Source organism: Chrysemys picta, chromosome 10 (genome assembly GCF_011386835.1).
Source record: "Chrysemys picta bellii isolate R12L10 chromosome 10, ASM1138683v2, whole genome shotgun sequence".
Classification (NCBI taxonomy): domain Eukaryota; kingdom Metazoa; phylum Chordata; order Testudines; family Emydidae; genus Chrysemys; species Chrysemys picta.
Genome location: NC_088800.1, coordinates 3431461 through 3708523, shown reverse-complemented (window position 1 = coordinate 3708523; position 277063 = coordinate 3431461). Strand labels below are relative to the sequence as shown.

The 277063-nt window shown below is 44.4% G+C and overlaps 3 protein-coding genes across 14 annotated transcripts; all 3 read left to right on the top strand.

The window, feature by feature from the left end:
- The first annotated feature begins 23053 nt into the window (after positions 1 to 23053).
- LOC101945203 (uncharacterized) lies at positions 23054 to 37601 on the top strand. 2 transcript variants are annotated; one of them, XM_005300707.4, is made up of 5 exons: positions 27889 to 29796; positions 30518 to 30611; positions 31172 to 31209; positions 35664 to 35730; positions 36151 to 37601. In XM_005300707.4, exons 2-5 carry the CDS (start codon positions 30605 to 30607, stop codon positions 37209 to 37211), a joined length of 1173 nt encoding a protein of 390 aa, XP_005300764.2. In that variant the 5' UTR covers positions 27889 to 29796; positions 30518 to 30604; the 3' UTR covers positions 37212 to 37601. The 2 variants fall into 2 exon arrangements, with proteins under 2 accessions (XP_042712478.2, XP_005300764.2); XM_042856544.2 differs by lacking the exons at positions 27889 to 29796; positions 30518 to 30611 and adding an exon at positions 23054 to 23250.
- Positions 37602 to 49312: 11711 nt separating this feature from the next.
- NOX5 (NADPH oxidase 5) lies at positions 49313 to 75686 on the top strand. The gene is made up of 17 exons (XM_008170509.4): positions 49313 to 49426; positions 51499 to 51622; positions 52097 to 52247; positions 54323 to 54533; positions 56937 to 57171; positions 59488 to 59641; positions 61322 to 61497; positions 62630 to 62812; positions 64344 to 64476; positions 65473 to 65615; positions 67052 to 67213; positions 68960 to 69004; positions 70903 to 71027; positions 71894 to 71978; positions 73659 to 73758; positions 74592 to 74758; positions 75312 to 75686. The coding sequence occupies exons 2-17, from the start codon at positions 51503 to 51505 to the stop codon at positions 75441 to 75443; spliced, it is 2322 nt and encodes a 773-aa protein (XP_008168731.3). The 5' UTR covers positions 49313 to 49426; positions 51499 to 51502; the 3' UTR covers positions 75444 to 75686.
- A 23546-nt stretch (positions 75687 to 99232) lies between these two features.
- GLCE (glucuronic acid epimerase) lies at positions 99233 to 244267 on the top strand. 11 transcript variants are annotated; one of them, XM_065559142.1, is made up of 7 exons: positions 146059 to 146197; positions 179985 to 180123; positions 181020 to 181166; positions 181415 to 181516; positions 230390 to 230985; positions 235545 to 235790; positions 239876 to 244267. In XM_065559142.1, exons 5-7 carry the CDS (start codon positions 230403 to 230405, stop codon positions 240898 to 240900), a joined length of 1854 nt encoding a protein of 617 aa, XP_065415214.1. In that variant the 5' UTR covers positions 146059 to 146197; positions 179985 to 180123; positions 181020 to 181166; positions 181415 to 181516; positions 230390 to 230402; the 3' UTR covers positions 240901 to 244267. The 11 variants fall into 11 exon arrangements, with proteins under 11 accessions (XP_065415215.1, XP_005300761.2, XP_065415214.1 ...); XM_005300701.4 differs by lacking the exon at positions 181020 to 181166; XM_042856541.2 differs by lacking the exons at positions 146059 to 146197; positions 181020 to 181166 and adding an exon at positions 169011 to 169149.
- The last annotated feature ends 32796 nt before the right edge of the window (positions 244268 to 277063 follow it).

Sequence of the window (277063 nt, the reverse complement as noted above, 5' to 3'; positions counted from 1 at the left end):
CATATGGGGAAATGTGGGTTTTTATATATCTGTTCTTGCTTAGTAGACTGAGCAAAGGCTTTGGGGGGTTGCTTTGAGAAAGAGGTATTTTAAATGGAGGATCAGTTATAGAATCCATCATGAGCTAACTGAACCTTAGACATGTACTGACTCTGCTCCCATTCAAGTCCATGGCAAAACTCTCATTGACTTCAGAACAAGAGTTTGGGTCCTAGAGCAAAGGTCCTAGAAATGCAGCTCCAATGTAATGTGTCATGATTCTGCATAAGAAAATCTCTCAAACTCTTTGTGCTTCATTATAAGAAGGGCGGTGATGAGCTATTACGCTAATCTGAAACTACGACATGTCTGAGTATTGTTTGTACTTACATTTGGAGTCTGCCTTAATTGCACCAAGTTGTGCATTCTGCATCATTTCTTTGTCACTGGTACAGTTGGAATCACATTCTTTGCACAGAATGACCAGCCTGGATCAACTGAAACATCAATTCTTCAAGTACTATCCACGTGGATCCCATTCACGGTGCATGTGTGGGTCAGGAAACTTTAGTGTCTGTTGGGGCCCCACATGCACCCTGTGTGTCCTCATGCCCCCACTATCTGAGGGCATGAAAAGGAGAAGAGTAGGGCTGGTCAAAATTTTCATATGATTTTTTAATTTAAAAGATTTTGAAAAATGCCAATGTTTCCACAAAATGCATATTTTCCAAAATTTATATTTTTTTTAAAATAAAATTCCACATGAGAAAAAAATCTTTTTCATTTTTCTTTTTTTCTCTTCCCTTCCCCTTTTCAAGGAAAGAAGTGGATGAGAGGGAGGTCTTTTAACTGAATATTTTCAATAAAAAGTTTAAAAAAAAATCCAATAAGTGAAAAATAATTCCATCTTGAAGCCTGCCGAGCAAAAATAATTCCCAACTCTTTTGTGAAACTCATTTTCCAGCTATCTCGAACATGCAGACCCAAACACTTCTCTCAGCTTTCTGGCAGTGTGTCAGGATGCAATGGTTGTTTCTCTGAAATAGTTTTCTCAAAAAAACCCACAATGGTCAGATTTTAGTTCCAGGAGTGTAGTAGGGTTAGAATAGTTGTTTAAATAGTTTCTACCCTGTTGGCCATTTTTTCTCTTGTCGCCCAATCTTTTGGTTGATGCAAAGACTTTGGGGCTTAAACCTTGCCTCTGTGATGACAGCCTGATGTCAGTCACTGATGACCTCACAAAGTGCAGCTTCTATTTTGGAAAAAGTCATGTCCCTAGAGATGTTTGCTGAGCCTTTTCCAACAGGACCGACTGAGCCAGAGACAACTGTTTGAAGCTCCATCTTCTGTAGCAATCACATTGTAAACAGTTTTCACAAGGCCTGTGAGTAGGGCAGTAATATTTCATCCATTTTATGGATAGGATATTGAGGAACGAGAGGTTGAATGACTTGACGAACATCATTCCCCTCTCTGTCCCTGGCTTCTGTATGGAGCCCAAGAATCTTAACTTCCTGCTCTGCTAAGTAGAATGTCTCCCGCGATAATATTGAATCTTACAAATAAATTTGCATGCTAGCTGATTTTACTTATTTTGTGAACATGTGGTTTTATTTCCATTGACTATATTATATGTCATCTCCCATTTGAATGCTTGTTTATTAAGTAAATGCAGCCACTTTTTCAGATGATTAGGAAGAAAACAACTAAAGAGAGGAGCTACTTGTATAGACAAACTGAAATCCTGACTAACTAGTGCTAAAACATGAAGATAGTTTCTAGCTGAAGCAAGGGAATCCATGAAAAAAGTACAAGCTGTAGCCAAGAGGTTGCTGCTAAAAACAGACTGAAGAATGAAAAACATAATGAAGAGCTGAAAAAAAGGTGAAAAGATAGTAGGTATTGAGAGAGAAATACAGGAGAAGCAATTCATTCTAGTTAGAATCTGACACGGCAGGCTCCAGTGTGTTTGCAACATTAATGTCATAGTGGTGGAAGCAGAATATTATCTAAGGCAGAGGTGGGCAAACTACGGCCCGCGGGCCACATCCAGCCCACAGGACAGTCCTGCCTGGCCCTTGAGCTCCCAGCCGGGAAGCCTAGCCCCCGGCCCCTCCCCTGCTGTCCCCCCGCAGCCTCAGCTCGCTGTGCCACCAGCGCTCTGGGCAGCGGGACTGTGGGCTCCTGCCGGGCAATGTGGCTGCGAGAGCCGCTAGCCTGCCCCAGTGCTCTAGTCTGTGCAGTGGCGTGGCTGGCTCCGGCTGGGCGGCGCGGCTGCCAGTCCTGGTGCTCTGAGTGGCATGGTAAGGGAGCGGGGGGGGGGGGCGGTGGATAAGGGGCAGAGGGTCCCGGGGGGCGGACAGGGAGCAGGGGGTGGTTGGATGGGGTGGGACGTCAGGGGACAGGGAACAGGGAGGGTTGGATGGGTTGGTAGTTCTGAGGGGGGCAGTCAGGGGGCAGGAAGTGGGAGGGGGCGGATAGGGGGCAGGGGCCAGGCTGTTTGGGGAGGCACAGCCTTCCCTACCCAGCCCTCCATACAGTTTCTGAATCCCGATGTGGCCCTCAGGCCAAAAAGTTTGTTCACCCTGATCTAGGGATAAATATAGTGGGCTAATGCCAAAGAGGAATGAGCATATACCAACCTCCCCTCCTGCTCTCACTGAAGTTAATGGGAGTTTTTCTATTGGCTTCATCAGGGGCAGACATAGGTCCCAACTCTTTAGAAATCATGTAACTATAATTCAGATTTCACAGTAAAGGTAAAGAATGCTTGGTTAGACGTGTTTCCTGGTTGTTATAGGCCAGACCTATAGCGGTCAGATCTAGCTCACATCTTTGATTAAACTGTATTACACTAAAAGTGTTTGAGGACCCTAAGAGAGCTGGGTTCTTAGGTGCCCCTCCCCCTCCGCTGTGGGTAGGGAAGATCTAACGGGCAGCAAGACGGGGAGTCTTACAAGGTACCCACACCCTGCATACCATAAAGCTGTGTTTCACAAGTGTTCCAAGTGTACTAGTGCAGAGACCGCTTTAGGCAGGAGGGAAGGACTTAATTCTGAGCAGTCACAGGTGGTACGGTAGCTTAAGACTGCAGCAGAGACCCCTGGGGAAAGGATTCGGATGTCTGTGGAATTCCCCATTTACTCAGGCTGTGTGTGAAGACCTTGCTTTGTAACATTTGCTCTATATACATCACTCTGGGGGAAAGTACCACAGATATGTTTTGTTTACAAGGTCATAATTGGACAATTATTTACTTGGTCACATTTATAAAGCATGTATCCAGTGCGCTGGGTGTTGTACAAAAATGTTTAAAAACAACTGAAGTATCTCTGAGTGATATAAACTGGAAAAAATCCAGGATGTATTTTTACTGTGTAGGAATATATTGAAGCGGAGGTGATTTACCTGCTTGGTTTTTTTCTAGGTAAATGTATTGCATTGTAAAGTTGTCTTGTAAATGTCACATTCCACCCCCCACCCTCCCATGGCTTAAGTGGGAGTTAAGTGGAACATAAGTCTTTTGCTAGACTTCAGCCCAGGGGTGAATTTCATAAGACCATTGTAAGCTCCATTTTCTTATTCTTCTGTTTCCTTAAGGCAAGTCTGCTGGGTTAGCAAAGTGGTAACAGCGCGTACACTACTCAATTTGATACAGAGCCAGTCTTTATACTTTATACAGAGCCAGAGTGGTTGGTCTTGCAACATCCATACCCAAAAGATTCTCTTGGTAAGTAATTTCAGACAAAGAGATTTAATGCAGTGCTCAATTGTAGTACTGTCCAAGTCAAAGGTAAAACTGTGGTCATCTTCAATGAGTGTGATCGGGCCCTTCATCTAGACCAAAGTCATGTGTATGATTTGTGTAGCTGGTTTTAAGAAAATCCAGTCTCTGACGTATATCTGGGTTACAAAGTCAAAATAAAATGTTCACAACAAAAATGTATTTATGTAATGGCCTTAAGAGAAGTCCCAAGAGGGTGTCTTGCAGTTAAAAAGCAAAACTGTCTTTAGCTTTAAAAATGAGGATGGCTCCAGAATTCAACTGGAAGCCGATTCAACCATCATGCAACAAATTATTGAAAGCTCTTGCTGCCATTATTTCGATAGTGTGATTAGTGCATCCCACCTAATCAGGAGAGTCAGACCTCAGTGAAGAAGTAGGGACGTGATGAAAGAAGCTATATCTTGCTAATACAGAGGGCTTTGTAACTGAATAAGAAAACTTGCAAAAGAATCAATACAAAATGTTATTGGAAGCCAGTGAAAGACTTTTAAAACAGGGGCAATGTGCTGAAACAACTCAGTAAGAGCTGCGGACAGTTCTGTCCCGTTAGTACTGTAACCTGTGAATAAAGATATGAAATAATCAAGCTTTGAAGCAACAATAGTATTAACCAGCAGTTGAACCTGCTGAAAGGGGATATCCATCTGATAGTTTCAAAGATGCTAGTCCGAAGCTCTCGTGACAGAGGTAAGACACTTACCAAAAATACACAAGGTCCGTGTAGCACCCAGGCTTTCTACAAAGGATGTGGTAAAAGGGAATTATTGAAACGGTTGCCAAAAGAAGGCGCAAATACCTAGGAGTGGCTGACAGTGGCTGACAGTTGGTTTTGCCTTAATTCAGTATCCTAGTTTTGTCACATGCAAGACTGATCATCGTGAAGGAGGTTGGTCAGGACTGGGACAGCATTGTGGTAGATCTGTGTCAAATTGGGAGTCACTCACAACAATGGAGATCCAGGTTCTACTGCTGAATGATAAACCTCAAAGGGAACATAAAGACACTGAAGAGTAAGTGTCTCAGAATGGCTCATTGAGGCATGAAAGTACACAGGCCAAATGGCTGGGATCCAAACCCTCCCATCAGCAGCATCACAGATTGTTGTGACAGGTCAGAGTCAAGGAGTGGCAAGGTTGTGCTCAGCAGAGCCGCACAATGGCTTGTTATCAAATTAAAAGAATTCCAGGGTGGACATTGTAGAAAAGTCCAAACAGAGACCTTCACTCTATTTATTAAATCATTAGCCATGGCAAGTACAGTTGTTCTGCTGTAGTCCAATCCCTGGAAAATGAAAAGGAGGAATATTATTATATCTTGTCCCTTTAGACCTGACAAAACCAGAACCCAGAATTGAATTTTGGATGTTAAATACAGAATTTTAAATATTCAAAAAGACTTTGTCACTTGCTAAGCCTAAAGAGAATATAACCAAAAAAGAAAGACACATCAACAAGTTGGTCTGACTCTTCATATGTATTTCCTAACATAAATGTAGTACTTTACTTGGGATTTTCCCCCAATAAAGATCCTTTGCACCTGTTTCAATTTAAATTTATATTAGTGAAGGTCTGACTACTTTTACTTCAAAGAAATGCTATGACAAAATTTAGGAAACTGACCAAGTCAAATCCCTTTTACAGACCATTCACAGCATGCCTTCACCTATGCAGCATGCAAATAAGACACCAGCATTGTACAATCACAATTTGAAATTCATTGCTTACCTAGATACAAATTGGGCTTAATTAGGCATGCAAAACACATTGTTGCACACATAATAATGATACAGAGGTTTGATAAGTTAGCCCTTTGTGTTTATAGTGTCAGTTTCTGGATCAGACTTTTTAGATAACAGCTGTTCAGAATATCTGCATTTACTCAGCATTCAGTATGCAGTCTGAGTGAAACTTAATACGCAAACTTTTACACTGCAGTGTCTGCTTGGATATAAGCTAGAGAAATGTTCAGAGGCTCAAAAATATCCTTGCTGCTTTTATGCTGCGTTGCTCTGACTTTGAAAATTCTCAGAGGTTACAACATCCTGTGTATATTTAAAAGCCAAACAGTAAAAAAGGAATTGAATGAAACACATTCCCCATCCTTTCCTCTGTAGTCTATGAATATCACATTAGACATTCTGGAAATAAGCTGTAATAATATTTTGATCTGATGTCTTCATTATAGACAATTTTCCTGTTTTTACTGAACTCTTTAAAATATCTGCTCTCCCAGTTCTTGTTATACATATTTGGGTTCTTTACACCTTAATTATGGGACTGAAGGTCTAAAACTAAAATAATGGAAATATATAAAGAATGGATGTTCATAATTTATTAAAATACAGTCTTAAAAGTTCTTCTGGTAGTTTGTTTAGTTCTAGAAATCATGCAAAGTTAGGGGAAATGTTGCATGCATCCTCATCTTTAAACACCTAAATACCTTTGAAAATCTGGCCCTCTGTGTTTAAAACAGAACCATTTGTTTTTTCCTCTCCCCCCTCTAAACATAGAATAATCCTAGCAGAGTGAACAGACTGTGTACAGGGGTGCTCTAAAAGTGTTGGGAGACGGAATGCTCCCTTACAGGCGATGGAGTGCTACAGCCTCTAGGCTATGGTGGTTTCCATGGCTGATGCTCCATGGGGAGGGTCTTACTAGGTCTGGTTCCACTGTGTTCAAGGCCTTCTGCATGTATGATTGGGTCTGGGAGATGCCATCGTTTGCCCCCAAGTCATTATAGGACTTCAGATTTCTTCATAACTAAGTAACAGTTTATTAGGGTTGGAATCAGATTGATGTTGGTTGTACTACTACCTGATTTAAGTTATTTCATGCTTGTTAGCTCCATAGCAACATTTGGCTTTTGATATTGTCACAGCAATTATTGCTGGATTTCTACAGTTAACTATATTTAGGGTTGGCTATATTTTTTAATGTCAGTTGTTAATATTGCTGTTTATTTTTAAATATTTTTTTATTTTTATCTACTTTAAATGTTCACGGTTGTGCAAAATTTTGGGGTTTAAGCATTTGCTATTTTAAATGTTACAGTTATGGTCAAATGGGTGGGAGGGGGAGTAGACAATAATGACAGTAGACTTTGAGATTCAAAAAGCTGAAGCTTTATAACTGTTAAAACATATCACAGGTCAAAGTATACAAAATAAAAAACCTTACATTAAACTCCAAAAAATTCTCAAAAAAACTTTTTCTTACTTTGCCTATCTGTACCTTTTGATTAGTTATCAAGAGAGTAGTCATCAGTGGTTCACAGTCATTCTGGAAGGACATAACAACAAGTGGGGTCCTGCAGGGATCAGTTCTGGATCCGGTTCTGTTCAAAATCTTCATCAATGATTTAGATAATGGCATACAGAGTATACTTATAAAGTTTGCAGACAATACCAAGCTGGGAGGGCTTGCAAGTGTTTTGGAGGGTAGGATTAAAATTCAAAATTATCTGGACAAATTGGAGAAATGGTATGAAATTCAATAAGGACAAATGCAAAGTACTCCACTTAGGAAGGACCAATCAGTTGCATACATACAAAATGGGAAATGACTGCCTAGAAAGGAGTACTGCGGAAAGGGATCAGGGGTCATAATGGACCACAAGCTAAATACCAATCAACAGTGTAACGCTGTTGCAAAAAAAGCGAACATCATTCTGGGATGTATTAGCAGGAGCATTGTAAGCAAGACACAAGAAGTAATTCTTCCACTCTACTCTGTGCTGATTAGGCCTCAATTGGAGTATTGTGTCCAGTTCTGGGTGCCACAGAAAAATTGTCCAGAAAAATGTGGACAAATTGGAGAGAGTCCAGAGAAGAGCAACTAAAATGATTAAAGGTCTAGAAAACATGACCTATGAGGGAAGATTGAACAAATTGGGTTTGTTTAGTCTAGAAAAGAGAAGACTGAGAGGGGATATAACAGTTTTCAAGTACGTAAAAGGTTGTTACAAGGAGAAGGGAGAAAAATTGTTTTTCTTAACCTCTGAAGATAGGACAAGAAGCAATGGGCTTAATTGCAGCAAGGGAGGTTTAGGTTGGGCATTAGGAAAAACTTCCTAACTGTCAGGGTGGTTAAGCACTGGAATAAATTGCCTAGGGAGGTTGTGGAATCTCCATCATTGGAGATTTTTAAGAGGAGGTTAGAGAAACACCTGTCAGGGATGGTCTAGATAATACTTAGTCCTGCCGTGAGTGTAGGGGACTGGACTAGATGACCTCTCGAGTCCCTTCCAGTCCTATGATTCTGATGACCACCCCGGAAATATTTTCTGTCAATTTGGGTGTGTACAGTGAAATCAACACTTACTGATTTTAAAAATCAAATCATTCCAAGCTTAACTATATTTCAGAAGATGTTCTGCATTTGTATAGTACCTGCCCATGTGGACTTTAGAGTTGCTAAAGATTGTCATTTGAGTGTAAAGATCATATCTTATCTTTGGGTATGCATTTTATAAGTTAGAAAGATAGTAATTTTGACATATTGGAATGGTAATTACCTAGATGTGGGGTACAGAAGCTAGCTGGTTGGTCCTACCAAGTGGAGACTTTGGTCACCAGTAAGTGTTGGGTTTCCACAAGAACCAGCGACCCATCCTTTTTGGCTTACTCTTGGCTTCAGTTGTTTTAATTCTTCATCTTCCTTTTAGGAATGCCCACAGTAAATCTTTACCCAGCTTCTGCATCTCTGAGCCAAAGCCTGGGAGCAGGTTTAGAGATTTGTAAAACTAAGATTAATGGGATAAATTTCAGCAAAGGAAAATGTAGTCTGCATATCAGGAAAACTGTCATATAAGTGAGGCCTCTTCAACCATCCATGAGTCACAGAGATCTAATAGTCCATTTAATGCTTGATATATTTAAAACTAAAAACATCAACATTGTAGGGAACATCCTGTATTGGCAGGGGGATGAAATAGGGGCCAATCCAACTCCCACTGAAGTCAACAGAAAAGTTTCCCCTTGATGAATAAATAGAGATGGTTCCACTGTGTTCAGGGCCTTCTGCATGTATTATTGGGTGTGGGAGGTCTGCAAGTCACTATAGGACTCTCCACATATCTTCACAATTAAGAAGCAGTTTATTTGGGTTGGAATCAGATTGATGTGGGTGGTACTACCACTTGATGGAAGTTATTTCATGCTTGTTAGCTCTATGGTGACATTTGGCTGTTGATATTGGAGATGAAAAAAAAATCTGGTTTCTATGGTTCTGTGATAATATGGCAACAGACTCTCTCACTAGGTTTTTTTTTTTTTTTTTTTTGCTAAAGGATTAAATATGTACTTGTTTGCTTTTTGATATGACCTTTCTATCAAGGCAGCAGATTGAAAATTAAATGTGTATCTAGACAGTGCCGAACTTTCAAATAACAACCACAAAACCATACGGCTTGTTTTCTTTTCTCTCTTATTTACTTTACTTTGTTTCAAGGTAAAGCATATGTGACTTGGCTGTCAGTGCAGCTGTAACTTAGCAATGAAATAAAATCAGTGCCTAATATTATATATATATATATATAGTCAGACTTTCCACAAAACAATAAAAATCACTTTTTCTTTGTGTAGAGGAATGTGACTGTGTATTGACTGTAGCTTGTATTATTAAAATGACATTAACTTGTGCGTGATGAGGGAGATCATTGCTTGTATATGACAGCGTTACTATTAGCCTTAAGATGATGTTTCTAATATTATAGACACCTGTTTTCATGGTCTTATAATTCCATGTCTTTGATTTTGGAACTCCCTACCTCTGGTTTGCTAGAGCCCAGATTTATTAATTTTCCAGGCAGGCTTCAAAACAAATTTCCTCTCAGGCCATTGGGCTGAGCTTTGGGTGATTATATTGAGCAGAACTTCTGTATTACTTTGTGTCTTAACCTATAGCATAGCTGCCCAGAGCACAGGATGGGTGCCTTTTGCTATGTTTTATTATAAATTGAAAGAAGTAAGAATAATAAAAAATGTTTGGTGTAATGTCTCAGAGTGGGAGGGATTATTTTTTTCACCAAATCTTGGTTGACGGAAGAGTACTTCACCTATTTATGAATGATCAGAATATTTAAAAAAAATCTTACTAGCACTTTCACAGCTTTTTGGCACTCATTTCTTCATTGTAGCAAATCATTCGTGGCAGATGAGTCGTTCCTCATCAGAACTTATTAATTTGTCTATTTTCAAATGTTTTATTATTAGAAACCCCCAAAGTATCATTATTTTCTTGGCTATTTCTTGAAAAGCTGCTTTTTCTGGTTGTGACTTGAAAAGGGAGGAAATAAGTTCGCAATGTTTCTCTTCCATACGATGTATAAAAGAGGCCTAAAAGGTGAGCTTAGAAAGAAATCACCTTGTTTTATTCCATTGAAATATCAAAACTGTAAAGTCTTGAATTTCCTTGTTTCTACTGGAAGTCTTCTTTTTCGGCCCTTAATTGAAGGGGCTAGGATTTTGAAGTCTCAACGAGGTCTGTGCCAGTAACTCTTCCTGTCTCGTGAAAATGTTAAAGATTTTCAAAGTATTCCTAATCTTCATCGGGACAAAATTGACTTTTTGAAATCTTTTGCAAAAGTGAGAGAGAGAGAGACACACACACACACAAGCTAATATCCTGGTGGTTAGGGCATTCATCAGGGAAACCCATGTTCAGACCAGAGACTTGAACCTGCATCTCCCACATACCAGTTGATTGGTGTAACCACCAAGCTATAGGTCAGCCTTACGCTGTCTCTTTGGCTCAATAATTGGCTAATTATTTTTAAGAAGTGGCAATTGACAGAGGTTCATCCCAGAATAGCCCATAGCCTACTGGTTTGGGCTCTCACCTCAGATGTGGGTGATCTAGGTTTAAAGTAGAGCAGGGACTTGAACCTGTGTCTTCCACATCCCAGGTACCTTAATCCCTGAGCTATTGGATACATTCCCACGACAGGTTTCACTTTTGACATTTTCTGACCAAAAAAAGTTGTCGAAAAATTCCCGACTAGCATTAGTCTCAACAAGGAAAATTTTTCTCCCAAGTAGTTTAGTTAACAAACACAAACAAAACCCAAAGAATTTGAAACCATCTGAATAAAAATCACTTCCACTTAATCAAGTTTTCCCTTCCATGGTACCTCTGATATCACCTCAGTCTCCAGTCACCGATAGTATTCAAGATCTGAGTTGCTAATGTAACAGAAACAAGCAGGAAAAAGGTTTCTTTTAAACAAAATAACTCCACTTGTTATACCGTTACGTAATTACCATAAAGAGGCAAAAAAGGGTTAAAAACATTTTTTTTCATTGTAGGTCACCTTTAACACACATAGGAAACCCTTTGAGTCTTTCCCTTGAACAACTTTACTTCATTCATAATAGTTTCTCAGAGTCAATTTGCTCACTCTCAATTTAGCTTTAAATGTTTGCTTACCTGTTCTTCCAGGTGTGCGGTCAAAAGGGTATTCACGGTTACAAAATATTTAAGGGTCACATCTTGAGAGGTGCTAAGCACCTGCAACTCCACTCAACGACTCGCAGGATCAGCCCTAAATGTTCACATTTGAACTATTTGCCATGTCTGTTTGTCTAAGGTTTTAATTTAAAAATAAGACCACTGAATGGTTCCATTTAACATTAATTATTGGCAAATTACAAGGAAATACTGAGGCCAAGTGTATATTTTGTCATCCTTAGGGTTTGTTTGTACACAGTGTTTGTACCTATATAACTTTCTGTTTAGAAAACAGTATGGTTATTTGATTAGCTATCCTGATAAAAACACCTTTATACTGCTATAACTGCATCTATCTAGAGTGCTGCATGGATTTAACTATATCTGTTTCTAAACCAATGTAGTTAAATCAGTATAAAAACTGTGTGTAGACAAGCCATTACTAAGACTAATTCTATAGAACAGCAGAGCTGCATAGTGCACATTCCCTACTGTGAAGAGATTTCAGTTGAGGGCAAACAGAAGAGATTAATAGAAATGTAGGGCTGGAAGGGATCTCAAGAGCCCTCTGCGCTGTGGCAGGACCAGAGCCCACAGGGATGCGAGAGAGACCTAGATGTACTGTGCTGAGGGATGCTACGCCTGAGGGCCACGAGAGCCTCCTATGCCGTGTTCAGATGCTCAGTAAACCCTTCTGTTTTACGCTGGCTCAGAGTTACTGCAGTCTAAAGATCGGGGTTGCATTATTCCCGCTGGGAGTGGAGGACCCGGGGGTCCAGAGTGAGTGGACCCGCTGAGGGGGGCCCACAGCAAGAGACAGGCGTGCTTAAGGCTCAGAGAGGTGCGCTTCCAGGAGGCGGAGGGGCCTGCAGCTTAACCCCAAGAGAGAGTGGACCCCCGTAAAGGACTGTCACGCTGAAGGGGGTTCCTCCCAGGAACTGTATGGAGCTGAGAGAGAGCACAAGTCCTGTGAGACCGTGACAATATTAGGAGGTAACTGTCCCACTCTACTCAGCATCAGTGACGCCTCAGCTGTCTCCAGTTCTGGGTGACAAACTTCAGGAAAGATGTCCAGAGACGAGCTAAAAAAAGATGTAAGGTTTAGAAAAGCTGACCCATGAATAAAGGTTATTAAAAAAAACCTGAGCATGTTTAGTCTTGAGAAAAGAAGACCAAAAATGTTAAGGGCTGTTTAAAGAAAGCGGTGATCAATTGTTCTCCAGGTGCACTGAAGCTAGGACAAGAAGTAACTGGCTTAATCTTAATCTGAAGCAAGGGAGATTTAGGTTGAATATTAGGAAAAACTTTCTAACTCTAGCTCTGGACTAGGGGTCCAAGGGAGGTTTTTAGGAACAGGTTAGACAAACACCAGTCAGGAATGATCTAGGTCTGCTTGGTCTCTCCCCAAGACAGCCGCCCCCTCCTTCCAGCTGACCATCCTATATCATCGCCCCCCACAGCTCCTCCCCCATCCTTTGGTCTTTGGTCCCAGGTAAACAAGCCACCTGGGCCTCCTCTCTTCTGTCCTTTGTTCCCCCACTGGCTGGAACTGGCTGGTCAAGTCACCAGGGTCCTCTCTCCTCAGCCTTTTGTCCTCCCACTGGCCAGAACTGGCTCTTGGTCACCAGGTCACTGGTCGCTAGGGTACCCAGTCTCCAGGCTGTTGTCCGGGGTCCCGACTGCTAGGCAAGGTCACACCTGGTCCTCTGCAACAACAAACCCTCTCTCCCATCACCTCGTTAAACATGCAGCACACAGGGAAAAATTAGACCCACACCGTATTCATGCCAAGCACTAAGAAAATCCCCTATTTCGTCACACATATTACACTTCTGTCAATACATCCCAGAATGATATTAGCATTTTTCACCGGCACATTACATTGTTGGCTCAGATTAAATTTTTGATCCACAATAATTTCCAGATTCTTTTCAGCAGTACTACCACCTAACCAGTTTTAGTCCCTATTCTGTAGTTGTGCATTTTGATTTTTCCTTCCTATGTGTAGCACTTTGCATGTGTTTTACTGAATTTCGTCTTGTTGATTTCAGACCAATTCTCTAATTTGTCAAGGTTGTTTTGAATTCTAATCCTGTCCTCCGAAGTGCTAGCAACCCCTTCCGGCCTAGTGTCATCCACAAATTTTATAAGTATACTTTCCACTCCATAATCCAAGTCATTAATGAAAATACTGAATAGTACCAAACTCAGGACAGACCCTTAAGGGACTCCACTACATAAGTCCTCCCAGTTTGACAACAAACTATTGATAGCTACTTTGAGTATGGCCTTTAAACCAGTTATGCACCTACCTTATAGTAATTTCATCTAGATCACATTTGCTTATGCGAATGTCATATAGAACTCTGTCAAAAGCCTTACTAAAATCAAGATATATCATGTCTACAGCTTCCCTCCTAGTCACTAGACCAGTGTTTCCCAAACTTGGGATGCCGCTTGTGTAGGAAAAGCCCCTGGTGGGCCGGGCCGGTTTGTTTACCTGCCACATCTGCAGGTTCGGCCGCTCGCGGCTCCCACTGGCCGTGGTTCGCTGCTCCAGGCCAATGGGAGCTGCTGGAAGTGGCATGGGCCGAGGGAAGTACTGGCTGCTGCTTCCAGAAGCTCCCTTTGGCCTGGAGCAGCGAACCGCGGCCAGTGGGAGCCGTGATTGGCCGAACCTGCGGATGTGGCAGGTAAACAAACTGGCCCGGCCCGCCAGGGGCTTTCCGTACGCAAGCAGCGTCCCAAGTTTGGGAAACACTGCACTAGAGCATTGTGAAAGACGGAAAATAGGTTGGTTTGGCATGATTTGTTCTTGAGAAATCAGGATAGTTTGCTGTTGTGCCTTTAATATTGTCTCTCTGAATAACTGCCAGTTCTCTTGAATTCCTTATTGCCTTAGATTTTCTTCCCAGGGGACTTTACCTACCTGTTCTGAGTTTGGCCTGCTTTTTTTGAAGTCCATTGTCCTTATTCTGGTGCTCTCACTCCTTCCTTTCCTTCAAATCATGAAATCTTTCTTGAGCACTTTCACCCAAATTACCTTCAGATTCTTAAGCAATTCCTCACTGTTGGTCAGAATCAAGTCTAAAATAGCTGCCTCCTGGTTACTACTTCTACTTTCTGAAACAAGACGTTGTCCCCAACATATCCCAAGAACTTATTGGAGATTTTATTCACCATATTACTTTCTCAACAGACGTCCAGGTACTTAAAGCCCCCATTACTACAAAGGTTTTGTGGTTTGGATAGTTCTGGATATTTGTGTTCTGGATATTTCATGCCGCGTCCGCTGGTGTTTGTTTTAGAAATGCCTCATTCACTTCCTCCTCTTGAGATCTGTAGTAGACCCCTACCATGATGTCATCCCAGTTTTTTTCCTCTTTTTATCTTCACCCAGAGACTTTCAAGTGGTCTGCCTTTCATTTCCCTCTGGACCTCAGAACAAGTGTGTATATTTTTGATGTATACAATACAGATGCCCCTCGGGTTACGCAAACCTGACTTACGCAAATCCGCACTTGTGGAAAAAGTTCTGTAAGCTAGAAATAGGAGAGTGGTTTTTTTTGCGTAATGGTCAGGTATACGTTTCCAACTTACGCAAAATTTGAGTTACGCAAGGCATTCTGGAACAGAACGCTTGCGTAAGTCAGGGAGCATCTGTACCTCCTCTCTTTTCCCCCTGCCTGCCCTTCCTGAACAAACTATACTCATCTATACTAATAGTCTAGTAATGAGATTTATCCCACCAAGTCTCTGTGATGCCAATTAAGTCATAATTTAGCTTAGGTACTAGTTCTTCTTGTTTGTTCCCGATACTTTCTGCATTTTTTTATACACATCTAAGATGTTCAGCAGAGTCCTCCAGTTTTTCCTCTGACGGCTCCTGTGACCCTAATGCAGGGGTCGGCAACGTTTGGCACGCGGCTCGCCAGGGTAAGCACCCTGGCGGGCCGGGCCAGTTTTATTTACCAGCTGACGCGGCAGGTTCGGCCGATCGCGGCCCCCACTGGCCGCAGTTCGCCGTCCCGGGCCAATGGGGGTGGCGAGAAGCCGTGGCCAGCACATCGCTCGCCCGCGCCACTTTCCGCCACCCCCATTGGCCCGGGACGGCGAACCGCGATCGGCCGAACCTGCCACGTCAGCAGGTAAATAAAACTGGCCCGGCCCTCCAGGGTGCTTACCCTGGCAAGCCACGTGCCAAACGTTGCCGACCCCTGCCCTAATGTAATTTTTCACCCCTCCCCCCAAAAATCTAGCCCTCTGTTAAGATCACTTTTTTTATACTGATCTGTGGGCTTTTGTCACCTGCCCGCTTTGAATCTAGTTTAAAGCCCTCCTCACTAGATTGGCAAGTCAGTGTGTGGAGATGTTCTTCCCTTTCTTGGTCAAGTGGACCCCATTTCTTCCTAGCAGTCCTCCCTTCTGGAACAGCATTCTATGATTGAGGAAGCCAAAGGCTCCTCCCCACTCCATAAGGGCGGACCTGGCAACCATCACCCTACATCTCCTCTTGGGCATCCCAGACCCTCTTCTTCAACTGTTGGGGTCTGCTCCTCTCCTCCTGTTGCCAGTAGAATCATAGACTATCAAGGTTAGCAGGGACTTCAGGAGGTCATCTAGTCCAGCCCCCTGCTCAAAGCAGGACCAATCCTCAACTAAATCATCCCAGCCAGGGCTTCATCAAGCCTAACCTTAAAAACCTCTCTGGAAGGAATACAACATAATGGCTCTTGAGCTTGATGAACAGGGGACCTGGGTAGGGGATGGAGCACTGTCTACTGTCCAAGGTGGCCAGCAGCCACCTCCTCCCTGTACAGCAGCCCGTTCTTCTCCTCCACTGTAGTTTTCTCTAGTAGGCTAGCATCCTCCATCCCAGATGACTCCATATGCATCCTGTTGATGAAGTCCTCGTGCTCCTGGATGCTACGCAGACAAGCCACTTCCTTCTGCACTTCTTTTACCTGCTTCCTGAAGAACTCCACTGACAGACACCTTTCACACCTGCTGCTTCCCCCACCTGACTTTCTTTGGAAGGGACAGCCAGACTGCATTCCCAGCAAGTCATGACTAGAATCTGGGTAGAAGTGTCCAGGGTCAGGATGCCTATCTGGCCAGGGCCCCCAGAGGTGCTGGCTGAGAAAGAGCTAGCAGTGCTATTGGCAACATGCCATTTTCCTCCCATTGTGAGTTTTTCCTCATTAGAATACCTGTAATTTTAAAAAGCAAGCAAGCAAACAAACAAAAAACACACTACCTCCTTGCCTTCTTCCGCTGGTGAACTCAGCTGGCTAGCTATCTTAGTCTCCCAGCTGTTGTCTTCAGTTCAAGAAAAGGACAAAACAGTTTAGGAAAAGAAAGGATTAGAGAAGGTTTGGTTAGGAGAACAAGGGTTCATTGAAAAAGTTGGTCTTAAAAGAAGGTATCTGGCAGACAGGAATTACAAAATTGTTCCAGTTGTGGGGGACACCATGGAAAAAGGTGAAAAGCCAACGGTGGGATATTGTGAAGAGCAGTTACCATAGTAGTTGTGGTTCTTTGAGATGACTGCCTGCATGGATCTACACTGGACATTGTGCTCCTCTTAACACGTGAGCTTGGAATGTTTGAATGGTGGAGTCTATTGGGGCAATGCTGTCCAAAAGTTCCAAGCTTGCTCACCCAAAGACATGCACCTCCCTTGCAGTGGAGATCTAGGCAGGCAATCATCTTGAAGAAGAATCTGATCTAACATTTGTGTGCCATGCCCATCACTGTGGTGTCTGAGCAGCCAGCAGATAAAGATGAAGGAAGGAAAGAGGAGAAAGGTTTGGGATTCTTCATTGATTCTTCTTCACTGATTTGGATCATTCCTTTATAAAAATTTCTAACTTGAAAATGGCAATGGAATCCACTGACCTGTGTATTGGTGCCCTCTGGAGGGAAGCAGTACGCTACAAGAGGTATGCTACATCCCACCTTTGGATGGGGAAGAAGACAGCTCTTAAGACAAAGTCATATGGCATAACAAGTAGGCATGCTACCTATATACATCCAGAACAGAGCTCAACCTTGTTAAAAGAAAACTAGACCATCTGTGAAGCCTGATCCCTGAAGAAGGGAGGCTTTCTGTTGCAATGATGACCATCCTTCCTCCAGGACTATTCTTGCTCAGCATGGGAAAGTTAACATTATTACATGCAATAGCCTATGGCATGGCACTTAGGGCTGGTCTACACTAACACTGTAAGTTGATCTAAGTTATTCTAGCTAAGTCACGTAACTGAAATCGACGTAACTTAGGTCAACTTACAGCTGTGTGTACACCGCGCTATGTCGACTCCACCTCTTGGGACAGGGATGAGAGAGCGCTTTCCCCTCAATTTAGCATGTCTTTACTAGACCTGCTAAATCAACGTTGCTGCATTGATGGCAGCAGAGCTGAGTTAGCCGGTAGCGTAGACATGGCTTTACACTAAAAGTAATTACAAATCAGTGCTCAGCTACTTCCATTTGTTTGACAGGGGAAGGATGGTCCAGGACTTAGGTCACTAGCCCAGGATTTAGAAGACTTCAGTTCAATTCCCTGCTCTGCCATAGACTTCCTTTGTGACCTTGGCCAAGTCAAGCTGCTCTGTGCCTTTGTTCCCTATCTGTAAAATAGGGATAATAGTACTTCCCTCCCCCATAGGGGTGTTGGGAGATTAAAGATTATTAGGTGCTGAGATACCATAGCGATGAGTGCCAGATAGGTGCCTAAGATAGATAGCTCCATTAACCAGTCTATCTTACTCTGCTGCCATCTACCATTGGGAATAGTCTGGATAAGTCCCTGGGAAGAGAGGCACTTGAAACTGCTGAAGTCAGATTAATCTCTAAATGTTGCTCATCTTTATGGGAATTCTCTCTCTCTCTAACTTTCTCTATACACATGTAGTTCCATTGACTTCAGTGGAACTACTAACATGCATAAAACAGCTACATAAGTGTTTGCAGGATCAGGGCCTTAAACCAGTTAAAGAACACAGTTTTAACCTATCCTTGGAATGATAACTTCTGGATATAATTAAACTGTCCAAAATTCTTTGTAAAAACAGAGCCTAAATTCCCTCTAAAGATTTACAATGGTTGTAACTTAAAATTAATTTTAATTCAGTAAACAAACAGCGGTGTTATCTTAGCCAAACTTCTATCTAATTAAATATTTACTGTATGTATGTATCTGGTGACTTAACCAGGAAGCTGGAAGTGCTGATGCAAGGATCTCTAAAATGGCATATCTTGTATTTCTGCAGACTGACAATCCTGACCTTGGCTGGCTGACCCTCCACCTCCCACTCTCTCACTTTGTTCTGGCTACTCTCACCCTGGCAGTGTCACTGTAAGTCTTTGAACCCTGAAGCTCTCTTGGCTTGTATAGATTTCATTTCCAAAAATCTCTTGACAGGTGAAAATGTCTGTCTTTGAAGTTGTCTTGAGAGGCAGATTCCCTTTTGGTCTGCAGCTTGCCATATGAGACTCTGCCTTTATTGTGTTAATGGTTCTGTTTGGTTTATAAGCCTTTTGCCCCTGTTTTCCCTTAAAATATTGCTCATTAACAAAGGGGACTTTTAAAATTATTCTTGTACTTTTTTAAAAACTGATTATTCTTTGTAGACTGGCTCACAGACCCTTGATCTTTTGATATTATCTAACTGAAAGGGAAGTCTTTAAAACCATTTTCTGACTCCCCCTAGAGGATTTCTTTCACAACCTGGAAAAAACACTACAGTGTGAGAGAAACGGAGCATTCAGTCACTTTTTCTGCACAGCTGGGTCTCAGTGCAGATTATATCTTTTTCAGTATCCAGAGAATGCTTATTTCTGTCAGCTCCCAGTAATGACTCCCTGATTCTATTCCCTCTTTAAATATAAAAGCTTTTTGTCCATTTTTCCTCAGACACCATAAGGGTCCAGTAGTCTCTGTCAACCAAATATTCCATCACTGCCTAAAGGTTTCCCATTCTTGTAATTCTACTGATCCCTGCAGATCAAGCTAGAAATCCTAATATCTTTCTGATGCCTCATCTCCACTTATAATATGCATGAACATTTGACTAACTGTTGTAAATAATTTCTCATCTTCTTAAGGATGTGATACATTTTTCCTCTTATCGAGGACCACAAACTGTATTTGTTGGAGATGAATCAGTATCTTTTACTATACACCATATAATGCTTTGGCCAATACAGAAATATCTACTAGAAAAGTCACGAAAAGTGTTATACCCTTTCTAGCAAACCATACCTAAATGGGGTTCTTGTTAGAAAGGGTCTAACATAATCTCCATGTCCAGAGGGAATCTCAGAGGATCTGTTCTTTTTACATATAACTTAAGTGCATGATTTGTGGCCCTGCTTAGGGTGACTAGATGTCTCGATTTTATAGGGACAGTCCTGATTTTTGGGTCTTTTTCTTACATAGGCTCCTATTACCCCCCACCCCCATCCCAATTTTTCGCTTTTGCTGTCTGGTCACCCTAGCCCTGCTTAACAATACAATACCACTCATTTGCTGTAAGAAGGATCTATTAGAGGAACATTGTTAGCTTAATATGAACAAAAAAGATCTGTCTTTTTTTACTATCTCCTTTAAGTACAAAATGCACCCAAACTCTGCTCAGCAAACCACGGTGTGATAAGGCGAGTGAATCGACGCTGAAAGAAAGCTGGACTAATGACTGTACTAGTCCATTTTCTCCAGTTGAGGTTGGTGACACCCATCCCTAGACCACTCTCTCTTTCCTAAAGGATTTTTTTTTTATTGATTATGAGTAGCAATATTACAATAGTATGTAGAGGCCCCAGTGTGGAGGCTCAGATTTTTAAAGGTCACAAGTGCCTAAATTCCTTTTGAAATGAGATTTAGGCTCTGATTCAGGTGTTGCAACACTGAGTACAACACTTGAATTCCTGTAAAAATTTGAGCCATGGTGAGAGACAGACTTGCTTGCCTTAAAAGCTCATATCTAAGTTCTACTGAAAGTCTGGAACAACCATTTTAGTTTGTTTAGCAGCTGGCATCCATGAAAGATCTACATCCCTTTTTTCCAGGTGCTTACATACTTTGATCACATTAGGGATAGAGAGGGAAATAACCTTGAAAAAATTATGATGGAAGGAATGGTGGAGAGTCACTGTAGTAGAGGACAACTAGCGAGGAGATGGATGGATGATGTGCGACAGATCACTGGAACGTCAGCTGCTTAGTGCTGGAAGTTAGCGAAGGATCACGAAGGCTTCTGAAAATTCTAGGATGTCATTAAAAGAACAGGAGTACTTGTGGCACCTTAGAGACTAACAAATTTATTAGAGCATAAGCTTTCGTGGACTGAAGTGGGCTGTAGTCCACAAAAGCTTATGCTCTAATAAATTTGTTAGTTTCTAAGGTGCCACAAGTACTCCTGTTCTTTTTGTGGACACAGACTAACACGGCTGCTACTCTGAAACCTGTTAGGATGTCATTGAGATTCATACATAAATAAATAGATTTACTTAGCCCTCAGAAAGGAAATTCAGAGATGAAGAACCTCCCTATTTAAATAAAGTTAAGCACGTAATATTAATATAAAAGCCAGGAATTTCAAAGCCACAGTTAACATTCTTAAATGTATGTTGTGTTGTATTTCTCTCCCTCTTCTTCCCCAACAGCATGGGCCATAGACAGTAGCAGATTTAACTTTGTTTTGTATCATGGCTTTTACCTCATTTAAACAAATCTTTGCCAATGATTATAGGCTGCAGTGCCAATGCACAGAACTGAGTTTTGCAGATTTTATTGGATTCAATTAAATTTTATTAAAATGCACTGTTTATGTGTAGGTTGTGGGTTTTTTGGATCACTTGGCAAAACCCCCACAAAAACATACAGATGAAATAGCACATGGAGAATTAGGAGAATCAATATGTGGTTTGCCTGAAGTCTTTCTCAAGGACACATGCCTAATCAATAACAGCAGGCCACAATGTTACAATTGAAATAGGTATTTTTAGTCTTACATTCTGATTTAAAATGGCTGTATTTCTCAATCCTAACTGCAACAGATTCTGGCTTAAACATACTTCATGTATGCATTCCTCTACCATCCACAGGTGATCCCTAAAATGCCTCAATTTTAGAGTATGTCTACACACCAACTTGACACCTGCATCTGGCCTGTGCCAGCCTACTCAGGCTTGCAGGCCTGTTTCATTACTGTGCAGACTTCCAGGCTCAGGCTGGAGCCAAAGCTCCGGCAGCCTGCGAGGTGGGAGGCTCTGGGACCCTGAGCTCCAGCCAGAGCTAGCAAATCTACACAGCAATGAAACACCCCAGCAGTGAGGACCTGAGTCAGCTGGCATGGGCCAGCCGCGGATGGCTAGTTGCTGTGTAGACATACCCTTACTTTCTTATAGAGAACTGTACCCTTCTGATATAGAAAAAAAAAACAAAAGTAAAAATATTGAGGTATCATTAAAGTGCTGTTTTTTTAAAGTAAATTCTAAGGTAAGGCTGAAATATACAATAGCTACACCTAAGCCTCCTGGAACACATCTGATGAAAGCCATTGTGCCGTACTATAGATCTCCATCTAAGATCAATCAGGGCCTTTCTTTTTGCAGGTGTGAGTTTTGCATGTGCAATAAATTATGCTCACTGTACTGGTCCTATAGCAAATTGCATGTAAAATGCATGAATGAATTGCTGGTTTTGAAAGACAGGCCCTGAGATGTTGGTTGTGACTGATGTGCATCAAGCTGGCTGGAGGGCACTGCTGTTACCCTCAGGGATGAAAATTCTTCGAGTTGTGGGTGTGGGTGTGTACGTACAGGGACAGTGACAGGTGGAGTCAGATGCCTAGTGTGTGTGTACAAAGGGCTATGTGCTGCCTGGGAAAGGGGGTGGAAGGGCTGCTGCCCTGTGTCTGTGAGAGAGAGCAGGAGGGGGCACTGGTGCTTGGGGAGTGTGCATGAGTGGGGCAAAGGGGAACAATGCGTGGTGGGGGGGGCTGAGAGGTGACTGATGGCCCCTGGTGTGAGAGAAGGGATAGAGAATGGGCCGTGTGTGTGAGGCTGGGAGGGCAGGGGACGATGCTGATGCCCAGTGTGTATGTGTGTGTGGCAGGTATACTGCCTGTGGGGGAGTGAAAGGAGGGGGTACTCTGGGGGTGCGTGGGCAGGGGGCTGATGCCTAGGGGGTGCACTGCTTGAAGGGGAATGGTGCTCCAGGTGTGTGGGGTGAGTACAGCTGGGGGAAGGAGGGAGGCTGGTGCCCTGTGTGTGTAGGGGTGAGCTGGTGACCAGTGTGTGTGTGTGTGTGTGTGTGTGTGTTTGTGTGTGTGGGGGGGGGTTGGGGCCCTGTGTGTGTGGAGGCAGTCTGGTATGTGTGTGGACACCTGGTATGTGTGAGGGGCAGGACTGGCAGCCTGTGTGCGTGGAGGCAGCCGGGTGCATGTGGGGGCACCTGTGTGTATGTGTTGGTGGGGCAAGGCTGGTACCAAGTGTGTGGTGCCTGGTATGTGTGCGGGGGGTGGTGGTGGTGATCTATAGGGGGAGCTAGTGTGTGTGTGGGGGGGGGCACAGGGCTGGTGCTGGGGGGAGCTAGTGTATGTGGGGAGGGGGGGCGCCCTGTGGGGGAGCTAGTGTGGGAGGGGGGCACAGGGCTGGTGCGGGGGGGGGGCTAGTGTGTGTGTGTGTGTGGGGGGCAGCTAGTGTGTGTGTGTGTGGGGGGGGCACAGGGCCGGTGCCGGGGAGGGGGGGCGGCTCCCTGTGGGGACAGCGGGGCCGATGCCCGGAGGGGGTGGGGGGCGGGGCACAGCTGGTGCCCGCCGCGCGGGGGCGGGTTCGGGTTCGGGTTCGGGTTCGAAGCGGCGCGCGCGGCGGGGCCGGTGACGGTTGCCCGCCCGCCCCGAGCACCGGGCCCGCGTGTAGCGCGGAGGATGGCCGGGGAGCGGCTGCTCCTGCTCGCCGCGGCGCTCGCCCTCCTGCCGGCAGCCCCGGCCCAGAGCGCCTCAGCGGAGGAGCCAGGCCCCGCCATGCAGGGTACGGCGCGGGGCACCGCCCTGCCCGGGGGGGTCTCGCCCGGGGCTGGCCCAAGGCCGAGGCAGGGAGCGCTCTGCTGGGGCCTGCCGGGCCCGTGCCGGCCTCCAGCCCCGCCTCGCCCAGTGCCCGGGCAAAGGGCGGCAGGAGCCGCGGTTAGCCGCCCGCTCCCGGCTGCGTTAGCAGAGCGAGGCCTAAAGAATAGGGGCGTGGGGGCCACGGCGTATCCCCCCCCCCCGGCTACGGGCACAGCAACACAGGCCCGAATCGTTACTTTAATTAAGGGACAATCCCGGGGCCGTGTTTGATCAGTGCTGCCCGGGGAACGATAAGAAACCCAGCAAATAATCCCCTCTCAGGCTGTTTAGCGCTCAGTAAGAGTTTACCTCGTTTTACAGTCTGGACTCTTCCCTGGGCGGGTTGAGCCATGGATGTAAAACAGCAGGGCCGTGGTCACTCCAGGAGCTGACTTTTCATGACGAAACCCCCCAAAGTCGTGGGGGTTTTGTCATGGAAGGTATTAGGGCCAGGGTGAACATGCGTCTGGCAGCATCAAATGCAGTCACAGTCTAACTACAACCTCTAAAACCTGCATCACTAAAGGCTCTTCGGATAAGGGTCTAAGGACCTGCTCCTGCTGCCTTTGATTTCAGTTGGAGCTGGATGGATCAGATCCTTAATGCCTTGTTTCAAGATGGTTAATGGCATAGCACATTTGGACGGAACATTCTGTGGGTATGGGCAAACAAAAGAAACAAAAATATGGGCAGTAGCTTAATCGGCAGGAAGAGAAACCCGGCTACTTCAGACCTAGGAGGGCGCTCAGCTGCGAATTACAATAATGTATTAAAAGGCATTTGTTGTACTTACAGCAAATATAAACCTTATCCTGTAGTCAGGTCTGCTTGCGTGAACTAATTGAATTCACTGGAGTTATGTGTTGTCTCAAAGGTCTACCAACGTGTAGCCCCAGGGACTTCAATAGGTCCATGTGCGTGGATTCAGTTGCAGGCTTGGAGCCTTATCTATATTGGTTATGTAACTGGTTTTGAAGTTTAGTGTAGGCTTGTAAAAGGAGCTAGTGATGTCAAATAATTGTTACTAATAGAGCTATGGAAAATTGGCATGACCTACTAATAAGATGCCTGATATGTTTAATTGCATACATATTTCCCAAACAAATGATATTATTAACTATGAATGAATGAAAAGGGAAGGGGTGTTTATGTACATAACTGAAACAAATAATAGGGATCTGGTGTAAGAACATTAGATATACATTTTCAAAGTGGTGGATGGAGATTTAGTCTAACAATTAATGTCTTACATTCCTCTTGAAAATATATATGTAAAGGTCTAAGTCACTGTTTCTCAATGGTATTAAAAATAACAAGCATGTTCTGTCATTAGAAGTCAGGTGTTAAAACTACTAACCTGTCACATCACGCAGAACACACGGGATATACTGTTCACGTATTTGGGGAAGTGGCAAGGCAAAATAGTGGTTTTGAAACTTTAATGGATTGAGCCTCTCTACCAGCAAGTGGGGTAGGGTGCAAATTGATGAATGAATCTGACCAACTCTCTCCCCACTTTTTCTGGCAGTTAATAATTTGGGTGTGTTTTTTTTCTGCATTCAGTTTTTTCATTTCATTCTCTACATATTTATTCAGATTACCTTTTATCTTGATTCACATTATTGACAGAAATTTAAGTAAGTGGTTAATAGGTTGCTCAGCACCTCTGGAAAACAGGTGATAGTAGTCTTAAATCAGGCTACCAAAACCAAAGGCTTTCCAAATTAGTGGAGGCTTAAATTATTTTACCTGTACTGGTAAATATTTGTAGCCTACATGTAGCTTCTGCTAACACTAGCACTGGAGCATAACAACCTTATTTTCCTGCCTGTTTACTATGCAAGAACTTGCAAGATTAAGAGCAAAAGGTAGATTTTCCTGCTTGGAGATGGAATGAACTATGTGGATCTATGACTTTCTCTATCCAATTTTTCTATACCTTTTTACTGAAAACTTTTTTTTTTCAATATTTAGGCACTCCAGATCAGTTCAACAAAAATGAAAAAGAAATGTTGTCTACTTCTATTTTTTACGAAAAAATTGTACTTTACCATTTTTATTTGTCCTCACAAATTCCTGCCTAAATTGAGTTCTTAAAGTGGTGTTCTAATCTTGGGTTGGGGGCTCAGGATGAACCTGTTGCAAGGGCATCCCTTACCTGCAATCTTTTCTGGTTTGCCCAAAACATAATCAACATGTCAAAAGTTGCAGGGTTAATACAACCATGTAAAAGGTAATGCTGTGCCATTTGATAGAACAGTGAATCTTAAGGAGTTTTTAGAGAGGAGAGCAGATGGCAGCATGCAAATGCCACTGAAGCTTGTAATTGTTCCAGTATACTTGATTCTGATATTTAGAACTATAGTCCACATGTACAGGAGGTGGGGAATTCCTTTTTTTTTATACATTTAAGAAGTTGGTGCATGTAATATCTGTGAGTTTTAAGTTCCTGGCTGACAGCATTTATAGTCTGTCAGCATTTTTTGTGTCATAACTCCCATTTCAGAGGATAGAAAGACTATCTGGTAATATTATGGACAAGAGGATACAGTGTCAAGTCACATCTAATAGGTCTTCTGCTCCAGTATGATTTGCTATTCTATGAAGGTTTGGAAGAAATTTAAAAGAAGACAGCTGAGTACAAATCAATATTTTCTTGACAGCCCAAGTCCTCTTCCTCTCTTTCCAATTTACATCTGTCCTCCAGAGATGACAAATCACAGTATAGTCACCAGAGGCTTTCCATCTTCTAAATTACAGTATCTTTTTTCTAATTTCACAGACAAAAATTGATTTAATCAGTCTTCACCTGTTGCCTATAGGTGTTTGCTAGGTAAGGCATAGGCATAAGTTAAGGCAATAAAGCATGAGCCTACAGGCCTGTATCCTGTCAGATGGTAGTTTTCAACCTTTTTTAATTTGTGCATCCCTACAAAATATCAAATGGAGGTGTGGACCCTTTTGGAAATCTTAGACATAGTCTGTGTATCCCAAGGGTCTGCGGACCACAGGTTGAAATCACTGCTGTAAGACATTGGCTTAAGCAGTTAGTATAAGGCTTTGAGGCCTGTGAACTTTGGCATGGGACCGAAATAAGTGAGTAGACAGATTTGGACAGTCTGAACTACTGTGGCCTATTGGTGGTTAAAACTGGAATATGAAATCAGCTCCCCTGCCACCTCAAGGTGTGGGTCACTGGGCCCAATGCTACTTCTTATTAATCTTTAGGTACCAAAACAGTTCAATTTACAAAGCCCCCTTAACACTTGTTAAATTTTAAACAGCACAGAATCCCCTTCTTGTGAGATTCTGAACACAAATGACTAGTCAATAACACAAAATGAGGGATGCAATCAGAGTTCAATGAGGCTGATGTCCCACATCACCCCACGTGCATCCTCACACAGTTACAATTATCATGGAGACCTAGTGGTGGGAGACAGGTTGCTATCTGTGAGGGTCTTACCCTAGCTCTGTCATGCCATGTGAGTCTGATGGTCAAGGTCTTAATAAGAGTGGATTTGATTTAAATCACTAGTCAGGAAGACTCAATTTAATCATGGTTTTCTACATAAAAGTGCATTCTTGTTGGTTGTTATAACCTTACTACATATTCTTCACAACTCAGAGATAAAGGTAGGTTTCATTTTTAGAAGGTACACACTATACATTTTTAAACAGTGATTTATTTTGAAAACTTTTCAGATTAGTTTTACAGCTATATCAGAAAATGAATGATTGTTTGGTTATTTATGAAGTCATTGGGAGGTGAACTATCTCCAATTCAACAGATTAATCATTAATATTTGGAGGATTTTCCTGCCATGGTGTATTAGGAGGAGAACATCACCAGACAGACATTTAAAATGTTTTATTTAACTAAAACAACAATGCTAAGTATTTTGGATTTTTTTCTTCAACAGCAAACATATAATATTTTAACAAAACAAGCATATGTCCCTCGCTTCTCACATTTATCTCCAGACTTCTTCTCCTTGTCCAGATCTATTCCGCCCCCAACAATCTTCTATTTATTGAATTTTTTGAAACTGCACTTTTAGAGAGAGGTAACGGATTGACTCTGTGTACACATATTTGCAGAGGGACAGTAGAGTTGAGGTCTGTTATTTCTCACCTCTCTATATTATTTATTTAGTTAAAACATTTTTGCTGTTAACAAGCATGTTACCTCTGGAGAACTGCAAAACTAAGCATCTCTGATGGTATCTTCTAGACTGAGCACTGAGTCCCATTGGGTAGATAGAAAGATTAACCTAAATATTCTATACAGAAGCCTGTGGAACCCCATAAAATTGGGTCCCTAATCCACGAACTATTGGAACTCATTTACAAAACTTTTCTTAAACATTACATGAATATATTGTCTCATACTATAGAATTAGAATTTATAATCCCTATTCCATGATGAGATATCTTTGAGCTATAATGTATCTTAATTATAACTATCTTTAGATAGGTTTTTTCCTCAAAAAATTTTTATCAAAAAAATCCAATTTAAATTTAAAAAATCCAATTTTTTTGATTTAAAAAAAAAAATCATTGATTTGTATCCACTGTGTCTTAAATACCTCTGCTCGAGGGGTGGGTGCATGCGTGTGCATGTGTGTGTGTGCTAGTTACTAGTCCTCCCAGGAGGACAATACTCCCTGAGTTGGTGAGCTAAGTACAAGTAGAAGTAGTATACTAGACGCAGAGAAACAGAAAAGAAGAAGAATAGCAGAGGAAATGAGAAAGTCCCGTACTCTGGAAACGTACAGTGTTTGTGACAGGCACTACGTTCTAATTGAGAGATTAATTTGGATTTCAACTTATATTTTTATTGCAGGTGAGTTACCTGTTTCCTGAGTTTAAGCTACAGGTAGGGGGGTTGCCACTGTGGACCCTTCCCTGTTTGGTCGCCAAACCTGTTGCTTGATCTATGGGTTGTGAGTGTTGTAACCTTGCACATCAGGGTTCCCAACTGAACCCTATCAAACCTCAGAGCGTTAACTGGGAATTCTTAAGTAATCAGTATAAATACTAAATACTCTTTGTTTGACTTTGGACTTGCAAATCTTCTCTATACTTGAGTGGGGGTAAGATTAACTTTTTTTTTTTCTTCTTATCAGCCTTGGCCCTGTTTTGGGTTCCTTATGATTGTTCAGATGAATTATGAAATTTATTTTTCTCTCTAGGTCAATCCTTTGAGATGCTTAAAGCTCTCCATAAAACAACTTTGTTGGAGAATTGATCATGCAAGAAAAGTTCTTCAGCTTCAAGGGCCAGATCTGTATTATGTTGTGGACTAGACCAGAGCTTGGAGCCTGATGGTTTCTTGTATGGATACTGTCCCCTAGCTCAGGTTTTTATCTGGGAGACTTATAGAGCCTCAGTTTGAGCCAGTGGACTCAAAGTACACAGGACCAGTATCTTCATTGTCAAGATAGCTTCAGTCAGTGATGGTTGGGTCATAAGATTGTGTATTCCTGTGAGCTGCCGAAACAAAGAAAGGGTCAAACTGAACAGTTTTGTGTGATAAAGTGCCTTGCTCAGTATCCTAACAATACAAGGAGTCTTGAGTCATGGGGATCAGGATGGAGGCTCTCATTTTAGTAAGAAGCAGGAAATAGAAAGCAGGTACACATCATATTTGACATTGTAGTGGTGATGTGAAGTATCAAAAACATAAGACTTGGAAGCACCAAGTTTCACCCATCAAAATTATGAGCCAGCAGATGCTCATAGTTCTTCAGTTTTATTTCACTGGGCAGAAAATCATTTCAATGGCTTCCTAATAGACCACGTAGCAGCTCACCCCAATATTAAGGCTGATTTGATGTAGCCAACTCTTGGAAAATATGACTTTCACGTTGAGATGTTCATGAAACATTATGAAAGGCAGGAGAAGTCCAGAAGTAAATTTGTTCTCTTTTAGCAAGAATCACAAGCTACCTTTAACAAATACAGAGACTTGGACAATTTTTCCCCAATGGCCTAGATAAGAACCTAGAAGCTATAGTTGATACATCAGAGGAAGAATTTTGGAAACTCATGCTGATAAGTGACAGTCAAAGTTCTAAGTGCTCAGGTTTTCTGCTGGTTGAGCTGAAAACTTGCATAGATCCATTGTGCATCAATGGAAGATCAGTTTAAAATTCTTACGTTGTCTTTTTTCCTCTTTTCCCCCCAAAGCTTCCTTTTAGTGGCTATGTGTTAGGCAGAAAGGACAAGTGAGAATTTCTTTGGTGAAGCCATTTTTCTAGTTTGACATAGACAAAATAATGTAGAATTATCCTTAATTTTCACTTTGATTGATCGATCCATCAGCCCTCACATCATTTGTGTTGTTCTAGCCAGTCCGTCAGCCACCCACTGGCCAAGCTGTCAGTGACACCAGACACCCGATTGGCCTTGTGCACCGCAGCCCAGAACCCCTGAGTGATCTGCCAGCCTCAGTGCCACCATTCCCGACGTATCCTTAATTTTTTTTTAAATCAATTTTCAATTTGTCTAGGGTCACAAGATTATTTTGTGGGTCTTTATGTCCCACAACATTATTTTATAGTTTGTAGACGTCTAAGGGGCTTTCAAAATGTACCTGGAGGACTATTTAAGCAGCATAGAACGGGAAAGAAAAGTGTATTACAATATCTATAAAGTCAACAACAAAGCTTTACCAGGTTTCACTAGAATTGTTCTATAAAGGCATTTGGAATGTCTTGAGTCTTTGATAGGATGCTTCAATGCAATAAATTTATTAGAACGCTACATAGAGTTCTGTTCATTCCTCCACTGACTCTGTGTGTCTAGAAGTCTGGTCTTCTGCAGAAGTAACTTCCGACAGATGAGTTCTCCAGGCACTGCTTCACCTTCAAATTTTCGCTTTACCTTTGTTGCATTGCTTCTTAGTCAAGGCAGTCCTAGGTTGAGAACAGCCAACTTTATAGAATGAACAATTTTTTGTTACTTAAAATGTTTGGATGGCATTTGTAAATTGAATTTAATCAGTCCAGAATACTACCTTTTCTCTTGAGTCTGTTGTCTTTTTTTTTCTTTTTCCTTGTGTTTAATTTTACAGTTATGTGGTTTCACAAGTGAATGATTACTGTAGTGGAATTTCTTAAACTGAGAGAGATGACACTTACTGTGATCTTGAGCAATCTTTTTGGTTTTCTTTCTTCACCTGCTGGCAGAAACACTCAATCCAACATCCCCAGAAGAGTGCAGTCTAATTTAAAGAAATAATATTTGCAAGTAGGAAAAATTCCTGATTACCTGGCATGGCATGTAAGTCTAAACATCATATTTCTTTGCTCCATCATTAGGGTTCTGAAAAACAGTTGTAAATTTCTCCTCTATTTTTCATGCAGAAGTTGAGGGACTAGCTTTTCAAAAGTGCTCAGCTCAGTCTCCAATTTAGGCACTTACATTGAAATGGCCAGATTTTCAGAAGAGATGAGCACCAGCAGCTCCCATTGTTCATGTTAATTAGGTGACATGAAAGCTGAGAAGTTTTGAAAATCTGGACATTTCATTTGGGTACCTAAATCAGAGCAGCTGGTACTGAGTTTTTTGAAAAACTGGCCCTAAATTTCCAACACAAAATTACTTGAAATAAAGAGAAGTTAGCTTATTTTTTGTTATAATTTCATATTTTAACTTTGCAGTGGGCTTTCTTTCCCTGTTTGGTGTAATGTGAGGTGAACACTTTTAAATACAATGCACACGGCACAGTTCTAAAATAAAAAAACTCCAAATCCCAGTCTGGGCCTCAGCATTGACGTTGTATAATTTAAATGTTAAGCTCAGTAACTAATTTTAATTTTAAAAGTGTTTTTTTCTTTTAGCATTGCAACATACTTTCGAGAATGTTAAACACATAAAGGTAACTCTAATTTTGGGATTTTGAAAATAAATGTATTTATTTATTTATTTCTGTTTTTGCCCACAATGTGCTAGGGTCCTTCCAAACAGAAAAGAAGTAATTGTCCCTGCCCCAAAGAGATATGCCTACCAACATTTCAGTATAATTTCGGTTTATCAGTCTTCTCATTTCTTATTTCTCTAATATCAAAACAAAGGAAAATACTTGTTAATTACTAATTTTCACTATTACAGTGTATATGATATGTCTAATTCTGCTGCTAAGAGATTTTTCCATTGACTTCTATGGGAGCAGGATAAAGTCCTACATTGGGAGAGATGGAGCAGAAAGGAAAATTCAACATGTTCTATGACAGAATTAGCCAATTAATTAATTATGTCCCGGTCCTGCAAAGATTTACACGTGTTTAACTTTAATCTTTGCAGGATCAGGGCCTTAGTTAAAGATGCTTATTCTTTCTACTAAGCAGAGTAAGTGTTTTCACTACTGAGTGACACTTCTTTTAGGTTATTCTAGAATGTATGCTGATTTTTGTTTGTTTGTTGTTAGTGCTTTAATTTCTATTTTAAAGGAAACATTGGGGCCTTGTGGGAAAAACTGAAAAATACTAGTATTTCGGAACAGTTCTGTTCATATATAATTTTCTGATTTTCACTTTATTCTTTATTAAGAAAACAGCACCAGTATTTTCTTTTTCTCTATCTCCTCCCAATCCTTAGCACACTTGACTTTGTTTAGATTGTGAAGTCTGTGGATATTGCAGATTAGAGTGGTTCATCTGCAAGTCACAGATGATATAGATGCAGAATTGCTTCCAAATAGAATATTTTCAAACTTTTTCATGTGACCCCACAGCTCTTCAAATAAATTTCTGATATGCCTTAACTTCATGCCTTTTTGCTGTAGACATAAGTTGTAAACAATGTTGACTATTTCAGCATATTAGACTAAGTTTGAGGCTGCTGAAATAAATATTGAACAGTTTTAGAGTACAGAGAACAAATTTTCAAAGAGGTCTTACCCCAATCACTAAATGTATGTCTTCAATTGACCTTCTGCATACATTTATTAAAACCTAAATTTTTGCATGGAAAAAAATCAAATTTATGTGTGCAAATTGCATTTGTCACTAAAATAACATTGTTAGTGCAAAGCTACCTAGCTTGCATGTGGAAATGCAGTTGCATACATTTAAATTTCTTCACACGAAAAAATCTGAATGTGAACAAATGCACAAGCAAGTTTAGATAGATGTTAGCCTGCTGGTGTATTGTGACCACTGCCTATCATATTATCTCATTTTTCCTTGTAATGTGGCTGTCTGTAAGCTCTTTGGAGCAGGGGCCATCTTTTTGTTTGATGTTTGTACAGTGTCTAGCATAAAAGGGTCTGGGCCCTTGAATAGAGTTCCTAGGTGCTATAGTAATACAAATAATTAGTAATATAATAAATTAAAAATAGAGGCCACATATGAAAACAAGGCCCTACATATCTCTGCAGTAAATTCTTTAATCGCTAGATTTGGTGTTTCCCTGGGAGTGAACTAGCACCAAGAAATGGATTTTGAGTTTTGAATATTTGAGTTCACAAAAGTTTGGTCTTCAGTTAAACCCATATCAGGCCTCTGACATCAGTCAGACAGCAAGGTGGAAAGATTTAATCGGACATTGAAAATACAGTTGTGAATGTTTTGGAGCACCGTCACAGAGAATGAGTTATGCACATACCATTTTTACTGAAAGCAAAGAAATCTGCTATGAGTTACTCAGCAAAATGCACTTGTCATGTTTGGACATCAGCAGATTATTCCAAATATGGTTGGGGTTCAAAAGGAAAAGCGAGTAGAAATTAATCATTTAGATTATGCAGAAGAAATAAGTACATAACTTTTGTCCCTGTGTGTCTGAAGTGTTAGGGGCAGTGAAATCGTTTAGCAGGGAGAACTGATATGGTTCTTCAGTTCCTCAGGCAAAGAAAGCTCTGGAAGAAGCTTATAGAGTTATTATGTATCAAATATATGTAGTGTCATTGATTGAATCTTTGAACACTTGTACCAAATTTACTCTGGTACATAAAGACAATGTTGAAATACAGGAGAGGGAAAGTCATCCAATAGGGATTATAGATGCTAAAACATCCTAAAAACAAAAAGAATGGAATAATAATAAACTTGATTTGGTATGGGGTTTTCACATAAATATGTCTGAAAAGGCATTGTAGAATTAATATAACTATAGAGTGAAATAGATAATAAAGAAGACAGTTACAGAATTACAAAGCACACTTCTAGTTCATCCTTCCTTGACAAGACAGGAACACAACATCTTTCTTCCAAAATTTCATGTACTTTTCAAAGACATATCCAACTCCCACTCTTCCTTCCTAATGTATTTCTCTCATGCTGCACATACTGGAAAATTTATAATCATTTTAACCCCTTTCTGTTCACAGTAGTTGGACTGCCTGCACCCATGGGCAATTTCAACACATTTACCCTTGTGTTTAGATTATTATAGGCAGAGCTGAAAGATGCCTGTGGTTAAGATTGCCTCACACTATCTATTATAAGCTCCTGTTATCAGGTATTCATCATTTTGACAAATTTGAACAGTTTAGGCTGAAATTTTCCATGCTAGGTGTTTGCCTCAGGCTCAGGGTCTGTGAAAGTTTCAGCAAAAACAGTTCATCTGTTTTCAAGAAAATGGTCAGGGGAAATGTATGTTGTTTGCCAATGTTAACAAATTCTTACAACTATTTTGTTGAAAAGTTTTAGCATCACTGTGTTTTGGATCACAGACTTGAAATTTGCAAGGGAATCCTCCTGGGGACAGAGAGGTGCCTTTTGCTGCCCCAGTGAAAATTCACTCAAATTATAAGAAATTATAAGAATTATAAGAAATATTACCAACCTCAAGCATTCAAAAAGCAGCAAAAATCACGAGTCTGGCTTAAAAATTGAGGTTTTTTTTTAAATAAAAAATTTGGATTTCTTTTTATTTGGCTTTTGTACCATTGGGGTTCACATTCCAAGCTTTTCTCTGCAACCATATGGGGGCTTTTCGGAGGATATCTGCCTCCTGTATTTGAAGTCATTAGTTGTATAAATTGGAAGGTATGCAGTGAATCAGACAGGGGACTACATGAAGATAAAGGGTTGTCTCATGGTTAAGGTGGGTGAATACCATTCTGGAGTCTATCTCTGCTTCCATCACATAATTTCTATGTGAGACTGGACAAGTCACTTTAAACCAAAATTTTTGCAGATGGCCCTTAGGTATTCCCCATTTTCTGGGTGTCCAACATGAGATGCAGGGGTTGGATTTGCAGAAGTGCTGAACACTCATACCTGCAACTGAAGTCAATGGGTGCTGTGCTTTGAACATATAATGTGCTATAAAAATGCTAAATGCTCTGAAAAATTAGGCTGTAGGTACATTGAGGGGGACACCCAAAATTAGTGGACACTTTTGACGATAGTTCCGAGCCTCAGTTTCCCATCTGTGAAATGGGAATAATAATATCACTTCACTTCAAAGGGCATTGTAAAGATAAATTCACTAATGTTTTTGAAGCACTAAGACGCTTCAGTGATGAATGCCATAGAAAAGCCCATGTAAGAAAATAAATAGTTCTGTATTTAGTACAGGGCTTGAATGGTGTGCAGTAAACAAAGAATGGGGTCATACATTGAATGACGAGGATAAAAATAAATATTGAATAGCTACCTATTCAGTACTTGTTCCTGCAACACAAAAGTCAATAGGAATCTGAACTCTCATTTCAGTAGTAGCAGGATCAAGCTATGAGTGAGCACCATCTATCCTGTGCACTCAATATGGCAGACATCCTATGAAACAAATAGTATGTGGTCATATAATTAAAGACTACACAAGGGGGCAAACTAAAGTTGCAGAGGCAATCTTAATTCTGGCATTTCCTAACTTTTGCATGCTTAATTTCCAACCTTGGCATTCTTTTTTTGTATGTAAAGTATACACACACTACTATGAAAATGTGGTTTAAGATGGCAAAATGCTAACTACACAGTTTTGAGGATGTTCTCAGATGTCAGGGTCCCAGGCAGAACCACCAGGGTATTTGCAGTTTTAACATTTTAGCTAACTGTGAACTTGCCAAAGACATACGTTTACCTCATATAGCGGGAGTAGAAGGGAGGCAAAGTTATGATTGTATGTGATACAACAAATATCTGAGATCTATGTTCTCTGCTGTTTGGAATCGCTCTTGCTCTGTTTTGTGGTAACCTTAACTTTGAATTTATTGGCTTTGTTGTTTTGTTTTAGCGATAATGTTCTGATTATGTCAAATAATTTTGTCTGGAAATCTGCCTTAATTATTGCCCCAAAATAATGTGGACTAATAATATGAAGAAAAATATTGTCATAATGACATGAAAGTCATGTTGCAATTACAGTTATTTTTGTGCTCAACAGATCAGTGTGCATCCAACCTCATCTATCCAGGTTTCAAGCTCAGGAACAGACAACTTAACAATCTATGGTAAGAACTCCTCGCTCTCATTTACATCTTTGTAGTCTTTGCAGATCCTAACTGTAAAATTGCATCATTTAGACTTGCGGTGACAAGATCTGTTTCAAAGCAGCTAGCTCTTGGGGAGCTGTGCCTGTGCCCATATTTCCACATTCTAGAACTAAGAGTAGAAAAAACCCCAACTTGCAGGCTTGCAAAAGAGAAACTCAATGCCAATGTCCTACCTCATTCATTTAAGAAGGCAGGGTTACATTAAAAATGTCAAAAAGCATAGATTTTCTATGAATATAAAAATCATTAAAGTTATGGCAAAAGTCCAGATATAGCTGGAATTTGTTTTACGCATGATATAGGTGAAAGTATATTAGGCAAATGTGGACCTGCAATTTCTATGAGTGCACTTTATAATTATTTGATAATCTTTTATAGAATCTCATACAACACCTTTTGGGTCAGAATTAAAGAAAGAAGAGAAAACCCTGAGGAGCCTCGTGGAGATTCTGCAGGATATGATGCAAGATGTTCCTACACAGCGCACACCAACTGAACAAACAATCATTACACCCAAAATAGTGAAATCGTATGTTAATGGAAGTATTGACTCTTTTTGGTTAAATGTGGGCCAAAAACTTGATAGAAAGCCACAGAAGTCAAAGAAAAAGGCTGCTGTTACAAGAAAATTTACTACATCTACAACAACCCCATTTTGGAGTCTGCGAACTGGCACAGAAGTTTCTGTCCTTTTACATACTAATGAGTCGTCTAGCTCAACAACACCACTGAAAAAAATATTTTTTACATTTGAAAATGCTGTTTCAAAAAGAAAAAGAAAGACTTTTGATCAGTTAACAAATGGATCCCTGGAAAATCTAGTTCAGTCTTTAAAGAATGTAAAAAAACTCAAAGAAACAGAAAACATCACCAAAAAAGCAGAAAAACTGAAACATATTGCAAAGGTGAAAAAGCTACATGTATATGACAAGGTGAAACATCGACCTGCAGGTGAAGCAATCTTGGAAAAGATTGAAAAGCTAAAAAAATTGTTACAGAAGCCACCAGATTATGTTAAACAAAATCCACATCTCAAAGAGTATGTTGAATCATCTGAAAACTATATAACGAAATCTCTTATGCTGGAAAAAGAAGCAGAGGCTTCACTAGGTCTGCTGTATCACCGATCTAAGCCTTCACCTCCGAAAGAAAAGGTAGAACAGAACACAGAAGTAGTAGAACAGGACACAGCAGAAATCAGAAAGTTAAGAGCATTTATTAATCTGCTGTATGATTTTAGTCCTCAGCTAACTACATATATTGAAAGTTCTGACAAGAAATATGTCCCAGAGGATATTAGTGTAAAAGCTATTGCTGTTCTTGATGCTATGAAACATGTTTTCTGTGGAAGTCAGGCAGAGCAAAACAAAAAGGTGTTGAAGAAGTTGCTAGAGGATGATATAAAGCTTTTAAACATAGTTCTTAAGAACCACGAATAGACTCTTAAAAATAGTTATTTATTGGTACCCTTCATTGCATTTACTTTAATTTTAAAGTTCGATTTTCTAGTTTGTCATTGTCATCTAGACCTGATCTCTGTTGTAACAATATTCATCTCAGTAATTAAACACCATTTTTAAAAAATGTTCATTTTCAGTGTTTACCATGATGGGTTGTTGACCTTGGATAAGCTTATTCTGTTGTTAAATTTGTGTTGGCATCTGAATGAATTATGCTTAGATATATTGTTAGTTTAAAATTTTGCAATTTCCTTTTGTAAGGGTTGTTCTGCAATGCCGCTGTAATACATACCACTTAGTGTAGAGGGCTGAAGTAAAGCTTTTAGTCTTTTAATGTTTATTTGTTAAAATTAAATAACACCAAATAGATCGACACTCTTGGGCTAGTGACTCTCAACGATAGGAATGCAAAGGGGGTTACTCTGGTACAGGATAGTGGTTCCTGTAGCTACCAAATAAACATCAAGGAGCAACCCTGGGCTCCCTGTTCTTGTTCACAAGTAGAGAAAGCCCTAACTGCAGTCAAACTACCATGGTTCTGATACATGGGGAAGGAAGTGGGCTGCAAAGGGGGCTTCTTGGAGTACTCCGTAAGAACTTAAGAACGGCCATACTGGATCAGACCAAAGGTCCATCTAGCCCAGTGTCCTGTCTTCTGACAGGGGCCAATGCCAGGTACTTCTGAGGGAATGAACAAAACAAGTAATCATCAAGTGATCCATCCCCTGTCACCCATTCCCAGCTTCTGGCAAACAGAGGCTAGGGACACCATCTCTGCCCTTCCTGACTAATAGCCATTGATGGACCTATCTGACATGAACTTATCTAATTCTTTTTTGAACCCTGTTAGTGTCTTGGTTTTCACAACATTCTCTGGCAAGGTATTACACAGGTTGACTGTATGCTGTGTGAAGAAATACTTTCTTTTGTTTGTTTTAAACCTGCTGCCTATTAATTTAATTTGGTGACCCCTAGTTCTTGTGTTAGGAGGAGGAGTAAATAACACTTCCTTATTTACTTTCTCCACACCTGTCATGATTTTATAGACCTCTATCATATCCCCCTTAGTTGTCTCTTTTCCAGGCTGGAAAGTCCCAGTCTTATTAATCTTTCCTCATATGGAAGCTGTTCCATACCCCTAATAATTTTTGTTGCCCTTTTGTGTACCTTTTCCATTTCCAATATATCTTTTTTTGAGAGGGGGCGACCACATCTATAGCAGTATTCAAGATGTGGGGCATACCATGGATTTATATAGAGGTAATATGATATTTTCTGACTTATTATCGATCCCTTTCTTAATGATTCACAACATTCTGTTCGCTTTTTTGATTGCCGCTGCACACTGAGTGGATGTTTTCAAAGACCTATCCACAATGGCTCCAAGATGTCTTTCTTGAGTGGTAACAGCTAATTTAGACGGCATCATTTTATATGTAGAGTTGGGATTATGTTTTCCAATATGCATTACTTTGCATTTATCAACACTGAACCCTAGTTGTCATGGGAGCTCTCCTTTATGGGACCTCTTTCTCCATGGCTCAAAGGAAGGAAGCACAGGAGAAGTGCAAGCGTGGTCAGGGAATCTGCTACCACGTGGGGCTCTGGACAAAATGCAGACACATTATATAGGGGAATTTCCTAGACCGTAGGAGCTGTGCTGGTACTCTGGGCTGGAAAGGGGTGATTTTTTTCCCATCCTCCAAATTCTGAGGATATTCCCCATTCAAAGCTTATTTATTCAAGTTTTGTGTCCAACATTTGACCCCAAGTGATTTTTTTTTATGACAAGGTTGATACCGCTTGCCTTTGTTTGCTGGAGCCCATGTTTTTCTTATGACTTCATTTTTTTTAAGGCTTTTGAGACCTATTTTGGAAAGTAAGCCATAATGAAACAAGAGGTTTCCTTGAACATTCTTGGTGGCTTCTTCCTGACTTCCCCATATACCTCATGTGGCCTTTGAAGAGGAGATAATCCAAATCAACCATGTTTTCAGGTTGGGACAGTGCAGATGTCCAGACCTGCACCATGAATCAATGATCAGAGAGATTTATCTCCTGAATTATGCTGTATAGATGCTGCTTACAGAGCCATATTTTTGCTCACTAGGTCCCAAATGGTCAATGAACTTTGAGATCTAGAGGATGAAAAGCCGGCCTTGTGAAGTGTTAACAAATCAAAGGCTCCAACCCTTTCTTCACTTTACTAAGGGGAGCTTGCTCTCTTCTGATATATGTGCAAGTTGTACTTAATTAATTTAAAATAATTGATACTTTCTGCTGCTTGTACATAGGCACTTGCTGTTCCATATTGTTTTAATTTTCTTAAGATTTCTTTTAAAATAACATGAGTTCTTAAAGACTTTTGTCAAATACCGTTGTTCCTACTTTTCTGTGTATTTTTTATCTGTGCGTGTTAAAAACTGTTTGAAAATTGAAGCTTCAGAGTTTTTTGGCATAATGTCTAGAACTTCATATTAAATCCATTTGATCTTATAGATTTGTTGGTTCAGTATCTCTGACGTGGAGTTTCTTACAACTTTTTCTAATAAATCTTGGATCATACCATGATAGTACTATCTAACTACTGCAACATGCTCATTATTGGTCTTTTAGTAATATCCACTCAAATGATGCAAAATTTTAAATAAACTTAACTTGAAAATATATTTCTGGCTTTTAAACATATCATTCATTCTGTTATTGATTTGGGATATTCATTTCAAATATCAAAGCTCTGCTATTTGATTGTTTGTTTTTCCCTCTAAGAAACCAGAAACAAGAGGTTTGGCCAAATCAGCAGTTGGCTTGACTCATTGGCTGGGCAGGTAGTGTCTTCCTAAGTAAATGTTACAAAGAAATAGAAATGTGGAAATGGAATGGAAAAGCATAAGGCACCACAGAAGACAACAGAGTTTAGACCCTGACTGTCATATGACAAGGCTTTGTAAATGTTGACAATCTTAGTAAAGGAGAGAAAAATAAAGCCAGTAGGGTCAAAAGTTGAATTGTCATGGGAAAGTTCAGAAATAGAGATTACTTGACAGATCAGAAGTTTGTTGTCTAGCATACACATAAGAGCTTGTTGAACTGTTTTGTTATGAATAATTGTTATGAATTTAGCTATTTTTTCAGTTAGTGAATTATTCACAAACCAAGCCTGATTTTTTTTGAATGTACAGAATTTGTCGTTCAGAAGTATTCATTTGTAGACAGGATAAATAATTGTCAGCATGTGGCCTATTTACAGCCTGTTCGCGTTGAGTGTTTGCTGTTCGGTATTCATGGGCTTGATTGTCTGTGTCTTATGGTTTTAATGCTGCTTCTTGATTGAATTATTGAAACTTTTTAGGCAGGAAAATAGTGAATAGAGGATAACATACTGCACTTTCTACTACAGATTTTGGACGAATAATCACTTATGATAAATTGTATGAACGTTTTTGGGTTTGTAAACATTTTCACCACTACGTGGCAGCTGCTGGATATGTGTGATTAAAGGAAAATGACTTCATAGCAAACTGAACTTATTCCTGTTATTCATGAAAATATTAATGAATTAGTTTAACTGTTCAACCAGCTCTAATGTGGACTTGATCTTGCTCCCATTAAATTTAATGAGATTTTTGCCTATTTTATTTAATCAAAATGATATAACCTTTTATGGGGGTAAGGAATATTAAGAAACAATAAAAAGATTCCTTCCAACCAATTTTAAATCAAAAGTTTGGAAAGTCAAAAATGATGATTCCCGCAAGAACTGCCTCCTTGCCTCCTCCTTGTATAACTGGATAGGCTAGTACATTTAGGCTTTGATATATATGTCTTAAACAAAAGCTTTTCATAAAAGGAATTAAGGTTTGTTGACTGTGACATCCCACCAACTCAAATCTATGCCAGGTTATTGGACACTCTGTCGCTGTAGTCGAACTCATGTTCATTAAAAGCAACAGACTCTTCATCTTCACAAAGCACTTTCTTTTGCCTGTAATAGATAAGCGAACCTATTACCACACAAGAATACATAAGTCTCCCTCTCAGCATTGCACAAAATGTTATTAACCACCTCAGGAACATTAGCAAATATTCAGCGTTGAAATATGTGCAGCAGTTAAGTGTGATGTGTTATGTTTGTGTGGGAAGCATGAGATGGGGTGAGCATGAGCATCGGAAGGAGTGTTTGTAGTGGCCTGGTAAATTATATTAAAATATGCAAGAGAGCCAAGGTGCCATTCTAATACTCTAAATACCTTTAATGATGTACTCTTATTATCTTAACCTTTATATCCATTAGAGGCAGATATTGGGCTTTGTTGACCTTTTTTTTTTAAAAGGTCCCATTTGGGGAAATCATACATCTATATTTCCTGCCAGGTTTTGTGCCATCCAAGATCAAAGACAAAAGTTTGATTTATTGACTACAAGTTTGTAGAAAGGCAGGACAGTAATTTCGTGGGGCTGGCTTCTGAGGTTTTAAATATTCTTTACTATTCCATGGCTTGCGCCTACAAAATACTGAGCAGTCTGGCCCTGCTCCTGCAAAGCACTTAAGCACAGGTTTAACTTTAAGCACGTTAGTCCCTAAAGTTAAGCATGTGTTTAAATGCTTTGCTGGATCAAGGATTAAGGATTCAGCACCTTCCAGGATCGAGCTCCGGATGTCTGTGATCTCTTGTATAGAGATGTTGTATGTGCAGTTTTCTAGGAGGGCCCCTTTTAATATTTATTAATGTGAATTTAATTGTGCTAACCATTTTTTCTGTCTAAAGTTACCACCTATAATTACATTTTAAAACTTCCCCTTTAATTTATAAAACCGTCAAAAACCAGATGAAAATATCAAATCAATGTGAATAAGAACACATAATCCTCTCTTTAGCTATCATGTGCATTCTCCCATAAAAAGTGACTTCCAAAATAACATAACGTTTTTGTTGTGTGGAATTTTGTGCAATAACATACAGATGTGGAGGTTGATGTCACTAAAGAGTCATACAATTGGTAGTGCACAGTTTATAGTGTACTGGCATAGCAGAATGATTTGACTGTGTGCATTTGGGGAACACAATCTTCTCTATTGTTTATCAAGCTATTTAGATGTGTAATCGTAAGCCACTCTAAAAGTAATTATGAAATAGGGTAATTATTAAAATGTCACCACCATATGTTCTGTAATGATTCAGTTGAAATCCTTTTATTTGACAGACAGAAACCTTTTAGCATGACAGAGTTAACTTAAACCTCTAAAAGAGAGACATCTCTACACCTTATTGTAAAATCATTTACAGCTGAATTATTAGATAAGACCTGAAAAGTAGGATACACCAGAATTGTCCTATACTTCTACTGGGAAAAGCAAGAATTCTGAAGAATGAAAGGCATTTCAAAGGCATCATTTAAGGTGAGGGCTTTTATTCTGCAGAATAGCATTTTTTTATGATTCAATCTAAAATGAGTGAATTAACCAATATATTAAAATCACCAATGATACAAAAATCTTAAGAAAAAAACAGTGATAAATATTTGTTACCATTTTATAGATTTTTTAAAAAATCTTTAATTGTTATATATGTTTTCTAGGCACATGTTTACAAGTTGGAGTAGAAAAACCCATTTAAAAAATAATATTTTATGACTAACTATAAATGATATATAATGTTGATCCATGTATGTACTTTGTTTTTAGTGAAAATACTCTGCTGGTAAATATCAAATCAACTCAATAAGTATTTATTGAAAAAAATCAGAAAGGAAATATGATACTTAAGGGAAATTCTTTAAATTGATATGCAGAAGCTGTTGGCTGTCATTTTTTTTACACCAACTGTATCCAGCTTGAGTGATTCATATTTGTATGGTAGTTTATAACTTATGAAATTATAAAGTAGTAAAAGTATGCTTAAGTTAATTCTCAAAAAGAAAATCTTTACAGAATTTAATTAATTAGCTTTTATACCTATTTTTTGCATCTGAGAAAGAGGCAAAGTTATATCGTGCTCATGCAGAATTTATTCTTTAAATGTTATTTATTTTCAGTTCTTTAAAAACAATACCTGTCTTTGGTCAGTCACGGTTGTTCCTTTTAAGGGAGTTTTTAGAAAACACTGTGTCAAAGGGTATTAATTTAAAAAAAAATGGATTTATGCACACTTTATTTCTTCTCTCTGTTTGTCTCTGTCTTTCTTTCATTAGCGTCACAGGTAGTAGTAGCTCTTCTTTTCCTCTTTGCTGTTTTTCTTGTTCTGACTGACTTTGCCTGGAGACCCATTACTGAGTAAATACAGGTTTCAGAGTAGCAGCCGTGTTAGTCTGTATCCGCAAAAAGAACAGGCGTACTTGTGGCACCTTAGAGACGAACAAATTTATTAGAGCATAAGCTTTCGTGGGCTACAGCCCACTTCTTCGGATGCATATAGAATGGTCCGAAGAAGTGGGCTGTAGCCCACGAAAGCTTATGCTCTAAGGTGTTGGTGTTGTTAGTCTCTAAGGTGCCACAAGTACTCCGGTTCTTTTTGAGTAAATACACTGATTCATAACATTGCATCTCCGTTTTGTAACTACCACTATAGTCCACTTTAATTAAAAATGAAGCCAAATACATTCTTGTACAGTCAACTTACGGTGTATAACCCATAAAAGTCACCTTTGATGTTTCAAATGCCTTCAAAGAGAGAGCGTATTTTCATCTGTGCAAAACATCCAGTACTTCCCAAATTAGGTGCCTTTAAATCAGTCTTAGGGACATTTGAAGCAAGAAGTCACAATGTGAAAGGGAAACGTATTCAATATTAGCAACCCCAATCCTTCCAAAACCATGAGTTAGGTCCCCAAAAACCATGGGATTCGCTTAAAAATCACGAGATTTTTAAAAATACTAAATGTTGGGTCTTTTTATTTGCCTTCTTGTTTTTGAGCCATTAGGGGTCCCTTCGTAGCTTTCCTCTGAAGTTCTAATTTTTAAAAAGAAAGCAGAGATTCTCGTGTAATCACATGAGTCCAGGAGCTGAAGCTTTAAGAAAAACACCAAATATCATAAGACTTGTGATAAAATTGCAGGAGTTGCCAATACTGCTAGTAATGCATGCTAGTACAGTCAGCCCATCCAGTCAATGGGAGTTCTTCTGGGTTTGCAGGAGCAGGCCTATAAAGATCAAAATGTAACAGGACAGAGAGTTTTGTTGATTTTTTTTTTTTTTATGAATTCCTTGATAGTTGTGAAAAGCTGTCAGAACCAATCTTTCCTGACTCTCAGCTGTGGGTGGTGGTTGGGCTATCAGAATGCTTAAAAGCCAAAATATAATGGGCCCTCTTTCTATGGTGGTCAGAAAGAAGCCCAATCTTTTCCCTGTTCTCTCCAGCACTATGATGCTGCTCCTGTCTTTAAATTTCTCCATTGAACCAGGATTCTGACACTCCTCCTACATCCATAATCCTCTAAATTTTCAAGCTGTTGCTCCATCAGATCGGAAGTTTTCCTTTGAACAGGTGACTCAGAAAGGCTGGTGAACATTTCAAAGTTGCTACTTGCTGAGATACAGGAAGACTGCTCAGAAGTTACTTTTATTGTTGCTCAGTAGTATACATTAATTACAGCCTCGCATTGATTGAGTAGTCATGATCCAATCTCTTTTGTGTCACTGCATTTGAGCTGTATCTCCTTTTTGATACTCCGATGGCTTGCTGATTCAAAAGACGTTAATTGGGCTTGGGATCCATGTTTGAACTTGGGACAACAAACAGTTCAGTAAAGTTCAAAACCACGTCTCTGGAGTTAGTGGTCCCTGAACATTACTGTCCAGACACTATAACTCTTTGGAGTAGCATCAGCTGTGCATGTTTCATTTCTGAGTAAGCTGTCTGGGGTGGTTGGTCTGTTATGTTTGGGTTGAAATAAATCAGTACTGAAATTATTTGGTGGAATGGGGGTTGATTGTAAAATCCTAGGCCACATCCTGAGGTCTGTACTCAGCTTTTATGCATTCCTTACTCAAGTAAAACTACCAACCTCAATGGGAGCTTTGCTTGAATAAAGTCCAAGTCGTCCCGTGGAGGGGCAGAGCTCCTCTTCTGTGTATGGCAGAGTACTGAGCCACCGCCCCTGCACAGCTCCCTTGCCTTCTGGATTCCACAAAGGCCTCTCCATGGGGTGTGGGATCCACGTGTAGAAAGGGTGAGGAGATTGGGCAGTGTCTGCACGCTAACTGGGGGAGGTGCACTACAGTGACAGTAGCAGCTGCTTGTTGTGGTTATGGAGTCAAATACTCAATGGCAAGTTGAAGGCTCCATCCTGCAAACATACACATGTGTAAGTTGACTCAGGTGAGTGGTCCCAATGGGTACGTATTTGAATGGAACTGCTCATCTGAGTAAAGCTGCACACCTGAGTAAGTCTTCAGAATTGGGCCTTTTATTTATACGCTGCCTAGACGACTTGATTTGCATGTACAAATTCCAACTTGAAAGCAAAATTGCTGAGTTTTGTGGCTGTTGGTAAGCTGAAAAGGAGAATCTCTGCATGTAGAGAAACAGTAGGGACTTTCTGGAAATATTTGATTGATTAAACAAATTTGGATGAGCAGCTTAACAGACAAATGTTGAAATAAAAAAGACCTGCGAACGGTCCATCTGCCAGCCCCAAGTGACTAAATAACACAGTATCCCACTCCAGGCAAGCTCATACTACTCAATATTAGATCATGCTCTTTTTGTAGCAGACTGCTGAAATTTCATTAGGAAAATTAGCAAAGTTTAAGGCATATATATAATAGAAATACTGTGAGGGATCGTGGGTGTTTTGTTTGCATCAGGCCCAAGGCATATTTGAACACAAGATTTATATCTCACTCTCTTATCCAAGTAAATACTTATATGACGTGATCTGGCAAAATGACCTTTTAAAATAATGTTTTAGTAAATGTGTCTTGATTCTAGCTGATGTTTTTAGATCTGTTTTTTAAACTTGTGTTGGGATTTCTGTTGGAATCCCACCATGGAACACCATGAGTTAATGTAAAACACATGCAATTGAAAAAAAATATGAATATATTGGGAATTAATAAAAGCAATCCCTTTATGTTGTACTATTTTGCACTGAACTCAGTTATATGGTGTGCCTACAATACCTGTTTTTCAGCTCTTGCATGAATTAGAACAGGTATAGTTATCATTACATTTGCTATTTTAAAATATACAGGACAATTGTGTTTCATCAGGGTCATTTTAACTTAAAGTAAATATATTAAACACTGGATCAAGATTAGGCAAATTAGCACTTTGTGTCTCATGGCACTCTCATTTGTGATACTGAGTTAGGAAGAATGGAACTCAGGACAGTGGCATTGGGAAAAGGAAGAGACTCTGGACACAGACACCTCAGATGTTTCAGGTAATGTGTGTTCTCTGTGGCAGGAGCGTTGTAGTCTGAAACATTCAGTCGTGCTTTTTGTTGTTTTGAAGGGAAGTTCAGCATTTTGAACATTTTATAGAATAAAGAGACATAGAGGCTCCAAGTGCAAAGTACACTTCCAGCACAGAGAGCTTTGAAAATACTTGCATGGTCTCAGCTTTCTTTATAAACCGTTAAAAGCCAGCGGAAGAATTTCAGAAAAGTTCTGCCTTCACTCTGGGGAAAATGCTGACAGTTCAGGTATATCATCTACAAATAACCCAACCAGCAAATCAAAATGTTATTTTAGACAGTCAGGACCTAATTCTGATCTCACAGGAGTGTGAATTAGAAGTAGCTCAATGGCACTTAATGGAATTAACTGGTGTAAAACCAATCTGAGTCAGCGTGTGGCCAGATAGTTGTATGCTAATAAAGATTTGCAAAGTGCTCTGAGATCTCTGATTGAAGAGTTCTGAGACTTTCTTGTGCTGTAGTCGATTGGCACTGTAGGGCAAGCTAAGATCTCATGGATCCTTTCCCTCAGAATCTCCCTGTACCTTTCTGTAACACTTGTAAGATGAGTACTACCATGGTATTTAAATAATGAGATAAATTATGCCCAGAACCTCATCTAAAAACTAACTGTGCACTGCAAACTTGGTGAACTACAAGGTTTCTGGGACTCTGGACCCAGGGAATTGCTAAAGCCTCAATATAGTTGTTTCAGTGTTCATAGAATCATAGAATATCAGAGTTGGAAGAGACCTCAGGAGGTATCTAGTCCAACCCCCTGCTCAAAGCAGGACTAACCCCAACTAAATCATCCCAGCCAGGGCTTTGTCAAGCCGGGCCTTAAAAACCTCTGAGGATGGAGATTCCACCACCTCCCTAGGTAACCCATTCCAGTGCTTCACCACCCTCCTAGTGAAATAGTTTTTCCTAATATCCAACTAGACCTCCCCCACTGCAACTTGAGACCATTGCTCCTTGTTCTGTCATCTGGTACCACTGAGAACAGCCCAGCTCCATCCTCTTTGGAACCCCCCTTCAGGTAGTTGAAGGCTGCTATCAAATCCCCCCTTACTCTTCTGCAGACTAAATAAGCTCAGTTCCCTCAGCCTCACCTCATAAGTCATGTGCTCCAGCCCCCTAATCATTTTTGTTGCCCGTTGCTGGACTCTCTCAAATTTGTCCACATCCTTTCTGTAGTGGGGGACCTAAAACTGGATGTAATACTACAGATGTGGATTCACCCGTGCCGAATAGAGGGGAATAATCACTTCCCTCGATCTGCTGGCAATGTTCCTACTAATGCAGCCCAATATGCCGTTAGCCTTGGCAACAAGGGCACACTGCTGACTCGTATCCAGCTTCTCATCACTGTAATCCCCAGGTCCTTTTTTGCAGAACTGCTGCTTAGCCAGTCGGTCCCCAGCCTGTAGCAGTGCATGGGATTCTTCCGTCCTAAGTAAAGGACTCTGCACTTATCCTTGTTGAACCTCATCAGATTTCTTTTGGCCCAATTCTCCAATTTGTCTAGGTCACTTTGGACCCTATTCCTACCCTCCAGTGTATCTACCTCTCCCCCCAGCTTAATGTCATCTGCGAACTTGCTGAGGGTGTAATCCATCCCATCATCCAGATCATTAATAAAGATGTTGAACAAAACCGGCCCCAGGACCGACCCTTGGGGTATTCTGCTTGATATCAGCTGCCAACTAGACATCTAGCTGTTGATCATTACCTGTTGAGCCCGACAATCTAGCCAGCTTTCCATCCACCTTATAGTCCATTCATCCAATCCACACATTTTTAACTTGCTGGCAAGAATACTGTGGGAGATAGTATCAAAAACTTTGCTAAAATCAAGATATATCACGTCCAGTGCTTTCCCCATATCCACAGAGCCAGTTATCTCCTCATAGAAGGCAATCAGGTTGGTCAGGCAGGACTTGCCTTTGGTGAATCCATGTTGACTGTTCCTGATCACCTTCCTCTTCTCCAAGTGCTTCAAAATGGTTTCCTTGAAAACCTGCTCCATGACTTTTTCCAGGGACTGAGGTGAGGCTGACCAGTCTGTAGTTCCCCGGGTTTTCCTTCTTCCCTTTTTTAAAAATGGGCACTATATTTGCCTTTTTCCAATCGTCCGGGACCTCCCCCGATCGCCGCGAGTTTTCAGAGATAATGGCCAATGGCTCTGCAATCACATCAGCCAACTCCCTCAGCACCCTCGGATGCATTAGATCTGGACCCATGAACTTGTGCATGTCCAACTTTTCTAAGTAGTCCTTAACCTGTTCTTTCACCACTGAGGGCTGCTCGCCTCCTCCCCATGCTGTGTTGCCCAGGACAGCAGTGTGGGAGCTGACCTTGTCTGTTGCCATGTTTGCATTTGGCCTGGAGTTTTCCTTGATTGCACAAACCGTAGTGTGTCAGCTTGCCAACTTACTGAGTTTTTAAATAACTAAGTAAACAGAGGGAGCCTTCCAAATGAGATTTGCTGCCTCCACGCCAGTGATGAAGTGAAACTATACCCCTTCCTGCGTGAGCTGCACTTTACTTTCTAAACTAACTGGCTTATCACACATGGACCTGAAGTGCCTATTACATCAGTTCATAGTAAAGTGCAAGTGGTTTACTATCTGGTTTCTGGTTCTGACATTCCCATGGCAACCTCCCCCCAATTTAGTCACAGTTTACTGCCTCACAAGTAGGATTTGTTCAAAAATTGAATAAAGGTTGCAGCATGAAAAAGACACTTCCCCATGTGTTCCTGACGGCTAGTAAATAAGGACTGAAACACAGTGTGAGTACAAGCTCTTTACTGAGTTTGGCAGGGCACAGTTTTCAAGGTTAGACAGTTTAATAGAGCCAGCGATGTAAAATAAAGGAAATTAAAAGAATAACATAAACAGCTGTGGTCAGCTACATTTTAAATACAATGAGGCAACAGAATAACTAGGCTACAATTTAACATGATAGAATAAGTGGACATGAGTCAGGAAACGTGTGAAATCATAAATTAAAAGTCTTTATAGATCGTTTTATAATATAGTATATAAAAACTATGTAGCTGTGTCAAGTATTTTATACCTAGTTTGTGTGTGTCTTTCTCACACGCATATAAACTGGCTATAAAAATACCTGATATATTATTGGAAGAGCCTCTCAGGAGGAATGTAGAACTCTGATGATGATCCCTATTTGGCTGACTCCTGCAGGGGTAAGAATGGGATCTGGGATCTGGAAGGGTTTTAGTTGAATAGAACATGACACATGGGCTGATTTACAATATTGAAGTGACTTGTTGACTGCTGTCTCTTTCCGGTTTTTATGGACCATTGGTCTAACCCAGTATGGCCATTCTTACGTTCTTATGATAAGTAAAGCTGGTAATGCTGCCTGGTAGTTAAGGTTGCTTGATACTTCCCATTATAAAACCCTGTTTTCAGTTACTTGTAACTTTACCAAACGTTAACCATTTGGGCTGAAGTTTTGCCTGCCAGGTCTCCGCCTCGGTCTGATTTTTTTATTTTTTAAGTTTCAGCAAAAATGGTTCTGCCATTTCTGAGAACAAGACTAGGGAAAAATACATTATTTTGCCCAGGTTAAAAAAATTCCTATAGCAGTTTCATTGAAAACCTTTAGCACCCCTGGGTTTTGTGGTAGGGGCCTGAAATTTGGCCTATTCTGGGGATGTGCATTTTTGCCGTTCCCTTGAAAAAATGCCAAATCTGACTAAATTACTAGCTTTTGAACAGTTTCAGTTTGCACATGCACAGTAGAGACATGTCAGAGTTTGGCAGCTAAATTCTTCGAAGATTCCATCTATACTGAGCGTGCTCCAGCCCATGGCTGCAGGGGCTGAGCAGGGTATTGCCTGCAATTGCTGCTCCTGACTGCTTTGGTCCTGGGCACAGGAATTGAGAGCAGGGAGATGGTTTCTATTGTACTTCCAATGCTCCCCATGCTGGCACTCAAGCAGTGTGGAGGAGAACACAGCTTGACTCAAATGCAGAAGATAAAAGAGGCAAATGGAGTGCAGGGCATAGCAGAGGTAGTAGTGGACAAGGACCATGGGGCAGTGGGGAGAGACTGGAACTGGGACCTGGAAGGAGAAGAAACTGGGTCTGGACTCAGAGGAGACTGGCACTGGCTGGACAGCTGTACCTGCTGTTTTAACAGAGGCCTGGGGGAAACACCAATGATAGCAAGATATTGAAATATAATTCCCAAAGCATTATCAATTCCCAAAACAGTTCCCTTACTGCTATATGTCTGATCCAGTGCACTAAATGCCCTAATAACAACTATGTGGGTGAAACCAGACACATTCTCACACAGAGAAATGATACAAGAGAAAAACACTCAGGGGCAAACACCTTTCACAAAACAGTCGCTGCATATCTGACCTCTCAGGGCTCGTCCTCAAAGGAAAGCTGCACAATACCTTCAAAAGATGCACCTGGGAACCTGAATTTATAACTTTGCTAGACACTAAAAATCATGGACTGAACAGAGACACTGGATTTATGGCTTATTACAACAATCTGTAACCTACTAACCCCACTTCTTTGTGCTATAACTGGAGAGTTGTTAACAGACCACTTCACCTTGAATGGTCTCTTATAATAAGTATTAAATACTTACACTAAAGAATCTGTTCCACCTTGTATTTAGCTGTGACACTCTGAGTACATTTCACAGAGCTGTGTAACTTGAAATCTCATCTCATTCACCAGCAGAAGGTGGTTCAATACAAGATATTGCCTCAACCACCTTGTCTCTCTTATGTGCCTAATAAGGCATTTCTAAATCTGAGCAATTAACATGAAGTTGAAATGACAGTGTTTAACGGTGCCTTTTTTGATTTCCTAGCACAATGAGTATAGACGATGACACCCAATGGCTTGAGTGGGTAACGAAGCAGTTTGAAAGCATCGCTGGGGAAGATAAAGAAATTGACTTGGAAGAATTCAAAACTGCTCTGAAAGTGAAAGAGGCAAGTTCTTTGGGGCTTGGGGGGAGTTTGGCTGATGATCTGCTGTGTTTCTGTTCAGATAGCCAGATGTGAGCTCAGACTAGAGATATTATTAGACTTTACCCTTTTGTCAGTAGTTAGTGCAAAACAATACTGGCAGATTAAAATGGGTCTGTGGTCTGTTGTTATCCTGTCTTCATTAGAAAAGTGAAGCTTAAAAATCGACTGGAGGGGCTAATGCAGAAGGGTTACAAAGAGCTTTGATCCACAGTACTCGTTATATATTGTCAGCAGGGATGGAAACCACAGGCGAAAGACTAGGGCTAAATCTTTACGTCTCAGTCTTTTTGTCTGACTAGTTTTTTTTATCATCACCATGATATTCAGCCCTTTCTAAGCCAAAATTTCCATTGATGTTAATGGAAGACTTCTGGCTTGGGTTTATAAGCAGTACCCCTTAAATGTTGATGAAAATATTTGTTCTCCTTTCTGTAGTCCTTCTTCGCTGAGAGGTTCTTTGCATTGTTTGATTCTGACGGGAGTGGAACCATTAGTTTAGATGAGTTACTCAAAGCCTTGAACCTTCTCATACATGGAGACGAAACAGACAAGCTAAGATTCCTCTTCCAGGTTTACGATGTAGATGGTAAGATTCTGAAGAATTTACTTACCCCCCCCTTGTCATTTGGATATCAATGCTGCCGTTCTCCTGAGCATGAGAGTGCTTCCGCCTTCTTAAAGATGGGTGGAGGGAACATGCCATTAGCATATATTTATACGAATCGGACCACTCAGCTGAAGCCCTTGTCTAATATTCTATAGCGTCAGCTTTGTCCTCTTCCAGCACAACATAGACGTCTCCTCCTGAATTAAATCAATCAGGCTGAGAAGTATCCGGAATGGACACTTCTAAACCATCTATCAAGCTCAACTTTGCCATCCGTGACTTTTCAATCTTCCCCATCTGTGATGAAGGTCTCAAAAATACCCTTAAAAGGCAGCAATTAAACTAGCTCCAATTGTAAGTTCTACCTCGGTATGTTCTTACCCTAGACAGGAGCCAAGCCGTTAGGGCTAGATTCACCAAGGGGACTTACACACCTCACTGCTGCGTTAGGCACCTAAGTCCAAACGTTAGCTCATCAGAGCTGCTGCCTAAGTCCCTATGTCCATTCGTAAAGGCCCCTCGGTCCCGCCATCTCTGTCATGGGGCACATGCGCAGCCACCTCAGTCCTGACACCGCCACGCAGCTCAGCACCTCACTCTCACCTCAGCCCCAGGGGGATTCTCGAACTAGGCCTTCCTTCATCTATCCTATCGCACTTGTGGGGCCTGATCGGGTCGTATGCTCAGAGACCCCCTTAGAGCACATCTAATGGATCAGAGCCCACACAGAATACAGCCAGGGCAGGTGGGTCCCACCCCCTTTTACTACATTGCCTGCAGCACTCACCAGGACGTGGGAGACCCAGACTCGAATCCTCACTCTGCTAGAGGCAGAGCAGGGATTTGAACCCAGATCTGCCACCTCCCAGCTGAGTACTCTCACCACTGGATTATGGGGTGACTCCCTCCCAATCTGTCTTGTTGGAGCTGTTCCACTCTGTATAAATAATTAAATATGAATTGGGCCAGAGAGAGAGGGTCTGCCTATGCCACAATCAGAGGTGTGACAGTGGCATGCATAGCCATCCCCATCAATAGCAGTGAAGCCGTGGCTGCACGGGCTGTACAAGTCCATGCAGGACCCTGGATGTGTATTCAGGTGGCTAGCCCATGCTGCCAGAGCATCATTATTATTGTTATTGGCGCAAGCTATGTGAAAGCTAGCTTGGGGATGTCTACACACGCTGCAGTCACACCTCTGATTTCGGTACACAGAGAAAGAGATTCATTAACGGGCTGATTGCACCCATGACTATTTTAATTATTTCTACACAGTATTTAAACACACTCAGTGAAGAACAAGTACAGTCAAAGACAATAAAAAGTATTTTGTTAACAAAAAATATTTGTTCGCAGATATTATTCATAGTGAATGGTTTGATCAAAACCACAGGGGCAGGTTTGAAGCTAGGGATCTGACTCCAAAACATACCTGCCGCAACTTGAAATTTGCAAAAAGGTTTAGTTTTGAGGGTCATGCTTTTTTTTGTTTGGTCTAGTATTGAAATTCTGGTACATGTGAAATGTTGGTTTATGTACAGGCTAGGAAAAGTGAAAACATCAGCAAAATAAACGTCCCAGTTCTGCCCTGCCAGTATTTTCTGCTCTGACCTAATTGAGCTTAAAGGATTTGCCACAAAACTAAGAACCAAATCACTTTCCAAGCTAATTTGACTTTACATTTTGCAGCCAGTTAAGCATGTCTGTGTGGATTTCATAATGGTGAACGTTGTCAATCAAAATTGGAATTCACACACTCAAAATAGTTGTTTCATGTAGATCACTCACTACTTAATCTAAATTAAACCAATTTTTTCCCTAATATATCAACAATTAGCCAACCTTACCCTCGGGGCACAATTTCCCAATGAAAATCCTGAGTTCAAGGAAGGAAGCCTGTTTCTGTATCCAAGGGGAAGATAAAACTAAAAGCACCCAGGGTTTTCATAAACCGGTTCACTAGCTGTTGTATATCCTTTTGTTGTCTTGGTAACACAGGAGCAAATGTGTTATTACTTTAATCTGTGTCAGATGTAAATTCTTGCTCACCGTAGGCAGTGGTTCCATTGACCCAGATGAACTGCGCACAGTCCTGAAATCATGTCTGAAGGAGAGCGCAATATCCTTGCCAGAGGAGAAACTGGATGACCTCACGCTGGCTCTTTTTGAGTCAGCCGACAAAGACAACAGTGGCTCCATCACTTTTGAGGAACTCAGGGAGGAACTCGAACGCTTTCCAGAGGTCATGGAGAACTTAACCATAAGGTATTTTATCCCTAGTATAATGGTTTCGACAGGCCCCTCTGGGTTCCTAATCAGCGCTGTATATTAGAACTCCATTTTCCTTGTTAGCACCTTGTTCTTCCCCGATTTCACAGGCTCCTTCAATATCATTATTTATGCTCACAGCGGCCTACCCGTGGATGGGTGCTTTTTATTTTTTCCCTTTGCGATGAAGTGTCCCTCTTCCACGAATCTACCAAACCCTTCCCCATTGGGAGAGCACGAGGCCTGGGATCCCGTCCAAGGCCTGGGGGTGATTTTTGAGAAACAGCACACTTAAAGGAAGCTGCATCCCTTCTGTCCACAGCGGGGTTGCTTGAACAGTCTCATGGCAAGATGCCCTCCGAGCTGTACTCCAGCTACAGAGACTTGGTCTGCTTGAGTCTACTGCTGGCAGCTGCCATCTAGCTGGGAGCTGGCATGTTTTTCTGACACTCGCTTACAGATGCCCAGTGTGAGAAACCGGACACCAGTTTCCGTGCTGCGCCAGTGCTGGACTAACAATCAGAACAGAGCAGTGATGTTTAAAAATGAAAGGCCTAAGATCTTGCGAGGTGCTGTGAGCATTCCCTGATGAAATGAAGAGCACGATAGCACCTCAGAAATGCTGCTTGCCGTGTGCTTTGAAATGCTCTTCCTGGAGGAGAAGAGGCCAGGAGTGAGTCTTGCCACGTGAACCATCAGAATGTGAAAGGGAGTAAAATAGTGCAGTGTTCTAGACATTACACATCACAATTGACTCTCCTCCTAATCTGTACAATTAAAGGCTCACCGAGAGCCGAGGGTAGCAGTATCTTTCAGGATGGTTCCCCTCTATCAATGGATTCTTTAGTGGAGATGCCTTCAGAATGTGAGGAGCCCCAGGGGATACCTCTCACTCTTATTTCCATAAGGCGAATCTCCTGCTTCCACCTAATCAGCATTAAGTGAGGGACGTTGACCCTTCTCTGGCATTGTGGAATGATGTAGGCACATCATCTCCACCTATTTGGTGTCCTCCGGTTAGTGGCTTCCAGCTGCGTTTCCACTTTCTGTGCTTCAAGAAGTTGGGACTTCAGGGTGCCTCCAGCTGTCCATTTATTGTAGGGTCCCACTTCCCACCTTTGTGGCCATTCTAGCCCACGGGAAGGAGGGTTTGTGTTCCAGTAACTTTATCCAAATCCTCCTCCACCAATCCTGATTCATCTAGGAGCCAGTAGTGCACTGCATGAGCAGAGCAGCCCAGGGGACGTTCCAGTCGGTAAACCAAGAGCTCAGGCCAAATGCACCCAGCGTTTATACTGCTTTTACTGCTCTCAATCCATCCAGAGGGTCCCAGAGGTATGATATGCTCAAGGTGGTGCAAAGGAGGAAGACCAGCACCAACATGTGGGGGCATGGAGTCATCAGCATCATCTTGGCAAATCCCAAAGGGACATGGCCTTCTTGCAAATCTAGTGCCACCCGGATCGATCTCTGGCAAGATGTTTAAGGTGGTCTGATTGCCAGTGCTGGAGAGAAACCGAATATACAATCTTGTTGTGCCACTGAAGCTTTTGGTGCCCCCTTGGTCACCGGCTGTGTAGCAGCATTCCTTGGTACATACACGCTGGAATTCGTTGGTCTTCCATTCTAATAATATGTCCATACCAGCCAAGCCGCTGAAACCGCTGATGGAGGTGGTTGCTGGGTTTGGCTTTGAATATCCTTGTTGCTGAGCTTGTCCTGCCATTTGACATGGAGCAGGAGCCAACGAGAATTGAACACGTCAATCTGGTGATCTTCAGCCCTCCTCTGCGCCCATGTTTCGTGTCCATACAGCAGAGTTGGTGTAACTGGGCTTCTGTAGATCGGCAGCTTTGTAGCAAACGGGATGTCACGACTGCCCCGCCAAGGCCGCTGAAGGGCCCCAAACGTGGCAGCCGCTGCTGCTCTACAAGCGTCCACATCTTACAAGCCTCGTCCAGCCCTGTCTGGGACACTGCCCAGGTATTTGACAGCTGCCCCCTGCTCGATGACCCATCCGGATGGGTTACTATCGTGCTGGTTGTAAGCTGGAGCCGGAGGCTGTTTGATGGTATGGCCAGTGACTTAGTTTTATATGGATTATATGGAGGTGTAAAGTCTGGGGGCAGGGAGTGCTGGTTGGGAAAGGAGCTCGCCACGGGCAGAGGTATGCACTGATTCAGGGGCCTGCACTGGCAGGAACGCTATCGGCAGTCGAAACTCAAAGGAGGGCATCCTGCATCTGCTGTCACGGGCACCCCTGGGAGTTCCCCTTGGAGAGTGGGTGCAGGGCCACCTCCTCCCCCACCTTTCCCAGTGCTCTTCTCGCAGCTGCAGAGCGCGGGAGCCGGTTGCTTTGTAACAAACCTCTTCCCTTCGTGTTCCCTCCCTTTCCAACAGTGCCGCGAACTGGCTAAAGCCCCCGACAGCCGAACGGAAGAGCCACACGCCGCGCTACTTAACCCCAGCCTACTGGCACAACAACAGGAGCAAACTGCTCTTCATGGGCGGCTACCTGTGCCTGAATACCCTCCTCTTCACCTTGGCTGCTCTGCGGCACGCGCCTCTCGGGGGCTGGGTCATGGTGGCGAAAGGCTGCGGGCAGTGTCTGAACTTCAACTGCACATTCCTTGGGGTGAGTCCTGCGCCTCTCCCGGCAGAGGGGGACGGTCACACTGTGGGAGGGTTCGTGCGTGAATCAGGGGTCACAAGGGGCTGAGGGTAGTGCTTGCGTGGCAGGCGCTCTAGAAGAGTGACGCACGGAATCGTAGAAATGTGGGGCTGGAAGGGACCCGGAGAGGTCATCGGGTCCAGCCCTCTGCACTGAGGCAGGACCAAGCAGACCTAGACCAGCCCTGACAGGTGTTTGTCCAAATTGTTCTTAGAAACCTCCAGTGACGGGGATTCCACCACCGCCCTTGGGAGCCTAATCCAGAGTTTAACTACCCTTATGGTTAGAAAGTTTTTCCTACTATTCAACCTACATCTTCCTGGCTGCAGATTAAGCCCATTACTTCTTGTCCTGCCTTCAGTGGCCATGGAGAACAATTGATCATTGTCCTCTTTAGAACAGCCCTTAATGTATTTGCAGACTGTTCTCAGATCTCCCTTCAGACTTCTTTTCTCAAGCCTAAACATGCCCAGTTTTGTTAACCTTTCCTCACAGGTCAGGTTTTCTAAACTGTTGATCATTTTGGTTGCTTTCCTCTGGACTCTCTCCAATTTGTCCACATCCTTCCTTGTATGTGGTGCCCAGAGGGGGATGCGGTACTCCGGCTGAGGCCTCACAAGGGCTGAGTAGAGAAGGGACAATCACCTCCCGTGTCTTACATATGACACTCTTGTAAATACATCCCAGAACGATATTAGTCTTTTTTGCAACTGCATCACATCGTTGACGCATATTCAATCTGTGATCCACTGTAACCCCCAGATTCTTTCCAGCAGTACTACCACCTGGCCAGTTATTCCCTTCCACCCCACCTGCACTCAGGAAAGAGAATTTCTAAGGGAGAGAGGATTCTTGCCGTAATGTTTGCTTTTTCTATGGGGCATGCAGCAGTTTTGCTTTGCTTCTGTTCAAAAGGGCAAATGTGGGCAATCATTAAGACAAGTACTTTGCCTTTATTGAATTTCATCTTGTTGATTTCAGACTAATTCTCCAATTTGTCAAGGTTGTTTTGAATTCTAATCCTGACCTCCAAAGAGCTTGAAGCCCCTCCCAACTTGGTGTCATCCACAAATTGTATAAGCCTAATCTCTACTCCATTATCCAAGTTATGAATGAAAATATTGACTCGTACCAGACGCAGGACAGACCCTGCAGGACTGCATTCTCGCTACTCCGACAACACTTCAGTTGGAAGAATCATAAGGCATGTCCACACTGGAACTGTAGGCATCATTTCCAGTTTGTGTAGAGCCGTGCTAACGCTAAGGTCTGGTCTACACTGGGGGGGGGGATCGATCTAAGAAACGTAACTTCAGCTACTAGACTAGCGTAGCTGAAGTCGATGTATCTTAGATTGACTTAGAATCACTTACTTCGCATCCTTGCAGCGCGGGATCGACGGCCGCCGCTCCCCTGTCGACTCTGCTTCCGCCCCTCGCCACGGTGGAGTTCCGGAGTCGACGGCAGAGCGATCGGGGATCGATCCGGCGGGTAGTGTAGACGTACCCTAATGGAGCTAAAAATAGAGCCCTAGGTACATCCTCGGGGCAGCTGCATGGTGTCAGGGAAGGCTAGCTGCCCCGAGGACGTACCTAGGGGTGTCCTGCCACCTCTACAGTTGTGGCTACACTACTATTTTAAGCGCGCTAGCTCGACCAAAGCTAGCATGGTACGTCTACCCAAGCCGGGAATTACTCCGCCAGCTCCTCTGTAGACATGCCCCAAGTTGCCATGGAACTCACTGGGCCGGCCAAACTGCTCTTTGCCATGGCAGGAAATGGAATGCGTGGTCGTGTCACTTGCTGGGGAATCAGACCTTTGAAGTTAAAAATAAAAAGTTAAAGACTAACAAACAGGAAGAAGGATATGAGCTCTGCGAGAGCAAGTAAAACCAGGACTGGCCTCGCCCCAGAGCAGCCAGCACACAGACATCCCTCTGGTCTTCTTTAGCTGTTACTCAAAGGTCAAGAGGGGTAGGATGGCCTCACGAGAAGAGCACTGGGCTGGAACTCAGGAGAGTTGGGTTCAAGTCCTGACTGTGACCCTGGGCCAGTCTTTTTACATCTCTGGGCCTTGGTTTGCCCTTCTGTCCTGTCAGGATGATGTTACTCGCTCACCTTAGCAAAGAGCTTTGAAGTAAGTGTGTTGGGTGGAGTTAGAGGCTATGATGCACGGAGGTCAGACCTGGTCCCTTCTGGCCTTAAACTCTATGGCTCTGTGTCCTGATGGAAAGGGCTGTAACAGCGAGGCGTGACTATCCCTGTCGTCCGGTTTTCAAAGGTGCTCATGCTGCGCCGTTGCCTGACGTGGTTGCGAGCTACCTGGGTTGCGAAAGTTTTCCCACTAGACCAAAACGTCATCTTCCACCAGCTCGTGGGGTATGTGGTGGGGGCACTCTCAGCAGTTCACACCGGAGCACATGTGGGGAACTTTGGTGAGTAGTAAACCCTCTGCTTGCCCATACCCCCATGCAATAATTCTACGATTCTTTTCTTTGAAATACGCTTTGCTCATGCAACCATTCTTCTAACGTACGCTGCAAATCTAAAGAGGAAAAACCATCAATTATTAAAATGGAAAATGGCAACTCCTCTTTAACTCTAAAGAACATCAGCTACTAAAAAACCAAGGATTGAAATCTACATTAAATACAGACTTGATAAAGCAGCACCCTCTGGGGAGGGGGGAATGGGCACATGAAGGACCAGCCAGCAGGGTGCAGACAAACCTCTTCATTGTTCTCCAGGGTCTGAACTTTTATTTAACGAAAAAGTTGGTCTCTATGTGTTATGGCTGCAAAGAAACCGTTCAAAACATGACTCACGGATAACCAGTGTAGCCTTGTTCTACCTGAATTAAAGAGATCCTGAGACAATAGCTCTGATACGGGGAACTGTCCTGAGTGTAATTGACGTAGCAACGTCTGCCTGAGTCTGCAGAGAGCCTAAAACAATAGCTCTGAGGTGTGATTTGCCCTGGTCATTTTGGATATCAATAATAAAGCTTCTTTAAATGTCAGCCTTTTTAACTATTTAACAGCACATCAAAGGATGTAAGAAAAGAGAGGAAGAATTGTAAAGCTTGCTCCAGCATGTCCTGAAGTAGAGGGGGGTTCTAAGGACTATCCGGGGGAGGGCATAGGGGGCATAGAAGATATATACATTTAACAAGAGCAGGCCTTTAATGAGATACGGTGAGACTGAAGGAACAAAATTGATTCCATATTCCTAAAGGGGTGGGGTCAGCTTTCAAAAGTTTGGGGAGCAATGGATTTAAGGCAGGTCTCGCTTGTAAGATCAGCTCAGCATTTTAATTTCACTCTTCCCATTGCTAATAATTGTGTAAGGTTTCAACTAAGGTAGAAGTGTATGTGAGACAGGAAGGGATTGGAGCTGTACGTAATCCACTGGTTCATTGTGCGTTATCCCCCTCTAGTGGCTTCCCCTGATATGAGGTTAAGAGCTTTCTACTGTTACCAGCTAATGGAGTTTCTCTTTAGCTCAAGTGCTCAAGGTTTTGGGTTCAGTCCCTGCTGACAACCCATGTTTGGAGCAAGTTGTGGAATATGATCGTGCTTTAGGACAAATCAGTCAAAAATCCTGACTTCAACTTCCTCTGATTTATAAGGGCACCCCTGAGGTACTTTGTGGGAGAGTGGGGTGTAGGTTTTTTTTTTCATAAACAATATATTTTATTAATAAATACAAAGAAAGGAGACATGATTGTGACTGGAATGCTGGCTCCAAGACATTGGAGAGAAAACAGGTTTAGTGCCATGGGGTCCCAGGACCACAACCCAGTAAGGCAAAGGATTGTTTTGTATTCCATTGCCCTCCAAGCTCTTTTTGGTCATAGAAGGGTTAATATTCCTCTATGGGAGACCTGGGTACATGGGCCCTTGTTGTTGTCATCATTCTGTATCTCTGAGTTACACTGCATCCGAGGTGTGCGTGGCATTTTACAGACAAATCAACAGATCAGGGACCGCAGCTCCGAGGAGTTCATGGCCACGTTGGGACGCCCAGTATCCCCTTGTTGATCCCGTACTCCTTGTGGAAAGCGCTAATCCCCGTGGCCGCTGCTGCTCCGCAGCCCCACGTTTCTCTGTGTTTAGTCAGGCTGACGCAGACCCGAGATCGCCCCGCGCTTTGGGAATATCTGTTCACCACTCGGCCCGGGATTGGCTGGGTTCACGGGAGCGCCTCCATCACTGGGATTGCACTGCAGCTGCTCATCTGCGTGATGCTCGTGTGCTCCAGCACCTTTGTCCGGAAGAGCGGCCATTTTGAGGTACTCCCCAGCTGCACCTGCAAGTGGGGTTTGGTTTTGCTTGTTCCCCTTCGTTACAGCGCAGTCATATATGCCCCAGTGTCTCCCATTCGGCATCCCATTTCTGCCAGGGTCATTGTCATGCATTTCTTTCCACAGCGATTCCAGTCGCAGCACGATGATAACGTGTTAGTCCCTCTCCGTGCGGAACTGAGTAAACTGGTAGCTGATCTTAGAGGTTCATTTAACTGCATCCCATGCAGCCAAATTCCTACGTAGAAAGACAGCAGGAAAAACCTGCTCACAAAGGCAGGGGGTGGGTGGGGGACAAAGCACTTTAATGGGTTAAGAAATAAAACCTAGCAATTCAGACAAACTCAGGTAATTACATCCCTCTCAAGGCCAAGTTAAGAACTCTCATCCAGTGACGCTTCTCCCACTGCATGGGGGTGGTTAGTGCGGGAATTGCTCCTTGTCTGCAAAGCCGCCCAATGCAGATGGGCGTTCAGTGCTTAAGGGGCTTGCAAGGGCTTTGATTTACTCTGTATCTGGCACCAACTTGCTGTGCACCACAACCAGATCTTCACAGAGCCCTGCTCAGACTCTCCGTCTGAGAAGCACGGCCCCCAGTACCACAGAGGTAGGGTGCCCTCTCTTCCAGGGGGGCCTGTGTGATAACATGGTCCCTAGGCTTATTTGCCTTTTCAGGTGAAATGGAGGAATATTGAGACTTGCAATAGGGCCTCAGTTACTCCTCTCAGTTACACCTGTATAAATCCAGGGGCCTCTTGGGGCAGGTTCTGACCTAGGTTACTCTTGTGTTGGCCAGGAATGGCAACCGGAGGTTCCCCATTGACACCAGTATAACGGAGAGCTACATTTGGCCCCCCCCCTACTGCTAAGAATGACTGGTTTTCCAGACCTGTCCACTGCCGTTGTTGGCTGGGCTGGAAAACCGAGTTGGAGCTTACTGTATCTGGTGCCTAGAAATAACGATGGAAAGAAATGATGGAAAACTAGTGACACTTTACCTGAACTACAGCCACAGTTGGGCTTCATCTTTTGTCACCACTGCCCTCATTAGTCTCTCTTACTGTTCATCACCTACGACAGGCCAGTATCCCCAGTGATCCGTTATTGTTGTGACCTGCAGGTCTTCTACTGGACTCATCTGTCCTACATCTCCATCTGGGCTTTGTTAGTCCTTCATGGGCCTAATTTTTGGAAGTGGTTTGTGGTTCCTGGATTTCTGTTCGTGGTGGAGAAGACAATTGGCATTGCTGTGTCACGCATCGGGGGGCTGTACATTGTGGAAATCAACCTCCTGCCATCAAAGGTTTGTTCCCAAAGTGATCCAAGGACACCCACTTCTGGGAATACGTTTTAAAAATACTGCTGGGGCTGGGGGGAGATGTGAAATAAAGAATTGGAAATTGAGCTTACGAGGGTCTATTCCTAGCTCTGCTGCTGACTTGCTGCATGACCTGGGGGAAGTCGCTTCACCCCTCTTTGCCTCACTTTCCTATTCCCTAAAATGGGAATAAAAATCCTGGCCCCACTTCACAGCAGCGCTTTTGGCATTTGTAAAGTGCTTGGCGATTCTGGTGAAAAGCACTGTATAACAACAACTATTCTTATGTGACCCAGGGGAAAAGGAAGGAAAAGTGAGACAAAAGAGGTATTAAAAAGACAAACTCAGATGATTGTCTACTGCAGGGGTAGGCAACCTATGGCATGCGTACCGAAGGCGGCATGCGAGCTGATTTTCAGTGGTACTCACACTGCCTGGGTTCTGGCCACCGGTCCGGGGGGCTCTGCATTTTAATTTAATTTTAAATGAAGCTTCTTAAACATTTTAAAAACCTTATTTACTTGACATACAACAATAGTTTAGTTCTATATTATAGACTTATAGAAAGAGACCTTCTAAAAACGTTACAATGTATGACTGGCACGCGGAACCTTAAATTAGAGTGAATCAATGAAGACTCGGCACACCACTTCTGAAAGGTTGCCGACCCCCGGTCTACTGTGTATTATGGCCGCGTGCTGGAATGGCAGCATCCCATAGACTCATGGAAATTAGAAATGGCAATGCTCAAATAGGGAGGCAGTGTGGCATAGTAGGTAAAGCACCAGCATGGAACTCAGGAGATTCGGATTCAATTCCTGTCTCTATTCGCCAGACATTGGGCAAGTTTCTGTGCCTCAGTTTCTCCTCTGTAACATGTGGCTACGGATCCTCTTTGTAAAGTGATCTGAGATCTGCCGCTAAGAGCTAGGGGTTATTATTCTTTCAGCTGGTGCAAGAGTGGTCCTTATGTTATGTAGCCCAGAGCATTAATTGATCTATTTTAAGTGTCTAAAGAGTTGCCCCCCACCCCTTCTTTTGCTGCACAAGCCAATGTGAAAAGCACAACAAATGGCACAGAATCATGGTTTAGTATTTGGCCAGTCAAGACATTCTCTTGAGCTGCATCTTGACTTGTCTGATAACGAAACAATCTGTGTGATGCAATCCTCTGTCAGCATTAATAGGGCCTTTTCAGCAAACATTGACACAAAGGCCAGTGCCTGGGCACCCATTCCGAGAGGCCTCTCCATGGAAGCAGGCTTGGAGCAGATATAGGTCACATCTCTGCAGTTGAGAGGGCCTGGCTGTGCCAACAGAGAGGTAGCTAGACATCTGCATGCTGTAAAATATGCCCACAATTATTTGCATGCTCAAAACTGCAGGCACAAAATTGGAGGCAGTTGTGCTCTGGAGAAGCTATGTCAGTGGAAAAGGCTTAGAATAACGTACAGTCTGCAGGGTTTTCCTGTGTGCAGAGAGATTCTTTACCTCTCGGCTTTTCATTTCAATCAAGGTGACTCATCTTGTGATTAAGAGACCACAGTTTTTCCACTACAAGCCTGGAGACTACGTTTACCTGAATATCCCAGCGATTGCGAAGTACGAGTGGCATCCTTTCACCATTAGCAGCGCTCCTGAACAACAAGGTATGTGGTTATACTGGACACCAGAACTGCGCCATTTTGCTATTTAATCGGAATGGTTACTTACAAAAAGGCTAGAATGATAAAATAGCAGATAGAGACCATTTGGTATGGTGCAGCAAGAGTTTGCAGCACACGGGCTACATTTGAAGCAACTGATTCAATATCCAAGAATCATTTAATTAGGCGCTCTAGCTGTGGCATGCCGAGAAGCAGGTGTGTTGTTGTTTTTTTAAATCACATGAGAAAGGAAGCTCTTTGCCAGCCTGGTGTCTGGTTTCCCGGTGCTGAGCTGGGACTTGTATTCCACCTCATCTTCTTCGCCCAGCAGACGCGAGCTCCACACTTCTGGAAGGAGAAGCAGACGGGCATAACTTCACAGCAGCTGCCTCTGACCTCTGCTTCCCCTGTCCCTGCTAAAAGGGAACATTTCCACCTGCCCTGCAGCTCTGCCCTTCCCCCTTGGGTGGAATCATGGGAAATGTGGCTTCTCTGAGCAAAATCAAAGACAAAACAACTGTCTCCTCCAAATCACTTATTTCCCTGCAATTAGCGAAACGCTGCTGTGTATTCCGTGCTCAGAAAGGGGCTGACTATCTTAGGGATAACATGTATCATCTGATGGACAGATCCTGCGACTCCAGCTGGTATATTGGATGACTGACCTAATTGAAATGGCCAGAACGTTTATTTGGTTAGCTTTCCTTAGTGTCCTTGTTACTCCCTCTGGTGTGTCTGAAAGCCTGGAATTCAGCCTTAATTTAAATGTTGGGCCAAAATCTGTTCTCCATGAAGTCCAGGGTAACTGCACTGGACTTCATAGAAATTCCTCTAGATTTTCACTGGTGTAACTGAGACAAGAACTTGGCCTGTTGATTTAAAAATGTATCACTCTGCTTCTTGCCTGGAGAAAGTTTCAGTCCAGCTGTATGATTCCCTCATCAGAATATTTATACAAGGCTCTTTCTTATTTCACCGTCGTCTGCCTTCATTTCACAGATACCATCTGGCTGCATATAAGATCACGAGGACAATGGACCAACAGACTCTATGAATATGTCAGGTGGCTTGAACCACTCAGCCAGGAGCCCAGACAGCTAATGAGAAATCTAAGAAAGCAGAGGTACCACAAATGGACCCAGGTTTGTCATGGACGGGGATTATTTTTATGAATCACTTTTTGTAGTTTAAAATAGGAGTGCCTTTAGTTTGCTTTTCTGTGAAATGCGTTAGGGTACCATAGTGCCTGCTGCTGCCACTAGGCAGTGCCAATTGGGGATGGGAGAGGGACCCTGCCTGTATTTATCCTGGCACATTGCCCTGTGCGAAGGCTGTTCATTTCTTCCTGTTGAGGACACCCAAACAAGTACGAATATTCTGTTGCTACAAGGAACCTAAAAGCCCGTTGCTTGTGGAATCAGAAATGTCTGGGTTTCTCAGGCTGATGTCCTAGTATCAGACATACAGAGGGCTCTGCTAGCTCATTAAAACATGCCACAGAGTTCAGTATCGGATGCTTCACCTGGGACAGTCACCGCTCTGTTTCGGATTGGAATTGTGTGTCTTCCTGTAGAGTTATTCCTACTTCCTGTTTCTCAAACAGCCTGTGTGCTGTAGGTCCGATCTGGGCTTCTGGGTACAGATAAGAAGTGTGCAACAGAGGGATAGGGCTGTAAAGCATTTCCGGGCTGAGGTTGGAGTCCCCCACACTGCTCTCTCATGGGGATTTTCTATCTATTCTTTATGGGTTTGCTGATTTTCCCTAATCGAAAATAAAAACCATCAAGATGGAAAGTGAATTACATGCTCGTGGTGACTGGAAAGCAGCACAGTGATACTGAAACCTGAAACAAACAGACCAGGCCATTATCTGAAAGGCCTAATAATAATCCCTTGCTCTTATACAGTGCTTCTTCATCAGCAGATAGCGCAGTGCATTACAAAGGAGGGCAGTACCATTCTCCCCATTTTGCAGAAGGGGAAACAGAGGCACAGTGGCATGAAGTGACTTGCCCAAGATCACCCACCAGGCCAGTGGCAGAGCTGGGCACAGAGCCCAGGTCTCCAGCATCCCAGTCCAGTGCTCTAGCCGTTAGGAAACACTCCCTCTAGAAAAAATAAGACAGACCCTAGGCTGATGCAAATCTGCAGAGCTCCACTGACTTGAATGGAGCTACACCAGTTTACAGGAGCTAAGGATCTGGTTCTATATCTCACTGCTGTCCAATCCTCACGACATTCTGCTGCCCACGTGGCATCAGATTTGTGCATGGAAGAAAAGCAGGAAGATCTGTGTCCTGGACGTTGTCCCCTGTAATATGGGTAGTAAGAAAGGAGGTAAGAATGCCCAACAATTTCATATCTAGTTACAGTTCATGAAATTGTTGGGCATTCTTACCTCCTTTCTCACGAGCACATGGCCCAACACATTTTTTAACCCTCATTAGATTTGCTTTCTGCCCTGGGGCCTAAGCAGAGAAGCCCTGGATGGATCAAATAGCTCCTTTCAATAAAGAGAAGAAAGTTTCATCTAGCTCAGTGACATGGCTCACAGTGTTTTCTTTGAATTTGGTTCTAGGGACATCTTTTCCGCTCATCCGGTTCGGAGGCGTCCGTAGCCACCAGTAAGGATGAAACAATTGAACTGACGTCTTACAAAGCCGCCAGGTACCCTGACCCTGAACCTGCTGACATCACCCTCACCAGAAGGGATGAAGAAGAGAGCCTACACGCCAGAGAAGTAAAGGCCGTTCATTTGTTGGCTAGACAACTTACCATTGATTACATGTTTCCAGGGCTACTGGGTTCAGGGGGCTCTGCATCAGCCCCATCTGGGCTGCGTCTGGATGGCATGAATGAGCCCTTTTAGGAAAGGCGTCGATGAGTAAGAGGAGAGGACCGTGTAAATGCTGGCCACTGGGGGACTGGTCAAACCTTTCCACCAAATTTTTTTTTTTTGATAGAAAATTGGGGTTTTGACTTAAAATTTTTTTTGCTAAAATTATCTGTTTTGGTTGAAAATTTTTATTTTACATTGAAAAACTGGATATCCAAAAAATCCCGTGTCTTTGGTTTTTGGCCACAAAAAGTAAAACGGTTGATGTGGAATTGCCTCCTGGGGGGGTTACAGTTTGGGTGTCTCGTATCCCCATTCTCCACTCTGGGCTGGGTTCCATAGCCAGACTACAGCTATCATGCACTGTCATGTGATGGCTCAGCAAGAGGGGAAACCACGGTGCATCCTGGGTGATGTAGTCCAAGTTGTACTGAGTGGTAGGTAAGGCTCCAAGCCTGCAACCCTACACATGTTTAATTTTAAGCATCTGACTATTCCCATTGACTTCAGTGTGACTTTTTATGTGTTTACTGTTAAAACACATACATACGTGTGATCTGGATGAAGGCCCAAATCATGAAATCTCTGATGGGTGGACACATACAATTCCCATTGACATTCACCTTTTGTCCTTTGTAGAGAAAATACACAGGAAGACACTAGATGATGTTTGTGCTTTTTATCAGTGTTTGCTACTGTGGCTTAATAATGAATTTCTTATTGTGAATTTTAGAAAAGATTCCTCTACAAAGCTGAAATGTGTAGTAATACAGTAGTCCCTAGTGGACCAGTTTAGACAGACAAGGAATAGAAAGGAAGTTGCTTTAAAATCAGCAAAGATTCACATTCTCTTTTTGAAGGGGAAAAAAAAGCAAAATTAGATATAACTCATACTAATGTTAGGAAGTTGGAGAACCCCGTTTACTGGCTTTTATCATCTGATATGAAAAGCTGTCAGGATATTGATTCTGTCACAGCGGAAGGAGTAGTCATTACAGATAAAGAATTTATATGCACCATTTTTAATGAGTTTCTCTCCCTGTTGCTGTTGAACTATTATCTTTTCTCTCCGTTAGCAGAGAACCTCCTACCATTGTCAATCTGATCAAAATTCTTGTACATCTCTTATTCCCTCCCAGGCCCTACTCACGCATGATTTGTGGGAATTTGAATAATTACATTTTTGAATCAACCTTTGATTCAATTACAATCTGGATAATTTACACAGACATCTTGGGTGAGATTTAATGCCTTTGAAAATCTTCCCCCTAAACTTATGGGCCTTTCCATTTTGGATAATGATAATTTTTATTAACGTGAACTGTAAATGGAAAACCTTTACTTTATGTTGCCCCTCTCTGAAGAATGGGTATATGGCCACCTACCTTGAAAGTGACTCTTGCAGTGCTAAAATCATATTGTGTTTGACTTATTCCTGGTGCAATGAGTAGGTCAGGAATGATATAACCCAGATGAATGTCTCCGCCAATCTGGAAAAACTGGAAAGAAGTCGATAAGTATGACCGGGAGATCTATGGGTGACTTTAATACTCAGAGTAAGGGTGACTTTAATGCTCAAGATGGAATACATTCTGAAAACAATGTCATCTGCTTGACTATTGGTAACATTTTGTTTTCTTGACGTAACAGGTTTCTGCCAAGCTGAGTGAGAATCACAGAGTTTGTAATATCAAGGTAAGCGTCTCCTTTGCATGGATGGTTAAAGCGCCTCCCCTGCAGTTGGCTCTGGGCAAACAGACCCCAGAGCCAGTTGCAGGATCATTGACTCATAGACTTGAAGGTCAGAAGGGACCATCATGATCATCTAGTCTGGCCTCCTGCACATCACAGGCCACAGAACTTCACCCACTCACTCCTGCTATAGACCCCTAACCTCTGGCTGAGTTACTGAAGTCCTCCAATCATGGTTTAAAGACTTCAAGTTACAGAGAATCCACCATTTACACTAGTTTAAACCTACAAGTGACCCATGACCCAAGGTTAAAACCCCCCACGGCTCTGCCAATCTGACCTGGGAGAAAATTCCTTCCCGACCCCAAATATGCTGATCAGTTAGACCCTGAGCACGTGGGCAAGACCCACCAGCCAACAGGGCAGTAGGACTCGGGCCTGTAAGTCCTTTCTGTTGTAAGTAGTCCTTACGTGCGCAGGCAGTGCCACTCCGGGGCTAAAGTAAATCTCATTCCCTCAGGTTCCCCTCCTTGTTCACCTGACTATGGGCCCCACCATCCCTAGACATTGTGGTGCCGTGGGTGGGGAGGGGGGCTGCGCCCAAGGTCTGTTGGGGGCAGGAGTGGGCTTGGGGGGAAGGGAGGAAACCGCCCCCCAGCATGAGCCGGCAGCACGGAGCAGGCTGGGGCCGGGTCGCTCCACTTCCTGCCGCCCGGTGAGTGCAAGGCGCACCCGACCCCGACCCCTGCTGCAGTCCTCAGGGGAAGGGGTGGAGTGGGGGTGGGGCTGGGGCAGAGCAGGGGTGGGGGCTTTGGGGAAGAGGGGGTAGGGGCAGAGCAGGGGCGGGGGCTTTGGGGAAGAGGGGGTAGGGGCAGAGCAGGGGTGGGGGCTTTGGGGAAGAGGGGGGTAGGGGCAGAGCAGGGGCGGGGGCAGATTTCCTGGCTGGCTGGCCGCTGGAGCAGCACGCAGCTGCGTAGGGCACCAGGAAAATTGGGGCAATTTGATGCCCCAGATTTCCTGGTGCCCTTCGCAGTTGCATAGTTTGCGTATGGGTAAGGACGGCTCTGGTGTGGGGTGTGGCTGGGCTGGTGCCAGAGCACTTTCCTGGCCCTGCGTCTACACCAAACAGAGAAAGCGCAGCTGTTTCTGGCTGAAAAGTCAACCTAACAATTGCTTTGCAATGTTTCGAGTTGATTGTTTTCTCCCTGAATTTTTGGGCAGGTGGAGAACCCACCAGAAAGCTTCTTGTGTCCATCTTTTCTGCCGGCAATGCTGAGCTGAAGTGATATTAAATCTCACAGTTACAGCTCTGTTAGCTCATGTGATGCAGCCAGACTGGACGCAGCCTAAACCGCCAGGCTGGAAAGAAAAGAAATAATTAAAACGACTGAAACATTTTTCAGAAAAAAATCCTGGGCCGGATCCCAAGCGGGTGTAAAACAGCGAAGCTGCGCCGGAGCCCACGGCGTTACAATGATGGGCTGAGCTCCCCGACTTGCCTACCTTCCACGAAGGTGCAGGAGCACAATGGCCAGGATTGTCAGACAGGGTTAGCACCCACGTCAACGCCAGGCTTTCACAGCAATCTCAGCTCTCAGCTAGGCCCTCAAAGAAATGACCCCGTTGGGAGCAGAGCACTTGCCTTGTGGTTCATAGAGTCATCCACTTCCGTTAAAGGCAGAGAAGCTCCATTAAGATGCTGATCTTCAATCCTGAATCCCCTATTGAGCTCAGGGGGGGTTTTGGCTGTGCAAAGAACGCAGGGTGAGACCCTAGGCTGTTACCTGTCCCCCTGCCAGTGCAGGGTTATTTTAGATAAAAAAAAAATGAGAAGCGTCTCTGTGAAACTGAAGTAAATGTATCTTGTGTGGCTCCAAACTGCAGCCTTTCTTCTCTCTTAGTGCTATATTGACGGCCCCTATGGGACACCTACGCGAAGGATCTTCACCTCGGAACATGCTGTGCTGGTAGGCGCTGGAATCGGCATTACTCCCTTTGCCTCTATCTTGCAGAGCATCATGTACAGGTTGGCATTGTACCTCCTTAAGGCTTTGTAAGTAGAATAAATACTAACCCACGGAGGCGGAATTTTTCTTCCATTGCCAAATAACAGCCACGCAGTGATTTCAAGATTCATGCTACGGGTTACGTTCAGGGTCAGTTCTTTTCTAGCTGATCTAGATCTCATCGCCATATTAGCTGGACACTATTCCTGGTTCTCCCACTGGACTGCTGGGTGAACTTTTACAAGTCACCTCTGCCTCGGTGCCTCAGTTTCCCCATCTGTAAAATGAGGATAATGATCTGATGTCCTTTGGAAAGCGCTTTGAGATCTGTGGGCGAACAATGCTATGTAAGAGCTAGGTATTGTTAGCTGAGGGGTTTACTATAATTGACTGGATTTTAACCTCACAAGCGCCCTGCTGAGGTAGGGAACTGCTATTATCTCCATTTTGCAGATGGGAACTGAGGCCCAGCATAGATCAAATGACTCGCCTGAGGTCAGACACAAAGGTTGTGGCTGAGCCAGTGATCTCTCCACTAGATCGTCCTTTCTGCCTGACATTAAGGACTTTGTCCTTACAGGTGGGTAAAAAGATGTTCCTAAAACCAAATTCATCCTTCCAAACGGACAGACACTACACTGAAGATTGACACCCAAACAGAAAGTTTGCAAAGAAGCTGGATAAGGATATTTTCTAGAGCTGGTCAAAAAAGGTGAACACTAGAAAAAAATTGTTGAAATTTAGAATTTTGGAAAAACGTGGCCCAGCTCTAATGACTTTCTAATGAGAGTTTTCACTCCTGAGAGCGGGGGGCGCAGGGGTGTGTGCTAAAGAGCTGACATGACAGTGCTTGTTATCACACGTGGGTTGTGTTGCATTCTTCTAGGTATCGCATGAGAAAACCAAACGATCCCCGCTGTGGCTATTCCTGGGGTGAGAGCCTCAAGGATGATGAAATGAAGCTTAGGAAGGTGAGCGCCTACTTATAAGGATAACTCAAAGCTTCCCATCGACGACCTGAGACTGCTGGTAGTAAATATCTGACGGAAATCCTGTGAGCTGCTCTGTGCACAGGGCTCCTGGGCAGAGCAACTTCCCGGATCAGGGCCCAACGTTATGTTGTCCGAGGGTCGGCTGGCTTACCAACGTCTAACCACTGCACCAGCTTTTGAAATGCAATAGTAGCTACGTTTTGCTGCAGAAACTGTATCTCAGGGCTTGTCTACACTAGAAGCGCTGCATCGGTGCAGCTGCTGTAGCAGGTCTAGTAAAGACGCTCTAGGCTGATGGGAGAGAGCTCTCTCGTCAGCATAATAAATCCACCTCCGCGAGAGATGGTAGCTATGTCATAGCCTTGTCCATATTGGTGCTTAGGTCGGTGCAACTTACGTTGCTGGGGGCGGGGGGTGGCTTATTCACACCTCTGAGTGATGTAAGTTTATACCAAAGTTAGTGGTAGTGTAGACCTGGCCTCAGGCTGAGACTTATAATGCCCCATTTAAGTCAAGAGGGGCTAATGTACTTTTGGAAGCGCTGCAGTTGATTATAACAGGGATGTCAACAGATTCATAATGAAACCATTGGCACCTATGTCGTAACTGTAACAATAATGTGAGAGGTATAAACCACCCAATCATTTATAGGGTTTTGGGTTCTTCGATGCACTTCTGCCAAGAGGTCTCCAGACCCTTGTCCTGCACTCAGGGACATCCTTCTAAATAATAAATGCACAAACACCACTCCCCTAGAGCTATGTTCACGGCATACAGACAGAGGCATTATATAGAAACATAAAATACTCTTTCTGGAAGAACAACAAGGAGTCTGGTGGCACCTTAAAGACTAACCGATTTATTTGGGCATAAGCTTTTGTGGGTAAAAACCTCACTTAAGTTTGGTTTTTACCCACGAAAGCTTATGACCAAATAAATCGGTTAGTCTTTAAGGTACCACCAGACTCCTTGTTGTTTTTGTAGATACAGACTAACACAGCTACCCCCTGATACTTGATATCATTCTGGAAGGTTACAATGTAACATAACTTTATTTCTTAGAATCCAGAACAGAGAGAGACAAAGCAGGCTGCTCCCTAAGGCAGAGAGGACAGTTTACCCCACCTTGCTCTAGGCTGGTTGTTTGCAGACTGACTGCTGCTCCCAGATTGCATGCCTCCCTATAGACCCCTCGTGCCTGCAAGCAGTAGCAGGGAAACCCCTGAAAATTAAAAACTATAGTTTACAATTTTAATACAGGTTTGAATACTCCACGCCCCCAGGCAATGGGTCTGACCTCAGCTGGCATAAGTTGGCATAGCCCCAGTAGAGTAAGTGAAGCTACATTGATTTGCTCAGGCTGAACTGGCCCAATCTGTGGGACTCTGGAGCTGCGTGCTAACCATCCTGCTCCTTCACCAGATCCCAGGGCGATGAACATGGTATAAAGGCCCAGGCAGAGACAGAATTAGAACCTGGCTCTGTCCCAAGCCTGTCTGTCCCTTGTCTATTGTGACCGAGAGCCGCTGGGGACTGGGGCCTTGTCGCTTTGCCAGTCTGGGGGCTCTAAAAGGTACAAACACCAACAGGTCAACTGATTCATAGTTTGGTATGAAACGGTGTGGCTCCCTAGCACCAAAGCCAAGATCGTGCTTTCAGGTTGACTTCATCTGGATCAACCGAGACCAGAAGTCCTTTGAGTGGTTTGTCAGCCTGCTCACTAAGCTGGAAATGGACCAGGCTGATGAGGAACCGGAAGGTAAGCGGAAGCCAAGCGGCTCTAGTGAATCCCCCCCTCACCCATTCCGATGGGCGTGTGTGAATGCTATTGACCTCAGCCCCGCAGCAGAGAGCAAGTGTCTTTAGTGACACAGTAGAACGTTGCATTGTCCCTATTGTCATGTGATAGGCCCATCTGCAAATACAGGAAAAGAGGCAGCTGGAGGAGGGGGGGATTTGTGCGCTGCAACCGTTGTGTCCCAATCCTGGGTCCATCAAAGCCCACTGAGGCTACGCTCCACAGGCTCTCGGCGGGTCCTTACAAGGGGGGCACTCCTGGGCCAGACTTAAGTGTGGCCCAGCTACCCTTGGTCTGAAGGCTGCCACCGCACTTCTTCCCCTGCTTGGACTGCCCCGATCCTGGCAGGAGAACTCTGTGCGAAGGGTTGGGTGGGACGCCTCAGTGCCTTGGGCACCGGCACCAAATAATCCTGCTTTGCTACTTCGTGCGATAGCTGCTGCGGCTCTTCTGATAACGTGTCCCGACCACAGGCAGTCCACACTTCCAGAGGCAGCACCGTCTCGCCACGAGCAACATGAGGAAGATACAGTGGGGGGGGGGGTCTGTGAATTGGTGGGAAACTCTCCTCCCTGGAGGAGGGGGCCTAGAACATCGGGCTGGTGTATAGACCAAAAGAGAGTCTGTCCGGTTGAAGTGACATGTTGTTCCATCTATTTTCCCAGGGACGGGTGGTCTCCTAGCTGGGGTTTTGGTGGCAATGTGTTTTGAGCCTGCCTCGGTCAGTAATTCTGCATTAACAAACTGAACTGCAGATGCTCAGCTGTCACTTTGCTTTTCCCTTAAACGTACAGGCCGTTTTCTAGAGATGCACATGTACATGACTGCAGCGCTTAGTAAGAACGACATGAAGGCTATTGGTCTGCAGATGGCTTTAGATCTGCTTGCTAAGAAGGAAAAGAAAGACTCTATCACAGGACTCAGGACCAGAACTCAACCAGGCCGCCCCGACTGGAGCAAGGTAACGATCCTTGAAACCCAATTAACAAACTGCTTCTGCGGGCACCCACCACAAGCACCCTGAGCAGGGTAATGCTGGAGTAACTCCAGAGTAGTCAGTGGGGTGTGTGTATTTACAATGGTGTCAGTGTGGTCAGTCTGGCACTCCGGGCCCAACCTCTGCCTCCTCAACCAGGCAGGTTCCTCTTAGAGTCAACGGGAGCTTTGCTTGAGCACGGAGCTGAAAACGATGCTTGAGGAGTCAGGGTTTCTGGTGGCTTTTCAAGTGGGAACTCTATGGGACTTCTTTGATGGAAGCTTCAAGTTTCATGTCTACTGTTTAAGGCTACATTACATCATCACCTTATCCATGCCCCGGAAACAAGCCACCCTCCCTAGCAATTGTTAACGGCCACCCATGAAAAGAACCTCCCTAGGTGGTGCTTTGTATCACCTGCTTAGCTTTGTGGTGGAAGAGAGCTAGTGAACCAAGGGCATGTTAATGGTGTTCACACGAGCTGTTAAAACAGACCTCACCGTGTTCTTTTCTTCTCTCTGCTTTCGTTCCGTGTCAGGTGTTCCACAAGATGGCAGAGGAAAATAAAGGGAAAGTCCAAGTCTTCTTCTGCGGGTCTCCAGCTCTTGCCAAGGTAGTCAAGGCTCACTGTGAACACTTCAACTTCAGATTTTTCAAAGAAAATTTTTAATAATCTCTTTCTGTCCGTCGCTGCCTTTCTCCATAGCCTGGAGAGAGGTGTTTAGCATTCCCTTCCTGCAGGTGATTTAAAGGGTAGTGTAGGTGTTTGCTTCTGTAATTGCTGGCGCATGCATCGTACTTACAAGAGAGTTTTCTTTACCTTCCTCTCTGATTGTATGTGGGGAAATGTACTGTGTTTGCCCAAAGCGTGGTCTAAACATGCTCTATAAATAAAGCATGTTTGTGTTCAGCCGAACCTGCTGTCTAGCATCTCCAGCTGAGTCCCAGTCTGAGCAAAACCAATCACTTCGGCTTCTCTGATGTGCGTGCTGTGCAACTGGGGTAGGAGGCCCCCATCATGAAGAATAAAGCTCCCATTTTGGGGAGGAAATGTGGAAACTTTAAGGGGAGGGTGGGTCAGCACCAATTCTAGGAGTTTACTGCCCCTTGATAGCTATGGACAGACCTTCATAAAGGACTAGGGACATAGGAATTGCCAGGGTGGATCAGCCCAGTTCTCCATCCAGTCTGGTATCCCACCTCAGGCAGTGGTCGGGGCCAGATGCTTCAGAGGAAGGTGCAAGAAACCCCCAAGGGAGTAATTATGGAGTAACCTGCTCGCAGAGTAAGTTTCATCCTGATCCCTGTCATTTAAAAGTTAGGCTGTGCCCTGATGCTTGAGCGTTTGTGTCCCTTGCAAATTAGTACCTGGGGGTTAAAGCGGGATAGTTTTATTTGACTCTGACTCAGTCTGGCTCTGTGGAGTCAAAATATTTACCAGCACCTAAAGTTCTGTGAGGCAACCTAGTGAGATTGTCGGCTTACAGCAGAGACGGGGCAAGCCATAAAATACACATCCAGAGTCCAAGTGCCCCAGTTTGGGGATTTTCAGTGCCAGGGTTTTGATTCCGCCTGGGAACAAAATTCAGATCTTTATCAGGGTTTGGCTTCTGAGCCCCCAGAGGTGCAGGGTCCAGGGCTCTGGCCTATCTCAGTTGGCTGATAAGAAACATTACAAGAAAATAAACCCACTGGCCAGATTCTCTGTAGCGGAGAGCGGTGGCCACAGGAAACCTGGTTTGCAGTCGACTGGCCCGGGCACAAGACAGAGCTGCCCCTGTGCAAAGCTACCTTATGCTAGCGGAGGGTCAGTCCTCGCAGAGCTCCATCCCACCCCTAGACTGTCTGCAGCCCACCCTCGCACCACAGCCACCCCTGCCAGATTTAGTGCAGCGGAGAGTTCCCCTGGGCAGGAGAAATCTCTGCAGAGCACTCAGGCCGTGCTGAGGCCAGTGTGCAGACAGACAAGTGTGAAGAGGAGTGTGCAATTCAGCCTGAGCAGAGAGCACAGAGCTGCAGCGCTGATCTCGAGGGCTCCCCGTCGGCAGTTTAGGAACGGGTTAAGTGCCTGATGGAGTAAATAAGCTTGTTTGTCTGTGTCCAAACCGACATCAAAGCATGAATTGGAGTTTCTTCCACTCGGCTAGTTTAGAATATCATAGCATAAAGCCGGAAAATGCCTGTTCTTAGAGCCCAGAGAGGCATGAACTGACAAGCCGTTTGTTTGCTCTTAGGGCAGTTAGTTGCAGTTTTGTCATCACTCAGCTTGTTAGCCTTTTCCAACAGGACCATGTCACTGCTTTACTCTGCACGCTTGGTTCCATCTTAGCTACGCCTCGGGGAGACCACTCGAATTTGGGGAGATTTCGGTCTTTCCCAGGGAACACAGGGGTGCAACCAAAGCCAAGAGAAATGCAAGAGAAGAGGGAGACACAGAACCATAAGGAGACTGAGGGAGCCATTGGCGAACAAACCTCGCAAACTCTGAATGAGCCTCTTTCGTTCAGGATTCTGGGTGGGGCTTGTAACATTTTCAGCATAAAATTACACGCTCAAGACTCTTTGAGCACAAAGTGCTGGATCATCGTTGGTCAGTTTCACTTCGCGTGTGGGGTTGCAAACGGCTTGGTGGCTGAAAAGCTTGGCGCTTAAGCAACATCAAAAAGTGGATTTCCCCACATGGTTGTGAAAGGGTCAGAAAGCTGCCACTTGGCGTTTCCACTCTGAACGTAATGCCCCGCTGCCAATCTCAGGTCTCGTCCCCTAACGTCCTCAGAGGTGTGTTACCAATGGGGAGGTTCTGACTGCAGCCCAGGGCTCAGCACAGGACCTTAAATCCTGGGAACTTTAGGAAAGTCCAGCCCAAGACTCAGCTGTGATCATGGCAGCCAGAGCCCATCTCTGTGTTTGGAGGAGCTGGTTGGGGAGTTGGTTTTTCCCTAAGAAAAATTTAGACCAAACCTCTTTTTCCCCCCATTTCTGTTTAAAATTTTCTTTTACTTTTTTTTTTTGGCTTTTGGTGAAAAACTGACAACCCGGAATCTGAGAAATTCCAGCTTTCGGTTACTACAAACCACAATGTTTTCATTTTTTAGGGTTTGGGTATGTCAACAAAAATTTTCTAGAAAAATGGACATTTCCCCACAAAATGTTCTGTTTCATCCAACAGCCATTTTCGGACAAAAAGGTTATTTGGATGGAATGTTTTCACCCTCTCTTGCATTTTGGATGTTGGCCCCCTGAACGTTAGGAACGCTCGACTTCGGGTCTCTCAGCTCAGCCTCATCTCAGATCCAGCCTCTGTCCTCAGATTTCTGACAGGGAGCACTGGAGACAGGATTGTACTTGCTGTTCTTACCTGTTGGCCATGGCTCCCTGCCATTGCTATAAATAATAGGGTTGTAATCGGTCTTCTGTGAATGAAATCACGTATTAAAAGATGGGGCTTGATTCATGGCATTTAGACCCAGAATCGGAGTCAAATTGTAACTTCCTGGGTGTTTCTGATAGACTTGGTGTAGCCATGGTAGAGGAAAGGACCAAATCTTATATATATCCTGATCCAGCGAAGTGTGTGAGCACATGCCAAATTTTAAGCACATGTGTAGTCCCAGTGATATCAATGTGATTATTCACACGCTTAAAGTGAAGCATATGATTAAGTACCTTGCTGGGTCCAGGCCAAAGTCTGGCTCTAAGGATTCAGTTCTAATTTATTCTTAACCTCTTGATTCTGTCGCCTTGACCAACATTCGTATTTCTATAGAAATGGGATTAAGTTCCTGGGCTCTGTTGAGGTGCGGCGGGAGCACAGCACTCGCCCTGTGCAGCTACACATCCCCCGACAATGATTTTCCAGAGCTGAACGTGGATTGTCTCAACTCCTGACACAGAGCAAGGCGAGGGTGCGTTGTTCACCCTTGCGTATCACCCAGAAACACAAAAAAAGCGACTTTGCCAGTGGTGAATTCTTCAGCCACAAGAGGGTGCTGCAGACCTGCCAACCAAAGCACTGGCACAGCTCTGTAAAAAGAAAAGGGGAAACAATCCCCTGTAGCAGTGTGCTGTTAGAAGTCCCTGGATTCTCCTGAGCTCCTTGCCCCGGGGGACTATGACCAGGTGTCTTGTGCATTTTAAATAACAATAGTGTCCAATCCTGTGGGAGATTCACCTGTGGAAAGAGGGCAGGCCCAGCCCCTTTCTGTACGGTTTAATTAAGAAGGATTCCAAAGAAGACCCACTAGCATTTTCCCCTTCAGCTGGGCTTGTCATTTTTGCTGGTTTAAACTCCCAGCTCTCTTCTTCCACCCTGTGCAGAGGAACCTGGGGGGGCAGTGAAAAGACCTCATCCTGGCCTGGAAGACTGGTGCGTGGGCGTGGGCAGGGGGAGAGCACCCAACCTTTCTGTGAATGCTCTGTTTTGTCAACGTCTTTATATGAGAGATACAAAGGGCCCCACCCTACGAGGTGCTGAGCAGCCCGGGGAACTGCTGAGGGAGGTGCCCAATCCTGAGTGGGACGGGCGTGTGATCCCATACGCTCCTTGGCAGGTACGCTGCCACTTCAGCTGCATCATGGGTGGGACACAGGATGGGACTCAGGAGATCTAAGTTCTAGTCACTGGTCTGCTGCAGGACCTTGGGCAGTCACTTCCCCACCTTGTGCCTCAGTTTCCCCTCCCACTCTTTGCCTAAGTTGTCTATTTAGACCAGAAGCTCTTTGGAGCAAGACCTCCCTTACCATGTATTTATACAGCACCTAGCACACTGTGGCCCTGATCTGAGCTGATGCCTTTAGGTGCTGCTGTTCCTAGTGCCAGGTAGAACGGTGTTCTCAGTGAACAGCCCTCAGCTCCAGAATTTGCTCCCCTTGCTGGCAGGTGTTTCCCTGGGAGGAGTGGGGGGAGCTTCCTGTTTAACTCCTCTTGCCTGTGGCTCTGATGTGTTTCTGGCCAGCAGTGCACACGCTCCCTGCAGTGTGCGGACAGAGTCCAGTTAGTGGGTAAACACAACAAAACGCCCGCCCGTCTGGCTGGGCCGGCCACAGTGTGAAGTTCTGCGGGGACTACGAGACGGTCAACACCTCCCCACCACTCCCCGGCAGCCGTGATAGGGCCGTAAGCATGATTGCTGAGACCCATACGGGAAGTACCACCTCAGCTGGCCGGACTGACCGCGTCTCTCACGGCCCCCTTGGGCCAGGCGTTCTAGTTAATTCCAGGAGGTGTCTGCAATGAGGCAGACTTCCCTGCCAGCTGTAGTGAGGGAGTTGCTTCTCTTCGCTCACTTTCGGACCCCCCAGCCCTGACTCTGACCCTCAGCCTCCGCCCTTGAACTGCGACTCTGATCCCAACCCCAGGCTTTGTAATGGGACTCTGGTTCCGGCTTTGCCCCTGGCTTCGGTGCTTGGTTCCTGACGCTGGCTCTGCCCCTTGGCGCAGACTCCTGGTTCCTGACTCCAGCTCGGACCTTCAGTGCTGTCCCTGGCCTCTGACCTGATCGCCCGATTGTGACAAGTAGAAAGGAGATGTGGGATTGCTGCGAGAGATCAGAGATTCTGCACCTCAGGTCAGACAGCAACAGATCACGACTGGTCTTCTTGGTCCCCTCAGTTCCCCGTATCCCATTCTTGTCTTATCCTTCTCTGTGTCTATGGGAACAGACCTTTGCTTTTCCCTCCCCTATAATGATAATAATAAGCATTTTATAGCTGCTGTTAGAGTGCATAAGACAGCCCCATATTCCAAGGGGTTGGTTTGTTTTTAGTAATGCTAGCCAATCTGATTTTCTAATAAATGCATCTGCCAAAAATGTTTAGCGTAGAAACCCAAGTAGGCCGAACCTTTAGCTAAAGGAAGATATGGGACTGCTACCGTCCGGTAGATGTTCTCTTTATAATCAACGGCCCACGAGGGAACAATTGCTATTCTAAACAAATACTCATATTAAACTGCATTTCTTGGCAGATTTATCTGTCGTTTTATGATCGGCCTGGCCAATATGCTGATGCTTTCATTTTAAAAAAATAAGATGAATTCAACTGAGACATTTATTTGATAGCAAAACCATCCATGGGGAAAACAAAACGTAAACTGTAACGGGAGGGTTCAAGAGAAAGCTGGAGCTCTCTCCTTGAGCGGAAAGGCAGCCGTCACAGCCCGTTGGCTGGAGAATGGGCTAGACTAATTCCCAGCGAAGGACAGCTTGCGCCGTGTGTTTTACGCTGACTCAGCTTGACAGCTTTGTGTAACCGCCTGCCTGGAGCTGTGTGCGCCAAGCCCCTGGCCTGGAAGGCTCTGGCTGGGATCAGGGAGAGTTACTCCCTGCCCTATGGGAACTCCCATGCGGGCCCTGTTGAGAATTCCTCTCCAAGGAAGTTTGGGCCTCTCCAAGGAAAAAGCAGGGGCTCTGGTCCCCAATCTGCTGAGATCTGTGCAGATTCTGCTTGAAGACCCATCAACTCAGGGGCCTTGTACCTGTGCGTGGGCTCTGATCCCAAGCAGCATTGAAACTCTCCATTACCCAGACTACAGAATGGGCTTGTGTCTCCCTCTTGGGGTTGTACGAGGACTGGTTGGTTAATATCGGTCCTGGGCTCTGATAAGGGAGAGCACGCACCGGTGCGCTGATGGCCCCTATCCTGCAAAGGGGCAGCACAGACCTTTACCCCTGCACTGAGTCATACTGTCCTCACCGGGACTTTACATGGGAGATGGAACCAAGCTGCTGTGTCTACTTACCGGAGCAGGGCCTCTGACTGCTAAGTGCTGAGCACATCTGGGAAGTCCCTCAAATCCCAATTCACGCCGATGGGAACGGAGGGCGCTGAGCACCCTCAGAAATGCACAACCCCTTGCGTTGAGCACAACAATTCTCTTGTGTACGTGCATTGTGGCATCTCCAGGTCTGAATGAAAGAGTGGTCAAAAATGGGCGCTACTTCGTCTCTATCATGGTGAGCATCAGAGCAGCTGCAAGGGGCTGTTTACCTGGATCCAACTGCAGGATCGGGGCCTTAAGTATAAACCAAAATCGGTGCCCCTTTTTTTTTTGCAGAAAATGTTGTGATGGTTTCTAAATATTTAGAACAAAAAAAGGGAGTGGTCCTAGTTTTGAGCCAACTGGAGCAAAAATTAGGGGTTTTTTTCCCCTCTAAAAGATTGGCTTTCCATGGAAACAGGACAAAATTAATGTTGCTGCAGATTTGGGGCCCGAACTCAGCTATTTTGTCAACGAAGTGGAATTTGGGTGGCTCAAAATCACATCAAGCTAAGTGGCCAATATTTGTTGTGCATCATCCATGAAACACAAAATGTGATTTCCTGCCCCTGCCTCCCGGGCCTTTAATTCCGACCCTTTTCACATTGTTCTCACCTCAGTTTGGAAGCGGTGAGAGATGTTCAGCTGGTGCAAATTGGCACAACTCCATTGCTGATTTACACCATCTGGGAATCGGGCCCCAGATCTCAGCTGCACATTTCCCCGGTCTGTTTGATTGGCCCGTGGATCAGAAGTCACATTGCCCATAGCATTGTTCTGAAATAGGGGGCTGTGTGAGAGCCAGCCTTCTTACTTCACTTGGGCTGGGTGTGGGTGGAGGTAGAGAAAACGGATCATTTAAAGGGATTGGGAATAAGGCTGTGTGTGTATGGCAGGTACTAGTGCATGTGCTTCCCACGCTTCTCACCAGGGGCTTCAACTCTGCCCCAAGAGCACAATTTGCAAGGTAATTTCTTACTGATTCTGTAAGTATGAAATTGGATGAATTCCCTTCCTTTCATCTACAAAGAACAAAAAAAGCGCATTTGCTTTTTGTGGCTAGAAGAAGCAGAGGAGAGGAGACTGGAGTGAGCAGAATTAAAGGGGTAAGTGACTATGAAACAGAAAATTAAGCCCTTTTCCCCCAAGTTATTATTCAAAGCAGCACTCTGGAGTAAAATGCAAAAATGTCACAGTCAGTTACTCAAGGGGGATAAAAATCAGAATTGCAGTAATGTCCCGAGCTCTGTAGATGGCAACCTTTGTGAACCACGCTTCATTACCTGTAGGATTTGACTAAATATGCAGCCCTGTATGAGAGGAAACACTTCCGAACACTTGAGCAGTGGCTGCTTGCAGCCTGTGGAGCCTTTCATCTCCACCCAGAGAGATGAAGCTGAAGCAGTGACATGTTTTCACTTGTGATGCTGTAGGTCTGGCTGGCACGGCAGCAGCCAGGCAGGAGATGGCTGATGAAAGGTGCCGCTCCCCAGTCCTAACAGAGCCGGTGCAAAGTCCCACTCCTAGAGATGGGTGCAGAAAAAACAGAGTCCTCAAATGCTGCAGATGGCGTTTTTGCTCCCTAGTGGAGGTGTAACCCTGAGCAGCCCTGACTGTCTGTAGTCTGGAGCCTGCACTCCCCGCTCAGTACAATTCCCATCACTCTGGGGTGTGGTCCAAGGCGGCAGATTGCAGGGGTGGATTTAAGCATAAGGACTCAGTCAGCAGATTGTCCAAGGGGAGGGCACCCGGTGGAAGGCTGCCAGCCGGGGGGGATGTTTGGGAGGAAGCCGGAACTGAGAGACAGGCAGGGAGAACAGACCCATGGCAGGCGGGAGACAGACATACCTGGTGGGAGTGACTATGGCTTTATTCCAGCTGGGGTCCGGTCTGATCCGGTGGCTGTAGGGGATATGGACAGGGGAGAGGGCTCATGGGCCACCCAGGAGCATGTTCCTATAAATGCCCAAAGATTTCCACGGCTGCTGTCAGTTGTGACAGCCGCCGATTAGATACAATCTCAGGCACAGCCAGTTCCAGGCACGAAGAATGGGAAAGAGGAGGGGACACGGGCCATTTTCACCTCTCGTTTTTAAGTGGGGCCTGTTTTAATGAGACCCCGCGAGGGCCTAACTCAAAGCCATCAATCAGCTAGCGCTGGACTGTTACTTTCTCCTAAAGACGGGGAGGGGCGTCGTGAAAGGCTGTTCCGAGGGAATAGAATTGTTGCTCCAACAGACACAGCTGGAAGCAGCTGTAGGCAGCGGTTCTGCAATGAGCTAAGGGGTAATGCATAATTGATGATAATTGATCTGACTGCCTAAAGGGTACACAAGTATAATACACTATCTGAACCGGCGGCTGCGTAGCACGAATAAGGGACCAGAGAAAAAGCGTTCGTTTGAGTCTGCTGTACGTTGAGTTTCAAGCGCTGGAAGAGGCAATGAAAGCCACTTTGGTTGACTTGTAAAGAAAGTGCGTGTGTTAGCATCTACCCCAGGCCTCATTCTCAGGAGCATCGCTGGAGTCCTGGGAAATGGGCTTTTTTATCTACTTGTTTATAAAGTAGAGAAACAAGAAACATTCTGTGCTTTATAAAGGGCATGCAGGCTGACCCCAAGAAATATGAAGGTGCTGACTGAAGAAGCTGCATTGGGAAATGGGATCTTTCCTTGGTTCAGTAAAGGCCAGTGTGACAGGTTTGGTCACAGAGACTCCCTTGGGACTGTCACCTGATGTGCTGAGCCTACCTCTGATCCCGTTTTCCCTGCCAGCTTGGGACTTCAGAACCCTGTCTTATGGAGCCAGATATGCTAATCTGCTGCAACACGGACCCAGGGTCTGACCCACGCCCCCAAAGCTGCAGACTTAACTGAAAGAGGCTCCTGTCTCTAGCATCCAGTTCCTAATGGGATCCAAACCCCAAATAAATTGATTTTACTCTGTATAAAGTTTATACAGGGTAAACTCATAAATTGTCCGCCTTCTATAACACTGATAGAGAGATATGCCCGGCTGTTTGCTCCCCCAGGTATTAATTACTTACTCTGGGTTAATTAATAAACAAAAGTGATTTTATTAAGTATAACGAGTAGGATTTAAGTGGTTCCAAGTAATAACAAACAGAACAAAGTAAGTGACCAAGCAAAATAAAACAAAACCCGCAAGTCTAAGTCTAATACAGTAAGAAACTGATTACAGATGAAATCTCACCTCCAAAGATGTTCCAATAAGCTTCTTTCACAGACTGGACTCCTTCCTAGTCTGGGCCTACCAGTCACTCACACCCCCATAGTTACTGTCGTTTGTTCTAGTTTTTTTCAGGCATTTCTTTGGGGTGGAGAGGCCATCTCTTGAGCCAGCTGAAGACAAAATGGAGAGGCTTCCAGGGCCTTTTATGTTCTCTCTGTGGGAGGAAATCCCTTTGTTCTCCTGTGCAAAGTCACAGCAACAAGATGGAGTTTGTAGCCACCTGGGCAAATCACATGTCCCTGAATGATTCAGCTTTTTGCAGGCCGAGCTGTTGTTTACATGTTAGTTTGAATGTTCCCAGGGAAGCTCAGATGTGGTTTGGCGTCTCCCAAAGTCCATTGTTAGTTAAGTACTCCCAATTACTTGAGTAATCCCTTCACAACATGTAGGGCAAACCTTCCTTATGTGTCCCTACAGCAAACACTTTAAATACAAGCATAGAGCCAACGCTCATAACTTTCGATATAAAAATGACACATGCATACAAATAGGATGAATATATTCAGTAGATCATAACCTTTGCAAAGATATGTTACATGGCCTGAAGACAGGACCCTAGGTTAGATGGACCATTGGTCTGATGCAGTATGGCCGTTCTTATGTTCTCTAGTAGGGATTTAGGGCCAGAGTGTCAATGGGGTGAAGGTGCCTCAAGAAGCAAATAGGTGGAGATTTCAAAAGTGCTAGGCATTGAAAATCCCACTAGGCACCTACCTGCTTCTTTGGGCACCTAAATACCATTGAAAATCTGTCCCTTTGGCCCCTAGCCTTGCCAATGCTTATACAGGCAAGTAACCTTGCTCATGTGCCTTAAAGTCACCCAGAGGTGTGTTGGTGGGATCGGTGCTGTAATTCCCTATTAAATGCTACAGGATAGTTAAAATATTCTCTAGAAAGTCTCTATTTGGTGCATTGTTTTCAGCGTTGCCGCTAGAGAACTCGATTGGTTTCATCCCCATAGGCGGGTCTTACGCAGCTGCATAGTAACTAATGTGTTACTAGGTGCGTAGTCCCTCCTGCATAACAGGCAACTAACAAGTCAGACACTCGTCAATGCATTCAGCCTGGAGACCAGCCTTCAGAGCCTAGAAATACTGAACTCAGCCCCACGGATGCTGCCTGGCCACTGGCTTAGTGCCGTGACTAATTGACAGTGTCACCGGTGCTCGATAGCTGCCTGTTTTCGGACGCCCGTTCTGGGGGAGGGAACCATAAATCTCACCCTGAGCAGGTGCCATGACACAGGAACCTTGTTTTGATTGCCGGAAAACGCTGTGGAAAATAGCTCACCAAAGGAGGAAACCGGCGCAACGAAACGGGGCTCGGCACTGGGTTGTCGCTCTGCGCACACCGCGTGGGGGAAGAGCCGCATAAAATCTCCCATGGAACATAGCGGGGATGAAGCCAATGGGGGGCTATACAGGTTACCCTAAAAACGTACTTTATGAGTAGAGACTTCGCCGTATATGGCGCGGGGGAAGAGAGGCTGGTGTGGGATTCCAGAGACCTGGGCTCCAGTCCTTGCTCTGCTGCAGCCTGGGGGCAGGTCACCTCACCTCTTTGAGCTTCTCCTGCCTCTGCTCCCTTTCTTGTCTATTTAGATGGCAGGTCGGGGTAGGGGCTGCCTCTGTTGCACACTCAATGTGGTCCTGGTCTCGGGTGTAAGGCCACATCAGTTCTATCCCAGCCCAATCCTAGATTGTCTACAGCCACGTCCTCTTGCAAATCCAACTCTTTAGGTTCATTCGCTCCTCATTTCGCCAGTGCTATTTACATTCGTTGAATACTTTGTTTACTCACAGAAGCCTCCGTTTAGTTGCAAGAGCAGCAGGAAACTTTCAGGCCTCATTCTCCTTTTTAAATACATCACTAATCCTTTGATGTAAGATGCAGTCGGAGTTCAGATCTTAGCTCTGCTGTCTCATTAGCCACAGCACCATGAATACAGGAAATGTATGTTCTTTCCCCCCTTTCTAGATGCTTTTATCTCCTGGATGTTTATCATACCTCTCAGCACTGCATAGTCCTACTTTCCTCTGCTAGGCAGCTCAGCAAGGAAAAGCTAAAACGCCCCTGCAGAGATTTAAAATGAGAGTGAAATAGCCAGGCTTTTAGACTTGGTTACATAGATTCTTCCTCCCAGCTCCACAAGCACTCACCCCTACACTCTGGGGGAAAGAGTTGTGCACAATTCACACGGCAAAGCTTGGGACATTTAGAGGAATGTAAGTTTTGTCAACGTGCGAAAGCCTTTGGGCCCCTTTTCCGGACACCTGTGAGAATTCCGGGCTGCAGCTGGTCGCAAATGGCAATGATTTGGAGTGAAATCGTTTTCATGCTTCAGTCTGGGCTCAGGAAGGAAAGGGGTTGGTTTATTTGAAAGTTTCCTCGCACATTTTTTTTTTGGAAATTTGGGGTGTTTTCCCCCCTTTTCTCTTTGATTTTGCCCTTCCCGCTTTCTCTTTATTTGCCACTGGAAAGGGGTCAAAATTAAAGAAAGTGGCCAAAAGTGGGGAACAAAGCATCTCCCTCCCACCCCCCCCCCCCCCCCGAAAAATTCTTGGTTTTGGGTTTTGACAATAAAGAAATGAAACATTTGCAAAAATCTTCCTTGCTCTAAAGCAGGCCCTACCCCACCCCCCACCCCCGCCAAAAAAAAACACCCCGTGTTTGAAACATATTGCCCAGCTAGGGTGAACAGATAGCAAGTGTGAAAAATCAGGATGGGAGGTAGGGGGATAGCAGAGTCTAGAGAAGACAAAGCCCCTAATATCAGGCTGTCTGGTCACCCTCTAGCTGTGTCTGAGGCCAAATGCTGGCGCGTTCGGTGTTGGAGTGGGGCGGCTTTGCACAGGATGCTTCTGGGGCTTTAATGATTGGCCCACTGAGCGCCTCTCTCTCTCGCCTCTCACTCAAAGGCCAGAGGGACCTTCTCATCCCAGCGCTCTGGGTCTGCCACTGAATTTCACGTGATATTTGACTTGGGGGGCTGGTTGGCTTAGCCTGCCCCGTGTGCTCAGGAGAGTCAGGACAAGGTGTTCTGACTTTCCCAGAGAAGGGGCTGTGCTTTCTGGGCTTTGCACCAGCCAGCCGTGAACAGAACTTCGAGCTCGGCTGTTTCTGGGGGCCTCAGAAGAGAGGTTTCTTTAACACCCCCTCCAAAGAGCTTCGAGGCACGTGTTTCCCCAGCGAGCTGGTGAAAGTAGCAAGGAGTTAGAGCTGAGAGAGGGTGGAGCAGAGGCCCTGCCTCCAGCGATGTTGGAGGGGTAGCAGCTCACTGGGATTTTCTCCGAAGAGGACAATAGGTAAGAGAGGGGATTGTTGGAGGGGGACTTGGGGCCCGGCAGAGGTCTCTATGGGGCAGACACATGTGTGTCCAGTCATGGGTTTGCTGATCTAAACTGGACACCTTTGTGGTCCCCCCATGTGTGGCCCAGTGACGAGGGTGCTAGAATGGTACTCAGGAGAGCTGACTTTTATTCTGGGCTCTGCCACTGGCCTGCTGGGTGGCCTTGGGCAAGTCACCCCATGTCTCAGTTTCCCCCTCTGTAGAATGGGGGTAATGGTGCTGTGATCCTTTGGCAAAGCACTGTGAGCTCTAGCAATGAAAAGTGCTGTGTAAGACGTAGCACTTATGGGTCCTGGGATCATTCTTAGGCACAGGTGTGGATTTGCTGCACTGAGGCCGCTCTGCTGAGTGCGGTCACAGGGGCGTTCTGCACAGGAGAGGTTGGCTTACTCGGGGGGCTATAGCAGGGGAGAACTGCGGCCAGCACTAATGCCAGAGGCCATTGGAGCACCTAAACCTCCTGCCCCATCTGGCCTCCAAGCCCCCGTCCAGTGCAGCGCCAGCTGGAAGCACACAGGTCAGCGTCGCTGATGCCTTGGCTACACCTTGACAGCAGCGAGAGAGGATTCTAGCTTGGGGATGGGCCCAAAGGTCCACCTAACTCAGCTGCGGCTGCTCCTGGCTGAGCGTAGGATCACTGCATTAGAAGCCGCCGGCACGCCTGCGGCTGTCTGTACGTCCTGCATGAATCAGGAAAGCTGTGGACGCGCTGGGCTCCGACGCGGGAGGTTGGTTTGCTGTCTGCTGCTGCTCTGAACATGGGAATTGCTAGACTGCACCAGCTCCCAGGTCCATCTAGTCCATTATCCTGTCGGGTGCGTCAGAGGAGACGTAAGCACCCTGCCGTAATAGAGGTGGGATAATCTAACCCCTGCGTACATCTCGTCCTGGTTTCTATTATTTAGAGGTTGGCTTAAGCCCTGAAGCAGGAGGTTTAATATCCCTTCCAAAATGTGTTACCATTAACTATTAGAACTCTGGATTTTCTTGATCTCCATATAAATACCCAATCCCTTTTTGAATCTTGCTAAATTCTTGGTCTCAACAACTTCCTGTGGCAGTGAGTTCCACAGATTAATCACAGCATTTCCTTGTATTGGTTTTGAATTTCCCATCTTTTTCATTTCATTGAACACCCCCCATTCTTGTGTTTGGAGGCAGGGAGATACTGTGCCCTCAACATAGGCACTTTCTCAGCCCAGCCGCTCTGTTTTGTCTCACTGCTGCTGGCGTTCGCTGCTGAGTGAGGCTTAGCTCTCTGTCCTGCCTCCTGAGATCAATTCCATCGCTCCCATCCCACTTGTATAATGCAACGCTGGCAAAGTGCTGGCGTTAATTTACTGCGGCTCTCACTTGTTGATGCGGGGAGCTGCGCGGTTACAGCAGTGCGGCTGTGGTAAGGTTACAGACGACGTGTGCGAGAGCCAGGGCTGAGTCAAGTAGGAGGGAGGAAACTTGGCAAAGGAAAGCAGCAGCAGAATGATTGTCTTGTGTGACAGCAGTGCTGAGTGGCCCAGTTTGGGATCAGAGGCCAGGGGCACCGTGCACACGCACAAAAGACGGTCCCTTTCCCAAAGAGCCGACAATGTGAGTGTCGCACAAAACACAAGAGGTGCATGGAGCAGACAGGGGGGAAGCTCAAGGTAACAATGAGATGACTGTGAACAACATGGCAGGCAGCTCTCGCAGCACACAGCTACTCAACCCATCCCCACCCTGACTCTTGGCTTACAATGGGCAACGTTTCATGCCCACCAAATTCCCAGGGAGAGGTGGGAGGGTTTCTGTGTTTTCATGTGTATCTGGAGAAGAGAGAACCATTGCCCTGAAACGTCATGGACCAGTGAAATGTCAGGGTCAGAAAATCACACAAACTGAAACAGGCAATTTCCCGCTGGAAGTCTCTGCCTTCTCACAGCTCTGTTAATCCACTGAGCTCTCCAAGCAACTGCTTGTTCTTATTACACAGAGGAAGTCTCTGATGGCATTTCTCACACCAAGGAGCAAGCTAATGGCTGGTGTGAAGTCTCCCACTCCGGAGACAGAGCTGGAATCTGATTTCTAGTGACTTTAACTGAATTTTTAAAGAGCCTTCCTCTTCATGTCACAGAGAAAATAGAACACGCTGTCTTTTTAAATGTAGTTTAAAATGTTCTTCTCTGTAGAAAGTGGTTGGTATGTTCTGAAGTCAACAGATGAGACTCCTCCTGCTAACAGGGTACCCAGCCAGCAGAATGGACTTTTCGATATGTTCCCCATACACGTTTTGGTTTTGGATACACATAGATACACCATCGACTCCCATCTTCCACCTCAATTCCTCATGACAAGATTTTAGCTCCAGCCCTCCAATCCTGCAAGGTGTTGAACAGCTTGATCTCCCAGTGGAACAGGCAACTCAGTGAGAACAGCTGGCTCTAAGCCCTTGCCAGATCTGTGCCCTGATATTAGTCTTACATAGTGGGGTGCCCTTTCTTTCTTGCTATATATAGTTTGCCGTAGTCCTAGACCCATCACCATTTCCATGAGGAGCCACTCCGATATATTCGGCAGTAAAAGTTTCTGCATCCACCCAGTATGTGTGGCCAACGTAGTGCCCTGTCAACTGAAAAAACAAATCGAAGACATACCGGGATGAAGGGATCTGCAGCAGCGCTCGGCTCTGCCTGGCTCATCACTGCTGATGCATCTCATCTATTTCACAAGCGTCTGTTTTGTCTTATCTAATTGTCTTCATAGTTCTGTCAAAGAAAAGGAAATAACTCAATATAGCGACAGCTTAACAACATAAGGACCTGCCAATCGTCTAATAAATAATGTAATCGGGGGAAACCCATACAGCAGAAAATCATTTAAGTGCCTCGGCCACAAGGAGACTTCCTGGATTGCTGACTCCATGGGCGGACTGGGGGACACCAAATGCTGCTGAGGGCTCTAAGGGTTTTCCAACTGTTCTCTACTAATGGACGTGGCGAATGGTTTGATTGTCTTGGCTTTTGTGAGAGGATGGCCAAAAAAAAATCCTTCAACCACTAGAGTATTCTGTCCTGCTCGGGTTCTTGGACCACCCTTCCCGCCCTAGGATCCGAGCAGAGCACCTTCCAGAAATGCATTCAGTCACATGACGAGTGTTTGTCACCTGTGATTCTCTCTCCTATTGTACTTTGAATGGCGGCCGGTGACTCCACCCACTTGGTTCCGGGCTCCCATCCCAGTGCGGAGTGGGGGGTTTCTCTCTCAGCTGTCTCACCTTCACAATGAACACAATGGCTGTTCTCCGCAGCGCCATGTCGGCATGAAGTGTTGGGCCCACGGGAATCCGTAAGGCCGGGCTCAGCTGTGAATCTCACAGGGCAAAAGGGTTGGCTTGCAAAAAACAGCATCCGCCTTAGAGAGGGAGGGGACATGTTGAATTTGTCATCTCACCTGGAAGGAGTAGAGTGACCCCGGCGAGATATCTGTGTCTAAGTGAGAGGGACTCTGGGGGACGTGCCCCCTGGATTATCCAGTAATTTGAGGCTTCAGCATTTTTAGATCTCTAGCATGTTCAGCAAACACTTGTGATGCTCGTTTTCTTCCTGAGCAGCACAATAACATTTTCAAATACAGGCTACCCCCTGCCCTCCTTCACTTCCACCATCTCATGAGAGACAGGGGGCTGATGGGACTCCCCATTCCCGTGTCAGCGTTGATATGGCCACAGGTCATTTTCAGTGGCTCCAGAGTGCGCGTATGCTGCAGGGTATCTATGCTCATGTTGGGTTATACTGGTAAGAAACGCCATGGATCTCACGGCTGTCGGATTTGAGAGCCACTGCACAAGGGCCGGGACCCCGACTCTAGGTGTCTAGTGTTCTAACACGCGTGAAAAGCTGTGAAGCTCTGAGGGTGGAGCCGTCGCTGAGCAGAGAGCAAGCGCTGGTGATTGTGGGGTGTTTCCTCTCAGATAAAAATGTGCTGAGCTACAAGTCAGACGGGATGGGGAAAGGACAGTCTGCACGTGCCCATTTAGCATTTCCCTCTCTCTCCATAGGGCGTGTGTGTGTGTGTGTGTGCGTGTGTGTGCGCGCGTGTGTGTGTGTGACGGCAGCTGAGAAGAACCCCCCTAATCAGAGGACATCAAAGCCTCAGTAAATGCAGAGAGAGAAATGAAGACGTGAGGGAGCCAGACGTTTTACAGTTAAGCTATTTGATGTAACAGTAAAAGTGGACACATTGCCAGCTGTGAACTTTACCTTGACTTTTAATTAGCTTAATTTCCAGTCATTTCCACATGGTTTTATTGTACAGCCTTTTCCCGGGTTAACTGGGAGACATGCATTCAGACACATTATACTGTACATTAAATTACCATCACGACGCACTTGCAACTATTATTAAGAAGAAATCACCGTCCAGGAAGACTTTGTGAAAATACACGGGTTTTTTAATCGCCCTGGAGTAGTAACAGTCTTCTGATCATCTTGTCAACACAGCCAAAGGCTTCAAGATGAAAGTACATTCTTCGTGGTCTGCATCCTCTGCTGCTAATTGGGACCCCTCAGCTCCCAGGTTCACTGAGACCCTTTCCCTCCCCAAGACCAGGCCCCGAGAATCAATGAAGTTTTGGTTACTCTAAGTAGGTGTTTTAACTGAGGTCATTCTAAACTGTATTTCCCAGAACGCGCCATTCGCTGAGCTGTGTCAGTCCGCTCTTTAGATGGCAGAAGACGGAGATGACTCTGTGTGTGGCTTATTTGCACTACAGATAAAGCCGGCTGGATTTAACCAGGGGTGACAAGGACCAGGTTTCAAGGGATTTTTAAAACCCCCAAGCCCCATGTGTTTGTTCCATTCTCCATCTGGGTTCCTTACTGCTATCGCAACAGCAGCAGTGATTGTGCCCACGCATGTCTTCTCAATAGCTGCTGACTTTGCTCATGACAGCTCCATGCCCCGTGCTTGGAAAAACTGCCCCTTCCCGAGGTACAGGTCAGCGTCCGAGGGAGAGAATTATGACCCAGAGTAAAGCTGAAGGATTTGTCATGGAAGCCCCAGTGAAGGAGGCCTTGAGGGGCATCATTTCAAATCTGACCAATAGTCTTGTAATCTGTCAAAGCCTTGAAGACTGTCTGCTGGCTTGCCCTGACGAGTGAGCTTCTAGCTAACTTCTGGCATATTCCTCTTAGCTGTTGGTAAACCGCTAAACAAATCAATTCCAAATCTCCCCTAGGTCAGTTTGTCTTTGGGCTACACACGGTAAGCACTCGTAACCATTCCTTCAAAGTCTTTATGCAGCACAGCGGATTCAGCTGGCTTGGAGCTTCCACAGCTTCTGAGCTCCAGGCCGCTGCTACCATGCGGTTCGACTACACTTTGTGTAAGTACCAGAACTGCCCCGGAAAATGCTGCATCTGGACTAACATTGCAAGGTCAGGATAAGCTGATCGGCTAACACTGGGATGGCTGTCCTGAGGGCGTGACTTTCCCTCGGTGAAAAGAACAGGAGTACTTGTGGCACCTTAGAAACTAACATTTATTTGAGCATAAGCTTTCGTGGGCTAAAATCCACTTCATCAGATGCATGGAATGGAAAATACAGTAGGAAGAGATATATATATATATATACACAGAGAACATGAAACAATGGGTGTTACCATACACACTCTAACGAAAGTGATCTGTTAAGGTGAGCTATTACCAGCAGGAGAGGGGGGAAAAAGAAATCCCTGGGTGATAACTGTGTTGGCCTCCACCTGGATTGTGTTGATTGTGTCCGAGTAAACTAGGTATGGTTTGGGGGTTTCCCAAGATATTTTTGGCCCATCAATCTCTACTATATAGTCACAGCTTTTGCTGTCCAACTTCCAAGTGCTCAAGGAAATGACCAACTCTGAGTTCAATGCACAGTCTGAAAAGAGTTGGCTGAGACCTTGCACAAATGAGAATTGTAGGCTATAAGGGTCTTCCTCTAATGCTGTCATCTTGGCTGACTCGTACCACTTTACTTGCATTGCCTTATCCCTTGTACTCTTTGTGCCGTCTCACTGCTGTACGTGGGCATGTGTCGTTACTGGTGAGCACTGCACCCCTCGTATATAAATAAGGGAGGAGCTATGTGGTCTGCCCCGTTTATGGCATATTGAGCAATTTATATCCGTCAGCAATGATTAAAAAACAATTAGGTTTTTTAATCCTGCTGGCAAAAGAGTCAAGTGCCCATTTGATGACAATACGAAAGTTGTTCCTTTGCCGAGGGAGGCCCTTTACGTCCTCAGCTCGGACCCTCAGGACATGAAGGGCCGGTAGCTGCCCATGTTCCCCTTTCTCTCCGAACTACAAGAACAAGGAAACCAAACTAGCTCAACCTCTCCAAAGAAAAAGGCACCACTGTAGGCCACAAAGCCGACACATTAGCACCTGCAGGGTCGTCCCTTTCATGGGTTCTCGTTCCTTGTCAAGAACCAAATTCCAGGTCCCCCGTCTCTGCTGCAGCAATGAATGTGTTGGCAGGTCTTGCGGGAGAAACAGAGAACTCTGCATTCAGGCCTTGGAGTGCTGCGAAAAGCTTTTCAGTTCACCTTTAAGCAAGAACAGGAGGACACGTATTAGCCTACCACTTCTGCATGATTAGGGTGTGTTGTGTGGCACACGGCCAAACCCAGAGTACCTTCAATTATCCAACGTTTGCAGCCATGGCCCCATAAGTAATGCATGTGGCGCACTACGATACCCTCTGCAAATGCATTGCCACTTGCCATGTCATATTTTATTGATAACTCCAAAGAATCACGCTAATAATAGAACGGCTGGGCAGCTTCATCCTGTTCTGGCAGCCTGGCCTATAACTTAATTGACAGAGACGAAGGGGAGACTATCCAAAGCACAGCTGGCAGGTCGGCACCTGACACCTATTGAAAGTCAGGAGGAGCCGAACTACTACTTGTAACTTTGCAAATCTCCCCCAAAGCATTTCAGTGGGGGACTTTAATTCAGCATCAGTATTTTTTTAACCAAAATATGTGCACCAGACTGTGAAGCAGCACAGAATCCAGGACCCTAAGGACGTGTCTACATGACAATAAAACGTGTGCCGCTGGCCTGTGTCAGCTGACTTGAGATCACCGGGTTTGAGCTGCGGGGCTCTAAACTTGTAGTGTAGACAGCCAGGCTCGGGCTGGAGCCCAGGGTCTGGGGCTTCCCGCTGCAACTCGCAGGGTATGTCTACATGCAATGTAAGCTCAGGTTAGTACACCTCAAGTTAGCAGACCCAGGGTTTGTTAACCTAGGGCTTGAGTGTCTACACTCGTATATAGCCCTGGGTTCGGAATTGTTTAACCCTGGGTCCCGGCCTGGGGCTCCAGGTTCTATGCTGCATAATGCGGGCCCGAGTTCAACCACCCATATCCCAGACTTCCTAGCGCCATCCCAAAATATGGCCGGTCTAGCCCTTTGTTCGTGGTAGGTGAGAAAACTTGATTGTCCAGAGGACAAAGAAAGTCAGCCTGTGGGATACTTCTGGTGGACTCTTAGAGCACAAGTCGAATGGGGCGTTGTCCCTATTGCAAAGCAACAGAACTCGAACTCAGGGTCCCAGCTTGACTCAGGCTCGGATCCTCCACTCCCGGGTGGTCCAGGGACTTGGGTTAGTGCAATTTGTGTGTGGAAGAAAGGGGGGTTAGGGTTGAGCCTGAGTTCGAACCCTGGGTTTACACTGCTGTGTAGACATTCCCTAAGTGTCCTTCATTGGAGCTGCTCAAAGTACAATCAAGCCAAAAAGCCCAGTCTGCCATGGTCTTCCTATGCATGGAGTCATTTTGTGATATATCGGGAAAAGCCAATTTTCTTCAGCTCTCCCTACGTCTGACTCTATCCTGTGGCATGTCAAAAAAACCAGGCTTTCTCCAGCAGAAAAAAATAATTATGCAAGTTCCGAAAATTATTCTTGTCTGTGTCCTCCCAGTCTTTGTGCTGGAGACACTAGCAATGCGGACGTACAAATTATGCCTCGAGATTTTGCTGACATATTTTAAAATATAGCTTTTTCATTCATGTTTATTACTTTGTATTAATAATGACATGGGGCTAGATTCCAGGCTGGTGCCAACCGGCCTAGGGCCACCAGCGCTAGCTCACACTTGCATTATGGTGAATGGTTTTCAGAAATAACAGTGAACCCTCTGGGCCTGTTTCTTGCTTACACTGGGATAAAGATGTAGATGAGAATTGGCACTCTGATTGTGATCGCATTTGTACTAGTGTAACTCCATTTGCTTCAGGGGAATTACCCCAGACTCAGTTGTGACTTCAGTACCAGGCCCATGCTCCTTACCACGGCTCCTAAAGCAACACAGAACTTTTTATCCCCTCCCCCGCGCACCAAGAGTTGGACAATTGGCTCCAGGTACTTAGTGAAATTAGAAGCCAATGAGCAAAATCACTGGACGTGGGACTGTGACATAAATTCTATGTCTAAATCTGATTCAGACCCAGTAATAAATGGCTCAGCTAATGTTCTGGCTGGGGTTATGTCTGTGAGTGAAACGCGATTGATGTAGGGGAGCTCTGAATACCGCGAAAACACACAGTGTATGGTGAAGATCCCAAAGTCAAATGTCAATTTTTCGTAACCTTGGCTAATGTAGTTTTCCGGTCTGCTCAATTAACAGAAATCTAATACAGTCCATTCAACGGAGCCCTTCCAATAGTGTTAGCATGTTGAAGTCATTCCCGTTTTCTCTTCGTTTCACCACTTTCCTGAGACTAGATATTACTGAGCTACATTTGCTTTACAAATCATCTTTATTTGCCATTGCTTGAGTTCCCCCACCCCTCCCGTCCCCTCCAAATTGTGGATGTGAGAAAGTCAAAGATGTCAGCGACGCCATCAGTGAGAGAACACTTTGATTGATGAGTCTGGTTTGACGGTTCCTGTGATGTGTCCAGAATGTGTTGCCACAAGCATCTTTGTGAAGAGATTAGCTGGAACTTTCCTATCATTCTGCATTTGCCAGCCTGGATATAAATATGTTTGGAAAATCTAATCAAGGTTGGATATCTAGCTGGCCGATCGTCTGGACCGTTTACCAGTGAGTGAATAGCAGTGAGCATGTTTAGGTCTATGGGCCTGGTTCACCATTCTATTACTCCAGTTTATGGCAGTGTGATTCCACTAGTTTAACATTAAATGCAGTAGTGAATCAGTCCCTGTGTTTTCTCAGACGTGTTTCTACAGCTATTGACGATATTTGGGGAAACAGAACATTCTAATTCACCGAGGACCTGGTTTGGGAAAGTGCCTACTTAATTTTAAGCACATACTTAAAGTTATGCTTAAATGCTCTTCCTGAATAAGGATGCTTTCCTGAATGGGTGTCTTAAAGATGGGTCCAAGACATGAAATTCAGATCTAGATTTCAACCCAAAGTTCTGCAAATATCAAATTGATTCAAAAACAGTGTCTGAGTTCTGGTTACATCGCCTAGAGACCAACCTCAGCTGTGAAGTTCAGAGCTGGATCCAAACCGGAGGTTTTTCAGATCCATCTCGATGGTTGCTGTCCATGTTCCACAATTAGAGGGGGCTGATTAAACAGGGGCCTTGGCTCACCACGTCCCTAGTGCAAATGAGGACTGCTGCTGCCTCCTGGGCTTAGAGAAGTGTGGAAAAAAACCCCACACTTGGCGTTCTGGTTTAATAGGGATGAGTTTCTGTGTGATGGGGCATTGGCCCCACACTGGGTTAATAGAGCCCTAGGGAGTCTGCACAAGAAACAGCCAATAGGAGAGAGGCAGTGAGGAGTGGCCAATAGGGGTTGGAAGGCCCATATAAGATGAGTTGCAGGGCAGAGCAGGGTCAGGTACTCCTTGGAGCTCAAGGAGGGAGGACTGGGTGCCTGGCAGGCAGAAGGAAGCTAGCGTGCTGGGCAGGAAGAGGGGAGTGAGTGGGGGCTGAGGCCCTGAGGCAAGGGCAAAAAAGGAGCTGGGGCCAAGGGGAAGTGGCCCAGGGAAATGTACTGAGGAGTTGGCAGCCATGTGCTGCGTCCCCTCCATCTGCAGGGTCCCTGGCCGGGACCTGGAGTAGTGAGTGGGCTCAGGTCCCGTCGGCACTTGCCGCTGGGGAAGTGGCCGGGGAAGTGGCTGCCGTCACCGCTGGGGGAAGCAGTGGACAGTTCACTGCAGGGGCCCTGGAAGGGAGGAGCACAGATCGTGAGATGGCCGGAGGACGCTGCGGTCCTTGGAGTGACATGGGTCTGGGAGTAGACGTGACGGCGGGAGAGACGCCATTGGGAGAGGGCGTAGGGACCTGAAGAGCTAATCCCCAAGACGGCCAGCAGGAGGTGCTAGTGTGGTGAGTGGAGCCCCGTCACATTCTGTTAAGCTGACTGATTTTACTCTGTTTGTGCGTGTGTGTGTTTGTGAGCGAGAGAGAATTTGCACAAACATTTGAAACGACACCAGAAAGATGTTACTGTACATGGCAAGCTGATGTATCATGTGGCTTAAGAAAAACACACTCATCTCAATCATTAAAAAAAGAAGTTAATTCCATCTCCCTAGTCTTGTTCTGTGTCGAAGCAATTCTAACCAGAATGAATCATTATGCGTATGCTGATAATCATTTTCATTCAGTATCCCCGCTGAATGGCAGGGTACTGGAGTGCATTATTCAAACACTCTGTTGCTTTAAGCATCTAAAGAGAGATTTTAGCTTTCTTTGAAAAGCAGGGAACCCAGGTGTCTGAGCAGGGGGGCGGGGGGAGTCTGGACTTGTGAATGTCTGAGGTTGTCGTGCTCTGGATTAACTCTGCTTGGAGCCCTTGACCCCGATTCTCCTGGGTAAAACAGCACTAACCCTACCAAGGTCCGGGAGAGTCACATTGTAGGAGCAGATTTTTGATAGCCCAGAGCCCAGTAACATGCTTAAACCACTGCCAGCAGCAGGAATGCCAATTGTTATGGTGAAAGCAGCTAAAAGGAGGCCTTTCTGAACCCTTTGCATGACTAACAGGCCAGGATGGGAGGGGGAAGTGAGTGATCTCCAGGAGTAAACATGACCCTCTGCCCTCCTGACTTGATGCGGTTTTGACAGGCTGGGAAGTCTGACAATAGTTAACTATTGCTATGTGAAATACAGCTGGTTAACTGATGGAAAACTACAGGCTGGAAATCGCCACCCTTAACGTAGCTTCTGCTCAGCCGTTTTTTTGATGGACAAGCTCGGTAATACTAAATTGGGGATTAAACTAGGCAGAAATCTCAGCTCGATGGACACTTGGACACTTCAGCACTTGGACACCTCTCTAGTTCCCCTGCAGATGAGAGGCCAGCCACTGGACGCCTGCAGTTACCCACGCGAGATCTCCCCAGGACCCTGGGTAAATATGAATCTGGGATTTTGGCGGGGGGAGGGGTGTTTTCTAACCCATTGCGGATGTGTACAAGTGCTGGAGACTAAATAAAGTAAAGCTTTAAGTAAAAGCACTCTTGTATTGTGCTGCTTGTGCCAAGGTCCCCATTGATTTATTTCCTACCACCGTCTCGCCAAGAGTAAAAGTTACCAAGAGCTTTGGGTCCAGAAACCCCAGCGAACAACACTGGTGCCAGACGGTTGTAATTAGACCCATGTTTTTATGGATTTTATGGGAGTTTTGCTCAGGATTTTTCTCTTGGGCCAAACCCAGCAGGCCCTACTTAATTCTCATCAAAATCAGTGGCCACATTCACCGTGGTAAAGGACACAGAATGTGGCCACTTGTGGCTCACTTGATTGCCTGACAAAGGGTTGAATAGGGCTTCACCTGCAGCTGTTTGGCACAGTCGATTATCTTAGTATTACACTGCAGCAGTGTCTAAGTCTACAAGACACGGTCTGACAGATGGAGGAGACAGCATGAGATAGAACCAGAATGGCAAACAGGGGTGACAGTAATAAATGCCTTAGCATAGTCTAGCTGCATGCACAGTTCAGAGGTGTAATAAACCAGACATGGGTCACCTGCTTTGCGGCTTCATTAACAACCCAAAACTCAGCTCGGGGTTCACTGAAAACATGCTCCAGTTTCTGAACTTTTGAGAAGTGAGTGAAGCTGAGCCCAGTTTGGGGCCAGTTATTATTTCCAACCAAAAGGAGGCAGAACTCGACAGGTTCAGTTGAGCTTCACTTTGTTGTGGGGGTTCACGGGAACTCAAAATTCAAAGCAAACTTCCGGGGTGAGAATTCATGGGAACTGAAGCCAGACAAAGATTGGCACAAATCTCTGAGAACCAAAACTCCATCCCGCAGGCCTAGCTAGAGAACTGTATCGCTCAGAGAAGGGACACGATAGAGGTACAATTGTATGTGGTATGGGGGAGGTCAGTCTGGTGCTCCTATTCACCCTTTCTCACAATATTGGAATGAGGGGACACCCAATGAAATTAAAGGAAGTAATTTCTCATATAATGCAAACTTAACCTCTGGAACTCACTGCCACAAGATCTGAGGCTAAGCCTGTGGTAGGATTCAAAACTGGCTTGTTTTCTTAGAGCATAGGAATATCTGTAATAATGATATATGCACAGCTAAACTAACTGATAAAATGTGAAATGGATGTAGATCCTCATGCCTTGGGGCATAAGCCAACTACCACAATCACTGGGATTAGAAAGAACTGTCCTTATGGGCAGTGAGAACAGCCAAGGTCCCTGTTCTGTTAAGGACAGGGAGCACAGACCCTGAATTAGGGGGCCAAACTCCCCCTCGTCTGGGGATTTGAGTTTACTGATAATTCAGTACTAACACCACACCTGCAGAGCTGTCCCTCGGGTTTCCTTGCAGATCTCCTATGTTCTGGCTTCTCGTTCCTTCTTCCTCCTCACTTATATCCAGGAGCGAGTGAATGGACCACAGCTCTACAGGGAGTCAGCAGAACTTCAGCAGGGGCCTGCTAACCGGGTGGATCTGCAGAAGGTTCCTTTCCGTTCACACCGCTACAGCCAGGTTATTCCATAATTGGCTACGATGGGGTTAATTGCACCTTCCTCCTAAGCATCTGGCACCAGCCACTGTCTGAGACTGGCTAATGGACTAGGTCAGGGGTCGGCAGCCTTTCAGAAGTGGTGTGCCGAATCTTCATTTAGTCACTCTAATTTAAGGTTTCGTGGGCCAGTCATACATTTGAACGTTTTTAGAAGGTCTCGTTCTCTAAGTCTATAATATAGAACTAAACTATTGTTGTATGTCAAGTAAATAAGGTTTTTAAAATGTTTAAGAAGCTTCATTTAAAATTAAATTAAAATGCAGAGCCCCCCGGACCGGTGGCCAGGACCCGGGCAGTGTGAGTGCCACTGAAAATCAGCTCGCGTGCCGCCTTCGGCACCCGTGCCATAGGTTGCCTACCCCTGGACTAGGTGGACCACCGGTCGGATCCTGCCTGGCAATTCCTAGGTCCTTAAATGTTTAACCTTCTTTGCAAATATCTGTTAAAACATGGGATCTCTTAATCACCACCCTAAGACAGACGTACACATACACACGCTGGAAAGGGACTCATGCTGTGATTGTGTCTCATTTACATGCAGAAGGCTCAGCTTGCCGGTCACGAGCTGAGCCAGCGCTGCCGAAGTTCCGCAGCAAAGCGCGCTCTTTGGGATGACCCCGGGTCAGGCTCTCTGAAGCGCTAGGGAGAGGGCAGTATAAACCGAGGGGGGGTTATAGCTGTGCACTCCCCAGGATGTCACAAGCTGGCTCTGATTTACGCACGACGACTGAGCCAGCAGGAAGACAACGAAGATGGTGTTGTGGTACCGGGTAAGACCGCATTGCAAGAGTGGAAGTTCAGCGGGCTAATGAAATCAGTCCTGAGTAATAACAAGACCTTTTCTTTTCAAGTGCTGTGCATGGACATACCAATGAGAGGGAGATCGCCTCTGAACTATAAATAACCCACCTCACTGACCAGAACCAGGGATCGGCCTTTATTGTGTCATTAGATACGTTGAAATGATTGTGTCTTTAACACCATTCAGAGACTAGTTTCTATTTTTCGGAGACGTGGATACAATTCTGTTCTTCTCAGAGGCCTAGCTCCCGCAACTCCCAGCAGCGCCGGTATTCCTTGGTGGCTGGGGAAAAGACGCTGCAAGGTTAAAAGAACTCACCTGGGGTCCCAGACGGAGTTGGAGTTGGAGATTAGAGTTGGAAAGTCCTCCTAGGCAGTCAGCCCAATTAGAAAGAGCTGCGAATACATAATATGGAGCCTCATTCTCCTGTCACACCTCTATTCCACTGGCATAGCCACTCCGAAGCCCTGGAGTTACTCCCGATTAACAGCAGTGTAAGGGCAGAGGCAAACCAGACACCTAATCAGATTCCCAAATAAAACACTTAAAGATTTGCTATGAGTCCATAGGACAGATTGACTAGCCACTTTTACCCTGCAGTAAGTGGGTTGGAAATTGCATTTCAGGGGTAAGCTGGCTAATGACATCAATATGGGTAATATGTAGGACCAACCAAATTAATTCTAATATCTCTGTTATCTCCCGCCTGGGGGAAGGTGACATTCAGCTAGGTGTGGGTAAAGTGCTTTGGTGGAAGGGTCTGCATGCAGAACCCTGTGCAGATACAAAACATCCGAACCACAAACATGGTCCGCGGCCATAAAGCGGGTCTCCACAGATGTGCAGGGCTCGATCTGTGTGCTGTCCGCTCGCAGTATTGCCCTGCCAACATGTTTTAATCTTTGCGAAGTCATTGTGGCCTGCTCTTGGCTGGAGCCCAGGTGCGCAGTCTATGTCACTACGCAAATTACTCTCTGGGTACGTGGATAGTTTCCTCACCATAGCAACCGGGCACCCCACAATCACTAAGGAACGTCTCTGTGAGCTAGGCTGCATTAGCCTGGTGTCCCACGTGGGCGGTTGGGGCACTGGGCAGATGAAGTGACTGGCTCAAAGTCACACAGGGAAGCTGTATCTGACCCAGGGCTCCCACACATCAGTACAGCGCTCTGTGTGCTCCCAGGTTCCAACGCATCTCGGGGCTTCCCCTTGCTGAGCTCCAAACAGTTCTCTGGGTGAAGAGCTTTAGAGGAGACCTTAGACTCTGAGGCCCAGCTTGTCCTGGTAGGACACTGAAGATCTCATGGCCATTTGTATCTGAGCAGGGTTCATCCAAGTGTTCTTGGCCAAAATTCTCCCTTCCCCACTTTGGGCGGGTTGCCTGGCTGGCTCCCACCCAGAGGTGGCTGCATTTCAGTGGAGCTGTACCTTTGTGTGTTGCACAAAGCATTGTGGGACTCACAGCCCTATGGAAATGCCAAGTGCTTACTCATGTCTCTCACTGTGGGCTGATGCACTGCTTCAAATCTGCCGTGAACAAACCAAACGGCTTTTTTAGCTCTTCTGAGATTTGTATTAGTTTTAATGTCGACAGTGTTTGCGGACACAAAGCACTATAGTGCGCACGCTATGGAACTGGCAGGGTTCCTGCAAACAAACACGCCTGCCTTTTGCAGTTTTACATATGTCTTGTCAGAACGAACCTGATTGCTGAACAAACACACTCCTCTGTGGCTGGGAGTGAAAGCTGCAGAATGCAATCCAGCATGCTCCTGTTAGACGGCAGGCTAGTGGTCGGGACATGTCTAAACTGGGCTTAGTGCTGAGTGTCTCGTGGTGGGTGGAGACCTTGACGTGCATCGGCCCTGCAAGCTCTAATAATCTCCCTCTCCTAAAAAGGACAGTGCTGGGCTTGTTGATATTTTAATTGGTACCTTTCTGGGCAGTTGTTCTGTAAGTATGCCTGATGGCAAATGATGTGCTTTTCACTTCGTTTTCAATTCAAAGGGCGCGTGGCTTGGGCTGTCTTTTGCCTTTCCAATCCCGCACTCTTCTCTTTCATCCTGACAAGAAGGTGAGCGTCACAAACAGCCGAATACGAACCAGATGGTTGGAGAGAGCTCTGCAAGGGGGAATAGAAGCAGCTTCAAGGTCACTGCTGACATGATGAATACTAAGCGGTGCACATCTCAGCCCTGGCAATGAAAAATTAATGAATTTCTTCCTCTCCATCTCCACACGCTCAGTCAGCTGCCATCTTCTTCACCTCTCCAGCTCGTCGGGCGTTCCCGTTGGATTAGGGAATAAATGATTAAAAGAGATTAATCATGGAATCAGCACTGCTCTAAATACTGGAATATCATTGCATTGTTGGCTGGGGCGAGGGGGGTGGGCTGTTTGCTTGTATTTAAACAAACAAACAGGGTACCAGGAGTGAGAACAAAGATGGAACAGAGGCAAAGGATTCTAACTGCCAGACCATTCGGTTTAATAAAGCTCCGAGCTGTCGTGACCCTGGGAGGGTTAAGATTACTCACCTCTGGACCTGCCGTATGTCTTTCTAAAGCCGCAGTGAAGCTGTTTTATTAATAATCAAGCTTGGGAAATCATCCCAGGTTCTCATGCTAACTAGAACTAAATGCCAAGGTGGGAGATTTAATGTGCAAAGCCGTTCCGATTGTGGGACAGTGTTTAAACAGGTTTTTCAAAGGTGTCATGGAGGTCTGGCTTTTAAAAAATGGACAAAATGTCTCTTGGGACTGAATTCTGTCATGCTTGTTGTATTTGGCTGGTGACTTTGTACGTGCTTGGCCAGAAAGTGGGTGCACTGGATCCCCAGCCAACTGCACTGGCGCTAAGAACACTCATCCTGTGCGGATAACTTGTGCACCTGACATGGGCTGGCATGGTTGGGGGAAGGGCAGAATGGGGCCGGCCGAGGGGCTATAAGGCACATGGTCCAGCAAGACACCGCCAGCCTAAAACAGCTCGTTGAAAATTTCCCCATGAAACAGTTTTCCACTGGAAAATGTTGATTCGACACAATTGAAAGGTTTTGTGGGAAGTATCGATTTCGTCTAAACTTTTGATGGAGAGTTATCAGAATGAATGATTTTGATAAGGTCCCAAGGGTACACATAGCTACCATCCATATTTTGACGTCTGTAATATAAATTATAATCTAAAGAACAGAAAAGTTGGCAGGACAAAGCCAAACGTTTCAAGACGGTCACTTCGATGGCTCCAAAACAAAGTATTTGTTTCTTGGTAAAGTTCATCTCTTCCTTCCCGTTTGGGACAAAAACAAAATTTGAAATGTGGGAATTTCCCAGAAGGGACATTTGGATTCCCAGCTAGCTCTGCTCTGGGCTATGCAGCCTTATCCATAGGGCCTGCCCGCCGAAGCCCACTGCCCCATGCACTGCGGGCCGGCGGACCTGCACTTGGGGCAGAACCCATCCATTTACACGCTGAAAATCCAGGTGTCCTGAAAGTCAGGCTCCCTGACCCCTAGGTCTGCTGCAGGCAGCTATGGATCACCGTCAGCGTGATGACGTGTGGGCTCTCCGAGGGCTTTAGGGGTGCCAGAACTGGGCTCAAACACCTCTAGCCCTTGCTTCTGCTCCTTCTTCTCAGGCCACGGCAGCTTGCAGTCAGAAGGCAGCCCTGCATCAAAGAAATGGGATTGTCCCACTCTGCAATCTTTCTCCCTACGTTCCGCTGCCTTTGCCTGTGACAAGAGGCTCAAAGGGAGCCTCGCTATCGGAGTTCCCACTGGAGCCTTTAGTTGGGTGATGTCGGTCCTTCCAGACGCAGCCCTAAGTGAGCGTCCCGGAGCACCCTGGTGCATGGAGCCAGCCTGCTGCTCTCTGCTGGCTGGTGTGGAGCAGGGACAGGGCCCCACCTCGCTCCCAACCCTAGGACGTGCTGGGCACACCTGGAACAGAGCTTCCCTCTCCTGCCCACGGAGGCTGCGGTTCTGCCTGCCCCTTATCTGGGGCACCCAGGGGAGCGGGATGCTTTTTCCACCCCTCTTTTCAATTGTCCCCTGCCCCATGCCCTGACCATCCCCAAAAGGACCGGGCAGAATCTGGCTCTCCATGATGAAGTGTCAGGCAAGTTCCATGGCACATGCTGACTTCGCTTCTGCTCATTTTGTCAAATAAACACAGGGGGACTGATTCTCAGCTGCTGTACGCTCCTTTGAAGTCTGCATCTACGCTGACCTACACCAACTGATGGCCCAGGGGTTGTTTTTTTTCTTTTTCTTCAATGTCAAAGCAACAACAGTCTCTGAATCCGGATTTCGTTGGAAAACAACCCAAGGTTCTATTTGATAATGTAACCCCTGAGCAATGTCTTCCCTTTGTTTGCTTCATTACTGTGATTACATTCTGACTGTAGCATAGCAACAGCTAATTGCTTGATGGTTGCAAAGTGCATAATTCCCTGTATTAAAATTTTATTGAGATGTAATTGTGTTCCTCTTGGAGAGAGGGTGCTTCAGAGAGACGGAGGATAATGGCTGTGGTTAGTTTAGCTTTTGTAGTGTTTGTAACATTGGCCACCTCTGGAAAAATATGATTTTTTAAAAAAGATGGCTAACCTTAGAAACCACTGTCTTGGGTTAGCTGCTCCAGGAAGCTTCACCATTAGTGCAAATGGATTATGGGAAATGTAGCATTGTCGTACAGACTAGACAGACAGACTTTCTAATACAAATACTGTTTCCCCCCCAATATTCTCCAATAGTCCATCCAGTTTATTCGTGGTGTGTTTTTCCGTAATGCAAATAGCGTGAAACAATCAAGTCATATCTGATAAATTAGTCAATGTGTTTAATCTCCTCTTCTTTTGTGGAACATCCAGAAACAGACTGTCATTTTCTCAGATATATTCTTCACGACTGTCTGACCCAATTGCTTTGGGAATTCCATTTACGATCTCTGACTTTGTATGCAAAATCCAAAATTGCAGGGCACAAGAGAGGTGGTTGGGCACCTGTCACATGGCATTGTTTCTCTCCCCTGTGGAAATGAGTAACTCCTGGAAGTGGTTTCCTGTTGCGACTGCTCGTGGAAAGCGAATGCCAAGTACGCTCTCTGCACGTTCTTGAGCATGCAAGCTTATAACTCAGTCTCTGAGCGTTTGTGCAATTAAACCTCAATTGCTCTAATGTCTGCAGAGAGCAAATGCACCGGGGGTGCAAACCTGGCCAAAGCAAATGCTGTAAATGCAGTGCCAGTTGTCTGGCACACTACACGGCCGCTGCCTGGAATGCCCATTAACGAAGACCCTGTGAAAATGCTCAGAGCTAATTCCCAAGAGTAGATGGGCCCGGCATGGAGGGGCGGGGGGGAGGAATCCATCTTGCATAGGCTGCAGCGTGTAACGAAGCCCCCTCGTAGCTATTAATGCACCACTACTGCTCCATGAGGGGCAATAGCTCAGCATAATGCCAGAGCGACTGGTCTTACCACCCCCACTCAGCTGCACTGGGACACACAGGGAGCCCCTCTAGAGCTGGGCTCTGGCATGCACAGGGGCACCCCAGTTCCCTCCCCCCCCCCGCAGAATGGCAGCAGCCCCTTTACGTCTGAGGGCCCACCGTGGCTGTGGAGGAGGGGAGGGACGGCGTTGCACCTGAGTGCAGCTGACTGCAGAACGCTGCACGGGAGGCTGTCCCGTTCCACCCTGCCTTTAGACCTTGGGGCAGAGACAGCACTTCACTCCCCACCAATGGCCAGGGCCCCTCTTGCTGATGATTTACATGGGCACTATAATAGCTCACTAGGGCACAATACTGCCTCTTAGAGCAAGGGCCCAAGCAGTGCTGGGGAAAAGACGGGCCAGCCGCGTGGCTGGTGTTGGCAGCGTTATGCCTGCTGAAGCCAGGAAACAGGCATGTATCCAGGGCAATGGGGAGACACGTACTCCCAGGTGACCTTGCTGCACCTTTGGGAGAGGTCTGTGTTCCACCCTACAGCTGATAATGAGGGGATGGAGCTGTGGCCGCCCCTCACTGCCCAGACGTGTTTCCTCTGGGAGGCTGAGGGCTTTGGGGAGCTCGCTGGGACGTTCTACTCTCCAGCCTCGCTGGGCGCTGACACCGGGGCAGCCAGAACGTGGCCCGTACTGCTCGTCTGATGAGCGCCTCTCCCCCAGCCCACCTGACTACCACCCTCACTCCTGGCTAGGCTGCGAGTTAGCCCCGTTGAAATCACCCTAATCCATGCTGTGAGGTGAAGCCCCGTCTCCGGCAGCCCTGGCTACGCTGAACATATCTTACCCACACCTGCGGCTCTCCCTTGTTTTTGCTCTCCCTCTCGGATGTTCTCCCGATCTAAAAATGACATTTGCCGTATCGCCAACCCCAAGTATTCCAGCATCATGAACCAGGTCCCAGAAAATCATGAAATTGGCTTAGGAGCCATGAGATTTTTTTTTTTTAAATATAAATGTTGAGGTTTTTTCCTTTGCGTTCAGGTTTCTGAGCCTTCAGGGTGCATTTGCTTCATGTTTTCCAGCTTCTCTTTGCAAGGACTAGAAACTTGTCTGAGTTTGAAACGAAAGCCCAGAGTCTCATGTAATTTCTTAATTCCAAGGTCTGTGGCTTTCAGAAAAGCACCAAATACTATAGGATTTGCAATAAAATCACAACCGTTAGCAACCCTGCATTCAGCTGGAAGCGTCTGTTTGTCTGAAGGACCGTCGCTCTTGTCAAATTAACTTGATATCTTGTTTTGAGGAGATTACAAGTTTGGTTGATAAAGGTAATAGTGTGGACGTAATAAACGTAGACTCTGTAAGGCATTTGACTTGGTGCCACAGGACATTTTGGTTAACAAGCTAGAAAGATATAAAATTACCACGGCCCACATTAAATGGATTAAAAGCTGGCTAACTGATAGGTCTCAAAATGTAATTGTAAATGGAGAATCCTCATCGAACGGGAGTGTTTCTAGTGGGGACCTGCAGGGTTCTGTTCTTGGCCTCTGTATTTAATGTTTTAATTAATGACCTGGAAGAAAACATAAAATCATCACAGATCAAGTTTGCAGATGACACATACATTGAGGGAGTGGTAAATAATGAAGAGGACAGGACGTTGATTCAGAGCAGTAGGGATCACTTGGCAAACTGGGTGCAAGCAATCAATACGCATTTTAATATGGCTAAATGTCAATGTATACATCTAGGAACAAAGAACATAGGCCGTATTTACATGATGGGGATTCTGTCCTCGGAAGCAGTGACTCTAAAACAGATTGGGTAGTCATAGTGGATAATCCGCTCCGCCTCAGCTCCTGGTGTGACACTGTGGCCAAAAGAGCTAATACAATCCTGGGATGTATAAACAGGGAATCTGGAGTAGGAGCAGAGAGGTTATTTCACTTCTGTATTTGGGCCTGGTGTGATTGTGTCTGGAATCCTGTGTCCAGTTCTGGTGCCCACAGTTCAAGAAGGATGTTGATAAATTGGAGGGGGTTCAGAGAAGAGCCACAAGAATGATTAACGGATTAGAAAACATGTCTTGTAGCAATAGATTCAAGGAGCTCAATCTATTTAGCTTAACAAAGAGAAGGTTCAGGGGTGACTTGATTACAGTCTTTCAGTATCTACAGCAGGAATAAAGATTTAATAGTGGGCTCTTCAGTCTAGCAGAGGAAGGTCTAACACGATCCAATGGCTGGAAGTTGTAGCTAGATAAATTCAGACTGGGAATAAGGGATACATTTTTAACTGTGAGAGTAAAGTTACCGAGGGATGTGGTGGATTCTCCATCACTGGTTTTAAAATCAGCTTTTCTCAAAGCTCGGCTCGGGATTAGTGTGGCGCGGGTCTCTGGCCTGTGATGCACAGGAGGTCAGACTAGATGATCACAAAGAACTCTTCTGGCCTTAGCATCTATGGATGTATGTTGGAACGCAGGCACAAAGCATTTGATTGGGCAGATTTTTCCAGTGCTCAGAACCCATAGGTGAAGAGAGATCCCGCCCCCTTCCCTCCCCGATTGCTCAGTTTCCATTTAGACATCACAAGGAAATGGCAAGACTTTCAGAAGGGACAGCAGCTGCCAGGGTGACATTTTACGGCCAAATTTTCAAAAAAGCTCTGTACCCACCATGCTCTCTGGAAAACCCAGCCCTACATTTCCTTTACAGATGGGACCTGAACCAGAAGCCTGGCTATGGACCCGAGAAACTCTGCTATGGTTTGGATCCGGATCCAAACTTTGCATCCCAAGTTGTCTATAATTAAGGCTACGTTTTCGTCACAGGTATTTTTAATAAATGTCATGGATAGGTCACGGGCTGTGAACAAAAATTCACGGCCCGTGACCTGTCCGTGACTTGTACTATATACCCCTAACTAAAACTTGGGCCGGGTGCCGGGGGCACTGGGGGGTGGGGGCGGCCCGGGGTGCGTATGCTGTGGGTGCTGGGAGGGGCAGGTGGCAGCGCGCAGCCCTGGACCCCCGCCGGTGCTGGGGGGGGGGAGGAAGGGAGGGCTGGCAGGCTCTCTACCCAGCTCCGTGTGGCTCCCGCCATGACCTGCAGCTGCTAGGGGGAGGGAAGGCCAGAGGGGCTCCAGGCGCAGCCAATGGGAGCAGTACCTGCAGGTAGGGATAGTGCGCAGATCCCTCTGGCTGCTCCACCTAGGAATTGCTGAGACATGCCGGCCACTTCTGGGGAGTCACCCGAGGTAAGCGCCACCACAGCCCTGAGCCCCTTCCAGTACCCAAACTCCAGCTGGGGCTGGGGCTGGGGGGAGCACGGTAGCCCAAGACTGCCCCAGCCATGGCTGGTGTGGCTGGCCAGGGGCTGCCTGAGCTTCTCGGGCAGCCCCGGAGCCAGCCACACCGGCCACTGCAGAAGTCACAGAGGTCACGGAATCCGTGACTTCTGTGACAGACACGCAGCCTTATCTATAATTTCCTTATTGCAACCTCAAAACTGATCTGCAGATCTGGATTTCACCAGCCGCTCTGTTAAGGGGAGGCAAAGATCTGCGGCTTTTTGAGTCTGCCTCGACCTCTACCAATTCGAAAGGGAAATGTAACCAATGTTGTTTGCACTTGCTCTATAAGGGCCCAATCCAAAGCCCCTTGAAGTCAGCGGAAAGATGCCCGTTGACTTTAAAGGGCTTTGGGTCAGGTTTGAAGTCACATGCAGCAATTAGGCGAATTTGTGCAGAATATTTCACGGCAAACTGTCAATAGCTATTCTTGTCTTTTGACAAATGGAAAGGAGGGTGCGAAAGCTGCTGAAATGATGTGATCTATCAAACGGCTGCTCTGGATGCTGGAGTCTGGAGCTGCCATTCAGGCAAAAATGTCTTTCCAACTTATTATTAAAAAAGAAATAAAACAGGAATTTTCTGCTGTTACGAACCGTTGGTATTGCCAAAGCCATGTCATCGTTCTTCAGAAAGCCAAATACCGAATGAATTTTTAAATAAACTGTATTCCTTAGTACAGTGATCACACAAGGCATATTCTGTTACTAAGTGGTCCTGGCACATAGATATTATTCACTTAAGTAATCAGTCACTGTCAACAAATTACAGGATACAGAGAATGGAATTAGCAAAATGAACTATGGATGTAAAATTCATTTGAAATTCAATTTAGAAGCAACATTAGCTCTCAATGAGTCTGCCCAACTGTTTGAACATCATTTTTTCTATTGGATTTTTATATAAATGTAATTAACCTTTGCTGTTAAATTGTTGATTTTGTTGATATAATTATTATGTGACTCCTAATATTTTGCTTGGCTGACATCTAATTAGATGGTGGCTTCAAATTAGAGAAACAAAGACTGCTGGTGACCTCTACCATATTCTCCTGCTCAGTCTGTATGGGAGGGGGATGGAAAGTGGAAAATCAAACTCACTAATGTAGATTTAGCGCAGATGAAAATGTGAAGCTAGAAATTAATATACGATTTTGCTTCCAAGCCTTCCTCTGGAAACAAGATAATACAATAACTCCTACTAGAGCTTCTGCTAAAGATTTTTAAGTTTGCTGGCAGTGCTGAAAAGTAATAATGAAAAAATTAATTTCAGGTCAAACAAAACAGTTTGTTTAGTTTTGATTTTGAGCATTTGGGTTATTTTTGCATTTTTTAAAAATAAAACTGAATGAAATTAGTAAGTGAAAAGTGGTTTTTGACCTACAAAACCAAAACATTTTGTTTAGAAAATATTGAAATGAAATATTTTGAGTTTTTTAGATCCTCCCCCCCCCCAAAAAGAACAACTTAGTGAAACACTCACAAATTTATTAAATGATTTACTGTTGCTGAACCTGCATTTTTTGCCACAAAAAGTTTTGGGTGAAATGTGTCACCCAGCTCTTATTCCTTCCCTTCCCCACCATAGTTCATTCTTCTCCAGGCTTGCTGGATTGATCTAATCAGATACAGGCCCTGTGTTGACTTTTATAGGCCGTAAGAATTGGGTAATTTAAATCAGGATTAAGAAGAATAAATGTTTCTAGACCAGGGGTCGGCAATGTTCGGCACGCAGCTCGCCAGGGTAAGCACGGGCGATGTGCTGGCCGCGGCTTCTCGCCACCCCCATTGGCCCGGGACGGCGAACCGCGGCCAGTGGGGGCCGCGATCGGCCGAACCTGCCGCGTCAGCAGGTAATTAAAACTGGCCCGGCCCGCCAGGGTGCTTACCCTGGAGAGCCGCGTGCCGAATGTTGCCGACCCCTGTTCTAGACATTGGCCCCGATCCTGTAAATTACTCCACAGGATTGTATCCCTGCACTGGTGTGAGGCCCCATTGAAATCATAGAATATGAGGGTTGGAAGGGAACCTCAAGAGGTCATCTAGTCAACCTCCTGCTCAAAGCAGGACCAATTCCCAACTAAATCCCCAAATGGCCCCCTCAAGGATTGAGCTCACAACCCTGGGTTTAGGAGGTTAATGCTCAAACCACTGAGCTATCCCTCCTCCCTATAGTGGGGTACCACGGGGGTGCAGGTATACAGCCACTCATCTAGGAGCAGCGTGTTTGCCCACCACTGCTCTAGTGCCTCACCTTCATTAGGGAAGTTTTTCAAAGCTTTCCCACTGTTGCTAAGATCTGTTCATTTCCACCAGGAGTTCCCAGCACAGACAAGGTGCTAGCGATCACCATAGCTCTAACCACCACGCACGTCCGTTACATCTGCTGTGAGGGGCTGCAGCTTCCTTCGTTCTTGCCCTTTAGGCCTCACTCTGCATCCTCAGGTCTCGCGCCAGCAAAGAGGGTATTGACGTTACGTCTTTCTCCCTTTGTCTCCCACCAATGCTGCGCTGTGCACCGGATTGACTAGGTTTCTGTCTGTGATTGGGTTGAGTTCGGAGGAGGGCTTTCCTCACGTTGAACATTCTGTATTTATTCTCTCTGATCTAGTCCCACATCATGTCACACTTGGAGGGTCATTGTCAAGCTAAGAATTCGCAGTGCTGAGTTTTAGCTCTTTTCCACTGATGGCAAACCAGCCACTGACTTCAAAAGTGAAGTCACTCCTGATTTTCCCTGGGATAAGTGAGGTCAAACTCAGACTCCCGTTGCTCAGATCCTCAGCTGGTGTAAGTCAGCGTAGGTCCCGGGAAGACAATGGTGTCTTGCTTATCTGCACTATCTGAGGATATGCCCCTAAGCAGTTTTAAAAGCCCTTGTTTCCTGCTCATGTTACTTAGGCCTTGGCTACACTTACCCGCTAGTTCGGCGGCTGGCAATCGAACTTCTGGGTTCGACTTATCGCGTCTAGTCTGGACGCGATAAGTCGAACCCGGAAGTGCTCGCCGTCGACTGCGGTACTCCAGCTCGGCGAGAGGAGTACCGCGGAGTCGACGGGGGAGCCTGCCTGCCGAGTGTGGACCAAGGTAAATTCGAACTAAGGTACTTCGAACTTCAGCTACGTTATTCACGTAGCTGAAGTTGCGTACCTTAGTTCGAATTAGGGGGGTAGTGTAGACCTGGCCTTAGATTGAAAGAAAGATATATTTGCCACTGATATTTTTACTCTTCATTTGCACTTTAGGTTTTTACTGCTAGCGATGACAAGACACGTTTACTTAAATGTTTGTGGCCATCACGTTCTCGCAGGCCCCAGATATTCCCTGGCGCTGTTGCAGGGCAAGAAGAGATTTTAAATACTATTGGTCAGGTCATCCAACATGTTGACAAGGGGAACAAATCTTCGCAGAGGTAGCGCTCTGGAAGGGTTGCATCCAAGACTTTAATGCTCTGGCTCTAGCACTGGTGATCTGCACAGGCCACTAGCAACCGCAGCCAGCCGCTGGGGACCTGAGCTGTGTGAACTAGTTGAGGGTTACATTTGGGCACTTGATTCAGCATCTGCAAGATTAAATTGTTCCAGAGCAAGTCACGAATTAATGAATTCATCAGGCACTTGCCGACTGTACGCGGGAGGGAGGCTACTTCTCCCAACTTGTTGGAGGTGGCAGAAATGTCCAGGAAGTGGAACCAGCCCAGTGTGATTAACCTTGAATGGCATCAGAGGCCACCTCTATTACCAACACATGCTCTGATGCAAAGAGCACAGGTGCCAGCATCGCAGGCAGACCTCTCCTTCTGTGTCCATCTGCTTGTGGAAGGCACAGTTGTGTGATCCAGTTTCTTGTGCAGCTAAACGTCTCGTGTGACCGTTGTAGGCGAGCCAGCTATTTTGACACATGAAGGCTCTGTGCACTCCATACACGGGAAAGTGACACCTTGCAAGTCCACTGAACTCAGTGGCTGAACAAATTGAAGGTGTCCCTGTCAGACGGTGTTGCCTCACACTGTAGATAAATCTCTGATAATTTTCATATGACTTTACATTGTGCCTCTTCATATAACCTTGTGGTGGGTCTACCCACGTGTGACCTCTGTTTTCATGGGACTTTGTATCAAAGCCTCATTTAGAAACTTTGCATTGCCCTTGGTATAATATTATAGCCCCACTCTTAATCAATTGCCCTGTTGAATGAATGAGGTGTGAATGAGGAAGGCATGGAAGGCAGCACCTCCAGACAGCCTCAACTGTTGGAGAGGGGCTGGGAGCCAGACCCAAGGACAATAAAACGTGTCAAGTGGGCTCATTAAAGACAAGCAGACATACCGACGGCCTCGGGGGTTAGAAGCAAGCACCTTCTTTTGGAAACACGCTCTTTGCAGCATTGCGACAACTCTCAGAAGAAAGCAGCACAAAGGACCAATGGACACAGACACAGAGTTTGAATCTGGTATAGATTTGCATAAGAGGAAAGCTGCTATAAAAGTGAGGTGTCTTGCAGAGGACCCTGGGTCTCGTCTTGTCAACATGGGAGCATCGATCCGGATCGGCAGAAGCCCGGCTCCACCCCCTCCCCCATCTAACTCACCTGGCCAGTGAAGTTAAGGGGAGCAACTAATTGGTAACAACAAGACGGAGTGTGTTTGTGTGTGTGTGTGAGTGTAAGTGTAATATATTATATGCATATAATACAGTGTTTATTACTAATAAATGTGGCGTTTACAACAACACCTGTAAGAAAACCCACGATATCTATTTCACCCGCTCTCCTTTACAACCTTGATCTACTACAACACCACATTCTGGACACGACCTTGGGCTTTGTCGAGACTGGGATGTAAAGGTGTGATATTAGATTGTGTTAGCTAGTTTGATCTAATGAATGCTTCCAGGCTTTCACTTGGTCAACTGAACATGTGCTAAACTACAGCTTGTCTTGTCCTGACGAGAGTTTAAAAGTATGAGTTGGCGGTGCTAACCAACCACTGGGTTACGTGGACTTGCGAGGTGTCACTCTGCCATGGAGAGCACTTCATGTGTCAGGTTAGTTGGTTTTCTTACAACTGACAGAAGACAAGTATGTGGCCTCTAGCTAGATAATTCAAGACATATTGCCCATGATAGTCACCATGCTTGGGAGAGCTTTTACTTCTGTCTGGCTACTCTGCAAACTTATCTGATGGGCTTTTGGTTTGGATCACAGCCTTAGCTTGACGAGATAAGTTATAGATTATATCAACAGTCCATCCTGCCACTACTAGTTTCTCTTCTCATAATTATGATTTATATTATGGTAGTGCCCAGATGCGCCGATCAGGATTAGGGCCCTGTTGCGTTAGGTGCTGTACAGACACAAAGCTATACACGACGCCTGCCCCATAGTCTAGGACTCTAATTCAGAGAGTATGCTAATCAAACATGTTTGTGGATGCTCTACTTTTAACCAGATTAGTTACAAAGCAGGTGCATGACCCCATGGGCATTTCAAGAAAAGCCACTACAATGCTGGCACAAGGAGGGTGTGCCGAGTGAAAAGATGTATCCCTGGGATTTCAAGATCGTCAAGAAGGATGAATGTCTCTCTCGTGCTCTTGCTACAAATGAAGCAATCAGTCTGGACTGTTACCTCAGTTACCTGAAGCTTGAGCACTGCCAGACGCCATCTCCTAGGAATATGTAGGTAACTTTGGAAGTCTCCTACCATCTGCCACCAAGTGACTGTACTTTGAGAAGAATGTCTTTCAGGCTTTAGTCATTTCATAATCGTGATTAAATTTAGTCAGTTTATCAAGAGTAGAGGTCTACCTGCATAATATTACAGAGTAAGGACCAATGCCCAACAGCTGGGTGTGTGTTTCATTGCTATAGTATTCCCTTCCCACCCCCCGTTCCCTTCCCCCAGTGTAAACCAAAAGGAACTTGAGCTAAGACATGTTAATATAAAAGATATAACAACACTTGCTAGGTTGTCCTCCCGCCCAAGAGGGCATCATGCTCTTTGGCCTTGAATATAGAGACCATATTTGATCTTCTTGACCCACAATGCGCTTTTCTTTAGACCAGGAAAAAGACTAGACTGTCATTGTCACTAAATGTGGGTCTGTCTTCACTGCAAAAATAAGTGTTAATTTGGGTTAGTTCGTTAACTCAGGCTAACCTAGTAGTGAAGACCAGGCAACTCTGCTTTTAACTGGGGTTAGTAACTCTGGCTAAGGCCTATGGGGTTGAGCTCAAGTTGCTGACCTGAGTTAAAAGTTGAGTTGCTGTGTCTTCACTGATAGCTTAGCCTGAGTTAAAGAACTAACTAGCTCACTCGAGTTAAGAACATGCCTTTTTTGCAACAAAGGGCTACTCTCTGAGAGTATCCCCCTCGGGGCCTGGGGCTTCTGCAGAAAAAGGCGAAGAGTGTGCTGGGTAATTTTCCCTTTGGGGCATGGACATACTCAGGTGCCTGTGACTATCGACTGTCAATCAGTTTTACTCATGGTGGTTGTTGCTCTTATTTATGGTTCATTTCTGATCGTGCCCATGAGACAGGTGGTTCCTAACAGAAGAGACTCATCGTTGCCCTGAGAAGTCTAAAGTCACGTACCAGACACTTTTAATCTCTAAAAGCTGCTTTGTGTCTGGGATGCACCAGATGTTGCCTTGAATTAATTTGTAACCTGTGAGCTGATTTCACCCTGTGCAACCCTCCCTTTCAACTGGGAGGTCTTGGTGGAGATGGGATGCTGTGACCGCTTGCCTGAGTCTAGTCCATTAGGAACTGGATGTGCACTGGTAGGATTGTTTATTTCAAGACCTTGTCATCACACATCTTAAAGACCCACCCTCTGTGGGGCTTAAGGGCACCCAAGACACGTCCTAGGAGTGAGTCTACTGCTACACACAAACTTGATCAGTAGGAATGGCTCTGCCGGGAGAGCGTTGCTGTAGTAATGGGCTAAGTACCATTTGGCCTCTAGGAAAAGTGCAGAATGCTGTACGGTAAGATTGTCAGATATATGACCCAGGTATGTGGAACACAGGTTGGAAAGGTTGAAATTTGGCACATTGGGTGATTGCTGATCTAAGTGCGTAATAATCATGCTAAGTCATGCTGGAAAGTCTAATGAATTTTTAGAAGCTGCCTTTGAAGGATGGTTGTTTCGGGAAAAACATGATTAGTGTTCCCAGATCTCAGCTACCAGAGCCCAACCTGTAGGTGTATTTTTGTATGTGCTCATGCAGTGAAATGGTTATGGTTACTGAGACAAGGATTTTGTTGTTGCTTCTTGGTAATATAACAGTGGTGATCTGAAACCATATCCAAAGCCTGAAGTTAATGGGAGCCTCTTTACTGACTGCAGTGGGCTTTGGATCAGCCCCTTACGATCTCCGCAATTGATACTGTGCTCTCTACGTCAACGGCTCACAGCTGACACAGGATGGCTGTGGCTGGAAAGCCATTCCCATATGACAGCTGCGCAGCACCCTCTCTGACAATGGTCCAGCGAACATGTGTCCTGAAGCCATTATCCCACCGTCCTTGGCAGCCTTACTGGTCACCCAATCTGAGCCAGTCTCCAGATAAACAAGGAACTTCCATTTCCAGGCCCGTCACCTTTCACCAGCACTAAATTCACATTCGCTCTGAGTAGAGAAAGAGGCGGCAGACTAGGATTCCCAGTCTGGTCCTAGAATTAACCATCTCCCGCCTCCCAGCATACAGGAACTTACTCATCAAAGATGGCAGAAGAGGCAGATGCCACCCAGGAAGTTAAAGCACCGTCAACAGCCTAACTACACAAAGAAGCTGCAGACGGTTTTATCCTGGCAGCACAACAGATAGAGGAGCCTGCCAAGGGCCAGATGCTGTTGAGGATGCCAGCAGGCGCTCTCTCGCCAAAGCCTGCCATTCGACTCATGTAAATGTCACCCAAAGAGAAGAAAGAGCACCGAGGGCGTGGGGCGAATGGGGTCTCCAGCATGGCCTTGGGGGGATTCGTTTAATAGATAAAATGTTGGGGTAACACTTAATTGAACAATCACATTGCTGCTGAGTAACTGGGTATTTTATTCTGCCTGGTGTGTGTGGTGTGTGTATTTGTGCCAGTGTCAGACACTCTAAACATATACTAGAAGGAATGTGCATTTGGTGGATTCTCTGCAATCCCAAGCTAAATAGTTTCAGAGCGGAGGCTCTCTCTGTGGCACTTTGCAATGAGCCTGACACCTGTTGCTTTGTGTTTGGGAGCAGGGGTGCATGCAGAATGGCAGTTCAGAATCATTCAACCCACCCCGAGGATGGGATACCTGAGCCCCCATAATGGCAAAGCCCAGATTACAGAGGCACTTGGGCACCTGCCTACCACTAAAGTCAATGGGGGTCAGGCACCTAAACACCTTTGTGAACCTGGGCCTAAGTGCCTTGCTCAGGGTTATGCACAGAGTTGCTATCTCCAAAGCCTTTGTTTTAGCCACAAGGCCACTCTCCCCTGCCAATGGGGACAGGATTCACTGGGGGCTAAGGGAGGGCTTGGGGTCATGGGAGTCTCTTTTGTGTATGTGCAACTGTTTGCTACCGACAGTGTCCAATGTGCAGATGCCCGAATTTGCAGTTGTGCTGCAGCAGAGGGGGAGGAATTCGCATTCAGAGAGAGCCACTGAGAAAAATTATGTGCTGAAAAGTGGTGAGGCCAAGTGCTACCGAAGGAGAGTCGACAAATCTTCCCCACCCTACGTTGCTCTCGTCCTTAATGCGCTCAGCTAGCGTTGCTGCAGCATATCTTCTCCTTGGCGATGAGCATTCTTTCCTTTCCAGTCAACCTGCCCGGGTGTTTGAGCCGTGGAGCTCCATGTCTGCTCACTTCTCCCCGTCTGTGCAGAGCCTGACATCACTGGGAGAGACGGGCACACAGGCAGAGGTGAGCCCAGCGGGTGATAAATTAACACTGTTCCGACACATGCGGGCCATGCTGAGAATCGTCAGCCTGCCTGACGCTAGTGGGAGCAGGAAGGATTTCAAAACCACCACCCATCATAAGGGGAGGCAGCAGGCGAAGACCAGGAGCGCAGGGGGAATGCAGTGTCTTTGTTACGTAGGACCAGGGCAGCCAAACGGCAGAGAACCTGGGGCCGGGGGGGGAACTGCATGATCCCCTGTGCGATGCAGAGCGCTGTTCCATGATGAGTCTCTTCCCTGGGCCATACATAGTGCCTGCTGGGCCCGCTGGCAGAGGGGTGAAAATGGGTCTGAAGCACCGATTTCTAACCTCAGCCAGCATTGGAGTGTTATTTCTATCTTATCGCCTCTCTTTTTCCACAGAAGGTGGATACATTAAAACTCTTGTAGTTGTTCCATTCCACCAGAAATCGCAGGGCAAAGCACAGGCCGAGCTCAGCAGTTCAGACCGCTTTCCCCGTGACTGCATCACACCGGGCAAGAAGAAAGGCAGGCTGAATTCTCCACTGTGTCTGTTGTCGAACACACTTTATGTGGCCCCCATCACTGTGGAATCTGAGCGCCTCCCGAACAAAGAAATTTGTTCCTAACAGGGTTAGCCCCGATTTCCTCGTGCGGGACAGAGGCCCAGACAAACTTGCCCAAGGTCAGAGGCAGGAATTTGAACCCAGGTCCTACTGCGGTACCTCAGACACAAGGCCATCCTTTCTCCGCAGCAGCCAACGAAAACAAACCTTGCTTTCCTGCAGAAATCTCTGCGTGCCAAGCTGGCCGACAGCGCAGCCCTAGGCAGCCGCGGGCTGTCTGCGCACGGGCTGGTCTGCATGCTGTATAAATTAGAGAGGTGTTGAGAGTGGAGACGCTGAGCAGATGCAGACGCTCAAGTGCCGCCCGCTGAACATTAGAGGGAGGCAGCACGGTTTGATCCGTTTTTAAAAGAAAACAGCCATTCTTCCGCTGCTGGCTGGAGACAGGCTCCCTTATCAGCCAGCGAGAAATGTCATCTCTGTTGCCCTCTGCTTTCTCCTCCACCTCCTGTTCTTTGTTTCTGGGCACTGCAGGCCAATAACGATTAGACCCTTTCAAGAAACAGGGTTCTCTCTCTCTCTCTCTCTCTCTCTCTTTCTCTCTCGTCTGGCAGGCTGGAGGCTGAAGGAGGGGATGGAAGAAATAACAATCCTTAACGTGTTTCTGAAATATTGAGGCCGACGCCATCTGTCTCACAATGTGGTAGGAGGGGAATGAAACACAACAACAAAGAGGGGCTAGTGAGTGAGTGGGTGGCATTCTATACCGGATACACATTGCCGTGCTGGGAGAATACCAGGGGCACAAGACAGCTCCAGACGAGGTGCGCAGAGGAAGGTACGGTGCTGCGCAGATAGACCTTGGCGCTTTTGGCCATTCAGCACTTGCCTTTCCATTGCCCGCCGCTGTGTCTTTCGGCATATTTCTTGCTTTTGTCATTGGAACGAAGGCCCTGACGCTCCAAAGACTTAAGCACGTGAGTGACTTTGCTCATTGCCGATGACGGATTTCTGTCACCCCAGCAACATTCAGGCTTTCCCAGGTGAAAATTCATCTGCATCAATCAATTAAATCCCCTTCAGGGGTTTGTGTCTCAGCGGCAGGTTAAAAAATAAGACGAGAGAGATGTTCTAACCCATCAGTACATCGGGCCAGAGCCTTGGCTGGTGGGGACGTGCTCGGTCCATTGTAGCTAATTGGCACCAGCTGAGGATGCGGCTCGTGGACTCTGTTAAAGAAAAGAACGGGACGGCTCGCGTAAGTAAAGTTACTCGTGCTTAAGTGCAGGCGAAAGCCCCCCACGAAAGACACCTCTGCACATGCAGACTGTTACGCACCCCTCTGAAACGGAGCTGATGGAAATCAATGGAGTCCCACTGGCGTCAGGAGAATGTGCCATTCTGCACCAGTGGACGGTCTGGCCTCACGTGCTTAGGCCGGAGAGCGACTTCTCACTCAACTTTCATTTGTGAACCTGCCGCAGAAGCAAACTAGGATTTGACGGACCGACACTGACCCATTTTCAACCGGGAGCGCCCGCCTCTTGCTGGGGCAGCATAAATCACAGTCACTTGCAAGCATGAAGGTACCGCGGAGGACACTGGCCTAGCAGGAGGACGGTTTGAACCGTTCCGGGTTGTTGCTGTAGAGTTATTTATATTGATACGTTGCCTCTCCTGTTTCCATAGGGGCAGAGCCAGGAGGCCGACTACCCCTCCAACCTGTGTGCCTTAATTCATGCAACGCCAGCAGGAGCTGGCGCCCGGTGCAGCAGAATCCTGCACCGTGTCCACTGCAAGAGCAGGCGGTAGGCCAGAGATATAGGGCAAAACCCATCACAGCCTTCCCCGGCCACTGCCTTCTGCGCTTTCTGCTTGCACATGCTGTCATGGAGCACCTTGTCTGGGGACTGCAGGGCTAGTTCCTTCCCCATCAGACCCTCTGCCCCTGACTGGCCAGTGCCGTCGCATGGTCCGTGCCCGCGCTGCAGGCAGCAGGCAGGTCTCCTCCACCACTAACGGCAGCCCGCTACCGCTTGCTTGCCCCCTCCACTGGGGCTGCTGCTGCTGCTCTCCACCCCACCCCCTGCGCGCTGTTGCTCAGGGACTCGAGTGAAACTGGGGGGGCTGGAGTGGGGGTGACCTTTCAGAGCCACACAGCTGAAACTTCTTCATGCAGCCTGGTGGTCCCAGACACAGCAGAAACCCCTCGTCACAACCTGGCCAGATGCCAGCGACACAGCTGGGTGCGGAGGCATAACCAGAGAGCCCTGCAAAGCTGCGGAGAGCCGCTTTATATCCATGGGCCACGTTTGCGGATCGGATGCAGGTACAAATTTTGTATCCACGCAGGGCTCTACATACCCAGGCCCCTGAAGAAACACCAGGCTGAGGACCTCTCTTCCATCTGGCATGGTGGTGCTGATGAGAGAACTCATGCTAGTATCCCCTCCTGAGTTGATTGCTGTGATCCCCCCCGCCTCCCCCCACGTTCCCCGGTCACAAGCAGCTTTTGGGTTGTCTGCAGGGATGCTTCCTGAGTGCATAACCTCCCTGAGAGTTGTTTGCAAGAGTATTTGTGACATTTCAGCCTTCTGCGGGTACGCTTGCAGACCAAACCGGGCTTGCTCGAGTGAGCGAGTGTCAGCGGCTGTGCACACGAGCAGAACCAGCTGGCAGGAATAATGAGGTAAACTTTTCTGCTGTGTTTCTCCAGCTTGGCTTCAGATGTGTTCCTGCGCTGTCACTCAGTGCTTCCTGGCATGGGGCAGTACTTTTCCACTGTAAACCTCCACTCCTGTCAGCAATAACTAGCACAGTATGTGCATAATGCTGGAGCCAAAGGTTCATTTGAAACATTTATTCATAGGAATTATTTGCAAGGAAGTAACTTAATTTTTTATGCCCAGATCGTTTGGGCTGGCTGGCTAAGAAGTCTTTAGGAATGAACAATGAATTCGTTAAGGCGTATTTGACTTTGCAGAAAGAGCAGTCGGTGTTGTTATGGCACAGTGTCTCTTAGGCTAGGTCTACACTAGTGTCGGAGAAAAACAGAGTTCTCTGCTTCCACACTAGGGAGGGGGGTCGACCTAAGATACGCAACTTCAGCTACGCGAATAGAGTAGCTGAAGTCAGCGTATCTTAAGTCGATTTACCTGGCCATGGGGACGGCAGCGAGTCGACCACTGCTGCTTCCCCGTCGACTCCGCTTCTGCCTCTCGCCACGGTGGAGTTCCAGAGTCGACGGCAGAGCGATCGGGGATCGATTTTATCACGTCTACACTAGACGTGATAACTCGATCCCCGATAGATCGATCACTACCCGCGGTAGTGTAGATGTACCCTTACAATCATTTCCTAGAGTTTCAAGCCTCTTTGGAAGTGTGTCTGAGAGATCAATTGTCGTACATGGTACATTACTACGTTGTTTTGAAACAAACTTTCCTACCGGCTCTTTTGTATGTGGTTACAAACAACAATGCTGGAGTATTCTGAACAGAGTTGAGCGTAGCAATTACATTCTCTTCAAGTTTTTGATTAAAATAATCATTAACTCTCCTGTCCTGATAATACATGGCAGCCCGGCTACTGCTTCCTGGAATATCAATAATTCAGAGCCTGTCTGCTTTGCTTATATGTCACTTTGCTGCCAAAGATCTCTATCAGATTGTGACAGAGAGCATCAAACATAACGCAGGGCATTTAAAGGCTCCAAGTCTGCCTGAATTCAATGAGCTGGGAGTAAATACTGTCTCTAGTTCTTCGGTGTGCTGTTCCAAGAGAGCGGGATAAGATTTCTCTGAAGCTCTATAGTGTCTTTCATCTGAGAATCTCAAAGCACTCTGCAAATATTAATTAAGCAGCATCAAATTCCTGCGATGCAGCTAAGTATTATGATATGCATTTCACAGATGGGTAAATTGAGGCACTGAGAGAGTTAAACCCAACATATTCCAAACCGGGCGCTCAAAGCTAAGCCCTTAAAGTCATAAACAGGCACCTTAATAAATGTGGCCTGACTTTCAGAGGCACTCAAAAATCAGGTTGTGTTTATTTTTGGTGCCTATATATATACTGCTTTGGACACCCAGGTTTGAAAATGTTGGTCTAAACGACTTGTCCAAGGTCACAGAGCAAGATGGCGGCATGGCCAGGAACAGAACCCAGGAGTCCTGACTCCCAGCCCTGGCACCAACACACTAGATGCCATATGTAAAACAAAACACGATCACACGTTAGAGACATGGAACTATTGGAAGTTTTCATTAGTGTGAAAGTGTATTCCCTGGATCCTCAGCTAGTGTGAATCTACTCTGGCACTTCTGTGGAGCGACACCTATTTACCCTAGCCGAAGATCTTGCCTTGTCTAACATACACACCTAGGTGAGAGCTCTAGGCCAGCTTCTAGAACTGCTGTGTTCACCTCCAGACAAAACAGGAAAAGAAAGCCCGGCGTTGGATTATGCAAAAGTTCCTGGGTTGTGTCCATCATCTGAAGGTAGTAGTGAGAGATTAACATTTCTATGCGCTGTCGGGATGGCTAGAGAGCTCGGGGTAGTGCCTCGCAGCACGACCTGGTTACATTCACATAGTTTTATGCTGGCATATTGGGAAAATGCCGTGTTCAGGATGCTGTCATTCCCCTAGAAATATAATAAACACCTAGAGATCTGGCAGCAGCATTAGCCCTGTCTAATTCATTCTCATTAGAGAATTGGGGAATTGCTCAGGGCAAGGGGATGGGCACGTGAATAGGAAGATTGTCGTGGCCTGTTTCGGTATTCATTGCAGGAATATAATATTAAGAGCCGTATTATTTCTTTATTGTCTGGCGCTGATGGCAGGAGTTCCTGTCAATACAATCAGATGGAAGGCAGGAGTTCTTTATGGCAACATAATCAATTAGTGACTTTCCACCATGAAAGATCAGCCCAGCCGTGCAGCCATAGTCAATTTTGTGCCTGCCAAACTGCTGCTTTGTAGCTTATCAGTGTGATGTTTGACAGGTGGGGGAGTATCTGTTGCGTGAACCTCTCCCTGCAATAGCTTTGGAGCAAGGCGTTAGGGGGAGGAAAACATGCCTGTTTGCAGTACACATGTACTATTTTTCTCCAAGGAGCCATTATGTCTGGCATGGTGTATTGGAGTCCAGGCTGGCAAATGTAGAGCCTCGCCTGCTCACGTCAGGGCCCCGAAGCAAGAACAAGTCTCTAGGTTATTCACAAACTTGGGAACAACCCACCACTCCTCATTTAGCGGCTGTTGTCGCTGCATCTCACCTTTGGCTGGGAGAAGAGGGAACTGGTCCCCTCTGAGACTTGACACAAAATGCTTCTTCGTGGCTCAGTTGTCAGGAAGCAAAGCTGCGGCCCAGATGGCATGTCCCGCTTCTGCCATTGCATTGCCTGGAAAGCTGATTCTGCTCTCAGCCTTGACTTGCACGGCCGGCTTTCCACATTGGCAGCGCAGGGGCCTGAGGGCCTGCCACTCAACCAACTTGCCTCTGCTCTTTATCAGGGCGTTTACTCCTCTTGTGGCATTTCCTGCCATTCTCTCCTTTTGCTGCTGGTACACCTTTCATTTTAATTCATTGCAACTTCGCAAAGAGCGGAGTCACAGCTGTGTGTGCCAAAGCATTGAATGCTGGGAAGACGTCTAAGACTGGCTAATAGCAACACCTCGTTCTGGCCCAGGACCCTGAGCCTCTCGGACTGAAACGAGGTGACCCAGATTCCTTTGTGAAATTCACCCCCATCTTTTTTTTTTTGTTTGGTCTATACAGCTTTTGCCATCATTGCCAGTAACAGAAATGGCAGGGGGTTTGGAATATATATTTCACAGGGACCCACTAAAGGGGCGTAGTGACCTCAGGCTGTTTGCTGGTTTCACACCCCAGAATAGCTCCAGAGATAGATTTGGGCCAGACTCCTTGTGACTTGCATCTCCAGGTGCCCAAGGAGGAATCCTGGCAAGAGAAACCAGGTGAGGTTGCCTCCCATCAGGGTTGTGATTAGGGCTCTTTATAACCCCATATGGTGGAGGCAGCCAGGGGAATGTGGCCAATCAGCTCACTACCACTTTTTAGGCTGCTGGTCGAGGGGCCTTTCAACCTCCACTCCTAGACCCGATGGAGGTCTGCAACGGGGTCTACGTCGAACGAGGCGTCTCAGAGTTGGGATTAATCTAGATCGTAGTTCATTAACTTGTGCTCCTTCTGCGGGTGGAAAACCTGTTCCTGCAGCAGCCGAGTAAAGTCGATTCTTTGGGTCATTTACGAAGCATGTCTCTTGAGGCCGCCACCCCTCCTTTCTCTGTCGCAGGGTAGAGGATTGAAAATGTTCCCCCTCAGGCCGGATCCTGGTAACATCTGCCCGCACTCAGGCAAATCCCACTGGCTCCAATGATGGTTTTATTGGAAAAATCCACACCCTTGAGTGACAGTTATACAGACCTCACCCCTGGTGGAGATGGCACTATGGTGAGGCCACTGCCTCTCGCGGGGGTGGATTCACTGTGCCAACGGCGGCTCTCCCGTCCCTCGGAGCATCCTCACTGACATCCTGCAGTGGCACAGCGGCGGCGTTTGAAGAGCAGAACTGCTCCAAGGGGGGGTACTCCCAAAACACAACAGGCAGTTAATCACCCATTGAAAGTCAGTGGGAATTGGGAGCCAACCTCCCTTTATGCCTTTAAAAATCTATCCCAAGAACTTCAGGGTTTGGTCCTTGAATATTCAGAAGCAAGCGACTCTTCCCCCTCCCAGCTCCCTCCCCTGCCTCCCCCCCGGACCTCCAGATAACAGCCGGGGCAGATGTTAAACTACTAAGTCACTCTGAGCCAGATGTTGGCACCCAGCTCTCCCTTTGCAGAAACTTGCAATACACAATAATAATATGTCCCCCCATTTCAGCTGTATCCAGTGTTACCAGTCTGAGTGTTCAACTTCATCCCTTGTGCTGCAGAAGCCAAATAAGTCCTGCTACCTGCATTTGTGCAAATGCAGGCCTCGTTGCTGTGCTGAACAGAGGCTCGGGGTGAATTTGATCTTGGCACTCATTTGTGTTCTCTCGCAGAATTATAGCTGGGACTCCAGTGTGCCAGTCCGGCTGACCGTGATTCATGCCTGGATGCCGTAAGCGGGTTGTAATAGCTTTATCAATCTTTCGGTGGCTGATTGTCTAGAGTCATCATCCAGCAAAGCTGGACTCCCTGTTTCTAATTCTTGGTTTTAGCTACAGGATACTGATTTTCATAGCACTGGCTGGGCTCAAATACCAGTGTAACAGCTGATCGCCCTTTGGTTTGCACTCCCAGGTTTGGGCCGGGGCGGGAATGAGGCCTGGCTGCTGGAGCAGGAGTGGTCTGATGTCGCCCAGGTGCTGGGAACGCTGGCTGTGGAAGGAGCCCTCTCGCCCTCCAGCAATGTGACCATTTTAACCAGATCCTTCCCCAAGCTCTGCATTGATGAGCGATTACTTTGCCAGCTAAGCCAGAGCGTTCAGTGCAGCCAAAAGTCACTGTGGCCTGTTCAGAGAGCAAACTTCTTCCTCCGTCCCTGCATCTCAGTGCTGGGGCCCAATCCTGCTTCCACTGAAATAAACAGGAGCTTGACTACTGACATGAGTGGGGGCAGGACTGGGTCCCCAGGTGGCCTTGCAAACTGCAGGCCAAACCCTTGTTACTCGGACAATCTGTTATTCTGGCAAACTTCCACTGGGTGCAGGGAGAGGTCATTTGAGTGAGGAGTCCAGGCCTTGGTCCTGTATTTCTTGGGTTTGGTGGTACAGATTAGTGGCTGAGGCATTGTTCTCTAAACATCTACTCTAGCCGGGGGATCGACATGCCATCGCCGACCCTGCTCTGGCTAGAATGTGGCCTTTGCATTACCAATAACACATCTAATATTAAACATCGGTGCTATGGAACGAGATGAGCGGGCATGAAGAAGGGAGAGGGCAGGTGCCGTGACCCTGGATGTGACCATGCTAAAGAATTAAGGCAGGAAGGAGGAGACGCCTTCCGGCCCCGATGGCAGCTGTGATCTGGTGGAGGGACTCGGCTGTGACGATGGGTTGCCATTCCAGAATCTAGCTTTGCTGCCTCCCCGGCGGTGACCGCCATAAGTGAGGATCCAACCCTGAGAGGGGTGAGTCCTGCCCCACTCCTCTGAGTGGCTGGAGCCTGGGGCTCACCGGAGCTGGGTTGGCTTCGCTGTGTGGAGTGGCGGGGGCAGGATTTGGGGAGCCCAGGCAGGCAGCTTCTGGCCATCCCCGGTGAGCCCTGGAGATCAGCAGCCTGGCCCGGCTCCTGCACGGCTGGATTTGCTGACGCGCCTGGTGGATCTGCCCCTCAGCAGAGCCAGGCTGGCATCCGCGCAGGGAGCAGTGAATTTCATCCAGGGAGGGGCTGCTCCAGCTCTAGGGTTCGCTGCTGATCCATCCCACTAGCATTCTGGTGGGGGCAGGATTTCTACCCCGGGTGCCCCAGCTGACACCACGACGCACCCACCTCCCTGGCCCCATGTATTACGGCTGGCTACGTCAGCATGATGAGGGGACAGGATTCGGCCCGGGGCGGGTACTTTACCCCCATGGCGTCGAGCTCAACGCTTTCTCTGATTTCCTAGAATTGACTTGTCCTATGATGTTAGAACTGGGAAGACTGTGTCTGCTTCACTGCCTGCGTCAGGTCAGTCTGCTCCCCAGAGGGGGTCTCCAGTGGCTCCCGCCCCTGCAGCCATATATGGCAGTGGGGCGACTGGGGCGTGACAAGGGAGACCTCTCTCATTGGGATGGACAGTGAGAGCCCCGAGGGACCCCTGCCTGCCTCTGAGCTGCACGCCCAGCACTGAGAGCCACTGGCCCAAAGACACAGCCTCAGTCCCCACAGGCCACTGGGGCGTCCCGCTAAAACCATCCCACCCAGACGCACCTGTTTCTTAGGGGCCCTGGATTAGCCCGGGCTGCCTCCACTTACCCCTGTAGGCTGCTCCAGGGGGTCTCCTAGGGCCCCAGGGCTGTGCTAGCCTTTGCGGGACTTCGGAGAGTGAGGCAGAAGGGTCAGGAATCTCAGCGAGCCAGTGTGGGAGGGAGGGAGTTAGTTCACAGGGCTTCCTTGCTCCGGTCTAATGCTCTGCAGGACCTGGCTGCAAATGGCAGAGGAACTGCTCTGTGCCCCCTGTCACAGCCAGCAGCCTGTCCCCAGAATCAGCCAGGCCAGCACAGCTCTTCCCGCTGCGGGATTGAGTGGCAGCCGCACGCCTCAGGGTCAACCCCTTCAGCACTGGCCGCAAAATCCTCTCTAGTGATCCCAGGCCAAAGCCAGCCTTCAGTTTACACCCTGGCCTAATCCCTTGGTGACTTCCACCCCCTGCAGCCCTATTCAAGGCAGCACAGATTATGCTCCCAGGGAAGAAGTCTGGTTTCTACAGAGTCTGTCTATTCAACTCTTGCTGGGTGTGCGTAACTCCCATTAACATTGACAGGACTCACACATGCACTGAGGGGTGGAAAGACCCCCCCTTCCTCGGCCAAGCCCTCGACTCTGTCTCCCAACTGTCGTATTTGCAGCCCAAGTTGGCAGAAACGTATGCCCACTTGCCACCTGTCTCATTCCAACCCTGCTCCTCGGCTGTCCCCTTGCTCCAGCTCCCCCTCCCCAGGCTCATGAGCTATTTAGATAGTTTGCCTTTTTTTTTTTTTAATTTTTACAGCTCAGCAAAGCTCAGTTATCCACCCTGCCCCTGCCCGCTCAGAGTAAACGCGACCATGTGACAGTTCTGCCTGGCAGTGCCTTCTTGCATGCTAGATACTGTGCTTCACGCTCTTCCTCGCAGCCTGCCCAATGCATGTGGCACTGGGAGCCCACATACAGCGCTTGAGCAGTTTACCATGCTAGCCCTAATGTGCAAAAGCCGATGTGCCACTGTAACCCCCTGGCCAGCGTGTGCTGTGTCCGATTCATAGAGGCAAGTGACATCATCATAGGACCTAATCACATCAGCCACGACATCAGGGGCTCGTTCACCTGCACATCCACCAATGTGATATATGCCATCATGTGCCAGCAATGCCCCTCTGCCATGGACATTGGCCAAACCGGACAATCCCTACGCAAAAGAATAAATAGACACAAATCTGACATCAGGAATCATAACATTAAAAAACCAGTAGGAGAACATTTCAACCTCTCTGGTCACTCAGTAACAGACTTAATGGTGGCAATTTTGCAACAGAAAAGCTTCAAAACCAGACTCCAACGAGAAACTGCTGAATTTGAATTAATATACAAACTAGATACCATCAATTTAGGCTTGAATAGAGACTGGGAATGGCTGAGCCATTACAAACATTGAATCTATTTCCCCATGTTAAGTATCCTCACACCTTCTTGTCAACTGTCTGGAATGGGCCATCTTGATTATCACTACAAAAGTTTTTCCCCTCCTGCTGATAATTGCTCATCTTAATTAATTAGCCTCTTAGAGTTGGTAGGACAACTCCCATCTTTTCCTGTTCTCTGTATGTATATATATCTCCTCACTATATGTTCCATTCTATGCATCTGATGAAGTGGGCCGTAGCTCACGAAAGCTTATGCTCAAATAAATGTGTTCGTCTCTAAGGTGCCACAAGTACTCCTGTTCTTTGTATAGAGGCCATGAGTCTGTGACAGCCCCAACTACAGAGCCTGGAGACTCTGTGGAGCTGTGGAGACTCATCCTTTCAACTCTGGAGGTCTCCAGTTTGATCTCTGGCGTGTTGTACAACACTGTAGATTAGGTGAGTCGGGATGGTTCCCGCCGCATGAATGTGCAGCCCTCTCCAGCGTGTCTGGCTGTGCAGGTAGTGTAGAGAAGCTGAGTCCTGTAACGGGGGTATGCCTGGGAGCTGAAAGGATGGTCTCTGTTAGATCGAACACCCAATCCTTTGCACTAGGAAGACTAACTTGAATGGTAAATTAAAACCCATCCTAAAATATAGCGAAAACCTCCCCCGCAACACACCCGCTGTATGGTCTTCACTACTCAGCTTAGTGAATTTCACCACTTATGCTAACCAGATGCATCATAATATCTGCTTCTACCCCTGCAGCCCTGCACTCTGCTCCACAGGCTTCTCAGGAAGGGACTTTCCCCCCAAATGAACGGTTACCTTATGGCTCTGCTGCAGCAAGCGCTCCTGGAGCTATTGAGATGTAGGCTGGTGCAACACCCTGGGAATGCATGAGGCATCTGGCGTCTGTAGCATCCTTCTGCACAGATCCAGCATGCATTGTGTTCCGCTGGCCCCTGCTCTGCTGGCCTTTGTGGAACCAAGTTCTTCTTTTCCCATATGGAGAGGCAAGTGCAAAGACTGCCCCAAGCCCAGGATGGGGACTAGCCCCTAAGTGCAAAGACCGGGCCTGTGCCCAGGATGGGGACTAGGCACCTTGCATCCCCTCCCATTTTTGGGTACCTACCGAGGGGTGGACACAGTCTAGCTTTACAGGCCTGAATTCTGCAATCCTTGCTTGGGGAAGCGTCTTCTGATTTCAGTGGGAATTTCACCTTAGGAAGAACAATCAGACTGAGCCCTCTGTTGAATCTGGTTCAAACACACAAGGGGAGAACATCCTGGGGGATCATTTTTAAACTGTAAAATATACATTTAAAAAAAAATCTGTGAGTAAATTAATATAAATATAGCCAATTGCCATCATTAATTAGTTAATGATAATTAACATAGCATCATCATCCTTCCCTCTGAGTCCTGGTGCAGAAAAATTAGGAACTTCTACTGAACATCTACTTTCAACGTCCTCCTGAAGTAATGGAAACCGAGGACGGCTGGATTAGCTGATGAACAGAAAAATCTCTAGTGCCACATTGACTCAGTCTTTCCCTGGCTGGCAGCCAGGAATAACCACAGAGTGCTAAATAATAATAAATCTGAATTATTTATATAGGCTACAAATTGCTCATTACAATCTAGTACTGGTATTTCTCTTACTGTGGGGCTTAAAAGGCCTGTGACATCATCTGTCGCCCTCCGTGCTTTTCCTCGCTGCTAGTTCCAGCAACTACTATCAGCAGAAAAAGGTAGAGCAGAGAATCCATTGTGGGGGCAGGGAGGAAGGAGGGGGTTGTGTGTCCTTAAGTGCTACAGTCATTGCAAAACGGAGGATTTGTGCTTTTTTATGGTCTGATGCAAAAATAACTTGCTTGTGGCTTCGGCATGCAGCGCCAGAGAGATATGCGCAAACCAAAGGAAGGCCTCAGTCACATGGCTGCCGCTCTAGACAGAAGCGCTTTCTCTCCCACAGGTGAAATCCTCCCCGGTCAGAAGCCAGCACAAGGGGAATTTAACCCACAGGTTCTTACGCGGGGCTTGGAGCTCCATTCTGCACCAGTGTGCCTCTGCTGACTTCACTGGAGACATGCCAGCACCAGACTGGCGTAATGGGATGGAGAAGTAGATACCTGCACCTGAAAAATGGCTAGCAGTTTGTAACATATACACACGCTGGTCAATCTAGTGCTCCCCCGCCGGCAGCAAACCCTTAATCTCCTATGGTAGACCTGCCGCTGCACCTGTATGATCACTACTCCATCACTGCAGCTTCACATGCTAACGTGTTTAATGAAAGGCTCGATGGAGGAGAACAGCAACAGAAAACTTCGCACATGCCAGCCTACACCTCGGCATTAAATAACCCTCACATGAAACCAGTGGGCTGGGCCAGTTCCTCAGCTGGTGTGAATCTGTGATTCACATGGAGCGATGCAGATGTACATTGGCTCAGGATCTGACCTATTGCTGGAAAACTCCCTGAGTACTGGGAGAAACAACACTGGTTGTCTTTGAACAAGACCATCTATATTTCTGCTACTCTTTCAACATAGCTGTTTTCTAGGTACCATATTAACAAAACCATCCCCAAGCCCGACCTTCTGATAGTGGAACTTTTAGACCCTAATTTAGAAGAGATTCTGTGATTAATACCAAAATTGCTTGGCTATATGATTCCCATTGGCTAGAAGAACAATAAAATAACCCATTAATAATGTACACCGGAGCCATTGAGATAAATAGTAGCCTAGTCACAGTAATAAATTCAAAATGAAATAAAATCCTTATTTTCAAGCAATGGTGTAGTAAAAATGCTTTGAAAGACAGTGATTTACTGATGTTACCTGCCAGATTGCAGTGTTTATTTAATGATCTGGGGCCTATCCTATGGAAAACGAGCACGAGGTATGTAAATAGAAGACATTACCATAGCCAAGTCATCAATATCTATATTTCCCCCTGTAATCTTGTTTTTCAATTTTTAAACTAAAATACTAGGTTGTTAGTCAAGTGAGAGAAACAGTGCATTAAATATAACTTGATCAGAATTCCTATCTTACTTTGCCCTAGTTGCTTGAGGCACAACATAAAGGTTAATAACAGATACAGGACCCAGCGCATTTAACCACAGTACTGCTACACATCACAAAGTGACAATTAGAAACTTCTGCGGAATACCAATGGCCAGTGATCAAACAGACTTCAGCAAAACCAGTAGATATCACATTATCCCTGTTCTTCATTCATCATTTATTTGACAGGGTACAAAGCTTATATTGAGCGCTTGGGTCGCTCTTTCTGTTTTACCACACAAATGATCTACCATATAAGATGAGAGCAAGGTGGGGTGGGAGGGAGAATGAAATTGGCTTTACTTCAGTGAGCTTTGTCAACAACTTTGCAACCCCCCCTCACTCTAGCAGAGAGGCGGCTACTACTGAGTTCTTCTAGGCTCAGCCAGCACTAACCAGGCACACCTGTAAAGCTTTCTCTGTCTGGAGGGGTGGGGAGGGGGAGCTTAAAAAGTGAGAGCCTGCCACAGGAAGGGGTGGTGAATATACCCTGTTTCCCCGAAAATAAGACATCCTCCAAAAATAAGGCCTACTTACAGTTTTGCCTCTCGTTGTAATATAAGGCATCCCCCCGATAATAAGACCTCCCCGATAATAAGGCATCCACCGATAATAAGGCATTTTTCATTTCTGAAAAATAAGACATCCCCTGAAAATAAGACCTAGCGCATCTTTGGGAGCAAAAATTAATATAAGACACTGTCTTATTTTCGGGGAAACAGGGTAAAGAAGACAGCTGAGCACAGAAATAGATCAGCCATGAAGGTGCCTGTCTCAGGCCTCACTGTCCCTGAGACTGCATGGACCAGGTATAAAGCACGGTGATCTAAGAGGAGGGGCTGGAGGCAAACCCGAATTACAGATATCAGCTGATAAGCCAAGCCCCAAAGGGGTGACCCTAAGAGCCAGACCACCTTTGCTTGCCTTTTCCTCTGATTCCCCTCTCTCAAAGGAAAGAGAGAGAAAAGGACCTTTTGATGGTTGGTTGGTTTGCTTGGAGAAATCCTGAAGTGCTACAAACAGGGGCAGGGCATTGTAAATAACTTGAATCATGGTATGGTGGGGGCTTGGGATGCCCCCCCCCCCACATGAAATGTGTTTATAAGGAACTGGTATTATGGACTGAGGGTTTTTTTAAATTAGGGTTACCATACGTCCGGATTTTCCCGGACATGTCCGGATTTTTGGGCCTCAAATCCCCGTCCGGGAGGAAATCCCAAAAAGCTGGACAGGTCCGGGAAAATAGGGAGGGAGGGGCCAGCGGTGCTCGGCCGGGGCCAGGGCCGGTGGTGCGGATGCGGGGCCGGGGCCTGGGGCCAGCGGTGCTCAGCCAGGGGCCGGGGCCAGGCTGGGGCCGGCGGTGCAGGGCCTGGGGTGCTTGGCTGGGGGCTGGGCTGGGGCCGGCAGTGCGGGGCCGGGGGTACTCGGCCAGGGCTGGGGGTGTGGGGCCAGGGGCTGGGGGTGCTTGGCCGGGGGCCGGCGCCCCAGGGCCCGAGCCGAGCCGGGCGGGAGACGCTGGGGCCAGAGCCTCTTGGCCTGGGCCAGCCGGCCGGCAAAGGGAGCCGCTTGGCCAGGAGGCTGGACTGGGCCGCGCCCAGCCCCAGCCCCAGCCCCAGCTTACCTGCTGCCTCCCTGTTTCAGGCTTCCTGCGAACATTTGATTCGCGGGAAGCAGGGGAGGGGGAGGAGTGTTCAGGGGAGGGGGCAGAGTTGGGGCGGGGACTTTGGGGAAGGGGCGGAGTTGGGGCAGGGCCGGGGTCCCTTGGAGTGGTCCTCCTTCTTTTAAATTAAAATACGGTAACCCAATTTAAATTGGTATCTGTAACCTCACTGAACTACATAAGATGACTGTCTTCTGTGAACAGCATGGACTGAGAGTGACTTTCACTTTTCTCTCTCTGCTAACAGAAATCATAATGCTGCACTTGGCTTCCAGTGGGCCCCGCTTTCTTAGCAGAATGTACTGGACTCTAGATGCTGCTGACCATGCTATGTGTGTGTCCACAGTTACACGCTGTGGCCTGCACCAAAAGCAACGGGAGTGGGAAACAGATGGAAACTCACCATGAAATGTATGTGGCAGATAAGTTAATTAAAGAGTAATAACTCTTTAAGCCTCATTTTGAGCACTAGCTACTTCCGAAACAAATGAATGGCAAGCCATTAGGCACTCAACATTTATTTAATTAGGATGACTATAAAGAGTTATTATTCTTAGGAATTTGATGTTTCCAGCTAACTGTGCTCTTAATTATTCCTTGTATTGTGATGCACCTCTCCTTCTGTCTACATACAGCGTATGATGCACCACAAGCAGCAGCTTCCATCGTATTATCATTCACACCGAGCAGGCCACCCCCATATCTGCAGCAGGATGTAAATCTCGCTGCCTGTAAAAACTCCTTTATGAGTGTACACGTAACCATCGATTGTCAAAGGCTTGAAACTACCATTATAATTCAGTCTCCTACTTTTTGGACTACTTGAGCTTTGACTTTGTGGGCCGTAATGGTCACAAAACCCTTGACTGCACATATAAGTCAATGTCAACATGTAACCTCACTAAGTGCTCTGTAACCTTCCAGGTGTAATATGGGAACCTAACTTGCAAAGCAAAGTGTATTATTATTATTAATTATTATTTATTACGATAGGACATAGGATCCCTACTAATGGACCAGGGCCCATTGTGCTAGGAGCTGTACAAATACAGAACAAAAGGACTGTTCCTGCTCCCAAGAGCTTACAATCTAAGTATGAGACAAGAGACAACAGATGGCTACAGACATATAGAAAGGGGAGTACGAGGAAACAATGAGACAATATTGGTCGGCATGACAGGCAGTGATCACCTCATACCAGCAGCCTATCCATTGTCAAGCTTTTTGGCAGTATCATGGCAAAGGAGAGTTTTGTGCCTTCTTGGATTTTTTTCAGTGGTTTATCCTTTTGTGTTTAAGGAAGTTTACAAGATTGAGACCTGCAAATACTAAACTTCCAATAAGAGGAAGGACAGATACATGCTAAAGGCACTAGGCTAGAATTCAGGAGATTTGGGTTCCCTTCCCAAACTTCCTGTGTGACCTGGGCCAAGTCACTTGTGGGCTGGTTATTTACAGGTGAGACATGCTCACAACTCCAATGAAGTCAACGAGCCCTGTGGGTGCTTGGAAAATCAGGCCCTTTATCTCACTCTCTGCCTCACTTCCCCCTTTATAGAGTGGTGATAATAGTCTTTCCTTTGTCTGTCTTGTCTGTTTAGACCCTAATTCAGTAAAGCATCCCTATTCAGGACAGCACTTAAGTATGCGCCTAATTTTAAACATGTGCTTAAGTGTTATCCTGAATTGGGGCCTTTGATTGTAATCTCTCTGGACTGGGGACTGTCTCTTAGTATGTGTACATATATACACAATTCATAGTAACATGGGCCCTAATTTGGGTTGGACCTCTAGGTCAGCGGTGCTCAACCAGGCAAGGTTTCAGTGGGGGCGCCAAGCATGGCTGGCATTAGACCTGCAGGGACCCAGGGCAGAAAGCCAAAGCCCCACCACTTGGGGCTGAAGCTGAAACCTGAGCAACTTAGCTTTGCAAGGCCCCCTGTGGCGTGTGACACTGAGCAGTTGCCCGGCTTGCCGCCCCTAACGCTGGCCCTGGTTTTAGATGCGTGAAAACAATTGTGGCACAGGTGGGCTGTGGAGGTTTTATAGCATGTCGGGAGGTGCCTCAGAAAGAAACAGGTTGGGAACCCCCTGCTCTAGGTAATAGGTAACCTACCCAATTCATTTGCAAATTTAACACCATTAATCTGGGCTTGAATAGGGACTGGGAGTGGCTGGCTCATTACAGAAGCAGCTTTTCCTCTCCTGGAATTGACACCTCCTCATCTATTATTGGGAGTGGACTACATCCACCCTGATTGAATTGGCCCTGTCAACACTGGTTCTCCACTTGCGAAGTAACTCCCGGCTCTCCATGTGTCAGTATATAATGCCTGCATCTGTAACTTTCACTCTATGCATCTGAAGAAGTGAGGTTTTTACCCACAAAAGCTTATGCCTAAATAAATCTGTTAGTCTTTAAGGTGCCACCAGACTCCTTGTTGTTTTTGTAGATACAGACTAACACGGCTACCCCCTGATACTTGACTACCCAATATTTATAATTGACAGCTGTAATATTTGTTTTTCCCTATTTGAGATAAATATCGACAGTCACCTAATTCTTATGACTTATTTTTAACAGATACATTTTTCCCCCTTTCAGATGTATGGATTTTCTCAGCACTATAAATCAAACTAATAAGTGATATATGGGCTTAATTCTATTTCTATTGAAGTCAATAGAATTTTTTCCTTTGACGTCAATGAGAGCAGGATTGATTTCTATGCATGTTCCATTTGTTGCTGAGATTTTAAGAATGAATTTCCTTTTTTCCATTGCCAAAGACAGATAGCAGCGGTAGAGGTAGAGGAGTCATCTAATAACCACATATTAATACATGAATCATCACCTTAGAACCCAACTCAGTAAAAGACTGAAAGGAAAATAACTGCACTTGATATTTTGGCTGTCTGAAGTAAAGGATTTTACAAATAATGCACAGCAGAAAATCTGTAAAAACAAGATAATAATTGCAGTGTAAATTTTCACTTTGGCTTTAGGATCACACACATCCTTTAAATGCTGTTTAAATGCATTATAATACTTAGGGCTCTACTTGAAAACCCTCTGTGCTTTGCTGAAACCTGAGCACAGAAAATCTGTTAAAACTCGCACTTTTAAGCATACCTAATCACCTTCTGACACAGAATTCGCATTCAGTATTTTAAAGTGAAATAGCCACAGTGGAGGATAGTCTCCTAAAAGAAGCTAACAAAGCCAAATAAAAGATTTCCATTGTAAATGAAGACTCTTCCATTTATGGAAGGTAAAAAATCTGACTTTTCTCCTGTTCTGCTTATTCTTCATGGGATTTTTGATATTGCCAGAATAAAAAAGTATATTCCGAAAGGCACAATGGTGACTGAATACCAAAGCCCCAGTTCACATAGCAGGGTGTGAGAGTAGGGATTCATTTATGCTGTTCCTGCTGAGGAATCCAGGAGTTTTCCAGTGATGAAGTTGGTAACGAAGCACTGCAATGAACAGCAATCCTTGGTGTTGCCTACAGCCTTGGTGATATGCCTTTAAACTTGAGGGTGGCCCAAGCCACATAACCTGGATCCAGGTTTTTGAACCTGTCTCAACATCAGAGTTATTTGGATTTGGGGTGCTGTTTCCAAAGATAAGAGCATGGAAAGATCCAACAATGATGGTAGAAGACCTTCAAATGTTGTGTGGTCATTTAAACTAGGGTTTAACAGTAGAACCCCTATTTTATTAATCTAATTGAAGATTGAGAGGTTCATAAAATTGAACATCTCAAAACTAGAGTAGGTACAGTGCATAGATTACAGTTTGGTGTACTGTATTGCCTCCTTCTGGTCCTTCAAACCCCACTACAAAGTGATTTCCAAACCACTGAAGGCATTGGGATGTGAAGAGCTGTTGATTTGTTTTTCATCAACATCACTTTTGTTATGTGGGGTTTTTTTAGTTGGGAAAACTGGTTAGTATAACTGGTCATTTATAAGATTAAAATGTTTGTAAAATCAAGGCTCTACAATATCTATTTCCTTGAGGACTTCTGTAGCTAGCGCCAAGGATGACCTCAACGTTTGGTCTCAGTAGATGCTGAAGTGCTAACTGTCCACAAAAGAAACAACTGGATAAAGAACATTTAACATTGGTAGCTACTGCGAAAAGTGTATGCTAAAGATCTGGCCCAGGCAGACCCTCTGTTGGGAGGATACCATGGGGCACGAGGCATGGCTGGGCTGTGGATTGTTTGCTAAACAGGCATGGCTGGACTATAGCAGAAGAATGCCAACTTAAGAGGAGCTGAGGCAGCTCCTAGAAATGTATTTCTACTTTGTATTTGGGTGTAAATCTAGTGTTTTTTCTACTTAAGGAAAGGGTTGAAAGAGGTTGTGACATTGCCTTGGTTCTTGTAAACTTTTCAAACCTTTATGATAATCTATTTAATTGACCAATAGTTTGTCAAGCTAAATGTTGCATTTTGCACACTTCTATGCTTCATTCCCCTTCTGCATGTTGTATTGAACTGACACTGGGCTTTTGATTGTCTAACCAAATAGGCTGAAGTTCTTTAAAGCAAGGACATTTGCCTTCTATGTGCTGAACTTTTGAAACACTCTGCTTGGGAGTAATATTCCATTAGCCCCATTTGGCCTGTTCTGCTATCCTTACTGTAAGAAGTAATTGTGGCATTAAGCACTCCAATGTGCCAAAAGGTAAAAGAACTGGGCCTTTACATCTGAAGTTTTCTTTTTTATTGTTGTATTTTAGTGTGGGGAAACTGACAATTTATATTGAACTATATTCTCTCTACAGCACTTTGAGAAGTTCTAATACAAAAGGTGCTAAATATAAAAAACGTATTGTATATGACCTATTACTTCTGGCATAGGAATGTAAAAGCATCATTAGGGTTTTGAATTCATTTGCCATTGTGAATTTCTGAAAGTGACTTGCTGTGATGACTAAGGTTATAAGTACCTGTTGTGTTCTTTTTTTTAAAAAAAAAAAGGAAAGAAAAAGCAATAACCTTTCAGAATCCTCACATCTCTTTGCATTTTACTTTACAATTCTGTCTTCCCAATGTAACTTAAAAAAATGAATAATTGAGATGAGGGAGTGTTGTGTGTATGCAACGATGGAAGCAATCTTTGGGAGAAATTTTAAAAGTCATTCTGTTCACATTTTGAAAAGTCATCCGAATCACGATTTAATTTTAAGATCCTTCAGTTGCATGTGACCTTCGACATCATTTTAAGTAACATAACAATGAAGCACCATACGATACTTTCCCCTCTTCTACAATTTGTCCAATGGTGATTAAGATAATGCTTTAATTAAGGCCCTTACTGAGTGCTTTTTCACTTGGTTAATTTAAAATCAGTGAAAGGTCAATCTACCATTATCCTCCTGAGTTCATGAAGTGCTAGACACACAAAGGGATTTAGGTGCCTCAATCCAAAATTTAGATCCTCAAATCCCCCTCCTTAGCTGCTGCCTAACCCTGAGGGCACCTTCATTTCTGTTGCTGACGTCTCCTAGGTATTTTCACTTCTGCTGCTAGGTATGCACACAGCCACCTAAGGGTATGTTTGCAACACAGCTGAAAGGAGTAACTTCCAATTCTGGTAGACATACGGCACTAGCTTTGATTGTGCTAGGCTGTTAAGAATAGCAGTGCAGTTATTTCCTGAACACATGGACAGGATCGTACTCAGGGCCCCTAGCCCATCCTGCCAAGACCCTCAGTGTATATGGGTGGAAGTGGAAATGCTTCTGTCTTTAGTGCACTAGCGTGATCAGCGCAAGTGTGGGTATATCTACTTGAGCGGGGAATTGCATCGTCCACCTGCAAGGTAGACATACCCTATGTCCCAGGTGTCTAATCCCAACTGGAATCCTTACGCTAGCTGTTGCCCACCTGCCTTGCCTATGGGATTGGATCCAACAGGTGTGCTCAGATCACAGACAATGAGTAGAAAGCACTGCATCACCTTTGTAACCATTAGCCCAGGCATTAGAGCACTGGTCTAAAATGTGGGCAAGCTAGGTTCAAATCCCCACTCTATCAGTTGTGGAGTAGGAATTTGAACCCAGCTCTCTCTTCTCCCATGTAATTGGGTGGGGGTATTGTGGGATAAGTCTCCCTCTGTTGAAGCTGTTCCATTGTGTCTGAAATACTAGCGAGAGTACAAGAATGGCTTTCTAGGCAGTGCTAAGGGCACGCCTGGGAATTAGGGAGAGTCAAGTCCCTGTTCCAATTACTATTTAATTATTTATACAAAGTGGAACAGCTTCAACAGGAGACACTGAGAGAGCCCTGCCAGAATCCCCCTCACCCAGCAGTTAGGGCACTCACATAGGCTAGCTCCGCCTCAGGGGATGTCTACACTACAGCCCTAAGTCAATCTGTTAGGTCGATTACTGTGATGGCTGATGTCCACGCTGCCCTCCTTCTGTCCATGGTGCGCATCCGGGAGCGCTTCCACCCACTGAAGAGGGGCAAAGTGCGGGGCTGAGAGCCAGGGCAGGAGCAGGGGACAGCTGCCCGGGCTTCTTGGCTCCTTAAGTGGAGAATGGGGAGCCTCCGGGCAGCAGCCTGGCTGGAAGTGGAGAGCCAGGGGCAGTTGGGCTCTAGCTGCCCAACTTTCTTGTCCATTTCACAGCTCCACTATGGAGCAGTATGACAAGACAGCCACTAGCCAATGCAAGTAACGCAATGTCTATAGGGACACTCCATCACCCTAACTACCCCGACATAAGCCCTACCCCTCTTGTGGAGTTCTGAGGTCGATGTAGCAGGGCATTTACATCGGCGGGACAAGGCTTTAATGTAGGTACTGACATAATTAAGTCAATGTAAACTGCCTTACATCGACCTAACAGTAGTGTAGACCAGGCCTCGGCTTGCTGGCTTTTGCAGTTCCCCTTCTTAGGTGCCAAACTCTTCCCTTGGTGTAGGGAGCTTGGGCAGGTACGTTGGTGTTGTGGATTCCAGTAGGTGGTAGGGGGCCTAAAGTTAGGCATCGCAATGCTGAGTCTAAGTTCCCGTTGTGGATCTAGCCCTAAGTGACTCGGGCAACACTTGTAATTGAGCAATGGAAGTTTATACTAAAACCGAAAGAATCCTGGACCTGAAATATCTAAGTAAGGCTGGATTAAAGGTCGAGGGCATAATTTCCCCCTTAGCCCATCGGTGTCAATCCTGAGTTATCACTGGTGTAACAACAGCAGAAAAATGGTATGAGAAGAAAATCAAGCCCAGGATCTGGTTTTGGAACTGACTGGCAGAGAAGGCCCGACCAAATAATAAGCCAGTGAGAATGTAAAGGCCATGTGGTCAGATTCCCCCTCCCCAACTACTTTGCACTGGTCAGAAAGCTGTCCTAATTGGGCAGGTAGGTATTCCCCTTGCATAGGGAAATCCCCAGATAGCGTAAAGCTAGCTCTCCTCTACCTTCTCCCTAGCTAGCACGGAAGAACATACCAGGGCATGACTGGAGCCTGCTGAACTCTATCCTGGGCTGTGGACTGGCCCCTATTAGGACATTGTCCTTGACCAGAGCCCGTGATCTGACCTTAAGAATTTATCCATGGATTGGGACAAAGAAACCAATCCTGCAAATGCCTTTCTAGCTACGGATGAAGTGCTTGCTGCTACAAATAACCCTGTTACTTTATGTAGGACCTTTCTTAGTAGTGAGCACTGCTAGCCAGGTAGTAAAGGTTTGCAGAAGGGGAGCTGTAGAAGTGTGGTGGAATTGTGCATGTTTCAATGCAATAATTGTGTGAAAACCTAAAGTTGTGAGCCATGAAGCAGCCCAGAACTAAACTAAGATTTGTGCTGAGAAAATCTGCAAAGATTTTTTTTTGCAATTTTCACACAGCACTAGCCAAGAATATCTCTCTACTAATCAAATTGAGAGGAACATGAATTAAACATATTGAAAGTATCTCAGATTTTGTTTCAATTTATTTTTCTTCTCTCTTTTTTTTTAAGGCTATTAAGAGAGGGAAGAAAAATGTGGCTGTTAAATCCCACCATATGTAGTTATGAATCTCTTTATTTTTCCTGTAATTCCTCTTGACAAAATAATTAGCACATGTACAAAGTAAATGGAAGCATAGAGTGCTGATGTCTGAGTAGACTGTGGCTGTGAGCAGAAGCCCTGCTGCAGCTCTAATGAACTGAAAAGATACCTGCTCTCTGAAAGGGGTGTTAGGCTTTACTTCAAAATAGCAATACTTCTGAAGATTACACAGGGCCAGATCCTTACAGGGTGTGGACTGTGCGGCTAACTTCAATAGAGCTACACAGATTACACCAATTAAGGAGCTGGCCCACGGTGTTTTCAAAGCACTACATTGTAGGAGAATCATATAGTATCTTTAACTATTAGGATTTTAAATGTGCGGAGTGGATTGAGTAGGTTTTCCAAAAAACATCTGTATTCTTCCTAAAACCATGGGGCAGAAAAATCTGGAGCACCAAGAGCATGGCTATAAAAAGATTGCTTTAAAAGGATAAATTGGTTTAATTTTTGTACTTACAAAATTTGAGATTCAGTGTGAAATATTCATTCAGTAACTGTTAGATGAGACAAATTTAGCACAGTGCCTACTCACTCAGCTGAGGGTGGCTCTCTGTGAGTCCTGTTGGCAGGAGGATGTAGGCAAAATGCACAACTCAAGACATGAAAATAGGAAACTACATTAATTTGTTGTTGGCTGTAGTGGTTACCCAACAACGAGTAGCTACCGGGGTCCCAAATTGATTGGTGGAGAAATGTCGGGCTACATGTTTTGAACTCCCAGGCCTCGTGCCGCTGCTAAAAGAAGTGTTCAAGCCAGCCTGTGAGAGTGGAGTTACCATAGGAGTGTGTGGTCCCCAAGCAATCACTCGGTGTTTCCACAAGCACATCCACAATATTAGTCTTTATGCTGATTTAAAAAGAGAAGAGGCAATGGAGATCACACTCCACCTGTTTGTGTTAACGGGACAGAGGTTCAGATTTTCCCTTCCAAGATATCTGAATTTTAAAACAGACACATTCTGAATGTGCCTATATACTGTGGTTTAGAAAGGGGATCAGTGACTCCCTAAGGCTGCATTATGAAAGCAGGAGTAGATGCTCTTAGGATAGTTTTCATCCCTCATGTATTAGCCACCCTAAGGGCCCTTACCCTAACAATTGTCATGAAGCTGCACCAGGACGTGGTCATCACATCATGACTAGGTTCTATGGGGCAGTTAGATTGGTGTATGGGGAGGCTGCGACTGAGGGATTCTGTAACCACTTTGATGTCCTCACTGATGAGAAGAGAACAAAAGAGGCTGAGGCCCAGGCTTCATGCTGTTGGGGGGCTTGGCTGGGGACTCTGGAACATGGTTGGAGGTTCCCCACTTCTAGTGATGTGGGTGCAGAGCCTGGGTGGGTGCAGCAACCCGGGTCTTGGCAATAGGAGGTGGATACCAGTATCTGAGCCCTCCGCTAAGAGACTCGTGGGTAGAGCAGGTGTTCAAGGGTTGCTGGTGGGAAACAGAGAGCACAAAGGCCATGGAGGCCACCAGGTCTATGGCAGCTCAAAGGGGACGTCCTTAAAGCCAGGAGCCTAGCGCTCTCTCCCCTGAAGGTTATTTCCCCCCCCCCCCTCGCTCCCTGTGGCATCTCAAGGCTATGAATACACTACAGACTGGGCTGCTGTAAGGTCTCTCATGTAGCCGCTCTATGTATAAGTAAACCACCCCCATAGAGCGGCGGTAGCTATGTCAGTGGGAACGTGTCTCTCGCCCCTGTCCACACCAGCACTTTTGTCTGTGAAACGTATGTCGGTCAGGGGGGTGTTTTTTCACATCTCTGACCGACCGAAGTGCTAGTGTAGACAAAGCCCAGCGGAGCCCGTGGGTTCCAGTCCCGAGCCCGGCGGAGGGAGGCTGCGGAACGGAACGGGGAGGCTGCCGCAGCTACCAGCCCAGGGCCAGCGGGCACCGTAAGGGCGGCCAGACAGGGGAGAGGCTGCAAAGGTGCATCCAGCCCGGTGCCCGGTCGGCGGGCAGTGCCCGGTGCCGCCGAGGCAGTGACCAGAGCAGGGGATCACCACGCGGCGGATGAACCGCTCCGCCCGGCGGGTGGCGGGTGACAGGGCCGAGCCTGGGGGCGGTGCGCGAGGGCAGCGGAGCCCGGGGCGGCGGAGACTGGGGGAGGCTCCGGACTGGCCCCGGGCTCCCGGGAGGAGGCGGCCAGGCCGCCCTGGGGACAGCCGGGCTGGGGGCTGCAGGACCGCTCCGCCCTGCAGGGGGCGCCCGGGGCGCAGCGCGGCGGCGCTTCCCGCAAGGCCCGAGCCCGGCCCGGCCCCGGCAGGCGAGAGGCGCGTGTCCCCCGAGCCGAGCGCAGCCCCTTCCCCTCCGGGCCCGGCGGCGCGCTGCGATTGGACGCGGGGTCCCCGCCTGGCCCGCCCCCATCGCGGGCGGAGCGCTGTGATTGGGCGATGTGTCCCCGCCCCCCGCCGGGTTCTCGCGGGAAGTGAGGGCGGAGTCGTCCCCCCCAGTCTCCGTGGTTTCGCCGCGCCCGCCCGCCCCGCCCAGGTAGGCGCTTCCGAGGGGGAGGGGGGGCCCCGGGTAACCTGGGGCGCCCGTTGCCGGGCTCAGCGGCAGCTCTCCGGAGCGCTCCTGCCTCAGCGCGGCTGCCTGCGAGCGCGGCGGTCTAGCCCCGCGCCCCGGAGCCCGGCGGCGCGCGGGGATTGGCCGGCGCTCTGGGGGCGGAGCGCTGGGATTGGGCCGCGCGTGGCCCCGCCCCGCCGGCGCGGGGGGCGCGTGGGCCGCGGGGGCGGGGTTCGCCGCGGCCCCACGTCGCCGCCTCCCGGAGCCCCGCGCACTGTGGTTCCGCCCGGGCCGGGGACAGGCAGGAGCTGCTGCGCCGAGGGAGGCCCGCGCCCGCCCGCCCTGCACAGGTGGGAGCTGCCGGGGGCCGCGCTGCTGGGGCTGGCGGGGCGGGGCGGCCTGGCCGCCGGGACCCGGCGTGGGGCTGTGCCGGCTCCGCCGCCATCTCCCGCCTCGGTCCCCTCTGCCCGGCTCTGGTGCGGGCTGGCTCGCGGCCCCCGGGGCCGGCTGCGGGGGTCGGGGCTCCTGACAGGTGGGGCGGGGGGAGCGGCTGCAGCCCCCCCGGCTCGAAGTGGTTCCCTCACACCCAGGGGTTACAGCCCGGGTCTGTGGCGCTCAGCCCCCCCCCCCCCACTGTACAAACCCTCCCAGCCCCCCTGCCCCGGCTCTGGGTCGCGCTTCCGTGGCGGGGGGGCTCTGGCTTGACCCCTGCCTTGGGGCTACGTGGGTTCCTGGCAGATCGCTGCTGGGTGGGGGTCTGTGCCGTCTCCCAGTCTCTTCCCTCCACCCTGTTCCTCTGACTCTGCCGAGCCATTGTCAGGCTGCCCCACTGGTCCCCAGCCCGATGGGTTCGGGTCTGGCAGCAGCAAGCCCCTGCCCTGGTGCACCGAGTAGAAGGGAGGATGATGGTACCTGGGAGCGGTGGGCCAGGGTGATAGGCAGGACTGTGTCCAAACTCCCTTGAGACACAACAGAAGAAACAGCCAACTGGGAAGTCAGACACTCCGAGACTGTTGCGGAAAGGAGACCTTTTGCTTTACGCTGACAGCCATGGTGGTAGCTGTTTTCAGTCAAGCCCTGCCACCCCGTCTTCAGCTCCACGCTCCTCTGTGTCGGCATCAGAGTTTTACACTCTTGCTTTCATGGTCACTTGGGCTTCTGTGCAAAGCAAATGACACTGCTTCGTTTTTCTCCTTCTCAAGTTGCTTAGTAGAAGGGACTTCACATTTCAGGATGGAGATTTTGAAATTCCAGGTCCAGGCGGAGACGGGAGAGCTTTTATCCCTTCCTCTTTCTGGAGGAAGGGATAAAAGCACTGATTGCAGGTTGATATTTGGTTCATTCATCAGAGTACTGGTAAAGTACTGGGTTTTGCTGCCAGAGCATTGTATGAGTAACCCAATCTTGAACAAACTCCGATAAAAATTAGCCACCCTTAGGATGATCCTGTAAAGAAACGGATCATTTTGATGGGTGAGTAAACTTACTCATCCCAATTGAGTGGGTGTGTAGAATTTTACAAGACTAACATAACCGGATCTGAAATGTTCCATGGTAACTGGAGACATTATTTGGGAATTTTTATGCTAGCTGTTTTCCACATACTTGGTCAAGAGCAGCCTTTTCTTTGTGTGCTTCATTACTGCAGGTGCAGTCTGGCATAGAAGAGAGCTTGTGAATAGCTCTTTGTATTATGCCAGCACCTGTTCATGTGGAACTGAGATAGTTTTACTACCTCCTTAAAGGTGTGATGTGGACTGACTAAAGCAGAAATATTTAAAGCTCAGGCTATGCTTCTGACCCTGATTTAGCCCCTATTACCTGGCTGTTGCCAGTGTCTTGTTGCCAGCTACTTGTGCTGTCAAAAGACAACATGAATTAAACATAGAGATACAAAGTTGAATATTCTAACCCTTTTGTTAAGGGGCATATTTTCCTCTGATCTGTAACATTGGATCTTGACTCATTATTCTGGCCTCCCAAAAGGCATGGATTTCCCTCTTGACGGTGATGTTGGTTCCATAGAAGTGTGGCAGAAAGAATTTTGATTTGTTAGACTTATGTTGGGAAATACAAAAGCTTAGGAGTACTTAATCTTTGACCTTATAGCTGTTACAATATTAGTTGCAACAGTTCTGTGATTCTAACAACCGTTTCAGTGGGGAGTGCCTTTTCCTTAGATATACCTGTATCCTCTGGCTTCATCCATGGAACCACTCCAATTTGATCTCATGGTTTTGATGTAGAAACTTCATAAAAATGCTAATGCTCTTCAAAGATAGTTGTGTGGTTGATTAGCTTTTTTTGTCAGATCATCTGAAACCATGAAAATGTGTTTTTTCTCCCTCCCTCTTGATGCTTCATTTATAAAATAGGCAGACCAATTTAGATCATTTTTTTTTTTTAGTTCTGAATATGCTGCACCATGGCATGATGCTGATTAAGGGCCCAAGCTATCATGGGTCTAGTAAGCACCACCAACAGGAGAAACTGCTTCCATTTCACACTGTTCATAGAATATGTAACATTCAAATATAACTATGGAGATCAAAATGTTCTTTGTGGAAATATGCCCCTTTATATCCATCTATGTCAAGAAACAATTTTGTGAATAGTTTTCTTAGTGGGTGAATTCAAAAGGCCTAGCAAGTTGTAGAAGTAAAATTGTATTAGTCCATTTATCAAACTTACATTTAAAAAAACCCACTTATTTTATTTTGGACTAAAATAAAGCTTGATCATTCTTAAGGGATAAAGCAAAAATAACTTCTTCCAGATATGGTCTTCCATACATTGAAAATTAACTGATTTGTGGAGTAGCAGAGTAAAATATATAGGATATCTAGATAAACAGGTAAAATCAGTCTGAATCAGTAAGGAGTCTGTTACTCAATTGATGCAGTCTGGCTTAAATTTGCAACTATATAAGGAAAACCTACAAATATTCAGGAGGTTGAATTTTTATTTTTAAGTATATACAACAGGAGAAACTTAGATTTCACTATCATCTATGAAATTGCATGCATTGCTCAGAAATGTTCTTTAAACAAATTAATATTTCTTACACATTCCCCCCCCCCAAGTATGTAATAAGTGGTGCTAGACTGTTCTTTGAAATATGGTGGGGGGGATGGATTTCTACATCTTTTGGATATTGTGGAACATCCAAGAGATGTATGTTTGTGTTTATATGTATCTGGTATGTCATGACATGACATGACAAATGTTACTAGGGCATCTATTTAAAAAGATATGGAGATGTTTAACAATTAAGAGGTTATGGTACGCATATTAAAACTTTGTCCAAAGACAGCACTTTAATGCTTAGTAGCTGGGTATATAGCTTGTCTAAAGCCATATTCTAAATGGTTGGCTGAACTTTTGGCACATATTTGTGCAGGTGGGACCTTCATCGCTGGGAGAAGACTATAGAGTAAAGGCAGCTGGGCATGCGGTGAGCAGAGTTGGGGATAGAGAAGAATGCAGTGGTTTTAAACTGTTCCCGCTGCATCTTTCTCCCCATTCAGTGCACTTCCCCTTCCTTCTCTGCCTTGAAAAGGCTAACAGTAGTTTGTGGATCTCTAGGCACTTTCTATCATAAAAACTATATAGGTTCAATATTACGAACATAGGTTTTTAGTATAGATAGTTAGTTCAAAGTGACTACTGGGCCATGAACTGCTGAAAGGGCAGCTGGGCTTCTGAGGGACGAGGAAAAGGATCCAGATAGTTAGGAAAAAATTTGGTTCTAGTGTCAGCTCCTTGGGCAAATCATCTCAACTTTCTATCTTAAAAAATGAGGATACTACTACTTGCCCACCTTTGAGTTGTTTCAGCTCTGTGGTTGAGAAGTGCTGTATAAGAATAAGTATGTGTTAGTTCGTGGGACCTGTAAATTATGTCAAGATTAAAATTAATGTAGTGTATATAGTACATAGTAAAGAAAAGCTCGGTGTCGTCTTTCCGCTATTTTCTTTAATCCCAGAACTGCTTTTCATTTTGAAAGGATAGATTAAGAAGTTGTTTGAGTGCTAGTTCATGTCGATTCCAATCAGGTGTGTGTGTGCGTGCACGGCAGCTGGAAGATTTTTCCCCTAGCAGCATCCGTCGGGTCGACCTGGGATCCCCCCTGGAGTTGCACCTTTATGGCACAAAATATAGAGCCTTGCTGACCCCACCACCCCTTCAGTTCCTTCTTGCCATCTGTGACGGTTAGCTGGAACCTCCCATAGCTCCTGCCTTGGCAAGCGCCGTTAGCAGTGTCCTTGTACATCATTGCTTACCTCTTAGTGTAGTTAGTATTAGCAATTCTCGGCCCTCCCGCCCTTCCACCCCCCTTCCCCATCACTCTTCAGGGACCCTTCTCACGAGCGACTTCTCATACAGGAGGTGCACTCGCTCCTATTGCTGGGGGCAGTGGAAGAGGTTCCTCAGGAGCTGAAGGGCAAGGGCGCGACGCAACAGGAAGTGCCAGCAGTTTTGCTCCTTCCTGAATCACAGCCTGGGCTCCATTGCGGACATGTGCCTCCTCCCCTGGGGAGGCCATCTCCTATGTGCGTTTCCGTCTGTCCCTCTCGTTCACAAGTGCTCCTCCAGATACGGAGGGATCAAGCTTCGGTGATATTGGTAGCTCCAGCGTGGCCAGCCAATTCTGGTACATATCAATCTTGGAAATGTCCGTGGAAGCCCCAGTCACCTTACTGCTCCTCCCAGACTTAATAACTCAGGATCCTGGCCATCTCCAGCAACCAAACCTCGAGTTGCTGCACCTCACGGCGTGGAAACGCCATGGCTAAACCTGATGGAGCTCTCCTGTTCCGACCCGGTTAGACAAGTCCTCCTTGGCAGTAGGAAATCCTCCACCAGGGCTACCTACCTTGCCAAGTGGAAGAGGTTTTCAATTTGGTTGGCACAGCATTGCTCGTCCCTGATGCTCGCCCCATACCACTTATACTGGACTACTTCTCCATCTCAAGCAGCAGGGACTGTCCATGTCATCAGTAAGGGTTCACTTGGCAGCCATTTCCGCTTTCCATCTGGGCACCGTGGGACGGTCGGTCTTTGCCAATCCTATGGTCCCGAAAGGCTATATCGACAGGCTATATCCGCACATCCGGCAGCTGACCCTGACCTGGGACCTCAATCTAGTCCCTTTCCAAACTGATGGATCTGCCCTTCGAACCACTGGCGACTTGTTCCCTGCTTTTCCTGTCCTACAAGGTGGTGTTTCTGGTAGCAATAACCTCAGCCAGGAGGGTGTCTGAACTCAAGGCCTTAACATCAGAGCCCCATTACACCATGTTCTATAAGAAAAAGGTTCAACTCAGGTCTCATCCAGCTTTCCTCCTGAACGTTGTCTCCCAGTTTCACATCCACCAGGACATCTTCCTCCTGGTGTTCTATTCTAAGCCGTACTCGAGCGGCAGGGAGCAGAGGCTTCACTCGTTGGATGTCTGCAGAGTGCTAGCCTTTTACATTGAAAGAACGAAACCCTTTAGAAAGTCCATTCAACAGTTTGTGGCTGTGGCAGACAGGATGAAGGGTCTGTCGGAGTAGCCGGCAAGAAGGAACTGAGAGGGTGGCGGGTCGACAGGGCTCTCTATTCAGCGCCATGAAGGCGCGGCTCCAGGGGGCGATCAGGCCAACCCAACAAATGCTGCTGGGGAAAAATCTTCTGGCTGCCGTGCACGCGAACACACCTGATTGGGATGGACGTGAACATCGCATCTCGAAGAACGACAGTTCCAAGAAGGTGAGTGACTGTTTTTTTAGTCAAACTATTTTCAAAGGTCATTTTAAAAAATAAATGTAAAATAAATTAATTTGTATTCTGCTAGCAATAAGCCAGGTCTGACTTTCTGTTGGTGTATGTCTTGTGCAACTGAAGACCAAAGCAATGTACCCAAGATGTGCATCAGCAGCCTATTAATGCACACCCCTTTTTGTTGTGCTGCTATATTTTAAGAATGTAAACTTGTCATCTAACAGATGCTGGAGCTGTAACACTGTCCTTGTCTCAACCCTCAAAACTGGGTATAGATTAAAGACAATAGCGAGGGCTGTGGAGTATTTTAGTCGCATTTTTAGAATTCTCATGTCTTCTCACATTGCTCATTTCTGGATACTCCCTATTTGTCAGTGGTGAAAATAGGCTCCTTGGGTGTCTGGAAACAAGGATTGAGAATGGAAGCCCCTATCCTTGAGTTAGGTGTGTCTTCCTTTTGATACTGTTGCTCAACAGTACAGTATTTAGATCATCCTTTAGTTTGTTTGATGATCTCCCTCAATATTTTTTTGCCTGATATTACCGGCTTTGTATCTGATTTTCACATGCAGAGAGGCAGCTAAGGTTGCTTTTCTACTCTGATTGTTCATCTGACTAGATGTTGATTCCATGATCCGTTTCTTGAAAGTATTTGTTCATCAGTTATCACTGATTCTTCTCCCCCTCTCCCCCCTTAATGTCAGTATTGTAGATACTTATTTACTCTGTACTTTATCATATAAGAACTCATTGGGAATTGAGTGTGCTTGGCACCTTATTGAATCAGCCCCTAAGGCCCTATGTAAAAAAAGACTTCATAGCCTACATATGTGAAAGTACATTAAGCTATTGAACAGGTTCTACTTCTATCTGATGTTTATGTAAAGTATTGTCAGTACCCTATTAGCATGCAGTAGATCTCATAAACTGAAGCTTTGGTATGTTATGGATACATTCATAATCAGTAGCTAAGCATTTTTATGCTAGACATGTTAGTGCTCGAATATCTAGCCTCTTTACGTTTGAATTTCATTCAATTGGTCAAAGTCCGCATTGGCACCTTATTGTGCATTCAGACAGTGACCATTGAGTGTGGAGAGGATATCGCAAAAAAAGTAATGAATACATGATCAAAACAGTTTTCTGGGGGAGGGCAAAGTAAGACAATTCAAGCCATTGGTTCAGCACCCTAGCAATTGGAAAGTCTTGTGCAGGCAAATTTAAGGTTAGATAATCAGAACTACAATGCCTGTGTAATATGAACGGACCCCAGTCATCAACATGCGGGACTGAACCTGGGACCTTCTGGAACTAGATGTATGTGTCTCTACTGCATGAGCTAAAAGCTGTTTGGCTCTTAGCCACGGCTGTAGTAGACTCATCAAGCTCTAGATGGTCTGGGTGCCACTAGAGAGGGACGGCACCACCCCAAGCAGGCATGGGGGTTACACCAGCATTTTTTTTCTGCATAGCATGTACCCCTTCAAAAATACAATATGAAAATAACCCTTTGCATGAAATTTATTTATGGAAAAATGCATTCGTGTATACAGTTACCAGTAAGACTCTAGTAAGGGGAAGGTCTGTTAATAACAGTTGCACCGTTGTGTGTATATATACACAAATAAGATTGTGTTTTTCCTTGGTAGCATCATGCATGAATATAAATAATATTGCAAAATCTTAATGTTGGCTCAAGCAAACACTCCATGCCCTGAAAATAGCTTGAAGATTTATGTATACGTGAACCCAATCCTGCAGTCCTCCTAAACAACACTTGCTGACTTTGATGGAAGTTTTGCAAACCAAGGCCAGCAGAATCCGATTTGGGAGTAGCCTTTTTAAAGATAGTATGAACTTGAACAATACAGCCTGTAGATGTAGGGATTGCCAGTTTTATTAATAAATCTTCAGTCAGCACTCACTAAACAGGAAAGATTGTAAGGACGCTATGCACTTCTGAATTTGGCGAGTTGTAACAAGTGAAATGACACTATCCAAGCACGTTCTGTAAAAGTATCTTGCCCTGCAAATATATTCTTTGGCACCATTAACAAACTTTTTCTGGGTCAAATATTTCAGTCGATGTCTGTCTAGCGTCCTTGTTTTCACTTCAGTGAATTTGTAAAGTTATCAGATGCCACAGTGATGGTAATATATAAATGTCTGTATTAAGTTGAAGTGTAATTCTACAACAAATCCTCCTTATGTAGGTAACTGAATCCTGTTCAGTTGTGGGGATGGGGGAGGGAGCAACTTGACAAGTTAAACTGTTTTACAGATTTAAAATATGCATACAGTATTGTCAAAACTTGCACACTGTAATATATCAGAGGGGTAGCCATGTTAGTCTGGATCTGTAAAAAGCAACAGGGTCCTGTGGCACCTTTAAGACTAACAGATGTGTTGGAGCATAAGCTTTCGTGGATGAATACCCATGCGTCTGATGAAGTGGGTATGCATCCACGAAAGCTTATGCTCCAACACATCTGTTAGTCTTAAAGGTGCCACAGGACTCTGCTTTTTACACTGTAATATGATTCTGAAGATGCTTCTGAAGACATGTATTGGCTGTTATAACTTGCTCGCTCATGACAATGATTCTAATGACATGCCAAACTAGTTCAGTGAGTTTAACCAAAGTGACACTTACTAACATTTTTTAAATGCAGTTTTTTGTACCCAGTATGTGGTGGTTTCTGCCATCATGTTCTCAAATATGAGAAGCAACTTAAAAGTAAAGTGAAAGCATTCAGATTGGGAAAGGAAATATGGGCATTCGCTTTTGAAGTGATGGCCTTGTGAACCGCCATATCTCCTTTCTCCTAGTAGTAGTATTACCTTCAGTATGGAAACAAAAGCAAAATGTTAAAGCATGAGATAAAGTTCAGTAAAGCATCCTCAAATAGTCGTGGGGAGGCTGCGTTGGTGGTATTATGCAATATATTACACTGCTAAAAATTAGTAGGTGCCTAAAATATTAGTGTCTGGCCAGTGGCCCAGACAGAAGAAAAGATGGGTCTGGCAGCATTTGGCAGTAATTTTCTGCAAAGCAAGTGTCCTGAGCTCTTTTTACTGTCCGACAGATTCTTTGACAATACAGTGCTTTATAATGCTGTTTTTTACAGTGCTACCTCAACTGGAAAAGGAATTCTTTTGGAGATGATCTAGTAATCGGTTAGTTGAGACATTTCCGGTCTTTATTATAGAATTACACTAACTAGTTTGGGGTACTGATTTTAGACTTGAAAAATAAAATAAGGGACATTGTTCTAAATTTATACAGTCCTCCACATAATGGGGCACTTACCTTGACTGACATGTCAGGGTACTGCTGTAATATAGGTGGTGGTAATAATCAGAGCACTGTCTTTTTATCCTACATACCTATCATTATTTTGTGGCTTTCTTTGCCTAATAGCATCTTGCTGTTTCGGGAGACTTTCTGTTCCCTCACTGGTAACAGTGAAATGAAAAGCTGAGCTTCAATAAGGTTAGTTTAAATGGGTCTTTCTCCAAACGATTGAGCCATAAGATTAAAAGGTAGATTTCTTATGCAACTACTATGGGATTTCTCAAATGGTTACTTTATCATTTGGGGTTTTTTATTTTATTTTAAAAGCTTGATGAATTACATATTCTAATGTAAAGAGAATGAGGAGTACTTGTGGCACCTTAGATACAGACTAACATGGCTACCACTCTGAAACATGAAATAATGTGGTATTCAGGTCTTACTGGAATTCTAAAGCATTTAATATTTTGACTTCCAAAGGCCTTCAGAACAGATTGACCATTTCAGCAGACTCTCAAGTGAGGAAATCTGAGATTTTGCTTGGGCTGCAGAGTGAACGTGTCCAGAGGTGGTGTACTGTTTTGACTTATCTTTCACTATATTACAAATTAGCAAAATTATTACATTAAAGATTTTATGCACCTAAACAAAGTTCAGAGGATAGATCAGGGGTCGGCAATGTTTGGCACGCAGCTTGCCAGGGTAAGCACCCTAGCGGGCCGGGCCAGTTTATTTACCTGCTGACGCGGCAGGTTCGGCCGATCGCAGCCCCCACTGGCCGCGGTCCCCCGTCCCGGGCCGATGGCAGCGGTGGGAAGCTGCGGCCAGCACATCCCTCGCTCGCGCCGCTTCCCGCCGCCCCCATTGGCCCAGGACGGGGGAACCACGGCCAGTGGGGAGTGCGATCGGCCAAACCTGCCGCGTCAGCAGGTAAATAAACTGGCCCGCCCGCTAGGGTGCTTATCCTGGCGAGCCACATGCCAAACGTTGCCGACCCCTGGGATAGATACAGGGATGGCAGGGTGTTAACCGGAGGAGGTTTTTACCAGGTAAAATAATGGCTTTTACTGCTCTGGGGAAAGCTAGGTAGGCCCAGTTTAAGGCATTTTCCATTTGAAAAACTGTTTCATAGAACCATAGGGCTAGAAGGGTCAGCAAGGGTCATCTAATCTAACCCCCACCAAAATGCTTGATTTGTTATGTCTAAACCACCCAAGCTAGATGGCTATCCAGCCTCTTTTTGAAAACCTCCAATGAAGGAGCTTCCATGTCTTCCTTAGGCAGTCTGTTCCACTGTCCTACTGTTCTTACAGTTAAGAAGTTTTTCCTGAGATTTAATTTAAATCTGCTGTAGTTTGAACACATTTCCTCTTGTCCTGCCCACGGTAGCAAAAGAGAACAACTTTTCTCCGTCTTTTTATGGCAGCCTTTCAAGTATTTGAAGATCTCTATCATGTCTCTTCCTCCCCCACCCCCATCCTCCTATTTTCCAAACTAAACATACCCATTCTTTCAGTCTTTGCTCATGACGCTTGCATTCCATCCCTTTGATAATCTTTGTTGCTTGCCTCTGGATCTTTTCCAGTTTCTCTACATCCTTTCTATAAACTGGTGACCAAAATTGGACACAGTACTCTAGTTGATGACTAAACAACATAGAGTAAAGCAGTAGTATCTCTTCCCATGACCTGCATGCTATGCCTCTGTTAATGCAGCCCAAAATTGCATTTGCTTTTTGCAACAGCATCATGTTGTTGACTCATGTTGAGGTTGTGATCTACCACAACTCCCAGATACTTCTCAGCAGTGATGCTGTCAAGCCATTTCTCCCATTCTGTATTTGTAAATTTGGTTTTTCTTCCCTGCGTGTAGCACCTTACATCTTTGCTGAATTTCATTTTGTTGTCTGTAGCCCAGTTCTCCAATTTATCAAGATCCCTCTGAATTTTAGCTCTATCCTCTGAAGTGTTAACAACTCCCCCTAGCTTTGTCATCTCCACATGTGATCAGTATGCTCTCTATTCCTACATCCAGGTAATTAATGAAGATGTTAAATAATACTGGACTCAGAACAGATTCATGTGGAACCTCACTTGAGGCCTTCTTCCAACCTGACATCATTCCATTAATAGTTACTCTTTATGACTGTTTAACCAGTTATGTAGCCACTTAATGTTAGTTTCACTAAGCCTGCATTTCTCCACCTTACTTATGAGACTGTCCTGTGGGACTATGTCAAGAGCCTTGCTAAAGTTCAGGTACTTTTCTCCTCTTGTCTTTCCCTATTTGCACACTGCTTTCTGTACTTGGAATGATGTCTGTTTTCCCATCCACCAAGTGTCCTTTCTCCAAAATCTGCTTTCTTTAGTCTTTATTTTCACTCCGACGTCCCCTCCTGTACTGTTTACTTCTCTCACCTTGTGTAAAAATACTAAAATATGTAACTGGCACTTTACAGAATGACTCGTTCTTTACTTTAAGCCTTGTCCTTTCTTTTCCAATCACCTTGACTTCTCTATTTTCATGTCCTATATTTAAATGTGATTTTTGGGTGGAGGAGGGTGTTGGGTATATGTTAATCTGTGTAAACTGCTGTGCAAAGTTATGGCATGATATACCTTTTATAATAGATCATTCATTCACTATAAAATATCTTTCTTCAGAATTAACTTTGCATAATTTTTAGGCTAGATTTTTAATAACTGTTGAATGCCAGTTGAAATATTGGAAGTGTCATGGAGACGAAAACCATGGTAACTAGATTCTCTAAAAGAATGCTCATTGTTAATTTCAGAGGAAATCGGGTTTTAATTACTGTCTTTATCTTGAGTACGCCACCTTATGCACAGATCTTCTGAATTGTGCCGGCACTGCTAGCACCATTAGAGTTAAAAATGACCTGGTATTTCTTGATTTGAGAGGTGACAACTTGGCTGGTGTCACTGGTGATTAAAATCTGACTTATAGGCTGCCTGATTAAATATGATTTGTTGGTTACAAATTTAATTTACTCAGCTATATTTTTTGGGGGGGTTAGATTTTAGTGTAATCTTAAAATCTGGCAGTCTAGTCATAATTAAGATTTATAGTGGAGGCCATATGGGGAGTACTTGAATTGTCACTACACTTCTGTGATCCTGTTCTGTGGATGAAGCCTTCAGGGCTCTAAATCTGGTACCTTTTAAGAGCAGTATATTCATTGTATTAAAAACAAAGCTTCAGCCCATAAACTACTATATTAAAATAAAAATTGAACGTAAATACCAATAAGTTGGGTGCTATAGTAGATAGCTAACTTCTGTCTCAACACACTTGATAAAATAAATGGAACACCTTGGTTCTATACCTCACTAGGATTAAGGTAGGACACTTCTTGTTAGTTGCCATTCAAATGAAGCTTCCATAACTATTTTCTACTACATAAAATTCTCAGATTTAATTTTTGAGAATTAGCCACAATCTGAAATTGTATGCAGATTTGGTTTAATTAGACCTTGGTACAGACATACACACATGACTTCTTGTATTAGAAACAGAAAAGTAGCACAGAATCCTGCAGACTTAGTTGCTTAATGTTTAAAACTTGTCTGTACCGCACAGGTTTGTCTGAAGATAGTTTTTCATAATCTAATAAACCCCCAACCTCAGAAGGAAATAACTTTCTTTTCTGTAAGAACCTACTGAGGAGAGAATTTGTCAGGTCACTTTCACGGTATTATGAAAGCTGGCAATTTCTGTGACATCTTGAAATTCGCTTGTGTTATGGGTAAATTTGGCATAGAAGTAAAATATTAGCACAACAATTGTTAAAATGTCAAGTCCCGTACCCTGAAGAGAATCTTTCTTTTGTGTTACTAACATGCATTCCATAACTAGGCATAATGTAAGGCTTAATGCAGCGGATGCTCTTTGAACCCAAGTGGACAATGATATCTCAGGGAAATGTAGTTTATTTCTGTGCAATGGATTTTTCCTTTGAAGTCCTAAGAAAAGTGTATATAAAAGAACCTCCATTATGGACACCTCAGGAATGGAGGTTGTCTGTAACTCTGAACATAGCACAGTTTGGACTCCAGATGCAGCAGCGGACGCTCCGGGCTGGGGTCCGGCAGCAGCTGAGCTCCCTAGTCAGCCCCAAGCTTGTCGTCCTCCAGGCAGAGGGGTTCGTGTGTGTACGAGAAAACAGTGTGTCCCCCTCCCGACGGGGGCAGGGGAGGAGGGGTGAAAGTGGTGCAGACCCCAGAGCTGCTCCTGCTGCCTTGGGCTGACAGCCTCAGCGTCTTGCTGTAAGTGCCCGCCCCGTGGGTGGGGGTGTATGGTGGGGACAAGCAGCCCAGATGTGCCTACCTTTAAGATGCAATACGGGCACAGTACAGTATTTGCTTTTTTTTTGGTCTCTGCTGCTGCCCGATGGGTTATTTCTGGATGTACTAGGTGTCTGGTTGACCGGTTAGACCATAACTCTGGTGTTCCTATCTTTGAGGTTCCATGGTACCGTCAATCCAGGTGTTTCTTCTGGTTTTTCTTGCTCAAATGTTACCTTTCCCCCCTAGTTTCATAACATTAAGAGTTTTTTTTTTGTTTGAGTCAGAAGTGTTTAGGTTAATGTATGATTGCCCCAAGGCTAAAGACTATTTCCACTGGGGGTGGACTACTACTTTATTTATGAGAAAATACTTAAAAATAAACTAGCAATATATACCAGCAATCCCAGCCTTATTGTCACAATAGAAAAGTTTACATACCAATCCTATCACTTATTTTAGTTGATTCAATTCAAAACTTTCTAGACTAATCCTCCTTCCATTGAAGTCGGTGCCGAAACTCTCATTAAGTTCAGTGGAAGTGCAAATTGGCTTGCAGTGGGGAAACTGCAAAAGGCAGGTAGGTAGATTGAGTCCTGTCTCCATAGTAGGGAAAGGGTGTATCCCCTGCAGTCAGGAGGTGGGACCCTGCCTAGCCCTTGATGCCATGGCATCACTGCTATTTTTAGCAAGCTAGCTATATGTGCTGCAGTCAGACCTCCTGATTGCAGTGTAGAGATACCCTGGGGCCTTTGGCAAACTTTCTTCTAATACCTGATTGGCGTTGGGACTATGTCACCAGTGGCCTCTCCTAAAAGAGTTGCCATTCACCGCTTCACCTTCTTGTATCTTGTTAATGTGGTTTGAAAACTGGTGAAATGGGAGGGCTTGAGATAGTACTGGAATTGACTGTGGATTATAAGGGTGCATTCTTTGTAGGGAATGGAAAGCTACAAACCTGAGACATGCACACTGGCATTTACTAAACTGTAGTACATTTATATACTTTGACATTTCTGAATATGTAAAACCTAATTTCCCCATTGCCCTGCACTGCCCAAGGTGAAGTGAGTGCAAAGATGTGGAGAATGGTATTAATCAAAATATAGTGCTGATGAATTGGGCGCACAGCCTCTGTTCAGATCCCTGGAGCTCAAATAAACTTGATTTGCTCATGTATAAGAACAGTAAGTATTGTACAAGGGAGGGTGTAAGCATCTTAATTTACATGTTATAAAACTGCAGGGAGAGTCAGTCTGAAGGTCTGTTTAATTTCTAAGTTGGCTTTAAAAACTTAATTTTATATCTATATGACTTTAAAACTCGGGTGTCACATTTATCCTACCTTTTGCTCATAAAATTAACATACAGTACAGGCAATTGAATCTTTCCCTAAGACACCATTTTATATGCTCGTAAGCTGCTATTAGGTTTAAACAGTAGAATGTGTTGGGTATTTGAGTTTGGACAGTGTTCTTTCAGTGAATTTTGTTGGAAAGCCATTAGTCTTATTTCTTTATCTAATTTTCTGTTAAAAACGATGCTGATTAGAGAATGTGCTTTTTACTGGGTTAGAGGTTTCTCTGCACATCTTAAATGGCTGTGTACGCTGAAATGCAGAACCGTCTTGTCAGAAAATATCAAGGTCCCTATCATGAGAATCCCCTACTGCATCAGGCATGGAGCTGCTGTTTCACCCACCTTTTTAAAGGCTTGGAGGCAAGCAGAAGGTACTTCCCCACCTTTCATGTGGTATCCTATAGTACCCTCTACAGGTACACCTGGTGAACATGCAGAGACCCCACTTCCCAGGCTTCTGTCTCTAGGCTCAAAGCCAGGTGCTTTCTCAGCAGCTCTCTAGAAGTCTGTTTCCTCCCCTCTCTCTCTTCTTCTGGCAAGGATGGGGTCTTTATGGGCAGGGCTTTGGAGCGGAGTGTGGAGCAGTGGAGCTGCAGGTTTTTGCCTGGAGCTGGAGCGGAGCCAGAGCACAGCTCCAAAAAGCCCTGTATTCTAGGAACATTTCAAAGGAGTCCCCAGCCTTGTTTGGCTTAACAGTAGACCCTCAGCCTACTCCAGTGCTTCAGCAGTTGAGCAGGGCCAATTCAGGGATCCTGTCTACTTTCTCAGATAGCTTCTCTGAGTAGTAAAGAGATTTCTCAACACAAGGCCAGAAGCACAGGCTTAAAAAAAGCTACTAACCAAGTGAGGGTTGCTTTTTTTTGTGGTTGATAGGTTTTATTTGGAAGTTTTTTCCTCAGCTGAATGGCGGTGCCAGTACAACATCAATTGGTACAATTTCTGTGCTAGAATATCCGAAAGGGGATGTGTGGGTGGGAGTAAAGTGCAACGGAGGAATCACTTGCTGTTCAGGTTCCAGCTTTCTTTTGTCAATCTAAAAGAATCTTTATACGACACTATAATGTAACAGTTATATTTGAAAACTGCATTTCATGTTAATCTGTAGGCAGATTAGAAGTTCAGTTGTTGAGTACAGTACAAAAAGGGTTTTGTCAGGACAATGGATTTTAGATGGAGCTTTGCAAAAGCTTGTAAAGAAGTGAATAAAGTGAAGGAAAATATATCAATCTAAACAGAGACCCACGTAAACTGAACTTTACACACCCTCAAAATGGTGAGAACTAATTTTTGTAACATTGTGGCTGCTTTAAAAGATAATTGGGACAAAGTGATGATTTTAAAAATCAGAAGTTATAAGACCAGTTCTTGCAGGTCATTTAAGTGATATACTTCTAAAATGTAACTAATAGTTGTGATCAGAAAGCTCGGGAATTGGAATTGGGTGTGCTTATACCAATTCTACAAGTTAAATTAAATTCCAGGCAGAATTTGGGACAGCTTTAATCTCTCTCTTTATTTCACCCCTGAAATTGTGAAAAGTACAAGAATAGGATAATGGACTGCTTTAGAATTCGTATGCAGCATAGGTACTGTACACGCTGGCATGAAGTCATGGCCCTTACTCTAAAAGACTTCAGTCAGATCTATACTAAAACTTTTGCTGGCTTAATAGTGTTGGTTAGAGGGGTGTGGTTTTGGTCTTTCTATACTGGTAAAAGCACTAGCGTAGATGCAGTATTCTGGCTTAAAAGTACTTTTGTCTGTATAGCTTATTTTGCCTGGGAACCAGTATAGCTGTTCCAGCAAAAACACTTGTCTGAATAGCTATAGCAGCGAATTTTAAGTGTAGACTAGCAAAATGGTCTGTGGATACAAGGGATGGGGTATAGCAAAAGCAAATTAAGGGGGTCTCTATAGTAAACATTACTTTGGGGGGGGGCAAGGCTTGAAGGCCTCTGATGGCAGGGTGGGTAGAAGCGTGTTTTTTGTCTTTTTAGGCGACAGTATGGTGTTGTGCAGCCCCCCCCCCCCCCCCCCACACACACACACTTAGGGTCAGACTGTTCAAAAAGCTCTGTTTCATTTGGGTACCTAAATGGGAGCAGTCAGATTGTCAAGTGCTCAGCACAAGCAGCTGGGTGCTGGTCACGTCTTTTGAGTGCCAAAATGGCAGCTGAGCTCTCTTGAAAAATTGGGCTTTAGGCACTGAACTACCATTAATGGAGAGATTTCCTTTGACTTCAGTGCATCTTGGATTAGACCATTGGTCATGGTTTTACAGGTGCTCTAACTGCTTGTATAAATAGGTGTGAATTCCCATGTTACAAACATATATTATTAAGCCAATTCAACATGGCCTTGAAGCAGCCGTTCTGCAGATAATTTAAATGTAGTTTTCAGACTTTTCTCACAAACACCAAATGCTCCTGTTCCAAAATGTTAGTGTTTCTACCTTGTTTTCATTGTGTGTTCTAACTTTGCCGCAAGGGGTGCATTCATTTTGAGGTGGAGGTTCGGATACGCTAGATGCATTGAAATTGCAAGACGACAAACCCAGGAAAAAAACTGAATTGGAGAATTTTGATCAGAGTGTATAAATTTAAATGGAACTTCCATCACATCATCTTGCTATTTCTGCAAATATTCTATCCTCTACTTACTCAAAGCATCATGAGATTGTCTGCAGAGGTAGAAAAGATGTTGTTAATAGATGTGGAAAAGAGCTTCCCAGAAAGCTTAAGAATTTCATGGTGCATTTGTTCTTGTATTGTGTATGTAGCAAATGAATGAATAAATGTATATATAATTTTAAAAAAGCATGTCTAACCTAGTGTAGTCAAAAGAAAAATGCAGCTAACATTTGAGTGACTAACTTATTGCAGTCAACCTAACTCTCATTCTGAACTTGGTAGATAAATATTTGAGGACAGTTTGTTAGCAGTGCTGAAGGTCACTCAATACATCATCTTAGCTTAGTTATTTCAGAACTTTGTGTTTCACTGTAATGTCTCAATCTGTAGGACTAATCCATTCTTGCCATCCCTGCTGGTTAATGTAGGCTTTTTTAAATCCTAAGAAGCTTTATTCCTTTTGTAAGGCTTTCAGAAGTCTCTCTCCTTAATGATAAATGTCAACAAATTACATCAGGGTATCTTTGACAACAGCAAGGGAAAAGTGTAGTTTTCAGTCTTTGGTAGGTTCTGCTTTACAGATAGCAACAAAGTAAACTGGGTCGCACAACTTTTACAGTAATGAAGGTAATGGTTTCTGTGAGATCCCTTAGTCTGCTGTAAGGGGCAGAATAAGGTTGCTGTTTAAAAAAATATTGTATTTCTCTGCGTACAGTGCTGACTGTAAGTTTGGAGATGTGATCTTCACAGTCTCCCCATGTACTTTTTTACTGGGATTTGCCATGGTGCAGTGGCTGCTAGCAAGTACCGAAAGTTACATGGTATACAGTCTGGCACTTTTCTGTTCCTTGCAATTCTTCTAGTTCTGTTGTTCCTTTCTTTCATGGGTCTTGGAGACTTACAAACCTCTAAACCTTTGAGGTAGGTTAATAGTGTAACATTTGTTCTAACGATGGTGGGAAATAGAGAACCAGAAAGTCAGTGGAAAAGCAGGGAATAAGCCTTGTCTACACGGGGGGGATTTGCCCTGATTCCAACCGCTGATGTACTGCACTCACCCAAACTGCTAATGACCGTGAGTACTACTTATTTGCAACTGTGGAGCTTAGTGGCTTTGCCTGTTTGTGCTGGTGTTGCTACCTCATGGATAGATGGCTTTGGGGTAAGCTCCCAGTATAGACCAAACCTAGACTGTAGGAGTCGTGAACTTCAATCTTCCTCTGTTTAACATTTTTTTTTCATGTGAATCTTATTGTGTGCATGAATGGATTGAAAAATCCACTAGCCCCTGGTGATTGCAAGTCTTAATATAAGGTTCTGTGGACTGAAGCCTTAATTTAAAAGAAAAATTGCTGGCCCTCTGAATATGAGCGGAAAGTAAACTGATTCAGTGTTCCTTTTGACCCCAGTGCTGCTGCTCACAGCCTTATTAAGCATCAAAGCGAAAACTGTCAAGGCTCTGGTGAGTTTCATTGCTGCAGTTCAGAACTCCGAGGGCAGTGGCAAAACTAGCAAATCTTGTCAGTTTTACTCTGTTTGGAAAATCTCAGATTTCTAGGAGGTGAGATTGGACCCCAAAATGGAGGTTTGGGGAAGACTACAGGAGCAAGGGGGGGGGGGTCTCTTTCAGCAACTTGCCGAAGGGGCTTCCAACTTATCAAATGCTTATTAGCCACAAGGTGATTCCAGAAGGATACTCAGGATTAGGTCTGGAAACAGCACTCTAGTGAGAATTCAGTCTTCTACAGCAGCTGGAGGTCCCAGTGAGAGGCTGGACTACTTTCATTACCACTTCACCTTCCTGGTCAGATCCACCTCTTGATTGCCCTCTGATAGATGTAGGTTGCTGGTTAGTAGGTGTCTAGTACACCTTTAAACATGGATTTTGTGTTAGATGGAGCCGTATCTCAGGTGGTCATGTTTTTAGTGTTTCTCATCTAGCTTGTGGGAAAGCTTTAAAACCTATTAAGGTTTAAATTTAGAAAATTCTTCACAGGTCTGGGAAATTAATTTATATTTCAGTACTCTGTAAAGGGGTGAGAACTTATATATTGTGTCAACACTTAGTTCTTGTTTCTAGGTTAATTTAAATGTAGTGCTTGTTGAGAATTTGAACATCTGGTTTTTGAAGTGTGGCGCTCCAATTACTGCATAACTGAACACTATGCTTAACGGATTTAGTATTATACGTGTCCATAGTGGATTGCCAGGATGGCTCCTAGCTTTTATTGGTGTTTTGGTGCTGCTTTTATAACTAGCAGTGAAATTCCAACTTGACATGGAGCACTTCCTGTTGGCATAACGATTAATACACAATCTAATGCCTCCACATACCTGAATCCTACGTGGTCATGTAAAGTAGGTCACATTTTTAAAACAGAAAATTGGTGCATCAAAATGAAAACAAGTAGACATGCTAACCACATTGCACTTTTGTGAGGGAGATCTAGAATAAGTAGAAAGGACTTACTATCCAAAAGCTTAGAGATTTAAGTACCTAAATATTTTTATTTAATGTGTTTTAGAGCAGGAAAGATTTTCTGCTGTGTAATGCTTCCAAAACCTTTGGCAGCTGCAGAATTTTATATCTGAATATGGAATGTTTTAGCTGTTTCATGGCATAGAATTTTTGAAGTGTTTACAGCATTTTCAGTGTGTTCATAGCATGTCTGCTCCAGAACTAGATTTAAAAAAAAAAAAATTACCACAGATCAATAACTAAAGGGAATTCATATTGTAATACTCCTGAAGAACTTCAGTTATTGCTCCCCTTGTTATAGGACTCGGGCCAGTTTAGCATGGCCCTCATCAGGAGATTAACAAATTTGATAGTCTCAGTGTAGGATTAAGCTTGAATTTGTAAATCACTTCTAAACACTTGTGTATACAAACCTTTCAGCTTTTTTAATCAATCACTTGCCTCTTATTGGACTCTCCAAGTTCTTGAATCCAAATTGGTACACCTTTTTTTTTTTTTTAAAAGGTTACTTTTAGTTCTGGAACATTGACATTTAAGTGCTATACTTAACAAATCAGACAACATAGGATTTAACAGGTGTTAATGTGGAACTTCATGGTGGCTGCAGGAGTAGAATAAGACTTTTCTGTTCCAAAACCCCATCCCTTACATGAGTGCTATGAGCATTATAGGGCCTCTGACACAGATGAGCTATTTATATTTCATCCAACAGAGGAGTGAAATGTAGCTAAGAGTGAGGGCAAATTGTTTCTACCCAGGCTGGAATATGATGTACCAGCGCTTACAAGTGGTTTTGGTTCCTCCCATTAGCAGGCTGAGAAAAGAAAAAAAAATGTGAAGAGCTTTGTTATACTAGCTCACACTGAGGTTCCCCTGTCTCTGGCAGGTGGGGGACTTAGGTCTTATTGTCTAACATCTTTGTTTTTTCTGAGGAGGTTACTTGGGAAAGAAAACAGACTTTTTCTGGCATGGCTTTTGAGATGGTTCTCTGAGAATACTGTGCTTCAATTCATGAGATAATCCACTTCAGGAATCTCTTGCAGCATATTTGGGAATTGCAGTACACCTCTACCCCAATATAACGCAACCCAATATAACACGAATTCGGATATAACGCGGTAAAGCAGCGCTCGGGGGTGTGTGGGGGGGCTGCGCACTCCGGCGGATCAAAGCAAGTTCGATATAACGCAGTTTCACCTATAACGCGGTAAGATTTTTTTGGCTCCCGAGGACAGCGTTATATCGGGGTAGAGGTGTAGTTCCTGAAATTCAGCTGACTTTTTTGGGTGTTTCTTTTTATTAGGTGGTTTGTCTATTCACTGAAAGTGAGGCAGATACCCTTTGAACTCTGAGTGAATTGTTTGTTCATGAGTCCTGGGAGACGTTACAATAGTGAGCAGCCTCCTTCCCTAGTTTTATCTTCAATCTTCAAATGTGTTTTGCAAGTCTGCTGTGCAAGTGGTCCATATTGTTATGTCTGTTACAGAGCATGGAGTTACATGAGCAATTGTAGATCAATAATTAACTTCAGGTGGCTGTAGTCTTAAGCATCAATTATGGTGTTTTTAAAAGCAAAAGGGTGAAATTGATGTCCTGCAGTACGTATCCAGTATGAATATACCGCACCATTAGACTATGCTTCTCCATTTCTCAGATAGAAGGCAGTGGAAGGCAATTGTACTAACAGGCTAACTTAGCACTTGCTTGCTGTCTCTTCACGTGCTTTCTAAAGGACATGCACTTTTCTGGAAAAGTGTAAATGTTCAAGTCCCAAGCTAACTTAAATTAAAGTCTGAAATTTAATGGATGTTGACTTGAGCCCTTAAGAAGTGTGTAACCTGTACTAACTATATTTCTCAGCTGACTTCCCCACCTGTTAAAAAATGCAGTGATTTGCATTACTGTGTCACTTCAGCTGATTCAACTACAAACTAACAACATTTTAAATGCATTGTTAGTCTACATGATGAATAAAACAAGTCAGCAGTAGCTCATCCTGTCTTTAAAAGATAACTGAATTTGTGTGAGTCAATAGACAGAGTTCATAAGGTATGATGCATTTTTTTTTCACCACAAAAAACTGCAAAAGACATTTCTAGGGGCTGAAATGCTAATTTAATAAGTGCCATCTTGCTCAGATGTGAGGTCATTTGACTCTCAGTGGGAATGCAGTCCACTAAACAACTGTTAACTAGTTTTCCCACATGCTTGACTCGCTAATAGAAGCCTTATCTGACATTTAAAATTGTCTGTTAAATCAAGCTTCAAATTTCAATCTGTTCTTTAAGGCTTGAGCTTTCAATTCTGGTCTCACAAAACCTTGTCGGATAGAGTGCCTCCAGCACGGGCCTTAAATTGATATTTATAAGGGCATGTCTGCGCTACATGGACTCTACTGGTGTAACTATGTTGGTGTAGCTATGCCGGCATAGCCCTGTAGATGTGGCCTACACTGACAGAAGGGTGTCTTCTGTTGGGGTAGGAACACCAGCTCCCTGAATGAAGCTAGCTTTGTTGATGGAAGCCTTCTTTGGAGAGCATCTGAAGGTGTGAATACCCCGTTCATTTCAGTGGGTGATATCGTGAACGCCAGTAATGCTTTAAATGTCAATGTTGGTGAGCAGCAATAGATCTGACAAAGTATGTAAGACCATATTTGAAGTTCAACGCAGGCTTTTCCTGAAGTGAGTGTGGTTGGTGGGCAGGGGGAAGGTTGGGCATGGGTATGAAGGATATGCTTGAGGAAAGGAAGCATGGTGGAGGCCTACTCCTGTTAATGGATACATCTTCCAATATGTGTGCGCAGTTGGTTTCATTTCCCTAAAAGGGGCTTCGCTTTCAACGGTTTAAGAAACACTGCTTTGAGGTCAGTAACTTAGATGTCAGTCCTGTCCTGTCCTGTCCAAATGCAACATCTGGTTGAGGAACTGTAAAGTGTGATACCAGAGTTCGATGGCACTAGTGTTTAAACGTATTGAAACGTTCTTTACACTACTCATTCATGCTACAGCACTTCATGCGAGTGTTGTCCCTGTAATATACAAAGCTTTCTGCTGTATATAGACCATGTAAAGATGCTGACTTATTGCTAAACGCTAGATTAAAAGAATGCATTTAAATAAGTTTTTTCCTCAGTAGCCTGCATTTAGCGTCTTAAAACTGACTTTTAGACCATTTTACTAATCCAGTTGGCTCTTAACACACCTTAGTGTATTTTTTTGTCTTTCTCCAACACAAGGTTTGATTTTTTTTTTTTCCCCTCTCCCATTAAAGCAAAATTTATATAATCTACTCTGTCCTCTCATTGTGTACTAGTGCCCTCTACTGGAATGAACATCAAAGCTGCTCAAGTGTGATCATTTCCCTTTCTAGTGACTGCAGCCAGCAGATAAAACACAAACTACCGCAGTGAAACAATTGACATTGCTTTTACATTGTCGTCATGTATCATGAAGGAATATCCAAGCATATGTGAGTGCAGTTTGATCAGTCTCTCTACTCTTAATCATGTATTCTCAATTTTATTTTAAAATGGTGCATTCCAGTTCTAATATTTTTAACATCTTTATTTGCATGCAAATTAAAAACACACTCCAAATAGCCTCTCCTGACAGCCCATAGAGGCAAAATGGGTGGTCATTCTGCCTTTCATAAATTTTGATCTGTACACCGAAAAAGCCCTTCTGAATTTGAAGAGAACCTGATAACTAGATGCCAATAAAAACTAGCCCAGCTGCAAAGTCCAAAAACCGTACAGTGCTGCCTTTGTTGGAGGAAAGTCCTATCTCCACCTCTAAAGCTGGAGCGCCTGACTAATGATGTTCCATGGAATGCTTGGGTTAGAGTCAACCGGTTTCAGGTTGGTTTTGTATGGAAACTGACAGAAAGAATCTCTGGAATATTCTTCCTTGTGATCCTGTTCCTCATAGGATATGAATATGCAGCTTGAAGGAAAGGAGGCTTTGCATATGACAGGCATTTCTACTTTCTAGTTTAATGTTTAAAATCTTGCAGTACACTCCAGTTTAAGAGTAAATATGCAAGGATTGATGTTAATTCACTGCATGAAGCTCAAGCCCTCAAAAGCAAGGAAGACTGAGTTATACTTTCCAGATATCTCTAATATGTTTGGGTATCACAGAGTCCCATAACCCTTGTTTCCTCTTCAAGTGCTGGTCGCTATGTGTGTTCTACACTTGGGTGTGCATGTGCCATGCTCCCAAGTCTGGAAATACGAACAGTGTCCATTGGACTGCATATGTGCAGTGGATCTCCTCGTGCTCCAGAGCATAGGAGGCAATGCGGGCTAGCGTCTCTCCAGTTCCTTCTTACTGCCACGTGGTCTGAGTTGGAATCCTGTGTTCTCAGTGTTCTCCAGCTTTTTTGATAAAACGTATAGTTTTGCAAATGGTTTTTATGCTACTTAGCCTGTTAGTATAGCTAGAGTTTTATAGCATAGTTAATGTAGCTTTTTGTCACCATCTGAGGACTCCCTCCTCCAGGGCTCCTCAAACAATTTTTACAGGGGGATGCTGAGCCATCGAACCAAATTGTAAACCGTCTATGTAATGGAGTCCACTTCACCCCTGTAGCACCCCTAGTTCCAGAACCTATGCTGTCCCCATGGTCCGGGACTATGCCCAGAGTCCAGGGGTTCAAGAACTGCATCTCTTGCCCTTTCTCCTTCTCCATCAGCAGCAATCAAGAGCGCTGCCTCTACTTCTTGGGTGAGGCACATATTTCTGCAAGGCATAATATCTGTCATTCGTTTCTACCAAGAACTCATGAAGTTCATGAACTTCACCTAAGGAAATACCTGATGGAGAAGGTTCTGAGGCTCCTCTGATCCAGGCCAGGGAGACTTGCCCTCTCCACCTTCTTAGTGCATTGACCTCAACAGACAAGCCAAGCATGTACTTAGAAGAGAAGTCTTCAATACCTAAACCCAAGGACTTTTCTTCCAGGGCTTCCCATGAGAATGGGAGCACTCTCCTGGTTGCAAGGACAGATCCCTGTCAAGGACTGTCCACAAGAGATGTAATCCATCCTCAAGCCTGTCAAGGTGGGTGAGCCTTTGCACGTGGACCCTAAAGGACCGGCACCACTGAAAACCCCCAGACTGGAGGGTAAAGTGTGCAGGAAGAAGCATCTGTTGGTGACTCCAGCACTGAATCATAAGGACAGTCATCCACCGGTTTAATCTATGAGCATGGGTCGGGATTTGCAATCAGTACTGACTTCACCTCACTTGCAGGGCTTTTCTCCTGCTTATACAGTCATTCCATATCCAAGTGATGTCAGTGTCACTATGGTCTTTTACATAAACAGGGTGGAGCAAGATCTCTTCCCCTTTGCCTAGAAACAGTCAGGCTTTGGAACTGGTGCATCAGAAACTGCATCATACTTCCCAGGTATTCAGAACTCCTGAGCAGGCACTTCTCTGCAGGCCACAGGTGGGAGATCCACCACTCTCTCCTGAGCGAAATAGTCACAGAGTGGGGAACGCCTCAGTGCGACCTCTTTGCATCCAAAACAAACAGAAATTCCTTAGTAGTACTCCAGAGGAGCCATGGGCCAGAACTCCCAGGGCGATGCACTCCTGTTGTCATGGAAAACTATCTCAAATATGCCTTTTCTCCCATTCCCTGGCTTTCACATGTCCTACAAAAGATACACCACAACAGGGCCAACATCGTTCTTCTCTCATCCATTTGGCCCAAGGCAGTGTTGCTTCCCAGAGCTCCTGACAATGTCAGCCTGCCTCTCATCAAGATTCACCCCTTCCCAGACCTCTGAACTCTAGAGCAGGGTGGGGGGCAGAATCAGACACCCCAATCCAAGTTCACTCCACCTCACTGTCTGGTGTTGAGATGGGCGTCTGAAATAGAATGCTCCTGCTTAGCACCTGTTAAAGGCTATCCTTACTCTAAGTAGAAAAGATTCACCTAGGACCTGCTATCTAGCTAAATAGAAGCATTTCTCTGCCTGGGTGCAGCACTGTCAACATTCTCCAGTCACTGCAGATACTCCAGTCATTTTAGATTATCTCCTGTCTCTAAAAAAAAAAAAAAAAAAAAAACCTCAGGACTTTCTACTAGCTCGTTATGAGTCCACCTTGCATGATTAGTGCCTTCCTCCCATCAGTAGATGGACATTCTGTTTCACTAATTCTTCTACAGTATTATTCATGGGGGGGCCTGATTAGGACCTTCCAACCAGTGGTCAGAGCACTCACTGGTCCCTCAATCTTGTCACCAAGAGTTCAGATTGATGATCTTGTGTCAACAAGATATGTGCCATGCCCCCACCTGAAAATTGCTTTTTTTTTTTTTTTTAGTGGCTGTCATTTTGGCCGGGATGGTCAGCGAGTTGGGAGCTATCGTGGCAGACCCTCCTCATGGTTTTTCACAAGGAAAAGGAATCCCTTGGCCTCCATCTTAAATTTCCCCCCAAGGTTTCTTCTGAATTCAACATCAACTAAAGTATCCACTTACCTGTCTTTTTTCTCCCCCCAAAATCCCACACTTAGCTGAAGAGAAGAGACTTCACTTCATCATCATCATCTGATATGCCCTGGCATTCTACCTGTAAAGGACCAGCCTTGCCATAGCAGAAAGATTGTGAGGTGAAGCTATAGCTTTTCAGAGAATCTAAGTGAGCTTCAGGGTGCAGGGCCGGCTTTAGGCCCAATCCCCCGATTCGGGCCCCGCGCCCTAAAGAAGAGCGCCTAACTTTTTAATTTTTACTCACCCGGCGGTGGTCCGGGTCTTCGGCGGCACTTGGGCGGCGGGTCCTTCACTCGCTCCGGGTCTTCGGCGGCATTTCGGCGGCGGGTCCTTCAGTGCCGCGGAAGGAGGGGGAGGGATAGCTCAGTGGTTTGAGCATTGGCCTGCTAAACCCAGGGTTGTGAGTTCAATCCTTGAGGGGGCCACTTAGGGATCTGGGGCAAAATCAGTATTTGGTCCTGCTAGTGAAGGCAGGGGGCTGGACTCGACCTTTCAAGGTCCCTTCCAGTTCTAGGAGATAGGATATCTCCATTAATTAATTAATTATTTTATTTAAGATCCGGAGCAAGTGAAGGACCTGCCGCCCAAGTGCCACCAAAGACCTGGACCACTGCCGGGTATTTGAATTGGGCCACGCACTTGTTCGCTAGACATTGCCTGCTAGGTCAGGCCTTTGCTGCAGATGCAAGAGTGGGATCTGCAGTACTCAAAGCATCTTTGCAGCCAGGTTCTGTGTGCCCCCCTCCAGAAGGGGAGAGTTGGACTCAAATCACTGAGCATTTAAAATGACTGAAAATCAGAATGGAAACGAAGTTGGCTAAAATGGATGCTTAATTTTTTATTTTTTTTTTTGATGGGATGCCATTACTTCAGCTTTGCTACATGTGGCTTCAGACAATTAAGAACTCCCTTTCTCCTTTGATTTTTTTTCATTAATATTAATGTAATCTTGATACTGAGCAGTTAATTGGGTGTCATCCCTACTTTAAATATCATATTTAAACTGAAAAGTGCTTTTAATAAATGACAAATGTCAATATAAAATTCCATGTGTTCTCAATGTAACTCTAAAGACATCAGCCTTCCGGCTTCCTCTGGCCCACCATTCATTACCTGATGATAAGTACTCTTTAACCTTTAAGTCTTTTGTGCTATTTGGATAGCCTTTTAGATCAAATGTTTTTCATTACAACATTGCTGCCTTCACATTGATAACGCAGGGGACCAAAATACCATCCTGTTCATCTGGGAACCAGTAGAGTTTTGAAGTTATTGAAAAGTAATCTGTGCTCTATTTCCGTGGTTGGGCAAAAATGGAGCTGGAGGAGGAGAGAATAATGCAGAAATTGGGGGATAACAGGAAGAAATTTGAGAGGAATAAACTTAAGTGTTGGTTTTGATAGTTGTATATCAAATATCTAACTTAAAATATAGTCACTATTTCAATACAACACTAGACTCTGCCCATTCGTTAGCACTGAAAATGGATAGACCATAAAATTAATATGATACAGCCATGAACACTGAACCTTGCTTATGCTAGCACTGTAGAGATGTTGGGAGGGAAAAAAGGAAATACTGATTTTTCCTAATTCTCGGCAAGGCCCCATGCTGTCAGTAAAATGCCATTTGACTTTCGCTAAAATCAACAAGAAGGCGCAACAGGAAGCCACATTAACTTCTGCTCCATTTAAAAACAGGTGATGAAGTTCCCAATATGAGGATGAAAACACCCAAGGAAAAGCTTGGTTTGCAGATTTTGAATGAGGGTGCCGCAAACAATTGCAGGTTTTTTTTTTTTAAAGTGTGTGGAAAGTAACCTTTCTGCCTTTATTTTTTTTCTTCTTCTTGAGTTTATGAAGGACTAGTCCAGATTTTTTTGATGTAAAAATCAGATGTCTGTAGGTCATGTCAGTTCTAGGGAGCAGCATAAAAATTCTTCATTGACCTAGTTAACCCTTTGACATAAGGTATTAGAGCTGGGCAAATTACTGACAACTTACCGGCCACATTGACTTGCTCTGACGCTTATATAGTTCTTCAGTCTAGGAGAGAGCGGTAGAACATGATCGAGTGGCTGGAAGTTGAAGCTAGATAAATTCAGACTGAACATAAGGCGTACATTTTTAAGTGAGTAATTCACCATTGGAACAATTTACCAAGGATGGATTGTCCATCACTGACAACTTTTTAAATCAAGATTTGATGTTTTTCTAAAAGCTCTGCTCTAGGAATTATTTTGGGGAAGTTCTATGGCCTGTGTTATGTAGGAGGTTAGTGTAGACTATTACAATGGTCCCTTCTGGCCTTGGAATCTGTGAATCTGTATGCTGTCCTTCAGTGTTTAGTTCTTATTAAAAAGAGAAGCTTCATGAGTAATCAAACAGCTTGTCTTTCCCTACTAAACTCTGCCTAGTGTCCAAAATTGTTTCTTTATCCTGGTATGAGTCTTTATGAGGAAAAAATTGTCTCTTGAGTGAGCATCTTCAACTTTCTTCTGTAAGAATGTGGAGCTGATTGGATGAGATACAGTTTTACTCTGGGTAAAGCTGCATGTCATGGTGCAGACTGTCTGGAATTAGGGATGTGCCAGAATTGGGTGTTTAGTTGCAGTGAGCATAAATGCTGGCAGTGTTGGGGGATAAAAATCATATCCGGTATTCTGTTTCCATAGTATTCTACCAAGGCTTATTCTGTGCTAAAATTCTGTTTTTTTCGTGTTTAACACAGACTTCAATAAAAAGACATTGAGGCTGACTGTCTAAAACTTTCGTATTTGGATATTCAGTTATAATTTGGAAACTAGCATAATGTTCTGTTGTTGCAGTAACTATATAAGATACAATAGGGTATAACTTGGTAATCTGTTAATACTGCGTTGGAAGTACTGAAATTTAAGGCTGCAAGTCCTCTAACCGCGCAAGGCATGTAGTAATGGCTTAATACTATAGTGTAGTGTCATAATACTATATTGCAATAACTGTATAAGCTAGCTTCAAAACTGTAAACAAATACCAAAATTTAACTTCACAGCTGTGCATTGCATTTTTCTGTAGAATGCTTTGAAATGAGAAATGCAGATCGCTGTCTCCAATTTTAGCCCCCATACCTTGTCTAAATTTGTCTTTCAATACTAGTGGAGCTCTTGTCCATCTTGACACATGAATTCAGTTGGCTGTAGTATCATTTCAACAATAGTTTTGTTGAATGCAGTAATGCTATCATTAGATGCACTTTTCTCCCCCTCACAGCTGTCAGTGACACAAAAGGCAGTCAGTGAAAAGGATTATCTGAACAAGGACGTTAGAAGTCCTTGTATATGCACTTATGTCAGTTATTTCTGAGTAGCCAGGTCAGTCCCAATTATAAAACATTTTAATCTCGTGCCATGCCTCTGCATATTGTTGAGATTAGCCATGGTTCATGGCCTGAAGAGTTCACAATCTAAATTAGAAAAATGAAGGGGTAGGGGAAAGGGGCAAGGACTAACACACACAAAAATAGTTTACACTAGAAAGCAGAAGAATCATAAATTTTTGTTTTTGTATTTTTTCTGAAGAGTGCCTATAAATTCTTTTTGTATTTGTTGCCCCTTTGTCCTCCAGCTTTGTTACCAGAGCCTTTGTGGAATTGTCTGAATTTGGGTTTTTGTTGCATAAAGGCCCAACCTCTCTCCCCTTAAGTTACTCATAATACCTCTATCTAGCTCCAGGTCAGAGCCATTGGCATAGCTACTTCTACCTCTTGCCTAACTTCCAGTATTATCTTCCTGCTACTACAGAGGTAGCAAGGGCATTTCTAGCAGTTACAAGGTGAGGGTTCAGCCTGCAGAAGCCATGAAGTGCAGACTCCACAGAGAATTATTCTTCCTTAATCTTCCATCACTCTTCTTTCTTAGCAACAGGGAGCTGCCTTCTAGACTGGAGCCTCATTGCCTTAGGATGCTGGGTCAGATCCACTGTTATGGTGGATTCCCACCCTCCAACCCCACCGTGCAGATTATCCTCTTTTGTCGCCCAGAGAAGAGAGCTAGAGTTCATCCATCATTTCACTGATGTAAAAGCAGTGGGTGAAGTTACCCCCATGTGAGCTATCCTTAGTGTCCTATTTGCTCTAAAAATTAAACAAAGCATTCTGGAGATCAGTTGTCCACACACACCTGTTTAAATATTTAATCTCCTTAGCTGGTCTGGTCAGTTTTATTTCTTTGACTGCCATAGATGTCTGCACCAACAATACCTGTGAATCTGCTTTGTCAAATGCACTTCCCAGGACAGTTCCCCACCTTTGGTCTCTCATTTGCTCCCAGCCACATGGTGGTGGTCATAGCTGCTCACCTCAGGAAGCAGCTTCCTTCCAGGAGACGCAGTTGTCAGTGTGCTGAATTTCTGGTCCTCTTTTGTCATCCGTGTCCCATTAATTGATGCGAAAGCTCCATGGCCCCCTCCTGGATCTCATCCTCCTCGGGATCCACTTCAGCATGAAGACTTCCCTGCCTGCTTAGTTTCAGGTCCTGTATCTGTTTGTTTTCTACAAGCCAGGACAAGATAGAAACAGAAGTTGGTCATTCTTATCGCTAGACCTCTCCACATAAATCTTTCTCTCACATATGGACCCCAGATTGCTATACTGGTCCTCCTGTCCAGTCTCCACTGGTCCCTTGTAATGAATAGACACAACTCTGCCTAAGTGGAGTGAGGATGGCACATGGGAAATATCCTTTATCAATGGTCCTGTTTTAACATAGAGCTTGTGACAGGTTTTTAAATCGATATTATTCTAAAGTCATTTGACTTACTGAATCATTGGTCAGCTTCACTTCATTACTTTCTGTTGTCTTATTGGGGCAGGGGGAAAAGCAGTGAGCATTTTAAATAAAAAGTACTTTTGTTAATGGGTCTTACGTGTTCTAGGTAAAAATTATTACCAAATTCTCAAACAAATTGATGATAGTATTAGAGTTCTGTACTAAAGAACTGAAATGAGCTACGTGTTGAGATTTGCTTTTATGGTGTGCTATAGGAAAATTTAAATAAAAGTAGGCTGGGTATTTTGTGTGTGGTGGAATGGTACCTTTCTTAAGCTTTGTCTTTTTTAAAACTCAGAGCTATTTTCTAAGTGAAGTATAAAAACAGTTCCCTTTGTATTTGATTTTTTTCTTCATATCGTTTTGTAGATGGCACGGGACTGTGTAACTTGCTAAGTCCTTCCATTAGTATTTTAATGCCACGCACTGCTGGCTGAGGGCAGAACCATGTCATGAAGTTCCTTGAAAAGAAATAAATGGTACCTTTGAAATCATGCCAGAGCATGGTCCTGTTCAAGAAAGAGCTTGGTACCCTCACCACCTTGGGTGAAACTTCAGTTCCGGAATCTGAAATCCAGTCCTTGCCCCTCTCCCTCATTTTTGTTCACTGATTGTATTGTTTTATCCCCTTGAAAAGGGAAATAGCATCCACACACAACTCCAGTAAATCTCCTTGTTAGTTCATTCCTCATTTGTACACTTCTGAAGTGCAAAGTCTGTAATGCAGGGACTTAACTACCATTTTAACTGTGTTATTGTAAAATTCTATATACTTCCATGGGTGTTGTTAAGAATGAAGAGGAGATCTAAAATCATCACGTTTAAGTGCCTGACCTATTGGTATCACTAGGGAAAGGTCTGGTACCCCAAATGTTAGGCTTCATCGGGGCATATCTTGACAGGCAAAAGGGTTGTTTTGTCAGTTGAGTCAGCAAGAAGTGGCCTTGGTGGCAACTTTCTACTGCTGGACAAATAATTCCTCTAGTTTGCTGTCCCTGCAGAAGGTTACAGGGATATCTGGGATTCACTGGCCTTGTCTATACTACAGGGGAAATTCAATCTAATCTATGCAATTTGAGTTACGTGAATAGAGTAACTCAAATTGACGTAACTTAGATCTACTTACTATGGAGTCCACACTCTCAGTTGTTGCCTGGAGACGCTCTCCCGTCGACTCCCCCGACTCTTCTCGATCTGGTGGAGTACAGGAGTTGATGGAAGAGCAATCTGCGGTCAATTTAGCGGGTCTAGTGAAGATCAATCAATCGCCTATGCATCGATCGCCACTCGTTGATCTCCTGGTAAGGGACAACAAGCCCACTGACTATTGCTATAAGGAACTACTGTATAAAACTCACTTATTAAAGTGGTTGCTGTTCCCATCTTGAAGCTGAACAATACTAATAGTAATTCCTCCATTCTGATAGGGAATTGGTGTGACATCATTGGCAGTTCTCTCTTGGCTTGTGTTTTGTCAGTGGAATTATCAGTGTGGAAAGCGTGCAAACCGCAGTAGCAACCAGTTGTCAGGACTGTGAAGAAGGTAGCGAATAGCCCACTTGTGCATTTCAGATTGCCCATCTCTGAGAAACTGCTGAAGACAGTGACAGAACTAGATTAATGGAATTGTAATAGTGCGGCTGTTAAAATAACTGATTACTTGTTAGTCTCTTTCACAATGAACAGTGATCAGTTGCTTTTGTTTCCATTCACAGCATGAGATGTGGTGGCACCCAGTTCAGCCTCTTGATACTGTGTTGTATACCTTCTGAGTATGTTCCCAAAGAACCCGTTCTCCATAGTCACTAAACTCTTCAAGATCCTTAAGATCCATGTAAGCATAATGCTCCACAAGACTGTATTTTAGTTGGGATGCTTGCTTGTTGGATTTGAGTGTTTTGTGCGTCTCCGGGGAGATGTAAGTTAGTGTTCGGAAACAATTTTATATGGTTTGGTTGTGAGACCTAATACAGTGCACAGCTGGAATGTAGGGGAATGCTGGCGCTATAACTTGGGATTAAAAGGTAGCTTGGGATGGAGATGTGAATAAAAATCAAAAGGCTCATTTAGACTTACAATGTCGCAACACTTGGCTCTCTCTGGGTATACTAAGGTAGAACCTATATTTAAACCCAATCAAAACTAAAGAGGGCCACCTCCATTAATAATAATAATAATAATAATGCCTAGCTCTTATATAGAATTCTTCATCCATAGGTCTCAAAATGCTTTACAAAGGAGATCAGGTTCATTATCCCCATTTTACTGATGGGAAAACTGAGGCACGGGGCCAGGGGGGTGACTCTTCCAAAGTCACCCAGCAAAGCAGTGGTAGAGCTGAGGATTGAACCTAGGTCTCCTGAATCCCAATCTAGCAGACAACTGCCTGGTTTAAGCTATCGCTATAAAGTATCTCCAGTTTCACTTTCCTTTTAGACAGACATTAAGGACCAGACCATTTCTGCTGTAAAACTGATTTTTAGTTTTAGTAGTCAGTCTCCTGAGTGGTCACTCAAAGGCTTTGTTGAACCTGGGAACTTTGGCCATTGAAAGTTGAAGGTGGTAGAGGAAGCCAGTAAAAATTATTCCTGGAAAGTAAAGCAAGGCTGTTATTAAAAACTAAAAAGCATCCGTATTTAGAATCTCTGGGGCTTTTGAGGAGATGTTACCCTAGTGTGCTATAATCTTTAAAAGTCCACATTCCACTATACACAGTAACTAGTTTGATTATTTTTTTTAAACTGTTCTTCCCAGCCTTTAACTTTTGATGGTTGTAAGAAAACATGAAGTGTTTTGTAAGCTGGTTTTTGGTTTTGTTGCTTCAATTTATAAATAAGAAATGCTGGAAAATGAACATTTTGTTGTAAAGATGTTTTGAAGGCCACATTTAAAAAAAAAAAAAGAAAAAAGACTTCTAGAAGAAAAACTGACAATTTAATGGTGCATGAGGCAGTAATAAAAATGCCTGTGTGGTTATGTTTAATCCTTTAAAGGAGAGAAAAGAAACACTGTAGTTATCAGCATTCAAAAGGCACGACACCGGCTTAAATATATGCAAAGCCTTGGAGAGACTGAAGAAATTTACTGACTATATTGCAGAAAGCTTCTGACAGGCGCATCGCATCTTTGAAAGTAAGATTTGAATTATTAAAGCTGTCTTTGTTTATTAAATTGGGCCTCCAGTGAGAGGATTGTATGAAGAAATGTCATGCAGACTTGAGTTGAATTGGGCATAATTTGTAATGGGTATTAAAAGTAAATTTACCTTCTTGGACTAGAACAGTAAGTACATTCAAGTGCTTTAGAAAATGAAAATTCTAGTTTCAGGTGTACAGTAGATTGTGTCTTTTAAGTTTGTTCTTGCAGCAGATAAACACACCTCTGTTTAAGGAGACCAGTTTGTTAGTGAAGGGATAATCCTTTTAAAACCAAGAGACTTGAAGGCAAAGCAGTTCAACAGAGGGGTCTTTGTTAATTTTATATCAGGAATGCAAGGGAAAGAGATGAGAGCCAAGGTGTGTGTTTGGGGATGGGATGATTAAAATGCTACTTTTTGGAAAAATTAATTACATGGGGTTTAAAGTGAATTAAAAAAATTAAATTAGATCATTTAAAACATTTTAGTTGTGGAAAAAATGTTTTTCCACCTATTTGAATCAAGTATAGCATATATATCTAACTTTATGCACATAGCAATTTATCTTCTGTTTTCAGGAAAGTGGGACCACTGCATTGTAAAATACTTTTTCTTATGCCTGTTCTCAGTTGGATTGTGTTAGTTTTGCATGTTTCTAACAAAGTAGATGGAAAATCTTCACAAATATTGTGGGATCAGCACAGACACTGTAAACAAAGCACTTCATAAGAATGTTTAATTTAGGATATTTTTTTCTAAAACTTATTTTGTAATTTCAGGGTTTTGATTACCTCTGCAGTCCAAGTGCAGACAGCATAATTTGTTCAAGGTTGCAAACTGGGCTCCAATTTTTTGTTAGCTTTTTCATTTTTTATCTATTCCTTTTATGCAGTTTCTCAAGTGGAACACCATGATGGCTTATTTAAAAATGGAATCCTTTAAATATGGGATTTAAATCTGAATTCTTCAAAAATGTTTAATGAAAACCATGCATTTTATGACACCACGAGGCAGATGTCAGGATTTACTCTTCAATTAGGTAGGATTGTGGTGGGAATAGCAGATTAGACTCCTTTGCAGCTGATGCGCTGTCTAGAGGAAGTGACATTTATGCTCTTGATCCTTCAGTGATTTTGCATGTCAAGAACTGAGCCTTGAAATTCGTCAGCAGTGCTGTCTTAAGAGCAGACAGAGCTGAGTAAGAGGATTTTTACAGACAGAAAATTTAAGTACAAATGGCAAAACAGCAGGTGCTTAAATACATCATTTTTTTCTTTTTTTTCCTAGGAGATTGGAAAGGAAAATTGTAGGTGATTATTTGAAACTAATGTATTTTAGAAATTTGAAATCTGAGATGCACTAGAGTTTAGAGACCTTCGTTTGATTAAGGTAAGAATATTTTAAGAAAAGTGTACCTTCCCCTTTCATCTTGCTGCTTACTGTGTGTTTTTTTTTTTTATTTAACTCTTCTATCTAATCTGAGATTCTGTAGTGTAATGCATTTAAAACGTACATTGCACCCTGGGCATTTAAATGGTTAATGTTCATTCAATTTAATAACTTTCAGCTGCAAAGGGGGCATATGGGTCTATGTTTACAGAAGGTGTTGTGTTGATAACTGGGTTCTGTTTGGCCAGAGGAATTAAAGCAGGCTATTTATCATGAGGGATAAAACAGTGTGATTATAGTGCATTTACTCAGAGGAGGAGCTGGTTGGTTGTTTTTATTTTATAGTAGATCTGTCATGCAAATTAGGTTTCATGTAATTTTTTTCATTTGTTTTGTAAGCAAACTCGGTAACTACGAGGGGGTTACAGGGCAAAGGAAGTGTTTAACATTTTTTACCTTAGAGATGTCGTAGTTCTATACGATAAACCAATGAAAGAGGAGATCAGGTAAGCAGCTGTTATGGTTATCATGGCAACATAAAATTACTCAAGTGCTAAGTGCATATTTATCTCTAACCATTTAATTTTTTTACCAAACAGCCTTTTTTCCCTTTATAAACGTATGTTAATTACTATTGTCATGTTAAATAAAAATGAGTAGTGATATACTACCTTTTTTCTTAAGAATGAGACTGGAACATTGCATATTTGTACTAACATAGAGCATTTTTTCAAAAACTAAGTTATCTATCTATCTATCAATAAAAAAGAAGCCTCCTGATATTCCTTTTGGTGGAGTTGTATTTAAACTGTTTCCTTACTTGTGTGTGGTATAGTTAGCTGCACATAATTTTAGAAAACCAAATTACAAAGGAGGAAAACCAAAATTAGAGACCAGTAAAACTTGTCTTGAACTTCTGGTGTTCCTTTGACATGGTCTGGCTTACAGATAAAAGCAGTGATTTGAACTGCTATACCAAAACAAATTTCAGTGTTTTATATTAAAGCAATACTTTAATTGTATGTCTAAAAACTAATATACAGAAACACTTTTTGTCTAAGAAAATAGCAAATTATTTGTCAGTGGTTTTTCTTTAAAATTTAACTCCATGTGATGAGTTTATTTGGCTTATGTAAGGTACTTCTTGTGAATCTCAAACTAACCTGACCCCATAATTTCCCATGTTTGTAAACTATATTGGTGTACATGATCTGTCATTATGAGCTGTAGGACTGTCAGATGAGAGGGAGTTTAAATTGTCTTATTTTTTAAATTTGTAAATGGTAGCGGGAAATAGGAGTTGAACTGCTAACATGGATCCTCAGTTCAGGGGGTAACAGAATGTTACGTAACCAGAGAGACAAATTTCTTCCAGAGTTACACTAGTGCTATGCGTACAAAGCATCCATTTTGTGTTATGAGTATTGTGAATTGTTCCTTCTTCTGTGCAGTTTCTAAATGTAAAAGAATGCAGCAGATCCATTTGAGTTTTGTATCAATCACTTCAAATGTACAACATCCCATCACGTTAGTGTAGTCTCTACTAAGTCAGCCTCCGACTTTCAGAAAAATTAGTTTGATTTGTCAAAGTAATCATACTCCCCAAACCTCATACTTAACTGATTGTAGAATATGCTTTTTTTTATTAACTTGTAGGCAATAGAATTTGACGATTTTGGGAGTAAATAAAGTTTTGCTGTCAGGTTTTAAATATATATCCTCTTAAACATGCCTGCATAAGCAGATTGCAAAGCATCATGAGTTTTATATTTAAATTGGAATGATTTTTTTTTAGGATGAAAGTGCTTGCAGATCTGAATTGTGAGGGGTAGATGAAATTAAGCTGTGGAAGCACTGATGACAATCTACAAAGCTTTAATGTGTTAATGTAGTCTAGGCATTATCCATATTTAGAAGCATTTTAGATTGAATCCTGGAGAAATTCAGACTCCTGTCTTAAGCATGTTTCTGAAGTGATGGATGGTGTAGAACAGTAGTATGAAGGAGCTCCTAATTATTTTGCTGTTGCTATAACTATGTCAGAGACGCTAATTCCCTTAAGTTCAGTAAAAAAATAAAACTTGGGAGGGGGGAGCAAGTGGTGTTTGTAAAATGTCTTAGTTTTGTGTAGAGACCTTTTTTCTCTTCATGAATTATTCAGTTTTTTGAGTCTGCTATATTGCAGTATTTAATATACTTTAAATGACACTGAATCAGTTAATATGGTAAAGGGAAAAGATCTAGGTTTATTGAAAAATTCTCTCAGTTGTGCAGCAACAGTGAAGAATGGCTTGCTGACTTGAACTGAAAAGTATATTTTATGACCAAAACACATCAATATACCTTTGCACTTCGTGTTATCCCATATTTAAGACAATTGGGCAGATCAGAACTGGGAGACCACAGTTAAGCTCTTCGGGACAAGGGACCACTATGCTTTTAGTACAGTGCCCAGCAGAATGGGGCCCTAACTCTGATCGGAGGTTTTGGGTTCATTACAATATATATCTAACTCTAAGGAGACTGGACATTAATTAATAAGAAATTAGATTGCTATGTGGCATTAAAGTGGTGTTAAAATTATTTGAATAACTGACCTGCTGCCCAGAAGGGTCAGTCAAAGGGATTAAAAAGGGGGCACTGGCCTTTGCAGGGAAGTAAGTCTGCCCTTGTCTTGTACAACATATTTAAAAAAAAAAAAAAAAAAAAAGTTCACAAATATACGTGATGGAGTGGAGGGGCTCCACTTCCATGACATGGTGGACCCATGTCATTCCGTCTGGTCCTATGTCATTATTTTAAAGCACGACTATATGGTGTGCTCTGACAGATCAGTGCAGGCAGCATAGAGATGTCGGTCTTAAAACGTAATTTGTGTGTATATAAGCAAATGCTTTAAAATAGCTTTATTTTTTTCTGAATGATATTGGAGCCTGATTCTGACAGCCTGATTCTCTTTATATTGCTAACTTGGCTAGAAATGAGAGTATGGTAGTAATACCTACAGCGTAGCACACAGCTTGGGAAACTGACGGTAGTGTGACCCTCATTCAACTGTGTCGCTTCCAGTAGGCTGGAGCAGAAGTTCTTAGTAGGGCCAGATCACATCTCAAGTTCTGTGGGTTGGTCCTTTTATTGTTTTCTGAGGCCTCCAGTCCACTCCTAGTGGAATGCCCTTATCTCCTACCCAAATGTGCTTGAGGGCAACTCATGTTCCTCAGTATGTATAAACAATGAGCCCTCTCCCCCTTTGATGGCCTCTATGGGAACTTTCAGAGCTAGCCGTGAATTTAAAAGCACTTCCATAAACACTTTGGGCTGTTCTCCTGTTCTACTTAATGATGCCTGATACATCTGTCGTAGCAGTCTGTGTTAACCACGCCAAAATCTAAGCAGTTTTACCCAGTCTCTCCCCCCCCCCAAAAAAAATTGTACATATCGAAACTTATATGTATCACACACAATCAAACTAGGTGCCTGAAGTGTGTGTTGGGCACTCATTGTATTGCAAATGGGTAGCCATTAGACAACATCCAATAGTCTTTAGAATTGTGGGTTTCTTTCTATTTTAGCCCCTTTAGTTCCTGTGACAGAGTCACAGGTTCGATGCTCTGGAACTGCTCTGTATGACGCCAGCCAGGACTCTGGGCACGCTGTCCAGGGCCAAAAGCCTCTTCGGCTATGGCCCTCCTGGTCTGACCTAAGAGCATTCAGCATCCCTGTTCACACCGAACACTTCCCCTTGGCGGGTCCACCTGGATGGGACCCCTGGAGAAGCCAGTGTGTCCTGCCTCACAACTCCACAGTCAGCCGTGACTCTCAGCCAGTGTTGTAAAACAGTACAGCATAGAACAGAGCTTGTTAGCACAGAAATCAGTGACTTCCAGCAAAGTCCATTTTGAGGGGGACCTTGGGCTGACGCCCTGGACTCCCTCCTCTGAGTCCCAAACCGGAGACTGCCCAGCTTCCAGCAGCCTGACCCCTGATATGCCTGTTGCTGCTCCTCCTGGTCTTTGTCTCGCTTTCCGGGCGAAGTGTCTCGTGGTCGCACCCCCCTCCTGGGTCTCAGGTTACGAAGGGCATTGGCCATCACTTACGTGCAGGCAGCTGGAGCCTCCTCACCTGGCCCCAACCCAAGGGTCTCAACAAAAGTCTCTCACCCTTATTCCCACCACCTAGGCATTGGTGCAATACATAGGGAAACTGAGGCACGCACAGTGTTCATGCAAAACAGTAAGACTCGCATAGGCTCACATACAACATAACAAGGGAAAACACCCACTTTGTTACAGCTCCCAAGTCTCACTTTAACCAGCAACCTGTAAAACTTAAGTTTTCAGGAAAGTCTTGCCCACTTTAGATGGGGAAAGGCGCATCACCACTCTTGTGAATGGCATGATGTTGGGCCCTTTGTGCAACCCAGTTGCCAACTCTTGATTATGTGAAGTCCACTATCGCTCAGCTGGGCAGGATGAGAACAATTCAGGAAATCCAGTATTTGGTTCCCATGCGGCCTGGTTCTTTCATTTGAGACACTGTCTCAGATACTGAGGTTCAAACTCACTTGATTCCAAGCTACCATTTTGAGCTGAGACTTCCTCCCACAAACCACTGACTGCTACTATCTTCCTTTCTTATCCTTCAGGGAATCTCACTGGTCTCCTTCACCCTGGAAGTTAGGATTTTGCTGGGACATCCCAAGTGGCTTTTCTTCACCCTTCCCCACCCCCCCTTATGTTATAGTTGTGTCCATGAGCAGTCTTGAATAAACCAATCAAAGCTGCTTTAACTGAGTGGGACTACAGTAGGGTGTATTCAGAAGGGGCAACTTCTGTTTGGAAACTTCCACAAAAACAAATTCATTTTATTTTGTGTATTATTCAACTGTTTACTTGTGGAGATGAGCCCGGCCAAATTCCAGGGGCAGTGTCCGAGTATGTATTCTTGCAGTTACGGTGAAAGTGCCACATCACCATGTTTTAGTACTTTAATGTGGTAGTGAGCTGTTCTCCAAATAGGTAGCACAAAAGTAATTTTAAAGAGTGTGGTGTGGCTAATGTGTTCCTACTTTACTTCAAGTAACTAAATGTTTTATACTCGCGCACACACACATTTTTATATATATATATATATATATATATATATATATATATATATATATATATATATATATATATATATATATATATATATATAAATAAAAATATATCTGGGCCTAATAAACTCAAATATTTGTGACAGAAGAACAGTATTGTTAGGATTTAAACCTATGACAGCACAGGCATTAGTAGGATATCTGGAATTCAAACAAAAAGGAGTAAAGTGTAAACTTTCCTTGGGCTTTTACAGCAGTCAAAGGATATTTGCAGGTTTTTGAATGTTAAAGATAGAAGGTAAAAAATAAAATAAACATTTAGATCCAAGAAACAGATCACTACTTATTTTGTAATAAAGTTGGTTTGCGAGGCAGTAGCTTTATCTAGTAAACATTAACATTTCTTCTTTAAAATCCCCTGATAAGACAGTAGGGGCCACATGTGCAAAAGGTGCATGAATTTTTAGTGTCTTTCTGGTGTGTTACCTAAGGTGCATGCTCAGGTTGGGGTGTTTGAACACATTGCAGGTGTGCATGCACGTGCCCTGATGTGTGCCTTACAGAATTTGTATGCCTGCCATCAGATGTGTGGGGTTATCTGCACCCTCCACTCACTTTTGTATGCACAAGTTAGAAAATTTGGTCTTCAAATTCTTTCAGCTCTTTCGTGTGAAGAAGTGCACCTGTCTATTTGGCCTTGTGTACACTGGCAGCAGCGTGTAGGGTACGTGTATGTACATGCCACAATGAAAAGCAGGCTGCATCCACACTGCAATGTGGCAGTGAAAGCCAATGCCAGGCGGAGGCACTGGGGCCAGGCTCTGACACGACACTGCTAAAAATACCATGTGGGAGTAAACGTGGGAGACGCTGCTTGGGCATGCAGCGTACTTACCCTAAGGTTCTATCGTGTCTTTACTCACCTGAGTGGTGCCTCGCTGTCGACACTATTTGTACCTGTGCTGGGTGATGTGCAGTGTTTGTACTGTACATGCCATAAGTGTTGAATATAGCCTGAGAAGGGGGTAAGAGCAGTAACTGCTATTTCAGCTTCCCAGCTGATAATTATATGGAAATATATACCAAATAAAGGTCAGTCTGCACAGCAGCTCAAGTTTGTGAAAATGGCTAAAGCACAAACATCGCCTTGTTTATTTCAAGCTCTTTTGCTCCTCTAATGTTAAGAACAAACAGAGGCATGTTATATGTATCGTTAAAGCTGGAGCTCCAGTAAGACAATACTTGCTACCAATTGCAAATCTTTCAATAAATCTTTCTACTATCCTCAGTTCTGCAGACTTTCTGGGGAAGTATCAGAGCTGTCCAAATCAATGAGTAAAAACACAAGTCAAATGAAGGCAGAATAATAAAGCAGTTTCTGTCCTCTTCCCTTCAGCTGTAGGCTCTACTAACAGCTTTTTCAATGGCCAGTCTTATAAATATCTTATGAAACAAAACAAAAGAACACCTGAGATAAAATAGTGTAGTGGAGACATAAAGAAGGAAAAATTACTTCCTATTTTTGGTTAATGATGTGTATATGTAAAGGTGTAGAAGGCTATTTTTTCTTGGCTGTATCAAGTCTTATTTTCTCTGTTTTAACTCAGGAACTGGAATGGGAGCTTTCTCTGACATCAGTTGATGGAATGGCATGTATGAATCTTTGTTAAAGAGTTTTTTTTTTTTTTCTCCTAAGTGTTCATCAGGAGATTGTGACTCAGGTATCAACAAAAGTGGACAATTTTAAACACTGAGTAAAAGTCTCTCCTCTTGTGCACTTCTCTTATAGCTTAGATCCTTTCAGGCGAGGGCAGTCTCTTCTGTATCCTACATGAAGTGCCTAGCATGTTGGTTTTTAATAGCACCCAAAAATGTCCTGTGATTCTAGTAACCTGCTGTAGTTGTGTACCCTGTTGTTGCTGGAAGACACTGTTGACAAGACCTGATATTTTTAATATAAAAACAGGCATGGGAAAAATCCTCTAGTTTTTTTTATAAAGAGTCAAACAAAAACGCAAAAAACTTTCCTGCTGCTTTAAAAGTATTAGGCCGATATTCAACTCAAAACACTGTTGCAATGGTCAGCTTGAGATACAGCATAAAGTCAGAACTAACATTGCTGCAGGAGCTATGTTTTATTGCTACTGGTTCTGTCCCCATTTATCCCATGAGTTAATATTCTGTTACACCTTGTAAGAAAACTGTTGTCTGGAAGGGTGTACAGTTTCTAAATATACTCCAGCTGAGGAAGGAGGCAAGATTCAGTGGAAATTTATAATGGAGCAATCTGGTTCCCGCTGCATGCTTTCATGTGACATTATGGGATCAGGGTCTGCCTCTGAAGCAGCCCGTGGATGAAGATTCCTTTTAAGCTGTAGCTTAGCCCTAGAGCAATAATTTTTCCTCCTTTTTTGCCTATTTGTTAAGTTCAGAGTGATGTATTGGATATGTCCCTTCACTGCTTCTAGAGGTTTGTCTGAGATTTTTAAACTAGTGTTGTGCCCAGCAGTACACAAATATTTTAAGAGGTTTTTTTTGTAATCCGTAGTGTGTCTAATCCTTTCAGTCTTTCACATAAAATTAGTGCTTAGTTTTAATGCTCTAATGTCTGAGTGGATTTTGTTTACATCACATCTAGGTCTTTGGAGTACAGTGGGTTTAAGTCTTAGTCTTATCTGAAGATACATAACAATCATCTTGAGAACGTAATCTTGGAAGCAGTCTTGTGTGAATACTTCCAGAATGTATTCCCTTCCCTGATCTGTTATCAGGGAGGAGTAGTCTTCATGAGATGGAAGGCTAGAGATTTTTTTAAAATTGACTCAATTCAAAACAAAATCTAGCATTTCTTATTGAACAAGCATTTAGATTCTGGTGTATTTTTCTTGTTGAATATATTTCTTGAGTGAGTTGCTTTAATTAAAATGTGAAATCCTTATCACTTGCTCTTGCTAGTGCTGAAAAACGTATCTTAGGCTAACCTGAATTTTTGGATAAGCTTAGTAACTAATAGTGGAGTCAGTAATATAACTACTTAGATCTTGTTGCTTGAATTTCCTTTTTAGATCTTTTTATTTGGTTTTTCTTTCCTGCTAAAGAGCCCCATGAAGTCACATACACCATTGTATGTATTTCTTGCACAGGAAGGATAGTCTGTTTACTTAGAGATGAAAAATACCTAAATTAATTCATACATGAATTTGAAACCTTATGTTCACGTTAGGGAAAACAAAGTTGATCCATATTTTTGGCCAAATGCGTCCTTAAATTAGTCAAGAGAATAACCGTACACAAGCATTGCAAGAAAGTATGTGATGCAATTTATTTGTTGCACTTTAAATATCTTCGCACTGCCTAATCGTATGGATAGCTTTTGGTTTGGGATGCAATTATTTTGACTGATAAAATGTACCAAGACTAGTACAATCTGTCACATGTAGAGGAGACTTAATTGCTGAGAGGTGTCTGAAAATGTTGCGGTTCTTTATAATTGGTTTTCCCCTTCTATAAATGAAAATCTGTAAAGTTAAATGTTAGTGTAAATAGGAAGATGCAGCCCCTGACATCTTCCTTAGAAGATGAATATGGTATCCGCATCCTTTCTGGCAGTTTTGCTAATTGCATTTTTTTTGTATAGACAAATACTTGACTTGTCTAACCATGTTAAATGGATGCTGAACCTTTAAAACACATTTCTTATCATTTTGCTAACTTCAGCTAAAATTGAAATTGAAATTCTTTCAGATCAAATTAATCTGTCTGCTTGGTTTTTTATATATAAACTTTTATGCTAATGAAGACACTTGGCCTACCCATCCTGATAGTTGTGGTTAATGGTCCTGATTATCAGCTGGGTCTTTACCTAGCACCTAGATTTGTGGGCACTCCTATGCTTGCAATAATCATGCCCACAGAAATTAAGCCCCTCACCTCACGTACTAATATGATACCATTAATTCAAGTGATCGCTGCTCTTATACTCTCGTTGACACAGGGAGAGACGCCAGTGTGTATTCAGAGGTTTCAGTAAATACCTAGAACTTGTTGAGGACGTGGTGGAATAGGTGTGTTTTAAACCATGCTGAAGAAATGAGTGAACAGCAGTGGCAGCAGCAAAGTCTGCCTATGTCATACTTTTGTATTCTTATAAATTATTTACATCCAGCCCAAGTGCTTGGCGGTTTCTACTGCTGCCCTTTCCAAGTGTCCACTCCCAACAAGCGTAGGGATCCTTTCAGCCCCTGATGCCAGCCCTCCCACTGACTTGGGAGGGTTTGCCTGCTGGTCCCAGGGCCAAGTGCTTGAGTGTGCTGAGATGGGATGGGCAAAATGATTGGAATTGGGTTCCACTAGTGAATAAACTCCCAGGGAACTAAGGACCATCACAGACCTCCCCACCTTCTGCTCCGAGTGCAAGGTGTATTTCTTCTTTGAATATGCATCACTGTGATTCCCCGCTGTGGGTGCATATATGCCTTGTGCACATGAAAGTGGAATGTTTTGAATAACTGCGTCCAATGGGGCTGAGCTTGTACGCTGTGCTTCCGTGTGAGGCATAAAGGGTGGAGCGGCCCTGACTTTCGCTTAGTTTCCTTTTAGCATCCATGGCAGCAGGAGGGAACCTGCACTGCCTAACCCACTTCGGCATTTGTCCTTAACTATGTTGTGAAGCAATCATTCACTCTTTTTCTGTTTAGTTTACCCATTTGTTTTTATTTGGACATTAGTGCACCTAAGGAGAAAGGGTGGTTTTTGGTGTCTGCTGTTACCTAGAGAATTGGCTGAGCAGGGATAGATCCTGAAAAGAATCCATGGCAAGTTGAGATTCTGCATTGGCCCTTTTCACCCAGCCGCAGTGATCTCTCTTGATCAACCAAGAGAAATCATCCCTGAACATCCAGTGCAAATGTTAGAAATCATAGGAGCCAGAATAGATTTGGAAGTAGTTTACGCATATCTACCTCAGGACACATTCCTTGCAATCTATTCCCTGGTAAATGGGATGATCACTGACCCCACCTTCACTTTACAGACTCTTCTTACAGTATTGGGCCATGTGACTGCATGTACGTATGTGACGCTGCTTGCCAGACTTCACCTGAGGCCCCTACAATTCTAGCTCTGATCAGTATATTAGCCAGGAAACGCCAGTGAGCAAATCAGTGGTAATACCATCTTGTGTCTGCAGAGCACTGACCGGGTGGCTACATCTTGACAATATCCAGAAAGGAGAACTGTTAGAAACCCCGTCGCCATCTAGAACACTGATCGTGAATGCATCCAGGAGTGGCTGGGACGCCCACCTGGACTATCTCCAAATACAAAGTACTTCACCCAGAGCCAGTGTCCCTACAGTTGATGGCCTGGATGCTGGTTTGAGTACCATGGAAGAGGACTGCTCATCGCTTGTCCAGGATATGCTGGTGTACACCAGGAAACCAGCCACAAGAAGAACCTACTCCATTAAGTGATAGAAATTTTCCATATTGGTGACCCAGTAGGGCCAAATGCTTGAACAGGCCACTGTACCAGGAATACCTAGTGCAGTCAAAGCAATCTGGACTTTTCGATCAAAGTCCATCTCGCAGTGAATTCAGCATACTGCCCTTTGATGCAATCACTCTCTCTTTTTCTCATCCAACAGTATCAGGTTCTTCAAGGGCCTGATACATGTCTAGTCACTGGTCACACAACCAACCCTGGCCTGGGATCTGAACATCATTGTCCTGAAACTTATGGAGCCACTATTCAGGGAGTGCTTAATTTACCATTTTGTCTTTAAGACAGTCTTTGTGTTGGCTATTGCTTTGGTTACGAGAGTAAGTAAGCTATAAGCTCTCATGGCGCACCTTCCCCCGCCCGTATATCTCCTTCCTTCAAGACAGGGTGGTACTGATGCTGCACATGAAGTTCATCGCCAAGATGGTGTCTGAATTTCATTTGAACCAATGTTTCAATACACAAAATCCAGAAAAACCATTCGTCTGCACGCACTTCTCCCCCTGGTGAGAGGATGAGAACACGAACATGTGACAATGTTAGCCATACGACTTAATGCGCTAATGGAAGGTGCTCAGATACGATGGTGTGTGTGTGTGGTGTCAGAATCTATATAGAATAGAAGAGTGAGCTAGCATTCTTGGACTAGGAACCCGAAGAGCAACCAAACCTGAGAAGGTTTATATTGGACTTCTGTTATCCTGTTCTTTGTCAATAAAGTCAAACTTCAGAATGAGATGAGTTTTACCGTATAAAGTTGGGTGGCAGAGACATCTCTTCTCAAGTTTCTGTAGTGCTTCTCACAATCCAGCAGAAGACTGTTGTGCCCAGTTCTGCCACATGAACAGTGGAGAAACAATGGCATTGTCTTTTATGCTGCGCTACCAGGGAACTGCATGAAGGGTCTTGAGCATGAAGCAGGACCAAGGAGCAGTCTGTGTAGATCCAGCAAAGAGACACGCTTGCAGTTTTTCAAAAGTAACTCTCTTATTGTTTCAGAGTAGCAGCCGTGTTAGTCTGTATCCGCAAAAAGAAGAACAGGAGTACTTATTGTTGAATCTGAAGTTCCTGAAAATGGTAGTGGGCATAGTACATGCTAAATAAACTGTTATAAAATTTCACAGAATGCTGTAAACTGTTTTGCCAATAAACTAATTTTATAGTAGATCAATAGGTTCCATTTGTAGAGTGGTTTAACAGTCTTTAGCTTAATAGCTCTTTTGCCTGAAGTAATGTTATATGGTCAAGATTAATGGGTAGGTATAGTATCCTTGTCAGTTTCAACACATTTTTCTTTATATACTCTCATTAGATTAATGACGCTATTTTGTCTATAGAGCAATCATTATGAATTTGTTTCCAATGTATTTATGATCTGATAGAAGCTTGCAAATCAGTAAATATTGATACAAAAAGTACACTTCACTTACAACGGAAACTGAGATTCCAATTATCAGGTTTTTTTAATTCAATTAAACTGTAAAAGATACCCAAATTTCAGCCTTTGCCTGAATGAAATCTCATTAACCTGACAGAGGCCCTACTCTCTACCATGTATGTTTGGATGTAAGTTATCCATAGACCTAGAGACAGCCATTTTAATGGCCTGCCGCCATAGGTGCTAACTTTCTAATGTGCCGAGGATTGCTCTGTCCCAGGCCCCACCCGCACTCCATGCCTTCCCCCAAGGCCACTCCCCCATCTTGCCTCTTCCTGCTTCCATTTCACCCCCTCCCCTGAGCGTGCCCCACCCTCACTCCTCCCAGCGCCTCCTGCATGCCATGGAGCAGCTAATCCGTGGCAGGCGGGAGGCGCTGGGAGCGAGGGTGAGGCGCTGATTGGTGGGGTTGCTAGCAGACGGGAAGCAGGGAGGGGAGGGAGAGGCGCTGATTGGGGGACTGCCAGTGGGTGCTCAGCACCCACCTTTTCCCCCCCCCCCCCCGTGGGTGATCCAGCTGTTTTTTGTTTTGTGGTTGAAATTTGGATTTCTACTACAATAAGGACACCTCTCCAGAGCTCTAGATTCTTCTGAAGCTTTTTTTTAAAGCAACTCTTATCAACAACCATAATGACTGTACCTCATCTAATTTACCTGTAGTGACAACCCAATATACCTCCCTGTATTGTGCTTACAGATATGAGAACCATCCTGTTTATGCCATCCTCCGGTTCACAGTGAACATCTAATATATTATCTATAGGCAGTACAGAAATTGCACGGGATTGAATATATTCTACCATTTCACCATCTCCAAAGAAACCAATGTACTTCATCCACTCTGTCACATATTGGCTAGAAGACACACATTGTAGCTACGTAATAATCCATCTTCCCTGTGTGGCTAAAAGACTCCTTCAGAAACAGTTATCATAAGTACCCTTTGGGCTGTCCATTTCCCAGGCCATTAAAATATATCACAGATAGCAGTGACCACAGTAGCTGATAAACACCTTAGGCAGGTAGCTAGAATGCAATTATTTTCATGTTGTCGGTGATGCTTTGTGTATGCCCTTTTATACATTTGGGGAGGGGAGTGTGTGTGTTTGTCCAAGTTGATCTCATTTCAAGAAACTTAAATCTAAACTTCCTAACTTCCGAACTTAACTATGAGGCACAAATAAAGCTGTTGACAAATGTGTATTCAACCCTAACTTAACTGGTCTGGGCAAAGTTGTTTTTCCTGGCAAATAACTTAATAAAAAAACAAAAAAAAAACGCACCACAACTTATGTATCCAGTAGTGAACTTGGTTGGAATGTGTTTTGTATGTCTTCAGAGCTTAAACAATCCCAGTGGGAGAAAGAGTAAGTACAGTTTACAGATGTACAACACCTGCAACTCTGTGATCTTCAGCGTATGTTTGCTGCCTTAAAAAATGGGCTGTTCTTTCAATTTTTTGATATGGTATAGTGCAAAGTTTGTTGTTACCTCAGCTCAGTGAAAATCTTGATGCTGAATATATTTTAGCTGAGGATAATGCATTTTCTCTTGCAATAGTTTTTTGGTAAAAAATCTGTTGTGGTAAGCGTCTCTTTGGATGAAGAAAAACAATCAAACTCTAAGGCATTTAAACTAATGTACTATTTTTAAAGTTCTGCAGAATATCTCCTGGTAGAGAGATCTGGAATCTGTACCGTGCTAGTCTAGGCATGTTTAATCACTGTACTGTGAATATTGTAACCCTTTTATTAAAACAAAGCTTCCAGTCATGAAAAAGTAAGCATTCTGTTGTCGGTTTAAAATTGGGAATGCTTTTAATTATTCCCGAAACCTACACAATTACTGCAAAAGCAAATCTTTATCCTAATGTAAAATCAATAAAAATAATGCAATTTGTATCTAGTCAAGTGCTTTAGGAATTGTTAATGCAAAAAGTGTTCTTTCTTGATTTAGCAGCAACAGGTTTTCTAATAAATCCAAATCAAGGACTTCAGATTAAAAAAATGTAATTTTAATTGATTCATTTTTCCCAAGAGACTATCGCCAGGATGACTCTACTTAGAATGCAAATTGTGTAGAGGAGAAATGCTACTGAAACAGTTGTAAATAATGCTTTAAAAAAAAAGTTTAATTGAATTTTTACTGTAAAGTCAATTTGGTTAGTGATCTTCAGTAATTATTTCAGTTCAGTTAAATATTTATGGGGTTTTGTGCTATTGGGGAAGGTATGCTTGGATCCTTAAGAGGTTACACAGAACCTCTTGAGCTTTGGGTTAGTTTTTGTAGCGGTATCTGAAGCGGCAAAAGGCTGCTTCTATTTTTGGAGGATGAGTGTCGTCCGGTCTGGTGAAAATCAGTCTCTTTTTAGAAAATGTTCACATTGATATGCTAGTTACACATTGAAAATCAAATGTGTTAAATTTCATAACTATATTTAGGCTCACATTTTCCGTGTCTGTGAAAGCTTGCCTTTTCTCTGGCAAAAATGAAAATTTCATTTGTAGGTCAGGAGAAATGTTTAATATAAAGTAACTTTTATATCACAGTTGGACAAATTCAGAAGGCTAAAAAAATTACATAAAGTTTACTAAAGCTATTTTTTCTTGTATCCCAATAAAGCTAGATTGATTTCTTTTAAAAGTGGAGGGGGAAAATAGGAAAGAAGCAGTTTTTTTCTCACCATCTTGAGTGTGCCATAAGGATAAGATTGTACCTTGGTAAAAATTTCCTTGTAATTACGAGAGCTGTAGGAAGCTACTTTTTAAAGAGCTTGTGAGCATTTGATGAAAAGATCTAGGCTGCTATTGACATTTCATAGCAGTTCACAAAAACAGAAAGCAAGTAAAGATGATTCTGTTTGTTAGAATGATGAGAATTCCTTCTTCCACAAAATGGAGCCTGACTGCACACATACTGGGGAAATAAGTAACCAATAAAAACGAATAATTGGTACTATCTATGTATTCAGAATAGCTGCAAGAACTAATGCATAAAACATTGGTAAAACTAACTTTGGGGGAGAAATAACCTGGGATTGGTAGAAAACATTACCTAACCAGGTGTATCAGGATATTGTAATCAGTGCACGTGCTGAATGAATAGGCCCTTAAACGTTCTTCTAAATATTGAATTACCTTAGTGCTAACTAGGAGAACTCATCAGTGTAGACCAGGGGTCAGCAACCTTTCAGAAGTGGTGTGCCGAGTCTTCATTTATTCACTCTGATTTAAGGTTTCGCCTGCCAGTAATACATTTTAAGGTTTTTAGAAGGTCTCTTTCTACAAGTCTATAATATAGAACTAAACTATTGTTGTATGTAAAGTAAATAAGGTTTTTAAAATATTTAAGAAGCTTCATTTAAAATGCAGAGCCCCCCGGACCAGTGGCCAGGACCCAGGCAGTGTGAGTGCCACGGAAAATCCGCATGCGTGCCATAGATTCTAAACCAGGGGTGGGCAACCTATCTTAAAATGTGTGATTGAAGAACATTGGTATATGCCAGATCAGAGGCGGGCAAACTACAGCCCGCGGGACCCGCCTGCCCGGTCCCCATAGCTCCCGGCCTGGGAGGCGCACCCCCGGCCCTTTCCTTCTGTTCCCCCTCCTCCACAGCCTCAGCTCGCCCCGCCCCCGGCGCAATGCTCTGGGCGGCGGGGCTGCGAGCTCCTGGGGCAGTGCCGCTGCAGAGCTGCGGCCTGACCCGGTGCTATGAGCTGCGTGGTGGCGTGGCTGGCTCCGGCTGCCTGTCCTGGTGCTCTGGGCTGCACGGCTGTAGCGCCGCCAGCCACCGGTGCTCCAGGCAGCGCGGTAAGGGGGCAGAGAGCAGGGGAAGTTGGATAGAGAGCAGGGGAGTTTGGGTGGGTGGTCGGGGCTGGGGTGTGGATAGGGGTTGGGGCAGTCAGAGGGGGGGAACAGGGGGGTTGAATGGGGGTAGGGGTCCTGGGGGGCAGTCGGAAGGAGAGGGGTGGTTGGATGGAACGGTGGGGGGCAGTCATGGGAGAGGGAGAAGGGGTGGTTGGATGGGGCAGGGGTCCCGGGGGGACAGAAAAGAGAGGGTGGTTGGATGGGATGGTGGGGGGCAGTCAGGGGTGGAGGTTCCAGGGACGGTCAGGAGACAAGGAGCAGGGAGTGGATGGGACGGGGTCCCGAGGGGGGGGGCGGCCATCAGGGAATGGAGGGTTGGGGTTGGATGGGGCAGGAGTCCGGAGGGCGCTGTCAGGAGGCGAGAAGCAGGGGGGGATCGGATAGGGGGCAGGGGCCGGGCCACGCCTGGCTGTTTGGGGAGGCAGTGTCCCCTAACTGGCCCTCCATACAATTTCTGAAGCCCGGTGCAGCCCTCAGGCCAAAACGTTTGCCCGTCCCTGTGACAGATCGTTCCCTGTTACCAGAGGAAAATGATGCAAGACTGAAATTATAGTCTTTTGTTGGAAGATTACTGAAGATGAGAAAATACCTTTGCATGGCTTCTTACTTGTGACTAATGGGTTTTTCATAAACACTCCATTTGTAGAGAGCTACATGACTCTGGTTATTTTGTGTTCTGTTTTGATGTCAATACCTCCTCTGGAAAAACGCTCCTTTTTTCCCCTCACAACATTGATAATGATTTATGAATTTTATTGCAGCAGCACCTACAGGTCCCATTCAGGGATTAGTGCCAATTACACTAAGAGCTGTACAGACGTGAAGTAAAAGAGCTTGCACGCTTGGAGGTGAAATCATGGCCCCACTGAAGTCAATTGCAAAACTCCCATTGACTTCAGAGTGGCCAGGATTTCACTCTTGATTTAAAACAAATGTAATAAATTGGGGATGAATAGAATGGAGAGGACCAGGAAACAAAGATGCTTATGTAAAAGTTCACTTGACATTTCAATCTTCAGCAGCAAACTTGCTCTTCTCCATTAACCTTAGCTCCACCAAAGTCCACGCTGTGTAGACAGACTGGTTCCGGTTTACTTTCCTGTAAGTATGGCCTATGTTCTCTGTTCCCAGATGAATACATTTATATTTAGCAATTTAAGATTCATGTCATTTGCTTGCACCCATTTTACCAAGCAATCCAGATTGCTTTGTATCAATGACCTGTCATTTCCATTATTCACCACTCCTCCAGTCTGTCATCTGCTGACTTGATCAAGTGACTCTTTTTTTGTTTTCTTCCACTAAAAATGTTAAATAGCGTAGGGCCAAGAACCGTTCCTTGTGGGACCCCCACTAGAAACGCTCCCATTCAATGATTCCTCATTTACAATTACATTTTGAGACCTATCAATTAGCCAGTTATTAATCCATTTAATAGATGCCATGTTAATTTTCTGTCCTAGTTTTTAGTCAGAATGTCCTATGGTACCAAGTCAAACACCTTGTAGAAATCTCAGTATATTACATCAGCACTATTAACTTTATCAACCAAATTTGTAAATATCAAATTTAATTTGACAGGATCTATTTTCCATAAACTCATGTTGATTGGTATTAATTGTATACATACATAAATTATACATATAAAAATAAATGGTTTGGACTTTTATGCTGTATGTGCATTATAAATGTGATCTAGTCATGGCCACTTGTACTTAAGTACCATTTGTTTTGTGATCAGTTCCTGTTTATACATCAAAATGAAGTCTAATATAGAATTCCTCAGCGTTGGATGCAACACTTTTTGATTTAAGGAACTGTCATGTATAATGTTTAGAAACTCCAAGGATGTTTTAGTACTGGCAGCATGAGACCTCCAGCGTATGTTATCAATATCTTGATTTTGTGCTAAAGGAATGCTCATATCTTCCCTGTTCTTACTCTCCCCTTTTGTTATTAGTTGAACACTCTACTGACTATGCTAGATAGCTTGTCCCTGGAGAGATTGCCCTTTCTACAGAGGGGGGAGGCCATCCCAACTATACAGCCTCCTCTAACCATAGAAGATGAACCAGTGTTCCACAAAATCAAAACCCTCCTCCACATACCTCGCCACTTCCAGGCTCTACTTCCATCACTTGTGAGACAAGAAGGATATGACAATTTTGTTTGAAGGTTCTTCTTCAGCATGCTTCCAAGTTCCTTGAAGTCCTCTATTATGCATTGGCATTAGTGCTGATGTGAACCATCACCAGTGGGTGCTTGCCCACTGACTTCAGAAGCTTATCCAATCTAAATAATGTCTTGTCTCTTGACTCCAGGAAGGCAACACAGTCCTCTTGTCCACCTGTTCCTTGCAGAATGTTCTTTTGATTCTTCTGAATATTAAATCCCCAGTAAGGATCGTTTATCTTCCTTAGACAATTGGAGAACTCTTTGGGCCAGCTTTATTTTCTTGTAGGTTGGGCTTAGCTGCCTTCCACACGTGTGTCCCATACATCTCTCCATTCCCTTGGACCAGTGGGATCTGAGGAGGTATCTTCCACAGTTTCCATGTTGAGGACCTGGAATCAGTTGGAAACTTGGATGATAGTTATGTCATATGTAGCTGTGTGAAGGAGGCAACCAATATGTCTGATGGGGAAGGGGACGAAGCTCCTGGGAAGGGGACAAAACTCCCAGACAGGGGCCTAATCCTGTTTTCAGTGAAGTCAGAACTCCCTTTACCTTCAGTGAGAATGGGATCAGTCTCCAGTTTACAGGGTTTTCAGCTGTTTGGAAAGGCACAAAGAGAGAAACAGTAATTATTTCTCTTTCCTTATATTTTTAGTATGATGTAGTGGAATGATATAGCGTATTAAAAAGCACTGGAAGCTTCAAAATTGGGTAAAGCTGAGTTCTGCAGTTCTCTGAGCACCAGATGTTAGGGTTGTGATAAGCCTAAGCAAAATACTGGTGGGCTTTAGGTGCAAGTTTGTCTATCAAAAAAATCATGAGTTTAGCTGATCTTGTCTGTTCAGAAACCTTTTGGTAGGGGAGTAAATTAAGAGACTTTATTGACAGCAGCTGCTTAAGTAGCGAAATAGTCTAAAGATTCCATTGTTGTACTCGGACTACAGCATCCTCTGAGCTGTGCAGACCTGTATTTGACGACTGTGTAGCTGAGGAATGTTTATCTAGACTGTTACTAGGACTGAAGAAAGCTCCTAAAATCCCAGATCCCAACTGAACACAGGCTCACAAAGCCTAATCCTGCAGTCCCTCAGACAAAAATCCCATTGTGAGTCTTGTTGGAAGTTGCACCTTAAAGTCTACAGGACGGGAGCTAATCCTTTCATGCAGGAAATAAAAACCATGTTGCAAACCCAGACAAATCAGACTGCTCATGCCAGTACAAAGATTGTTCTGTTGCAATTTCTTTCTCATGAAACGGAGTAAAAGGTCGCTGCTGTTCCTTTGCTCTAGTTAATTTATATTGATGGACAAACAAGGTTTCTCTAGCTGACTTTTTACCAAAGATTGATGCCATGCAGAAAAGCAGAGCGGGAGATATTCCCTGAACGATAGTAAAAAGACCTGGGTCAGAGTTTTCTTCTTTGTGGGCTATATGACGTACAGGGGTTGAAGCTTAATTAGTATCACTTTGGGGGGGGGATGCTGCATATAATTCTTTATAGTGGGCTTTAAAATATTTCCTTGTATAATTCAGCAATAAGAACACTTAATCTATTTTGAGAAGCTAAACCAAAGTTTTTTAGAGGGAGCCTCTGGATTAAGGTAGATTGTGAACCTTGTCTGCTCATTCTTATCCCTGTTTTGTATACAAGAGATCTGTATCTTCCTGGCTCCCCTAAGTATTTGAAGCCTTTAGTCATAGAGGCTACTGGATAGAAAGAAAAAATAACAAGCATCCTAAAGACCTTTTGTGTGTGTGTGTGTGTGTGTGTGTGTGTGTGTGTATGTATATATATATAGATGCTGGCATTTGTCCACGTAATCCTTTTAATCCCAGAAAATAAAAATATTTTTGCTAATCACGAGTACTGAACTAATAAAGTGAAACATTTCCTTCCTTCACATTTTGTTCCTTCCATTACTTCTGCTGTTCTATAACTTTATCTCATTCCTTTTTCTTGGAGCATAGTGTAAAATAATTTGCAACATGCTTAGAATGGCTATTTTGTCTTCCTCTGTGAAAAAGATAACTGATCACAACAGATTTCTCTCCAGTCTGCTGTGGTCTATCTATTTTTAGTCTCCAGATTTATAAATATTGTCATGGTTTTCTCAAAACACCAAATGGCTACAGGATCCTGAAGTTGGAGGCAACTCTATGGCCCAGACCCTGAGCTTCATGTGAGGATTAGAGGATATTAACGTACATGTACTAATGGTCCCTTGAGCTAGCTTTGTGCTCCCCTAGTCTGAGGCTGGCTGTGAGCTAGTCAGGTTTCCTGAGGTTAAGTTAGAGCAGGCTAAAGGCCCCCAGATGCTATTACGTTGTCCAGCCAATGCTGAGGCACAAGCAATGCCCCCTATACTGCTGACCAAGAGTGGAGAGCATACGGCTACATTGCCCAAGGATTCTCCTACACCGGGGTGATTCTCCAGGAGCTGAGTAAACTAGATTTTAGGACCTGTTTGCATTGGGAGAGTAGCAGATAGTGTTTTGAACAGAGCCATGGTTTAGGCTTTGCGTGTTTTCCTTGAGGATCCAAAGAGACTGAGGCAGTTTCACCTTGCATTTTAGTTCGATTGTGCAAGACTCAAGTTAGTACAGCTGTCCGCCACACTCACCACGGAGGGATCTAAATCCGGTGTTGGCATGGAGGATGTGGTTCCTATTCTCTGCACTTAGGAAATTCCCCTGTAAGAGGATGCTGTTGGTGCTGTTGCTTCTCTCTTTAGTGCTTCCCTGTCAACCGAGTAAAACGGATGTGATCCTGATCAAGGCAGTTATGTGTAGGGTTAGCAAAAGCCCTACTTTACTTATTTTCTTCCACATTAGCAGAAGATCATGTCTGCTATACTAAAGCACTTAACTAATATGGCCCCATTGAAGTGGAAAATAAGGACCTTGCATCTAATGGAGGATTGAAACAAAGGAGGGGAATACGGAAACCTGCAGGAAAAATCGGGGGAAGAGACAAGCAAAAACAAAGGGTGGTGGGAGAAATGAGAGATGGATCTCAAAAGGGTTTGGGAAACAAACTAAGGCTATCCTTCTCTTGAGTGTTTGTTGGTTTTTTTGCAGAGGAAGCTGTTTAGTCTGAGTATACTGAGAAGGAAAGTCCGTTCCTCCCCCTCTGTCTTTTTCGAGTGAATTGGGGTGTCACATGTATAAGGGATCAAGACCCCAACACCATTTTAAAGACAGAACTACTCTGTTAAAGGTGATCTGGAGAAGAGAACTTTGAATTTTCATGGAAGTGACTACTTTACAGCCATGCTTTATTTTATTGTCTGCTCTGTGTGGCAACAACATTTGAGACCGTTGAGTAATTAACACTTGCCCCTGTAACGTTTCACAATCTGGAGCTGACTGCAGTAGGAGGAGGTCTGTGTAAGAGAAACAGTTGCATTAAGAATTCAATGCAACGTAATAGCTTTAGGAATTCACTCCCTGATCTGTCCTCCTTACCTTTCTGCTTGTAACAGTCTCTAGTGTTTATACTTTGGGCCATTCGTGGATGGGAGCATTCCAGCCATTACTAGAGAGAGTCTGGCAATTGGTTATAATTTAATAGAGGATAATGCAGGGTACAGGATGGCTTTTTACTGCACTGCCAGTCCTAAATAACCAGTGATTGCAGCTAGGTTTTCTCATATGACATTACAGCTGTGTCAGATCCCTCTAGTGCACTTCCCTTCTGTAAAGACTGAAAATAATTCAGCTGTGCAACAGTGCTGACTGTGAAAACCTTACTTTGTCTATTAGACTATTTCCTCAAACCATCTCCGCTACTGGGTAGTAGTAGAATCACATTAGATTCCACCTAGAAAATATCTCCCCTTTAACTATGGTGTAATCACTATTTCCTAGTCATAGGGACACTTTGTAATCATTTGAAAAGTCTAAAGCAGATAAGCTTAGCTCCACCAGTGAGGCAGCTGATTTTAAGTCTTTATTTTTTTCTTTAGTGCATCATTATGAAGCACACAGATATAATCCATCACTCAAACCTTTTCCCTGAGTCAAGAAATAGCCAATCCTAAACCTTAACAGTACAGGCTACTAAAAGACATGGCTACATGTCTGTGTAAACTACCTTCTGCTTGTGCATCAAGAGCAGAGCTTTCCAGGCTCACTGCATTATAAGGTGTTGGACTAATCGCTATAGGTCTCTCCTCCCACACACTCCATAATTCCATCCATAGAAGGACCCATAAGGCAGAGATAATGGAGTAGTATCCAATAAAATAGCCTTCGGTCTTTCTGATGGATGACCCATTAGACTGGAATGTCAGTCCTGTAGTAGGGTGTGCCTTACCATGCAGTCCGTAATGCCGTTATTTTAGGTTTCCTAAGGACAAACCATTTAAACACGCTGATCTCCTAATAGTTAACCAAGGAGTGACATTGGGTATTAAGTAATTGCTAAGGCTGCAGGGATATGAGACTAATAAAACTTTGTCTGAGGGAGTATTTGGTGATAGCAGTTAATCTTGGATATTAAGCTCTGCATGGCTGGGATTTGCCTGCCTGCCTGCCTGTCCATACAGACCTTTGCTGGAAGGGTCCCTAATCCTGTCTGGGGCTGCTGGGCATTACCACAATGCAAATAATAATAATTAGCAACCTGACCAAATAGAATAGGTACTTGCCTGTAGTTCCCTTTAGAATATTATATTTGAATGTGTTCTCGAGAATCAACATAGCTGGTGTTTATTGAGCCCAGTGTTTTGTGGGGAGGGACTGGATGGATATGAGGCTGTACAGTTTTTTGGGGTTTTTTTTTTTGCTTGTTCTTCCACTCACCTGTGCTCTCATATTCCAAATTCCTTGGCATGTTTGTTGCTGGTACAATTCAAGACCACTCTTCCTGAATAAACGACCTGTATACAACTAATGCAAGTACTTACTTAGGTCTAGATTTGGTGGCAGGTTGTCCGTTTTTCCATAAATTATGGGTTGTGTTCTGTAGAGTGTGTATACAGTAAAGCAGTGGTTCTCAACCAGGGGTACATGTACCCTCCCCTGGGGGTACATAGAGGTCTTCCAGGGGTATATTAACTCATCTAGACGCTTGCCTAGTTTTACAACAGGCTACATAAAAAGCACCAGTGAAGTCAGCACAAACAAAAATGTCATACAGACAAAATGAGAATGTAAGCAATTTTTCAGTACTAGCGTGCTGTGACACTTTTGTATTTTTGTCTGATTTTTGTAAGCAGTTTTTAAGTGAGGTGAAACTTGGGGTACACAAGACAAATCCGACTCCTGAAGGTGGGTACAGTAGTCTGGAAAGGTTGAGAACCACTGCAGTAAAGCATAGGTGAAAACAGTGCAGCCCCCAAATATTTGCATAACTAAGACAATTTTAGTTCTCTCATAGGGTCCTAATATAAGGTTTGTAAAATATGAAACATTTGGCTGTGCCTGACAGAGCTGCAAATGGACATGGCAAAGATTCAAATTAGAAAAATGTAAAACTACTGTACATAGAGTTTAATAGCAAAACCAGCAGAGCGGAAAGTCTCGAAGATCAGGGAAGACTACAGGTTGATCTAATTAGCAAATTATTAAAACCTGAATCTGGACACTAAAGAAAATGTCCTTCCAGACAGAGAGGTCATGGGAGATGTGTAACCCCAATGTATATCCTACATGGGACCTGCCTCTTATTTTGAGCTAACATCCTTGACCGTCAAGCAGACTGCCTTCTCAGAATGGTTTGACATAATATAAAAGTTTTATGTTAGCTAGCCAACTTAAATTCCTAGCGGCCAAAATGAATTTAAAAACTAGCATCCCTGTAATATGTTCCACATTCAAATGCCTGTTACATCCCAACCCGGCAATTCTAAACTCAGATCAACTGACTGAAAGTAATCTTGCAAATAACAAGAACGTAGCATTAACAGTGGTCAGAATATTTCCCCCACAAAATTCCTTTCATTGTTAATTTTGTCTCTCCTCCCGAAGTCAAAAAGCTTTACTGCAAAAGTCTTAAAACTTAGGATACAATGAGCTCAAAGCACATACAGTGGGGGAATTGTCTTTATTCCACAGCTCCTATTGTTATAAAGAACAGAGGTTGAAATCCTTTTGACCTTTCTTTGGACCTCCTCTTAAAGTCATAATTCTGTTCTCTGTCTATTGGACATTAAGTAGCTGCTTCCTTTATAACCAATTCATTGTAAGGAAGTTAGTTTTGTCCCTCTGCGTCTGAAACTGTTTTGCTATCAACTGACTTTCAGCAGATTTTTATAACCTATCATTTGTTCTGTCTTCTAGCTTTTCATTAGTTTTTTTCTGAAGAACAAAAGCAGTAACTCTAAGAGGATACTGTGCAATCTTGTACCTTATTACATATGCACTTTCATGGGGCATATTGTGAAATATGGTATATAAACTGTTCCTGTTCTGTTTTTGTGTAAAAGATAGATCTGCCTTTGTGGTGAGTTTTCAATAGAAAAGAGGATTTGAATGTTATCTTAGTCTGTTTCCTACCCAATGCTTGGTGCTCCTTTGGCTTGCAGGATATGAAAAACTGTAAAAAGGGAATGTGTCCTAACCAGATCTGTCAGTGAAGTTAATGCTGGAGTCTAAACAGAGTACGGAGTACCAGACAGGGCTTGTTTTCAGGAATTAAAGGGAGAAAATGCAGTATCCCTCCCAAAAATAGACCGATATAACATAGGTGGAAGAATCCATTGTTAAATGCTCATCATTTTAGCTCTTGGACTTTCTCTGTTCAACTATCTAGAACTTGGCCACTGTTTACTGGTATGTACACTTTTTTACATACCAGGCTAGGCCTTAGCAAGCAAGATTTCACAAAGTGACGCACACTTTTCACTTTGTTTGAGCTGACTGTTAACTCAGTACAATACTTGTGGTGTTCCTCTAGGACGCTGGCAAATTGCAGTTACATGTGTTCGGTGTGAATATTAAAGCCAACAAAAAGGAATCTTTACCCTTTGCTGAGCATGCCATGAGGTCAAAGTGGGAGGTGAATAAAGTCTGCTGCTGAGCTCAAGTTAATTTGGTTTTGTAACCTTCCTGTTTGCTTTTGAAAATAGTCCATCTGGGAATCATAGGTTCATGCTTAATTCACATTTATCAGTGATAAGGTTCAGAGTCACTGCCAATATCTTGTATTATGTACTCTGAGAAGAGAGGGAATATTTACAATTGTTGTTTTATCTCATAATTGAGAGCTAGGGGGGAAATACATCCATTGGGGTAAGTAGCAGCAATCAAAGCAGCAAAACCTTCAGTGGAAAATAGTTTTTATAAACTTTTCCTATTTTATATTCTTCAGTGTTCTGCAGACCATTCTCTTTGAAGATATGTAATTGGAAGCAGCAAAAATTCACTGAAATGTTTAATAATTCTGCTGCTGATTAAGTGTCAGCCATAGGTCTTTCATGCAGCACCATCTGTACAGAACTCCAAAATTTGCTAAGCAATAAAGGCATAGTCAACCAGTTATTTTAGATATTTTAAGTTGACTTAAGACAAACTTTCCAATATTTCTTTGACTTATTTTATGTATTGTATGAGAGAATAAAAGGAGGAAAACTATATTTTCAAATTATACAAGTATATGGTCTCAAATTACTTAAGCTGCAAATAAGGTAACTTTCAGTGGAAGTGTCACACAGCCATGTGCAATGTTGCACTCTGTGTGTGTACTACAAGATCTGTATTCATCAACACACATCTTGGCACTCTTTTTATTATCTTGGGGAAATGAGAAGCCCAAGCCCAGAGAGAGATGGATACAGAATAAGGAAAATGGAAACTTCTTTTCCACCATGAATATTGATTGATAAAAATCTGTTTTTTGTGATATTGTAGCCCATGGTATCCTGGATTTACTGCAAGAAATAGCAAGCTAAATTAATCATCCAGAAATGGTGAAAGTAAAACTGAGGGGGATTACCTCCAACAAATAGACTAGACTGACAATATATTGGAGCATGTGTATAAAAACTGCCCCTGTGTTTCAAAGGTATCACGTGTATCGTATTTTTACAGTGTGAGACCTTTGTCTAATGGGCATTGGCCAAAGCAATTTCCCTTTTATACCAGCATTGTCCCATTTGTGCCTTCTCCAGCAGAGTGATCAAAATTTAAATTTATCTCCGGTGTATTGAACACACTTCTTGCATCAGATGAATTTAGCCCCCTGATGCTTGTGAAGTGGCAGCAGGACTTGTTGGATCAGTGTTTGGAGGGTTAGCCACATTGCAAAACTTTTGATCTCCAGCAAAAAGTTCAGGCTAAGGTAATAAGTTTCCATTCTATCAATAGCTTTGCTAAGAGAACATGGACGTTGCCAAGACAAAGTTGAATGCTCCAGTCTACTCTGGCCCCATGTGCGTATGCATTATGACATCAATGTGGTGTTTAACTACATGACCACATACTTTTTCTCCAATATAATAGAATATGTACAATCTTGCCCATAATCTGATAGCATAATATCGTATAATGTTTTTCCATTTTTATATACCTGCCCTATATTCCGTGTCCTAATGGTCCAGTGTATCTTTGACTTTGGCTTAACCAGTATCTTCTCTCTAAGGTGTGTATATTTTAATTATATAAGGGGCAGCCACATACGATACACTTGCTTTTCAGCCACCAGCACAGCCTTTTAGATCCAAATCTGTGGCTGAGTCATTCAGCTACAAAGGTAACATAGCTGAAAATGTTGGTGGCCTATATATGCCAACACCCTGTCACCATTACTGTATTATGTTTAATACACAGTATGTTGTGTAAGGATGTTTTATGATATACTTGTCACATAAATATTTGAGCTCAACGTGCAGAGCTCTGGGCAGCACTAGGAGATGTTACGTATCTATGGTTGTAGAATAAATTGTATTGTATGAGAAATGGCAGGTGACTTGGTTATTTCTGTATCATAGAGCTCCCAAATGGATGATTGCTTTAAACTTAAAAAAAAAAAAAATTATATATATATATATATATATATATATATATATAAATAAATTTGTGAACGTAGATCACTCTTGAAACATTGAGCTCAAAAAGCTAAAATTAGGGGATATTATGGGCAACCAAAAATGGAGGTAGAATGGAAACCATAGTGCCCTGCTGAACTGTCCGTTGCTAGCACTCCTACCATAGTATACGTGCAGGAATTAATTCAAGAATGACTCCATCCTTCCTCCACAAGGGGGAAGATGGGGAGTTATACCAATTTCAAATTTCTCTAGCCTCTACCCACACTGTTAAAGGGAGTTCACAAATAGGGCTTGACATAATAATCTGTAACAGTTGCCAGCATGCATGATTAAATGTGACCTGTGCAAAGACTGCATAAGTATAATAAGTGGCAGAATCATAGGGCACAGCGTAGACCCAATGAAGCCCCAACGTTTGCAAGGATAAAAGGTGAGACCACTCAAACTGACAAATATTGCAAGCCATTTTTACTGAAGTAAAAGCTATTTGCTTCCTAAAGCAACTAACCATTCATAGCAGCATGTGATTTGATTCTTTCTGAAATTTAATTTCAAACTAATCAGCAGTAATCTGCAGCAGACAATTAAAATCCTTAGGAATGGCTGAAGGAGGTGGTTTAGACACTTGACCTTCGTATCTAATGATCGTTCGAACTTCAGAAGTCTCCTGGTAACTAGCCTTGAAAGACTTTGCTGTTTTCAGTGTGGTTGTAATCCTGTTTGTTCCATGATATTAGAGAGACAAGATGGGTGAGGTAATACCTGATATTGAACCAACTTCTGTTGGTGTTGAGACAAGCTTTCAAGCTTATTCAGTGGTGTTCTTCAGGTGCTGTTGTTAATTTCCTGTAGAATTACTTGGGATGTGAGTTGACAACCGATCTGACCACCAGTACGCAGCTGTTATGCTGTCTTAATGTAAAGAATGCATCTGCCAGTTCATCTGATTTCCATGGATTTTCAGCTGAAAGGAGCAAGAATGAATAACAGGGTTTGGGCCAGGGTACGTGTCACTGGAGGAGGATATGCTTGCTGGCTTTGACCTAAGGCAAGACTCCTAACTCTCCTGCACTTCCTTATGAGTCCATGGATCAGGTGCTCATCTATTTTTAGTAACTTCCTTACGTGACGTGAGACGATTGTGAAACTGCTCATTGTTTCCAGTCAGCTCCCAGGGTGGTTTTGAGGAATGCAGAGTGGCTGCTACCTATAGATCCACAAATAAGCTATTTCTCCTTTCTTGCATCTCTGAAACGTCCAGTAGTCTTATGTAGTTGTGTCTCTTGTCTCTTCTTAGCTACCAAAGGAGATGGTGCAATTTGTTTCACCCAGCGTGGATTGATTTAAATCAAGGCAATTTTAAATAAACTATTTTAATCTTTTCCATTTGTACTTTCATTTTTTTTTTGAAGAAAGATGCATTCTCATTGGTTGGTATAACTATTAAAGCATATTGATTTAAAACTAAATAGAGCCTTTACACCAAATTTAGTGATCTCTTTGCTACCTCAGAGGATACATTATAACTATAAACATTTATTTAAGCAATTACATAGCTCAATATTTTCAGGTTCTTATTAATTGTACATGTTTAGTATGTTAGCAAGTGGTGAATGATATAGTGCTTATTTACTAGATCAACTTTTTGCTCATGATGTGTGTCAAGCTGCATTAGGATGGTACCTGGAATTTAGACAAAGCAGCATATACCATTTATTTTTATTAAACAAAACCTTAAATGTTTTGGCTACATAAAATTATCAAGACATGTTTCACATTTACAAATGATTTATTAAAGGAACAAAGGGATTAACTGTAGTCAGTGAATTAAACTGATGTCAGGTCAGCCTGGAAAATTTTTCAAATATGCCTTAGTGAAAGTGACTGGAGTTTAAATTCCTACCTGCCTACGTCTCTTGACAATGAGACAGCCTCCTCGGTTATGGCAGTCCAGAGCAGGTAACTACTGTACAGTGACAAAGATGATGTGCCAACTAACACCAAAAGAAATTAAAACACTTCTTAAAAACAAGAATGAGAATTTGTTTGCAATTTTACCTGTCTAATGAAAGGATCCTGACACCTGAAATAATATATTACAAGATATGGTGAACGATTTTGTTTCCCTGAGAGGCTAGTTACAGTGATTAGAAATTGCTATCTTGAGACTTTTTGGCATTTAGTGTATTACAGTTTTAAAGCATAAAATGAGAGGGTGATGAAACTGTTTCAGCTTTGCTTAGGCTTCTGCTTCGTCTATTTGTTTGGTAACAAAGGTGCAGTGACTGGAGTGAAATCCCTGCAAGCTGCATGGACACTTTTCAAAGACACCATAATAGAGGCTCAACTTAAATGTATACCCCAAATTAAAACACACAGTAAAAGAACTAAAAAAGAGCCACCGTGGCGTGGCTTAACCATGTAAAAGAAGCAGTGAGGGATAAAAAGGCATCTTTTAAAAAGTGGAAGTCAAATCCTAGTGAGGTAAATAGAAAGGAGCATGAACACTGCCAAATTAAGTGTAAAAATGTAATAAGAAAAGCCAAAAAGGAGTTTGAAGAACAGCTAGCCAAAAACTCAAAGTAATAACAATGTTTTTTAAGTACATCAGAAGCAGGAAGCCTGCTAAACAACCAGTGGGGCCCCTGGACGATCAAGATACAAAAGGAGCACTTAAAGGCGATAAAGTCATTGTGGAGAAACTAAATGAATTCTTTGCTTCAGTCTTCACGGCTGAGGATGTTAGGGAGATTCCCAAACCTGAGCCGTCCTTTGTAGGTGACAAATCTGAGGAATTGTCACAGATTGAAGTGTCACTAGAGGAGGTTTTGGAATTAATTGATAAACTTAACAGTAACAAGTCACCAGGACCAGATGGCATTCACCCAAGAGTTCTGAAAGAACTCAAATGTGAAATTGTGGAACTATTAACTATGGTTTGTAACCTGTCCTTTAAATCAGCTTCTGACTGGAAGATAGCTAATGTAACGCCAGCATTTAAAAAGGGCTCTAGACGTGATCCCGGCAATTACAGACCAGTAAGTCTAACGTCAGTACCGGGCAAATTAGTTGAAATAGTAGTAAAGAATAAAATTGTCCGACACATAGAAGAACATAAATTGTTGGGCAAAAGTCAACATGGTTTCTGTAAAGGGAAATCATGTCTTACTAATCTATTAGAGTTCTTTGAAGGGGTCAACAAACGTGGATAAGAGGGATCCGGTGGACATAGTGTACTTAGATTTCCAGAAAGCCTTTGACAAGGTCCCGCACCAAAGGCTCTTACGTAAATTAAGTTGTCATGGGATAAGAGGGAAGATCCTTTCCTGGATTGAGAACTGGTTAAAAGACAGGGAACAAAGGGTAAGAATAAATGGTAAATTTTCAGAATGGAGAGGGGTAACTAGTGGTGTTCCCCAACGGTCAGCCCTAGGACCAATCCTATTCAACTTATTCATAAATGATCTGGAGAAAGGGGTAAACAGTGAGGTGGCAAAGTTTGCAGATGATACTAAACTGCTCAAGATAGTTAAGACCAAAGCAGACTCTGAAGAACTTCAAAAAGATCTCACAAAACTAAGTGATTGGGCAACAAAATGGCAAATGAAATTTAATGTGGATAAATGTAAAGTAATGCACATTGGAAAAAATAACCCCAACTATACATACAATATGATGGGGGCTGATTTAGCTACAACTAATCAGGAAAGAAATCTTGGCGTCATCGTGGGTAGTTCTCTGAAGACGTCCACGCAGTGTGCAGCGGCAGTCAAAAAAGCAAACAGGGTGTAAGGAATCATTGAAAAAGGGGATAGAGAATAAGACGGAGAATATTTTATTGCCCTTATATAAATCCATGGTACGCCCACATCTTGAATACTGCGTACAGATGTGGTTTCCTCCTCTCAAAAAAGATATACTGGCATTAGAAAAAGTTCAGAGAGAGGCAACTAACATAAGGGGTTTGGAATGGGTCCCATATGAGGAGAGATTAAAGAGGCTAGGGCTTTTCAGCTTGAAAAAGAGGAGACTAAGGGGGGATATGATAGAGGTATATAAAATCATGAGTGGTGTGGAGAAAGTGAATAAGGAAAAGTTATTTACTTGTTCCCATAATATAAGAACTAGGGGCCACCAAATGAAATTAATGGGCAGCAGGTTTAAAACAAAAGGAAGTTCTTCTTCACATAGCGCACGGTCAACCTGTGGAACTTCTTGCCTGAGGAGGTTGTGAAGGCGAGGACTATAACAGGGTTTAAAAGAGAACTAGATAAATTCATGGAGGTTAAGTCCATTAATGGCTGTTAGCCAGGATGGGTAAGGAATGGTGTCCCTAGCCCGTTTGTCAGAGGGTGGAGATGAATGGCAGGCGAGAGATCACTTGATCATTACCTGTTAGTTTCACTCCCTCTAGGGCACCTGGCATTGGCCACTGTTGGTAGACAGGATACTGGGCTGGATGGACCTTTGGTCCGACTCAGTATGGCCGTTCATATGTTAACAATGTAATACTTAGCTTAAAAAGCATAGTAATACTTTTGTAAGAAGTTGCTAGATTTTGGAGTTTGTGCCGTTAACAAGTGTTTTAATAGCCTAATCCATCTGGAGAGCAAGTAGATTTATTACTTTCTGCTAAATGAGCTCATAATCACGACAGCAATTTCCACTAACTCTGTCTTTCCCAGTATGGCGCATAAATATGGAAAAAAATATTGAGAAAATTTAAATGCGTTGTAACAAAGCTTTATGTTAAATTCTAATTCAGTAGAATGACTAAGGCATCGTAGAGACAAGGTGGGTGAGGTAATATCTTTTATTGGACCAAATACTGTTGGTGAGAGAGACAAGCTTTCGATCTTGCGCCGAGCTTTTTCAGGTCTGGGAAACAGTGTCTTGCTGCTATATACAAGTTGGAATTGGTTCTTTTAGCATGAGTAGTTTAACAACAAGGTGGGTGAGCTTCCTAGACATGAGGAAGAGCTCTGTGTAGCTCAAAAGCTTGTCTGCCACCAACAGAAGTTGGTCCAATAAAAGATATCACCTCGCCCACCTTGTCTGTCTAATATCCTGGGACCGTCACAGCTACATCATTGCACACAACACAGACATCTTATGCATTCTTACTTTGATAACTGAAGTCCTGACTTTTAAAAATAGGCATGTAACTGAACGTCTGATTTGCACATCCATTTAGCACAAATGCACCCACAAGTGGGGTATTTGTGCACATAAGCTGAATTCAGGTTGTTGGCCGTGTAACTCCTGTAGGTGCCTCAGGCTCTGTCATCTAACCTGAAATGTTTCAGTGATAATGTAGATTTAGGAGGACACGACTGAACTTTGACCTAGATCAGTTTTTTAAAATTAATAAAATCTGATGGGGAATGCTTTCAAGAGTCTGTACAGCATGAGTGGGGTTGAGAAAGGAGGGAGGGAGACAGACAAACGCCCCTACAACTAACACTTAAATAGGTCTTATGTTTGCTGTGTTAGCTCTTTATTGTTTAAAACCCTTCCTCAGGTTGTGTATCTTGCTCATGACATTACTGCTGCACAGATAAGTTGGCTTCTGCTGCATGAGAAACCCAGTAATATTGTCAGTTGTCAAGTGTAGAAAGATAAAAACAGTCTAGCAAAGACTATGGTTTAGATGTCAAAAATTCTATTACAAAAGAGTTTAAAGTAATATACAGAATTATTGTGATATATTAAATCTGGATAGAAATTATGAAATTCTATAATGTAAAACTAATGCTTTCTTGCAATTATAAAGACAGGTTATCTACCATGAAACGTCAGTGATTTGAAGAATATTCTGATGTGAAAGGAAAAATGGGGGGGGGGGAAATGAAACCCCCACCCTCATTTGACAAAGTTGTTACTTTGTCCATTCCTCTGCATCAAGGCAGAATCAACTTTATTATTGATTAAACCATTCCTGCTTACCTTTACAGACTAAGGATAGACACACATCTGTACTGTGTGCTGCTGTTTATTTTTAGTATATTGTATATGTATATGCATAGTGCAAAAATGTTGCAATTTGACTTGGAAGGTAGTTTGCATATATTGCCTGTTTGATAGCCCAGCCTGTGTTAGCTGTCTGTGCTTGTGTGCACACAGATGTGCTTTTTGTCAGAACTGGAAGAAAACACGAGGGAGCTTGGCCCTGAAGGGGGCCAGGGTCTGAAGGGAATGAGTGAATATGCTTTTTCTAAGGTGATCTAACCTTTAGTTCTCACCAAATCTGTCTAGCCAGGAGCTAAGTGTACATGAAAATGGTATCAGTTGTGCAGTTTTACACCAAAGGAATGATGCTCAAAATCTTATTAAAAATATGAATATTCTGAGTGTGGCTGGCATTGAAACGAAATAAGGAATCCGCTGTTTTAATTAGGATAATGATTACAAATACACTGATATAAAATTATAGTAAGCTTTTTTAAAACAACTCCTCGTCACAGCACTGTAATGTAAATAGACTTCTGTTCTAAATCTAAGCAGTAGATGGAATTTGTTGAACAATAAAGGAAATTATATTAGGCTCTAGTCACATTAGAGAATTATAGGGTATATTACTGGACACTGTCATTTTACTTTACAATTTAGATCTTCCTTTCACGTAATATACAGATGGAATATTGCTAACTGCCATAATTAAATAGTAAATCTATCTTGGAGTCAGCCAGTGTAGAGTAGTGATCTAGATTCAATTATGTTAGGCCTATTAATTTGTATTTGTACAGTATTATAATTTCTCAGTACAAAAGGAAACCATATGTATTGTTCACATTCTCTTCTGATTTTATTTAGTCAAAACATATTAAAATGCTAACTGCATATAGATTAAATGCAGATTAATTATAATTAATGTAGTAAATTAGGCGCTTGTACTCAAACCAGTTTTCACAGATTAACGTTCAACTAAAACAGACTTCCTACTAGATATTTTAATGCCCCTGCCAATGTGTATATTTATTAAAATAAATGCAGCCATATTCTCATCTATTTCTCAGTTCTGCCTATTTCAGAATTATAGTTCTAGTTTTGTTGCATCATCTGCTGCTGTGGGAATAAATATGTTGTGAAGCAGAATTTGGCAAACACTCATGAAACCAATTCTAGTAACAAATTATCTTTAATTAGCTTTCGAAGGGCAGACTTAGTGTTTGAGAGCATTGCAGAATTTCTGTCAGCGAGGCTTCATAAATACTGAAAAAAATCTGGCTTTCAAGGCTTAAGTAAACATCAGTGGTACAGAAGTACAATGGAGTTTTTATTAAATTATTTTCCTATGAAGGAAAATGACCACAACTGAGGCAAACTGACCTGTTTCTATAGTATTGAACATGACAGCTTAAATATACATGTTCTGCTTCAAACTTTTTTCTTTACTCTTAGGTACCTATAGCAGTATTTATTTTTTCCATTATTGTGATCAGGATATCTGTTGCACCTTTGAGACTAACAGAAGTACTGGGAGCATAAGCTTTCGTGGGTAAGAACCTCACTTCTTCAGATGCAAGTCTTGCATCTGAAGAAGTGAGGTTCTTACCCACGAAAGCTTATGCTCCCAGTACTTCTGTTAGTCTCAAAGGTGCCACAGGACCCTCTGTTGCTTTTTACAGATTCAGACTAACACGGCTACCCCTCTGATACAGGATATCTGTTGGAATTCTAGTCTGTCAGATTTATTTGGTTGCTAAATTGTTATTGGCTTTTGTTTTTCTTCGTATCATATTTAACATATCTAAGATGGGCTGTTACTGTTCAGGTTTTTTTTCCCCCCTTGACTAAATAGTTTAGCCTGGTATAGAAGCTTCAAAGTAAATTGGTAGCTTATCACTACTCAGCAGAAATCCCCGGTCTTCAGTTAAAATACAGTCTTTCTTTATACGTAGTAAACAGAAGGTCAGTGTACTGAACTATTCTGAAGTTTAAAAATCTCGGTGGGCAACTTATTTTTGACTGTTTTTAAACACATTACTTTTTAAACTGAATACTCTAATGCATTACCAACTGATATAGCCTGTTTGGAAAATGTAGTTTGTGCTTCATGCTTGCTAATGTTTCTCTGCTTTCTATGCTGAAAGACTGCTAGAATTTAATAATTTGAAAAAGCTTTATGCCGGGGTGGCCAACCTGCACCTGAGAAGGAGCCAGAATTTACCATTGTACATTGCCAAAGAGCCACAGTAATAGGTCAGCAGCTCCCCTGCCCCGCCTGCCAGGCGCCCCGCCCATCAGCGCCTCCCCTCCCTCCCTGTGCCTCATGCAGGACGCAGGAGGCTCTGGGGGGTGAAGAGAAGAGCACGGGTGTGGCAGGCTCGGGGAAGGGGGCGGGAAGTGGCAGGGCCTTGGGGGAAGGTGGGAAGAGGGGGTAGGGCCTGTGGCAGAGGCAGGGATTGAACAGTGAACATTGGAAAGTTGGCACCCGTAGCTCCAGCCCCGGAATCAGTGCCTATGCCAGGAGCCGCATATTAACGTCTGAAGAGCTGCATGCGGCTCTGGAGCCACAGGTTGGGCACCCCCGCTTTATGTAATCATTGAATTTAGTCCATTCAAGAGTGATCCATACAATGTTAGGGAAAAGAACTGGAGCACTAAAATAACCCATTGCCTGTGGTTAGCAGAGTGCCTGGGAGTGCCCTACAAGCCCATGCTAAGCAGGGGCAAATGAAGTGATTGTAAAATGCTGGAAGCTGCCATCACCTTATCTACACTATGGCTCCTGCTCTTGCCGGTGAATTTGTGGCAGCACCGGTGGGATTTTTTCCCATTAACTTCCTAGCCTGGATACAGCCAACAAAATCTTTGGGGGTGAGGCAGGAGGTGATTTTTAGATCAAGTGGGCACTGCAGACATTGCAGACGTGATGGATGCCAGATCTGGGAGAAGGTTTCATACCTGTTGGCAAAGTGTTCAGACTATAGCGGTACAAAGTAGGGCCTCTTGGTGACCTCCGCCATAACAAGGCTACACCTCTTCGAAGAGCTATTTCTTGGCATGCAAACAAGTTTTTATTCTTGGTAGAAATGCTTATGTAATCATTCGTTTGGTTACGCAAGGATCCTTTGAGAGAAGATGCGGTGAGCGGGGGAGCTTGTGCTCTGCCTCAGTCTCAGTGCCGAGTTGCTTCCAGAGAAACCGGGCTTCGGTGCAGAGATTTCTGGAAGAAGGGTTTGCCTGCACACTGTTGTGACCGGACTATTGTGTACTTGTAAGAGTCTGCGTGCTTTAGTATACCCAGACTCCCTGTCACTGGTTTTTCCTCCACTGGAAAGCTGAGCTCCATAGCCCCAAACATCTGTTGCGTCCAGGCAGAGGATGAGAGACATCGGGTTCAGAATGGGACACTAGTATTGGAAGAAGGGGCAGCAGTATTAATATTTCTGAAACGAGATGGTGGGGAATTGGGATCAAAAAGCCAAATGAAGGGATTACTGGAAATCCGATCTCCTACTCAACTTGCTATGAGGAGCTGCTTCTTCCACAAACTCTGAGCCTTCTGGCTGTGACTGAGCAAGCAAGAATGAGCCTGTATTTGGATGCTTGTGGCATACGGCTCTTGGCAAACAGGTGATTTATAGCTGGGATCCTGTGTGCTTTGCTTTTCTGTGGCTGGGGAGTTGGGTGCTCCAAAGCCTAAGTGTTCATTTAAAAAAAAAAAAAAATCTAGCCTATATCATTGTGAAGAAAACCTTCCAAAACGCGCATGACATGCCAAGGAATGGCATATTGTCTGTAGTAATGATAGCTATAAGGGAGGTGTGAACTGCCGTGTTCATCTCAGTGGGGTGGTGCCTGGGAAACCACCAGTGTTGATCATTTCATTGCTGAGTGTTTTAGGAGAAACATTCAGTTAATGTGCTTTACCCCACAATCGCACACTGCCTCCCACCCTTTCCCAGGCATTCAAAGCCACAGCTGTCTTCTCCCCAGCTCCCAAAACCTCCAACTTACCCTTGCTTTCTATAGTGCCACTGTGCGTTTTCAGCCGACAGGTCTGCATCCCATTAAAAATGTGCGGTCAGTATACAATTAACTATTGTGTTCAGTAGCACGAGGAACTATGTACTGACTGTATTCATGTTCATATTCGGTTTTTTTAATGGAGGTATTTTATCTGAAAGCTGCCCTGGAATCTCCAGTATGCTGCACTGGAATGCTGTGAAATCCAGCCCCCACCCCGTTGCTGCCTAATTTAGACCATGCTTGCCCAGGAGTGACCTACAGAAGGTCAATGACCAGTTATGTAGCTATGTAAACATTATGGTGATGGCTTCCTCAGGGTAACTATACACAGACCTGCTACAGTAGCTCCGTGTAGGAGTGGCACATGTTTGGATGAAGAGAGAATCCCCCAGCACAAAGTCTTGCAAAGCAGCTATCTAGAATGTGAAAAGGATATTTGCTAAATAAAAAATAGATACAGCTCCTTTGGCTGATTCATTTTCTTGTAGAGTTTAATAAGCTTGGTCTCTCTAATTTCCCTTTTCTTGTACAATATACCTTCCTTTCTTAACTGCAGACGGTTCACTATAGCTACAATCTGTGAAGGAGAGTAGTGCAAATTGACACTGCTCTTTATCCACCAGTGAAACCTTCCCCCTCAATTCTACATCTCTGCATCCTCCTCACAAGTGAGAATTCTTTACATTGAATAATGAGGAATCCTGCATCTTTAATGGCAAATATGATTGGGAACAGCTTGTAAGGTGAAGTTGTCAGAATTACATTAGCACTTCAAACTAGCTAGTACAGTAGCTGGCGGGGGCGGGGGGGCAACTTGCCCTTCTTAGCATATATCAAGGCACACTGAATTTACAAAATGATAACCAGGTTCTGTATTTTGAAGGCATGTCAGAACTGCAAACTAAGGGTTTTGGCCAGCAAATTGCAGGATTTATTTTGCTGCATTTACCGGATAGTGAAGTTTTGTAAGGAAGGTAGAACAAAATTGTCTTTGAGTAGCATTGCAAGATTTTTCTGTAGACCTGAACTGTTTGGTCCTGTCTGTTTACCAAATCAATTTGTAAGTTTTATTCTTCTATTTGTCTTTTTCTATGACTAATCAGTTTTTTTGTGAACAAATAAAAAAGGAGTGTGCTGCCCTGCCTACAAACTGTTTCATAGTTTGTATGTAGCATAGTGAAGGTTGATAATGGACAACTTTATTTTCATTATTTATTTATTTTTTTTAGTGCTGAGGGGGACTTGGATTCATCATCTTACATGGTAACAAAGTCCTTTTCTGGGACATTTTTCTTGCCATCTAACATTACTTTACAAGAGAGCTTGTCATTATGATGTGTCTTGAGTGAACGGGCAATAACTATAGCCCTGACCTTTATCATAAATAGACTAATTTCTTACCGGAAAGTTCTTTTCTTATTCATCATTCTGCACAATGGGTTAGTCTGTTCTGACTTACTGATCTTCAGGGACATCCTGCTGACACTGTTCATGCAAGTAGCCTAATTTGGAATCAGCTGAGCTATTTGCTTGCATAAGGTGAGCATGGTTAGGTACTTCTGTGGAATTCTTTGGTACTAACACCTCTCCTCCATCTGAAGGCTCCAGTTCAAGGCCCTGTCTGCACTAGGGGGCACTTGACTGGTATAATCTACCACAAAGAGCTCCTTGGGCTAGCCTACACTATAAAAGCTTTGCCAGTTTAGCTCTGCTGGCAAAACCCCCTTGTGGAGACACTGCTTGTTCTGGCAGAAGGAGGTCTTTGGCCTGTATACTTAAGCCGCGTATACTAGCAAACGAACTCTTGCCAATATAAGCTGTCTACCTTGGGGTTTTTGCAGGAGTAGCTATGTGAGATTTTAAAGGTGAGATTTTATTTTTTTTCACATGCCTGATGGATATGCCAGTACAATTTTGTAGTGTAGACCTGGCCCTAGTGTGGACACCAATTTATACTGGCAAAGTAATGCTTTTACTGGTAGAGCTTATTTTTTTCTCTCTCCTCTGTCTTCTCCCTCCCCCACCCCCCAACTGAAAAAAGCTCTACCCATAAAAGCACAAAAAGAAGAACAGGAGTACTTGTGGCACCTTAGAGACTAACAGATTTATTAGAGCATAAGCTTTCGTGGACTACAGCCCACTTCTTCGGATGCATAAAAGCACAGTTTTTCAGGTATAACTGTGTCTATATTAGGGACTTTGCCAGCACATCATATGGGTTAGGGCTTGCTCCTGTTCACATCCTGACCGACGTAGGTGTGCTATCAGAAGTCTGTCATGTAGACATGGCCTAATTCCTCCATATCAAGCTTTTCCCCAGTTACATCCTGTCAGGCCTTGGAACAAAGACACCCTGTGACATCGACTCATGCTGTCAGGAGCCTTCTTTAGTCCAGGAGACAGAATGATGAGTAGACAGTCTAATAGGAGGTGAGGGGTTTACATGATGTGTTTAAAAATCCTTGCCAATAATTGGCTAGGACCTGACTGAAAATGGAACCAAAGACTAGTTTGCAGTTTTCAACTAAATCCATCATTCTGATGAAGTTTACACCTTAATTAGTTATCCTGACACCTTTTTTCCCCCATCCTAATGCTTCATTAGTGTTGAAATTGCCTTTGTAAACTGGAGCTTAAAAGATTTTGTTTTAATTCAGAGCAACAATAGTTCCCTAAAAAGTCCCTCCATATTCTCAATTTTTAAATGCTAACAATTTGGGTCAAAAGCTGGGTCAGTGTTTTTGTGCGCTGCTCATTCTTTCATGGGATTGTGAGTTGTGTGCCAAATCAGAACTCAGCTTGCCAAAGCTGTGACAATGCCTACCCTCTGGTCATTCCAGACTTCTGAAAATTTACAAGCTGCAGTAACCACTTGAAGTCTGATTGTTTGTTTTTCCTCATTATTTCTATCTTGGTGATCCATCATAAATCCCCAATATTGATTCACTTGGGTCACTCTCTTCTGAGTGCCAGTGTTTCCTCCCAGAATCCTGTCTTTAATTCTTTCGCCAGTAGTCTGTTTTGTAAAAGATCTCTCTCCTGCTCCCAGAGCATAGGATTTCTGTGCCCTTGAAGCCCTGAGAAATGCATACAGATCCACAATTATTTTCCACCTATCTTCAAGGCCTTTGCTTGGATACAGTATATGTCCATCCAAGTTGAGGACTCCTTTCTGAGCCTATCTGCTGCTCCTGCTTAATCATATGGAGGTCTGCATTTAGTTATACAAGGTGCCCGTCCTTTTCTTTGCAGCTTCGCACATTCCCTCACTCCCAGCCTCAACTGACCTTCAGAGCAAGAGACCAGGTGAAATCATGGCCCTATTGAAATTGATGGGCATTTTGATGCTGACTTCAGCAGAGCCAGGATTTCACTCCAGCGTTCAAACGTGTCACCTGAGAAGCCATGCTGACCAGTAGACCACTGTGGCGGCCCATCCTCGGTGGGAAGGTTTGTGATAGCCATACACAGACATCCTTTTCCTTTGGGCTGTTGTGTGACAAAGTGGGACTGTTCTTAATGTTTCCTCTGAATACTGTGTGGGTGCCTCAGTTTCCCCTATGCATTTCTTAAGTCTCCAGTGTGCATAAATGGCTGACACTTTGTATCCTGGCAACAAATGGCTGGGACCCTTCCCCCTACAAGGGAATAGCTAAAGGTGAACAAAGAGATCAGGTGACCTCCTGGCCCGGGAAAGAGACAAAGGCCAGAAAGGAGGGGCTGGAGGGGGTTTCAGTTTGGAGCTGGCTGGGGACGGGGAGTGAGTGCAGACGGGATTGTCTGGCTCGCTGGGCCCCAGAATGGACCCGGCTGAGGGGTCCGGTTCTCTGTACCTATAAGCTCTGTTTTAGACAGTGTTCCTATCATCTAATAAACCTCTGTTTTACTGGCTGGCTAAGAGTCACATCTGACTGCGAAGTGGAGTGGGGGTGCGTGCAGGACCCTTTGGCTTCCCCAGGACCCCGCCTGGGCGGACTCGCTGTGGGAAGCGCATGGAGGAGCATATGCTGAATGCTCCAAGGTCAGACCCAGGAAGATGAAGCCGTGTGAGCTTCTTGCCCTGAAGACAGTCTGCTCCATGGGAGAGGAGGCTCCCCTAAGTCCTGACTGGCTTTGTGGGGCACAGTTCCAGAGCATCGCCCGGGGACTCCGTGACACGGTGTCACTGGGAACTAGCACTATTGACTTTTGTTCTTCCCTAATGTCATTCCCCAGGGAGACCAGCCAGGGCAGGTCTTTAAATTGTTCAGAAAAAAATTGCCGAGGACCAAAACGCCCTGGAGAATAGGTAACTTTTTATTCTGTGCTTGTAGCTACAGGCAAAGGGACTTCCTCACAGATGTCCACTTCTTGCTGGACACATTTCCATATTCTCATGGCTGGTCAGCAAAACATCCTGTGCTTTTTCGCTTGCTAGGATCAATACATTTGGAATACAAATCTCCCTTGTTTGGCTGGGACACGGCTGCGCACACACACATGTGGAGCTGTATAAGGCAGGCACCTGCCCTTCCCTATACACGTTCTGCAGCAAAATGTTCTCTTTTGGGGCCCTGTCTTCTGGGTTAGCGAGGCACCTAGGACGACTGTCCATAGCTTGCGGAGTTGGTTTTGAGCTTTCCCTTTCTTTGTGTGCATCCTTTCTCCAGGAAACATCTATTCCTGCTTATTCTGCTTTCTCGTTTTCTTTCCCTTCCTTTGGGTAATGTTTAGTTAACGTTTAGTTATTGCTACCCAGTCCAATCCATCTGTACTAGTGTCGTCCAGTTCAGAAAAGATCTTGCCTGCTTTCTTCTGCTACTGTTCCCTAGTTGAGATGCTAACCTGTCCGTTTGATCTCTAGTCAATAAATTGCTCTGCAAAGGTTGATCTAGAAATATGTTTAGTCCTGCAGTTTCTCAACTGATTTGAAGAGCAGATAGCTAGACTTACTGGAGGCTCACATGTTTAGCTGCTTCTGATTGTTGCCTGTTTGCTGTTCTGGGGTGTGCCGGTCTGGCCTGGGGTAACCTAGTCAAGAAAAGATTTAGCCAGTAAACATGTCTGTTAGTTCCTGTATATTAATCTGTAGGTAATGAGATGAAGAGGCTTGAACAAAGGAGCATCTGCAAAACAAACTGTTATAAATATGTGTAGGATTCCTGCTGGAGCCCTTCTCATCCACCAAGCTTGCTTTGGATTGGGTTACCGCTGTAGATAAAGTCAGAGGAGTTGATGGTTAGAGGCTGTGAAACAGTTTACATCCTCCTTTGCCATGATCTCTTTATAAATAGGTCTTTTGTGTCCAGTGTACAGGGAGACCTGACAGCAGCCTGGACCCATGAGCTGCTTACCTTTAGGTGATTCCAGGGCAAGGTGTCCTTGCATATTAGTTGTTTGCAGTGTTGTAGCCATGCTCATCCCAGGATATTAGAGACAAGGTGGGTGAGGTAATGTCTCTTATTGGACCAACTTCTATTGGTGAAAGACGAGCTTTCAAGCTTACACAGAGCTCTTAAAGAATAAGATATTACCTCACCCACCTTGTCTCTCTAGTTCCAGGGACCAACACGCTTACAATAACACTGCATTAAATTCTGGCATTCTCAGCCCAAGGTATAAAGTGACTCCTCATTTATAATTCATAGCACAGAGTACCAAGACTTCTTTGCTTGCAGACTTAATTAATATAACAGTAGTAGCAGGAATAGTTGAAGTTTTAGTTTTTCTTTAGCCTAGTTTTTTATTCTTTGTATTCAAAACAAAGAATGTTGACACTTCATTTGTGTGGTCAAAATAAGTTGTATCCATTAACGTGTTTGAAATTGACTAGTTATTTTCTCAATAAAATATTGTATATTGCCTTGCATATTAATTAGGATTCTGTGAAGTAATTTTTGCTTCAACAAGAATATACTGAACTTTCAGAGGTAATTTGGATTCACTATATTTTTAGAAACTTATTCTTTAAAGGTAACTTTGTTCCTCTTGTGATAACACCTAAGGACTTCAAGTTGGGGATCAGAGTCCCCATTGTACTGGTTAATCCGAAGACAAATGAGAGGGGGAATTGGTCACAATAACATCAAACAGATGGGCATAGATTAGTTGTAGGTCTTAATAGTCACAGGTAGTAACGGCTTTTAACAGCTGAGCAGTTGAGTGTGTGTCAGGCTGTTTAGAAATGCTTGCATTTTGCTAATACCTAGAACTCTAATACTAATGGAAACTTTGGAGAAAGACAATCTAATCTATACCTTCAATTATGGTGTGAGAACTCTCAGTACACATCCAGAGATTCTCCTAGTATACTCCAGCAAAATCCAGGAAGACCAGACAGAATACCCCTGATATACAGAGGCCTGGTCCATACTAACCCCCCATTTCGAACTAAGATACGCAAATTCAGCTACGTTAATAAGTAGCTGAATTCGAAGTACCTTAGAACTTACCACGGGTCCAGACGTGGTAGGCAGGCTCCCCCGTCGATGCCGTGTACTCCTCTCGCCGAGCTGGAGTACCGGCGTCGACGGCGAGCACTTCCGGGATCGATCCGGCATGATTTATCGCGTCTAGACAAGACGCGATAAATCAATCCCAGAAGATCGATTGCTTACCGCCGGACCCGGAGGTAAGTGTAGACCTACCCAGAGAGAGCAGACCCTCCCATATCTGCTACCTTATTTTTTAAAAAAAATCCTGAAATAAAATGTATTCCTTTATATAGCATAATGAAGAACAAAAGGCACAATTTCAATTTAAAACAATCCTTTGTAGGTCTGCTTTACATTATTGAGACTTGTACAGTTATTGGTACATCCATTTACATCTAGTGTGTACACTTGCTTTAAAGATTTAAGGAATGTCTCAAAGTGTAGATGTCTATGCAAGTTCAGAGAATGTTTGTGTTTTTGTTCTTGGTAACTATGGGCATTTGTCTGACAACTACATTTCTCTGCCTTTTGCTTGTTCTGTACCCAAAATCCTATCTCTGGTTTCACAGGTGGTTGCTGTGAAATTGTCATAAACCAGAATTGTGACTTTAGGGGAGGAGCTGAGGAGTAGTTCAAAAACAGTTACCTTTACATGTTAAATATTTTTCATAGTAGAGAAACGCATTCAGAAATGAAAAAAGCAAGGGAGGAAAGGGACTTGTTGGTTGCAGATATTTGATCTGTTTCTTAACGTGAGTGCTGGATGCCTCTGGTTTTGTGGTGTCTTCAGCTAATGTTCATAAAGATTGCATGTGTTTTTTAAATACCATTTTGGGGTCCTATTTAACATGGTGTTTGGGGGGCTAATTACAAATATTTTTGTAGTATTAAACTTGGGCTAGAGCAAAACAAAAAATGCTTAATTCCAATATTAATGTTCCATCATTTTCCAGTCTTGAGCGCATCAGGAATGCTTTTCCCCTTGCAATGTGTTGCAAAGCCCACTGATGATATTGGAGACTTCCATTTGTTTCAATGGGCTTTGGATCAGGGCCTCTTCATTGCACGATGAAATCGAATATGATGGTTCTTCCAAAATGTTTCACTTTTTTCTTTCTGAATCGTTCTAGGTAAAATATACTGGCACCAGGCAGCCTTTCCCACAAAGCTTCATGGGCTCTTTAATCCCGAACGGCAGCAGTGCCTAATCCTGGCTTCTGAATGGAGGTGAACAGTTGTCACTGTGATCAAATATGCTCACAATCCTGGACTGCGAACACCGTTCTCTTCCACTTGTGAGCCAAATGCAACTTGGGTCTCCTCTCCAAGTGGTACCTAGAAGATGGTTAGCCATGCCATTGCTGCCCATCTGAGCTGTCATTTTAGAAGAATGGTAGGCGTCAATCTGTGTGACCCAAGTCAAGGGAGGCCATATTGCATAGGCAACAACTCAGAGTATTGGTGGTATAGGATGACAGGTCTTGCTCATGACACTAATTCTGGCATACCCAGAGAATTCTAACCAGAAAGCAGGCTGAAGATGATTTCCTTCTTAATGATAAGTATTTTGAAGTTTGATGGTTGGCTTTTGTCTGCTCCCATCCCAGAGGTTACTTGCAGCTTGCTGTTGGTCATCTTACAAAAATGTTGGGTTTAATTTAATACTTCATGCTTCTGTTTTTCACCGGCGGATCTCAGTGCTGTCACAATAGTAGGAATCCTCTCCATTAAGCAGAGTGAGGATCTGAGGATCCAGGCGCCCAGGATCGCGCCTCAAGTTGGTGGAAAAAGTTGAGCAGAAATTTGCTGTGCTTAGTCCAAGTCCTCTGCTCTAACCAGCAGACGTGCTGCCTCCCAATGCACTGGACACACACAGATTAAAACAAAGATATTCTATAACTGGGGGACAGCTGGGCCTATTCAGTGCCATAAAACGACATCTAATAGTCTGTTTAAAATATGCAGTAATAAGCACGTAAAAATGTATTGAGCTGTTCTCCCCCTTCCCCCCCATAATACAGATGGCTTAACTAAATGTAAAGTGTGCTTTATGGCTAGGGGTGAAGTATAGGAAATACTGTTCTCCATTTAAAAGTGAATTATCTCTCTGTATAAAAGAAGCAAAGTGTACTTGTTGAGGTCATCCTGAAAGCATCATCACTAAAAATTATCTGCTGATGCAGAAAATTAAATTTATTCTTATGTTAGCATTTCCATAAAAATACAATTATATACAAATTTATATTCTCTAAAAGCTTGTAGTAAACTAGGCTTTCAGGAAAAGAGGACACTTATCTTTTAAAGTCCAGTTTCAGATGGCCAGATGGTGCTTACAATATGGAAGTATAAAATTAGTGAGGTGATTCATTTTCTATTTTAAAAAAAAAGGCAACCTGAAGAAAGAACCTTCCTTGTTGTTCATATCATTCGTGCATATTTGTCTGTCTGCAGAAACTACAGCCATTGCTGCAACATTTCATTTAGTCATCTGAGGTCGATTCAGAGAGTTGTGTGAATAGTCCTTAGCGGGGTATGTGTGTGACCGTTATTTTAAATGTGAAATTTAACCACCAGCTCTGTCTATTCAATTGTGCCTCAAAGAATATTAAGAGCTAACATACTTATTTCGGGTTTCAGAGTAGCAGCCGTGTTAGTCTGTATCCTCAAAAAGAACAGGAGTACTTGTGGCACCTTAGAGACTAACAAATTTATTAGAGCATAAGCTTTAAGAAGTGGGTTGTAGCCCACGAAAGCTTATGCTCTAATAAATTTGTTAGGTCTCTAAGGTGCCACAAGTACTCCTATACTTATTTCGCTGGGTATTCCTTTAGGTTCCTTCTGTAGTTGCCCAAAGGCAGTACATAGTGCTACAACTTTGTACAGTTACGGCATTTATTAAAATGTTGTGGGCCAAACATTTTCTGAATTCAGAAATAAACTTAAGAACCCACAAGCCATTTTTCATATTCCTCAATTGCAATTAAACCATTACTTTGTTTGTGCCACCAGATACAAGAAATCTTATCATGTTGTCATCCTGATACCTTCTTAATGCTGATCTCTGGGTGGGAGTGCATACTTCTTTAGTACACCAATCAGCTAAGGGGGAAAAGTCTGTTACAGATGGTTGCATACAATGAGATGTTTGCAGTGGTAACTGTTCTTGGCCTGACTTCCTGGTCTTAATCTGTAGTACTTCAGCCTGTATTATAATAATTATTTATTAGCATGGGTGGTTTGTGTAATGGCCCAGATCAGATCTGCTGTTACTTTCTCAGTCCTCACCTCTGCCCCATCGCTTCTGACTGCTTCTCAGTTATGTAGTGATGTCTCCCCTCCATACTGAATTCGATGTGTGAGAGTAGCCCTAAGATTTTTATAAAAGCATTTCTTCTAAGCGTCTTGGCAAGACAGGGGCCGCTCCGGCAGCACAGTGCTAAATAAAAACTCAGCTCTGTGCTTCACAAATCAGATCAGGTACTTACATGTTTTAACCTTTGGGCACTCTTTGCCATCAACTCAGGAGACATTTCAAAGGGAAAAGATGTTGGCCTGAAGGATATATGTGAATTAAGCTGTTGATTAAGCTCCTTGGTCAAGAGAAATCCAAGTATCAAAAATTGAAAACATAGTAGTCTGCACCACATTGTGTAATTGTGTTTTTTTTTTTTTTTTTTTTTAAATGCTCCCGTTTTCCTTGTGGTGTCAGGTTTTTTGCTTCATCCTTGAGTAAAACTAGCTTTTTATGCCAGTATGCTTTATAATTTAAATTTATTATCATTATTCCTATATTTCCCAGTATTAGGTCTTTTGATGTGTTCTTTCACCATGATCTTTCACCTACTATAATGTAGGGTGGGGGAGGGGAGGCAGGGGGAATTTTTGGCAAGAAAACTGGTAAGGGGGAGTGGGACCTCTGCTATGAGAGAAGCCTTTCCAACTCATTTTTTATGTTATTAACCCTGTGGAAACTTTGTGCAAGAAATCTGTCCCCAAAACACTTCTGTTGGGAGTTTGTAGCCCCCTGGGATGTTCTCCCATTTTCCCATTTCTGTTCCTACTTTAGAGAGGCCTCTAACTCCCTGGCGTCTTTCCCAGCCTGAGATCTGGCTGTAGTTAGCACTACCTAGTCCAGTTGCCTGCCTGCTCCAGTAATAAACTGTAACTTTAAAAAGTATATTTGAAGAGTTGAAACTTAAAAAATTGATCTAGGTTTGAATGTCAAGGTCCACACGGCGCAAATGTTGTATATTTCCAGTTCTTTTAAATCCGCTCGCTTTTTTTATCGGTCTAAACACTTAAATTACTTTTTTTTAAGCATTAGCTGCTAACATCTCAAAAGCGTCTCTGTTTGAAGAAAGCAATGATTGAGATTTAATCTTTGAAATGAGGCAGTTTAAAATGATCAGCAATGACTTTAGATAAACATTTTACTCACTCTTCTCCAAATACACATAAGCCAACAGGTGTGCCAGCCTGTCACAGAACTCCCAACCACAAAGAGTTCTTTAAAAACACCAATTAAGAACATCTTTCGGTGGCATCTCAGTTCAACAAAAGCAAAGCACATCCGAGTTTAGAGCTCAGTCTTTTCATTTGTCAGAAATTTATGATTTATAGGTAGTATTATGTGCATCATTAGCGTTTAACCAATTACTGTTCTATTACCTGTCTGAGCTTTCCGCTCCGACTCCCTCTTCTTTCTGGAGTTGGCGCAGAAATGATTCATCATGTCTCACTGGGTAGCGGCTGTACTTCGTTTGACTTGTCTGTGTGCGCTGCGGAGTGGATTACTGTGATTAGTGCGCTTTTGCAGCTCTAATCGCCTGCTGCTGACCATTTCGTTGCTAGATTTATGACTTTTTACTTGAAAAAATATACTGTGGCTCTGAAGCTTACTGCCAGTTGTGGTGTGCCCTGCTCATGCTGCACAACAAAATTGTGTTGATAAATGCCTTTCTGTTATAGTCCAAAGTTGGTGATGTGAGCTACCAATCGGTTTGGGATGGAGGTGACCTAGAGGGATCCTGGGGGTTACCCCACTATATGCTGCTCCTAATTCAGTCATGTCTGCGCACAACCCCGCTGCATGAAAGCCCTCGGTCACGCTTCCCTCTGTTTGAGCGCTTCACGCATCTCCCTCCGGATACTATTGTTAAAGAATCCATGTGTCGGACAGAGAGCTTGCTAGCGAATCACGGAAGGTGTTACTGCCCACCTCCCCTGTACCCCCTCCCACCGGAGCCAGGGTGAGGTTGAATCCAAACTGACACCTTTCCCCCCTCTCTCCCCCACATGTTGGTGCACTGCCCTGCCACCAGCTTTATCGCTGTCGACTGAAGCAAAAGCAAAAACCATCCATTCCCCGATTTTAATCTGCTTCACATTTATATTTGAGAACATCTCCTTTTATTTTGTAGGTATGGTGTGAATATGCGTTGCTTGGCAGCTCGGGTCAACTATAAGACTTTGATCATCATCTGCGCGCTCTTCACTCTGGTCACAGTCCTGCTGTGGAATAGATGCTCCAGTGATAAAACTACTCAGTTTCCCCGAAACCTGAACAATGGCTTCCGAGTAGACGGATTGGAAAAACGAACAGCTGCATCTGAAAGTAACAACTATGTAAACAACCTAGCCAAGCAGCAGAGCGAGGAGGCGTCCCCCCAAGAGCAACAGAAAGCACCCCCTGTTGTTGGAGGGTTCAATAGCAATGGAAACAAAATTTTGGGACTTAAATATGAAGAAATTGACTGTCTGATCAATGATGAGCATACAATTAAAGGGAGGAGAGAGGGCAACGAGGTCTTTCTGCCCTTCAGTTGGGTGGAGAAATACTTTGAGGTTTATGGGAAAATTGCTCAGTATGATGGCTATGACAGATTTGAGTTCTCTCATAGCTACTCCAAAGTATATGCACAGAGAGCACCTTACCACCCCGATGGAGTCTTCATGTCCTTTGAGGGCTACAATGTAGAAGTTCGAGATAGAGTGAAGTGCATAAGTGGTGTTGAAGGTAGGTGGGGAATGTATTTTACAACTGAATGAAATGCATCTGAAAATTGGCTCTCCTAATTTGATATTCAAGATGTTTGTTTTCATTTTCTCAGCCTCCCTAAGAAAGAATGGGGATGTGAGTCATGGGTGACATCCAAGTTTATTCTAGTCTGTCCCTTACCATTCCTCCAGTGTCGTCCTGACATCTCTAATTTTGGTTTACAGCAGACACCTGCAGTGCTAGAAAGTACTCTTATGCTTTACTAGCACCCATGGAGAGAGATGACAAACCACACAGCAGAGCTCTGCAGACCATACAATACCCGATGGCTAAACCGTCTATTGTATTTTGTCTTTTTTATGTTGTATTTAACAAGATTATGAATTTTATGTGTTTGGGTTTATAAATGTCTGAGCTAGCACAATAATGTAAGCTTCTGCTTTGGAACATTTTTAGAGCAAAACAATAAATGTGTACAAGCAGAAAACAGTGCAGAATTAGATTCTTCCAGATCTAGGTTGGCCCAGCACAGGTTGTATGCAACAAGGTAACAGAGTCACTGCGATTTCTGAAGACCGGAGAAGAGTATTTTTTCAAGTGTGTACTATGAGAGTTCATGCTTTTCTGTGTAATTACAGGAGAGATTTTGAAGAATGGTGTGAGTTGAATGGGAAGGCATTTAAGCCATTAAAGCATTATCTCGTAAGACTCTGAATAAAATTACAGTACAGTAGAACTTTTCTAATTTGCTGAGCCACTCAATCGATAATTCGTACACAAACAGCTCTCATTCCATTTCATAGGAAAGATTTAATAGCAGAAAACTCCAGCGAGATCTCATAACTAAGAATTAATTAATATTACAAAACGTACTATAGCAAACTTACTGGCATACTGTCACATACTATAAATAACTAAAACTAAACTGCACTTGTGAAATAAATGAACAAAGTGCATGATGTGGTGTTGTATTCCTGAGCTTTTCCTAACAATAATTAACTTACTAGTTGGAAAACTCAGTAATTTGTAATGTCATTTGTGATGTTTCACTGTATGCTAGTATCCGCTCTAACTTCCAGGGTAGGGTCACTTCTAAACCCCTGCACGTCAGTAGATTGGTTTGTTTTAAAAGATGCACAGGAGTGAATGAACCATGTCTGAATTAATCATGATACCATGTACTATGATCCTTCCAGGTTATATTATCACATTCCTACTAATTTAGGTATCAGCCAAGCAAATACTATTATATCTTTTCAGTCAATGTATTAAATTATTTTAGTCTCTGGCATATATTTTGAAAAAAATATAAGATGCCCTATCAAAACACATTTCTAAAAACTATTATTTTTAGTGGAGATGGTGTTAAAATATCACTTCAAGACTATTGAATTCAATTCTTTAAATTAGTGTTCTTTTCCGGTGTCCCATAACTGCCATTTTGGATTCACTGTAGCTGCTTTTAAAAAAAACCAGCTTATCTTAATGTTGGACGTTTGCCAGGTGACATCTTAGCTCTAATATCTCACAATGCAGTGGTACTCTCCTCCTGTCTTTTAAACTGCCACCTTGCTTTGGAATGAGATGGAAAGAGAGGGGGGACATCTGTTCTTGTGCCCTACAAGAAAGGTGTTTTATTAATTCTACTAATGCCGATTCAATTGGGTTGCAAGGTGGCCTAGCTCTGAATGTAGACTTTTTTCCCCCCCCCAGGGGCTTGTCTATATATTTCAAACATTGCTGTGGCACAGCTGTTGTGTTGCAGCAGTACTGCTGTGGTGCTCCAGTGTAGACACCACCTATGCTGACAAGAGAGGTTCTCCCATTGGCATAGGTAATCCACCTCCTCAAGAGGTGGTGGCTAAGTCAATGGAAGAAGTCTTCCGTCCACCACACACTGTCTACACTGGGGTTAGGCTGGCATAGCTCCATGGCATAGCGCACCCCTGAGAGACGTAGCTCTGCCAATGTAAGTTCTGAGCATAGACCAGCCCTAAGATGCCTGACTATAATTCGTCTCTGATTGGAGGGTAAAGGGAGAGTGCATGTTGCTGAGTCTTGTGACTCTCCCAAAATTACAAATAAATTACAGACCCAGTAAGCACCGCACATGCGCAAAGAGAGGAATTTTTAATGAAACACACTATTGATTAGAAAGTCTGATGTAGAATATCATTTAGAAAGTCTGGTTATCGACATCAGACTTTCTAATCGATAGTCTGTTTCATTAAAAATTCCCCTCTTTGCGCATACGTGGTGCTCAATGTGCTATCCGTCTTGGATGTTAAATGTAGACTGTATCTGGAAGATCACTGCAGTTGGTCACTTTGCAGTACTGCTGACTTTTAGGCTGAAAAGCAAAATGAACCGCAATATAAAACCAGGCAGGACAAGTACTGCAGCATCTCAACTTGCAAAATATGTAGGCTCCACGCCGATCTGGAATATGTCTAGCTGCTGTATATTTCAACCACACATTTCTATGAATGAATTTAATCAACGTGTCAAATGTCATTTACCTATAAATTTGGCTTTCTGCATTATGCCATTTAGAGCTGTTGTCTTGCAATGCGGTGCCAAGATCCCTAATGTAGTTAGGGAAATAGACTTGCTAGCATCTGGCAGACAGGTTTCCAAGGAGAAATAATGACTGTTTGTGGGGGAGAGGATGGATATCAAAGTAAAACCGTTGGAAAAGGTTTTAGGTTTCAAAGGCAAACTAATAGAATGATGTGAGATGGGAGTCTATATCGAGTAGTTCTTATATTGTCACCAGAAGAGCTCGTGTTCTATTTTACCTTGTCTCTTTTGTACAAGGTAATATGTTGCCTTGTGTCCTGTGACCTGGAAAATTTAATCATGTCCTCTTCTTAAATTAACAGCTACAAGTAAAGCTTTTATAGCAGATTTCATCTTATGATCCCAATACATGCACCCTTAACTGAGAACACTCAGTATTAATAAGTGAGCTAGCTTCCAGCAGTTGAGATAATACATAGTACTTAAATATTTCCCTTGATGCTTTTACTCTTCAGGCAGAAGTAGTCCATCAAGTTACTTTCAGGAACACTTATTATTCGTAACATGTATCTTCTTTAATTTAATTTAATCTTTTCATTACACCAGGTTCCAGGGATTGCTAGCTTCCAAGCTGGACATTTCCAAGGGACAAAAATGGTGCAAATGCCACCGTATTTATTTTCACTTTTTAATTTTCTTCACTTTGTGCCATTCAAAGGTTTGAAGGGCTGGGATCCTTTGTTTCCTGCAGGGGATTCAAGACACTTTCCATTTTAAGATTCAGCTTTGAGACTAAGTTGGAAGACCAGTAAATCATGTTTGTTAAACTCCAGCAGGTTTTGAAAATTTTTTATCCGTGCTTCATGCTCTGTGTGCATTTCTTTTCATATTACCATTTATCCAGATATTGGCATATAAATTAAAGCCTCTTTCCATATACTAAGGCTCCACTTGCTTCCCCTGGTCAGTCAGTGATGTGATATGTTGTCTGTCATCAGTTATGGCTATGATAATGGGGGTGGTCCTCACTGAATGGACATTAATGAGTAAGTTGGACAGAAGGAAGCTGACTACAAGGGGGGGCGCTCTTTTTAAGCACATCATGGAGGTTTGGTCATGACAGAGAATGTTAGAAAATGTATTGATGAATGAGGTTTCAAGAGCATTACATTACGCATTGAGCTTCAGTTATACAAATTACCAGGTTGTAGCAGGTCTCTGGGGGCCCAACTGTTAGCAGATGTAGGAGCTCTGCACAGATGTGCCAGTTAATTTTTATTGACTGATTTTGGTAGATGTGACTTTTTAATTCCACTTTGAATATAAGGGGGGGAAGTGGCTTTCTCCTCAGAGGCAACTAGGGTCTGGGATAAGGAAGCCCTTGCAGAGAAACCCTAACTTAAGGGACAAAAGTTTAGGTTGCCATGTCTTTTATTTATACGTTGAGCTAAACCTGAAGGAGAGACGTTTAGACCAGAAAGTATGTGTAAATTCTGTAAAGAGCAGGGTGGGGGAAATCTCTGATTACACAGACATTATTTCAAGATGTATTTGTAATAGCCTTATAGTTCGGGAGCTGTAATAGTTTAGATTTGCAAGTATTGAGTAAAATTGCAGGTTCACCATGAAACAATGCTAGTAAAATTCTACTAATGTTGTTTTACATTTAATTTGCAAAGATTTATGTGGTATTAGAGGGATTTAATGGTCTCCAGAGTGGAAGGAAAAATCCATAAAAATGTTTATGTATTAAAGTATGGTATTGCAATAAGCAAGTAAATGCCCAGGTATGGTAGAACGTGGTGAGAACTTCACTTTGCCTTCTGCATCTGGTCGGTTTTGATATCCGTTTTTAGTATTTGCAGACCTTGGTAAAAAGGAGGAGAATAATTCACCTTTTTTGAACAGGGTTTCTTTGTGCCTGAGAACTAATGGTGAAAGTTACTTCTGGTAAATGGCATTTATTTATGTAAAACTGTGGGGGAGAGAAGGGAGACAGAATTCTAAACTGTATTTTAAATATTCTAACAATTATTCATGTTTTTCCTATATTACAGGTGTGCCATTATCCACACAGTGGGGACCTCAAGGCTATTTCTACCCGATCCAGATTGCACAATATGGGCTAAGTCATTATAGTAAAAATCTGACTGAGAAACCACCTCACATAGAGGTGTATGAAACAGCTGAAGACAAGGACAAAAGCAGCAGACCTGTTGATTGGACTGTACCAAAAGGCTGTTCTGTTTTAACAGTACCTGATAAATCCAGGTTCACTAATGTTAAACAGTTTGTCGCTCCAGGTGTGTTGTTGTAACTACATCACAGATAAGCCATTTGTGTTAATTTTGTGCAGATGTTACCATGGGAGTCCTTTATTAAATACATATGTCTATAACCTTGTTGACTTTTCATCTTTGAAATCTCACCTGAAAACCTGTCTTCTCCTTTGTCTGTCTCTTTTATTTTCCTTCTATATTCTCTCTCAACTTGGTAACTAACTCTAAAGTGAACAGAAGCTGTATTATAGACGAGATTTTACCACACAGATAAAGAACAGAAAAGCTCCAGATGAAATCCTATCACAGGAATAGGAGGAAGCAAATAACCTTGGAACCAGTCTGTAGAATAGGAAATGGGAGTAAAATAAATTTGCAGTCTTAGTGCTAACGAATTACAGATAGGGGGCTCCTGCAATATCCTCTTTACAGGCTTAACTGCATGGATCCCATCAGTGTTTCCATTATCAATCCCTGTATCCAAAGATTTTTCATTAGAATGTAAATGCTTGTGTTGTGCTGAAACTTGGCATACAAGTTTTACGATATTTAGTCAGTCAATTCAGGCCTTCCTAAGCCTAAGGAAAGAGGGGAAGTTGGACTACATGTGGCTTCAGGTTTTTTAAATATTCTATTGCTCTGTAACAGTACTGCAGTTTCATGCAGCAAGGGTTAATCCATAAGGTGGGTTTAGCATATCTTGTACATTAAAATAACCAACATGTTCAAAACCCTCCTGAACTGAAAGATGTACTACTGTTTAATGGAGGAAATCAAGAACGTCTAATTCTGTAACCTACCCTCTGTTCATTGTGCATGAGTTTCCGTGCACCGGATGGCTCTGGAATCGGGCCGAAGGTGTTCTGGTATTCTTACCTTGGCCCAGATCCTAAGAGGTCTAGCACAATTGCTTTATGCGCCATTGCTGGTAGAATCCGACCCTGAAACTCCAAAGTAGCTGATAATTGAAGGGTCATCTCAGCATAGGAGGATCCTCCAGTGGTGTAGTGGCTTCCTACTGCCAGTGTAAGGGAGTATGGCTGGGGAAAAGCTAGACTGAGGGCTTCCCTGGGCTCTGTGAGCCCCAGCTACATGTCAGTCTCTTGGGGGTCATGGGTGGCTGAGGTAATGTCAAATAGCCTTCAGGCTGCTCTAAGTGACACACAGCTACAACTAGCCTAGGTGGGGAGCGAAAGGTTACCTTCCCAGCTGCACCGTTTGCTTGGCGGCTATAGCCAATGTTCTGAGCCTTTGTTCTTACCCAGCCCCTCTGAGTTTTCCCAGTCAGTATGTATCTAGCTGCTAAGACACCATGTGTTTACGGCTCCTTTCTCCACTCAGTGTTCTAAAATATACTTTTATTTCCTCTTGAGTTGTCATATTCTGTTTCATACTTAACAAAACAAATCATCGATGCACCAAAATGCATTATTTTATGCAACATTTTCCCCTTGTACTAAGACAGCCTCATTAGTAAGGACTGAATGTATTTTTCTTCCTAATCAATACCCATTAGAATTAATGAGTCCATTACTTAAAAAGACAATGAAGTAATTTTAGTCAGCACCTTAAGCCTGGGTCTCTAAGGAAAAAGTTGTCAGAACACTCTTGTGTCTTTGTAGTAGATAAATATAAGGAGAGGAAAGGTTATAAGATCTTTTATGTATTCTCCCCTCATCCTTTATTGATGGCAGAGTAATCTCCAGACCTTGAAGGCCACAGTACGAATCCACTCATCTTAGCTGGCCTTAAGTAATGGATTTATAGGTGCTTAATGCAGTACAAGTAATGGGCAACCTTTAGTTTTTTGGTCTTTTTTATTTGGTTCTTAACTTTTGCCTTTCTTCCCATAGCGTTTTGTATGGTAGAAAGCAAAAGGAATAAGTAGTAGTGATAGATGGGGACAGTCAACATTTTAACTTTTTTTTTTAAAGAACTAATTTATTTTACAGAATTTTGGTGGTGGTGGTGGAGTTAGTCATTCACAGAAAGAAGAACACTAGTGTAACAAAACATGGCTATTTCTTTACTCCAAAGGCAGATGCTGAACTTCAGAGCTTAAAGGAAATAAAGCTTTATTTAAAAAAAAAACCACATACAATTCAGTCATAAAGGAGATACGGTAGAACTGAGATTGTACAGTGTAGCATGTGAAACGATAGTCTTGATGTAAAGCATAATGGATTAGTTTGGTAGATGGGGAAAGCCTTGTATTCTTGAGGGAATGTGGGTCATAACTCAGTTGTTGCTCCTAGAAATATTGATGGGGTATTTCACACATCAAGGAGCACAAGCAAAGAAACAATCACCTTTCACACATGAGAATTTTATTCCATTAAAAACATTAATTGAAAATGACTGTCTTTAAACGTTTATCATACCTCTGTGCTTTCAAAACTACAAGACCTGTACAGTCTTACAAACTAATTAGCTGTTTGATCATCTACTACAGTTTTGGGGAGATTTGGTCTTGTACTTAAAAGCTAATGTGTGAAGAAACAGGGTTTCCTTATGGTGTATTGCTTTGGAACCTTATTTAATGGTTGACATATGTTAAAAAAAATAAATAAATAAAACCAGACAGCACTGAGTTTTGCCCTTGCAGAGGTTAATAAATTAATGTAAAGTTTCTGTGTGTTCATTTTTCCACTAAATTGATCAGTTCCCTGCTCTTGCAACTGTCAAGCAGGCAAAACCTCAGCTAATAGATTTTAATTTTAGTCCCAATGGATCTCTAACTACCTGTTGCTTTCTCAGTTCTCCAAGCTGTTTTGCTTAATGTGGCTCTAGTCTGAAGTGTGACTAAAAATGGCATAGCTGGAGCTCTTTTTTCCTTTCAATTTCAGTTTCAAATATTTTCAGTTTGCAACTAGAAAGAGTTCTTTTCTAATAAGCTCAATGGAATCTCTGTAAATCAAGCTAGGTTCTTTCCTTCTGGTGCATCGCCAGTAACAGATGTCCCGCAGGCCCAATTAGGGCCTCAGTTATGCTTGCGCAACACCCATTGCCTTCAGTAGATTTGCACAGTTAGCTGGTGGGCCCTGTGGTGGAACTTGGTGAACATCTAAGCTGATGACCGTAGAATCTGCTGTGGGGTGTTTTGCCTTTTATTTTAGCTACACAGGCAGGGGCGCTGGAACAGTTTGTACAGTGGGGGGCTGAGAGTCATTGAACCAAAGTGTAAACCCTGTATACGATGGAAACCACTTCAAGCTGGGGGTGCAGCAGCACAACTAGTTCCAGCACCTCTGTATACAATTTTCTGACTGGGGAATTGAGGAGAAGTGGGCAGTTAATAATCTGTTGGCACAAATCATGTCAACTGCTTTATGTGACAAGTTCCAGAATACGGAATGCCAAATTAGTGTCAGACACCCAATTTGCGCCCACACAATCGGATTTTTATTGAAAGAGGACATGCAATGTAAAGTGACTTTTTGTTCTGCTTTTCTTTCTTTGAATCATAACCAGCTGGAACAAATTGCCCATACTGTGTTACTAGAATGCCAGGCCGGATTAGGATAAGATTTATTGTAGCTAGAGGGGTTTATATTTTTTGAATTGTGTTGCTTTGTTAGCTCATATTGCTGTCTACTATGGATAGCTTAATACTACCAAACATATTTCAGGTTCTCAGTGATGCAGCCCATCTACCTCTTTTCAACTCTCCCTCTCTGTCTCCTCTTATGCCAGTTGTCGTTTGCCTGAAGAGTCCATTTTGGCATCTGCATTGCATCCGGGGTGTTGATCAGCTAGCATAGATCCTGAAGAAGCAATTTGGCCAATACCTTGGCACTTCTCCTAGACAGAATGCAGTAATGCGTTAACGTAGGCTAGAGGAGGGAAATTTTCCCTTATGGTACAGGGAGTCATTCTTGACCCATTAATTGATGCTGTGTTTTTAATTTAGTAATAAGCAATAATGAACTGACACACACCATGGAAATGCAGATTTTTAGGTTAAGTGCCATTGAATTATTTCAGATTTTATCTGGCAAACCTAATTGCATGGCGTAACTTCCTTTTAAATGTTTTATTAATATACATCCTGGCAGATCATTTTTTACCCCTAACCGCTTTCTTTTGTTTGTGTGTTGTGTTTTTTCCAGAAAATACTGAAGGGGCATCTCTGCAGCTTGGGAACTCCAGAGATTTTATTATTTCTTTTGACCTCAAATTCATCACAAATGGGAGCATATCTGTGGTTCTAGAAACAACTGAGAAGAACCAGCTCTTCACCATACACTATGTCTCGAACACTCAGCTGATCGCTTTTAAAGACCGAGATATTTACTATGGCCTTGGACCTAGGACCAGTTGGAGCACAGTCACTAGAGATCTGGTAACTGACTTAAGGAAAGGAGTTGGTCTCTCCAACACAAAAGCTGTGAAGCAGACAAAAATAATGCCTAAGAAAGTGATTCGGTTGATCACGAAGGGAAAAGGCTTCATTGATAACATCACTATATCGACAACTGCCCACATGGCGGCTTTTTTTGCTGCAAGTGATTGGCTAGTGAGGAACCAGGATGAAAAAGGTGGCTGGCCAATTATGGTGACACGGAAGTTAGGGGAAGGGTTTAAATCTTTAGAGCCTGGCTGGTACTCTGCCATGGCACAAGGGCAGGCCATTTCAACGTTAGTCAGGGCTTATCTGTTAACAAAAGACCACACATTCCTCAGCTCCGCTTTACAGGCCACAGCACCGTACAAGCTCCCGTCAGAGCAGCATGGAGTGAAAGCTGTCTTTATGAACAAACATGACTGGTATGAAGAGTACCCAACCTCCCCTAGCTCATTTGTTTTAAACGGTTTCATGTACTCTCTGATTGGACTGTATGACTTAAAAGAAACTGCAGGTGAGAAGCTAGGGAAAGAGGCAAAGTCTCTCTATGATCGAGGAATGGAGTCCCTCAAAGCCATGCTGCCGCTCTATGATACTGGCTCAGGAACGATCTACGACCTCCGTCATTTCATGCTAGGCTCTGCTCCCAACCTGGCCCGGTGGGACTATCACACCACCCACATAAACCAACTCCAGCTGCTAAGCACGATTGACGAGTCCCCAATTTTCAAAGAATTCGTCAAGAGATGGAAGAGCTACCTTAAAGGTGGCAGGGCAAAGCACAATTAGAGCTCACAACCAAAACCCCGTTTCAGCTATCTGCTGTTGACAGGAATTATTGGACTCCTTAAAGCTAAACAAAGGTACATTTTAAAAGGTTGCATACTAAGTTTTTTGTGGACTATTTCAAAGTGGTCCTCAAAACTGATCTTCAGAAAGTAATTGCATTCCAGCGTGAGAATACTTCTGTCTGGGAGGTGGAATTTGAAGCAGGGGTCCAGTCAAAGGACTGAATAAAAGCTGGTACTTTATCTTGTTTACCTGCCCATAGTGTTCCATAGCGAAATTATTCGCACTGAACAAAATTGTACTCCTGAGTTTGGGGGGGGAGGGGGAGTTTATTTTTCCTTTTTGTAGGAAAAAGATAATTTACAGAAGCCATACAGGTCTCTAAAGTCCAGCACTTGCCTGAAAAGTTAGTATGTGGCCTCTTTTAAAATGGAATTATCTGTATATATGTTGGAAACAGAATTACAGATCATGTGATGTAATGCAGTAAATGTGTATTTACTTGTAACCTGGGTAGTCGACAGTGTATCTTTTAAAAAGTGTTTCTCTAATAGTTTTTTTTCTTGGGGGGGAAAAATACACAAAATTTGTTTTAAATTCTATATATCAAGAAATATGTTGAACATATGGTTTCTTTAAAGATGTGTAAATGGAAAACACACATAGCCAGCATTCAGGCTTCTTAAGTTATGTAAGCACAACTCAAAGTGGGATTAGTTGACTGCACAAAAACTGCAAGCATACCATTTAAATTTGAATTTACAATCATATTTGAGGCTTGCTAATCAACATTCCCCCCCATAGTTGGAATCTCTTGTTGTGGAATCTGATGTTTTGTACTGTATTTTCACCCACACTTGAGAGGTTTCTGTATCAATATGATTTTTTTCTAGTGATTTAATTTTTAAACTGTTTTTTAAAAAGTGGATCAAGCATTTTAATGTTAAAATTACAATCTAGGTGTCTACACTTAGTTATACCCACAATATTGGCTTAATTTTTTGTATTCTCAGTTGCTCTGACAAGTGAGGAAGAGTACTTGTGCAATAACTGAATGTGTCGAACCCATGCATTCAGTGACCTACATTATTGTTCAGAATTAACCTGACATTTCCTTTTGATATTTATAAAGTCTTCTCAGTAGCCATTGCAGTCTTTCATTTCAACATGTGTAGGGCCCTATCAGATTCACGGCCGTGAAAAACGCATCATGGACCGTGAAATCTGATCTCCCCCATGAAATCTGGCTATTGTAGGGGAAGGGCAGGGCTGGGGGCGCCCCAGCTGGGGCCTCCTACCATGGGCTGGGCTCCAGCTGTTAGTCCCAGACCAGGGTGAGGAGGGACAGGACTTCCTCTTCCCCTGCAGGGGCCGCTCTCAATCCTGGGTCAGACCCACCTCCAGGAACTTCCCCCACCTGCAGGAAGTGCTGCAGCTGCTGGCTGTGACAGCCCCCCGAGCCAGGCAGAGAGGCTGCGGCCCCAGCTGTCAGCCCCCAATCCTGGTGGAGAGGCTGCGGGGAAAACCCGGACATATGTTAACCCACCTCCCCAGACCTTGCAACCTTTGCTTCTGCACTGCTGGTGGCAGGGATGCTGGCTTAGAGCTTGGCATCCAGCCAGCAGCAGCGCAGAAGTGAGGGTGGCAATCCCGCTGCCCTCTTTTGGGTCAGGAACCCCACACCTAGAACACTGTAACATTTCAGATGTAATCATATGACAGTGTGAAATTGACTATTTTTCAAATCCTATGACCGTCAAATTGACTAAAATAATCCGTGAATTTGGTAGGCTCTAAACATGTGTTTTGCCTCCTTGTAGTTCGGAGAGAGTAAACGAACCAACTCATGTCATTGGACCAATAGTGTTTTTTATGGTAGTCTGTATCACTAATATCTGCTAATATTTTGGTCAGTACAGATGATGGATCCCAAACCTTTAAGTTGTAGACACATTCCAGCATAGTAGAGTACACCCTCTAGTTAACAGATTTTTTTTTTCTGTTGGTCCTGTTGTATGTTCCTAATTTTTATGTGTGGTTTAAAAAAAATACCAAGGAGAGTTTGAGTGGGGAGAGATGTTTGTATTGGGGACAAAATAAATTCAAACCAGTGAAAGGAGAGATGTGGCAGATCACAGTAAGACTTTAAAAGCCTTTTCTATTTTGCTCACCAATGTACGAAACCGGTTTGTAGTTCTTTTGATCTTTGCAAACACATAACATGATCGTATTGATTCCAACAAAAAGTAGATGTCACAGCAGAACTATTTTGAACCCTAAAATCTTTATCAATACCAAAGTGTTCAGAGAGGAGATTTTCCTCAAATTACAAAAAAGAAAGAAAAAAAAACCTACTTCTCCGATAGCTGATCACTATCTGAGACTGACAGAGACAGCTTTCTGGTGTGTTTCCTCAACATTATACCCATTTTAAATTTGGAGAATCAAATGAGGAGGTTTGGGTACTGCTTCTGTGACAAATATCAGTGCCTTAACTGTGAACGCCTTTTCCTACTGATTAGGAAAAGAGTGTTAAAAACAAATAGTGGCATTGATCTTTCCATGTTTCATACCTCACATTGGAGTCCATCCGGCAGCAGACAAATAGATTTGTTAAGAAACATAGGTTAGTCATTTCAACTGAGAAACTGATGTTGTACCATTCTATTTTTAAAGCAATCACATTGCATTTTTGTTGTTGGAGTGCATATGCATGTAAATTAAGCAATCAGCCAGGAGTGCTTATGGAACCTAAAGCATGGATTCCTCTTCGTTTTAAAAAAGAAGTGGGCTCTGGGAGAGCATTAATTGACACCAGTGCCGGTAATTTCATTTATTTGTTTTCACTGTATAATCCCTTTTGTACCTCTGTTTTTAAACTGACAAAAGATCTTCGATGCTAAGGTCTATTTAACCCATTCGCTAGGATTATTGTACATATATATTTCATCAGAAACACAGTGCACGTGGGTATATGCAAACCAGTGACACAAGCACAACTATAGAAGTGTGACAGTGCTGTTTTTCTTGGCCATTGTGTGAGACATTCACTGAAAGCTGCTATTTTCACTCACTTTGTAATTGTACTTTATTCTTTTCTACATTTTACATGGGGGGTACACACCATGTGTTAAATATGCAATAAATTGTTTACAGGATGCCCTTCTAAAGGGTAGTCCTTTGTAAAGCTGTATAGACTTTGCAGTTTAAGCACAATGTGCACATATTAGTTTTATATACAGCAAGACATGATTTTTTGCAGAGGGAAAGAGGTACTATTATGTTTATATACAAATTAAATGGATCAACATTTGTGCTTAATGTAAAGCTGCTTTATAAAATTGTAAAATAAAATTTTTTATCTTAAGACATGGTTTTGGGTGTTACCTTTTAATTGGCATATGAATCACCTACATGAGGAAAAAGTAATTGCTTGATTGCACGCAAGTAAAAACAACCCCATTATCTAGTTAGCAATCTTCCTAATGGTTAGATAAATGTCCCTTTCAGGATACAGTATCCTCGAAGCAGTGACCCTCTATGGTGAAGGTGGAGCAGGCTCTTTCTGCCTCTTCCTAGCTTGCTTGTTGGGGCTTCTCTTAATCTTTGAGGTGACTTCCACTCAGACCTCTGATCCCCAACCTCCCAAATAAGCTGGATACTGTCAGTTATTTCCACTAAAGGGCCCCAGAACCTAAATATATTTAATTCTCAGACTGTGTGATCATTCTAAATTTGAACTGATAATCATTGGACAATAAACTAACGAAGCAAATGGATGGTCTGCATTTGCAGTAATCTATACAAGAGTGTTACTAGTCTCGTTATCTATCGCTTTAGCTAAATACGTCTTGTGTAAATACGTCTGCCTTACCTGTAGGTAGAAAAGTTAAACGTGGCTTAACTTACTGCAATTGAAATTGCAACAAAAAAGGAATTGGGGGCCCCTTGAATTTTATTCTGCAAGGCTTTTTCTGTTGGGGGGAGGGATAGCTCAGTGGTTTGAGCATTGGCCTGCTAAACCCAGGGTTGAGAGTTCAATTCTTGAGGGGGCCATTTAGGGATCTGGGGCAAAAATCTGTCTGGGGATTGGTCCTGCTTTGAGCAGGGGGTTGGACTAGATGACCATCTAAGGTCCCTTCCAACCCTGATATTCTACGATTCCAAGACTGAAGTGAAACTTCCTGCTTAACACACAGGGACAGCAAATTTGGAAATACCTTGCTAGTCACTCCTGTGGCCTCCGTCACTAGTAGCTTGGAGGTGAAAAGTCAGATGATTTTTAGCTGCAAAGAACATTCTGACCTACATACGTATGTAAGCCGTGAGTTAATGTGTCTTTTTAACAACTTTATACAATTCAAATAGCTAGACCATGCCTCTGCTAGAATGATGCAGACTTTCCAGCATCTTCCCTCAACTATTTGGACAAAAGTATTGATTTTCATTACTTAGCAATTTGTTAAGAATGTCTGAACTGAAAATAGAAGTGAATTTAAATATGTTGTCTTGGTGATGAATTTGAATGTTTGCTGCTCAATTTGTGGTGAAAGGAGATACATTTACCATCTGCCTACAATGATTGATAACTTGCACGTGTGCATTACGTTTCCTGAATGTTAAATAGTTCCCTTCTATCACTTACTAATCCTCTTCCAAAAATGGAAGAAGCTATTTAAATGACACAACTGCTCAGCATTTTAGTGTGTTAAACAAGGTCGGTTTTTGCTATGGTGAAGTGCGAACGGTACTACAAATGAGTCTTTAGGACAGTACAATGCTTGTTAAATATAGCATTCTTTAATACTTAATCTGCAGCCAGGGAGATTTAGGTTTGATATTAAGAAACCCTTTCTATCTATAAGGATAGTTAAGCTCTGGAATAAATAAAGAAACTCCCTTATCAAGGGAGGCTGTGGAATTCCCATCATTGGAGTTTAAGAACAGGTTGAACAAACATCTTTCAGGGCTGGTCTAGGTTAACTTGGTCCTGCCTCCGCTCGGGGGGCTGGACTTGGTGACTTCTTAAGGTCCCTTCCAGCCCTGCGTTTTCTAGGATTCTGTAATCCTAGAGAGGAGTTATCAGTAAGTAACTCACATTATAATGGTCACCAGAGGTTTAGGCTGTGGTCTTCACATTGCTTTCTTTCATCACGCTACAGTCTTGCTTTAATCACGTGTCCTAGCAGGAAGACAGGGTGGTGGTGATACAGGTTGACCTAGAGTAGGGGTGGGCAAACTGGCCTAAGGGCCACATCTGAGTATGAAAATTGTATGGCAGGTCATGAATGCTCATGAAATGAGGAGTTCAGGGTGCAGGAGGGGGCTCCGGGCAGGGGGTTGGGATGCAGGAGGGGATGAGGGTTCCAGCTGGAGGTGCGAGCTCTGGGGTGGGGCCAGGGATGGGGGGTTTGGGGTGCAGGATGGGACTGCGGGCTAGGGGGGGAGCAGAGGGGTTCAGAATATGGGAGGGGTCTCTGGACTGGGGCAGGGGGTTACAGTGTGGGTGTGGGGGAAGGGGCTCCAGGCTGGGGGGTTCAGAGTGTGGGAGGGGGCTCTAGGGTGGGGTTGGGGATGAGGGTTTGGGGTTCAGGAGGGTGCTCCTGGTTGGGACCAAAGGGTTTGGAGGGCAGGAGGGGAATCAGGGCTGGGGCAGGGGGTTGGGGTGTGGGAGGAGGTCAGGGGTTCAGGCTCCAGGCACCTCAAGCAACTCCCGGAAGCATCAGCATGTGCCCCCTCCTACGTGGAGGCGCGGCGCCGGCCAGGCAGCTCCGCATGCTGCCCCTACAGCTTCCATTGGCCATGGTTCTTGGCCAATGGGAGCTGCAGAGCCGGTGCTTGGCCAGGGGGCAGCGCGTGGAGCCCCCTGGCTGCCCCTACATGTAGGAGCCGGAAGGGGGGACATGCCGCTGCTTCCAGGAGCTGCGTGGAGCAGGCAAGCTCCCGACCCCGCTCCCCGGCTGGAGCTCGAGGGCCGGATTGAAAGGTCTGATGGGCCGGATGCGGCCTCTGGGCCGTAGTTTGCCCACCCCAATCTAGAGAGTGCTTTGTTACTGTTGAGATAATTCCTTTTCCATGCTTTGCTTTTCTGATTGTCACAATAAGCTTTGTGTTTGTTAAATCATGTGATGAAACTGCTTCTCTTATAACTAGTATTTTGCATGTCTATAGCACCGCTTGCCCAAGGATTTTTCAGTGCTTCATGCTTGTGCATAAACACTCTCCCATTAGATGGCTAAACCTAGGCACATAGCTGTGACTTGCCTACACTCTTACAGCAAATCACTGTTGGAGTTGGCAATAGAACCCAGGTCTTCTGCTCCTCACCACTGAGCCTTTGATAGGAATGATCCTTTAACGAAAATTATCATGGATGTGCCTTCTCTAGTATCTATAAATGGCAACCCGTGCCACTCAATCTGACATGAAGTTGGGGTTTCTGTTCTATCAAGGGACATGTACATAACCCAATGACCCCAAGTGACATTTAACGAGTAAACCACATCTCTTCAGAAAGCTAGAGAGAAACCTCCCATCAACGTGGACTATCTATTTCTATTCCCCTGAGCAAGAAGACCATGGAAGCTGGTATCTGCTCAGTCTGTCTGTCTGTCTTCTAAGTGGTTTCTTTATTTATACCCTCCAAGTAATTCAGGAAATCTGGAGAAAAAGGTAGAAGCCTGGAATTACATTAATATATGGAGATATCCCTATCTCCTAGAACTGGAAGGGACCCTGAAAGGTCATAGTCCCCTGCCTTCACTAGCAGAACCAAGTACTGATTAGATCCCTAGGTGGCCCCTTCAAGGATTGAACTCACAACCCTGGGTTTAGCAGGCCAATGCTCAAACCACTGAGCTATCCCTCCCCCCAAGCCCTGCTGGAGATGGGTCCAATCAGGCTTGTGGCCAAGTGCCATTTCCTACTGGAAAGCAATGCCTGGGGACCTGAATTGATTCACACTTGGCACTGGTGCTCAAACCAGCCTCAAAGCCTTTTGTTCCCCAAGTGCCTGCATCTTGTTCTATACCATCTGGCCCCTTCCCTGGGGCAGCTGGCAAAACAGAAATCTGAGGAATCCTAGAAAAGACTCACTTGGAGCTTGATAAGATGATTTTCTCTCTCCCCTTCTACAGAAACCCAAGAAATTCTCGGGCCTAGGTATGCCCGACAAATTGGACAAGTCTGGGCAGCTTCTCAGGGTTTAGCTGATTGCCATATTTGGGGTCGGGAAGGAATTTTCCTCCAGGGCAGATTGGCAGAAGCCCTGGGGGGGGGGGGGGTTGCCTTCCTCTGCAGCGTGGGGCATGAGTCACTTGCTGGAAGGTTCTCTGCACCTTGACGTCTTTAAACCGTGATTTGAGGACTTCAATGGCTCAGAGACAGGTTTGATACAGGAGTGGGTGGGTGAGTTTCTGTGGCCTGCATTGTGCAGGAGGTCAGACTAGACAATCATAATGGTCCCTTCTGACCTTAAAGTCTGTGATTCTGGAGGAAAGAGCTGTAGCTAACCCAGTTAGAAGGTGCTTCTCATAAGTCATGTAAGTATAGAAAAGAAGGAAGTATAAAATGACAAACAGCTCAGATCCACAACCTGGCAAAGCAAAGCAAAGCAAACCAGGCAGCCTCTCAAACCAACAACCATCACCCCCAACCAAACGACTAGTTCTAGACAAGACGCTGGCTGGGAAACTTAGACCACATAAGATACAGGCTTGGTCTACACTTAAAACTTCTACTGGCATAGCTGTGTCAGTCAGGGGTGTGGAAAACCCCCACTCTTGACCAACACAGCTACGCTGTGGAGATGCAGCTGTGCCAACACAAGAGAGCTTTTGTCGGCATAACGAATGTTGTTCAGGGAGGTGCTGTTCCTACACCGGCAGAAAAATTCTATGCTAGGGACCTATGCTGACATAGGCTTTGTAGGGTAGACAGCCCAGATGGCTGCAGCCAGGGCTTCCCATCAGACACAGGAGCTACAGAGCCAACTCCCAGCTAAATGGGACAAAGGCTCTGCTCAATTGAGAGTGGTGGGGGATTCCTGATCCCTGGGAGAAGACGGGGCCTCTAGGGTTGAAGCTCCTACCTTCACACTCATTCTTATCTTCAAAAGAGTCAATTTGTCAAAGCCAGGAAAAACAGAGTGAAATTGACTGGAAGGAAACATTAAAAAAAAAAATGAAAATTGGGAGTTCCCGAAGAAGAGTTTATTAGATAGTCAAAAAGCCACGATTCCACAATCGAAGAACAACTTCCTCTAAAAGCCCATTCTGGTGCAGTTGCAAAGTGAAATTTAAAAAGCTCGTGCGTGAGAGAGAGAAATCAGTATAAATTACAAGTTAAGAAGTGTAGAAGATTGATAAGGGAAGGTACTGGGTTCAGTACAGGGGTAAGTGAGTAAAATGTAATAGTCTGGGCTATACAGGAGGTCAGACTACATGATCGAATGGCTCTTTCTGGCCTTAAACTCCCATGACTCTCCCTGCAGTTCCTGAAAAAGGGGCTGTATTTGGAGAGCAGCGTGTTAGGTGACATTATAAAACCACGATGGGATCAGCAGGCGCTTGGGTTTTCCTGGCAAAGCAGGCCTGTAAAAAGTGTTTTGGAATAGGTTGTAGGCCAACTAATTACTGGACAAAACCGAATGCCAACAGGATGTTTTCATGCTTGCTTCACTCACTGGGGTCGCAGGAGCAGTGTTTGGTCAGTTAACAAGAACATAACAATGAGCATACAGGGTCCAGGCCTAGTATCCTGTCTTCTGATAGTGACCAGTTCAGGTGTTCAGAGTGAACAGAACAGGGCAATTTACTGAGTGATGCGTCGTCTCCCAGTCCCAGCTTCTAGCCGTCAGAGGTCGTGGGAGTTGTTTCCATTGCAATGAGCGATGTACTCACGATGCTCACCAGCCCGTATTGTTTTGCAGCAAGAACAGCCCAACGATGCTCATTAACATCACTTTCATCTCCTCCACGAAGGACTCGGGAAAGCCACTGAGAGGCCACGAGCGTGCTGGAGACTGCAGTCGCTTTCGTTCTCCATGTGCTTTGCTTAGCTACTAATGCAGCACAGTCCGGTTTTTGTGTGTGGCTTCCTGCTTCTAAAACGGCGCATGAGCCAGTCTCTACCACCATCCCTTCGTTTTGTACATCCCCGAAGAAAGACTCATTCATATTTTATTGATAGGCAATAAAGAAAAGGTTTCATCCACAGTCAGTCTGTGACGTGTAACTTCCTGGTCATTTGAACATCTTTGCTTCCCTGTGTGACTGTGCTAAGTAGCAGCTTGTGCAGGTTTGGTGTTTACAGGGCTAGGAAAATATATAGCAGCATTGGGCTATTTTTAGATGCACTCATGAGATCAGGGAGTAGGTCGGTGAATCGTGCCTGGGAAGAACCTCCTGTCTTGGGTCCTGCATTTCCATGGATTCTCGTATTTCTGGGCTCAAAATGGGCCTGATTTCCAGTAATGATCCCTGTTTTTACAGAGACAGTTGCGCACCCACAAAGATGGCCACTCCACTCTTGCACCAACAATGACTGCTGGGCTCAAACGGTAACGGTGAGACGTATACATGAATTGTGAGCATAGACAGTTTGATGTCTGTCTATTTGTGCCTGTCATTCTGTGTGGGTGAAAGTATTTGTGGGCATAAAAAGAGAGGCCCTGTTGAAGCCTGACTTAAAAGGCGGCTATCTACCTGCTGTGTGGCCTTGTGAAATCTACTGTTGAGTAACTAAACATTCGTTGTGTTTGCCTGCTCCGGCTAATAGAATGTTACACACGCTCGCTTTTGGGACTCGGCATCACAACCTTGCAGTTATAAAGCACATCCTGGCAGCCTGCGTTGGCATAACTTCACCATTCCCATCCTTTCTTTGCGTTTTTGGGACCCTAATTGTCTTGTTTCTGGAGAAACGTCTCTACAGTCTCTCCACTAGACTGCAAACCTGCAGCAAGTTTCACTGAGCTGCCTTTTGTCTACGGTGTGGCCCAACACACTTTCTTATGAACCAGAAATCCTAGAGAGCGCTTACGTCAGAGGTCAGCAATGTGCTCCTTTACCAGGCTCACTTGATTGTTAATAGCAATAGATTTGTCGCTCTGTAGATAGTTCAGAGTCATCTACTGATCCCAAATGTTATGACATATTGATGGTCTAGCGCAGACTCTGGCCTCAGTTTACCTAGTTTACATGTGCAGTTGTGAGAATATCGGTCACTGATGCTCGTAAACTCCTGCTGTAGTGCTGGAGTTACCCACCAGACTCTGAGAACAGCCATGTACCAGGGGGTGGGACGAAAGACCTGTAGGAACCTCCTGGAGATGGATAGCTGCCGTGGTGGAGTCCCTGGCTCTGTTAATCTTGCCTACACAGTACAATAATCAGCACACGGAGGGGAGAAAACCCACCTTTGGCTGGTATCTGGGCTTTGCTCCTAGTGAGGCAACTTCTGTAATCTTACAAAATTAAATGACTAGGTGGAAGAATTTCCCATGCTGCGGTAAGAATTTCTCTGCTCTAAAGGGAAGCACAGCAGAGTGGACGGGAGAGGACTAGCGTGTGGGATAGTCCAGGACCGTGCTCTGTCCAGGGGTGACTCCTCCCTACTTTGTTCTTCCATTTAGTCCTGAATCATGGTTCTAAACCTCAAAGGCAATTACAGGCACTTAGAAAAAATAATGTAAAAAACTAACTTTTTGCGCACCGTAGGGGGCCCGAGAGCGTGCGCGCCAGGCTGGCCTAGAGAAGCAGCCGGAACGTCAGGAGTTGGCACCACAGGAAGCCTGGGGCCATTACTTCCAAGTGACAGAGCCACCCAACTGTAGAGGATTAGTGTGGCTGGAAACCAGCCAGAGCAATAAGTGCTTTTGTTTCCAGTAAATTAAAACCGAACTGCTACTCTGTTTCTCCAAACACCACTTTTCAGGCCTTGTGGGAACGGGTCGTGCTCTAACCTAGTCCGTCGGAGAGGTTGCGGACTGCTCTGGGGTGATGCGCTAAACCCCAAATGGGCAGTGACCGTGCGTGCTTCCCCTCTACGTCACATAGTCCAGGCCTCAGCTGGAGGCTTGACCAGAACCCGTGGCAGGCTGGTCACTTCCCCGCCAAAATGATCCTGTCGCCCGCTGTAAAAGGAGGCAGGATGGCGCTGAAGGCCTTGGGCAGGGACTGGAGAGCTCTGGGATGGAACCAGGGAACTAGAGAGGGTCGTCTCCTCACTCCATGACTGGCTCCTTGAGCCATCCACTCCCCCGAACTTGGACTTGTGCAGACCAGATCCTGAGCTGCTGTCCCCTGGAGTATCTCCATTGACGTCAGTAGGACTGGGCTGATAGCCACTCGCTGTGGAGCCGGCCCACGCTTGTACAAACCTTCACCAATGCTGCTTCCGAGTCCCTGGGGCTAGTGCAAAGGCCAAGCACTGATCCCTGTGCAGGAACATACCACCGGCGGGGATAGGTCAATGGTGCCCCCTCCTGCCTACTAGGGATCAGTGATGAATAGTTTGTGGTATATCCGACAGTGCCCCATTGTGCTGTCAGGCGCAACGAGATGTTCACGCTCAGCAGCAGCGTCTCCGACGGCTGAAATGCCTTTCGCTGCCTCCTGCCTCGGAAATCAAAATGACATTTACGTGGTGCCCTGTAATGTACGAAATTAGTCAGGACCTTCGGGGCATTAAGGGAAGCATTTTTAGCAGTTTGTGCCCAATGCACATGAAGCATCTGAAAGGATTTGCTTCCGCAAAGCCATTACTGCCAACGTTCAAATGGCCTCGCTTAGGTGGGGAATATGAATCCATTAATTGGATCATAAAGAGGCCTTATTAAAATCCCTTCTTTATCCCAAGTGCTAGCCTGGGTAGGTCGGATCTTATTAAATACTCATATTCCACTGTTTCGCTTTTGTTTTTACTGGGGCTTGTTTGAACAATCAAATGTCAGCAGAAGCAGCTGGTGGTAAACTGCCTTTTTCGTCCGTGTTTAGGGAGTTCAGCTTCAGCTGCTGTGTGCTTAATCGGGAGATGAGCTGCTTAGAGTGAATTAAATATTAATACTGTGTACTGGTCTTTTAATGCACTAAACCTTATTTGTGCCGTTCAAAACACTACCCAGCTGCGACTCTGTTCCTTTCTGGCATGAGTGTATTCCCAGCCTTTATACGCCTCGCACACACTGAAGCTAGAGCTGTGTGTGTGTGTGTGTGTGTGTGTGTGTGTGTGTGTGTGTGTGTGTGTGTGTGGAACAGATGACTTTCATAGGGCTTTGCTATGAAGAGTGTAACAGTGTAACCAAGACTTTCCAAATGTCAGTTCCTCAAGGCAGGGCCGGGGCTGTGATGTCGGGGGGTGGGAGGGGAAAAGCCACCGAGCTCCTCAGGGGTTTGAAGATGTGCGAGGTGCAGGAATTCGGTGATGCTCTGTGCTGTTAATGGCTGTGGCCCTGCTGCTCCAGCGCTTTCTGTCTGCAGATGACGTCGTAAAAGAAAAAACCCACTAGGCAGCCAGTCTCCACCCCCTTCCTCTGTGGCTCACTCTGTGCATTGCGGAGCGTCTCTGCAGAGCCCCCCGTGGTGCGTGGTACAGTGTGAGACCCTTGCCTCGCACTGCTGGCCTTGTGGGCGAGCGCTCTGGACGGAGGCTGTTGGGCAACCTTGGAAAAGCAACGTGGCCTCCTGGCACGGTGGGTTTTCACCCTATTTGCTGGCGGTGGCTGCCCCTCTTAGTGCTGGATTAGCTGGAGTCCGCCAAGGTGCCCCCAGTTAATGTGGGCAGCTGTCGCATGCCGCGGTGAATCTGCCGGCGGTGTTGATGTCAGCGTTTAAAATGGAAGTTCCTTAAAAGAGCAAAGGTTGTAATTCATGGGCATGGCATTCACCCTCAGGCAGCTGGGCCAGCCTGTGCAACGGGCCGGCGTCCACTCACGGCTGTGAGTGCACCCCCACGGCACTACTCGTCACTGGCATGTGTTCCCATACTGCCCAGGAGTGCCAGCCAGCCAGTGGGCCAAAGGCTTCCTTTGCTGCTCAGCGCTCTAGGAGAGAAGTGCGTTAGTACCAGTCAGAGTCCCACGAGGAGGAAAGTCTCCCATTGGGTGCTGGCTGGCACCCTAGCGAGCTGTTCCACCGAGCCCAAAGGCCCCTCACGATCGCATAACAACTGAATGATGTGTCCAGTGCTTCCTTGTGCCTGTCGCTTCAAGTGCTAGCGTGTGCCAGCTCAACAGTCTAACCCCCAGAACTAGCTTCCTTCGAGCCAAGTCACGTCTCAAAGCCCTGGGCTCCGCCCAAAGGTACGTCTGGACTTTGAGCTTGGCGTGTGCTTCCCGGCTCCGGGACCCAGCCCGGCGGTGGCCATCGTTGAGCCAGCTTCTTAAAACGAGCGTAGCCGCGGCAGCAGGAGGGGCCAGCTGCCCTGAGCATGTTCAGGGACCTAGCCCCTCCTGCTGCTCCGCTCTGCTGTTAGCATGACAGTTCTGAGCAAGCGAGCGCAGGCATGTCTCCTGCCCGTCAGTGCAGCAAAGGACCAAGTCCCATGCAGTCAGCAATCCCACCTTAACCTTGCAGGGAGTCCGTTTTCTGAAACCAGCACGTCTGCCTGCACTCGCTCGCTGCATGGGCAGCTGGATTTCCAAACCAACGAGAGCCAGAGAGGATCAGGAATCGGCTCAAACTGTGCCCGCCGCCTGTCTGCTGAATGTGCCCCTGCTTGGAGGCTTAGGCTAAAATTACTGCCCAGAAGCAGGCTCCTCTGTGTGACTCCTGGCTCTCCGGGGAAGGCGACACTGAATCTCAGTGGGGCCGTAGTTTGGGGATTGTTTAAGGGGGAAGGCGGCAAGTTTAAAAACAGAGATCTGCCCTGGGCCTGTGCCTAGCTGCCAGAAACGATCGTCGGCCTCCCTGGGCCTGAGCCATCTGCCTATGTAACTGACCCCATTGTATGGGCTGCAGGGAAAGAGACGCCTTCCTGAGCCAAAGGGGAATTGTCCTTTTCCTAGGACTTCTCTCCTCTCCCTGTCAGAGACCGGCCCCTGTTCCACAGAGGAAACCCCCCCCCCCCCACCCTGAGCAGGCCAGCTGCTGTTCCACTCAGGTTCCCACCCTGTGCCCCATTGCCGTGACTCTGAACACCGGGATGACATCTGCTCCCCGGGGTTTGGTGTCGAACTTCGCCAAGACTGTGGCCATTTCAATCCCAGCTTCTGGCCCTCGGCACCTGATAGGAAACCTCAATCCTGCCCTTGGCAGCCTGCCCTGTGGTGGTCCTTGCAGCGTAGCAGTCTGGTTTCCCTTCTCCCTGTGCCTTGGGCCCCAGTAGCTCTGCCTTTCTTCCAGTCCTTCCGTCTGGTGAACGCCCCGGGGTGGGGGAAGTGCCCAGGGGCCTGGTTCCCGGCTGTCGAACGCCCCAGGGGGGAGCTCAGTCGGCACCGCTGCATCCGACAGTCACGCAATGCTGATTCCCCACTCCTACCCCTGCATTTCAAATCCCTGCTTTCACGCTGTGCCTGACCACGAGCTGTGGCCGAGTCCTGGTGGCTGGGCTTGGGGTGGCTTTGCCAGGGGGAAGTTTAGTGGTCTGTAAGGTGCAGGAGGTCAGACGCGATGACCCTTCATCCTTAAACACTGACTCAGAAGCCGGCTGGTCCTGTGTTCCCGCTCCTCACAGCCTGGTTATTGGTCTCCCTTTGTCTTCCTCTGCCGAAGCCCCTGTTCCTCCTCTGCCCCTTCAAGTGCTCAGTGGGCCCCCGGACCCATTGCCATTCCTTTACATTGTCCCAGTGTTGTCACCCTCTTCTCCCCCCCCCCCACAAGTTCCCCTTTCCCCTGGGCTGCAGCAGGAGCCTCTGGGTCCCCTTTCATGCTTTGCCTGGTCTTGTCTAAGCTAGCTGGGGTCAGGACTGTTCTGATGCACAAGCACGGGGGGACCCTGCTATCAGTCGGCACCGCTGCATCCGACAGTCACACAATGCTGATTCCTCACTCCTACCCCTGTTTTGTTTTGCTCCTCCCCTGCCCTCCCAACCACTGTCCATCTGTCCCAACAGCCTCCTCTACCCAAGCGAATAGCTACAAAGGAAAGCCAGGAACAAACCGTGGTGAGGGTAACCCACCACCCATCATTAGGAGGTGGTTCTTGTTTGTAGTACACGCAGGCCTTGAATTAATAGCAGCAGTCTGACAGGCCCCCGACGCAGATCTTGTCAGCACGCTAGTTTGTAATTAAAAATACTAATTAAGACAAATCAGGATTGGAGGCTGGAGCCGGCAGTTGGCTCAACTTCCTCTGCGAAGAGCGACATGAAGTAAACGTCCAGGATGGGGCGAGGCTGGAGAATTCGCCGCCTCTGGCCCGGGACGAGCGAGTGGTCCCGTGCTGCTGGCCCCTAATCATTTCTATCTGCTAAGCCGCATTAAATGGCCAATACAGTGAACGCGTCCCTGACCCAGCTTGCGGGGAGGCAGTCGGCGTGGGGATGTTGTGCGGTCACAACCGGGAGGCGTGTCTCTATCAGTGAGTGAGTTGTAGGAAAGAGCTTGGCTCCAGCGCCTCTCCAGTCCCACAGAACTAGCTCCCTCCTGAAACCGGACTGTCTCCAGCCCCAGTCATCCCACCACCCACGGAGGGAGCAGCGAGACAATATGAACAGGGGTTCGAAAGCCCCTAGGCTGGCCCTTTTGAATAGACGGTTTGATGGGGAAGCAAAGTCCCTGCCTGTCGCCATAAGGAAGGTTGCCCGGGCACAATAAAAGGATATTCTCTTGCCTATCCTTCCAGCCTGCAGGAGTAGCCACGTGTTGTCGAAACAGGTGCAAGGGCCAGCGAACAGAACAGCTTGATTGAGGGTTAGCCCCGTGGAGCCTGTGGAATAGCATGATCTGAACAACAGCGCCATCTGGAGCTGGGCACCAAAGGAAACCAATGTAAAGCTAACCCCTAAACGGGAAATAGACACCAGCTGCTAAAAGGAACAAACAATAGAATAAAATAGAATAAAAATTTGCCCCAACGGAAGAGGGAGGACAAAGGGGGGCTGCTCCCACACTCCTCTGAGCCGTGACCTGCTGGCATGAATAGGCACGAACACCCAGCACCACACTCCAGCTTCAAAGGCCGGGTGGGTGCATTCAAACAAGTCCAGTTTTGGCACAGGGCTCCTTTGGCACTGATGCCTCATTGCAGGATGGATGGACAGCCCCCCCCCCCCAAACCACTCCTGGTCTAGGGGAATCATGCCTGGTATGGGGGTGGGAGGAACACCCTAAGCCAGCTTCATCAACCCGCTCCATCCCAGTGATAAGAGCGAGGGCAGGAGCCCTCCTGCATGTAACAATATGGAAGCACTAGCAGACGCGTTCAGGCAGAAGACAGTTCCTTGGAGGGAACTGTTTGGAAGTCTGTGCGAAGCCATGCGGCTGAAGAAGCCACAGTTGCAAGCAGCCACAGTGAAGCTGGAGTTGGTTAATTAACCGTGTGCCAGAGTGAGCTCTTATAAGGCGGGTGATCCAGAGACAATGAAGCCTATAACATGGTGGCAGTGATAATCGAGCCCTAGACCGCAGGAGACGCCGTTCAGAGCTGCACTGCAGAGAGCAGAACACGTCTGAGTGCACAGTTTGTTTGACAAGACCATGCTGATAAGAGGCTATGGAGGGGCTGAAGTCTCTGGGGACATTAAACCTGCAAAGTAAGACTTTAGCTCCGGTATGGAAGAGCTGGAAAGAGGAATTTAACCTCTATGTAGACATTGCTATGGCTGATAAAGAGGATGCTATGAAAATAAGCCTGGTTTGTATCTGACTGGAGAAAAGGGGAGAGAGCTAAGTTAGACTCTGGGTGCAGAAATTCCCAAGCTCAGTGCACCTAGGAAGCAATACCGGGCTGTGTTGATGCTCGCTGTAACTCCAGGAAGAATGAAAAGAGTGGAAAGAGAGAATTCCTTCACTTGGGATCAAGCCGCTGGGGAGGCAATAGCTGAGTAAAGTGCTGGCAGAAAGTTGCAATTTGGGAACGGTTAAAGATTCATTGATAAGAGACCGGATAGCGTGTGGGACATGAGATTTGCAAATCCAAGAGCGGCTGCTGAGAGAACCCGACTTAACTGTAGAGAAAGCTTGGCACTATACAGGGCTGTCCAAAGAGAGGTTTAGAACCTGTCCATGCAGTACGTAAGAAAGAGAAATGGAAACCAGATACATAATCAATAGCCAACGGTACAGACAAATGCAAATACATACAGACATATCCGTATAAGTCAGAAAGAAAAGTGTCCAGCTTTTGGGGGAAAGTGCTATGTCGGTGCCAAATTTAATCATTTTGCAGCCAAGTGTTTATCCAGAGAGAAGAAAAACAAATCCAAGGTACCCACGGTAACTGAAGAGAGCAGCAGTGAGGATGAGGCCATAAGTGAGTGACCAAACAGCTGGTAAACACAGAGGGTCCTGTGGCACCTTTAAAACTAACAGAAGTACTGGGAGCATAAGCTTTTGTGGGTAAGAACCTCACTTCTTCAGATGCAAGTAGCACCTCACCCTCCCTGACTGAACTAACCTCGTTATCTCCACACTGATTTATACCTGCCTCTGGAGATTTCCATTACTTGCATCTGAAGAAGTGAGGTTCTTACCCACGAAAGCTTATGCTCCCAATACTTCTGTTAGTCTCAAAGGTGCCACAGGACCCTCTGTTGCTTTTTACAGATTCAGACTAACATGGCTACCCCTCTGATACCTGGTAAACACAGTGCAAGAAGACCCTAGTAAGCACCAGAAACAGTTGTATGTAGCCGTGTTACTTGGGAAGAAAGTGATATGATTTCAATTAGATTGTGGCACAAGTTGTAACATTATGCCGACCAGTCTGGTGAACCCAGACATACAGCTGGAAGAGGTTAACTGGCAGTTAACAATGTTCAACCGTACCACATTAAAGCTCATTGGGAAATATAAAATTAAATTAAGAAATCAAAGGAACAAAAAAAAATCGAGTCTGGACTTTGTGGTCATAGATGAGACAGCAGTCAGGCTGTCCAAGCAATGATCCTGAGAAAAGTACAGTTCCAGAACATAATGAAAGGGAACGGCGGGGTGACTGAAGATACCTTGGATGGTTTACTTGGGACCAGGAGATGATATTTCAAGGAGACAGACAACTAGATGGTGTTTATAAAATAGAGATTGACACTCTTTACAGACTCTGAAGCCATTTAAATATGCAAAAAGAAAAGTACCCATTGCATTATTCCAGCCCCTGCAAGACAAACCACAGAGCCCATGGAATTGTTGATTTATACAGCCTGTAGAGAAGAGCACAGACTGGATAAGCGGTGGGAAGAAAGCCATCCAGAAAACTGAGAATATGCACAGACCCAAAGCCTTTAAACAACATTTTGAAATGGAACCATTTCCCTCTGCCTACAGTTGAGGACAAATTACCAGATCTGGCTAAACCCAGACTATTTCCAGTATGCAATGTAAAAAATAGATTCTGGCCCAACGAACTGGATGAAAAATTCAGTTACTTGACAACCTTAAGTATAAGGGGGTAGCCGTGTTAGTCTGTATCTACAAAAACAACAAGGAGTCTGGTGGCACCTTAAAGACTAACAGATTTATTTGGGCATAAGCTTTCGTGAGTAAAAACCTCACTTCTTCGGATGCATCCGAAGAAGTGAGGTTTTTACTCACGAAAGCTTATGCCCAAATAAATCTGTTAGTCTTTAAGGTGCCACCAGACTCCTTGTTGTTTTTGACAACCTTAGCAACTTCATTTGGGAGCCAATGGTTAAGGATGCCAATGGGAATCAGTACGACACCAGAGGTATTCCAGAGCAGATTGTCCCAAGCATTGGAGGGCTTGACAGGAATCTGAACAATGTGCTACTAGAGGGAAAGAACAGTGATTTAGAACAAGCACAGAGAGATCATGACTACAAATTACTACAGGTTTTACAGAAATGCATAGAGAGAATATTAAATTGAACGTAGACCAGTAACAGAAGTGCCATACTTTGGACATTTGTTGACCTAACAAAGGCCTGAAAGTAGACCCAGAGATAGTGAGGGCAATTAGAAAAATGCCAAGACCCCCACGATGTTAAAGGAGTCTGTAGATTCCTGGGAATCTATCAAATATTTAGCAAAGTTTTATACCCTTCTGTCTGAGCATAGGCGCCGACTTCCCCTCTTTCCCGTGGGTGTTCGACCCCCACCCCCATTCCACCCCTTCCATGAGGCCCTGCCCCTGCCCCACCTCTTCCCGCCCCTTCCCCAAAGTCCCCACTCCAACTCCTCCCCCTCCCTGCCAATATCCCAACTCCTTCCCTAAATCTCTGCCCTGGCCCCGACTCTTCCCCACCTCCTCCCCTGAGCACGCCATGTTCCCGCTCCTCCCCCTCTCTCCCGGAGTGTGCTAATGCTGTCAAACAGCTGTTTGGTGGTGGCCGGGTGGGAAATGCTGGGAGGTAGGTGGAGGAGCGGAGATGTGGGGTGCTCAGGGGAGGAGGAGGTGGTGGGGTGGGGGGTGAGGGGAGTTTGGCTCCTGGTGGGTGCAGAGCACCCACTAATTTTTCCCCGTGGGTGCTTCAGCCCCAGAGCACCCATGGAGTTGGCACCTATGTGTCTGAGAGCTGTGAAATCCTGAAACAGCTGACACATCAAGACACCTTATGGGAGCGGATGGACCAACACGAGCGAGCCTTTTCTAAAAAGCAAAAGAGATGATTGGGGAGGCTCTCTAGCAGATTAGGTGCAAGCTCATGCCAAGGCCTCTAGGACTCAGTTGAACACTGACACATGCATAGCTAGAAACCAGTCTGGCTCACCTGTGTGTTAGCATTGTTAAAATAGGCATTAGATTTATAAAACATGTGTTTAGACTTTATGAAATACTTGAGAGTTTCCACATGCAGCAATCACACTTATAATATCTGTATCCCATGTTATAAGGTAATATTTAAGTGTTTGGTCCATAACCATAAATATGTTTGCTCTGAAACTGTAACCACCCCTCCCTCTCTCCTCCCCCCGCTGGCCAGTGAGAACCTTTACCAAGTGTGAAATGCTAGTTTACAGCAAGAGCTGTCATCTCTTGCCCAACAAAAGAAGGCCCATAGGCCTTTGTGGAACATCAGTGGACAAAAGACCTTGTTGATCGCTTCCCCTACACACCCATGAAGAACACGCGTCCCATCAGTTTGAGCTCTAGGGGAAGGGAGTAATAACCCTGGCTAGGAGCAATTGTTATCCCTGTGATGCTTGGACTTCAGGGAGAAAGCAAGATTTCTAGGCATAAGCAAGGGATCCCTGGCTGTTTAGCTTGGGTTAGCCCGAAAGGACATATAGAGCTTGGGTCTTACAACAGCTTCTATCGTCTTTTGGAACTTAAGACTGGAACTCATTTGTGTGTGTGTGTGTGTTTACCTGCTTTAACCTTGTAAACAGCTCTCATTTCTTTTCCTTAATTAATAAATCTTTAGTTTGTTTATTTCAGGATTGGCTATAAGCATTTGTCTTTGGTGAGAGAGCTGAGGTACAATTGACCTGGGGTAAGTGACTGGTGCTTTGGGACTGGGAATAACCTGAATATTGCTGTGATTTTTGGTGTAAGGGACCATCTATCACAAAGGCAGGCTTGCCTGGGTGGTAAGATGGACAGGGGTACTCAAGGAGATTGTCTGTGACTCCATGTTAAGGCTGTTGTAGTGCTTGAAGAGTTCAGACTTGATACGTGGTTGGTGAAATCTAAGTGTAGAGCTCAGAACCAATTTGCGGTTTGTGTCATGCTTCCTAATGGTCTGCCCTGAGGTTGGCACTCATGGTTGTGAGCCAGTCCAGACAGCTTGACAGCTACTATGCTGCAAGTGGGACAACCTGTTGTGTTTGCAAGCAGAGCATTGTCCATGACCGAGAAGGACTATGCTCAAATTGAAAAAGAGTTGCTAGCAATACTCTTTGGAATGGAAAAAATTCACCAATACACTTTAGAGTTGCACCATGGACAGACCATCTGACCACAAACCTCTCCAAAGCATCTGGAGGAAGCCATTGCTCAGTGCACCAAAGGGCATACAGCAGATAGGACTGCAGAGGTACAACGTACGGATCAAGGATTACCCAGGCAGAGAGTTGGTGTTGATGCACACCTTGGGCTGTGCATACCTGACAGAATCCAGCAAGGAGGGATCCTTAGAGGCTGAGGTGGAGACAATAAATATGGTACATCTCGATCTCCGAAGAAAGGCTGAGAGAGATGCTGAAAGGTACAGAGCATGACAAAACTAATGATCCTACAAGGATGGCCAGGGACAAAAGACCTACAAAGAGAACAACATTCTTTCAGATAAGAGATGATTTGTGTGCGTAGAATGGTATTCTATTTTGGAGAGAGAGAACAGTTATTCCTGCAGCTCTTAGGAATGAGAATATGCACAAAGTTCATTTGTCATATCTGGGAATTGAAAGTTGCTTAAGGCAAGCCAGCGAGACTATGTACTGGCCAGGAATGAATGCACAATTATGGACTTTTATGGGAGCATGTGATGTATGCGGATCCTGGGAAGACCATCAACCGAAAGAGACCCTGTGACAACATGAAGTTCCAGAAAGCCCAGGGGCAAAGGTGGGAGTGGATTTATTTACCTTTGGAGACAAAAGATACATGATCATTGTAGACTATTTTTCCAATTTCTGGGAGATAGACTATTGACCAGACACAGCATTGAGAACGGTCGTACGGAAGATAAAGCACACTTTGCACACTACAGGATACCAGATACTGTGTGTGTTCTGATAACAGACCGCCGTTTATTTTCAGGAGAGTTCTGGAAGTTCAGTAAGGACTGGGATGTTGATCACAGAACATCTTCGTTAGGGTATCCTCAGAGAAACAACAAAGTGGAATCAGCAGCAAAAACTGCTAAGAAACTGTTGAAAAAAGGAAAAACTGCAGAAGCTGACCCATACTTAGCACTATTAGATCACAGGAATATTCCCTCATAAGGCCTAAATTCTAGTCCAGCCCAAAGACTGCTGAGCCAGAGAATATTGACACTCTTGATGACAAGCGGAAAATTGTCAGCGCCTGAGTAATAAGGTGCTTCACTTGGCGAACTACGGAGAAACCGACCCAAATGACAAGCATTTTACTGTAACGGATCTGTGAGAGATCTGCCAGATCTGGAGCTGGGTGACAAAGGGCAGATACAACCATTAACAAACAGGGTAAGTTCTGGCACAAAGCTGCACTGGTGCAACCAGGAAACCAATTAAGGTCATCTCCAGTGCAAATGAACAATAGAGAGATAGTGAGATGAAATCGTAGGAGCTCCGGAAAGTTAAAGAAACCTCCAAGGACATTATGGACAACACACCCCGCTTAAGGTTCTACAACAGGAGAATCCTGAGGCAGAGTTGTGGGAAGAAGACCATGTCGGGGGCACACCACAGGAAAAACAGGTGTAAGAGGGTGTTTCGACAGGAGACTCCAGCAACACCAAACCTAGAGACTGTGGTTGACCCAGATGGGAGGAAGACAGCACTGTGACTCTATCACTTGGGACTTTTAAAATAGACGGAACCCAATATTGGCCCATGTCCTGCAGGGACAGTGCTGTATTGATGGGGAGTCGGGCTGGCTGACCCGACTTTCCCATCGTTCTGTGATCTGTGTGTCCGACTAACTGTCTGAAAGTGTGTTTTGTCTGGGAAATTTTTTTCACTGAGTCCCTCCATTTAACTGAGCAACAACGCTGCCATCTGCAAGTCCCTGGCAGCTTTTCTGGGAAGCACCTTTTTCGTACGTTCTGCAAAGGGAGCAAGCAGAGTTTGCAATGTGTAAGATGACTCAGGAAAACGTGGCCCCATATGCACTTCATTCGTTCTGGCTGTGCTGGTTTTGTCTAGTCCGTAGGCCTAGCTACACTTGTGGGGTGTCAGTAGCTCATTACACAACATTTGAGCCAGGATTGCTACATTCCTGACAATTCCAGTAGCAGCAACATTTTGTTACTCACCCAGCATCTACACAGTAATTACTTTGCACCTGACTTGATTTAGCAGCATCCGTGTATCAACACAGCAGGGCTAGAAACATACCAGATGGATCACAAGGTGCTTAGACACTGGTAAACAAGAAGAGCTCAGCTGCCTTTCGTTGACAGCCAAGAAAAGACAAAACAACGTGGATAAAAGGTCTGTTCCTACTCCCATTAAAATCCAGGTTAAAACTCTTTGGCGTCAACAGGCATGAGCGTGGGCCACTTATTGCTGTTACCACCACGCTCTAGGTCTGTCTATAAGGAAATAGTTCATAAAGTGCCAGTAGATGGCGCCCAACTACAGCTGCATCCCTGGGGTTTGTAGACTCAATAAACGGTTGCCGTGTGCTGCAAATGGCTTTCTCTGGGCAGCACTTTACAGCGGCTCTTAGTGATGACTCAGATTATGGAGCACCTGGAGATCAAAACCAAGATGGCAGCCCCCCACACACAGTCAGAGCCCGTCCCCTTGCCCTGGAGAGCTTACAATCTAAAAAGACAAGACAGGCAAACGGTGAGGTGCGGGAAGGACAGCGGAGAGGTGTGACTTGACCATGACCCCAAAGCAGGTCAATGGCAGATAGATCTTTTGTCTCCCGAGTTCCAGTCATGTGCACTAGGCCACGCTGCTTCTCTGTGTGTTTGAACCCTTTCATTGCAGGGGAGACTTTGTTTAAATGAACACATTTAAATATACGTCTTGATTTCCTAGAGTCCAAGACTACTGGGGATCATCTCATTTGACCTCCCGCATAACAGCGGCCATAGGACTTCCCCGAATTAGTTCCTGTTTGAACAAGAGCAGAGCTTTCAGAGACACCTCCAGTCTTGATTTAAAGGTAAAAAGCAACAGAGGGTCCTGTGGCACCTTTGAGACTAACAGAAGTATTGGGAGCATAAGCTTTTGTGGGTAAGAACCTCACTTCTTCAGATGCAAGTAATGGAAATTTCTAGAGGCAGGTATAAATCACTATGGAACCTCATTATCTCCATACTGATTTATACCTGCCTCTGGAAATTTCCATGACTTGCATCTGAAGAAGTGTGGTTCTTACCCACGAAAGCTTATGTTCCCAATACTTCTGTTAGTCTTAAAGGTGCCACAGGACCCTCTGTTGCTTTTTACAGATTCAGACTAACACGGCTATCCCTCTGATTTAAAGGTAGTTAATAACAATGATTTATAGCAATACTTGGCACTTCGATAGCACCTTTCCTCTGAGGATCTTTAATCACTTTCCAGGCAGTTGTTGTTTAAGCCTCACTACAAATCAGTGCAGGAGCTAGGTATTTTTAATGCCCCTTTTACAGATGGGGCAATAAGGCACCAACAGATAATGACTTTCACAGCAAGTCATCCTAGCAGGGTTGAGAACAAAACCCAGGAATCCTGGCTTTATCCACTAGATCATGCTTCGTTTCCAAAAACAATTATTAATAGAGCTGGTTGAAAAATGTCAGTTTTTAACAGAAAATTTTGCAAAGCTTTCATTTAAAAAAAAAATCCCTACAAAAATATTTCCTTTCCCCGCTCCCTTCCCCCACTTCTGCTCTCTCCTTTTCTGGGGACAAGTGGAAAGGGAGAAAGAAAGCGGGGAACTGAAAATTTTCAATTTTTGTCAAAATCAAATAAAAATTGTCATGTCTTCAGAAATTTTTTTAGGAATAAAAAGTCAAAATGTCTTCAAGGGGAAAAAAACGACATGCTACAATTGTAAGTTTCTATCTCACTGTTTATGATGCCCAGTAAACTTTGAAAATAAAATGCGATTACGTACCAACATCTGTCTTCATTTGGCAAACATTTAAAATGGATGTTTTTCTAACGCAGACACCAACATGGCTGCCTTTAGCTTGCTTCACTGTACTGGCATCATGTTACCGATTTCATGAGGTAAGTGAGAACTCCAGAGCCCCACCCATGTCCTAACTACAGCTGAGCCAATCGTTCGAGCAAGTAGCGTGTTCTTGCATTTTGCCTCTCTTTCTATTTGTGAATTGTACAGTAGGAGTTTGATTTTCTCACATTTATTTTTACCAAAATTATTTGTTAAATTATATTTGTGGTGTTAATTCAGTGTGTAAATTGTTCAGCTCTAGTTACGTTTCTAGATATATAAAATACAAAATTTGGGCAGCATTGGTTAGTTTTGATTGGATAAACAGGTCACATGGTTTTGTTTCTGTTCCCTGACTGGATGACTGTAACTCAGTCGCAGGGTCACATGTGAATATTTGCATTTGAATTCACAATTAGCTTTCTGTGAACATTCTCATGGATTCACTTAAAATCTGCTGTTTCTGCAAAGATTCCCGCCAGTAAGAATGTTTGCTAGTTACTCACAGAAAGGAAACCCAACAGGAGCACAAACACGATGAAAGTGAAATTGTTTCTTTATTCAAGTACATTTGTGGAGAAAGTCTTCTGAGGTTCCAGCCAGGTCTGGTGCTAGCGCCACGGTGTTTGAATCTCCAGCTGATGGGTGGAAGAGAGCTGTGCACAGGCAGCCCACTCGGTGGGTTCTACCTTACGCTTTGGGAGCCGCTATCCATAGAGACGCATGTGAAACTATCAACCTTTGCTGCTTGTTGTAAAATGTGAGGGAGGCATCCTAGCATATCACACCTGTCTGTATTCTTCTTCTCTTGTCCAGCCAAGTCCATCATCCCAGACTAGAACCACTATCTTAGGTCCACAGACTACTACAGATACTCCTCGTGATCACACTCACATGTACAACAGCTCAGCAAGCCCGCTGCCACACTTCCCCATCTGTGCACCATTCTCTGAGGACATTACACAGAGCGTTCACATCGAGCAGGATTCTTCGGGCCCAAACCGACAGGCAAGTGGTCCTGTCAAACTCAGCTCGGTGAGGACAAGTGGCCTCTCATTTCCCTGTAGAGGGCAGGACAGGGTCGGACGACGATTCCCACACACTCCAGGAGCTGTGTGTATTTTGTAGCATAAATGATTGATCTGTTGTTTTAATACATCCGGCCATAAGTGCATTATATTAATTATTTTTTGGCTCAGTTAGCTGCCTGGTTTTTCTTGTTACTAGAAGATGGACCGCACCAGTCTGGTGAACTCTAAAGGAGCGTCGCCATCTGACTGTGCTCTCCTACCAGCCACTGGTAAGTCATTGCAGAGAACCTGCTGCAACTTCTGATGCCTTTAGGATACTATGTATATGAAAGAAAGTGAGGCCTTTAGCTAATACACCCTTATCCCACACCATTTCAAGACCCAGGTGAGTGGAATTATCTGCCAGCTTTGTGCCTGCATCAGCATGTGGCAAACATGCCTAGAAGGTTTGGAGTCCACATTTTTAAACACACTGAGCCAGATTTATTCCTGGTGCAACTTTCTCTATCTTGTAATACTATTCTAGCTCTGTCAGTATTAGTGGGTACTGTTTAGTGCTTCTCATTCCTAGATCTCTAAGCACTTTGCAAAGGTGGCTAAGTAGCATTATCCTCTTCGCTCGGGAGAAGCTGCAGCACAGAAAGTTTGTAAATGACTTGCTCAGTGTCACGCAGCAGGACATTGGAAGAGCCAATAATAGAGCTCCAATCTCCTGGCTCTGTCGTGTGCCATGTTGACTTGCCCATTCTGCCTCCTTATGCAGCGACTTCCGTCAAGCATTCTACAGCGGTGAGTGTGCGCCACTGAGGGATAGCTCAGTGGTTTGAGCATTGGCCTGCTAAACCCAGGGTTGTGAGTTCAATCCTTGAGGGGGCCATTTAGGGATCTGGGGCAAAAATCTGTCTGGGGATTGGTCCTGCTTGAGCAAGGGGTTGGACTAGATGACCTCCTGAGGTCCCTTCCAACCCTGATATTCTATGAAACACACTTTTTAGCTAAGACTATGCCAACCCAAGAGTGGTATCATGTCCAGAATAAACAGAACATGGGTCTAGGGACCGGAAAGCTGTTAAGTATATGTGTAAGTCCCACTGAAGTGAAGCACCTGCCTACGTGTTTTGCTCTATTGGGGTCTGATCAGCATTTCAGTACCTAAAGCAACAGAACGCTCGGCCTTTTGTTACCTAGTGACATTTTCCAGTTTTGCACATTCGATTCATAGTGAACTAGAAAACTTGCTAATGTTTTGTGTGGTTCTTCTAAATGAAAACAGGTTACGGTACACGTGACTGCCTTTGTTTGCAACAGTTCTGGGTCACGACAACTAACTGGTTAGGTAGCTGACTCCCTTTTATGGAGCGGGAACAATTTCTTAGAATAAAATGTTGCTTTTTATATTCCAGTCACAATCCTCTACCTTGTTCCTATTGGATACTTGTATTGTGGTTGCACCTACAAGCCTCACTCAGGGGTCAAGTCTCCATGGGCCAAGGTGCTGCACATGCACATAACGAAAAGTCAGTCCCTGTCCACAAGAGCTTATAGTCTCCGTAGAGTTTGCAATGCATTGAGAGTAGCCCCCATTAAGTTTAAGCCCTGTACATGTTCCCATTACAGTTAAGCCCATTCATGAGTCTTTTCAGGACTGGGGCCAAAGGGATTGATCCTGCACCACTGAAGTCAAGAGGAGTCTTTCCATTCACCTTAATGGGTGCTGGATCAAACACTAAGTTGTGCTTACGTTGCACAGCTACAGAATGGGGAATAACTAGGTAGGTGGCGGGTACTGCTGGAAAGGATCGGGGGGTTATGGTAAATTACAAGTTGAATATTAGTCAACACTCTGGTGCAGCTGCAAAAAAGGCTAATATTACTCTGGGGAGGTATCAACCACTGTGCGGTACGTTAGACGGGGAGGTGATTGTCCTGCTCTACTCAGCACGGGTGAGGCCTCAGCTGTCTCGGGTTCTGGGTGTCACGCTCTGGGAAGGATGTGAGTAAACTGGAGAGAGTCCAGAGGAGAGCAACCAAAACAATAAAGGTTTAGAAAACCTGATGTATGAAGAAAGGCTACAAAAAACCTTGGCATGTTTAGTCTTGAGAAAAGAAGACTGAGGCGGACCTAATAACAGCCGGCAGGTACGTTAAGGGCTGTTATAAAGAGGACAGTGACCAATTGTTTTCCATGTGCACTGAAGGTAGGACAAGAAGTAATGGGCTTAATATGCAACAAGAAAGATTTATGTTAGATATTAGGAAAAACTTTCCAACTGTAAGGGTAGCTGAGCTCTGAAATCGGCTTACAAGGGAGGTTGTGGAATCCCCATTATTTGAGGTTTTTAAGAACAGGCAGGACAAACGGATGGTTCTACGTTAACTTGGTCCTGCCTCAGGCTGGACTTGATGACTCTTCCCGGTCCCTTCCAGCCTGGCATTTCTATGATTCTATGAAGCCCAATAGGTCAGGTTAGACTCTGAATAATAAGGCAAAGAATTAAATGTACATTATTAAAGATACTGGCTTAGGGCTAAATTAAATATTAACCTAGTCATCCTTTCACTTCTCCTTTAGTGACTCCCCTATGTCACTAGAATATTTTCATACACAATTTATAACTCAGGGGCTTGTCTGATTTGTGGCTAGTAGGACGTTTGAGTTGCCACCAACAATGAGTCCTCAGAGGAGCGAATGGGGGGAGTAAAATCTAAACCTACATTTTCTTGATGACGTTTCCCTTTAAAGTAGCCCATGTCCACATGCAATTGCACGTTCTTCCTGCCCTTCTTGTTTTGTCTTATTCTGGGTGGGGTTGAGGATGGTTTTTAAATAACTGGATAGTTTGCAAAAAATTGCCCAGGCTGTGGTGATATTCGTCTGATACAAAACAACAGAGGGTCCTGTGGCACCTTTAAGACTAACAGATGTATTGGAGCATAAGCTTTCGTGGGTGAATGCCCACTTCGTCGGATGCATCCAACGAAGTGGGCATTCACCCACGAAAGCTTATGCTCCAATACATCTGTTAGTCCTAAAGGTGCCACAGGACCCTCTGTTGGTTTTTACAGATCCAGACTAACACGGCTACCCCTCTGATACTTGATACAAAACAGGCATTTGTGGGAGGAGAAAACATCATAACCTCCGTGCTTCTATCAGTATTTATGAATGGATTTGTATTATGGTAGCAGTCAAATGATTCCAATCCTGAGGCAGGGCCCATTGTGCTAGTTGATGTACTAAAATCTATTAATACAATCCTGGCTCCAAAGAGCTTATATTTTCTACGTTCGTCAAGAAGACCACGATGGTGCATGCCCGTGCTTGGTTGAGGGCAGGATCCATACCCATCCACACTTGCAAATAAAAAACACAATACAGATGTGCATAAATTTACCTACATATGCATGTGTTTGCATAGATGTTGGCTGCTTATTCCACTCCCTGCATTAATTCCTTATGCCCAGAATCTCCAGGACTACAATGGGGAAGAAGGCATGGTCACTCCCATTGAAAGTTGCCCCCTCTCTGCGTAAACCCTAAGCCAGAATTGGGGGTGGGGGATCAGAACCCAGCATGCCAGGCATGTGAGGGCTCCTGGCAGGAAGGAAGAGCGAAGGATGGGGAAACAATCCAGTAGTTGTGTTCGTTTAGGTGAGGATTACAATGTAGCTGGCAGAAGTTCTGATCCAAAGCCCCCTGAAGTCAATGGACAGACTCCTCCTGACTCCAGCGGGCTCTGGGTCCAGCGAGCTGAAGTGGAGCAGGAGACAACTCTGATGGAGGAAGCTGTGCTGGTGGCGTGACAATAACTTCTCCGCACTTTGAGGCTGCTCCTGCAAGCCCTGTGTGCCCTGTACTCCCAGGGGCTTTGCTGAAGTCCTGCGTGCAGCAGGCGCGGGGGAAGACTGGTGGAATCGGGCCCTTCCCAGAGAAGAGTTGTTCTGTGTCGCTCCGCGTGTCAAATGGCGGACGGCCTCCACTTAACGTGGTCCTGTGACCTCGAGGGGGTTAGCCTGCCTGGGATGGGGAGTCAGGAGGCAGAGGTTCTATTGCTGGCTCTGGCCAGGTCTACATTGGAGGTGTCCCTTCCAGCTTCGAGCGAGCCTGCTGAAGATAGAGTTGCTGTGGCGGCCTGGGCAGCAGGATGGGTTGGCTGACTGGAGTGCACCGCTCGAGTGTCGGGTGGGCTTGCACTCGGGGCGGCTAGCCTGTCCTGCTGCCTGTGCAGCCATGGCTGCATTGCTAATGTGAGCTGTCCCCAGGCTAGCTCGATCCAGGCTCACCTGGGGACGTGCGCCTGAGCTGGAAACGACACCTCCAGCCTGGCTGCAGTCATTCCCTAAGTCACTGCACGACCGCAGGCAAGGTTCTTCCCCTCTGCACTGCCCTGTCCCCCTCTGGACGCTGGAGCTGACACTCCTCACCTTGTAAAGTGCTGGGAGGTCTACGACCAGAAATCCCTTACAGAGTCAAAGCACCACCGTCAGAACAGCTAATGCGTGGTGTAGTCACACAAGGCTCTTGGGCTTTGTCAACGAGGAGGGATCAACTGGTCAACAAGGAAACAAGTTAGTTGTTGTGTTTTTATTTCGCTTCTCTTTAATCGGTTGCCATGAATTTGCATTGAGGCAAAGTGATCAAAACTGATGTGCACTGACATTATACCAAATTGAATTCTATTGGAAGCTCCAGTCAGATGTTATTTACTGGATGAAATTAACAAACTGGTTAACTTGAATGGATACTCCCTGGCAAACAATTTTTTTAAGTAGCTGGTAAGGGAAGTAAATGGTAATATGGAAAAATTGACAGAAGTTAGATACAGGCCAAGTCAAATGCATTAAAATCCATTTGCAATATTTAAAAAAACTAGTTTAATTAGAGATGCATAGCAACACGCTGAATTACTATTAATAGCACAGGAGAAATCTAGTGTACTCATGTAGTGTGTGCAATGGAGGGTTTATGGAGTGTGGTGATTCAATTAAAACAAACATAAATACTTCTAAATCTCACTTAATTTTACTGTGCCCTGTTATCCAGCTATAAAATGGAGGATGATCGTAATCCCTTTGTCTGCCTTGTCTATTTATCCTGAAAGCCCGCAGGGCAGGGTCTGTTTCGTATTACGTGTTGGTATTGTGACTCGCTCAATGGGGCCCTGCCGTCTGTTACATGAAATAATAATTGGCCTGATCCATCTTCCACTGAAGTCAGTGGAAGCTTCCTGGTGGACAAAGTGCCAGCAGCCTGTGGTATTTGCACCGCCATGTTGTCTAGACCGGATCCAAGCAGGGTTCTTACCACTGTGACATTTTGAGATCCAACCAGAGAGTAAGGGGGCCTGTGTGCTGTGCGGCTATGGTTCAGATCCTTGACACCAGCAGCCAGACCACAGCTCTCACCAGCTTAAACAGGCTGACACCAATGTCCCTTCCGGGCCTGGGTCTTCCCTAATCTGTCCTCCCCAAGTTCTTAATTACCAGACACTCAGACCAATCCCCTGTGGTTAGCACTCCTGAAGGTGTGAAACCAGCCCCCCCAGTTAACCAGCTCTCCCTGGCACACACAGGCCACACCGTTTGCACACCAGGGACCTGCTGGCAATAAAAATAAACATACGTTAAAACCACAGATTCAAAGACTGAATAGTCTGGGGGAGAGCAAACAAAATACAAGTCACACAGAAAATGAACATAAAGAGACAACCTCAGGCTTTACGCTTCCATATTGGATAAAATCCCTTTTCTAATCCGTTACCTGTTGCCCTCAAATAGATTCCCAGTGTAACCCCTAGCGATAGGAGAGATCCAGCATTCACGGACAGGCTCCTGCCCCGGGACTGGCCCCCAAGTTCTGTCTAGTCTTCAGTTCAACCCCCTTTCATTTAAAAGGGTTTGCAGTTGTTCTCCCCCTGCCCTTCATTCACTACAGATACTCAAAGTGGGGAAAACTCCCTCCTTTCTTGGTTTCCATTTGCTTTCATGGTTCCTCTGGCTGGACAATGGTGTTCGAAGCCAGTCTCATGGGGATAGGGAGGTAGCCGTCCCTGCCTGATTGCTTCAGTGTCGTTTTGTGAGGTGATGCTGAAGTTGTATCACCGTTACAATTTTCTACGAATACACCCCCGGCCCTTCATAGCTATCACCTGTATATGGATCTCGTAATGATTTTTAAGTTCTGTGCATTAAAAGCTTTTATAAAAGATCTTACTCTATGTTCTTACAGTAAAATAACATCGTATGCAATCAGTTGGTTTAACATCTTGCTTTTTTGGGGTTTAAACTTTCTGTTCTCTCCTTGGGGCATCTGGACCCTGATGGTCACAACCACCTTCATCAAACTCACACAACGGTGACCTCAGCAATGTTACGGCAGGATAATGCATGGAATGTGTGACAGATGTGCAGATCTGCTGGTACAAGAAGGTCTGAGGCTGCTGCTAAGGTTTTGCCTAGATTGAGAGTTAGCTGAAGCTGGGGCACCTATTGCTTTTTGATATCTGTCGGCGGTGGAACCGAAAGTCTCCTGAAGAAGGGTATGATCAACAGGGTTGTTACAGGCAATGTGAAAGCGGAAAGGAATGCTGGGGACTTTTCCCTTTTTGGGGTCTGCGTTCGGGGTGTGGTGTGTCCCTAGCTATCAGTACATTAAGATGTTGTGTGTTTATCGGGTATCTAAAGGGAGATTGTCAAAAGTGCCAAAGGGGGTTAGGAGCACCTATCTGACTGACTTTCACTAGCTCTTGTGCCCTGTTAGGCGCTTTTGAAAATAACCCTGTAGTCCACGCACACATAGAAGGAGCAGCAGTGACACCTATAGTTAAGATAGTGCAACACTTTCCATTATTAACCCTGATTTGGGTTGCTTATAACGTCAGGCTGAAATTTTCCACCCTGGGTCTCTACCTCAGGTTGGATCTTTGGCAAACGTTCACTCTCTCTATATATATAGTGAACAATATATATTTCATTAATCTCATTCTCAAAATCAGCTGAAGAGTTTTGGCCCAAACTTTTCCTAAAGATCCAACCGGAGGCAGAGACCAAACATGAAAAATTTCAACCTGAAGTTCTAAGCATCCGAAAATGCATATGAAACCTTACCTCAGCAACAAACCCCTAAAGCACATCTGTCTATGTTACATGCATGTTAATCTACTTTAGGATGGAGTCAAGGCTTTGTGTTGGTGGGAGCTGTAGGAATTTGCTGTGTGTGTTTATAGGTTGGAGATGGAAGGCACTTCCTCATGGAGGTTTGGAATCCGCCAATGTCTGTGGTTACCAGGATGTGAGGGTGCTGAGAGCTGGTAAGTAGTCAATCTCAAGCTGCTATTTCTGTGCTTTACGAGTCTGTGTGGATGGGTTTGGTACTTCAGCAACCTCAAGTGGTTGTAACCCAAGTGCCTGTTGATAGGAATTTATATACAGGCCCATGTGTGCCCTCAATACAAGTCCTTGCAGCGTCCAGTAGAGTCATTCTGAGGGCAGAAGTTTGTCCATGGTAAAAGTTTTCTTTTTCTTGGAGACTGTCTGCAGGACCAACTGCCCCTGCCTCTTGCTAGCTGGCTGTAAGTAAAACGCGGCCTGGAGAAGTATTAAACACAGACTGTCCCCAACAGCTGAGTACTTGGTGGATAAACTGTGTTCTCAAGTGTTCTGCCATATGTTCAGACAATGGGGCTCCCAGGTCTCCTCCTTTCAATTGCATCATCACCTAGGAGAGATGGGAGCACCAGCTATGCTGCTCCTTGTTTGGCTCCATCTCGGGGGGGAGAAAAAAAAATCACCTTTTGTCAATGATGCTTCCCTCCCTACTGCTCTGTTCCCGGACGTCCTTGGGATTTCTGACACTGATACTCGTAGCTACAGTTCTGATTTTCACTCTGATTGCTACCTTCTATCCTGTTCCGTATCGGCTCTGACACCGCACTCATCGCTGCAGTATCTGAGCACCGCCCAGCCCCGTATTACGCAGCGTGGCTGGAGATCTGTTGCCCTGGGCTGCGTTTTCCTCTGCTCACGCAGTAGCAGCTATGGCAATGCCCTTATGTCCGATGGGTGAAGTGGATGCCTCTCATTTGCAGCCACTTAATGCAAGTGCACATGTACTAGGCGCTGCTGCCTTTTGTTTAGCATAATTTGTGCGCACTCTTTTAAATCCAACGTGCAGCCCGATGCCCGCAAATGTAAAGCGAGACCCAGATCGCACAGCGGCATGTGCAGACAGAAAGCGATTAGAGGGTGTTGGAACAGTCAGGCACAGGTCACGCTATCGCATGTGGGTCTATAAAAATCACAGTGACTGTTCTACGTGCCGCTCAGTATTGAGAAGGTTGCAAGTTTGCACTTAAAAATGCTGCTATGTTGTGGGTTAGAGACAGCTTTCCCTGGGGGCAGCGTACCCCAGAACTGCTCGCTGGAGGATCCCTTGTACCTTTCGCTGAAGCATCTGGTGCTGGCCACTGGCAGAGGCAAATTCTGGTCGAAAAGGATCCTTGTGTTGTCAATCTGGTAATTTCTAGGTTCTTCAGAGTAAAAAACAAAGGAGCTGCACCCCTCCTCCCATCCCTCCTTTTCCATTAAAATACTCCAAGCCATAATGATACCATCCAGCCAGGCTTTGTTTTCTGGAAGCTGTGCAGATGCTCCAGGTTCTGCCCCCTGTATTCATGTTGGAGAGTGCCTGCTCCCCACAAACAGTCCCAGCCGAGGCCCTGGCAGCTCTGGGTGGGGGAGGCACCGCTGGAATCGGTCCCTGGGGTTTTGGAATGTTCTCCCGGGGCAAAGCTCTATCTAAGAGTTAGGTGTTTTTATCTTCTTCCCAAGTCTTTGGGGGCAGGCTCCAAGTTTGTGTCATTGCCTGTCTCAGCCCAGCTCTTCTGTCTCTCTTCTCCCTTTGTCTGTCTGTCTCTCTTTCCCCGTGTCTGTCTATCTGGTCCCCCCTTTGTCAGTGAGCGTTTGCCAGGGCCGGCTCTAGGCACCAGCAAACCAAGCACCTGCTTGGGGTGGCACATTTTCAGGGGCGGCATTCCACCCATCTTTTTCTTTTTTTTTTGCGCTTCGGGCGGCAAAATCCTAGAGCCGGCCCTAGCAGCAGCAGCGCGTCGTGCACAGGGGCGCCCTGTGGCCGCTGCGGTTCGCGCCGTGGGGGAGCAGCACCCGCACCTTGTGGCTGGACTGGGCAGACTCCGAACGGGGGACACTGGGACTGGGGGCCGCCCCACGGGGCACACGGAGCTGCCTGCAGGTGCCGCAGGGCGGCCGCCCCCCAGCGCCACAGCCGGGGCTGAGCGAAGCGGCCCGAGCCGCCCAGGGACTGCGGCAGGGCGGCCAGAAGCAGCAGCAGCAGCGGGGCCATAGAGGGAGGGGTGCTGCTGTGCGGGGCCCGCGTCCCGCTCTCCGGGGCTCTGCTCCCTCTGGGGCTGCCTTGCCCCAGCTCCTCAGCCCCCTGCCGGCTCTGCCCTCCAGTCCCCCGGCTCTGCCCTCCTGGGTCCCGGCCGGTCCTGGAGGGACCCTGGGCTGAGGTGCGGCCGGGGAGCCCCGCTGCTTACCCTGACCCTTCCAGCGCCAGACCGGCTGGAGGCAAGGGGGGAGCAGGTGGAGTCAGCACTATTGGGGGGGGAACCCAGGGCAGCAGGGGGTGCGGGTGGGGGGGGGGAGAGCCCAGTGCTGGGACAGCAGGGGGTGTGGGTGGGGTGGGGTGAGAGGAAAAGCCCAGAGCTGGGGCGGCAGGGGGTACGGGGGCGGTGAGAGCCCAGGGCTGGGGTGGAGGACAGCCAAAAAATTTTTTGCTTGGGCCGGCAAAAACCTAGAGCTGGCCCTGGTGTTTGCCCCTGTGTCTGCGCTTCCCCCTTTGTCTGTCTCCCAGCCCCTCTCCTCCAGGCCTGCAGCTGGGTGTGAGCAGTGCCTGCTCCCGGGCTTTGTCCCGGGCCCCGGCCCCCAGCACATGGCCCCACCAGACTGATCTGTCCCATCTGGAGCCGCCCCCACCTCGCTGGCTCCGCACCGGCCATGGGGAGCCTGGGACAGCCAGTGCCTGCGCTCCGCCACCTAGGGCTGCCAGCTTTGGTTGGGCAAATTCCTGTTGATTTCATCACATGACATAATCTTTAATTAACGATTAATCTTTAATTCCTGGAGCCTCCAGGACAATCCTGGAGGATTGGCAACCCTACCCCCACCGCAGCACAAACCTGGTTGCTGCCCCCGCGACCCCAGAGCACCCTGCCGGCAGCTCCCGGGCTGCGCAG

Excerpts from the sequence above, each read along its gene's own strand:
- LOC101945203 (XM_042856544.2), top strand. The coding sequence starts at position 23,148 with ATGGCCGGGGAGCGGCTGCTCCTGCTCGCCGCGGCGCTCGCCCTCCTG. Across the intron at positions 31,210-35,663 it reads AGAATGTTAAACACATAAAG|ATCAGTGTGCATCCAACCTC; the intron begins GTAACTCTAATT and ends TGTGCTCAACAG. Across the intron at positions 35,731-36,150 it reads AGACAACTTAACAATCTATG|AATCTCATACAACACCTTTT; the intron begins GTAAGAACTCCT and ends AATCTTTTATAG.
- NOX5 (XM_008170509.4), top strand. The coding sequence starts at position 51,503 with ATGAGTATAGACGATGACACCCAATGGCTTGAGTGGGTAACGAAGCAG. Across the intron at positions 51,623-52,096 it reads CTGCTCTGAAAGTGAAAGAG|TCCTTCTTCGCTGAGAGGTT; the intron begins GCAAGTTCTTTG and ends TCCTTTCTGTAG. Across the intron at positions 64,477-65,472 it reads CAGCGCTCCTGAACAACAAG|ATACCATCTGGCTGCATATA; the intron begins GTATGTGGTTAT and ends TTCATTTCACAG.
- GLCE (XM_005300699.5), top strand. The coding sequence starts at position 218,114 with ATGAGCCTGTATTTGGATGCTTGTGGCATACGGCTCTTGGCAAACAG. Across the intron at positions 218,161-230,389 it reads ATACGGCTCTTGGCAAACAG|GTATGGTGTGAATATGCGTT; the intron begins GTGATTTATAGC and ends TTTATTTTGTAG. Across the intron at positions 235,791-239,875 it reads TAAACAGTTTGTCGCTCCAG|AAAATACTGAAGGGGCATCT; the intron begins GTGTGTTGTTGT and ends TGTTTTTTCCAG.